This window comes from Bacillus rossius, chromosome 10, assembly GCF_032445375.1.
Source record: "Bacillus rossius redtenbacheri isolate Brsri chromosome 10, Brsri_v3, whole genome shotgun sequence".
Taxonomy (NCBI): domain Eukaryota; kingdom Metazoa; phylum Arthropoda; class Insecta; order Phasmatodea; family Bacillidae; genus Bacillus; species Bacillus rossius.
The window spans coordinates 38,561,133-38,849,490 of record NC_086337.1 but is presented as its reverse complement, the minus strand read 5'-3'; the positions used below and the strand labels follow the sequence as shown (position 1 = coordinate 38,849,490).

Here is a 288,358-nt window from a genome sequence, read left to right as displayed (position 1 = left end):
AGGCACATTAAACTTGAAACACTCCCATTCGTTTCCTACTTTTCCTATCATCGTCCTATCCTTAACAGAATAACACAGATTGGAAGAAGTTAAATAGCAAACATGTATAAAAATTATAGTTCAAATAATCTCTTCGTTAAAGAAATAAACATATTTGAATTAATGAGTGCAAATAAAAGTAAATTTATCAATTAAATTGTAGATTTCATTTCACTCCTTCTTTGTATCCATACAAAATAGTGATAATTCAATCAAAATTATTCAATTTTATTCATAAAAGTATGAAATCATTTCATCAATGTTTTGTTATGACGTTGTCACGTTAAACTATCGTCCGTAAACCGACTTTACAGACAACCTTTTTTTTTTTAAATTTATGTTATTACGTTTAAAGAAATTCATGTTTTCTTCACATTTAAAGCATGTCCGGCCGTATTCCGCCTGCACAGTTGCGCCCCCCTCCAGGAACTGATGCAGCTGCGCGCGCCCGCTCGGACCTCGGCACAGCACAGCCCCGCGACCGGCCGCGACTCCCGGTTGCCATGGCGACGGCCGATCGATGGCACCGCGCGCCGGACGCCCGTCTGCCCGTGCACGTGGCTTCCACGGGCGCAGATCCCGGAAAGGGTTCTTGTCTGCGCCTGCGCCTGCGCTTGCAGGAATCGTGACTGCGAAATTGGGGAATTATTCAAACGTTATCCCGCGCGGGCCTCGCTGGGAACTCTATATAAAATAATTTTTTGCCGTGCGTGCGGAAGATCGCAAGTTTTTCCCGCTCGACGCGTGCGAAGTGCTTCTTTGTGGAGCACGTGACCACACCATCTATAAAAAAAAAATTGGTTGTCTGTAAGGTCGGTTTACGGACGATAGTTTAACGTGACAACGTCATAACAAAACATTGATGAAATAATTGCATTACTTTATGAATAAAATTGAATCATTTTTTTAATTTTAATAATAAAAAAATAAATACTTGAAATTATACTAGTAATCAGATTTATAAAATGCGAGAATAATTAACCTTTTTTGCCGAAATTGTTGTTGTAATAAGCAATGAAAACCACATTAACTTTTCACTTCACTTTATAAACAGTCGAGTGGAAGAGAGATAGATGCGGCGCAAGCGTACAATGAGCGTAACGGGACACATCGTAACGGAACAATGTGCGTAACGGGACACTTTTTCGTGCGTGCAGCCGGCGTTCATCGATTTATTAGACATTGTCACGTCAAAAAATATATATATAATTTTTGATTCAATATATTTCAATGATTTCCTTTTACAATTGCTGAATTGAATGGGTTTCAATAAGTTAAAATCAGCTTAATATTGTGATATATTTTCCGATCTCTGATTTGGTTATTATATAAATTTCTTTGATGTGATTGTAATAACTTTACACCCCAACAATTTTCATTTTTTTTGTTGCAAGCTCTTATTTTATGAAAAAAAGTTTGTATTTATTTTTTTAACTCTACGCTGTATTTACTATTTGTGAACATTCAGATCTACGTGATGAAAGCTGCATAGAATTCTGTCAAGTCGTTCAGATTCTATTATTGTTTTTATATTCTCATCATTCATGCACGATGCGACCTTGCCTATCATCTTAATATTAAAAAAATACCTCAAATTCAATTTATTATTTAGCTATGAATAAACAAATTATTCTTAAGAACTGCACCCTTGTTAAATCGAAAAATTGTTTCCTCTACGAATTTAAGATTGGTGGGCATTACTATTACCTTAAAATATGCTTGTTCTTTTATCTCAGTTGGTAAGATAATTTTTTTTACAAATTCTCAAACTAGTTTAATAATTAAATAATCAATAAACATACAAAAATAAATTCGGTAGCGTTTTGAAATCATAAAGTTAAATGAGCACTATTATTGCTGTGAAATATCTAGATGAAGTGACTAATTGCATGAAATGTTATAGTTATATCATAATAAAACCTACATTAAATCAGACCCATTTACATTATACTATTTTTGAATATATACTTATATTGGCGCGTTATTAAATAGTGATGAGATGTAATTTTTACGATGCGCGCGCACTAAGCAATGACATTTTTACAGAATGAAATAAAAGCTACATACAAATAAACTTTACATATGAGCTTTTAAATCTTATATTTTAGTAAATTATATTGAATACTGGTCCATATGATTAAAAATATTAATTTGTAATATTATTGATATAAATTGTGTTTATAAACTTTTATAAGTGATTTATATTAGTGAGGTTATGTTCCCGTTTGAATAATTTGTTTGCATTATTAATTATTACTTTATTATTTTATAATTAATTAAATTTAATAAATTTTAATAAACATTTAGCATATTTATTGATTTTGAACTAATTACAATCATTCTCGCTTATTGTTCTAAATCAAATAATTAATTTAATACACGTGTTTATATTGATATTGCCTACCTACCGAATTAGAATATAATTTAAGTCCTTTTATTTTATTTTTGTTGAGTATTTACATAAAAAATAGTTATTTTTTAAATACGCCAAGTAAGTATAACTTATAACGCACGTATATTAATTCGTACACGTATTCTTTTTTTTTTTTTGTAGTTGGAATAGGAAAAAAAATAGTTTTTGCTTACTAGACTGCAATAGGGCATTTATGCGTCATTAATTTCTGCTTTGTTATTGGTGGCCGTTGGCAAGAGAAGCCATTGCCTTTTTTGTATTTTGCCAGGCCGTTTGGAGCGCATTTGCCTCCGCACAGAATTGCGATGATTCGAGTGCCGACAGTGGGCATCACCTGAAAGAAACTCAACCAATCACGAAACACAGGCGAACATACAGTGTTCGACACACAGCTCGTCTCGAAATCTTTTCGCGAAAAAAAAATCACTGACCCTACATATTTCTTTGCTGTACGTCTGGCTGTAAATTGAGCCGAATTACAGCGATCACCGTGTCCATAAAACATACCTACACAAAAACACACACACAAAATTTGAGTTGAATAGTTTTGGGCTGCACGAGACGACACTTAAGGTGGATTAGACCCCGCCATCTTGGATTTTCCCATCTTATCAAAATGTTGAACTATTTATCCTAATTCATGGCATGCCAAGACATAATTCATAATGTGCCCCAGAACTTCTATACCTTGTTGCAACCTCTAGTCTGTAAGCGCCCCGAGGAAATAACGTAAATTTTTTTCGCTCGGGAGACAACAAATGCCATGGTAATCACACCAGTTCACAAGTGTTACGTGTCACATGCCATGGAAAAAAAAAAAAAAAATTAGAATGGAAGATTTAACTACTGCAATCGTTATCGAAATATTTAAAATTGCAAGATGTCGAGGCCTGATCTCTCTTAACACTAAGGTGTGTGTGTGTGAATTTTTCCCGAAGTCCGACTGCAACATGTATACATACCCTTCCCGTCCTCTCTCGTCGTGCGACCGTCGCCAGTGCTATTTTAAATCGGAAGGCGATAGGGCGAGAATCGCCTACTGCGCGTCTACCGTCCGGAGGCCCGAGAATATCCGCCCTGTGACGCTTGTGTTTTCTTCCCCGCGCGTTTCCCGTTTTATTCTCGGCCATTTCTGCTGTCGGTGCCAACTGGTCCAGGCTATTTCCGTCCTGTTGATTCCAGGGTTCACAGCGAAGGAACGGACCGGTGGGGGGGGGGGGGGGGACTGACAGACTGCTTGGAACAGTAGAGGTGATTAGTCTATGGAGTGGATGTCCGTTCTGAACGTGAGGTCAACAGCGGTTAGCAATTGGATAGCACAACAAACTCATTTGCTGGAAGTGTGTGTAACAGCTTAAAAGTATAACTCGGTATGAAGAGTCGTAAAAAAAATGCCACCATGAAGTATTTTTTTTAAAACAAACATAATAAAAACACATCTGCAAATCCAACAAAAAAAAACTATGGTTATTTTTGCAAATATAAAATACGTTTTTCGAGAAATGACTGAGGGTTTCTTACGAAAATTGGCTCATAATTTTATATTCTAATTGAGGTTTCATTCAAGTGTATTTATTTTTTCAAACCAGGGGGAAGACAGTCGTATTACTACAAACACTATTTTGTAGTTATACAATTATTTTCATGTAAATATACAGATTAACAAATATCTACCTGTAATTTTACATTAATATTTGTGTACGGATGCTCACTAACACGAGTGCTATTAGGTGCTAAGGCGTCAGGCCGATTAGTTAAGGCGGTCACATCGGTGATGATTCGCGCTCTGTTTCCCGCGCATGATCTTGCGACGTAACAAGTCTTAGGGCCGAATTCAGAGAGCTCTTTCGACGGTCATCCACACACCAAAAGGCTTTTCCATTGAAGCTGCTCTGCAGAGACGTTTTTCAGTGGTTGGTTGACTGCTGGATAAGGAGAGCCAACCACTTGAAAGTGGTCTGAAGCTCATTCGAATGCCTGTTCAGTTGAAAATCGGCGGAGCAGTTGATGGTTTTAATATATAATTCCCACATAAAAACGTGTTAATGTATGTTTGTAATTGTTTAAAACATTTTTTTCATATGGCAGATATGTAAAATATGTTTTGGAATTAAATATGCGTTTTTAAAGAAATCTTTCCCCCGCAAAGTGTGCATCAGACACGTGTTTTGTAGCGATGGCAAAAGATATGGATGAATTTCCAAATCACATTGACGAGGTTTTTGAATTTTTTGATGATCTTAAAAATGAAAATCCAGTTCCGCGAAGGTATATAAGAAATTTAGCAGATCCGTTTGATTTTTGTCGGGATCAAGAGTTCGAAACAATTTTTTTTCTCTGTAAGAAACTGCATCTGTTTTTTTATTATTTTTTTTATTACGGTTTTGTGCTTTCTCACGAGATCAAAAATAATCTCTTTTTCATCTGGAGAAAACACTATAATTTTAGGCAACGTATCCATCTTAAGAAAATTTCTCAACCTCGTGTAGGGTTACCAGACGTCCGGCAAAAGGAGGACATGCCCTCCTTTTTATGTGTTTTTTTGCGTCCGGCCGGATTTTCCTTAATGCTCCAAAATGTCCGGTTTTTTTATAAAGTGAGATAATTCCTGCAGTTACACTCTGGGCAAAGCGCGCGCTGTCCGCAGAGTCATCCCACTAGTAAGTAGTACTATGACAGCTTGACAGGTAGCAGCACATGCAGAAGTACTATGACAGCTTGACAGGTAGCAGCACATGCAGAAGCACGTGTTTTTAATATGCTGTATATGCTTAGTTTGTTTGATTCTTTATACTGAAACTGTATTAAAAGCCAAAACATTGTAAAATATCGTACTCCATTGTAATTAATTCATGGCTTTTTTAAAAAATATATATATTGTCCTCCTTTTTAGTGAAATGTCCTCCTTTTGCGAGATGAATGTCGTCCTTTTTTATTATCAGTGTCTGGTAACCCTAACCTCGTGTCCAATCCAAACAAAATATTATTTTCAGCGGGAGAGCAAACAAAAGACAATCAAAATGAAATAGGGCGCTTTTCCACACACACTCCAAGTACTTGATCTAAGAAAATTTTTGTGCCATGTTGCCAGATCTTCACTGAAAGTGGATGGGAACAAGCTTTCAGCTGGCAGTCATTCGAAAGGCGTTTTTGAAGTATGAGAGGTGGAGAGTCTGCCAGATGAATGAGAGTTGGATGCGCTTTCGAAGGTCAACTCTGAATTCGGGCCTTAGTCCGGGTTTATGAACTACGCAAGGAACGCTTCTACGCAACTGCGCAACACTCAACTAACGCAAGAAAATCACAGTCGTTTATAAAGAACGCAAGTCGCAAAACGTCACCAATCCTATCACTTAAAATTGTAAAATAATAGAAAAAATATTAAACCGGGGACTTCTTTTTGATGATTCATATTTATCATGAAAACCAGAGAAAATTTCAATGTGTTGGTTTAAAAGTGTTTTTTTTTTATTTCACTGTGTTTCACTGTGTGAGGGTTTAACGTAAAAATGATGCACACGGTAAAAAGAAAATCGTAGGCTTCTGTGCACATAATTTCCTTTGAAGGTTGAACGTTGGACTAGGACGCATCGTTTCGGTGGCTGTGGGCGTTAAGGCGACCGGAGCGCTTGGAGCGCGTGTTGAAGTCGCTCTTAGCCTCTTCCTTGCGATACCGTCAGTGTAACGGTGGCGATAGATCCACGTGTGGGCGTCGCCTCTCTCCGCGCGAAGAACCGAAGGGTCAAACACACGCTCAGTTCATCTGTCAGTTCACCCGGGTCCTGATCGGAGGATTCAGCTGTACGATTAACTGAACCAAACTTTTGTAGCCGCAGCTCTAGTTTTCGTACATTTTCTCCTCTTTTCTGTGGTAAAAGTTCACCTTAAAGATAAAAGAAGGTGGTTGTTTTTTTTTTTTTTTTTTACGATTTTTTACGATTATCACGAGGTTGAAATCGATTTTAACTTTCCCACGAGAAAATCGCACGCGGCATCATTTTTTTTTGTTGAACTTATTACTTTAGTCAGTAATCTCCAAATCCTACAACTCGTGAAAGGGATTTGTACGTTTAAATAAATGGTTGGAGGGCACTCTCCCTTTCCGACGCGCCCATCGGCGAAATGTTTCACGCAACGGACGGGACTGTGGACATACTGTCAGCTGACCAGGAAGGAAGTTAGGGCCTAAAATCGAAGGTATTTCAGAACAGGAACTGCGCAGTCACGACAGTCATTCATTCAGACATTAACGTCACTCTTGGAATAACTTAGCACGGTTTGTCACGCCATATTGATCTTATTTTCTCGTCATTGCTGTTATTTAAGGGGCCTCCCTAGTAAAAATGTTTAGCGCGTGGGGCCACTGGCCACGTGCTACTGCCAGTGGTTGGGCGTGGCGATATACCTGAGACTGTCGCCTGCGCTGCAGAGGAGGGGGGAGAGGGCGTTTCAGCGAGGGGGGCGGAATAATGGGAGGGTTGTCATTGTGTGGAGTCCATTTACTACTTATACCTGCGTTATCTGCGAACAAGATCGTGGCAAGAAAGGTGACTGTTTTTCCCTTTCGCTACATTTAACCAAAAGATAATGTTCTCATATTGCCTTGCTTGCTTCCTGACGGTGTTTATTAACTTGAAACATTAAATAAGTGGTGCGATCCAGTCCATATCCATGAAATGCGAACAATCGTCAATTATGTTTAAAACAATTTTTTTTAAATTGTGTTCTACATAATTAAGAGATTTACATACATTACAAAAAATTGTCACCAAAAATTGATGCGTTAGCTTGTGTTTTCAGAAATAAAAATTGTAAAAATTATTATAATTAAAAAAATTTCCAACATTATACTTTAGAACTGACATTTGTGTGATGAATGGTTTTGCACGAACATTATGCTTTCATTCATAAAAGTCTTCCGCATCGCGACGAGAAATCACGTCCTACTAATAGATTGAGTAATAAAACTGGGAATAAAATGATGAAAATAATATTAAATATTTTTACTCTTAGACACAAATCAACTTTTGAAATAGCAATAACGACAAACAAATTTTTAACTTACTTCCTGAAGAAAAAGTGCATGTCAAACTCACTTTAAAATTCTGTAGAGAAACAAATGTCAGGAACAAACAAGTGTTCCCACCAACGTCACATCGTCAACTTTGTATTCTAGGGTTCGTGTGGTATTTAGTTACACTAAATATTACAGCATATTATTTTTTTTTCTGGCACTTATTACATGTTTAGCATTTTATTTTTTTAAATATTTTTTAATGACTTTAACGTTGCATAATATGATGAATAAATATACACGAATGAACTGGAATCCCGTTCCGAGACTGTTTACGAGCAGTGTAAATTTCTTAGCTGTTGCAACAGCGGCCTACAGGTGGATTCAGACTGCAGGCTTAGTCAGTCGTGCTGAATCCACCTGAGTTCAGATTTTATCGAAGACAAGTGCGGGTGGTATGGAAGAACTCAGTGTGCACTGACTGTTGTGCTCAAGGTGTCAGTGAAATGTATAGCTGGAATCACGGGCGAAAATTTGTAGGATTCCCATGAGGCCCGCGCGATAACGTGAAGATTTTGCAAATGCAAGCGGGCCCCCTCCGATGGGCTTTTTTATTTCAGGGAGGTTCGGGCCACCCTGAGATTCTCCCCTCCTCCCGGAATGTACATATGCAGCTGGAATTAATTTTTAGCCAAGTACGTCATTTGGTGCTGTATTTAGGCTGTCAAAGAAGATACGAAATATGGCTGTTTTGATAATTGACGATAACTCCTTTTTATTGTGAAATAGTACCCATCTACAACGAAATCCCTAAATATATCACCACTACTGTTGGGGATTTTCTATACAAACTATCAAAATAATTTTGGTTTCGTCACTGTCACTAGCTGTTATTGTATCATACGAAAACATGTATGTTTAGTGTACTAATTTACGGTATTCATCTCTGTCAAAAAAAAATCTTTTTCGATAATAAAGTGTAAGCAAGGTAGAATATAAGGCTAATTTTAAAATAAAAATTGAATAAAGTATTTTTTGCTTGCAGTAGTTCAAATTTTTGAATTCATTTAGTTGTTTGTTAAAAAAAAACCTTCTAAAATCAAAGAAACTACCTACTTCCTAAATAGATAAATAGCGCTTTAAGAGTTCACACGCTTTTATTAATATTTAAACGCCAACATTTCAAATGTAGGTTTCACATAATGATTAAATCTTATCTATTTTCATGGTTACGCCTAATGGGAATAATACACAACAATTCGTCATATATGTTTTTTATGCTTTTAATAACTACTCTACACATGAGCAAATTTCAATATACATAAAACTAAGGAACTCTGCATTACATTTTAAATCTGTGTACGACACTAACAGAAATTGAAGCCTAAAATAACATTTTTATTTTTTAATTAATAAGTATTTCATCAACGTGAGCTATGCTTTCATCTCAATGAAGCCACGCTACATAGAGAAAGTGCACATGTATTCAGTCATAACAACAGACCCTCCGGATCACAGAGTAACAGAATGAATGGAATTCATAGGATTACCAGGGTTTTAAGACATATTTTCGCTTCTACTCAATCGCAACATCTCACTTAGCATGTATAATGATATGGTTTCAGTAAACATAACATAAAACATATTCGCCCCATGTACAGTAGAGGAAACTAAAATGTTTGGAACACTGTAAACTAATTGTATTGTCATTTCTGTAGTCGCTCGAAGCGGCAAACTATGTATTATTGTTCAATAAAACGAAATATTAAAACAAACAAACAAGAACATTACGTTCAGACAATTCGTTACGTGAAGTGAATGTAATAAAATACACAAGACAGTTTCTTAAAAATACACACACCATTACCAAAACAATCCCATAAAAATCATATAATATTCCATGTCGACTTAGAATTATTATCTATTATTCACCATGATAATTTCTTCCGGGTAGCCAGCAGCAAAGGGACACAATTTTTATTCATTTAATTAACTTTGACCAAACTTGTAAAACCTGGCATGAGCAAAGTAAGCTAATTCACAATTTTATTTTGCGTCACAATATTAAACATCAACTAGTAATGAATTAAGAGTTTGCTTCGCTTGGTAGAACATCGAATATAGTCATCTCCAGGTATTAAACTGAATTTTGAAAGAGGGACTCAAGTTTCTGAACAAGTTGTTGACTTTCCAGATTATCCATCGACAGTTCGTAAACGGTCTCATCGTCGGGATGTCGAGCTTGGGACCTTTTTCCTCACCATAGACCCGTGGTCTGTTCTACCATTCGCACAGCTATCCCAACCTATACAAATAGCCGAGTGCTACTACTCCCGTTGCTTCTATCATGGAGCTCGCCCGCAGTCGTACTTCCCTATCCAGCCTGCGTAATACACGCGTCCTACCTGCTAGCCGCCAAGAACGCGTCCATTTGTGAAAAAGCCTCACCCGCTAACAAATACTAACTCATTAATTACGGTATAATATGCAAAACATAAAAAACATTACATATGCGATAAAACAAAATTTGCTGCTGTCATAAGCCGAAGAAAAAGAAACAAGTTGAAATACCTATAACATAGACAGATAAATCTAAAATAGAGTTATCGATAGTAATGTTTTAATAAACAGAATAATGTATGTCATATTACAATAAATACGCGTTCTTTCTAACAACAGAATTTAAAAATAATATAAATTACTTTTTTTTCTTTTTCAACCATAACCGCATAGACGAAACAATACTTTTGATAAAAAAAATTTGTATAACTATACGACAGGACTAAAAGTACATTGTACGTAATAAGTATTTTCTTATAGGAATTAATGCTGCAGAATATACGAATAGATTCAAATGCATAGAATTTCATATATTGTCGAATTTATTTGGCAATATGCATGTACAAAAGATTGAATTTGAAATGAATTATCTGTTTTTAACTACAAATATAATTTTATCATATCTCACTTTCATTCAAACTTCAGAGTGTCATTTTCAACAACAAAATAGCCACAACTTCACTTAAAAATATTTAAACTTGATACTTATATTGTATAACTTTTGATGAAATTAAATGTTAAGAGTTTCATTTAAGTTCGAAAGGAAACATAAATATAACGTTCAAAATAAATAACAAACGTTTTGTCTAGTTAGGAGTTCCGCGTCATGCAAATAAAGGAAAGTTAAACTTTTCAGTATACGGCTGCAATAATTATAGAGGAAAATGCTATTTATTCATTACTTTTAATTCCCGTTTGAAGAAGAATAAATCGAAAAGTGCTATACCGAAAGTATAAAGTTGAAGTTCAATATTTCTTGTCAAGTAAGTTCAAGATCAAAATAAAAAAGAAGAAAATTTGTTTTCTTGAATCTACTTTTTTCAGAAAAGTATACATACATACAATATTTTTTAAAACTAAAATAAAATTTTTTAGTCCTTAAGTATAAATTACTGAAATATTTTTTAGTTAATTAATTTTTTCATAGAAGAAATATTTAATTGTTAAAATCACGAGAACATAATTTATTATATTTATGTAGTTCAAAAGCTTATGTTAAAGATCGACTATATGCTATTCAATTTGCCCAAAAATTTTACTGAAATAGGAGAGCATTACAAAAACACAATTTAACTAATGTAGGTATTAGGTATAACAATAAGTTATGTTCATAAACTATATTAATGGGAAACAAATATTTATCATTTAATGATATGCAACTATTTTCCTTTGAGGTAAAAATTGAGATATATTTAATGTAATAAGTAAATCCTCTCATAAAATTTACTGAAACTAATATTCTTCATTGTCCGTCATATTATGATTCCAAACAGTTTAAATCAACTGAAACATGAAATAAAATAGTAAGGTTAACCATGAGGTGTGGAATAAATTAGAGATTACTTTGTAAAATGTTTTAAAAATTTCTCATGAAATATTGTGATTATTATGTTCGTACATAATGTAAAAAAAAATTCAATACATGAAATTCAACACATACTTTGTATTGCAAGTTATTAAACATATATTTTAAAAACACATGTGCGTATCTAAGTCGAATTGTTATGTAATACATGATGAACATTACCGATACAACTTCCCTTACAAATAACTTTCACCCAAAGATAAGGCCGCGGACAAATTAGGTATACACACTGGTCGCACGAGGAGCTGAAATAAGTAATATAAGAAAGCCGGCCGGAGTAATTCTTTTCAAGCCAAAGCTAAAAGTAATGGATGTTGTTTGTCTAAAGCAGGCAGTGAAATGACATACAAGTTTACAGAATAGCCATATAAGATCTTTGACGCTTCTTATCCCGTCAGTGGACTGTACGCGAAGAACCAACTGCATCATGGCCCGCCGCCAGTTTTATACTTACGTATGAATACACTTTTAAACGTTGGTTTGTATACTTATGTATGTTGCCGACATCGATAGGTATTCTTTGGCAGCTCGATGTGGATTCATTCGAACACGTTTGCGCTAAACACGACATATTTTTACATGAGAGTGACATCGCGCACTGAAAAAAGTTGCAGGTCTGTAACGCAACAGTGATACAAATATTACATAGTTCGAACATTTTCTGGAGCACGACATTCACTTTGGGTAATGCTAAGCTACTTGATAGGTACCCTTTACCCGCTTTAAAAGTGATAACTTAAAAATAAGTGTACATGAAAGCAGACTCAGCCATATGTTTATTGCTGTTGTATTTGTCATAAACCTACCCTACGTTAAATACGGCCTGTAAGTAGAACCATGTTTTTTTTACTTGTGTACAAGCTGTGGTTGTAAAGCGAATTTATATTCTTAGTTAACTAACGTCTATCATAACATATTTGGAATAAGGCTACCTTAATTTTTTTTCTAGATTGCTATATTGTTATACATATAAGTATTACTTAAACGGAAATATCTGGTAATAAAAATAAATGAAAAAAAGCATGAAAGGTTAAGGATTATTTTTTTTCAACAACAAATAATTTATGATTTAACTGCTTTGTGTACTATATAAAAACAGAACAAACTTTCAAAATTTCAAAATTTCTTTGATTATCCGTTATAGTTATGTTTGGTTTTAACTCATAAATATTTAAGTTGATTGCAAACGTCACAAATGTACAATAATTTATTTCACACCGCTCCGAGTTGCAGGTAAAGTAACAGGCGTGCAATTTGATCAGAAACGCGTTCTACTTATTCAGGCCCTTTAATTGGGCGTGACGGACCATGTGCCAAATATGTAACAATTATAAGTAGGTGAAGTATAAAAAAATAAAGAACTTGAATGCAAAATAATGCATCTAACAAAAATAATTTGCAAGGTTCTTTCGTGGATGTTGTAATGTGTGGGCAATAGTTACTTAATTTTGGTTTTTGGATAAATTAATTGTGGTTTAAAATTTTTTAATAATTTTGTATAATTACTGTAAAAAATTTATTTCCTGCCCTTATTAATTAATTGAGCTGTAGAAATAAGTTTATCTGAAAATTTACGTCATATTTATTAAACATTGCCACTAATTATACTTTTAAACTTCAAAATGGTTTTTGAATTTTGTAATTAATAACGTACCATCCATAACTACATATGTGAGCGATCGGTCACTGACCTCATCTTCAATCCTCCTCGTGATTCCTGCGCCAGGAGGAACATTTACATAATTCTCACTAGCTTATTTAATATAGAACTTCCCTAGTTTTTATTTTTTATTTATCATTCCATGAACATTTTTAAAACAGTGCAGACAATCAGATATCTATCTAACCAAAAAGCATAGCAAAATGACATTTAGTTTTCAAAATACGATTTTTCTTTTAATTTAAGATACATTTTATATAAAACCTACATTTTTAAGTATAAAAACTTTTGTAAATAGTTAACCATTTGGTTAATACCAGTATAAAATTTTTCCCCGGCGTTGTAAGATGTGTAAAATCATTTTGGAAAACTAAAATAATTTTAAAAAATATTGGGTAGTATAATAATTGTTTCTTGAATTTTTATTAAAAATAAAAGGAAAAACAATGAAGTGTATTTTCATGTTAAAAATTAAATATAAATTTTGTCGAATTAGCTAGCGAGACTGTAAAGCCACCAATAAATAGTTTGTAGGACAACTTTCAATGTGTTGATTGATTAGTTTCAATACTTTATTTCGTAATACATGATCTAGTATGGTAAGCTTTAGGATATTTGTAGTTTAAACAAAAGCAATGTTTTAGAGATACACGAATATAGTCACAGAGTAAGTCGAGCACATGGTACTGTGGCGAGGCACACTAAAAGCAATTCTGAGAATTTCTTTCGGTCACGGGATTATCTTTTACCGGTGCCGGTTGTGGGTTTTCTCCCTCTCACGCACGCACGCACACACAGGTAGCCTGCCTCCCCTCCGGCCACGTGTTCCTCCACCCGGCTACCTGAGCTGTGTGGCCTGCGAGCTGGCTTCGCCGAGCGGCAGCACGAGACGGTGGAAAACTTTCAGGATTTGCGGAAATTGTGGAAAAGATATCTCGGAATTCAAAGCGATGACTATATGTTTTAAATACATGAATTTCTTCAGAAAAAAATTATCTTTTTTTCTAGACTTGTACTTTTTTTCTGTCATTCTCCTAAGCAGTATAAAATGGCCCCAAAGTTGGACAAGTTGGTGATTTTTTATTTCATATTTTGATAGAAAAAAACAAAAATGTAAAAGTATACAGACAATTCGTGTATTATCTTCTCGTGGGTGAACAATTTTCAGATTCGTAGTGTCGATTAATAAAGTCCCATCATTATTTTAAAAACATAGTGTTCCGCTAACTTCTGATGCTACTAGGGAGGCCCCTTAAGGGCTGTATCTGAAATTGTAACAACATGTCTGTCTTGAAGTTTTTCTGTCTTAATTTTTTTTTACAACAGATATGTGTAGCATAATGGGCGTAAAAGGTTGAGCAAGTGATGATAATTACAAACATATGCGCGACGTTTTACAACCATTATGTATTACACTTGGTGAATTTTTGTTAAAAATATTTGTGGCAAATAAATAAAAGGTACGCACCGTGTTAAAAAATTTCAGAAATAGCCCACAACGCTCTGTCGCAGACGCAATGTTGGTTTTCTTTTTCATTTTTTTCTTCAATACTTCGATTCAAGGGCTAATTAAATAAAAAGAAGATTTTATTCGATAACTCCTTTGCATTGGTTTTTTTTCCCTTCTGCAAAATATTTCCGTCGGGTATTCACTTATATACAGCCGGATTTACGAAGGCGCGCAAGCGATGATGATGATTACGAACTCGTGCGAGACGTTTTACACTAACTCACTGAATGTCCTGTTGAGAATATTTGCTGCAGAAACACAGGTGCAAGGTAGGTATCGAGTTAAAACAGCCAGAATTATCTCTTAAAATCAAAGTAATGGCTAGGGACCGGAAAAATTCGCGGATTCAATTACCTCTAGGATAGCCTCCATTATCTTCTCCATTTCTCAAGTAAACGCGCGTGTTCATTGGGTAGTACTAAATTGTGAAGGCGTCTCCACCGGGTAGCTTGTGATTCGACTCTTCTTTGGTCGATAGTCTCTCATTGGCCCAGAGAGTTGCTCCAGTTAAACTGCGAGCCAATAGCAGAACCAGCAGAAATGTACACAAGTTTGAATTTCAGCCTATCACGAAATGAATCCGCGAATTTTTCCTGTCTCTAGCTGCGTGCGAGTCCGAGTCTGGAACTATCGCGCAGCGGCGAAATAGCGTCGAGCCCGGACAGTGCATCTCTCTCTCTTTCTCTCTCTCTCTCTCTCTCTCTCTCTCTCTCTCTCTATCTATCTATCTATCTATCTATCTATATATATATATATATATGCAAATGGCCAGTGGGTCCGCAGGTTTTAACCCAATTACCCGTGGGCTGTGGTGGGTGGGGGTAAACGTGATTTGGAGGGGGGGGGGGTGAGGCCTGGGAGCCGTGGGCCCAACGACTCGCGCCGCTTGAATAAATATGAGGCCGGTTCTTACCCCACGCGCTTCCCCCCGCGTGAAAAACGCGCGCCCAGGAACAACAGCAGAGGGACGAAACGGGAACCTTGGTCTCAACGCTTTTTGACGTGACAACGTCTAATAAATCGATGAACGCCGGATGCACGCACGGAAAAAGTGTCTCATTACGCGCTGTGTCCCGTTATGCTCATTGTACGCTTGCGCCGCATATATCTCTCTTCCACTCGATTGGAACAACCATCGATTTGACTTTTTCGAGGCACATTAAACTTGAAACACTCCCATTCGTTTCCTACTTTTCCTATCATCGTCCTATCCTTAACAGAATAACACAGATTGGAAGAAGTTACATAGCAAACATGTATAAAAGTTGTAGTTAAAATAATCTCTTCGTTAAAGTAATAAACATATTTGAAGTAATGAGTGCAAATAAAAGTAAATTTATCAATTAAATTGTAGATTTCATTTCACTCCTTCTTTGTATCCATACAAAATAGTGATGATTCAATAAAAAAGATTCAATTTTATTCATAAAAGTATGAAATCATTTCATCAATGTTTTGTTATGACGTCACGTTAAACTATCGTCCGTAATCCGACTTTACAGACAACCAATTTTTTTTCCAGCCGTAACTATTTCCCGCCGTTTAATTTTTTTCGAAACTTGGGGCTCGTCAAAGCATAGTACATGCTTTAGTGAAATGCCTGAAGCATGAAAGTGACTGGGTTGATACAAATAGTTTAGAAGTAGCTGGCTTCTGGGTTGTAGCCGCGTCTTTGGCGAATAATTCACCCAACAATTCGGTCGACATTGCAGTCGCCATCATCAGGAAGCAGTTAACCTACTACTGAGTAGGTAACTGCTCCCTGATGATGGCGACTGCAATGTCGACCGAAACGTCGGTGAATTATTAGTCAGAAGCCAAGCTACTTCAGAAATGGCCGTAGAGGATAATTAATAAACATCGTTTTTATGTATCAAAATTTTTTAAACCTAGTATTGTAAATGACACAGGGAATTGCATGAATCCTTTAACTTTGATATTCCATAGTAAAATTACAGTGTCACCGCTAAAAATCCCACAGATACGTTACCGACTGTAAGACTGCTAGCCAGTTCGTGCCTGGCGCGTAGCGGCGAAGAAGCGTGTTAAGTGCGAACCAGCGTCGCCCTTAACGCCCCCAGTGCTTTTAAGAGCTCGTGCGCCTACACTGTAAATTTGGTTTTTTCAAGTGGAACTTACAAAACATGTGTACATTCGCACGAAAACAACTGTATCACGACAAAAAAAAAAATAGTGTCCGCGGTTATACTGGGTTCGTATTCTTTGCCCGGACATTTCAATGCTTTGTATTGTCCCAGTACCTCAAATAGTTAAAAGTTATTTGTAATCCGTTCCCTGAACAGTTTTACAGTATTTGTACGGTAAAAAAAAGTTCAAATTTATTAATATTCGATTATCGTTTTCATGGTGTAAAAAATTATGCTTGAGTTAAACATAGATAAAAATATAAAATTTTGCGTCAATTTTCATTAGAAATACTAATGTGTAGTGACCTGAACAATTCGCGGGTTCATTTCGTGTTATGCTAAAATTCAAATAATTATACCTGAGTGCTGCTTGGTCCACTGTTAATCTGGAGGATTGAGGGCCATTTAGAGACCCTCACTCATTGAAGTGTCGAATCACAGGCTACCCAGTCGAGACGACTTACAAGTCAGCAGCCAATGAACTGTTGGCATTTGCCCGAGTGTGTAGAGGTTATTGGAGTCTATCCTGGAGGTCATTGAACCCGCGAATTTTTCCGGTCTCTACTAATGTATTATCTTGAGAGAGAGAAAAAAAAAGTATTTATTTTACAATGGATCTCTTGTGGTATTGGGAACTATTTCTTGGCAACTGGTTTTCGGAGGAATATTTTGTAAAAAAAAAGGAACGGATTTTTTTTTTTTTTTTTTTTTTTGCTGTGCAGCCAGGGGTTGCGAGGAATGGCGACGTGCTCTGCTGCACAGAGGTCGCGAGGAGTTGTTAGCTCCGACGTCGCACGCCGTGAATGTCGGCAGTTGGGCCCGCCCGCTCCTCTGCAACGCGAACACGTCCGCTCGCAGAACTATGGTACAACAATAATTATAATATACTTCTCCGTTTTTTTTTTACACTTTGTAAACAATATTCACTTAAAGTAGCTTGGCTTCTGGGTTGTAGCCGTGTCCTTGGCGAATAATTCACCGACGTTTCGGTCGACATTGCAGTCGACATCAACAGGGAGCAGTAGGTAACTTCTACAGTGTAAACTCTATGTAACGGCACTTAACGGACTGAGCATTTTTCGGCGTTATAGAGTGTGGTCGTTAAATAGAGAGAAATAAAAGATATAATTTTACTATTCTATAATAATATTATATTAACTAATATAGTACACATTTTACTCACGAACATTAATATTCATACAAATAACAACACTTATTGCGTATAGTCTGTTATTTTTTCTTTGTTTTTCCATATTGTAGACACGGTAGAGCGGCTAAATCCAAAGCGTCTTCCAACATCACTGATCTTTTCTCCCGCCTCTATTGAGCGTATTAATAAAAGTGTTTCGTCAATACACAAAGATTTTCGTTTACTCGCCATATTTACAGTTCGAAAGTCTGTAAGCAACTGCGATAATGATAACGTGTAAAAACTTGACAAAAGTCTAGTGACCGAGGTTAACATGTGCAAGTTCATCATACAAAACATAAAAGACAAAATTTCTTAGAATCACCGGTACGTCAGTCGAAGTAAACACGTGCTAGATAATACAACAACAAAACAGCAAACAAAAGATCGTACACAGCTGCAGTTCCTATCAACTTCGGCCACTTAGAAAGTACTGCTTAATGATTTATAGGTAATTCCGTATTGTTGTCGTTAAATAGAGTTATAGAGCTATATATTAATAGAGCTATATAGAGTGTATTATCGTAAAGAAAACAAAGTAAACCAACCAAAGTCAAGCAATTTCGACGTTTCAATGAGTTTGTCGTTAAATCAAGTGACGTTATAAATAGTTTACACTGTATTTGATAGGATACGTCGGTTTCATCTTGCTTCTCTGGTCAGAATTTTTTTTTTCTTCTGTGCGTTAACAGAAAATTCCTTTGGAAACCAGTTGCCAAGAAATAGTTTGTAATATTCAAGAAAGATATTGCAACTTTGTACAACGCTTGGCTATGGTTACTTTTTCATACATGAAATACATTTATCGATATAATACTGACTGTTTCTTACGAAACAAGGCGTATAGTTTTATATTTTAATAGATGTTTCACTCAAGCATATATATTTTTTTTCAAATCACGGAAAACATAATAGAATATTCAACAATTTGAATTTTTTTGTTTTGTTTTAGTGGGCTTATTATTGGCGAAGTTAATACTGGAAAGCTATTCAGGGAACGGTTTACAAATAACTTTTAACTATTGAAGGTACTGGGACATTACGAAGCATAAATGTCAGGGCAAGAATCCGAAACAAGTGTTACTGTGAGAACTATATATATACATATATATATATATATATATATATATATATATATATTTATATATTTATATATGTGTGTGTATGTGTGTGTGTGTGTGTGTGTTTTGTAGTGATACAGTTGTTTTCATGTAAATGAACAAATTCACTAATATCTGTAATTTAACATAAATATTTATGTTCTATTTATAAAAACAAAATCAACGTGTACAATCCTTTCTTTGAGGTTTAAGATGCTTCGCTTCTGAATTAATTGCTTATTCAGATACTACTAAAGGGTGTGCCGGAAACTGTATTAGCGTCACGCAGTTAAATGGCCTTTTTGATCCAGAGTTCAACCACTGGCCCGTGTAGAGCCCCAGGTGACGGAATGCCGTCTATTAAGGTCCGTGTTACGTAACACGTATCACGTTTGAAAGTTGTCTAAAGTATAACCAGTGGTACCCATTTCTCAACTGTTACTTTTTTTTTACGAACACATGAAAGAACTGCCGTGGCCATATGCGTAGACCATTGGTACTACTTCTGAGAGCAGTCAAGTTTGAGACCAATTTACATGACAAAGACCTCTTCTGATAACATACATAGAATTAAGGTTATCATTACGGTGAAAAAAAAACAATGCGTTTTATTTTGTAGGGTATCCGTCGAGGATAGAATCCACTGTCAGAATATTTATTAATTTTATAATAGTATATAATTATAATATATTACATAATATGTATATAAGTGAAATATCACTCACCACGAATTATCTAGAACTTATCGACCTACAGACTTGAAATTTAGAACATATGTATTGCTTTGTTCAATAGGCATTACCTAAGAACGGATTTTACGGAATTCAACACTTGGGGGGGGGGGGGGAGCGTTAAAGATTAAAAATCCCGGTTTTCAAGTACCCATACGTCCTATTGACTTGAAACTCTGCAATGATGTTCCTCATATTACGATGTGTTTAGACCGGGAAGCGCGTGGTACTTCAGCTAGTATTATTATATAAATGTGCTGATCATTATAATTACAATATGTAATTTGTGGCGTAAGGGGTAAAATTAAAAAATTAATGAGATTATTAGAGGATATGGTTTGAGTCCACGTGGACATCAGTTTCTTAAATACTATTTGGTGTAGAGTAACAAAAAAAAATCAAAATGGTTTTGGTTATTTCTACGCGAAGTATCGTCCTGCAAAAAAGGCATTTTATTTTTAAACCCGAAAAGCAATTAAATATTTTTAGCTGAGTCACTAAATAGCCCGTGAATTCACATGGAATTTTGTGATGGTATCATCGGAAGCTTTGTTATTTAAATAAAAGGGGGCCTTTGTTTTGCGAGGTTTTAGGAGGTTATTATTCGTACAAACACTTGCTTGTAAATGAGGACTCTCGATGGTCGTGGGAGGTCGTCTGGTTCGATCCAACCCCCTCTTCACCCCCTATTTACCCACCCCTTCCTCCCACACGTATTCACACACTAGCACGACTCAATTATTAGTACCGATCTGGGACCGAAACAGTTTTGAATTCACCACAACCTTTCTGTGAAACCGTGTGATGTTAAAATCGTACCTTTACGTATCCATGCGTAATTTAACAAGGATTATTATTATTATTTAGCTGTTACCGGCATACAAAGGGAACCGAGACCGTGTTTGAACCTGATAGTTCGTAGTTTTGTGATTTGTGATTTTTTTTTAGAATCTAATTCGAATGCGTTCGTTATTAATTTGTTTATTTTTTTCACTGGCATTAAAAGACAGTACTATTAATACTTCACGGACGATGTAAAGAGATTTTTAAAGTTCATACCATTTGTTATTCTCATAAAACACATGTATAACATACTCTGGGCTTAGCGATGCTAAAAAGTATTTTTATTTTATTTACTAAGTAGTGTTAAGTTACAAACATTAATTGCAGTTAACAATCGCCACACTTAAATTTCAAGTTCAAAACAAGTGGGTAGCAGCCATGGTTTTTATTGTAAAGGTTGAAACAAACATGGAGAGTATGTAATTTATAATTTTTGTAACTTTGTGAGTTTCGTTCGATAAATAAAATAAAAAAAGAAGCGAAAGAAAACAATTGAACGCTTTGCGTCGTCGTTTTCGTATACGCAATCATGTACAAAACCTGCCGATCGAAACCACGCAGTACACGAGCAGATTTCGTGCCTTATCTAAAATTATTAATTCCCCCCCCCCATAATTTCGTATTTCTGTTAATTATTCAGAATACATTACATAACATAAATATCGTTAAATGTTTAAATCGTTTTCAGAAACTTAAAGGACAAATTTTATGTCAGACTTATGAACTAAGAGCATGCAATCGACATTTATTACTTGAGTTTTTTTATATAATTAATAAATCTGTTTTCCCAAAAACCTACAAAACTTTTTTTTTCAGTATTTTGAGAAATTCACATTTTTATTGATTTTTTAGTGAAATACATAAAAATAAGTAATATATGTCAAAGGCTACACACAAATGATTACTTGATCTTCGTTCATTCTAAGGTTGTCATAAAAATTGTGTTTTGCGTTTCTAAAAACTATTAAATTAAATAAGTAATAAATTTATAAATAGCTTTATAAATAATTAACGATAGTCATATTTTTAAGCACAAAATTATGGAAGAAAAATAACTAAGGATACTTCCCCTTTCAAGGTGTCCGCTTGGCTAGGCCACACGCCATTTACAAACCGTTAAAGATTCATTAAAGTGTTCTGATTACGAATAGAATTTAAGAGCCATCCAACTTGTCTACACCAGTTTCGTTCCATTTCTTATTCTTTAACACGCTGAAAACGGGTGTTTTCACTTAACGTTTTGAGGTAGGAAAACCAAAATTATAAACCCCCTCGGACCCACGTCGTATTTTCCCCATCAAGTGAGGGGGAGAGTCTGCTGACTTATAGACTCATATGCAAACATTATACCATCGACTTGGTTAGAAGCTACAAACGTGAAGTCTGGTGAGCTTAGATGTATACATTTTACCAGATTACGCAATGGTTTTTCCTATCATAGACGTTTCTCATTTAGCTGTAATAATTTTTTTTCTTATCGAAAGTCTTAAAAGTTTTAATTTGTTCTGGAATTTTTCTCATTAACTCTGTTGAGTATATAATCTCCTTAGAAATACAATACAAAATCCAGATTTAAAAAAAAAAAGTCTAACTTCACTGCTTGCCCTGGAACCGTGCACTCGGATGTAACCAGCTATTCTACTCACTAGTCTATATGTACGTGATGTATAATGTTTCTAGCCAGGCACTTATTTATAACAATTGGTTTTTTTTTTCGTAGGGAGGTGCAAGGTTTCTTTATCTTTAATATTCCCGCTTTGAATTTTAGGGTCACCGCTGAAATTCCCGCAGAGGTGTTTTACCGACGAGAATGCTGCACGCCTGTTCGGTGCCCGGCGCGTAGGGGCGAAGGGGCATGTGATGCGCGAGCCACTGTCGGCCTTCGAGCGCGGAGTTCATCGACTCGCTCGTCCCGCGGCGTTTACCTTCAATGGCCTCTCGTTAGCAATGCAAACGACGGCCGCGCGCCGGACATTGTACCGGCACTTGTTCAGCATTTGTCGGCTTCCTGGAGATGGGAGAACGAGAGAGAGAGAGAGAGAAAAGAAAATGGCGGGGGTTTATTTTCATTTATTTTTTTTTTCGCGGCGGGGAACGTAATTGGAAGAGGCTTTTAGAATTCAAACGGAGACCCTCGCGCGCAAACATTTCCTCCCCCTCCCCTTCTCTTGCGGGCTCTTCCGGGAGATGATCGCAAAATGGTTCGTAAAAGCATGAGAGGGATAAAGAGAGAGAGAGAGACGGATAAAGAGCGAGAGAAAAAAATAACTTGCGCGACCGTTTAACAATGCAGAGCGTATGGAAGCAAAGCTGGAGGAAGTTTTTCTTCGTCCGACAGGAAAGGGATTTCTGCGAAAAGGGAGGGGGGGGGGGAGGGGAGGTGGAAGAGGAGGACAGCCTCGCGACTTCGCGATCTCTCCTCTCTGAAGGCCGAACGTGTTTCACATCAAAAGCCCCGCCTACCTGGGAGCACATAAGGCATGCAGAACTTCAGAAGAACCCACGTGATTTGAAAATTGCTCTATCTCTCTGAGTGGTTTCTTATGTGTTCAAGGGGAAAAAAAAGAACATTTAAGATTATGTTGAGGTTGGAATGGTAGTTCTGTTTTCATATTTAGTTTTTTGATACTGAAAATGGCCTTAAAGAAAACTGGTGTCTTCAGGATAATGGTTGGATATTTAATTTCTCAGAACAGAGTCTTGAAATCACCAGAGACGTTTATGCATTTACACATTCATCTTCCATTTCCTAGCCATTTATGTCATGTTTATCGCTCAACCCCCGCCTTTTTTTTCTCACCTTTGCATTTTTGACCATCCTCAAAAAAAAAAAGGGGGGGGGGGTGAAGATTTACTATGCGAAGGCGTGCAGGTCGAAAATTGTAGTCATTCCCGCACATACATTCTAAAATAACGCTTGACTCCCAATAACAGCTTTAAAATCCCTGCTTTGCTCTGGAAGGCATTGACAACGACCCGGTTGTATATCGGATTTGTTTCGCTGGATTGCCTTGGCGATATCTCCCCATCTCCTCCCCCCCACTAGCTCCTCAGGGGGGAGAGTGAGTGTGAGAGAGAGAGAGAGAGAGAGAGAGAGAGAGAGAGAGGGCGGACGTGCGATGACGTCAAGGGGCAGCTGACCCCCTGGGTGGGTTGGGCCGTGTTTGCGTGCGTGTGCGTATATATACGGTCCGCCGTAGGTCCACTTGGCCACGCCTGTTCAGCAGTCCCCCCCCCCCCCCCCTCTACCTTCATAAACCCGGATGCGACGTGCGTACACTCGGTCCGCCGGCTGCTTCCTGTTGGCGTGGACGACCTAAGGCTGGGCGCACTCAGAATGCGACGTGACACGACACGCCTTGACAGCTTAAGGGGGGGGGGGGCGCCTAGTAAGGGGCGTGTTTGTGTTGGTGAGGCGGTATGATAAGTACGACACTCGCTCGTACTTCTAGCGTGGTATCGCCTCTAAGCGCAGTTTTCTGGTAGTGCATGGGGGGCAACCATGATATTCAAGCGGCAACTGTAATATTGTACGACGGAGAAATGAAGCTCAAGGTCACTCAAGGCCCTTGAGTTTTTTTCTTTCTTTCTAGAATCTGTACCGGGCGTTTAGTGTCTAAAAGTAACTTTGAAAACACGCGTTTTAGCCATTTTCAACTCTTCTTAAAATACAGTTTAAAAAACGAAATGTGGAAACAGAACTACCCATCGCCCTCAGCGTATTCTTAAATGCTTTTTTTTTGTAAACAGACACCACTCGGATATGTTGAGAAGTTTTAAAATCGCGTGTTTTCTCCAGAAGGCCCCCCCCCCCCCTCCCGGATGAGTGTCCGGGTTGGCAGGGGCCTTAATACCGTCATCCCGCGATAGTTTTAAGGGGATTCATAACGGCTGCTGAACCTGTGTATATTGCAGTCTCTAAAAGTTTCTCAATCATTTGCATAACTATCTATATTAGAAAAAAAAATCGATAAACCACTTCATAGAAAATTAAATACCCATTGACTCTTGTGGACAAAATGTTGTGACATGTACGATTAATTCACTTTTACTCTTTACTGAAAGTATTTTTATAAGCTGTATTCAGCCCAGTTTTCATTAAGTCCTAATTAAATATTTCTCATTAAAGCATAGTAGGTCCTTTATGAAACCATTATTCAACGTTTCCCTATCCGAAAAAAAATAGTATTAAGGTGCCTAAATACATATTACCTTTAAATATAAATAAAATACTTAGAAACCAGTGCACTATAAATAACCTACATTATTACATAGATATAATTTCCTATATTTTACGCATTCTTGCATGGATTTTCTCGCGAAGTCAATAAAAATACTAATATTTAAGAGTAACTTTGGCTTTTGACGATTTTTTAAAAAAACTCTTTTTTTCCGTACGGTCTACAAGGACTATTTAAATTCTAAACATGTATTACACAGCTATCAGTGTTTTAGGTAGACCAGACACTATGTATTTCAAAACTTGCCTCTTATGTCTGACTGTGCCTTTTACGGGACTTCGCCTTAAACATATATTTTACTTTCGCTTCAATTACATTGCCCATTGCTTCGATAGTTTGCTAATAAAGTGGAGAACAATTTCAAAATATTTACCGTGTATTTGCTCTATAAAACATATTATTCAAATACCCATACATTCATTTCTAATGATTACACAAAATCTAATTTTCAATAAGTAGCAGCTAGTTTAAGCTATATTTTTGACGGCTTGCATTTCAGTAAATTGTATTATTCAATATATTGTCCCCTGCGCGATAAATTTCCTTTTTGACGTGACAACGTCTAATAAATCGATGAACGCCGGCTGCACGCACGAAAAAGTGTCCCGTAACGCACTTTGTCCCGTTACGCGGTGTCCCGCGCTCATTGTACGCTTGCGCCGCATCTATCCCTCTTCCACTCGATTGGAACAACCATCGATTAGACTTTTTCGAGGCACATTAAACTTGAAACACTCCCATTCGTTTCCTACTTTTCCTCTCATCGTCCTATCCTTAACAAAATATCACAGATTGGAAGAAGTTAAATAGCAAACATGTATAAAAGTTGTAGTTAAAATAATCTGTTCGTTAAAGTAATAAACACATTTGAATTCATGAGTGCAAGTAAAAGTAAATTTATGAATTAAATTGTAGATTTAATTTCACTCCTTTGTATTCATACAAATTGTGATAAAACAATAATAATGATTCAATTTTATTCATAAAAGTATGCAATCATTTTATCAATGTTTTGTTATGACGTCACGTTAAACTATCGTCCGTAAACCGACTTTACAGACAACCAATTTTTTAAATTATTTTAAAACCATATTCTACTTATTTTTACCCTTTAGTAATGGTCAACAAATCTGAATTCATATCGCTTCACGGAAAACAAGCCAAAATGTCAAAATGTTAAATGTCCAGACACCACAGAGAATCCCTTGAAAGGAATTTTGTAATAATAAACAGATAAATTACAGCACGGACGAACATAGTGGGTTGACAGCGATGACACAGTTGCAAAAAAGAGAAACATCGAACAACATCTTTCTTGCTATCTTATTTAATCAATTGTCGTTCATTCGACACAAGTCCCGATACAACTACCATTAAGGAGGGTGTTGTCAGCAAAGAATGGGCGTCCTCTCTACGAACGGAGCCTCATGTGAACCCTGCTCTGTCAGCGCTCAGTGCAGCCGGAGTTGCTTTTTATTATTACAATTCCACAACCACAGCCGCTCATGTGTATTTAAAATGTTTGAAACCACATATCTGTTGTATTCCTGTTTAAAACATCTTTTAAATTTTAATGTTGCGAACTATATTTGTTGATGTTCTTCAGTAGAGCAAAATGTCTGGATTGGTTTAGTATTATAAGTTTATGAAGCATGATGGTCGTGTAGTTTTGTAGTACTGTGGTTGAGGAGGCTAAAAGTCTTTAACTTCTCCACTAAGTCAATAAATAATAATACGGTCGATCTTATTATTAACGACACCGACAAGTGAGTCATTTTGACAGAGCACTATGAATCCACTGTAATTCGTTAATCTGTTATTGTATCTCCTTTTATTTAGATAGCATTGGTCATTTTTTTTTTTTTTAAATCGATGTTCGTACCGTGACCGTGGCTGTCTGGATACCCGCGTCAGCCCTTAACTTTTTTTTTGCAAAAAAAAAATTTAATTGTACAAACTTGCACGTATTTTGACTGAAGTCTGTTGGTCGGAACTAAATAAAAATATATGTATGATTTTATACTCCTTCACCCCCCTCCTCCACGCTTCACTTTTTAAGATCCTTTTTTCACCGGTCGTCGTATTCACCAAAAAATACGCTTCAGAAGCGACGAGCGCTTGTGACCCTTCGCTTTCTTCCCCTTTCGGTTCGGAGATCACGAATACCCAAAGTCCGCCGTCGGAGACGTGCGGATGTGCCGTCGTCGGGGGCTGTAACTTTCCCACCGGGGGAGGGTGGGAGCGGGGGTGTGGAGGGGGCTTCCTTGGAGACCGGCGCCCTCAAGGGGCTACAGTGGACCCAGAGGCGCCGGCGCCGGCGTTGCGTCAACGCCTGATTCACGCCGTCGCTACGGTCGAGGACGGAAGCGCGTATAGTACGGCAGGCGGAAAGGTGATAATGCCACGCGGTAAGGGGTGGGGAGGGGAGAGAGACAGACAGAGAGAGAGAGAGAGAGTTGGGAAAAACTCTCACTACTCTTCTCCCGCTCACCTCTTTTTCATGTTTGCGATCTTTCTCTCCCCCCCCCCCCCCTTCTCTCTCTCTCCCGAGCAGTTTCAATCAATACTCCCGGCGCCACACATTTCGTTACGGTGCCACGCTCCCCCCCCCTCCTCCTCCTCTTCCTCCTCCTCTGTACTCTTGCAAACTCCACCCCGCTTCCATCTTCACGCCGTGACCTACATCGGGAAGCGCAAAGGCCTCGTAAGTCCTCCTCTCGGAAGAGCGGAAGAAAAACAACTCCCCCCCCCCTTTTTTTTCTCCCTTTACTTTACCACTTCGTGTACCTGGTGCACATCCGACGTGTCACAGCGGTCCTGTGTTTTAGTTCTCGCCGGCGCGGCGGCAGGCTGTTCCAAGCGCGTGTGTGGTACGTGTCACGCATCTTGCCTCGAATTTTTTAAACTCTCAAAAAAGTTGAAACAGTGTTGATGCCCATTTCCCCAACTGTCAACTCGCAAAGCAGTCGCACGATGTTGGTCGACGGACGCTGACGAAAACAGTGTCGGAAGAAGAAAACGTAGCTACCAGTTTTGAGAACTGTCATATTTCAGACAAGTTACATGACATATTTAGGTATATTTTTTTATTACTGGATTTTTATAGGTGCTGCAGCGAACACTTAAGCTGATTTGCACAGTCAGGTAAAGACACCTTAAGCAAAAACTGTTTAGGTTAATCAAACGGATAATACCTACCTTTGCCTTAAGTCACGAATGTGATAATTGCAAAAAGATAGAGGTTGTGTCCTATACCGTAGCACTTTCAGTATTAAAAAATCGGGTGCTTTGTCGCCATGCACGTTAGAAGTAAAACTTTACTCTTAAATAAATCACTTGGACAATAAAATAAAATGTTCAGCAATTCACTCGGACGATAAGACTAAACAGTAAGGCAGGCAATACGATTCTGAACACCATCATTGGCATCTGGGAGGGGCCTGCGTGTTTCTGGCGGCTGTGTCTAAGTGGAGCGGCGGTCAGTAGGACGACTGAGTGGCAGAGCGCATCTTCTTCCAGGTTTGGCATGTGCTTACGAACCTGCCGCAGCAGGAAACTGTTTTTTTTTTTTAAACAATTTTTGCACCTTAATTTGATGAAGCGACTTTGTTTTCAGCAAAACAAATTCACAATGGGTTAAACAGAAGGAAAAAAAATTCTATACATTTACAAGTAAAAGATTCCTTTGGAAACCAGGTGCCAAAAAAAATAGTTTGTAATACTACAATAAAGATATTGCAACTTTGTGCAACCAATGGCTATGGTTATTTTTGCATACGTGAAATAACGGTTTTCGAGATGGTATTTCCTACTAAAATTGGTGCATGATTTTATAATTTAATTATTGTTTCATTCAACCTTTTTTAAAGATAATCGCATATTTATAAATTTTATTTTATTTTGCGAGCTGGAACAGCACAAAGCATAGATACCCGGGTAAGAATCCGAACTTAGTAGTACTGCGAATTATATTTTGTAATGATAAGTTGCTTTCATGTAAATGTACAAATTAAAAATATATATGTAATTTTACACGAATATATATGTTCCATTTTCAAAAATATTACAGTGTACTAAAAAAAACACACTACTGTACTGGAAATGTCTTTGCGAATATCCACAATTCTAATTCAATTTTTATAAATAAATCTTTGTTGTTTTCAACGTAGTGAAATATAAAGTGCTGTAGTATCGCTGTACTAATTCTTGCCCGATAGTGATGAGTGGGGCGCTCGATATTCCCCTCCCGCTCTCCGCCATAAGGCGACCAACCCCTGAGCGTTGCTTATTTCGTTACGTTCTGATGAGTCATTGCCTCGACGTACATTTACCGACTGTAAGAAGTTTCACTTCAAAACGAATGACGTAGATGGACAACTGTTAGGACTCTACATTACTTTAATTGCCATGGTTGCGAAAATTATGAACATACAGTTCAGAACATACCTCCAGTGTTTACTTTTGTTTCTTTATATTCTAGACATAAAATAACTTGAAGAAACCACAGATGGCAGCACTCGATGAAATATTTTGCATTATTGCATACTTGCGCACTCGCGTAACTATTCAATCGCCTGTACTCTTGAATACTTGCCCACTCAGACAAGTGTTGAACATATTTCCTTTCACTCTTTCTGTGAAGTTTCACTTTCAACGCGCGTGGTAAATTATTTTTTTATTCACTTGAAACTTAAACGAAGAGGTTGCCAACTAGAAAAAGGCATTTTTTTAATGCTTATATAGGTTACCTCCTTTCATTTTTAATCTGTTTTTCCTAATAGTGAAAATCGCCGAAACGGGTTGTATTGCAGCCTTTATAGTTTGGTCCAATGTGGCGTAAAGCCTTCCAAAGTGGCGCAAAAACGTGCTGTGCGCGTTTTCATCGTTATTGCGCCGTAAAGTTATACGGTTATTACAGCTTCGAGTCCCACAGAGCGTGTTACGTATGAGAAAACTGCGCGCCAGTGGAGTAGGCCTAACTCGCATGTAGGTAATTTCATTTTACTGTCATTAATTTTTTGAAGGTTATTCCTGTAAATTTAAAACGGTAGAATATAAAGTCTCGAAATATTACTTTGCGGTTAATTATTATTATAAATGTATGTACATTCTGCCCGTGCTATGATCTCGAAGCATAGTTTTATTTTAAACTAGCTGCCCGACCCGGCTTCGCACGGCTATACTAATTGTAAAAAAAAATTAAGCCACATCTCCCATTTACAGTAATGGTAAATAAAACAAAAATTCAGTGAAAATTTATTACAATGCTGTATAATGTACCGTAGAGAAAATGAATAGCACCGATGGTTTCCCGACTCGTGCACGCAACGTACAACTGATGTACCCGTACTTCGCTATGGCAGTCTACAGGCAGATCACTCTTGCGCCGCTCATTATACATGCCCTTCCTTGTGGGTACGCCACTGCCGCGCGATGCCCGTTGACATGGAGACGCAGAAGGCATGAACAATGCAAAATCCTGTTCTCATGCAGACAAAGTACCCACTGTTTCCTGGTTTTAACCACCCATGGGATCTAATTTTCGGAAAATGTCATCCTGCGTAACATAAGGAACATTACTGTGAAGTTTCAAGTCTGTAAAATATATATAATTGAAAAAAAAGGGCAATAAAAACAAATTAAACACAGAGAGAGGAAAAAAAAAACAGTAGTTTAGGTTTGCGATTTAAAGTGATAATAAGTATTTAAATACTAATTGAACTCTTATGAGGGTACTGATTGCTTCGTTGTTAATATCACACGGGTGTTTTTTACTTGTATGGGAAAATTAAGAATGATAAGGCATCTAGTGCGTGGCAACAATGTTAATAGGCAATAGGAAATAAACTTCTTGCGCCTGCGGAATTGTCAACACACTCTTCGTACGTGTACTGCATGTTGTATCTAACCCCCTCCAACGCATTTGATTCTAAATTGGACTTTTAGTAAGGATCCCTGATGTTATTGATAATATAATATTGCCTGTAGCCTTTCTCGATAAATGTACTATCCAACACTGAAAGAATTTTTCAAATCGGACCAGTGGTTCCTGAGATTAGCGCGTTCAAACAAACAAACAAACAAACTCTTCAGCTTTATAATATTAGTATAGATTAATGTTTCGTAACCTTGACATGCAATCTCTTTGGTGCCCCCCCCCCCCCCCGTTTTTTTTTTTTTTGTTACGTTTCCGTGCATTGTGAAAGCAGCAGACGCGGTAGTGATATGTCGCGGGAGGTCTGTCTCCGTGTACGTGCGATCGTCGAACGGGCCTCTTAGCGGGACTCCACGTCCTGCGGTCATCAGCGAAGCCGTTGAACGTCGCTCTCCTTCCACCGTCCGTTTGTCCCTCCGCAGCTATATCTTTCGTCCCCCATTACCCGCGCGTCTTCGTAGGGACGCGAGGTCTAATTGGTTTTGTGGTTGGTGGCGGTGGGGGGAAAGGGGATCATGTCTCCGCCGTGATGTATCGAAGGTCCTTATCTTCCTCGTCTGGCCTGAGCAGCCTCTCCGTCTGTCGCCGGCCGCGGGCAGGAATGTGGGCCCCTGGCCCCGCATTCCGTTACTGCCTCAATGCGCACCACGTTGACGCGGCGCGGGGAAATGCTGTTCCGTTTCCCTCTGGGAGTCGTGCGTCGGTCGACGAGACGGGCCAACAACCTTGAGTTATCTAGGTCAATAATAGTAATATTTTATATATTTGTGTGTGTGTTTGTTTAATTAATCCGAGGGCCGCAGCACACAAATTGATTTTAAATAAATGCGTTTGTATTTCTTACGACAAGCTTGTACGAATCACCAGATCCACAAAGATTTACACTTTTGACAATATGGCTACTAAAGGAGAATTTGGATCCTGATCAACAGTCTCTCGATGTTTCATTAGACTTCCATCCATGTTAAACTTCCATGGTGCGTGCGCACTTTTTTTTTACATTTTCGGTGCTTGCTAAAATTTTCACCCTCAATGCGCCCAATGAAGTATAGTTTAATAAATGTATGGACACACGTCATTGCAGGGCAATGGTGGGTTTTCGTAGAGAGCTAATTCACAGACGCTGCCAAGATGTTAACACAATGAAAATTCACAAAATGTTTTTCTTAAAATGTTGGTTCTGAAATGGTGTGTGTAGTTTTAAATACAGTGTAGACCAGCAACGGCTTATATCTATGAAATAATTTTAAATAAACGTAACTATAGTTGCCACTGTATATTGTTTTTCCCCCTTCTATCTATATTTGAACGTTTTAAAAACAGCAACCTTCACGCGGTAGGGTCGAACCCGAATTGATTCCCACGTCGCGTCGTGGCTGTACGAGACGAAGGTTACCGCTGGTTAATTCCCCCTCCCCCCCTCCTTTTTCAGCGTACTCCCTCTGCCTTATCTTTGAATATATATACTGTATAGAAGTCGCCAGCCCAGGTTAAAATTTCTAATACGGTTTTGAGGTAGTTGGTTAATTCACCGCCGCAATCGTCACCATCTCTAGGGCATCGACTTGTGGTGGTCCCTAGCGGACAAGTGTCGAACTCTTCAAACACCCCTTCTCCCTCCAGTTGAACGACCTTGAGCTGCAGTGAATGATTGATGGGGGGGGTGCGGGGAATGACAGCGGGTGACAGTTCTGCGCTCTAACGTGTAAATAACAACTAAGACGATACAGGGCGTTACGGCAGCGCACTGCAGCGGTGAAGTTCCCAAGCTGCTCATCATACGCTCCTGAAAAACGTAGAGTAAATCCTATCCACTCGCGACTTCTATACAGTATATATATTCAAAGGCCTTATGCAGCTCCAAGGCCTGGTAAACCCCTCCCCTCCCCATAGGCCCCGCGCCGATGATTTTTCATTTTTATTTTACTTGTTTATCTTGTGTTCTTTTCAAATTATGGACATAATGGAGAAAAGGAAAATTATAATTGTATTAGCTTGTAAATAAAAGTGCTGGTCAATAGAAATTTAAATTCGCCATTTCGTATTAGAAAAACTTTCAAATATTTTATGGCCACGTATAATTACGCGATCCTGCGGGAATTTTATGGTAAACGTTTATAAAATTGACCCGAAGGTCAGGAAAGAATGTCAACACTTCTTAAGATAAATTAGCTAAACAACCGTCGAAATTTAAGTTCCGGATTGGCTTGAATATTGTTTGGTAGGGGTAATTTTTCGAATTTTCCCCGGGGGAAGGCCTCCGTGAAAGTGAAGTCTAGGGCCGCGTCTGTTCGCCAGTTCCTTTGCCCACTGCAGGTCGTCGACACGTGTCGACCAGCAGGTGTGAGCAATGTGCAGGCCCGTAGCTCTGAAGTCTGCCACTGAGTGGCCATTCTCCTACCCTCGTTTCCTCATGGAATTATTATGAAATCATGTCCTAAGACAATACAAGGCGTAGGTATTTTTTTAACTTTTGAAGTTCTCGAATATTTGTTTGAATTCATTGGGAAATTAAATGAAGGGGAAAAAATTACAGGTTCTTGCCCACCACAAATTATTATTATTTTTTTTTTCAAAATACGTCCCAAAAAATATTTTGCTTTGATAATAATATAATTTTGTTTTGTCATCGAAGCAGCGTATTAGTGGATCAGCGAAGAATGGTTTTGTAGAGACTACGCGATTGTTTTGTTGTCATTTCAAAAATATGGTAAGGCGTATATTGACGTGAATTCACATTGGTAGCCACAAAACCTTTGTTTTTTCTCCCCCATAGTGTATCAGTCCAGAAGGTACATTCTAGCTGTTCCGTTTCCCTGTGCGATCATTGGCGAGATGTTAGAATGAAAGTGGCGCGACGCGACAGACGCGACGCAAATAAAAATAACGTTCGAAACTTTCGCGACGTCGTTAGCGCGACAAAATTCGCTGGTTATGAATTAATATATTTCAATCGTGTCGCGGGCACGAATTTACTGAAATGAGCGTTACAATTTTTGTTCGAACCATGCTTAAACTGGTGCGTTTGTAATACGATCATTATCCGTATATTTTAAAGTTTTTTTTTTTTTACTCAATTATTTTGTGAAATCTTTTCACACGTTGAAGCACAGTGATTTATCTGAATAAACAAAAGTTTCTCATACAGGCTCGTGAAAATGACCTTGTAAACATTGGTGGCTGTCTTACATGAAGTGCGGATGCAATGGCATCTTGTGGTTAGTTTTTCAGTTTGTCGGGAGGTTATAAACCGCATGTTTACAATAACACGATATTTCACTATCAAATCGCGTCCTTCCATAGAGAGCAAAGTTTCCTTGGTTTACAAAGAATGTAGCGTTCTTGGGCGCACGGAAGTAGGGGGAAAAAAAAGGGGGAGGGGATCCCAGCTGCGTTTCGTCGTCGTAGGAAACTGGCTTTCCCGCTTCCTCTATCTCCCTCCGTCATTCCCCCCATCCTCAAAGAGCAACCGGCGTCTATTTTTAAATCTCTCTTATGAGTTTATCCGCGGCTCGTCCCTATGTGCTCTCCTGCTCTCGGCGGCTTGTTTGGTTTACAGTTCCGGAGTGGGCGCTGATCTCTATCGTGCGGCAGAATTTTTATTTTTATTTTTTAAGATCATACCATTTCCATTTCTCCTTTGAACTTCCCCGTCCTTCTTTCAGGGCCAGAAGCTGGCGCCGCTTCTTGACGTAAGACTCCCGCCGGCCTGGAGTTGGAATCAAGATGTTGGCCAACTCTCAGCACGGGTTTGTGAACTGCGTGAGAAACGCTAGGCGCAAAATGTTGAATGACAAGAAGAGTTTTTCAAATAGGTATGCCTACGCAAGACGCAAAAATTTCAACTCAAGCATCGGTTTTAATTTTCAACTTCTTGCCTTTCGGCTTGCGTTTTTTCGCCATCCGTATTTGAATTCAAGTGTTTCTAAACTTTTTTTTTTAACACGCATGAGTTTTCACTCATTAAATTTTCGTATGGTTATAGAAAATGACGATTTTATACAAATATATTGAGAATTTCACACTTTCTCGAGAAAAAAAATTCATGTAAAAAAGGACTGATTAATTTAAATTTTTTTTATGCTGTTTTAAAGTTTTGAGTTGTATGTTGGGTGGGTGATATGTCTTTAGACTTGTGTTTAACAAAGTACCGTTGATTCCATGAGTTTTTTTAGTTTCAGTTCTTTGCGCTCTTGCGTTTATTGCAAAGTTTATAAACCCATAATTATTGCTTGACGTAATAAATAACAAAATAATACATTATTAGTTTTTAATTGGCCGTGTTTCGAAAGTGTTTCACGCTACTTGTCAAGACCCACAATTTAGGTACTCTTCATCTTTGAGGTAGCTATTTTTACAACGAATAATTATCTGTTTTCCGTAAATCATTTAGATTCAAATATTGAAATCACGTTCTTTTGCATTGCACTCAATGGACTTGCATTACATCTTTAATTATGGTCTCCGCTCAAATATCATAGTTGCTCTGTGCACGACGAGAATACAGCGCGCCAGTTCAGAGGCGACACCGCGCTAGAAGCACCAGCGAGCGTCGCGTTTATCATCCCTCCTCACTAACCCAAATACACCCCTTAAAAGCGAAGTCTCTCCATTGCTATCCGGGTTCATTTCCCGGCGGTGCTTTAACCTAGGTATATGACCGCGGTTAGGTTGGGGGCGTCCATTAATTACGTGAGGCGATTTTTCGACCCCCCCCCCCAATCAAACGTGAGATTTTTCAAAATGCTAATTTTTAGTGTAAACAAGTTAATCTGTACTTGATTGAGTTGGATTTATTAAAAAAAACGTAAATTTGCTTTATTATTTTTATTTAAGACAGAACTTAGTCTAGAATCACGGTGGTAAAATCTAACAATGAAATACTTAAATGGGAACTACTAAAATTCGTAAAAGAATATATAATTGTAAGGTTTTAAAAAGTGTACATTAGGTAATGGGGAGGGGTCCCGACAAAATGATTCGGTTCCTCGTTTTCTCTAGACGGCCCTGATTTTGCAGATCTCAGATGGGTTAATAACGTCCATTTTAGTTTTAGAAACTTTATACAATATAATTTTTACAGTGTATGAATCGTTGCCGTCACATACTGTTTGCGCGGGCAGGAAGCTGTTTCAAATATTAAAAAAAAAAAAAATAATACTACCAGGCGGCAACGAGGAAGATTCACTTTGAGCTGTCTTCTCCCCCCGTGTAGGTACCTCGTTTATCACCCTCGAACCTAATAGCGATCAACTCGTGGTAAAGCGGCGAATCGCTGTATCAGATTACGCTGGCTCAAAGCTGACGCGTTATTTGTCGGGCCAACGTACAGCCGAAAATTAATTGTTTTTCGCGCTTGAAATACGCACACCTGCATTTAATTTCGTGTGTAAGGTGTTGCTTTTTTTTTTCTCGGCTTTTAATTTTTTTTTACATTATTCCGTTGACACTGCAATGAAAAAAAAATAATGAAAGGATTATTTGCCTTATTTTAAACTAGGGTTGACATTAAACCCTTAAATTTTAGACTACATAATTACCTTCCTCAATTCTCGAATGTACCCGTATGACCGCTGAAACCCAGGACAGAAACATATTTGGCATTTGGCTGTTAATTGTTATATTGATGATGATGATGGGTTTGAGAGGCCGTAACGGTAGTCTGGTTCCCCAGCCGTCATCTCGAGGAGATAGCCAGTAAGTAACTGAGACGAACTGGATGATTCTGCGTTTGTCAATTGTCAAAAAAATCAGCCCTACAACGAAATAAATCTTTGAATAAACTTAATACTACTAGGGATGGACCGATCGGGTTCTCGAACCTTCTAAACAGCCGATTATCTGCTGTTTGAAATATCCGAGACTCGAGGAAAAAGAATTGAAGAAAAATATTCAAGTAAAAATGTGGTAAGTTAAAAAATATATAAATTGACAACTCTTTGCTCGGTTTAGTTGTGTTTTTCTTCGTACGTATCATATTAATTTCCCCCAAAATATTGTAATTCAAATTTGGTTATATTTCAATTAAATCACGATACGGGAAATTTAGTTTATGAAACGAATTAAAAGTTTTTTTTATATCTTGTGCGTTATTTTATTTTTTTCCCGTGAAACGTGGGTTTGTGGTGTCGGTGAAAAGATTCGAGGTGTTATTTATGATTAGAAAGGGAGAAAATTGGCATATGACCCGTCGCTACTTTATATGCATATTCGTTTTGCCATATGTACAAATTCAGAAATGTACGCCGGAGATATAGGACATCATGTCACATATTTATAATTTTTTAGCCGGGGGAGTTTTAGATATATTTCAACTTTATTTATTTTCTTTGCTAGCAACAGAAATCGCTTGAGCATACTTCAACCCATTATTCTGGGACATCTTTTTTTAGACAAACGTAATTTTTTTAATTTAAAATAATTGGGTCTTTGTGTGTAAAAATAACATAATGGTGAGTGCTCTGTACCAACTTGTACCGATGAGTAGAAATGTACACCACGGACATTGTGCCAACTATATTTCATAAAAAAAGGGGGGGGGGGGTTGTCTGTAAAGTCGGTTTACGGACGATAATTTTACGTGATAACGTCATAAGAAACCATTGATGAAAAATTGCATACTTTTTAATTTTCAAATTATTTACCTACTGTTTTTGAAAATTTAATTTAAATAATTTGTTTAAATATAATCACGAACAATTAGGTAGATGTATAAATAAACTGAAATCAAAGCAATGTCAAATTGTTAATTTGAAATGACGAAATTGGACAAATAAATCAAAATTTTTAAATTGCTGCTTTTAAAAACCTCGCCTTAACCTATTTGATATTATAGAAGATTTTCTCGCACGGTGGTTGGCCGGTTCTTGCACGCTCGGCTCAGGTGGAACGTGACAATTAATCATGCTTTTTTTCGTGCGTGCAGCCGGCGTTCATCGATTTATAAGACGATATCACGTCAAAAAAATGGACACGGTGTCCTATACGTCTTGGGTACAGGTACTGAGTTGGCGAGGCCTTGTCACGGTGTATTTAGTGCATCTTTATTTCGCCGGCATTCACCTCAACCCCCGCGTGCACCTTACAAACACCACTTAATCGCCCGCTGATAGCGGCCAGTCTCTGCAAGGCCCGTCCACAAACGTTAGACGGATCTCCCGGTACATTCCACTATCGCACCTGCTGCTTCTGCAGTTCACGGAAACGTGACAAATGGCAACCAACCAATGAGATTGCATTTCAAAGTTACGAAATAGCATGGGCAGAATTTACTTATAAAAAAAATTGGTTGTCTGTAAAGTCGGTTTACGGACGATAGTTTAACGTGACAACGTCGTAACAAAACATTGATGAAATGATTGCATACTTTTATGTATAAAATTGAATAATATTTATTTTAATAATAAAAGAATAAATACTTGAAATTATACTAGTAATGAGATTTTTAAAATGCAAGAATAATTAACCTTTATTGCCGAAAATGTTGTTGTAATAAGCAATGAAAACCACATTAACTTTTCACTTCACTTTATAAACAGTTGACGAAACAGTTCACGTGTAGATGACTTGTAATTAATTTTAAAAACTGGCGTTTAGCTAGAAAGTTTAAATATAATTATGAACAAGTTTTCATATAAATAAACTGTAATCAAATATCTATCATCAATTATATGAATCACCATAATATTTTAGTCAATTGTAACATAACCTATTATTACTGCACTCGCCGACAGATGCTACTTTTTTTTAATAATAAAAGAATAAATACTTGAAATTATACTAGTAATCAGATTAATTTTCTTACGTACAATTTGAAGTAGAAATTATTTCATATTACACATTTATAAACAAAGTTTTAAGTTTTCACTTCTGTCGGTGCGGCGCAAGCGTACAATGAGCGCAACGGGACACATCGTAACGGTACAATGAGCGTAACGGGACACAGCGTAACGAAACAATGTGCGTAACGGGACACAATTTTTCGTGCGTGCAGCCGGCTTTCATCGATTTATTAGATGTTGTCACGTCAAAAATAAACAACAAAGTAATAACGGAACACTGGAATTTCTTGTACTATAGGAACTATTTTTTAACGTATTTAGAATTTGAATAAACATGGCTACCACCGCAGCTAAAAGTACTTTGCTTCTGTTGGTCGCACGGAGCGACCTAAACGGAAGAGCTCAGCAGCCCGAGCTAATCCGTGCGGGTCCGTCCTCGTAGAAACGGGCCTAACAGCCTCGAACCGTTCCGGCAAAGCACTTCCAAGAGTCGCTGGCACCGTTCGCTTGGCCTGCCATCCTCGGAGCCATATTCTGTGGCTCCCTCCCCCCCCCCCCCACTCAACCCCCCCGGAATACTTCCTCTTCAGACCCTCGTCCTGGTAATTGCGTTCATTACCCTGTCTTTACAAGAGGGGATTTCATTCCACCTGTCCCGTTGTTCTCTCCGGCTGCGATAACAGTCGCTCCGTGAGTCGGAGAGGTGGGTGTCCGTTACGACAAAGGGGGCGTCCATTAATTAAATGAAGCGGTTTTTCGACCCCCCCCCCATTTTCCCCCTTGGTGAGGTGTCGGGAGTTTGGCTTGACCCTATCCCCCCCCCCCCCACCAATCACACGTGATATTTTTCAAAATGCGTATTTTTATTGTAAATCTGTGCTTGATTGCGTTGTATTTATTTAAAAAGATAATAATTTTCTTAGTTATTTATATTGAAGACTAGTTAAGACGGAACGTAGTCTAGAATCACAGCGAGAAAATCGAACAATACAATACAATACTTAAATGGGAACTACAAAAATTCGTAAAAGAATATCCATTCTAATCCAGTTCACGGGGACTCATGTGTGGTCTCAACAGTAACTTTGTGGCGTTCGTATTTGGTGTAGGATTTAGTCATATTTTAATGGAGAAACATGTTTTACTTAATTTAACTCAGTTTTCTCGCAAATTTTACACTGTTTCTTGCGGGGGAAAATATTACGTAATAATTGAGATTTGCATTAGGGGACGTAACAAACGTAATGGGATGCCAAACAAAACATAATGATAGTGAAAATACCCTGGAATATAACTCTTTGTCTCCACCTCAAAACATGAAAGAGTCGGTAGCGTAGTGTTATAGCGCGCGGTTGTAATTTTTTAATAACAGATTACTGATTTATACATACTGTGCTCTAAGAAAATATGTATTGATACATTTAGTTTATCTTATTGTTATAATATCATTAAATACATAGTTCAGAACCTTGGTTATTTTTCTATACCTATACTATGAAGATTTATTTTTACTTAAAATAAAATAATATTTTAACAAGTAATTTAAACAAAAAAATTAATTCTCTAATCAAAAATCCAACGTCTATTAGGAAATGACTGTCCATAAATTACTAATGAATAAACCAACACTTCATAGACACCCACACTTGTTAGCTTAAATGAAAATGTGAGAAGGTTTTCCTTCACTTTAGATTTAAGTTTTTTATGCTAACTATGTGGGTTTCTTTGTCTTACTGAGTTAAAAAAAATGTTAGTTACAATTTCTCTAAGTAAGTAGAAAATAAGTTTCTAATCAAGTAACGTATATAAAATATGTGAATTGTTAGCATTTATTACTATTGCAATGAAATTAGCACAATTAATACTATGAATTAGCTAGACGAACTGTTTGAGTAATGTAATATTTTAAGTATATCTATCATAAATGAACCACATTAAAGCAGCACGAATTTCACTTGCATCCTTAAAATTTTATATATACTAGATTTTGAAACCAACCTACTAATAAAACATACGATTTCGTTAATTTCAAAATTGCTCTTATATGTTTTAAAATACACCAACTTTTTAAAAATATTTTTAGAAATAAAATATAAAAATAATACCATTAGCGTTCACCAGACAACGAAATTTTTACAGGATGGAAAAAAGGATGCATACAAATAAAAATTATACATGTGCTTTTAATTTAAAACTTATACTTTTGTATACGTAGTTAACCCCCCGTCGACTATCAAGCTAGTCCACAATCCTAATTATGTAATGAAGCGAAAAAGGCCTTCAATATACACTAAACCCCGGCTTGGTACCTGAGTTTCGACAAGGAATAAAGTTTTCCTTTGACTTTGAGAACTTGGTTCGCGCCACCCGCCACAGATGGCAGCACCGTGGTTCCATGCGACTTCCGTTCACAAAATTACTCCTACCAATGGTCTACAGACTCCACAGTCAACGGGAAGCCTTCATTTCACTGACGAGAAAGCCACACCCGAAGTTCGTGCTCGATTTTTTTTTTCCGTTCTATCTCATTGTATAAACCGGCGTGACATTAAATTTTGCGGTCGATTATGATAGGTTAGCTACATTATAAATACTTTAAAACATTGTGGATGGTTGGGTTATATTAGGTAAGTATAGCGTCATTAAAAATACTGTAAAATCATTTTATGGTTGCTTAGCAAATAACTTTTTAATATGTAGCTATCCAGGGCTAGGAAACCGTTTACATGATTTCACAGTATATTTAATGTAGCTATCCTAACCACATCAACCGTCCACAATGTTTTAAAGTATTTATAATGTAGCTAACCTAACCTTTTACAATGAACCAAAAAAAAACGAAGATGCACGATAGGGCGTTTGGCTCTCTCGCCTGTGAAAAGAAGGCTTCCCACAGTCAAGCGTGTTTGTAAACAACTTAGTATGTTGTTTTGCTGTGCAGGTCACCTTTCCACCAAAACAGGTGAGCCATGTCGCCGACGCCCTCTCAGAAAGTTTTACTAAAAATGGCAAATACCAAAAAAGGCATTAAAGTATCATTATTTACGTAGTTTTCCCACTCAAGAGGCTTCGAGCAAAAGAAGATAAAATGTCAAAATGCAGAGTGCAAAAATTAAGGCTTCGCTTTGGCAGGTCGGCGAAAAAAGACAGTAAAACGCGTAAGGTTTAACATATGCATTTTGATGTATGCACAACAACTATAATAGAAACTTTACCATTTACTACTAAAAACGTGTACATAGATATGACAGTTACTTAAATTTCGTTTGCGAAAATGCCACATAGTAAAAAGTATGAAAAATATAAATATAATTAAAAAAAATAACTTGGAGGGTTTGATATGTCTAAAGTTCCTCTTTAGCAGCACCGAAAGGGCAGTTATTTCACTGAGCACCAATAACTCTCAGCATACTACCATATACCAGGAAAGTATTAAAAATAATTTACTCTGAATATAATTATATCTAACATATTACCGTGTGAAAATACGTACGTAAGTAAGAAGTTTCTTACAATTTTGTAAACTAATGTTTCTTAGATACCTGCGCAGGTGTAAACACAATTATGTTTTATTTGTTTATTGGGTGTCTTGTCGGTCGTCACGGCTTCTGCCCTGGCAGCTTGGTACGGTTGTCAGTGTTCGTGAAACAGACTGCGTGTGACGGTTGGTTAACCGGGTAACCGCCGCGAGACTCCTGACCGCCGCTCTGCCTCGTAGCTCCGGGGCAGAGTGTCCGACTCGCGGCTGGCAGGTCCGGGATTTTTTCACACGAACTTCGCGGGTTCGTTTGCTGGGAAAATCCGCAGGTCGCTTGAGTTGGACCGGGAGGAGCGGTAATGGGTGGAATCAAAAAATCCCCTGAAGACGGCTTCCGCAAGGGAGCGCGTTATCTGCGCTACCTTGCGGAAGCCGTTGGCAAGGGGGTTTCTCCCCGGGGCGGACGGAGTTTTGCAAAAAAATTTGAAATAAATTTACATATTATGCATTACTTATATTATATCTATATTTATCGAAACCAATGTTGAATAAATTATTTTACTAGTACCAAAGATATTTTAAAGATTGTAAATGTATCTTAAAGGATTCTTTTTTCCACAATTAAGCCTAGTTCTGTTGATACGATAGTGGATACTGTTACACTAGAATGTAAGTGGCATCCACGTGTTTTGTCAATGATAAAATAAGAGGGCTTATTAACAAGGTTTGAGTCTGAGGCTCTCTTGTGCAAATAGTATAAGGAAAATCTTTTATGCATACAGTATTTTAATTGCGCTCAGTTTTATCTCATAAGAAGCAATAATTTAGTACTGTATTTTCAGTCCAAACAAATTCATTTTGGAATTAAATCATTTCAGGGTTATTAAATTTAAAAAAAATCTGTGTGATAATAGTTCTACTGATGTCACTACATAATGCTCTTTAATACAGAAAGCCCAAATGATACCATTTTAGTACAAAAGTGTAAAAATCATTTAATTTGTAAAGGTGAAAAAACTTCAAATAGCATTAAACTTTTCATAAGTAGAGCATCCTATTTTGAATTTTTACATTTCACCTGAAGTGCCTTAACTCATTGTACAAATAGTCAGGGTTCTTGCATCATATTGCATTTCGAGATTTATAAAATGTGCTTTGTTGTGAAGAGCATTTGAGAGACAGGCGTTGCAACGTGAAAAACTAAAACCAAAGTGTGGGCAGAATTGGACTTTAGTTGGGATATGTGCACATATTGAACATTTATAGGAAAAAACTAAGGTGTTTTCTTAACAAAACGGTATAAAAAATCTTCTTAGGACTGAAGCGTTTGTCTGATTATGCGTAAGTATGAAAAAGTAGCCGGAATTGACAAAAGCGTGGAACGGTGTGCAAAATTATGACTACGTATTGAAAAATTTTGAAGTGAAAACTTCTATGGGAAGGTTTGGATAAGTAGTAAATTCATGTTGTTAACGATAATGCTATATGTTTCACTATTAGTATAACTTATTACGCTTTTAAATCTTAAGTATACGATTACTGTGCAGTAAAAAGTGAGTATAAAATATATTAATATTCTCATATAGATATATAGTTGAATAACGGAGTCTTTGTAGCAATAAAACCTAAAAATTAAGAATATCAATATTAATTTTTTTAATACCTACAATTACTATGCAATGTGTATTTTTTTTATATTAATTTAGGAGTTATTTTACTAAGTTAGTCTCTGATTTTTATGAAAAAATATTTTCTTATGTTACACAATTATATTTTACAAAGTTAGTATTTATTATTTCAATTATTTTTTTCTTAATTATATTATTGATATTAATAACAGTTACTTCTATTATTATTATTAATTCTATCATTTGAATATCTAGGAAAAAATGAAATGTTGTGAACGTTTTATTGTTATTCTCTCTAAATATCTATTTTTAATATTATTATAACATCATTATTAATTATTACTATACAATGCGTATTTTATAGTAATTTAGGAGTTATTTTACTAACGTGATAAAACAAATTTGTTGTGTGATATAATTTTTTTGGCAGTCCTCATGACTGCTTAGAAATGTTTTTGATAATGAATGAAAAATTAGGGAAACTTATGAAAAAGTATAGAAAGTTTTTAATAATTTAAATGTTTAAAACGTCTCAAAAGTATAAGGTTATCCGAAAGTGTGAAAAAGCTAGTTCGCTGTAGAACTAACGTGCTGCAATGCCATGGTAGCGCTGGAGTGCTAATGTGCTGTTTTAATTAATTTTTAAAAACAAAAAAGGAAACAAAGTACAAAAAATGGACGAAAAAAAGACCAAGAGCGTTCATGACTTCGCAGACATAGAAAAATAACACACTCTCACTGTGTTTTTTTTCTGTATGACATAACTCCTGTGATATCGATCATAAAACCCCTTTTACACTCCCTTAGGTTTGGAATGTCGTAATTATATGTAGCCTATTTGTCAATCCATTAATGAGCTAACTGTGTTAAAATTTCAACCTAGATCCGTTCAGTATTAAGGGCCCCGCCTACCTGGGCACACATACGGTGTGCAGAGCTTCAGGAAAAACAACGCGATTTCAAAACTACTCAAGATATCCGATTGGGGCCTATTTACGAATAGCATTTAAGAGTTCGCTGAGGACCGAAAAGTACTTTTAATTTCGGATTAAGTTTTTAAACTGTATTTTTAGAAGCGTTAAAATGCCTAAAACGCGTGTTTTCAGAGTAATTTTTAGGCATAAAACAATCAGTACAGATTCTTGAAAGCACTTAAGGGGCTTGCATAACACCTTTATCTTCATTTCTCCGCCATATAATGTTAAGGTCACCGCTCAAATTTCACAGTTATCCTGTGACGACGAGAAGACTGCGCGCCAGTTCAGAGACTTGCGCTTAGAGGCTATACCGCGCTGGAAGCACCAGCGAGCGTCGCGCTTATCATCCCGCCTCACTAACACACATACACCCCTGACGAGGCGGGCCCCTTAATGGCGTGATTGAGCAACAAATAGACTATCATATATAACTAGGGTAATAAAAGTTTCAGTTTCAGGTACACTTAAGTAAAATACTGTGGAGGGGAGGGTCAATATTAATAAAATTAATTTTTGGACTTATATTTTTTCAGTTCAAATAAGAAAAAAAATTCTACATTGACATCTCTGTGGTTTGAACTGTGAGCTGTGACGTCTTTTCGTATGTGGGCCACGCGTTTACTCATTGCTCCACCGAAGCGCAGTGTCTGTACGAAAATAATGTTGGTACATTAATAGTTAATGCCGCTTTGGTTTTTTTAAAACTAAATGTGTTTATGCATTCCTTAGAAAAACTGTGAGACAGTGTTGCGCCTTTTTCAGGACCTTTGAGGCGGATTATTAACGAATCGTTAGACAATGATGTAAACATTACTTCGAATTTTTTTTCTGTCTTATTCCAAGATGTATAAATTTATTTTTGTGTTGTGCATGTATGTGACCGTGTTCAAAGATTGTTTTCTTTTGCTTGTATTAACTAGTTTACCATTTTGTTTTCTCATCTTCCATCTGTCCTACGGATTAGCTCGGGCCCTCCGTTTACGTTACTCCGTGCGATCAATAGAAGCCGAGTATTTAGCTGCTGTGGCAGCCATGTTTGCTTGCGTTTAAAATGGTTTCAAGTTACAAGAATACATGGTGGTCAATTTTTATTAATGGTGTAAATCTTGACCGTGTTTTAATTAACTTTTCGTAACTATTGCGGTCCATTGGTTGCCGTTTGTTGCGGATAGTGAAACGTAAATATCTTGCGGGTGGTGATCCGTTTTCCGCTTCATTGTGAAACGGGTCTGCTCAGTTGTCTTTATGGGCGTCTTCATGTCCTCATTGTGCGTTGTTTATCTATGTTAAAATTGAATATACATATATAAAACTCAAGTGTGTGTTCGTAAACATTCACTTTTCTTCACAACTATTCTCTGCCCCCCGTTCGCGGTTATGGTGGTAGATATCCCTTTGTCTGCCATTGATAATAAGAGAGTTTGGTAGCAGAATGTGAGAGGTGGTGGTGAAAATCTTTTCTTAACAAAATGCTTTCTCATGAGAAGTAGAAAATGTTTTGAAATATAATCACTGAGTAGCGAAGTGTGCAGGTGGAATACAAAGAATTACGAACATAGAAAGTTTTCGAACTTTCGAGAAACTTTCCAGAATATTATAAACTGTATATGTATTAAATGTAAGCGTGGTTTGACCGTGCTGCCTCTATAACTCGTAGCCCTTCATCCCCCGTTTGGAACTGCAGGGGTTGGGTCTACATACGAGATCATAACCTACTTATATAAATACACTTTAAAAAGTTTCAGAACATAATTTCTATCACTAATAAGTAAATTGTTTTTAGTTATATGGACCAATATTCATTACCAATCAGTAATGTATAAGATATGAAAGCACATATATATTATTTTTATTTGAATGTAGCGTTTATTTCATCATGTGAAAATTTCGTTGTATGGTGCGCACGCGTCGTAAAAATTCACTCTCATATTTTGTTTTCATAACGCGCCTAAAAAAATACAACGGAAAACAAAAACGCCATAACACATACAAAAGTTGCTCAATTTCCCAAATGTCTTTTTCAGAGGTTCAAATCAAGTTTTCTCTTGAGAACACTAACAATACCATAAAGTTGTTTACAGAACAACAGTTGCAGAAGGATGAGTATACCATTAGGTGACTATCATATTTCAGACAAGTTACATGACACAGACAGTAGTAAAAAAAAACTGCTAACACTGTTGAAATATACCAGAAAATAAGGCAAATGTCCAGTTCAAAATTCAACTTTTGACCTTGCCAGTTGTAAAAAAAAAATTGGAGCGCTTACTAAAACATCGGTTATGTGAAATAAACTATAGTTGACAGTTGATAAAACACGTTGTGTTCAGCTATTCGTGTACTGCTGGCCTCTGTTGTGACAAGCATGTTGTGGGAGGTGACTTGAACATCATTCAACTTGGCAACTTGCCTTCCGTAGTTTTTTTTTAATGTTCTAGGAACACATTTGGCCAGTTTCCCGACTCGTGTGTGAATGCATTCCATTCATTTGTTTATATTCGATGTTTGGGCCAGGGCCCCACCCTCATGTGTTGAGTACACGAAATCGTCAGTGCTTCGAACTGATTAAATAACTAGTGATCATAAAAAAGAATCAACTGCTCAGAAAAGCTGTATAACGGTATCTTCACTAGCTTTCAACAGCTGTTTTCGTCTATAGTTTGATGTTTCGATAAAAAATAAAGCGTGACATTAATAAAAAAAACCTCTACGATATTGCCATGGTTTCCTTTAATTCGAAATAAAATGATAAAAACACGATTCATATTTAAAACAAAAACAAAATTGGTTGTCTGTAAAGTCGGATTACGGACGATAGTTTAACGTGACAACGTCATAACAAAACATTGATGGAATGACTGCATACTTTTATGAATAAAATTGAATCATTTTTATTGAATTAATCACTATTTTCTATGGATACAAAGAAGGAGTAAAATTAAATCTACAATTTAATTGATAAATTTACTTTAATTTGCACTCATTAATTCAAATATGTTTATTACTTTAACGAAGAGATTATTTTAACTATAACTTATATACGTGTTTGCTATTTAACTTCTTCCAATCTGTGTTATTCTGTTAAGGATAGGACGATGATAGGAAAAGTAGGAAACAAATGGGAGTGTTTCAAGTTTAATGTGCCTCGAAAAAGTCAAATCGATGGTTGTTCCAATCGAGTGGAAGAGAGATAGATGCGGCGCAAGCGCACAATGAGCGTAACGGGACAATGAGTCATACTTTTTCGTGCGTGCAGCCGGCGTTCATCGATTTATTAGACGTTGTCACGTCAAAAACTTGTAAGCTTCTGCAGATACCTGTTGTGAGAGAGTGAGCGAGTTTTTACTCGTCGTGTGTTATCGACACGGGTTCACTGCATCCACGCCGAATAAACTCGCTCGTTTGTAATCGAGGCTGTGCATACAGTAGACCACCTCAATTCACGAGAAACTCACACCAAACCCAAACCCTTCCCTTTCGCGCGTTAAGCGTGTTCCTTAAACGGTTTTTGTCGGGGGGGATGGCGCCCGTGTCTCCTGCGTTGCAGCAGTTGGTCGCCTAAGCCGCGGCGGCCATTAAGCGAACACAGGTATTACATTTATCATGATTGCAAGGGGGGGGGGCTAGGTTTGCGGGGTCGAACGCGGTAATCACTAGGCGGAGTTCTAGGGCGGGGGGGCGGAGGGAGAAACAGAACCGAACGTTTTAGAACGAGTTTCCGTTGGGGGGGGGGGGGGAAGGTTATATATAACCTAATACTGTGTGGGCGGCTCCCTCTACAGCCCTGGCTTGGATAGGGCGATCCTGCAGAGGTGGCGGTCGCCAGCATCTGTGGGTTTTACAGTTGCTCCAACGCTAAATCTGAGCTTAAAATACAAATAAATGTTTGCATGCTCGCTGCATTCTACTAATATTTTGAAATCGATTATTTTATTTTACTTTTACTTTTGTGAAACTCCCAAACCGACATGATTTTATAACATAAGATAGAAATTAATTATTGATTATACATCGTTCTCAATCTTGTCAGAACGAATAAAACAAGGCTTGGTCGCATAGTGACTGGCTTGATTACTGCAAAGAAGCTCTTTTAGTTGTCGGAAGCAAAACATCAAAAACATCATTGATATGCTTTCCTTTAATCTTTCTTCGTGATATTTGCCAAATAAAACTTTACGAAGCCAAACTGAAAAAAAAAATCATTACTTTTTCTATAAATAATTGATACTCCAACTGAACATCTGTGCATTACGATGCTTTCATCGTAATTTAAAAGCATGGCGAAACCACTTAGTGATTGCCACGCTTGAGATATTCTAAAATTATTGCTTTATTTTCACCACGCTTTTATTAGCTTGACCTATATGGACAATGTAATGAAATCTTTCCATTCAATTTTTAACCACTTTTCGATGTCAGAATGTGGTGAAAGTTGGCATGCATATAAAGAACCTCTGACAATACAATATTTTGATAACTTAAGACAGTGTAAAGGAGGAGTCAGAGGGTAAAAAAAAATATTTTTCAAATCCAAAAGGTTTGGTTATGGTGGAAAATGACCTGGTGCAAAAAAAAAGGGGAGGGGGGTAGGCCCTTAAAATTTAAAATATATATTCTTTAAAATTTAGTGTTTCCGAGATCGGGTTATGGAGGAAAATGTGCCCGAGGTTCGACTTTATCCTCCTAGGAGGGGAGATGAGTTAATGACCAAAATTTCGACAGTTTTAAAAAATGTATTAATTTTTTATTTGGAGTGTTTCCGATCAAGTAGGTTGGGTTATGGTGGAAAATGAGCCGGGGGAGGGGTTAAATCCCCAGAATCTTTAACGCTCCCGTAACCCTCCTTGGAGGCTGATTTTAGGGAAACTCCGTTCTCCGTTAATGTGTATGTAATATAAAGAACATCCCTGACGATGACGAGTTTCAAGTCTGTAGACATATACTTGCAAAACAGCCAAGAGCTTTCATTTTAACATAGAACTCACAAATTCTACAATTTACAAGTTTCGCGAAAACTTAACGAAATCATTCGTAAGGCAACTAACAATATCGCAAATGAAGCACACGAGGTAAAATCAGAAGAATTTGCTTGGTATTTTTTTGTTTCCATACGTTAATTTTATGTGATGTAATGTTGACGCATTAGCTGAAATTACTAGATAACGTGAACATTAATAACTAATTTTAAGTTTATTGAACAGATAAGGACTTTAATCACTCATATTTAGTATTTACAATTTGTTTATATTACTCATTCAATATTTTATTTTGAGACTTAAAAGCATAAAATAAAAGTATTTTTTAAAAAAAACTAAGAAAAAACGTTTTTATCGTTGAATGACCTAATTTTAAAAAAATTAATTTAAGCATTTTGTCCAACAGCAAAATAATTCTCCACAACTTTGTATAACTAAAACCGTAAGGTCCTTGATATCATTTGTCTTAACATTTCTATTAGTAAAAACAATATGATTTGTAATATATTTTAGGATACAGTCATTACTGTTTTAGTTACACAGATTTGTGGAGCATTATTTGGCTGTTGGAAAAAAATCTTAAATTTAAATTTTTAGTTTATTTAACTATATAAGTTGTTTTTAGTTTTTTTTTTTACTATAAATTTCCGGTCGACATCCTAAAATTCAGCCGACGTTGACGCCTGAATAGGTAGAAACGCAATGCGCACTACACTAATGATATGCGGGTTGCGTGCTGCTCGTGCATCCAGCAGGGGAAAATAAAAACAGACGGCAGCAACAAAGCAATGTTACCAAGCCATGTTAACAAACGTTGAATATTTTCTTTTATATTACACCACGGAGGGAATGTTTCGTGACTAGCAGGTTTTGATGTCCCGTTATAGTGGGATCAATAGAGTTCGGTGTGCTTGGAGAAATCCTCTTCCTGGTGTCCTGCATTGGCTGCAAATGGGTCGTTACCACAACGCCGAAATACCATAACGCCGAATGCCAAATTGACCACAACGCGGACAGCTAGAAAACTGCTGTGTACCAAAACGCCGAAATACCACAATCAAACCTAACCTTACCTAACCTAACTTAACCTAGTCTATCCTTACCTAAACTTTGTGGCAGTCCTGCAATGACATTTTTCGGCGTTAGTGTATATCGGCGTTGTGGTACAAAGCAGTTTTCTAGCTGTCGGCGTTGTGGTCAATTTGGCATTTCGGCGTTGTGGTGCGTCCCCGCTGCAAATTATACTTTTATCATAAAACAAGACACCACTTACATGCACTCATCATACATCCGCTATTTGAACGTGGAAGAAGTCGAGATGTTAAAAATGTTAGTAATTGGGGAAGCAAATATTCGAACACAATTGATACCGCGAAAAAAATTAATTTCACCTAAAATATTCGCTAACGATATTTAATTTCAGAGGTTAACAGATTGTTTCGGTGAATAACAATTAGTGTTGGTGTTTTCTTCACCTTCATTTAATTTACTGTGTAGGTATATACCGTAAATTTGACAAAAAATGTTAATGTATTCTCTGATAATTGCTTCATCTTGTAATATTTTCTCGGAATTATGGAAATATATATTTTTCCAAATAGTACTGTAAAAATAACGTAAAAAAAATGTAGGAAAAATTTATGTTTTAAAAATTAGTTCGAGATGCATGTAAGGTTAAATTTCGAACTTCGAATTTTTGTAAGTGGGAAACATGGCGGGTTGTTTTCGTAAGCTAGCTCGTAACTAGCATATTAGTGGATTCTTAGTTATGCTATGTAACATGTTCAAATTTTCCTTATACGTGCCTCATCGTATAGCATTTCAACAAATTTGCAATGTATCATTGTAGCATGTTCGAAATGTTTCCTTATACGTGCCTCATCATATAGCATTTCAACATGTTTGCAATGTATCATTGTAGCATGTTCGAAATGTTTCCTTATACGTGCCTCATCATATAGCATTTCAACAATTTTGCAAGTGTATCATTGTAGCATGTTTGAAATGTTTCCTTATACGTGCCTCATCATACAGCATTTCAACATGTTCGCAATGTATCATTGTAGCATGTTCGATATGTTTCCTTATACGTGCCTCATCATATAGCATTTCAACAATTTCGCAATGTATCATTGTAGCATGTTCGAAATGTTTCCTTATACGTGCCTCATCATATAGCATTTCAACATGTTCGCAATGTATCATTGTAGCATTTTCGAAATGTTTCCTTATGCCTGCCTCATCATATAGCATTTCAACATGTTCGCAATGTATCATTGTAGCATGTTCGAAATGTTTCCTTATACTTGCCTCATCATCAGGGCCGGCGCGTCCATATAGGCGAACTAGGCAACCGCCCTAGGGCGCCAAGTAGCTAGGAGGCGGCGCAGCACGACACACAACAGCTCATATAACATGTTTAACGATTATTGAAACTATATGAAAATGGAATTTTTGTAAACAGTTTGGAATGTTTATATTGATATAAGTAATTATTTAAAGGCCACGGTGACCTGTTTATGATTTGTAATAAGTAAAAAAAGTAAAAAAAAACACAAGCCTGCTTACATTTGATTGTTGACAAAATATTAGTCTTACGTGATGTATTGAGACAAGGAAAATTTTTTTTTGGGGGGGGGGGGGGCGGCATTAAAGTTTTTCGCCTAGGGCGCCAATTTACCTTGCACCGGCCCTGCTCATCATGTATCACCGCAGCATGTTCGCAGTGTATGATTGTGACGGGTCGGTCTCTGACGGGGGGGCGGGTGCGCGCTGTTCGCAGGACCGGGCGCCATGGGGCTGGCCGCGTCCTACGCGGGTCGCGTCGGCCTGACGGCGTGGCGCCGCAAGTCGACGCTGCTGGGCGTGGCGGCGGGCCTGGCGCTGCTCGTGCTCTGCCTGCAGTACAACGCCGCCTCGCGGCCCGACGACGCCGCCCCCGCCGCCCCCGCCGCCGCCGCCCCGCAGGCCCGCACGCTGCGCCACCACGACGGCGAGGACGGAGCCGCCGGGGGCAGCGTGCAGTTCGTGCGGGCGCCGGCGCCGACCGGCGTCGTCGTCGCGGCGGAGGCGGCGGTGGCGGCGTCGGTGGTGCCGTCGCGTGGCGCCGCCGCCGCGCAGTACCAGCCCCCGGGGCAAGTGCTCCCGCAGCAGGACAACTCGTACGACCAGCAGGGACTGTACCAGATGGGCATCCCCTACGCCAACATCGACCCCAGGAAGCCTTACGTGCCCGGGTACAGGTACGTGTCGTGTGTCGTCCGCTCACCGACGACAATGCTGATATCCCCGCTTGGGTTCACCCTGATGGGACGAAAATAATATTGCTAGTCCATCTATACGAATGAAAATGTAAATATTCGTTCGAAAGCTTAAATCTCCGACAGTTCTTCACCAATTGCTTCGAAATTTCTGCCACGATGTTGCATTCGAATACGCGTGTTTTCATATAACCACGTCACACCTGTGACGGGTAAAAAAGATTTATAGTTACAAACATAGAGTTTTAATATTTTCATTGCATAAATAGACTTGTGTCCAAACAGTATGTGTCATTAGTTTCGTCGGTAGCAGGCCGTCATGGAAGGAAACACACACAACCGATTTTGTTCAATGATCTGGGACATGAATCTGACCCTGGAATACCATAAGGAATCGTTCCAGCATTTTGCCCCGGAGTGATTTCTGGAAACTAGATTGGAAATCCGAATTTTTTGTAATGGCCGCGAGCCCACCCATTGCAAGCGAAATGTTCTAATTTTGGAACTTCGCTGCGACGGGAGTACGTAATCCGGCGATAAAACTAAGGATAAGCCTCGATGGAGAGAAGTTTACGTCTACCATAAAGACGGGCTAGCACTAAGGGCAAGTGAACTATCTTGACTATCTCTACTATCCTATACACTGTACGCTATCTATACAGAATTACAAAATGGGATAGTTCATTACAGAAAAAGCTTCCAGCATACAATACTCAATCGTGTTCATCGTTTTGTTCTAAGAAAATGTTTTTACAAATTGTGCAAAAGCATTTTTTTGCAAGAAGTACGGAATATTTAGAAGATCCATGAAGGGAGATAACAATATCCTCCTATTCTGCCTGTTACTGTGTTTTTAAATGTACACATAATGTTCCACGCATATTCATTCAGGACACCTCATCTTCTTGAGTAAAGTGGGCACCTCGTGTTCATGACCTAGCTCGTCAGGTTTCCTCTACTAGACTGCACAGGTGAAGCACCCGGGGAGTGGGCGAGCTACTTGCCACTTGTGCTGTCCCACTCGACCGCTCTACTGCGCCAACTGTCCATACGAGGACAGCGGCGTGACTTTTCTTACTTGCCCTTGTCTGCTAGTCGCGATCATGCTCTTGAAGGAGTAGGTCGCTCTTGGGGGAGCTCCTGAAAATGCGCGGTTTTGCGCGGGAAAAAACATTCGGAACAATAAAACAAGCATAACACATCGACGAAGAAAGCGGCAACCTTTAATTCAGTGAAAAAGTTTTTAGCAAAATTTTGCAATAGCTTTAAAGTTATTAAAGAAAAAGTGAAATAGTGCAGTGCCATCAAGAAACTGTGAAAATTACATTAAGAATGTAGGAATTGGGATGCGGTGTCTGGTTCACTGTGGGACTTTTATTCAACAGTAAAATTTAATATCTAAGTAAACTAAAACCCCGGAGGGCCACTGGCTAAGATGGGTACAAGGTCTTTTCTTTCTTTCTTTGCCCTAGCTGCTATCCCGTTTACTTTACCCGCATAATCAATTCTTTACGATTTAAAGTTTTCACTGAATTAAAACGTGATGAAATAACAATTCAACTATGTTTCACTCGGCCTGCCGCTCATTGGATAGAGCGTCAGGCTGGTGAACCACAAGGCCCGGGTCGAGGATGCCTCACTGGGTGCGGAGTTGTCCCTCCGCCTGCACGCATGCCGCGGAAGGCAGTGGCGAGCCACCGCAGTTTCTTCTTGGTCTTTCAACCTACCATCCGTCATTTCATCCACCCACGAAGACTCAGTTTCAACCATCCAACCAATGATATCTAAGTTGTTACGTCATGTGTCTTGTGTCACGGATTCGATTGTTTGACCGGGTTCAGGCCAGTTTGTGATGTGGATCCACACACAGTGGCGTAGCCAGGATTTGTGTATGGGGGGGGGGGGTGTGTGTTAAGAAGCATGCCGCCCCCTCCCCCCCCCCCGTATTAAAGCCAGGGGGTCCGGTAGAATAGTGCTATTTTAGCAGTTTTCGGTTCTTAAATTTAAATATTGTAATGGTAAAAAATTTATTAATTTTAATATGAAATTTGTTTGAGTGATGAATAAGAAATTAATTAAAGATTTTGTGCTAAAGGGGGGGGGGGGGGGTGGTGGTGGTTTGAACCCCTAAAAAAAAAAACCTGGCTACGCCCCTGTCCACACATAACGTAGAAACACACAACTTGTAACAGTCATAGCTTACTTGGAGAATGGTGTGTTTGGTGCTTGCAAGCAGCGGGCAGTGGTCAGTGGTGCAGTGACGTGTCGGCAGGCTGGTGCACCTGGACCTGAAGGGCGCGCCGCCCAAGGTGGGCTTCCTGAAGAGGCTGTTCCCGCTGCTGCGCCAGCTGGGGGCCACGGGCCTGCTGCTCGAGTGGGAGGACATGTTCCCGTTCAAGGGCTCGCTCGCTCCGCTGTCCGCCACCAACCGCTACTCGCCGCGCGAGGTGCGCGACATCCTGCAGGCGGCCAAGGGCAGCGAGCTGGAGGTGATGCCCTTGGTGCAGACCTTCGGCCACGTGGAGTTCGCGCTGAAGCACGCGCAGTTCGCCGGGCTGCGCGAGGTGCCCGAGTCGCCGCAGGCGCTGTGCCCTTCGCTCAACGCCTCCGCCGAGTTCGTCGAGAAGCTGGTGGAGCAGGTGCGTCCCCCCCTCCCCCACTGGCCACAGGTCACCACGAGTTACAACACGCTGCCTCAGGGCCGCAACTAGGGGCGGGCAAGCGGGGCATACGCCCCGGGCGCAAAGCTGTGCTGGGGGGCCGCCGAAATCGTTTGCATTGTAATTCCCATGGGCGTCGCAACCGGAGGGGGGGGGGACACGTCCCCCCCCCCAATAATACAATAATAAAAGTATTCAATTTCGTCCCCACCAATAATATTTTTAGTTTCGTAATTTCGCAGTTTCTCCTGTTGTTTAAATTAATGATTTTGTGTGAATATAGCACCAGCAGATATGTTAACTGTGTTTTTACAAATTTGTTCTCTGAAAATATTTTTTATAAAAAATAAATTATATATTGCAACCTACTATAATTAGAATATTTACGAGAGAAAAATGCCTAAAAACCACCTTTTTGCACCTTCAAACCCCAAATTTTCCCGGGGGAGGACCCCCGGATCCCCCGTTTTTTTCCCAAGGGGATGGATATTCCTCAAACAACTAAATCGATTGAAGTCCCCCCCCCCCCCCAAAACAAATACCCTTGCGACGCCCATGGTAATTCCTACTACAACTGGTAACTGGTAAAAGTTTTTTTTTTAACTTGCATGCCAGGAATTTCTAATCTGATTTACAATATAACGTCTCAACATATTTAGTGAACAAGTCTAGTGATTATACGGACTACTTTATGGACATAGTGGGTTCATGGCATGGAAATTAACAGTAGCACAGAATCTTTTACATGTATAGGTATGTAAAATGCGTAAATAGCACCATTTTTCCGTGGGAGGGCCCCCTGGGGGGGGGGGGGGGGGCACGAATCTATTCATGCCCCGAGTGCCAGAGACTCTAGTTGCGGCCCTGCGCTGCCTTCACAGATATTTTGCAAATCTGTTTTTCCCCAAAAAAAAAACTCAAGTGGCCTCGTCATGTCGAGCCACAACCTTTCCTAAAAACCTGAATTTTTTTTTATTTCAAGCGTAATGAAAAATGCAACGCGAATTTACGAATCGTTAATCTCATCTATTGTATTTCTTGCTTACTGAACGACGGTAGCAGCAGCATCGCTCCATTGCATGTTTGCCTTATAATTTTGCGCTTGCGTACTTTCCTACTTGTATGTCTCCATCTGTGATGTTTCACTTATAAAGCGTCGCGGATACGTACCCATTTTTATCCTGCTATCTACTAGTATGTAATTTAGATCTATTGAGAAACAGTACAAATTTAAGAATGCTATAATGTGCGCTTGAATAATAAATATCAATATCAGTAAATTTCATACATGAGTACATGGGCTTCTGGTCATTATGTTTAGTTAGTTAATGGGGGGGGGGGGGGAAAGAGGGAAGAAGGGACCTGAAAGAGATTCGTGCCTTCCCTACAGACACTCGACGAGTGTAAAACAGTGACTGGGTCATCATCTGTTTCGGTATCAGAGCACAAGACTCGTTAATTCTTCGGGTATTACTGTTTTCTCTTACTGGGTTACACCCTTAGAGTATATATTCTTGCCGACAGACGTTAAAGTGACAAGTAGCACTAGAAAATGTTTACCTGTCATAAAAAAAAACACTTTCTGTTACGCACGGATCAATTCTACGCGCTTGCAATATTCCAAGAACCAGGGCCCGGCGCGTCCATATAGGCGAACTAGGCAACCGCCTAGGGCGCCTAGTAGCTGGGGGCGGCGCAGCACGACACACAACAGCTGATATAATATGTTTTAACGATTACTGAAACAAGATGAAAATGGATTTTTGTAACAGTTTGGAATGTTTATATTGATTTAAGTAATTATTTAAAGTCCACGGTGACCTGTTTATGATTTGTAATAAGTAAAAAAGTAAAAAAAAAACACAAGCCTGCTTACATTTGATTGTTGAAAAAATCTTAGGCTTACGTGATGTATTGAGGCAAGGAAAAAAAAAATTTGGGGTGTCTGGTGGGTGTTTTTCGCCTAGGGCGCCAATCTACCTTGCACCGGCCCTGCCAAGAACGTACGAAGTGTGTACGTGTTCACTGACTGTCCAACATGAATGTGAATGTGAATGTGAGGAGGTCCCGGGGTTTTGTGTGCGGCAGGTGATGGAGGCGCACGGCAGCCCCAGGTTCCTGCACATCGGCTGCGACGAGGTGTTCCAGCTGGGCGAGTGCCCGCGCTGCCGCAGCCAGGCGCGCGAGGCGCTGTTCCTGTCGCACGTGGCGCGCGTGGCTGGGTTCGTGCGGCGCCGCTACCCGGGCACCACGCCCGTCGTCTGGGACGACATGCTGCGCCACATCAGCCCGCAGAGCCTGGACGAGTTCCGCATGGGCGAGCTGGTCGAGCCCATGGTGAGCGCCGAGTCCACGAGCAGCACCGGCCTTCTTCTTGCTGACGAGACAGCCAAACGCCCGATCTTGGGGAAGCCTACAACTCACGTAGTTTCGGTTCCCTACCACGTTCGTGCAACTTCGGATTTCTCTCAAAAATTGAAATTAAAAAAATCGAAGGGTTAGGTTAGGTCAGGTCAGTCACAACATGCTTGTTTTCATTGGAAACTTCTGATTTAGCGGCTGAAGTGACGTTAATACCAAAACGCAAAACTTCGGAAATCTTCGGAAATTCTTGCAGGGAACCGAAACTACGTGAGTTGTAGGCTACCGCCCTTTCGTGCATCTTCGGTTTTTTTTTTTAATCATTGTAAATAAGTATGGCGGTGTTGATAAAAGGAAAGACCATAAACAAGGCAACAGTATTTATTTGATATTGTTTTTAGAGGAAAATACCTAATTGAAGAAACGTACTTAGTGGATTTGTACATTTTTCATACCGTATAAAAATGTAGGAAGTCTTTGTCTTCCACAAATATTCTCGGGACGCCCCATATTCCGTGAATGTTTATTTTGTACAACTCATGATAACTAATGGTCAATTAGGTTAGGTTAGCTACATTATAAATACTTTAAAACATTGTGGACGGTTGATTTGGTTAGGATAGCTACATTAAAGATACTGTGAAATCATGTAAACGGTTTCCTAGCCCTGGATAGCTACATATTAAAAAAATGTTATTTGCTAAGCATCCATAAAATGATTTTACAGTATTTTTAATGTAGCTATACTTACCTAATATAACCAACCATTCACAATGTTTAAAAGTATTTATAATGTAGCTAACCTATCCCAATCGACCGCAAAATTTAATACCACACCGGTTTTTACAATGAGATGGAATGGAAAAAAAAAAGCGAGCATGAACTTCGGGTGTGGCTCTCTCGTCTGTGAAATTAAGGCTTCCCAGTGAAACCTCCTGCTTGTTGTATTATTCTCTCTGGCTGAGGTCGCAGATCTATATACATACATACATATACACATGCGAGCGCTAAATTATGCACGTGTGAAAGTATGATGTGTCTCGAAAATTGTAGTCTCTTCAGCAAGCTAATTTCACTTCAATAAATTTTTATTTCCTCTCTGATTACGATTCATTAAATTAAACAGGAAAAATTAGCACTCACAAAAGCAAGCTTGTGCTTGATTTTTACTGATGTAAACTTTCTTAAAAATTGTAAAAAATTGACAAATAAATAAAAATAACTTTAGAAATCTTACATAACTTTTCATTAAGTTAAAAAGTGTAGCATTGATTGAGAAAAAAATCTAGGCATAAAAAAAGACAAAAATTAATATTTATAGAAAAAATTAAAGTACATAAATTACTATGGTATATAAAACCTTACTTAAATCTCTTCATAAGTTAATTTATTCAGCCAAATTTTTTTTTTATTAGTTAGTTCTCAAATTTTCAGGAAGAATAACCCCAATTTTTGGGAGCAAAAAATGTTTAAGATCTCTGCAAGTTTACGAAGAATCGCTTCTCCAGGATAGTATACTTTGAAAATTGAACTTCAATTTAAAGCTGATCAACTGCTTTGTTGCTATTAATAGGGAAAGTGTTTCATATGAAACTGTCAGCACGTGGATAGTGGTTTACTGCAGTGACAGTAACTAGCGGCAGGGACACACAACGAGGGCAGTCTGGTGGCTTGCACGGCCGCACGGGCCCGTGTTGCAGGTGTGGGTGTACGCAGAGGACGTGTACCGCTTCGTGCCCAGCATGGTGTGGGACAAGTTCGCGGCCGTGTTCCCTCGCGTGTGGGCCGCCAGCGCCTTCAAGGGGGCCTTCGGCGAGACGCTGTACGTGCCCAACGTGAAGCGACACCTGGAGAACAACCTGCGGTGGCTGGAGGTGATGGCCGCCGAGGGCCCCAAGTTCAAGGGCGGCTTCCGCGGCATCGCCATCACCGGCTGGCAGAGGTAGGAAGGAACGAATTGGCATAGGCGTGCCCAGACATTTCCATTAGGGGGGGACCCTTCTAAATTTTTAAATCAGAAGCTGAATTTAGAATGTTAAATAGCCTAAATACATTCACTCATTGCCGTGTTTATATTTTTGTGCAGTATCAACGAGATATGTTTACTAGTTAATATTTATATCCGTAATATTTTAAAAATCTTGGGTAAATATGTATTGTACGGATTAGCGCCAAAAAAAATTGTACAAATATGAAATAACTTTCATTATATGCTCTTTTACGTCCTCTTTTCAAAACTGCCTGCGGAGATTAAAAATTCCAATTACTTTTGGAGATATAGCCGTTCTTATTTTGCAATACAAGCCCTATGTAATCATTCAACAGACGCCATTTTATATTTTGCCGTGTGTGCGTGAATGCCTAAATAACAGAAATTTTCCATTATGTAAGGTTAGTTACATGATAAATACTTCAAAATAAACGGAAATTAAAAATATCAATTAATTTTACTTGTATAGTTTTAAGTATTTATAATGTAACTGACCTGACCTAACAAAACGGGACAAAGGTAGATTAGGTCAGGTCGGCTACAGTATAAATACTTTGAAACTGAACGGACATTAAAAATAATAAAAATTAATTTTAATGGTTGTTTAGTTTTAAAGTATTTATAATGTAGCTGACCTGACCTAACAAACCGGGAAAAAGGATGAACAGTAGGAACTCACGTAATTTTCTTTATAGGTGATGTAGTCGTTCAACTACGTCGCGGAAAAAAAAAATCATACTTGTAAACAAGCAACAATGGTGAAAACGCGGGAAGCCTACGATTCACTCATCCTTCTGGACATACCCGAATACTCACGTTGGCAAGCCTTCTTTCAACAGACGAGAGGCAAACGCCCGATCGTGCATCTTCGGTTTTTTTTTGTTTATTGTAAATAAATATGCAACTCATGAAAACTAATGGTCAATTAGGTTATGTTAGCTACATTATAAATACTTCAAAACATTGTGGATGGTTGATTTGGTTAGGATAGCTACATTAAAAATACTGTGAAATCATGTAAACGGTTTCCTAGCGCTGGATAGCTACATATTGAAAAGTTATTTGCTAAGCAACCATAAAATGATTTTACAGTTTTTTTAATGTAGCTATACTTACCTAATATAACCAACCATCCACAGTGTTTTAAAGTATTTTTAATTACTTCTTGCTAATTTTAAGAAAAGAAGGCTTGCCAACGTGAGTATTCGGGTATGTCCAGAAGGATGTGTGAATCGTAGGCTTCCCGCTCAACGCCGCATCAGTGCACATCATGAAAATTAAAAAATTCCATATCTCCTAAAGTATTTGGAATTTCTGATCTCCGCCGGGTTTAATGAAAAGAGTAAGTTAAAGAGCACAGAATAAAGGTATTTTCGGATTTTTAAAATTTTTTTTTAAAAAAATCGCCAAAAAATGAATATTAAAAAATTCGATATCTCCAAAAGTAATTGGAATTTTTTATCTCCGCAGGCGGTTCTGAAAAGAGGACGTAAGATAGCATATAATGAAAGTTATTTCATATTTGTACAATTTTTTTTGGCGCTAATCCGTACATTACATATTTACCAAATCTTGAAAATATGTTTTTTTTTCATAGACAATGTTTAAAGGGTACTTACACATTTTCCCCCCTCGAATTTTCCAATAGCATGGTCCAGATATACCTTGAAATGAACTTCTTTTTAGTGAATGCAAACACAGCAATTCAGACAACAGAACTTTAACAAACCTCTTAAAAAATTTTTTGTGCTTGGCCATTTTAAGGGACCTCGTGTTTTAAATAAACTAAGGCGGCTGTATTTCCAGAACGATAAAATGTTTAAAAATATTGTTAATTAGCACGCTGCAACACTGAAAAACAGTTTGAGTGTCACAGTGCCAGGAATATACGAATATTAACGAACGCATTAGAGAAAATGCCGATCTGAGTGATAACATTAGGGGGGGGGCCGTGGCCCACCTGGCCCCCCCTGTAGGCACGCCTATGCGAATTGGGGCTTAACGTCGGGGTTGTTAGAGGTTACGAGGGAATGCATGGGTCGGTCGGGAGAAGGCCCACGATGTCTGCAACGTGTTCGACCCCTGCGTCCGCCACCAGAGGAGAGTCTGAAAGTGGCCATTTTTCTTCTCTCATTCCGTTTGATACCAAGTGGTTCGAACCAGTAGCGGATCCAGAGAGGGGGGGGGGGGGGGGGGCTCAAGCCCCCTCCAAAAGCATCTGGGTCCACTATTGTTTTAGTATTTGCCTTGATAAAGCCTAGCCTCAGCTGGGTCAAGCCCCTCCCAAACCAAAATCCTGGATCCGCCCCTGGTTTGAACGTTGCCCTGCGATTTTAATCGAGCGCAGTTTCCCATCTGAATTGGATTCGCAATATCAACTAGGCACAGGGGCAGTCCAGTCACTTAGCGTGGTAGGTGTTAACTCGGGAAACGCCGTGTATTGATTCTGCGTGTCGTATAGTTGGTTTCCTTACACTCCGGATGGACATCAGAAAAATCATTGACGACATTCATCCGCCGTGCTCGCTGGGGTCGCTATTGCACATCGCTGCCCGTGTGCGCTGGGAGCGAGTGAGTGGCAGTGCAGCCAATGCACCCGAGGGCCTGCGGTGGTGGCGACCGGAGTTGCATCCAGTGTATCCTTCTGCCACGGCGGGCATTATTTGTATATATTTGTGTTTGCGTAAGCATCTTCTCGTGTGACGACCCGAGGCGCTCAATGCCGCTCGCTTACCGCGTGCGCGCGAAAGAGGGCCGGGCAGGGATGCCAACTTAGGTATATTTTTTTGGGGTACGTTATTTAAGAAATTTTTTTGAGGGCGTGAATTTAAAGTGTATACCATGGAAAATAAAAAGGGATAAAAGAACAGTAACACAAGTGGCGCTGGTGGCTGAATTCCGCACTACGACCAACAACTTGCTGATCAAGAGAATTCCGTTTTTTTTACTTTTACCGTTCAACGTTTTCACGTTGTCAGTTGTCACTCCACGTTGAGGTTGTGCCCGTTCGTTTGTTTGTGTACTCGAGAGTTTTATTGTAATGCAAAATAAGTAGTTTATGTTTTCCTGTGGTACCAAGGAATAATAGTGCTCAAATCTTTTCCAGAATGCCAAAATAAAATAAAAAATAATGAAATTTTGTGAGACCGATCCGGAAATTCAAGGTTAGTAAACATGTATTCTTTAAACCGAAATTAAATCGGTACATTTATAAAATTGTAGATACGGAATGTTATTTTTCAAAATTATTATGCTCTGCTTGGGCAGAAAAAAATAAGGGGTAAATATGTAGAGTAGCGGTATATGCGGAAAAAAAATGCTAAAAATCCGAAAATACTTTTATTCTATGCTCTTTCACTTCCTCTTTTCAAATCAACTGGCGGAGGTAAGAAATTCCAAATACTTTAGGAGATATCGAATTTTTTAATTTTGCTATACACCTGTACAACCATTCGACCGTTGCACTTTTTGTTATTTTGCCGTGTGTTCGTGAATGCGTAATAAATAAAATGGTCAATTAGGTCAGGTCAGTTACATTATTAATACTTTCAAACTAAGCGGACATAAAAAATAATGTGAATTAATTTTAATGGCTGTTTAGTTTTAAAATATTTATAATGTAACTGACCTTACCAAACAAACCGGGACAAAGGATGAACAGTAGGAACTAAAATGGTCGATTAGGTCAGGTCAGTTACATTATGAATGTTTTCAAACTAAGCGTACATTAAAAATAATATGATTTAATTTCAATAGTTCATTAGTTTTAAAGTATTTATAATGTAACTGACCTGACCTAACAAACCCGGACAAATGATGAACATTAACAACTCACGTGAAATTTTTTTGTTACGTATTACTTGCGCAACAATATCCAAATAAAAAATAAGACTTTAAAATTAGAAACGTTAAAAACTCACCTAACTTGGAGGCGGGTACATTTCCTTTGCCATTAGAAGGAAATGATGTAGTCGTTCACCTACGTCGCGATACCTCCGACGGAACATGAATAAATAAATAAATAATCACGTATTGGTTCATTTGAATACTGGCCAATCACGGAACTGTCACGTGACAAAATTGTCCAATAAGAAACATAATAGATACTCGTAAACAAGAAACAATGGTGATCGCCGCATGAATACACAGGTATTGTGATGAAAATTTAAAAATTCAATATCTCCTAAAGTATTTGGAATTTCTTATCTCCGCCGGTTGATTTGAAAAGAGAAAGTGAAAGAGCATAGAATAAAAGCATTTTCGGATTTTTAGCATTTTTTTTTCGCATATACCGCGACTCTACATATTTACCAAATAAAGGAAATGTAAACACGCATAACCTATATTGAAAGTGAAAAAACGGGGTTCAAGCGAAAATAATTTATCAAACAGAGTGTACAATGAAAACATTAGGGTTTTGTAATAAGACATCTAGGGGGGGAAACTGTAAGAGTTGGCATCACTGGGGCCGGGCAGTGTACGAGTAGTGAACCAGCGATTTGTGAGTAATGTTTACCGCCCGTATGCGGCTAGCATGTAGTCGGTGCACGGATACCACCGTCGGCGTAACTGCTATGAACTCGTGCCTAGCCCACAGAACTGTCACGTACCTACTTCGCCTAGCTGTTAGTCACACGACTGGATATAAACGTGTACCCAGTGCTTTGCAAACTGTACTCTCCATCTGCGAACTGTACTTTACCGTCGTAACGCCGGTCATTGTCCTTGTAGGTATAGTAGCCGTGGTTGTGTACAACCACCCGTATGGTCTGTACTCCGTGTGAACTACTGTGTTTCTTTTTTGTAACGTAAACGCCAGGGTCGTGTCTCTATATGGAATTGTGCCAACGGGCATTGCGGGGCTGCGGAATAGCCACTCAATGAGTCGTCAGGCCGATTAACTTCCCTCGCAGTGTGGCACTGGCACACATGAACCAGGAGGGGACTGAGCTCCGGGACGACACCTTGTAACACCGCGAAGTGCCGTGGCAATAAACCAGAGCGGCGCTTACCTGGCCTTTCATTCCATGGGACGAAAGAGCCAAACGTCCGATCATGCATCTTCGGTTTTATTTTTGTTCATTGTAAATAAAAATGGCGGTGTTGATAAAAGGATACTAATGGTCAATTAGGTTAGGTTAGCTACATTATAAATACTTTAAAACATTGTGGACGGTTTATTTGGTTAGGATAGCTACAATAAAGATACGGAAAAAACAATACATGAACTTCAGGTTTTGGCTCTCTCGTTTGTGAAAAGAAGGCTTCCCTTCATTCCATAGCTGAGCCCCAATCAACGTCGAAGACCACCGGGGGACGGGTGGAACAGGCATAAACATTAAAAAAAAAATTGTTAGGTCTTTTTTTTCTATTTAAATATTATCTACTGTGTACCTACATGAGATTTCCATAAAAAAAATTATCTTCATCGCACTGAAAGAACCCTCTTCAAGATGTGTAAAGTCGGGGCAATACCAGCGTTTAGCTTGGTGCACAATTTTCTCAGTCATGTGCATGCTGTTCAGTTGTGCAGGTTCCATGAAGTATAAAGGATTTGTTTTAATTTTTAGCAAATTTTCCTTTTAAAAAATATAAATGTTTCATTACAATGTAAATGGCTTTATTCATAAACAACATCATAAACAGAATTTTTATTTCCAGCTAAGTAATTTATTGTAAAAATAATTTTCTCTTGTTTGTGTAACTATGAATAAAACCCTCCATTGTGCATTCACATCATAAAACATATTTATCTGGTAAATACAAATCAACGATATTAGGTATAAAAAAAATAACCACCTTATGAAACAGCAACATTCAATACAATACCTAAAAACTGTAAATTCAATGCAACACCTCAAACTGTTAATCTTGCACTATATAAATTGAACAATTATTTTTAATGCATTTATAAAAGAGAGAGCCAAACCTAACAGGTTTTTTTCTAAATGTTCACTTGTATATGGTTAATAGCTATTTCACTATTTATCAAGTGGCAATTTTGTTGTATCTGGTTCACATTAATGAAACACTTTTAAAAACCCTGGTAAGAATACATTGTGTACATCAGCTGGCCTTGAAAACAATGTTGTGGGCTTGGTGACATGTTTTCAAGTGTCAATCACAAATTGTTAAAAAAATTTACTTGTAATTGCCATTTTAGATAGGTTACTCTTCTTAAAACTTATTCTGTAAGATAAAAGAGCCCAAAAAATTTAAGAAAACTATATGTGAGCAATTTAAATATTACTGATAGGTTATTGTTAAATCAAGGGATTTTTTTGTTTTTTTTGTTTTCTACTTAACATGCTGCCAACATGACAGAAAGTAAATTTAGATATGTGGTCAGACTCATACACAGAATTTCATCAGGGGGGAGGGGAGAGTACATTCTCTCTTCCCCACCTCTGCGTACACCTCTGCTCATATTGTCTTTTAAAGGTGGTTCACACTCTGGTATACATAATTTAAGGGTGGCATGATGGTAAGAAAAGTAGTACCTTGAATGAATATCTAGCAAAATGTTTTGTGCTTCTAAAACTAGTTTATTTATTTTTATTTGTGTACATTATAATAAGAATAAGCTTAGTATCAATTTGTTCTGTTTTTTCAACAATGTAGAAGTGTCTCCTTGCCAAAGAGTATATAAAGGATAAGAGTTGTAACTCAATGTTATTACGAGCGAACCTTATCTAGCTCATTTGTTTGCCGAACATACCCGAAGTACGGACCCCAATTGTGCCAACTGCTAAACACACTAAATAAATAAAATTTGATTTGTCATAGCTGCCACCATCATGATAAAATTATTTATTAAATTATATTAAAATACAATAATTAAACAAGTTGTACACGTTTTAATTAATATTACACCATTTGCTTACTTTCTGTAGTACATTTTTATTAAAATAATGGTCATTTTTTTATATTACAACGTTTGCAGCATGTTAGACCGAATCCTCGGAATTATTCGGTAAGGAATTCGTTGCCCTATTCGAGTTGGAGGGGCCTGCTCCTTGCTCAACCATGTCTACTGGCCACTGAGCTCGCTACAATGGCATTTGGGCGTGTGGTGGGAGGATGCCTTTTATCTTCTATGTAGAGCCAGGTTCACTATCACTAATCTCCTGTTCCAATCCTTGGTCGAGTCTGGCTCTCTACTCTCTTTTATCAACTTGCATAGAACTGTGTCACATGATTCAATGGAATGGAGAGCTAACAAGACTCAACAATAAATTGGAGCAGGAATTTTTAAAGATGGATCAGAATAGTACAAAGGGTTTAAAACAGGGCTACTAAAAACTTTCATTTAAGCTTTGTAGTTCCTCTGAAGGGACTCCCAGTGGCTTAAATAGCTGATTTAAGCCCCAAGTTTATACGCATGTCGTTCAATACTTTCTATAATAATAGAGGTCCAGTCACTTTTAGAACTAAATATGCACCATGATTTTGTTTAATTGTTAATAAAGTATGATTCAACCATTTCCCACAACATCGTTTTCAAATCAAAACTGTTCTGTAGATTGCAAAGTAGTATATTGCTATAAACAAAAAAATACGAAGAAAAATTGTAAAATTGTATTTCTATGTTTTAAACATTTCAACAATGTGGAAACTTTCAGAAACACATCCTGCCTACAGTAATGTTTTTGTAACTGAGCCAAGTTCTTCTCTGTCTGCAAAGCACGAAGCAGTTTTTGTTTGAAAATGATATTGTAAAAAATGGCTGAATTACAACAGAATGTATATAACATGTAAAACTCTGTCCTGGTGTATCGCTGGGTTTCCCTGTAAGCAGTACTGTTATTTATCTGTGCATCACTAGGGCCGTAGCCAGTATTTTTATAATTGAATTTTAACAGAAAGAATATTTACTATCACATTAAAATCTCAGGGAATAGTAGATACTTATACAAAGAAGTCCAACCTATACTCACAGAAATTTCAGTAATAATTTTTCTTTTGAAAGGATATCTGAACATTTTTATATTTTATTTAATACTTTGTGTTAAGTCAATTGTTTATCATTTTGTTAAAACAAGTTTACACACACACACACACACATATATATATATATATATATATATTATTAGTGTTATACATAGGTATTGATGTTATTAATTACATGTTTAAAGTAACAGGTGTGCAAAACATCATTAAATATACAAACATACTTCCTGCCACTTCTGTGCATGAGGTTAATTCGACCTATAATGGGGAGGAAATACGTAATTATAGCCCAGGAGGGCCAGCACTACCCACCCCCATCCCAATCAAAAAGCCCCTTCTCTGAGGGGGATATGATAAATGTTATCGTCTTTCCCTCCCAGGAATCCTAGAGAATTTCATCCGTGATTGTAGCCCACTGATTACAATATTCCATTCAATATAATCTCTCTGCAACCTTACTCAGCTTAGTATTTTTTTTAATTTTAAATCCTGTGAGGGAGGGTTCGCCACCCCCCCCCCCCCCACACTCCCTTTCCCACCCACACCTTCCCCTTATTTTAAGTACTTACTTTGCCACGTGTTGTCTGTTTATACGTATATTTTGTACCAGTTATCGATGATAATACACTCCCACCTAGTATATAAATAATGTAGAGTAGGTATTTTATTATCGGAATAATGTAAGTCAAACATTATTATTTTTCAAAAATAATTTATAATTAAAAAAAAATGTCAATTTTTTCTACCTGTGGAATAGTCAAATGTTCAGTTAAGAAAACTACTTAAATAGCACCCTTTTGTACCTTGAAATCCATATTTTCCCGGGGGAGGGCTCCTGGATCACCCCCCCCCCCCCCCCTGTGTGACCGCACACCACAAAACAATTCCTTCCTCGGCTGCGCAGGTACGACCACTTCGCCGTGCTGTGCGAGCTGCTGCCTGCCGCCGTGCCGTCGCTGGCGGTGAACCTCCTGGCGACGGCGCACGGCTACTTCAACCAGTCGCTGCGCGCGGAGCTGGCCTCCAGCCTGGGCTGCTCGCGCCCGCTGCCCCCCACCAGCGCCCGGCAGACCAGTTCCGCCGAGGCCGTGGTCAACCTCAACTCCGACCCCTACCTGTGGGACAAGATGGGGCGCTGCTTCTTCCCCGGGTCGCCCTTCTTCAGGCTCACGTACCGCCTGCACGCCGCCGAGCTCGAGGCAAGCCCGGTGGCTAATACTAGTACCTTGGGGGTCTTTCGAGAATCTGTACCGGATGTTTCATGCCTGAATTAGTCTGGAAACATGTGTTTTCACTCTTCCAAAAATACAGTTTAAAAACTAAAAGGGGAAACATAGCTACTCATCCACCCTCAGCGTATTCTTATGCTCTTCGTAAACAGACACCACTCGGATATGTTGAGCAGTTTTCAATTCGCGTAGGTAGGGAGGGCCCAAGATAGTATTTCTTTTTATGGTCAACCTTCGGATGATGGGGGGGTCCAAAACATACATTTAAAAATCTAGAGCAGTGGTATTTTCATTATCAACATCAAGCATCATTTTCCACCACTTTAGGATTTTAAGATAGTATAAGCACTATTATAGAAAATAAATTTTAATAAATTTTAATAAAAAATAGTGTAAAATAAAAACAAATGTATTTTATTTAAAAAAAGCATGTTGTCAATAGTTATAATTATTTTATTGACAGATATGAGTAGGTAGAAGGATTATAATTTTGATAATATCTTAAAAAGCACCCCACGCTTTTTTTTAAATAAAATACTTTTTTTTTTATTTTTACACTATTTTTAATTCAAATTTATTAAAATTTATTTTCTATTTTTTTGTTCAATTTTCTATAAAAGCGTGTTATTTAGTTTTTTTAAGTTATTATTTATTTTCAATTTAAAGTGATACTTCTTTATCGACGTATGAAAGAAATTTTATAACAATGTAAAAAAACTTGATAGTTATTACATCAATTACTATTAAAGTAGTTTTTGAATAGATATTGGCTGCAGTTAAAATAAAACAATATTTATCGATTTTATCTCAGAAGTGTCTCTAGATGTGGCTCAATTTTTTATTTATTACATGACTTTACTATTAAAGTGATAGTAGATATTGGCTGCTTCTAAAATATTTTTCCAATATAGCGTGTTGAAGAACTACAGTACTCAATAATTTCAATATCCTGCTATAAAAATCAATATATTCGGGAAGTCATTGATGTTTATTCTAAGTCAGCATATCTGATGGGTGACCATCCTTTGTTTGCAAATGTCTCACAAAACATTTTCTCCCATTTGTTCCAGTCCGATTCCACTGTAAGTTTCATTTGCATGCAGTTGCACCAAACTACACTGGAGTATTCTAAGAAATGTTTTAAAATTTATATTTTCTTTTTGTCTTCTTTGATTAGGAAATGTTCACATTCTTTGTTGAAATCTTTAATCCACTGGTAAGCATTTGAGTTTCTGCCCGTGAATTTCTCAATCATGAAATCTTATGCAAATTTTCCCTAAATTTTGAGTTTCAGATAGTGTTCTTTTTCTTCAAGAAATTTTTCTAACAGTTTTTCCAATTTTTTATTTGATCCACTAGGTATAGATTCAGCACTTTTTGTTTTTTCCTCAATTTCGTCCAGGTAAAAAAACCTTAAACTGTAAGTTTTGCTCTCTATCCAAATATGTTTTTGATATATCATCTGTCAAACTTATCCATATTTTCCGTGTTTGATGTCTTTTATTTAATGATTTACTGACCTTGGCATAGTTTGGAATATTTGTAACTGCTTGGTGTAGATTTGCAGTTTGGTGTTTGAGTGGAATTTCAAAAATCTTCCCATCAGGTGTAGCTATTGAGGTTATGCATATGGTGTTTGATTTCCCATCTGCTGTTGGTTTCACAGCAAAATCAAACCTAAATTTTTCCATGTTTCGTGAAATATTTGCAGAAAATGTTGTTTTATAATAATATTTCACTCTTGGTTAATTGGTAAAATGAAACAAAGACGTAATTGTGTTTCTCTATTTAACGAAAGAAACAACATTTAAAGCCCTTATTTCAGGTTTTTTTAAATATTTTTACAAATATAGATAATATTCTCTTCAAGAAAGTATATTGTTCACAATAATTATAACCCACTCTCACTTTTCATTTAATTAAATGTCACAATATTTAGTATTTCGCTCATGTGCGAACTCTTTTCTTTCAGTATGTCTTTGGCGCGATATAAACAAAGCCTACTAAATATTGTGAAATTATATAAATTGACAAAAATCTTATTTTGCAAATTGAATAATGGAATAATCTTATCAAATTAGTGTATTGTCATCGGTCCTCGATAAATCTACAAATTTTGAATGAAATCTGGCCGTTTAAAGTGGGTCAAAATTGCACCCAAAGGAGAGTCGGTTACAAAAATACAGGTGAAGCTAATATAAAGCTAGTAAAAATGAATGAAGCTTAGCAGTCAAGTATTTGGTGGCCCAAAATCAGGAGTACTTTATGCCATCTGAAAACAAAGTGATAGCTTGTCATGAGGTATTGTTGCTAATCTGCAATTGTAATCTTCTGAAAGAAAAAAAAAATAATAGTACATAATTTACAGATGTACTTCATATTAATAATTATCTATTTTAATCTTTGTATTTCGGAAAGCAATACTTGCTCTCTTGCTTGTCTGTGTGAAGTTTGTAGTGCACTGGGAAATCACACTTTGTGGCAATTGCTAAAATGCTAATGCTATTTTCCAGAGCACTGAGACCAGTGCAACTATGTATGTGAATTAAGGAATGCACTTTTTGGGCCATGTGAATTTACCATTAGTTATGTGCTGACCTTGTAATGAGAAAGGACCAATATGTGCCATTAATAGGCTGCTCTATAGCAGGCTTAAGGCTCTCTAACACTGTCAAATTTGCACCTCCAACACCTTCCGATAAAGTTAATAATTTTGGAGAGTTGTGACGGCACAGAAAAAGTCCATTTTTGTTTGAAAAGTTGTATGACTTGAGTTTCAACAAAATAGTTTATATACACGACTGGTACTAAAATATGTCGATGAAATCAGCCAATCTTAACTGTGCCCAGCTAAAGTATGTTTGCATTTCCATCTCAACAAATCTTTAAAATGGTAATGAACACATGGGAGCGTAAAGGTAAAATAACAAAAATAATGTTAGCATGAATATTGTATGTAAAGTAATTTATCTTAAAAAACAAATGATGAATGTAATCTTTAAAGTTAGTAGAACTTTTTTTCTCTATGAATGAGTATTATTGTTACATTTATATTCACAGATGTTTTCAAAGTTAAGAATTTCACAAAATCATAACAAGTTCGAAATTTACACCCAGCACTTAAGTATTTTTAAATTTTAAAAATTATATTAACATTGAAAAGTATAAGCTAGCTTAGGCCAATAATTAACAATGATATCAAACTTAATTTGATGAGAAATTGAAAGCCATATTACATCTCAAACTATGTGGTCAAATTTAGCTGGAGATGAAAATTTAACAGTGTGACTTGGCCATAAGTCTAGATTCTGCTGTTGGGTCACTGTGAACACTGCGGAAAGGGTAAAACGTTTCCAAGCTTCATCGTCAAACTTCTCTTTCTGATGCCATATCCATGTCCAATGTGGCAGATACAAGAATTTTATGGGCCTCACAGAATTGAAATTGCAGGTGTTGTCATAGCTCACCTTGTATCATCCAAAATAACATTACATCTATCCCTCACTTAGCACAACTAATGCGTTCCTATAAATGCTCATGTTATTCGAAATCACGTATTCTGAAGCATTAGTTTCCATAAATAGCAAGGCTAATTAATAAATGTGTTCTAATTTATTTAATGTGTTCCAAAATTGTGTAGGAAAATATACTTTACGTAATATAAATGCGTTGAATAACACTGTCATCACTGATGTTTTTTAAATTTTTCCTCAACTCGGGGTTTGGATATATCCTTCCAATCCTCCCCTTCTGGCCATGTCATAAATCACTGACTGTCATGCACATAGCAGTTCTGATGCTTACAACATGCCAGAAACGTACACAGGGTTTTCTTATTCAAACAGTGACCCATAATTTTCCGCAGTGATGATTGAGGGAGTGGTCAAAGTAAAATAATTATTAATAACACTATTTTTATATTGATATTAATGTAAGTTTATTTTATAGAGAGATTTTACAACAAAATTTTTTTGCATTTTTTTTCTCCCATAATTTACGTGAAAATAATATTTATTTACTCTACATCTCTTTCACCATCAAATAAAAAAATATATACAGCACACAGATGACCATTGATTGGCATTGCACGGTCTCTTAAGGCTCATTTACACCCTCCATGTTGGATTTTCTGTGATTAATAAACTATTATGGCCCAGGGCCGGCAATGAATCCTTCCATACAATATTATAATTATTAGGCTAAATTTCAGACCCACGTTATTGTGTTTAATGTATTGGAATTAGAATTTACTGTTTTCCACTCTACATTGATGGGTCATCTGTAATTAAATTTATTAATTTTTTTGGTGATGTTAATGAATGGGTGGTATCTAGTATCAGGTCAACGTGAAGGAATATCATACGGGATTATAAATTTACCACATTTAAATTCATCATAGTTTATTAAGTAGTATTATAGGAAATAAGACAAAAAAATGATAACTTTGATAACTCAAAATTTTATACAAATTTTCCTAGCACGCGACGACCCATTGATACCGATATCTAATTCCAGTAATGTTCAGGGTTAAATTGAATTGCATGAGCCTTTAGCTAATAAATAAGGTATTAGTAAGGACATAATCTGGCTTAGTTCAGGGGAGGGCAGTTGAAACTCTGTTCTTCTTGGACCACTGATCTCGTCCTCAGCTTTCCAGGATATACGAGCAGTCTTGCTGTGAAAGAAAGTCTAAACTACGATCCAGTAGCAATACTGATGACGGCAGCTACTGTTAACGCCATTCCAGGGATGCTGAAAAATCTTTAGATTGGGCAGGTCTCACCAGCGCAGACAGGAACTGCAGCATGAAGATGATCGGAAGTCTTGCAACACACACAACAGCAGATATTCGCCCGACGCTGTAGTAAAAGTAATTGCGAAATGCGACTCCCTATAGTCTGTATGACGAATAATCAGACTTCCTTCACTTAAGACTGCAAAAATAACTAATTAAGCGTTAGCCACGTATCTTTTTGTCCTCTGCGCGCAATTCCTGAACCCAGGAACTGTCACACGCAAAGAGAACGTCCATTCGCTCCTCAGTCCAAAACTTAAGTCCCTCGTTCCTCCCGAAATGGCCGACCAGCGAGCATCTAAGCTAGAAAGAATAATTAAACAACCTCTTTTCTTACCTGGCGAGAATTCAATACTCGAAGACCATAGCTAACAGTACCTACATGATGCGAAGTCAGTAATAAACGGAACAATACATCTCAAATAAATGTTCAATAAAGAAGAATAATATCCCAAATATCAATGTCAACTGATGAACTACGGAATATCTTTGGGTCGTCGCACCATGTACAACTTAGCATTTACATACATTACATAAAAAATGTATAGTTACTCTTGCTAAGATAACGAAATACACATAAAGTTAAGATACAACAATAATTATAAACATGTAAACATGTCCAAATGTTTACAATATGTATTAATTGGTCAGTTAAATGTGAACGTTACATGAACTGTGGTCCTAAGAAACTGCATCATCTGCTTTGTTTTCCCTCATATGGCTGTCAAAACAGTTACTTTAGTTGTACAGTCTATTCTGAAATGTAGTGTTAGCTGTGTGATTTGAATTGTTACAATTTTATGTTTGCAACCATTTTTTTTGTTGATGCGCATTTACTTTTTGTTTGCTGCCTGCCAAAGAAGACCGTAGCCAGAATTCTTGAAGTAGGGGGGACCACTATAATTATTATAATCATCATAAATACATATATATTTAATACATGAAGTACACATGGGAAAACCACCGTCAATTATAGACTACATACTTGGAAGTATAATTATTCCTGCTGCTTCTGTGGATGAGGCATGTTGGGCTATAATGGAAAGGAAATACACACATTATTGTTGCTGTACTTTTTTTTTACTCAATTCTGGAAGGGAGGGGTCTTTACTTACTTCTCCCCCCTCCCCCCCCCCCGCCGGTCTCGTCTTGGCCAGGGGCAGGCACAGTTTTTTTTTTAATTGGGTAATTATTTAAGCCATAATTAATTAATTCTATTTTTTTACATGTAAACTGGTAAAATGGAGATTGTGGATGCGTTGCAGGTGAAGGAGTACCTGGAATCCGTGACCCTGTCGAAGGGGTGGATGACGGACTACAACATACGTCGCAACTTCTCCAGCCCGCTGCGGGTCGACGAGCTGATGGCGGACCACCCGCGCGTGTACCACACGCTGACGACGCTGGCGCGCTCGGCCCGCGAGGCCATGGAGGACGCGTTCGACCCGTACACCATCGCGGAGTGGGTGGAGCAGCGGATATACCCGAGCGTCGCGCGGCTCGAGCAGCTTCGCCGGGACGCGGACGCGCTGAAGGCCGTGCGAACGTGGCCGCGCCGGCCGTTCCCGCCGCTGCGGGACCTGCGCAGGCTGGGCGTCCCCATGCCGGGCGACGGGGGGGACGACGGCTCCAGCCCGCGGCCGCCCGGCGAGTAGCCCGCCCACCTGCCGTGCCTGGGGGCTTTGAATACATATACTGTATAGAAGTCACGAGCGGATAGGATTTACTCTACGTTTTTTCAGGAGCGTGTGATGAGCAGATTGGGAACTTCACCGCTGCAGGGCACTGCCGTGACGCCCTGTATCGTCCTAGGTTGTTATTTACACGTTAGAGCGCAGCACTGTCATTCCCCCGCACCCCCCAACCCGTCGTTCAACGGGAGGGGGGGGGGGGGGGTAAGGGGTGTTTGAAGAGTTCGGACACTTTGTCCCGCTAGGGACCCACCACAAGTCGATGCCCCGGAGATGGTGGCGATTGCGGCGGTGAATTAACCAACCGCCTCGAAACCGTGTTAGAAATTTTAACCTGGGCTGGCGACTTCTATGCAGTGTGTATGTATTCAAAGCTGAGAGCGTGCCTGGGCCCTGGCGCGCTCCCACGGGCAGTGGTAGCCCCCGTGCTAGCTGCGCGACTTGTGCCGGAAACTCCACGCGCCGCGCCCGCGTGGCAGCAGACTGCGATACCGTGCAGTGAGAGCGGTGTGTTGTCGGCGGGTCCTTGCAAGGTTGTCACTTTTATTCATAACTTCTCGCACTTTGATAAACACGATGACAAGACATTTCACAATTGCCCATAACTGCGATGGAACGTGTAGATTCGAGACTGTCGATTTAGTTGTTTTTTTTATATAAAGTGGTAGACTTTATAATGTTATCCAATATTTTTTTTTAATTCAGCCAGTGTGCTATAAAGCATGCTTAGCTTATTAAACTGATGGAAGTGTTTTCTAGCTAATGTATTATTAGCGAGTGTTGTGAACATGGGGCTAGCATAGCATGTCTTTTTGTACATGAACAGTATTTTTAGTTCCTTCTGATGGTATCAAAATGTTAGTGCATTGTCGTCGCCCTCTCAGCTGAATGTCGTGTATAACTGACTGAAACTTTGTGTTGACGAGTGGGTGAATCTCAACTCTTGACAGCTTTATGTGTTAAGGTGTGTCAGCAAAGGGAGCAGCGTATAGGTATGTTAACATAACGTATAAGAATTTTAAATGTCACTGTACCCCTGGTAACTTATGACAAAATTGACTCTGTCAAAGAGGTTACAGAATCCAAAAAACTAAAAACTGTTGTTTTTTACCCTCTCAGAATTGGACACTAATTTGTTGAATTCAACTAATCAGACTAGTATGTGTAATGTTCATCCTTTATCGAAGTATTTGTCAGTTGTGAGATGATAAAAATTTATGCTCAACATGTCAAAATGTTACTTTAGCCGGTGTAAAAAAAAATCTGGCGCTTAGGACAAAACAAATAAACATTTTAAAAATTTTATGTAAACATATTCCTGTACTTAATATAAACATTTACCACCACTTCATACCAATGAATGTTTAATGTTGTTGATGCTGTGTACATGAAATGTGAAATCTAATGATATTTTTATAAATGTTTGTTTAGTAAGTGTGCAAAGCAGCAGCATCGAAAGAAGGAATTAGATTTTTTTCTGGGTATGTCGTGGGAATTTTTTCTTTTAAAATGTGTATGTTTATATGTTTATATAGTCTGTCTTATGCTTAAATTGCAGTACACAGTGATGGTTGTTACTGTTGCCAGATTGATACTACCCTGAATTTTTTTATGTAAACAATATTATTTTGTGTACCATCGTTAATAACTAAGTTTTAATTTTCTTTATGTGGTTTTTTCTAAGATCATATATAAGTGTATAGTGACTGTATTACTACAGCTTTAGTAATCTTGACAAAAAATAATTCAATGCTAAACACCAATATGTTTTGTAGCATTCTATTAAAATATGTGCTGTGTTTGAAAGAGCTAATAATTTAAAATAATATACAATGTTGTTGACTAAAACAGTTGTAAATTAAATGTCTTCTTAGAAATGAAACCTTAAAAATAAACAAGAACATTTTTCCCCAAAATACAATGATTAGATAAATAATATTTTATAGTTGTCTATGACGTATTATATCTGGCAACAGAACAGGGCTATTACCCGCGGCCCCGCGCTGGACCTTTTAATATTTAAAATATTGACATAAATGGGGAAGTGAAAATTAAATTTTTTATGTCTTGTGACTTAATGTGGTGGTCCATTTTAATTAATGATTTTGTATTAGATTAAAAGATTTTATTGCCATGTATAATGATGTAGGTAATTATACAGGACATATGAATTTGGTTTACAAAACTGACCCGAGCATAATTTATCAAGAAAGACTATTAAAATAACTTAAGGTATTGGGTGAAACATGTTTGAGTGTAATATCGGCTGGGAGGTCATATTTCAATGCGTTTCAGTAATGTAGTTTCATCCCTTATGTTGGGCAGGCATTTTCTTCTGTTAAAAGAGAACTTTTAACATTGAAAAATATATTAGTTATACAAAGTTAATTTTTCTCCCTTAAGCAAACGTTGGCCATAACTTTTCATATAAAAGATGTAAGTAAAAATGAATACACTCTTTATCCATAGGTACTGTACCACATTGGTCATAACCTGTCCCAAGTATCAGGTAATCTGAGTATTTTTCACGCCAGAGTCAAAATGTAAGCTGGGCATCAAAAAAACAATATTTAAACATTGTAAAAACTTTTAGAAATACATTTATAATGAACTTTTGGTATGGAAGTGATATTGTGAATAATGGCTAAAACCACCTAACATTGTTCAACATGTGAAATGATCTTCAAGTAGGTAAATTCACTTTGGTCATCATGGATACACATGTAGTAAAAGCTCAATGGTGATAAGAATGAATCATAATTTTGCTGAGTTCTTACTTCAGTTTTACTAATCACAGGCCCTTATTTACCACACTAGCTTATTTGCATTAGTCATGAAATGCAAGGGAAGTTACACAGTTTTCAATAATTTTTTTTTTCTTTTCACCATTATGGTGTCATGTTCTGTTCGTAGTTGCTACTTTGCAAATTTACTAATTGCTGCTTCATCACAGCAACTTTTCTGAAGAGAAACATTATTGGTTTGTTTTAACGTTACTCTTTACCCTAGATGTGATTAGACTTGGTCACAGCTGTTGGCATTGTACAGGGAAACCTATGTGAATCGTGTAGCTTCAAAAGCAATGGGCACGGACTGTTGTAAATATACAGGAATTTCAGAGGCTATTGTACTTGTCGCATGCAACTGCCAAACTTCAGTGAGATTCGTATTTTAAGTGGACCAAAACAAGACTACAATTTTGGGCATTACTCGTCTCCCATTCAGCTTGCTCGTTTTCTGTTGGACTTCGCAACTCGGTAGTCTTAGACAGCTGTAATGTTCCCTTTAAAAACCTAATCATGTTTATTAAGTTACCCCCAAAGCTTATTCCCAGCACTTATTATCCTTGTTTAGAGTGTCTTTCTTATGAAATTGACCCCTTCTGAAGAGTTGCAACAGGGTTCTACTTAACTAATTTCCAACAGCTCTTGTTGGTGAAGATCGAGAGACATGTACAAAAATGTTTCTAAGCGATGTGAATTGCTGCTGAAGTAATGAAATCATAATTTTTTTTGTGAAGTGGGACATTATTATTCTGTTTTTCTTTGGATATTTTGTTGTAGTTGTAACAGTTGATTTTTAGCTAAATATATTAGTATCCGCTTTGTCACTTGAACAAAATACATAACTACTTAATGTGTGTTTTCACAAGATGAAGAAACTGTTAACTTACTGCAGTGCAGTAGAAGGTGTTTTATTTTTCCTGTACATTACTATAAAAAGTTAAAATCCTCATATTTTAATGTTTTCCAAGCATTTGTTATTGTTGCAGAGATTTTTTTTAATGATTACAGTTTATTACATAATCAGTATTATATAATAGTATCTATGTAATTTTTTATTCTTAATATTTTGCATGTTCTTATGTTATACACTACCTGTAAAATACTGCATTAAATTAATTATGTACTGATTTGCAATACTGTTACAATAAAGTTTGTGGTAGTATGTACTAGCATAAAATGCTGTGAGATTATTTTAGGTTAGGTTGCTACCACCAGTCTTTACTTTGAAAACATTAATCTTTCTCACTTAATTATCTGTTGCGTAATAATAACTCAACTTTTTTCCATAAATCTTGTACCTAACTTAGTATCAGTGCAGTGCTTTGTTTAAATTGTTACTTCTACTTTATCAACTTTAAGGATAGGTTTATAAACTACTGCCAATGCATGAAAGTCACCGTAGTTTATAAACCATGCAAGCACAATAAATAGGGACTGGAAATATTTGTGGTTTCGATGGCCTTCAGTATGTACTACACAGTCCCCTGTCTGGGGCAAATAACTTCAGTTCATTAGCTCCTGACTTTTGAGATGTCTCGACTGGTTTGCCTGTGATTTGATTCTTCTTTGGTTGACGGTTTCTCATTGACCGAGGGTAGTCCAGATGAACAGTTTAGCCGATAGCAAAAGCAGCTTTAGAGGTATATGCATTTTAATTGTAGTCCATCGCAAAATGAATCCTCCAATTTTTCCGGTCTTTACCTGTAACTTAAAAATGTTAAACAGTAGAAAACATACTTTTACCATGGGCTTCTTTTGATTTATCATAAAAACAAAGAAGTTAATAATTTGATTTTAAAAAGTTATTTTATCACTGGCTGCCATGCACAAAGTCTGCGTCTGTATAAGTTTTTGGAATCGTTCTCTTAATATATGGTTGGTGAAAATGGAAGACAGAACACTATTGCCTTGCGTAATTAATAAACCGGTACCATAAAAGTGATTTCTGAACATCTTGCATAGTTTATAAAGACAACCTAAGATGTCAGCTTTGAGCAAACTACCCTTTCAAAAACCTGTCATGCATAATCAGAAATACATGGAAGAAAAAAAAATAGTGACGTATTTTAGTTATGCAAAATATGTCATGCTACTTTAGGTTTGAAAAAAAGAGAAACTATTTGGATACAGTCAAAATGCTTTTTTTTTTCTTTAATTCCTACATAACTCCAATAAGCCTGAAGTTTTTTCTGTATGTATTGGTTGGTAGGAAATTCTTTATGCTTGATAACAAAAAATATAACCACAACTCTTTTCTGGCCACCTTGTAAAGACATCACTGTTTAGCTAGACATGATGACCACCCTTCATTTAATTTCGTTTCGTCTCAAGGTATCCTCCATATTCTGCAACTGCGGTTTTGTTCTAAAACCAAAACAGCAAAAAAAAATTTCAAACTGCATGCACATATACTTCACCATGAGCACAGCATCGAAATTATAAGTATGCATTTTCAACCATACACATTACTAAGTACAATCACACTATTTTCTACTGTAGTAATTGCGCCAAACTACTTCTCTAACTCTGGCTTTGTTTTGTAATTACATTTGCTGCCACATAAGTAAAAAAAATTAAAGCTTTTCTTTGTAATAAAGAGTATTTCATGGGCATAAATTAGGGAACCATTAAAATGGAAAAGGTACTAACTGTTGCATGACCAGGCTTTCTGTCACAAAACTGTACCATTTAGCCTTATATAACAGCTGAACATAAATGTGTACATTACATATTATACATCCAGAACAGAAGGCCAAAGTAATAGGGGGTGTGTAAATGTTAATTGTACAAAACAAATATTCTGTTAGTATATTCGCATGTTCCTTCCCAACCTTCAAAGGCCACCAGTGTCATTTCCTTTGCTGGGCAAACTGCAACTGCTTACGAGAACAAAGATGATGGTCCAGGAGAAGAGTTGAGTTGGACAGAAAAGTTTCTACCATGCATCATTTTAATGCTTGAACATGAGGTCCGCATTAGATTTTTATCCACATCTGGATTTTGTATAACCGGTGGGTTTGAACTTGCATCGTACACCCAGCTCCTCTGTTACTTACAAATAAACAAGGGAATTATTGGGTTATAAATTTAAACTACCTTAGTTTTAAATTCTATAGCTAGCGTTTTTTTTTTAATTGGTAGGAGTAATTTTGTGGGGAAAAAATGAAGGGAATTTGGGTAAAGATGGCGGACTCATGTGTGGCAACATAAACCTGTACATACCAAACAAAACTGTATTTCGTACATCCGCTACAATGGCATTTGATTTAATGTCTTGGTAAGTCTGAGGAATACCATCACATAAAGGAGAGTATACAAAATGTCAAGTAACTCCTTAAGACCAATGGCAGATCCAGGGGAGAGGGGGGGTTAGGGGCTAATGCTTCCTCCCCCCTTACAAATCTCAAATGAATCTGGATCTTAAATTATCCTACTTTCTTAGTATTAGTACTACACTAACCTACAGAACAAACTTTTATTTCCAGATTCTTCTTCTCTGTGATCACCACTTGTTGACATCATGCAGGCAGCAATACCCGACTCATATCTTAGTTACATTTGGAAAAGCTATGGCAGAAAGTTACTACCTGCAAGTGTCTGTTAAAAAATAGTCATTTGGAACAATGTGGCTTAACTATAGGCAGTTACTTAATATTAAATTAGATAATCCTTGTTTTGACTCACATATTGGTATACAAGTGACCTTGAGTATATAACCATGGCCTAGAACACGGATGGCGTATCAGTGGTGGCACACAACAAAATAATTCGGGCACGCCAATAATTTAAGAATCTATGTTAATTGGAAAAAAAATTGTATATATTTGACGTGTGACTGTATTGGTGTCAGAACGGTAACAGTGAGCAATCATTTCATTTTTAAATTGTATCCTTTGGTATGGCCAGTTTTCCAACAATAGAAAAGCAATAAGTGCAATCTAAGTGTCAATAAAAACACTTTCAATGTTGGTGGACTGAGGAATATGGCATGATTAATCAAGGTGATAAAGCGCAAATGTGTGTTTGTTTTAGGAACAGTGGTATGTAGAACATTGGCTGTAAATTGGCATTATGAAACCAATGACAAATATCTTTGTTAAAAAGTATCAGAGCAAAAGGAATAGACAGTCGAAGTCTATGATTAAATATGTCAGTAAGGATTGTTGTACAAATATCGCAAGTTTCAATGCACAGCATGGTAAACCTTTCAATGAGGATGAATTTTTAAGATAAAGATATTCCTTTATCTAGAAACACAATAAAAGACAGAATCCTGAAAATGTAAATGAACAACAAAAAATGATATCACGTCTTCTTTTATTTCACTATGTCTCAACAAAATATGCTCATTTAGTGATTTTGGTTCAATATTGCGTTGCTAACAATGTCAAAGAAGAATTGTGTTAACATCGTTGCAGACAACTACCAAGGGTACAGATATTTGTACAGCTGTTAAAAAATCACTCGCTGAGAAATAAATTGATTTATTTTAAAAAATTTCCATAATTTTATAGTGGGCAAAAAAAAATGGTTTCATCAATACATTTCAAACACATAGGACATGCAATTCTTGAATTCCACTGCATCATTCATCAACAAGCCTTGTGTGCTAAGGGTGGTTTTTTCTCCCTTGAAAATATAATGGCAGTAGTCACAAAAATAGTGAATGTCATATCGTTTCAGGTTTTAAATAAAAGAAAATTAGATGCTTTGTTGAAGTCCACTTGGTGTATATGTAATGGATTACTCACGTATAATAATGAATGTTCCCTGGTTGAGTTGTGGTAACGTACTTTAATGATTTTTTGGAAGAAATCGGGCTGTTTTTACAAATTGAGGGGAAGATTTAACAATTCCCTCAATTAATGGATATTATGTGGCTTTCAGAATTAATGTTTTTAAAGACTTGTACCAGCATTTCAGTTAATTGAACACAAAAGCTTCCACATCCAAATAAAACGATTATCATCATGATAGATCTCATTCGTACTGTTGAGGCTAAATTGCAGGTTTACAGTAATGATAATGCTACCAAAAACTACAAGTATTTCCCAAACTAGAAAAAAAATTACCAAAGATGTACACGAACAAATAGTCACTAAAGCATTTAAATCAGTAATTCATTCATAAATTAATGAATTTTCAGCCAGATTTTGTCAGTTGAAAGCATTATCGGAAACAGTCAAATTTATTGTGTAAACTGATGTGACTTCACTGGATAAATTAAACTTGTCTGAGATTGAAGAAATTGAAAATCAACTGGTTGACTTTCAGTCTGGCTCAGTATGGATTGAAAAATTTATCAAATTTGATAGAACGACTATGGCCAATACCAAATTATGGAATAGTGGAATTCAATTCCAGACATATTTAGCTCTCTGAACAATATTTCCATCCATGTATCCTTGTGAATCATTATTTTCAGAAATGAATAATATTAAAAACTTGCATCGAAACCGTTTGCCACATGACTCCAGTTCAGCTTGCAGTCTGCTAAAAGTAACAAACTATGAGCCTAATATAAGATATTCGTTTACTTTTTTTTAGTAGTGAGGTTTCAAAATTTGCACATTAAATGACAGGGACAAACTTATTTTCCTTCCATAAGGGTGTTTGCTGGAAGAGAGAGGTGAACAAGGGGAGAAAATATATATATATATATATATACACACACACACACACATATCCCTCCCCCCCCCTCCCAAAATTCCTAAAAAAGTCTCACTCCCACCAACAAATGGAAATAATTTCAAAGGAACCCCCCACCCTAGGAAATTAAATTCTGCGTACGCTCCTGGTCCTGTATTCCAGACACAGCGTTAAATTGGCGGCTCACCATCGCTGGAGTTGGTGGAGGCGACAAAGTGCTCTGAGCGGAGAGCCTTGCGCGACTTGCAGGGCCGGCGGCGCGTCCATATAGGTGAACTAGGCAACCGCCCAGGGCGCCAAGTAGCTGGGGGCGGCGCAGCACGACACATAACAGCTGATGCAACATGTTTAACGATTATTGAAACTAGATGAAATTGGATGTTTGGAATGTTTATATTTATATAAGTAATTATTTTAAGTTCACGGTGACCTGTTTATGATTTGTAATAAGTAAAAAAAAAAACACAAGCCTACTTACATTTGATTGTTGACAAAATCGTAGGCTTACGTGATGTATTTTGAGGAAGGGAAATTTTTTTGGTGGTGTCCGGGGAGGGGGGGGGGGCATTAAGGTATTTCGCCTAGGGCGTCAATTTACCTTGCACCGACCCTGGCGACTTGAACTCCTGGGGCAGCGTGTAGGACCGCGAGTCCATGTCTGACTTGTACATGGCCGGACCCTGCGGGTGCCTCCCCGAGCCAGAGTAGTTGGAGCCCCGGTCGCCGCTGCCGTCCCTGCACGCAACAGCAAAAATCACACTAACATTTTCTTTTATTTAAATAAACATAAAATAGTTAACATTTTGAGTTGCAAATAAAAAGTTTTTAAGTTAATAACATCTAGCTTTACTTTTACCCATTACTATCAATAGTCAAGATTTTTCAATGGCACGGAATGGCCATATTATTTTATTTTTCAAAAGAAATGGCACGTTCGCCGTTCATGGTCCACTGGCTGTGGCAGTAAGGATCCATCATCTTGACACTTTAATGTGTGTAGTGTCTACAGCAGCAGTGAAATCAATATTCAAGAAGCAACAACTTCTGGCACTGTCCTTTTAACGAAACTGAGAACTGTGTGCTATATTTGGTGATCGACTGTCATTTGGAGCTGCCGTGAAAATACAGGCATGTAAAGGACTCGCTTCACACTCAAGGAAGACTGTAGAAATCGAGAAACGCTTGTTTGTATTTGTAGCAGTGTAGAATTTTAAGTAATAATATTTTATTTGTTAAAAATGAACACATTTAATTTTTTGGACCTGTCACTTTTTTGAGAAATTGAGGTGACATTAAATTAAATTTTTGCATTGACAAGGAAGGAGTGAAATCAATCAGTAAATTAATGTGATATTTTTCTTAATTTCTAGGTCAATATTAAAAATTTTCCAAATCTGGCCAAGACCGAAATGTCCATATGCCATGGTAATAAATACTACTGCACTCTAACAGGTACAAATATTATTGCTAATATTGCGATGTGTGCACTATGTGACACACACTAGCGCTCCTTGTAACGATTACTGAAAACAAGATCGCTCTCTAGCAGTGTTTTAACTATCGCTCCTGTTTACTAGTATTGAAAATAACAGTTGGCGGCAGCACCCTCTAGCAGGTGATGCTATTATTCCTTAAAATTAAAAAAAAAATACACGTTCGAATGTGAGTTATTTTTATATACCTTATTTAATTCTGAGTCTTTTTAAATGTTTCGATTGCCATGTGTATGTTTTCCAACCCAGAGGTAGTCATGGTTCGATTCACCTCGCTTCCAATGTATTTTGTATAAAAAATTCAATTTAATATGTCGATGGGGGCTATAACAACATTGGTAGGTAATAGAACATCGACCGTACATTGTGTGATGCAGATTCTAGGAACCAATAGCAGAAACAAAGATGGTGGACATTATGGCGGCCTCCAGTGGACGAAAACTAAATGGCCGCTGTAACATCCAAGATGGCGGCTGTGATGTCAGAATCCAAAATGGTGAAAGTTTCTACGTGACAAAAGAGCAACATTATGTGAGTGGGGGAACCGATTTCAAAATGGCGGACAAGGGCAAAGGTCATACATAGATCTTCTAAGATGGCGGACATCGGCTCCCGAACCGTGAACCGGGACATACATTTTATACTACGAGGCTGGCCGGGGAGGCGCGATGCATGTGGCGCCCGCCCGTCTCTCGCCAGCGCGGTAATCGCGACCCGAGGGTTCTCCCGTTTCCAGAGCCACGTAATTAGGACGCCATTATTCTTGGTGCTTCGGGTGTCGAGTCGAAATTGTTGACGCGACAATTCAAACAGCTGCAAAACCTTTCCAAAGCAGGAGCTGAGAGGTGTATAAACCTGCCTGGACAGTGAAAAGAAGAGGGCGAGTGAGTGTGGATAACGAGCGACGGGCTTCGTGTTTGAAGAGTGGTGCATCGAGGACCGAAACAATCGGGACTACGTTGTGTGCGCGGCGGACGAGTGAGGCAGTGTGTTGTTATGACTGAGGTGGCGGTAAGAGACGAACGCAGTAGAAAGATTGATAAATTTGTGGACAGACAGTTTAAGCATTGTAATTAATAATAGTATAATGTAACACTGGTGTGCGGCATTTGGTAGCAATGTCATGAATGGAACAGAAGTCGCATATTGCGGAAATGTGTAACCACGGTGCTGTTCGGGTGTTTTTTTTTTTAATTTTCAAGTATTTTTTCTTTGCTTTTATCGGCGCCGTTTCATCGTTCAGTTTAAAATTTCTGACTGCTAATCAAATGATTCAATAGCCGACGTAGCTGCTCCGGCAGCGAATCTAGCGGCGGGTGTGGAAACTACGTATGATTCGCGTTCATAAATGTTGTTGAAAACATATTTTGCATTTATTTATTTCAACTCTGCATTATTTTAAATACTTCTATGTTAAATGACCCGACCTCATAAAACGGCCAAATAAAAAACTTTTTTTTCTTCTGAGTTTTATGTAGTTTTGAATTAAAATAAATTGCAGTGTTACAATGCTACCCAATGCCCAATTCTATTAAAGAAAACTAAGTTGAGTTGTACTGCACTGCAATTCGACTTTGTTTACTACAAGGACATGACTTAATTAAGTTTTGGAAAATTTGACGAATTGTTGGTTGATAGTTAAGTACATATTTCAATATGGCGGATGCTATGACAGCTGACGGTCAAGTGACTGATACTACTGCACTCCAGCTGGTAAAAAATAACCAATATGGTGGTAGCACACGATACGAGGGCCTAAGATGTCTGCCGTGACATCCTGGTTGGAGTAATATTATATCATCCTTGGTAGTAGCAGTGGGAGCAGTCTGCTTGTGGACACCATTATTAAAAATGTCCCTCCCCAGGTTCGAACCGAGGACTCAAAACTAGATAACTTAAGATTTTATAAAAATTGTATTAAATAATTTGTTCAAGTCGATCTGAATTATAGGTATTCAAGATGATAAACTCGAAGATAGAAAGGTCAAAATTCCACACCAGCAGCTCACTGGTGGTATTTAAGCCGCTTTGCGGACAGTGAATAATTTTAAAACACCTCTGAAGTAATTGTAATATATATATGTGTGTAATTGTAACTTTTTTGTTGAATTTGGTCCTCCTCAAGAGGGAAATTTTTGGAGATTTTCTTGTCAAGTTCATGTCATCATCCAAGACACCACTCAGCCCCATTTATATACTAATAATTTTGAAATAGACAAACACCAAACAAAGAGCTACAAAATACGTAAAAGAGACCGATACAAATTGAAGGCTGTATTCGGATTTACTCAGCAATTATAAAATCCAACCTTCAGTCCGTCCGTCATGATATTTCTGCACAGATATTAACGGGAGGGACATTTTTACGTGTGCTATGAGCAGTAAACTACAATTTTGAGAAAAAAATTGCATGTTTAAAAACATAAATTAGACCCTGTAAAACAACAACATTTTTTCCTTCGTAAATTATTTTGCAGGTTTTCATTAGCATGTGTGATTTGGTTTTAAAAATGTTTAGCTTTAATATAATAATTTTTATACATTGAGTATGTTAATAATTAGTTCATGGTACTAAGATTAGGAATAACGTTTCCGTTTTAAATTTAATTTCACTTCAATGGGAAAAAAAATTTCAATTCAAACTTGAGTTTTTAACAACAAAATTGTTGTAGCAAAAAATGAAGAAATAGTGTAAAAAATTACAGTATTGATGATCAAACAGTTAAAAATGACAGTGTGTAAGGCATAACTACAAGTATTGTGCACTCCTCTACTACTGTGTGTTTGTAGCGTAATGACAAAGTACGTGGTATTCAATAAGTACGATGAGGTTCAACTCCCAACTATGTCAATACTTTTTTGAATTTACAACAAAAACTATTAAGTCCGAAATACTTTTTCTTTGATTGCATTACCTCGTTTATACATACATATATATATATATATATATATATATATATATATATATATATATATATTTATATATATATATATTTATATATATATATATTTATATATATATATATAAATATCTTATTTGTAGAATTTGAAAATGCAAACGAGTCATACTATCTAATTTAATGTCAGTTTATCACTGTTGTATAACTTATTCGGCTGTTTTTAGACCGTAATAATCAATTTTATATATAAACTGACATTAAATTAGATAGTATGACTCGTTTGCATTTTTAAATTCTACAAATAAGATTTATTGCTGTGTCCTATCGCGAAATAAGTTCATGTACCCGAATTTATATTTATTTATATATATTTATTTATATATATATTTATTTATATATAATTATATCAGAAGTACACAACGCCTAATAAAACTTTAAAAATTTTGTATCCTTTTCACAATAATATTATATGACATTTCCAAACTAGCCCACGAGGGAAAACTCAATCACGTTTAGTCAAACATTGTTTTTTTTAGGCTACGATAGTTAGGTTGTTTTTTTTTTAGTGAAGTAGGTATACAATAAAAAATATTATGAATCCATCCCGCAACTATATCCCTTCATAATCAATAGCTGATATTTTTGAACTTCAAAAGTCAAGATATATGCAACTGCGCAGGTTGTTTTATTTTTCTGATCTCAATTAACGTATCGTCTGTATGAAGTAAATACATCTGAAGGCAGCAGTAATGATACTGAAAGGCATGTAAACATAAACAGAAAACAGTTTGTTTTGAACTATCTTCCCAGTGTTTGAGGAAAAAATGTTTTTTTTCGGATATAGTACTCATATTTTAGAAACCACAACATACTTGCACAAATTTACACGTACATGCAAAATAATTACATCGTTTAAATTGGTTCATTTCGTGCAATGCAAAGGCGTGAACCTTTTCGTGGAAAACGTGTTTATAAATATAATCAAACGAAGTAGTAAAAATAATATGATTATATTTACTGGTAACCATAATCCTAAGCAAGACACGTTACAAAGTATGGGTGTAAAACTTTCAAAATTACACCACAAATATGTAAAAATACTATCACTGAATGTGTAAAATACACAAATATTTTATGGTAAAAGTATGTATAAACTTCGTGTAATAAATTGATACAATTTTCATAAATTTGTTACCAAATTCAATTACAAACTGACTTCAGATATGCCGATATTAAGACCAAATTCAAGTCATTATTTAGTGTAATAACGTACGTAATGATGGCATTTTTTTAATGTTCATTAGACTGTGTTTACGTTTAAATCAGCCTTCCACCTGCATATTTTTATATGCTAAGTCTACTACGTGAACACACATACATGCCGATAAAAAAAAACATTAAAATTACATTTCCTATGGATTTCGGTCTACTTGGGGCACATGATAAGCACCTTTGTTTTTTATGTGAACTCCAGAAGCGAGAGTTTTGTTAATAATGTTAAATTTAAACTTTCGTATGATGTGAAAAAAAAATTGCTGAAGACCAGACAAACTTATTTCACAGTAAATTTGTACGTTTAAATAAAATATAAATTGGTTTTGCTATATGGGGAAAAAACTATAAATATGCTCACTATAAGCCAATCAATATCCCAATAGTCTTAGTTCTCGAATATTAGATAATGTGACTACAAATTTTCTGATTATATAATTATTATTTTTATGCGCAATCCTAAATAATCATTTTATTAATAACAATTCAAGTTAAAAAAAGGCCTTGTTTCTGTAGTAATTGTATGTCCGATATAATAGCCCGAATTAATAAATGAACATTTATAATTTCACTAATATTTACACAATTTCCAAAATTACATCAATCTGAATGAATTTCCACATATAAATCACACATTAATAATTCCGGCTCACTGGCAACGAGTATGTAAATCAGGCAGGGTCTCCCATTTCTGCTTGTAACGTCACAGCCGCAAAATTTACAAAAAAAAAAAAAAAAAAAAAAAAAAAAAAATCCTGAAATTGACTAAAAAAAATTTCCTATTTCAAAATAAATATTCCACATTTTCATCAGAAAAAATCCAGAGGGGCAATGCCTCCAAAGAAGCGCACACAGCATGTCTTTGTATACTGCATACACTTGTATCCAGAGTAGACGCAGCCTTAACCAAAGTATAGGCCTACTCTGATTTCTAGAATGATTGACGTTAAAATTTGAATAATTTCGACGCTAAAACGACGTGGCGTATCAACAAAGAAATACTTACTCGGTACTCGACAGGCAATTGTTTGCGTCACAGTTTATTTTCAGGCAATTTTAATTATAGTCTTTTCTCAAAAAAAGAATCCTTGCATCTGTTCAAAAGATCAACAAAAAATTTTCCAAGCAATCTTCAGGCTAAAGTGTCCTTCCTTCAAGAAAGTATATTCCAGGTTGAAAATCTTCACACAGCACGTGCTTGCAAGAACCTCAGTCGAGTGTATATTTCTTGGACATCACAATGTTATTTATGTGCGCGAATCAAAGAATTCACTTGTGGAGTACCAGAGCAGTTCGGCAATAAATGGAGTTTTTATTGAATATTCTTAATTTGCTACATTAACCAATTTTAATATATTCAAAAATTTGTCTTAAACCCCGCGTGACAGGAAAATCCTCCCAGGATGACTTCTGTATGCGAAGCACTTAATAAATTGAGTTATTCGTGTAAATTGATTTTCTTGATTTGTTACACTAACGAATTTAAAAAAGGTTTATATTGATAATTTTTTTTTTTTTTTTTTTTGCAAAACTCCCGCCCCGGGAGAAACCTCCCAGGATGGCTCCCGTATGGGGAACACTAACAACGTGCTCCCCATACGGAAGCCGTTTTAGAAGATTTTTTGATTTCCACCCAACCTCTCTTCGGTAGCCTGACTTGTTACAAGGGATTTAATTCCTATCAGACAAATGCCGCCATCTGTCTGAGAAAATCCGCCTTGGAGGAGCCGGGGCGCGAACCCGGGTCCTACAAGTCACAAGGCAGGCGCTCTACCCCAGAGCCAGAAGGTAGAGCGGCGATGTGAAGTCTTCTTAACACTGACAAGATGGTATTAGCACGCATTTACTGTAGGCTGTTTGTAGTTTACTTTTGGTAGTTAATTTGGGAAGCATTCATGGTTGCATTTGGATATTTGTAATCCAACACTGACAAATAAAGTATTTAAATAAGTACACAAAAGGAAAGTTAACGTGTTAAAATAAATCCTTTCGTTCGAACTACCTATTTTTTCTCGACACTACTAGAATGTTTTAATGTACATAAATATACCAAAATGATCGATAAAGTATTATTTTTTTCATATACCTACCATGCAGCGAAAATGATTTTAAATCTTTACATTCGGCTTTGAAAAGCTTAGAACGAACTACATACTATCCCTACTAAATTATTTATGAATGCATCCCTTGCTCTAATTCGTGGTAGTACAAATACTTGCTTTCGATTTCGACCAAGACCTAAGACAATATTAAGATGGTAAAATCTTTTCCTACAAATTTTATGGTAAGGAAGTATTAATTTTTTTTTTTCAAATATAGTTATTTCCATCCTTTACAGTAAGGGTTGGTTACATAAAAATGTACTTAAGACAAACGTTTTACACATTATTTAGAAACATTAAAATAAAGAAGAAAAAAATTGTTTACATGGTACGGAAGGTTTTATTTTTTTTATTCCAATCTCTGTTTCCCCCCTATCTTTTTCAGAAATAGTTCGTCTTGTCTAAAATTGTTTCAAAAACGTTTTAGATAGTTTATAGTTCATTGTTATATATTTTGTAGTTTTTCAATTAGGTAGTTTTGGGTTTTTGACTCCATGTTCCAAACTTAGTAGCAATGGTTGGAAGTATGAATAATTGTTCAAGACAAAATGTTTTGATGAAATTATAAGATTTACTTATAGAGATTTATTTTTTCATTAAAACCTTCCCCTGTCCACCTTTGGTGGGACTTTGCCACTCCTTTTGCCATTAATTTTCCACTACTTTATTTTCTGATCAGTTTGGAAGTGATTTGTGACAATTTACGGCAGTTATCGCTTCCATAAGAACCTGATAAAGCTATATGTAAGTTCTAATAAATAATTTCTAGCAAATAAAAATAAAGTTTCATATTAAATAAATAAAACAACGTGAGCGAGACAGTCTTTCAGTAGCCTGCTCGCCAGTGATTGAACATCTAACCTCGGTAAAGAGCAAACCCACGTGTTCGCATGTTGTAAATGTTGCAAAGAAACTTATAATACGAAACTTGGATACGAATTTTAAAGCAGTATTCTTTAAAATACAGACGAGCGTTTTATATATACTGATCAATAAAATATTCGCTCTTCAAGTAGGTACATACCAAAATTTATAGACGTTAATCTCACACACGTAATTGCTTTCTACGGCGGCCGCTAGAATTCGCTGCCTGGATCTTAAACGTTGCTTGCTGCCATCATGCACGGATAGCAACTCGACTCCTGTAAAAGAATTGCAACAATACAAAACCTCGGCTTTGAACCTGATATTCAACCAAACATTTTATTTGAAAAAAAAAATCCTATCTTGTTAACCTGAAAACTTTTAAAACACATTTATAACACTAGGTATATGATTGTGTGTATGTATATATATATATTTTAGCTTTACAATTGAAATCAGTCTGTAAATATTTCCTAAAACAACTCTTTTCATTATTGACCTATTTTAACATTATTATATAATATGATATTAAAATAGTAAACATTTTCTAGTGGCGAGATTTGATCCTTATATCTTGAGGCTATCGTGTGCGTCCTCTTCAACTGTACTACCCACACTGTTGGAATATTTCTAAAGAATATATGTATTATAATCATTGTAATGCAAGTTTTTTTTAGCTGTTATAAAACTTGAGATTACTTTTTACTATGACTATTTTAGTTTACCAAATATATTACAGTGTAGTTTCTCTATCATAAAGTCTCATTTGGCACACCAATACATTTTGTATTTACGCTAAAGTTTACGAAAGTGACTATATACGTGTGTATGATGCTAAACGTGGGTCCGCCATCTTTTTTGTCACTTATCCGTTCATAGACTTCCGCTATCATTTGCACGAAATTACCCCTCTGTAATGCCGTTTACCGAGAGCTTAGATTTTTACTGAGGCCACTTGCGCGGCCTCAGTCTCCCTGGATTTAATTATTTTTATATTGTATAAAGTTTATTCTAAGTTTTTTTTTATTACGCTGTTTCAGTATTGTATGTATATTAATTTTTAAATACGCTTTTATAAGCGCTTCTAGCTTTTCTTTAATAAACGTGGCCGCCATCATATAGAGTGCGGTAGTGTGCAAACTCTAAACTTAAAAATATTTTTTATTGGTTTTTTAACTCATCATTGTGCCTATCACTGTAGAGTTTCCGGGATTGTCATTAAGTTTAGTTGAGTATGCTAGTACAGCTTTTTGCGCACTTGCCATTAGTTAAGTCAGTCTATGCGCGTCTTTTAAGCTTAAATCCATTAGAAACTCAGGATGTTATTAGTGACGCGTACACGGGACTGGCGTGATGGGTGCGGACGTGTACAACTACCCCGGCATAAGGGGAGTTGGCCACATTACACATCAAAAATTATTATTTTGCCATAAATTAAATGAAATTTTTTTTTTTTACCAATTCCACGAACAAATCTTACCTATATATATATATATATATATACACACACACACACTTTGTATTGACAATGGTTTTGGGGTATGAACCAAGAAACGAAACTATAAAAAAAATTCCTGAATTTGCACTATGGTAACAGCTATAATAGGAAGTCTTTCTTAGAAATCTACATAGTAGTATGCAATTCAGAATAATAAATTAGGTAATTAGTTGTATATATTGGGGGCTCCTGCTACAGGATTGAGTGTGGAGCCAGAACCGGTGTCCGCCATCTTGGATGACCTTGACCTTTACCCGGCCGCCAATTTGATTCTGCCATTTTGAATTCCGACAGTTTGTTTTCGAGAACATTCTATCATTTTGGTTTTTGAGGTCACCTCCACAATTTTTAAAATCCGAGATTATTATCCTGCAACCATATGTGTATGACCAATAAATACGTGGGCATCAAAGTACAGCTATGAGATAGCATTATGCTAAAACACATATTAAAGAATTTGTTTAAAATGATTTTAGGAGGACACACAATGTTTTCACCCCATTCAAGTTCTAGGCAAACTATGGGATTGAAGGACTGAAGATAATGAAAAATTACAATTTGTTTATCTTATTTTTGTTATGTGGATCCCACATGTACCTACGTTTTTCTTAGCGCAAAGCCAGAAAAATTTCGTTGATAGAGCATATTAGACATCTATTTCTAGTAGATGCACACTGAAGGAAACATCAAGTCAGCTACGACTGTACCCGTGTTCAACGTACTCTGGATTTGATGGCGACCATGGCCGAAAATCTATAGGATTATGGCCGAGAAGGGGGGGGGGAAGTAACGCTTATCATTCCACTTTTACAGTAACGATTTGCAAGGGAAAAAAGTTGCCCCCCCCCCCCCTTCTCAGAGAGGGGCTCTTTGAATCCAGGGTCCGGATCCCCCGGGCTTCTACGCACATGATGGCGACTTCTCAAGTTGGGGCTGAATCCACCAACACGATCTCCCTAGAGCCACGGGGAAGTGGATACGCCTACGCCATCTCATCGCAACTAGGGGATGTTTGGAGGAGCTAAAGCGACCCTCGCTGAAGGAAACAACCGTAACAAGTCGGAGAAACAATGATTATTTTAGGTACTTCCTACCAAGAGAAAAAGAAAATCATTGGCGCAACTGCCGGCGAGTTTTTTCTCTCATCCTCTGCAAACCGATGACATTTTTTCCTTGGCCACCAAATTTGCTGTTAAGAAAAAAAACAGCCATTACGTAAAGTCGAATTATAAATTCGACTCGTTAAACAATTCACCCGACGTGTTGAGCACCAGACAGATGTTGGTCAAGTGTACCATCTCCCATCAGGCGGGTTACGCCCTGCTGCGGCCTGACGTCAGCCATGCTTGTCGAGTTACAGGGCCGCGGGGGATCCAGCCTCGTCCCCCGCGACGCTCAATTGTTGGTTATTGGTAAATTGGCAGAGGGTGGATTGTTTATTTTCTGTCCCCCACCCCCTCGCTTCCTGCTTCCACCGCCGCGCCCAGCACGCAGATGAGTGAAGAACGGTCTTTAAAAAAAATGCTTGAGATAGTTTTAAAACATTTTATAAGTCTTTCATTTGCGCAAATTAACACATTTACCTTAAGTCTTTTTTTTTATTAAATTGAACGGTAAATACAATTTTTCCCTTTCTTCTGAGTCCCAGCTTCTGGATTTCCGCCGCGTAAGGAAACCCGGGGCAGGGTTTACAGAGAAGTTCTTGAAATAAGTGGACCATTTTTTTTTTTTTCAGGCAAAAAGACAGGCATAAATTAAAAGTAAAACTGTATTTCAATTTTGTTCCGATTGTAAAGTATTTTGTAGAAAATATTATAATTTAGAGGTAAAATCCCTTTTTAACTTTCTACGTATTGTATCCTAAGTAAAACTTAGGTGCCCAAGATTTTACTCATTTATATTCAACAGATTTCTCCCTGCAGCAAACTTACAGATATTACTTCTAAATATGTTTAAAACATAAATTTCTAATACACTTTTTTTTTGAATGAGAAGTGCATATAGGACTCACGCACGAAGAGTTCTAAACCATGTATGTACAGGTGTTTGCTCTTAATAACTCGCTAACAATTTCATATGGGAGTGTTCTTGGTAATTGCTTTAATATACATAGTATGCTTCAACAAAACAAAATGGTCTAGAACGTCTTAGACCTCTAACGTCAATTAACTTCATCTTTTAAAAAAAATAATATTAAGACGGTTCTCAATTTGACCAGCTCTTTGCAATGCCACTCAACACGCCTATGCATACAACAAGAACCTTTTCGACCTCCCTTAAGGCATATGGTGTACACCACCTAAAAATTCTACAAAATTGTAAACACTATTTTCGATGTCAGGTTGAAACAGTACTACGTGATCAGTGGAAGGTACATTTTAATTTTTCATGTTCAACTTGCTAGAAGACTATGATGGGCAGAGCTGTGGTAGTGTGTTTCCGTATTGTTGGGCACGGAATCCTCAAAAGATGAAGCTTTAGTGCAACGTAAACTTATATGTGCCCGCAATGTATTACTTTGAAAAACAGTGTTAGTTCATTGCGACGTAAAATACGCGCTCAATTACAGCTGGGTCTCATGTTGATTTCTTCTTTCATTCGTCTTTTCTTTTATTTGAGGACTATTTCCGAAATTTCAACTCGATACCTCCCTTTCGTCATAACAGATATTCTTTTAGTGTAATGTCATGGATGTAAAAAAAAAAGCGCAAGACTTCGTAATTATCATCACTTGCTCGATTTTTTACACCCACGGTGAACATCTGTTGAAAAAAAAAATTGTGTTGTTAGAAAAACAAATGCAAGAGAGGCATCGAGTTAAAATGTTATCAATAGCCCTAAAAACAACATGGCGTGTGCGATTGAACCTCGAAGTTCCGGCTTGCGCGTGGTTCTGTCGGCGCGCGTCATCGCGGTGTGACAAAGCGATCGTTCCTGATCGCACCGACGTGTCAGTCAGCGCGCCTGCCGGCTTGGAAGAAGAGCGCGCGCTCCACGGGGCGATTACCGCCGATAAAGTGGCGTTATCCGGCGAGACGCCAGAGCGAGGGTATAGCTCTCGGAGCCAGACCCACTGTCGAGCCGGCCGCCATGGCAGTCGTACATAACCTCGACATCACCGTCAAGTTCCTGCAGGAGCTGCTGGCCGAGTCCGACCCGGGACTGGTCGTCACGTCTTTCCAGGTCAGCCAACAATACCGAGGGGGAAAAAAAATATTCTACGAGCGGCATTGCATTGTTTCAATATTCAGAATGGTTTTGGACTTATACTAAAATAGTAAAAGTAGTTTTACTATGGATTTGAGAAAGTATTATAAGTATTATGTCCGCTTGAAGCTAAATTTGAGAGCAGGCCTTTTCTTTGTATTCGATGACTTAAAATGTGCTTGTCTTTTCAACTGTTGTTATTTATTAGGGTACAGGAGCGCATGGTTTCTGATCACGTCGTAGTTTTAAAATATAGCACAAGAATCTTCTTGAATGAAGCAACTCATGAAAAAAGGAACAATATTGTTATCGTCTAGTTCTGACAGAGCTCGCAGAAAGAGCTATTATGAATTGGTCTCACGCGCCATGTTGATTTTTTTTCCCCCGTTTTTTACTTATTTTTTTTTAAAAAATAACTATTCCTAAAATTTTAACTCGATGCCTCTTTTGCATTTGATGTTCTGTCACAAATATTTTCAACAGATTTTCACTAGTGTAATATTATGAATGTAAAAAGGCGCCCGAGTATTCGCAATTATCATCACTTTCGCGCCTTTAGAAACCCATGACTTTAAACTAAGTGAATAACTGTAAAAAATATTTGTGGCAGAAATACAAAATCAAGGAAATAATCGAGATAAAATTTTATAAATAGTTTTTAAATAAAATAAAGACGATAAAAAATAAATATCAATCTGGCATGTGAGTCCAAGCCTTTCTATAGTAGTAAAGGCTGTTTCTCGAGGTGTTTGTCTGAATATACTAGCAGGTTTTAGATGATACGAAATAATATAATACACGTACGTTTCGGTATATAAATATACTTACTGGCTCAGTTTGTTTTTAGAGCTAAGATTTTATTTTGCATTTGAAATCACTGGGGACGTTTGAAAAGTTTCTTACGATTTTGATTATAATAAAAGACAATAACAATTTCAAATAATTGATCTAACACTGTATCATTTACTACCTGTCAAATTCCCGTGTTTGGAAATTTTTTTAATAAAAGAAGGTTTGAGTAAGAGAATATATATATTATCTTCAAAAAATTGCAAAAAAAAAAAAAAAGGTTGGCCTAATTATAATATCTCCTAACCCCACGAAATTTTTATATCACAATTAGCCACTGGATGTTGCAACATACCAATGTTATTACATGTGTATGTGTTTTCTTGGGAAACCATTTGTGAAATAACTCAACAATGGTGAATACCGCAAAATTAACTAATTAAACAAAGGTGACGTAATTTATGAAGGCACTCCAAACGAGCACTTTTCCAACAAAGTTTTGAGGGAGGTAGAGGTATTCTGGGCCCTTTTCCCTGACAAAGTTGGTTTTCACGGGCGCAGTTGTCTCTCGCATTCTGTTGGCATTTTAGGCACATGCTTCCCAACACAAAGGTTGCAAATAACTTATTGTTGATTCTCACGCCAGAAACATTCAACCCGTTATCTGCTACTTGTAAGCAGTCAGCCATAGATGCATTAGGTAATAATATTTTAGGCATATTAAAACTTTCCGGCCCTCAGCGAACTCTTAAATGCTTTTCGTAAGTAGACCCCTTTCTGATATCTTGAGTAGTTTTGAAATCGCGTTGTTTTTCCTGAAGCTCTGCGCACCGGGTAGGCGGAACCCTTAACACTCACGATCCATTAAAAGTGTATGTCTAGGAATAGCATTTAAAAGCCATTGCATGTTCCCGTACAAGTTTTTGTTATCACGGACGTTTTTAAGGCATGAAAATTTTTACGAACTGTATTGTGAGTTGTATATCACGGCACCAAAAAATATAGGGTTTCCACTTGAAGTCCCATAGAGGCCAGACCGGTGCCTGGCGCGTAGGGGCGAAGTGGCGTGTGATGCGTCAGCCAGTGTCGCCCTTAGCGCTTTCCCCCCCCCCCCCTAAAGCACGTAGTTATGTCGACGAGGCGCGATGATAAGAATCGACGCTCGCCGGTGCGGCTAGCACATCAGCCTCCGACCTGGCGCGCGCAGGGATATAACATTACAAGGCGGAGAATTGAAGGATAAAGTTACAATGCACGTCCCTTGATGAGTATTTCAAGAATTGTGCCTCTTTGAATAACATTTTTTTAAAAACAAAACACGGTGTTTGTACTAACGCGCGAGGTTTGTCCGGAAAGTTCATATAAAAGTGGGGGAAAAAAATTGGTTGTCTGTAAAGTCGGTTTACGGACGATAGTTTAACGTGACGTGACAACGTCAAAACAAAACAATGATGAAATGATTGCATACTTTCATGAAGAAAATCGAATCAATTTTTATTGAATTATCACTATTTTGTAGTGATACAAAGAGGAGTGAAATGAAATCTACAATTTAATTGATAAATTTACTTTTATTTGCACTCATTAATTCAAACATGTTCATTACTTTAACGAAGAGATTATTTTAACTATAACTTTTATACGTGCTTGCTATTTAACTTCTTCCAATCTGTGTTATTCTGTTAAGGATATAGGACGATGATTAGGAAAAGTAGGAAACGAATGGGAGTGTTTCAAGGTATAATGTGCCTCGAAAAAAAAAAAGTCAAATCGACGGTTGTTCCAACAATCGAGTGGAAGAGAGACGGATGCGGCGCAAACGTACGATGAGCGTAACGGGACAGACACTTTTTTCGTGCGTGCAGCAGGCGTTCATCGATTTATTAGACGTTGTCACGTCAAAAACACTCCCCCCTGAGACACGACACGCTCGCGCCGGTGGAAGGTTGCTTGGAAGTCCTCAGGCCGCCAGAAGGGCAGACGGACGTGTGTGCCAGGTGGCGGCGGGAGCAATTGTAAGTGCTCAGGTTCTTCGTGCCGCCAGAAGGGCAGATGGACGTGTGCGCCAGGTGGCGGCGGGCGCCAGCCGCGGGGACAACTACACGGCCACGCTGTACCGCCTGCGCGTGCTGGGGGAGTTGCCCGGCCGCCGGCAGCCCTGGCGCAGGTCGCTCATCTACAAGTGCCTGCCCGCCGACCCGGCGCGCCGCGAGGCCTTCAAGTCCGACGCGCTCTTCCGCAACGAGGTGGTGTTCTACACGCGCGCGCTGCCCGCCCTGCTCGCCTTCCAGGTCGGTCCGCGCGTCTGGTTGTCGGGCGCAAGGCCGGGTTCGTAGAAAACCCAAGAACGCAGGACGCGACAATCGCAAGAAATTCACAGTCGTTTATAAAAAAAAATTAAAAAAAAACGCAAGGACGCCGGCCATCGCCAACGTCAAAAAATTAAAATTTCAGGAATAAGTCATGATTTTTTTTTTTTTTAAATCATTGTTGTACTTATCGTACAGGCTGGGAAATATTTTTTTTTTGATAAGCTGAACAAGAAATTCATCAGCTTCCTCCGTTGCGCTGTATTCACTAGAATAATGCCAGCCCAAAACAAAAAATAAAGAAACACAAGCGTAACGATTAATTGCAATCGCAGAGCCTTCTATATGCATTACGTGACAGTTTCAGTTTCCAACATACTAAAGCAACCAGTATAGAAGGCCGAAACGCAAGGAGAAAACGCAAGAAGCAGAAAGTTGAACAACTTGTGCGTTGCGTTCTTGCGTTATTGCGTGTCTTGCGTTTTCTATAAACCCGGCCTAAAGTTGCAGTCCAGTCGGTAAATACGGGAAGCCTTCTTTTCACAGACGAGAGAGACACACCCGAAGTTCATGCTCGCTATTTTTCCCCCGTTCCATCTCATTGTATAAACCGGTGTGGCATTAATTTTTGCGGTCGATTAGGATAGGTTAGATGCATTATAAATACTTTAAAAACATTGTGGATGGTTGGTTATATTAGGTAAGTATAGCTACATTAATAATACTGTAAAATCATTTTATGGTTGCTTATAGCAAATAATTTTTAATATGTAGCTATCCAGGGCTAGGAAACCGTTTACATGATTTCACAGTATCTTTAATGTAGCTATCATAACCAAATCAACCGTCCACAATGTTTTAAAGTATTTATGATGTAGCTAACCTAACCTAATTGACCATTAGTTATCATGAGTTACAAAAAAAACAGAAGATGCACGATCGGTCGTTTGGCTCTCTTGTCTGTGAAAAGAAGGCTTCACCGGTAGATACAGCGTACCTTACAATAGGTAGGGTACAAGATATTCAATTTTTCATTTTTTTACATTGGTGCCAACATTAAGAAATCAAATTTATCAAATTGGCCGATCACAGGAAAACTTTTGGCGGCTGAAGAAAAAAAACTGGTATTTCCCCAAGTCTTTTTCGCTTTTATCGGAACCGTTTTATTTTATAGTTTAAAATTTCGGTCTGTTAATTAAAAGTATTAAGATTCAACGTAGCGGCGGGTGTGGATTCGCGTTCAGAAATGTAGTTGAGAAAGAAAATTGCGTATATGTTTATCACGCTCGGCATTATTTAAAAGAAATCTACGTTAAATTTCGTGTCCGAGTTTCATATTATAAGTGTGTTTGCAACGTGAGAACACGCAAATTTGCTGGTTTCCGATGCTGTATGTTGCACATGTCTGGCGAGTGCTGAAAGGCTCGCTCACATTTTTTTTTCCATAACTCGGGGCGACGAGCATGGTTTAGTAGCGAAGCGCGGCCTATGCAATACAACGTCGCGTTTAGATGATTCCGTGACTTACCTTACGATGCGGCGCACAGCTCGTAGCCATTGGAAATCTCCTCGGTACATAATAAGTGCACAACGCACTCCTCGCGTCGCCGCCATCTTGTTCCAGTCCGGTCGACCTCCCAAATGCCGTGCCCCATTGCATCTGTCGTTTTCTCGCCACGAGCGATCACACCAGGTGGTTCGCGGACTCGGCAAGCTTGCGTTAGGTACACTCGCTTCCGGTCAATTCGAGACGAGACACTGTAGGCCTACACTAGGTTCCACAAATCTAGAGCTTCTCTCCCACCCTCTGTCTGCACTCGCGCGAACAGGGCCTTTAGGAAACCCTCTGTCTGCACTCGCGCGAACAGGGTCTTGAGGAAACCCCCTGTCTCCACTCGCGCGAACAGGGCCTTGAGGAAACCCCCTGTCTCCACTCGCGCGAACAGGGCCTTGAGGAAACCCCCTGTCTCCACTCGCGCGAACAGGGCCTTGAGGAAACCCCCTGTCTTCACTCGCGCGAACAGGGCCTTGAGGAAACCCCCTGTCTCCACTCGCGCGAACAGGGCCTTGAGGAAACCCCCTGTCTGCACTCGCGCGAACAGGGCCTTGAGGAAACCCCCTGTCTCCACTCGCGCGAACAGGGCATTGAGGAAACCCTTTGTCACCACTCGCGCGAACAGGGCCTTGAGGAAACCCTTTGTCACCACTCGCGCGAACAGGGCCTCGAGGAAACCCTTTGTCACCACTCGCGCGAACAGGGCCTTGAGGAAACCCTTTGTCACCACTCGCGCGAACAGGGCCTCGAGGAAACCCTTTGTCACCACTCGCGCGAACAGGGCCTCGAGGAAACCCTTTGTCTGCACTCGCGCGAACAGGGCCTTGAGGAAACCCTTTGTCACCACTCGCGCGAACAGGGCCTCGAGGAAACCCTTTGTCACCACTCGCGCGAACAGGGCCTCGAGGAAACCCTTTGTCTTCACTCGCGCGAACAGGGCCTCGAGAAAACCCTTTGTCACCACTCGCGCGAACAGGGCCTTGAGGAAACCCTTTGTCTTCACTCGCGCGAACAGGGCCTTGAGGAAACCCTTTGTCACCACTCGCGCGAACAGGGCCTCGAGGAAACCCTTTGTCACCACTCGCGCCAACAGGGCCTCGAGGAAACCCTTTGTCACCACTCGCGCGAACAGGGCCTCGAGGAAACCCTTTGTCTTCACTCGCGCGAACAGGGCCTTGAGGAAACCCTTTGTCACCACTCGCGCGAACAGGGCCTCGAGGAAACCCTTTGTCACCACTCGCGCCAGCAGGGCCTCGAGGAAACCCTTTGTCACCACTCGCGCGAACAGGGCCTCGAGGAAACCCTTTGTCACCACTCGCGCGAACAGGGCCTTGAGGAAACCCTTTGTCACCACTCGCGCGAACAGGGCCTCGAGGAAACCCTTTGTCACCACTCGCGCGAACAGGGCCTCGAGGAAACCCTTTGTCTTCACTCGCGCGAACAGGGCCTCGAGAAAACCCTTTGTCACCACTCGCGCGAACAGGGCCTTGAGGAAACCCTTTGTCTTCACTCGCGCGAACAGGGCCTTGAGGAAACCCTTTGTCACCACTCGCGCGAACAGGGCCTCGAGGAAACCCTTTGTCACCACTCGCGCGAACAGGGCCTCGAGGAAACCCTTTGTCTGCACTCGCGCGAACAGGGCCTTGAGGAAACCCTTTGTCACCACTCGCGCGAACAGGGCCTCGAGGAAACCCTTTGTCACCACTCGCGCGAACAGGGCCTCGAGGAAACCCTTTGTCACCACTCGCGCGAACAGGGCCTCGAGGAAACCCTTTGTCACCACTCGCGCGAACAGGGCCTTGAGGAAACCCTTTGTCACCACTCGCGCGAACAGGGCCTCGAGGAAACCCTTTGTCACCACTCGCGCGAACAGGGCCTCGAGGAAACCCTTTGTCACCACTCGCGCCAACAGGGCCTCGAGGAAACCCTTTGTCACCACTCGCGCGAACAGGGCCTCGAGGAAACCCTTTGTCTTCACTCGCGCGAACAGGGCCTTGAGGAAACCCTTTGTCACCACTCGCGCGAACAGGGCCTCGAGGAAACCCTTTGTCACCACTCGCGCCAACAGGGCCTCGAGGAAACCCTTTGTCACCACTCGCGCGAACAGGGCCTCGAGGAAACCCTTTGTCACCACTCGCGCGAACAGGGCCTTGAGGAAACCCTTTGTCACCACTCGCGCGAACAGGGCCTTGAGGAAACCCTTTGTCACCACTCGCGCGAACAGGGCCTCGAGGAAACCCTTTGTCTTCACTCGCGCGAACAGGGCCTCGAGGAAACCCTTTGTCACCACTCGCGCGAACAGGGCCTTGAGGAAACCCTTTGTCTTCACTCGCGCGAACAGGGCCTTGAGGAAACCCTTTGTCACCACTCGCGCGAACAGGGCCTCGAGGAAACCCTTTGTCACCACTCGCGCCAACAGGGCCTCGAGGAAACCCTTTGTCACCACTCGCGCGAACAGGGCCTCGAGGAAACCCTTTGTCACCACTCGCGCCAACAGGGCCTCGAGGAAACCCTTTGTCACCACTCGCGCGAACAGGGCCTCGAGGAAACCCTTTGTCACCACTCGCGCCAACAGGGCCTCGAGGAAACCCTTTGTCACCACTCGCGCCAACAGGGCCTCGAGGAAACCCTTTGTCACTACTCGCGCGAACAGGGCCTCGAGGAAACCCTTTGTCACCACTCGCGCGAACAGGGCCTTGAGGAAACCCTTTGTCACCACTCGCGCGAACAGGGCCTCGAGGAAACCCTCTGTCACCACTCGCGCGAACAGGGCCTCGAGGAAACCCTTTGTCACCACTCGCGCGAACAGGGCCTCGAGGAAACCCTTTGTCTTCACTCGCGCGAACAGGGCCTTGAGGAAACCCTTTGTCACCACTCGCGCGAACAGGGCCTCGAGGAAACCCTTTGTCACCACTCGCGCCAACAGGGCCTCGAGGAAACCCTTTGTCACCACTCGCGCCAACAGGGCCTCGAGGAAACCCTTTGTCACCACTCGCGCGAACAGGGCCTCGAGGAAACCCTTTGTCACCACTCGCGCGAACAGGGCCTCGAGGAAACCCTTTGTCTTCACTCGCGCGAACAGGTCCTTGAGGAAACCCTTTGTCTTCACTCGCGCGAACAGGGCGTTGAGGAAACCCTTTGTCACCACTCGCGCGAACAGGGCCTCGAGGAAACCCTTTGTCACCACTCGCGCCAACAGGGCCTCGAGGAAACCCTTTGTCTTCACTCGCGCGAACAGGGCCTTGAGGAAACCCTTTGTCACCACTCGCGCGAACAGGGCCTCGAGGAAACCCTCTGTCACCACTCGCGCGAACAGGGCCTCGAGGAAACCCTTTGTCTCCACTCGCGCGAACAGGGCCTCGAGGAAACCCTCTGTCACCACTCGCGCGAACAGGGCCTCGAGGAAACCCTTTGTCTCCACTCGCGCGAACAGGGCCTCGAGGAAACCCTCTGTCACCACTCGCGCGAACAGGGCCTTGAGGAAACCCTCTGTCTCCACTCGCGCGAACAGGGCCTCGAGGAAACCCTCTGTCTCCACTCGCGCGAACAGGGCCTCGAGGAAACCCTTTGTCTCCACTCGCGCGAACAGGGCCTTGAGGAAACCCTCTGTCACCACTCGCGCGAACAGGGCCTCGAGGAAACCCTCTGTCTCCACTCGCGCGAACAGGGCCTCGAGGAAACCCTTTGTCTCCACTCGCGCGAACAGGGCCTCGAGGAAACCCTCTGTCACCACTCGCGCGAACAGGGCCTTGAGGAAACCCTCTGTCTCCACTCGCGCGAACAGGGCCTCGAGGAAACCCTCTGTCTCCACTCGCGCGAACAGGGCCTCGAGGAAACCCTTTGTCTCCACTCGCGCGAACAGGGCCTTGAGGAAACCCTCTGTCACCACTCGCGCGAACAGGGCCTCGAGGAAACCCTCTGTCTCCACTCGCGCGAACAGGGCCTCGAGGAAACCCTCTGTCTCCACTCGCGCGAACAGGGCCTCGAGGAAACCCTTTGTCTCCACTCGCGCGAACAGGGCCTCGAGGAAACCCTCTGTCACCACTCGCGCGAACAGGGCCTCGAGGAAACCCTCTGTCACCACTCGCGCGAACAGGGCCTTGAGGAAACCCTCTGTCACCACTCGCGCGAACAGGGCCTCGAGGAAACCCTCTGTCTCCACTCGCGCGAACAGGGCCTCGAGGAAACCCTCTGTCACCACTCGCGCGAACAGGGCCTCGAGGAAACCCTCTGTCACCACTCGCGCGAACAGGGCCTCGAGGAAACCCTTTGTCTCCACTCGCGCGAACAGGGCCTCGAGGAAACCCTCTGTCACCACTCGCGCGAACAGGGCCTCGAGGAAACCCTTTGTCTCCACTCGCGCGAACAGGGCCTCGAGGAAACCCTCTGTCTCCACTCGCGCGAACAGGGCCTCGAGGAAACCCTTTGTCTCCACTCGCGCGAACAGGGCCTCGAGGAAACCCTCTGTCACCACTCGCGCGAACAGGGCCTCGAGGAAACCCTCAGTCACCACTCGCGCGAACAGGGCCTCGAGGAAACCCTCTGTCTCCACTCGCGCGAACAGGGCCTTGAGGAAACCCTCTGTCTCCACTCGCGCGAACAGGGCCTCGAGGAAACCCTCTGTCTCCACTCGCGCGAACAGGGCCTCGAGGAAACCCTCTGTCACCACTCGCGCGAACAGGGCCTCGAGGAAACCCTGTGCAACAGGGCCAGCGGGACGTGTTCCGCGCGGTGCCGCGCTGCTACCTCGCCCAGTCCGACGTCATCGTGCTGGAGGACCTGGTGGCGCGGGGGTTCACGATGGCCGACCGCAAGGCCGGACTCGACCACGTCCACTGCAAGGTGAGCGCAGCCCGTCCACAGCATCACGACCTTCATAATATTCCTCATTCAAACTTAGATGGTTCTTAAAAATGTTTAACTGTTGGTGCTGCACTCAAAATGACCTGGGGAAAAAAAAAGCAAGGCTCCAAGCACTTCATCACAGTTCAGTTAGTATTATTATTGTGATAGAAAATAAGTACTAAGGTTTACTGTGTTATTTAAGACCAAATTGGCATAACATGATATTAAAAAAGGGGGTTGTCTGTAAAGTCGGTTTACGGACGATAATTTTACGTGATAACGTCATAAGAAAACATTGATGAAAGATTGTATACTTTTTTAATTTTCAAATATTATTTACAGTTTTTGCAAATTTAATTTAAATAATTTGTTTGAATATTATCACGAACAATTAGTTAAAAAGCCCGCCTTAATCTGTTTTATATTATAGAAGATTTTCTCGCACGGTGGTTGGCCGGTGGTTCTTGCACGCTCGGCTCTGGCGGAACGTGACAATTTTTCGGGCGTGCAGGCGGCGTTCATCGATTTATAAGACGTTTATCACGTCAAAAATGTTGAAATAACCTAAGATAACGGAGAAGTAAATATAGATTGAAAGAGAGAGCGAAAGACATCCATGTAGCCTACCGGTCACCGTCTGAAATTATCGGTTTTGGTATCCCGGCGGCATCTGGCGGCGAGGAGTGGACACGTGGCGACGCGGTGACCGCAGGCGGTGCTGACGGAGCTGGCCAGGTTCCACGCCCTGTCGCTGGCCATGAAGGGCCGCGAGCCGGAGCTGTTCCACGGCAGCGTGTCGGGCGCCGTCACCGAGGTGCTGTTCGTGCCGGAGAACGAGCAGTGGTACAGCGAGTATTACAGGACCGCCGCCGAGAACGCCATCAGCATGGTCGAGTATACCTGGCTCCTTCCTCTCTTCCGTCGTGTGCTGACGTCTCAGCCTCTCGGGAAGCCTTCTTTTCACAGACGAGAGAGCCAAACGCCCGATCTTGCATCTTCGTGTTTTTTTTTTTTTTTTGTTCATTGTAAATATGGCGGTGTTGATAAAAAGGATACTAATGGTCAATTATGTTACGTTGGCTACATTATAAATACTTTAAACCATTGTGGACGGTTGATTTGGTTAGGATAGCTACATTAAAGATACGGGGAAAAACATGAACTTCGGGTTTTGGCTCTCTCGTCTGTGAAAAAAAGGCTTCCCTCAGGCCCTCGGTGTACGGCAACGGTGATGCCATCTGTGGCTGATGGCGCGAACCAAAGCTCGCAAATACAAAGGAAAACTTTGAAGTATTAACTGTGTACCTAATTATTTTTAACAAAATGGGCAGCCTTTTAATAAAATTACTTGACGAAAATCAGGTTCAAAGCCTGAGTATTTTTCTCCAAGACTTTTCCACTTTTATCAGAGCCGTTTCATTACACAGTTTTAAATTTCGCACGTAAGAAATGGAATGATTCGATAGTCTACGTAGCTGCTTCTGCAGCGAATTTTAGCAGAACTACGTGTGACAAATTTGCGTTTAAATGTATCACTGGGGACGCACCACAACGCCGAAATGCCAAATTGACCACAACGCCGACAGCTAGAAAACTGCTGTGTACCACAACGCCAAATTACCACAACGCCGAATTACCACAACGCCGAATTACCACAACGCCGAAATACACTAACGCCGAAAAATGTCATTGCAGGACTGCCACAAAGGTCAGGTTAGACTAGGTTAGGTTAGACTAGGTTAGACTAGGTTAGGTCAGACTAGGTTAGGCTAGGATAGGCTAGGTTAAGTTAGGTTATGTTATATTACGCTAGGTTAGGTTAGGTTAGGTTAGGTTTGGTTTGATTGTGATATTTCGGCGTTAAGGTACATTTAAGAAACACACACAAATTCATTCAGTTGTTATTTCGGCGTTGTGGTACAAAACAGTTTTATAGCTGTCGGCGTTGTGGTCAATTTTGAAATTCGGCGTTATGGTATTTCTGCGTTGTGGTAACGACCCTGTATCACTCTCAGCATATTTTTAAATAATTCTACACTAGATTTCCTGTCAGAGTTTCTTATCATAAGTGTATTTGCGGCATGAGAACACACGAATTTGCTGGGTCGTTACCACAACGCCGAATGTCAAAATTGACCACAACGCCGACAGCTAGAAAACTGCTGTGTACCACAACGCCGAAATAACCACTGAATGAATTTTTGTGTGTTTCTTAAATGTACCTTAACGCCGAAATACCACAATCAAACCTAACCTAGCGTAATATAACCTAACTTAACCTAGCCTAACCTAACCTAGTCTAACCTAACCTTTGTGGCAGTCCTGCAATGACATTTTTCGGCGTTAGTGTATTTCGGCGTTGTGGTACACATAAGTTTTCTAGCTGTCGGCGTTGTGGTCAATTTGGCATTTCGGCGTTGTGGTGCGTCCCCGAATTTGCTCGTTACCGAGGTGCAGATGTTACGCATCACTGACGAGTGCTTTCTCTCTCGCCCGCCAGGTGGAGCAGACCCTGCCGCCCGGCGGGACGAGGAGCGAGTGCCTGTCCAGGCTGAGGCGGCTGGTGTCTGACGGCCAGTTCTTCAGCCGCATGGTCGCCATGGTGCAGCCGCGTGAGCCCTACGCCGTCCTCAGCCACGGCGACTGCTGGACCAACAACATCCTCTTCAAGTACTCCGACGCCGGGGACATACTGGAGGTGCGACGCCCCCCGGGACCGACTGTCAGAACCTTTTACAAAAAAAAATAAATTCGTTGTCTGTAAAGTCGGTTTACGGACGATAGTTTAACGCGACAACGTCATAACAAAACATTGATGAAATGATTGCATACTTTTATGAATAAAATTGAATCATTTTTATTGAATTATCAATATTTCGTATGGATACAAAGAAGGAGTGAAATGAAATATACAATTTAATTGATAATTTTACTTTTATTTGCACTCGTTAATTCAAATATGTTCAATACTTTAACGAACAGATTATTTATTTTAACTATAACTTTTAAACATGTTTGTTATTTAACTTCTTCCAATCTGTGTTATTCTGTTAAGGATAGGACGATGATAGGAAAAGTAGGAAACGAATGGGAGTGTTTCAAGTTTAATGTGCCTCGAAAAAGTCAAATCGATGGTTGTTCCAATCGAGTGGAAGAGAGAGAGATGCGGCGCAAGCGTACAATGAGCGTAGCGGGACACAGCGTAACGGAACAATGTGCGTAACGGGACACTTTTTCGTGCGTGCAGCCGACGTTCATCGATTTATTAGACGTTGTCACGTCAAAAAAAAAATATTTTTTCCTGGCCGAAATAGGAAACACTTCTGACTCCAAGCATAACCCATTGAAGCCAGCTATATGGCCTAACAAAGGATTAAGGGGGTGCCTCCCATTTCCGGTCATGATTTTATATTTATATTAATCACTGATCAACTTCTAGACTTTTTCAATTATTTAACTTTCCCGAAATGAAAAATATATACAGCGCATACTTTATGCATAATTAGCTGTCAAAGTTACATTTTTAACGTTTCTTGGTTGTACAAATAAGGAGAATTTAATTTATTGCAAAGCTGAAACTTTTTGGGTTAAACTGCAATGCCTTTGGCTACTTCAGGAAATGGTTTGAATTTCTTTCAGAAAATATTAATTCGTTTTACCTGGCATTTCAAAATCCTCAAATTTGTAATGATTTTGACAGCCAAGATACACGAAATATGTTTTTGTGATAGAAATGCAAACCATATCATGAAGTAGCCAGTGACATTGCAGTTAAACCAATAAAGTTTCAGTTCTGCAATAAATTAAATTCTCCTTATTTGTACAACCCAAAAACGTTAGAAATGTAACTTTGGCAGCTATTTATGCAAAACGTATGCGTTGTATATATTTTTCATTTGTGGAAAGTTAAACTATTGAAAAAGTCTAAAAGTTGATCCGTGATTAATATAAATATAAAATCATGATCTGAAGTGGGAGGCACCCCCTTAACCTGAAGTGGTTTGGCAACTGCAAATTGTTTTTGGTTAAGGACGTAACATATTTATTGTAAATATAAAATTAATTTCAATTACAAGTGGAATAGCTACCCCTCCCCCGCCCCACAAACAAAAAAATAACAATATAGGCTATCAGGACACTGATTTCCTGAATAAAACTGTACTGTTTCTCGTTGGAAAAAATTTCAAGAATTAAAAATAACAGATAGAAATGAAAAATAAAACTCACAGAGAACAAGCCTAATCCATCAATCCATGTGATGTCGAACAGATGGATCCAACGATGAAACTAAACAGTTTGAGTATGTTCGTCTGTGCTGTCATTGTTGTGTTGTTTGTAACACCTGTATAGTTTAATCGTTGGATCGGGGCCGCGGCAGTAGGCCGAAAATCACTAGGCCGACGGCACTAGGCCGAAAGGCACTAGGCCGACAGGCACTAGGCCGAAAGGCAATAGTCCGACAGGCACTAGGCCGAAAGGCACTAGGCCGACAGGCACTAGGCCGAAAGGCAGTAGGCCGAAAGGCACTAGGCCGAAATGCACTAGGCCGAAAGTACAGGCAGTCGACTGAAAAATCGTTAATTTTATTTGTTACTTTAATTTACCTACAGATGGCAGTCGTGTTTCCTCGAGCTACTCTAACCATATCAATATCATCGTCCAGTTTTTTTTCTCGATCTAAGCCAATGCATGATTTTGTATTCTGCAATTAACACAGCATTCATGATAGGCTACCTCTTTTTGACAATCTCAGCTTGTCATTGTACCTCTTCAGAAAGAATACATGCACTTCCTAATAATTAATGGTGACTTCGCTTTGTATCAGTTTTCCTTGTGTTATTATAAACTTTAAGAAAATATTTAATTTATATTAAAGGGACAAAATTCAACAAATAAATTGTAAAATATGATATTTAAAGGATAATTTTTTTAAGTATGCACTTGTGAAGCTCAGAAAAAATAAAATTAGGCAAGTTATGGTGAGATGCTGTACGATGAACAAGAAATCTTTGATGAACGACTATATTCTGAATTGTGTGAATTATAATCTTTTACGTAACTTTTCTATGAATTTCAAATGAAAGACTAATATTTTTACTGACTGCTGTGACCTGAACTTTACTAGATAAGTAAAAATGTAAATACCTTGGGTCAATTGCATTTTACGATACCGGGCTTCCTATTGGCTGAAAAATACGGAGGGGAAAACGATGACGTCATAATTTGGCCAAAGAGGTTGGAACAAGTGAAGGTAAGTGTTAATGTGTGTTGTATATTTTGTGATTTGAGTGATAGTACACAAAAATGTGGCGGGAGTGGTAGGGTTTGTTAGGTTAGTATAGCTACATTAAATAACTTAAAAATCATTATGAACAGTTTGTGAGGTTAGTATAGCCTCATTAAAATACTTAAAGAATAAGGAGAAAGTAGAATCTCAACTGAAATAAAAACAAGAACGGTAAGTGTATTTGAATGGCGAAATAAAAGCATTTTTATGTTGTAGTTTTTGGATGTGAATTTAGTTACAGTTTTTGGGTGAGAGTGGCGTTTATTGTTTAGAATATCACAAAAAAGAACAATCCCCAGCCGGTATAATGTAATTTTCAAAATCTGTAATTTAATCTTGGAAAGCGAGAGAAAGGAAATTGGTTAAACTGTTTCTTGAAGTACCTTAACTGAAGTCTGCGCAGGCGAGTGTGAAATGTGAAACCGGTATTGCAATAGGTGAAATTAAAATAAATATAAATAATAGTTTAGAGGTATCGTCAAGTACACTAGAGTCCAAATCGGTGTAGTATAGTTTGATATACTTAGCGGGAAATTTTTTAATGAAAATGAGATGAAGTAACAAAATAATTAAGCGGTATTGTGAAGTACAATACTGTCCCACCCGGTCTATTGTATTTTGCGACACCAAAAAATAATTTCAATGAATATAAGACGATTCATAAAAAAAACATGCGGTATCGTGTAGTACAATACAGTCCCATCCGGTCTGCTGTCTTTGGCGATACTGAAATTTTTTTTAATGAAAATGAGACGAACAAAAAAAATATTTATGCGGTATCGTGAAGTACAATCTTTATTTTCACATTTTATTGTTATTGGGGCCAAATCTACCCATGTCTGGAATCGTTTGAAATGCATTTCAAAATAGTTCAGTTTTCTTACAAATAAATTTGCATATACACCTACCACGAATAAATGCGCATAGGCCTACATACACTTAACACAAATTCAAATGCCAAGTTAATTTACAAACTCTCACAAACACTCAAATTTTTAGGTTGGAATTATTCTCGTTTTTCTAATTTTAAATGCAGTTTTCTCACGTTCTTAAGATATTATATTAAAGTTTGTATTTAAATAAAGACTAATATAATATACGATCAGCGATAGGCCTACCTGTATTTACTATATATATATATATATATATATATATATATATATATATATATATATATATAAACACACATATATAGGCCTAATAATACAACCCAGCGATAGGCCTAACTTTAATAAAATACAAACCATATATGTACGACACAGCGATAGGTCTACATGTATTTAATTAAAGAAAAATATAATATTCGACTCTGCGAAAAACCTGCCTAAATTATCACATTACATAATTTGTAATAAAATGTCGCGGCAAAGAAGCATTTTGTGTGCAACATTAAATCAGTTAATCGAATTTTGCATTAAATTCTACTGGAATTTTGGAAAATAGTCATCCTCATTATCACTGTCAACAATAACCCCGCCTGATATCTCGCCATTTTCTTTCCTGGTACTTGCTTGCTCTCAGGTTAACTAGCTAGCCATCGGTTCATCCACGGGATATGTTAGCCGAAGGGTTATCTCGGAGTTAGGCGCTAACTGGAGGTCGTAAAACGAAATAAGAGGTATCCTCCAGTTAAATTGTAGCCATAGGCTTAGCCAAGGGTCATAAAACTGGCCCTTAAACTCGTTATGTTTTACAAACACTATATTTTTAGCCATAGGAAAGTTGAACTGGACTTTAAATTACAGACCTGCCCTTTTATACTAACACACCAAACCTAATTCATAAAACCTACAATCTTTGAGCCTAAATCAATTTAGTCGGAAATTAACTCAGCTAAACCTTTAGACTTAAAATAACTCAGTATGAAAAATTTGGCCTAATACCGTTCGGTCTTAAAGCACTCAAAGTAAAATCGTTTAGTGCGTAATCGTTCATACTGTCATTTTCCTGACAAGCAGTGAGGGGAGTTTTTATGTGTTTAATAGTCTATATGTTATTTGAAGAAAATTCTAAAATAATTTTTTTAAATGCCTTCAAATTATTTCAAGATTTCAATGACATTTTACTCTGCTCAACACATTATCAAGGAATTTCCTTTTTTCTACTAAGAAAATCGGACATAAAATCTACACGGTCCACAATCGTAAATTGAAACTCACTTGACTGAAATAAACCAGGAAGGGGAGGAAATTGAACACATTTTTCTGTAATCCTCGAAGTCTGAAGCATACACAACGCACGGAAAGCTCTAGCTGAACCGCACTCTGCTTTGACTCAGACCATAACATTTCTCCACCGTAGCCATAGCTTAGACCTCACCTTACCACATCTAACACTCAATCTTAATATAATCATATCAGTAAAGGAATCTATATTTATCACAAAAATAACACTAAAATACATTTTTGACATCTCTCAACAACCACAAAAAAGTTGTATTAAAAAAGAAATAAAATTATTTATAGAAATAGTTATCTTTGTATTTTTACTTGCTCCTTTTCTAACTAAACATCTTGCTCAAATAATGCAAATGTCTTATATATATGAATATAACACACATTATTGATTTTCTTTCAAACAACAAGTTAAACTGTAATTTTCTACTGAAAACTACTTAAGTAAAAAAAGTTAAATAAATTAACCTTACCATAGTAGGATAAAAAATTGCCTAATAGTTTGAAGGCCTTAATTTGAATTATCCTCCAGAGACAATGTTATCGAAACAAGTTGTACCCCACCTAGAAGCTGCACTAGCTCAATCTGTGTTACCAAACGAAGAAGAAAAACAAAATAAATTACTTTTGTTTCACTTCAAAATACGCAACAGGCACTAGGCCGACAGGCACTAGACCGAAATGCATTAGGCCGACAGGTACTTGGCCGAAAGGCAGTAGGCCGACAGGTACTTGGCCGAAACGCAGTAGGCCGACAGGCACTAGGCCAAAAGGCACTAGGCCGAAAGGCATTAGGCCGACAGGTACTTGGCCGAAAGGCATTAGGCCGACAGGTACTTGGCCGAAAGGCAGTAGGCCGACAGGTACTTGGCCCAAAGGCAGTAGGCCGACAGGTACTTGGCCGAAAGGCAGTAGGCCGACAGGCACTAGGCCAAAAGGCACTAGGCCGAAAGGCATTAGGCCGACAGGTACTTGGCCGAAAGGCAGTAGGCCGACAGGTACTTGGCCGAAAGGCAGTAGGCCGACAGGTACTTGGCCGAAAGGCAGTAGGCCGACAGGCACTAGGCCGAAAGGCATTAGGCCGACAGGTACTTGGCCGAAAGGCATTAGGCCGACAGGTACTTGGCCGAAAGGCATTAGGCCGACAGGTACTTGGCCGAAAGGCATTAGGCCGACAGGTACTTGGCCGAAAGGCATTAGGCCGAAAGGCATTAGGCCGACAGGTACTTGGCCCAAAGGCAGTAGGCCGACAGGTACTTGGCCGAAAGGCAGTAGGCCGACAGGTACTTGGCCGAAAGGCATTAGGCCGACAGGTACTTGGCCGAAAGGCAGTAGGCCGACAGGTACTTGGCCGAAAGGCAGTAGGCCGACAGGCACTAGGCCGAAAGGCATTAGGCCGACAGGTACTTGGCCGAAAGGCATTAGGCCGACAGGTACTTGGCCCAAAGGCAGTAGGCCGACAGGTACTTGGCCGAAAGGCATTAGGCCGACAGGTACTTGGCCGAAAGGCATTAGGCCGACAGGTACTTGGCCGAAAGGCATTAGGCCGACAGGTACTTGGCCGAAAGGCATTAGGCCGACAGGTACTTGGCCGAAAGGCATTAGGCCGACAGGTACTTGGCCGAAAGGCATTAGGCCGACAGGTACTTGGCCGAAAGGCATTAGGCCGACAGGTACTTGGCCCAAAGGCAGTAGGCCGACAGGTACTTGGCCGAAAGGCATTAGGCCGACAGGTACTTGGCCGAAAGGCAGTAGGCCGACAGGCACTAGGCCAAAAGGCACTAGGCCGAAAGGCATTAGGCCGAAAGGCATTAGGCCGACAGGTACTTGGCCGACAGGTACTTGGCCGAAAGGCATTAGGCCGACAGGTACTTGGCCGAAAGGCAGTAGGCCGACAGGTACTTGGCCGAAAGGCAGTAGGCCGACAGGCACTAGGCCAAAAGGCACTAGGCCGAAATTTCGGCCAAATGACTTTCGGCCTAGTGACTGATACCCGTTGGATCCATCTGTTTGACATCAGCTGAATTATGCTTGTTCTCTGTGGGTTTATGTTTTCATTTTTATTTCCTACTAGCTGCCCGACCCAGCTTCGTACGGCTATACTAATTGTAAAAAAAATTAAGCCACATCTCCCATTTACAGTAATGGTAAATAAAAAAAATTTCAGTGAAAATTTATTACAATGCTGTATAATGTACCGGAGAGAAAATGAATAGCACCGATGGTTTCCCGACTCGTGCACGCAACGTACAACTGATGTACTCGTACTTCGCTACGGCAGTCTACAGGCAGATCACTCTTGCGCCGCTCATTATACATGCCCCTCCTTGTGGGTACGCCACTGCCGCGCGATGCCCGTTGCCATGGAGACGCAGAAGGCATGAACAATGCGAAATCCTGTTCTCATGCAGACAAAGTACCCACTGTTGCCTGGTTTTAACCACCCATGGGTCTAATTTTTGGAAAATGTCATCCTGCGTAACATAAGGAACATTACTATGAAGTTTCAAGTCTGTAAAATATATATACTTGAAAAAAAGGGAAATAAAAAAACAAATTAAACACAGAGAGAGGAAAAAAAATAGTTTAGGTTTGCGATTTAATGTGATAAAAAGTATTTAAATACTAATTGAACTCTTATGAGGGTACTGATTGCTTCGTTGTTAATATCACACGGGTGTTTTTTACTTGTACGGGAAAATTAAGAATGATAAGGCATCTAGTGCGTGGCACCAATGTTAATAGGCAATAGGAAATAAACTTCTAGGGCCTGCGGCATTGTCAACACACACTTCGTACGTGTTGTATCTAACCCCCTCCAACGCATTTGATACTAAATTGGACTTTTAGTAAGGATCCCTAATTTATTGATAATATAATATAGCCTATAGCCTTCCTCGATAAATGTACTATCCAACACTGAAAGAATTTTTCAAATCGGACCAGTGGTTCCTGAGATTAGCGCGTTCAAACAAACAAACAAACAAACAAACTAACTCTTCAGCTTTATAATATTAGTATAGATTTTGCATTCTTGAATTTTTTTCCGTGACAACTAGAGGTGAATGTCCAAAAAATTGTATTAAATAATTCCCCCATTGCATGAATCATTTAAATAACTGTATTTTAATATATATACACACACATATAAATTTATGTGTGTATGTATGCTTCCTATGGGCTCCAAAACGGCTCGACCGATTTTGATGACATTTTCAGGCAATCTTCAGATTAGCTCAGCGCGTCAACCTGTTAAGTTTGGTAGCGATTGGATCAACAGAATTTAATTTTTGGAATTTTGTGTCATATTTTCAATACCAATTAATACAAAATTAGATTTTTTTCAATTTTGTTTAGATTTTTGAACATTCACAATTAAAAGCGATATTAGGGTCGCTAGTTATGAATGAATTTCCTGACTTTTATTAGCTGCAACATTCCTGCTGTGATAAACAATTCACAGACATATTACGTGTGAGTGAGTGTGTGTGTGCGTGCATGTGTGTGGCTACGTGCTTGAGAGCCATAGTGGTGAATGTACTTCTCAACTCACTCGTCTTTCACAAAGGCGATCCGGTTGCATTCCCGGCGGGATAAACTCCGAATCGGTTGCAAGTGAATAATGTGATGGATGTTGCGGTTTGTCAAGAGTCATCCCATTTCACACTACAACGCTTTGCGTTGCTGCCACATCACGACGTCTTGTCTCCCCCATTCGTCAGAGACCTAGTTGACGCGATACTAAACCCACATACCATTCATCTGTCCAACCTAATAATGTCACGCACAGCACAATCGTACAGGCACACATACCATTACATATTCAACTGATTCAGTTTATTCTGTGGCCATTCGAAACAAAACACCCTGACGTGACTCAATTCGATTGGAACTGAGTTCGGTACCAAAGTAACGGTCCCATCGCGTCAAACCTCTGTGCATAATCGTGCAACAAATGAAATTACAAACAGGGCCGGTGCAAGGTAAATTGGCGCCCTAGGCAAAAAACCTTAAAGCCCCCCCCCCCCCCCAACGGCCGGACACCCCCAAAAAAATTTTCCTTTCCTCAAAATACATCACGTAAGCCTAAGATTTTGTCAACAATCAAATGTAAGCAGGCTTGTGTGTGTTTTTTTTTTTTTACTTATTACAAATCATAAACAGGTCACCGTGGACTTTAAATAATTACTTATATCAATATAAACATTCCAAAGTATAACAAAAAATCCATTTTCATCTAGTTTCAATAATCGTAAAACATATTATATCAGCTGTTATGTGTCGCGCTGCGCCGCCCCCAGCTACTTGGCGCCCTAGGTGGTTGCCTAGTTCGCCTATATGGACGCGCCGGCCCTGATTACAAAACAAACATATTGCCATACACAGGGATGTACGCGGGAGGGAGGCGTTAGATGGGGGAGGATATATACAATGCCCCCGAAATTTTATTTATATATATATATATATCGGTATTATTCTCACCAACAATAAGAAATAATTTGAACGTAGCCTTCAAATCGAATTCTACGTACGTTCCCGCAGCCACAGTCTGAACACACGTGCTAAGGGTTGATGAGATGAGGACGGATGAACAGGACGGGGGGGTCGCGCTGCCCGCAGGTGTGCCTGGTGGACTTCCAGATCTCGCGCTACGCCTCGCCGGCGCTGGACCTCGCCTACCTGCTGTACTGCTGCACGTCGCTGGCGACGAGGCGCGCGCACATGCCGGCCCTGCTGGCGCACTACCACGGCACCGTGGTGCAGGCGCTAAGCGACCTGGGAGCCACGCCCGACCGCGGCGACGGCCAACACCACCTCCGCCCCGACGCGCTGTGGCAGCTGTGAGTCCCCCGCATCCTCCTCTTCCATCCTCCTCCTCCTCCGCCTCCTCCGCCTCCTCTGCCTCCTCCTCCGCCTCCTCCACCTCCTCCGCCTCCGCCTCCTCCACCTCCTCCGCCTCCTCCTCTGCCTCCTCCACCTCCTCCGCCTCCTCCTCATCCTCCTCCGCCTCCTCCTCTGCCTCCTCCTCCGCCTCCGCCTCCTCCGCCTCCTCATCCTCCTCCGCCTCCTCCTCATCCTCCTCCACCTCCTCCGCCGCCTCCTCCATCTCCTCATCCTCCGCCTCCTCCGCCTCCACCTCCTCCTCCGCCTCCTCTGCCTCCTCCTCTGCCTCCTCCTCTGCCTCCTCCACCTCCTCCGCCTCCTCCTCATCCTCCTCCGCCTCCTCTGCCTCCTCCTCTGCCTCCTCCACCTCCTCCTCATCCTCCGCCTCCTCCGCCTCCACCTCCTCCTCCGCCTCCTCCTCCTCCTCATCCTCTGCCTCCTCCTCTGCCTCCTCCACCTCCTCCGCCTCCTCCTCATCCTCCTCCGCCTCCTCCTCTGCCTCCTCCACCTCCTCCTCTGCCTCCTCCGCCTCCTCCTCATCCTCCTCCGCCTCCGCCTCCTCATCCTCCTCCGCCTCCTCCTCATCCTCCTCCGCCTCCTCCTCATCCTCCTCCGCCTCCTCCACCTCCTCCTCCGCCTCCTCCGCCTCCACCTCCTCCTCATCCTCCTCCACCTCCTCATCCTCCTCCGCCTCCCCACAGTCCGGAACCCTCGAGCATGGGGGAGAAACTCTAATTACCGAGACTGAGACCTAGTTTTTTTGAAGTAGTTATGGGCCCGTCCGCTAGATAGTAGTTTTCATAATATATTGCTGACATAACTACGTTAATTTATTAGGAAGTAATGTATAAGCTGTAATCACGCAAACAAAACCAGTGAATATTCGCTCTATTTAGGTAGCCACTAATTTTGTGGCGTGTAATACGATGAGTTTTTCCACCTCCTACTCCTTTATTACATGACGGTTCATTAAAACACAGCATTAAGTATTTTCGCATCGATTAAATTAGTTTTGCGCCGCCAACGAGATAACTTAATACAACCAAAAAAACGTATTAACTAAAATAAATTTGTATGAGAACCTCTATTCCGATTTTTTTTATTTGCTGGTAGTTATGGGCCCGCCCAACAGATAGCGACACATGTCGCGTGAAACATGGTTTCAGTTTCCACTGTAAGAGTCGCACTTCTATATCTCCCTCCTTGTTCTGTGCCCTCGAGAGACCTCGGCGTCAACTGCCGGGAGTCGAGCCCGGGCCGTCCTTGGCTGGAGGCGGACGGTCCGACCACTCAAACTGTTTTACGCGACATCAAACCCAAGTTCGTCCAATCTAATGTCACACACAGCACATAAACTAATTCAGTTTATTCTGTGGCCATTCGAAACCAACACCCTGAACATGACTCGAACCAATTGTAACCGAGTCAGTTCGGTGGGGAGTATTTCCCGAAGCCCTGATGCTATAGCGGCAACATCAGCAGTATTCATCCATATGCAAACAGGGCCGTAAAAAGAGTTTTAGAAAAGGGGGGGGGGGAGGTGCCCGAGCTCCAGGGGGAAATGATTCAGATGGAGTTTCAAAGTTGTTAATGAAATTCACACAAAACCTTACTAGTAATGCGAATTAGTTATTGAAACAGAAACGTTTACGTGTTTTCAAATTTTTATTTTGTGTGTTACCTCGTAGCTCCCGGTATACCGCATTTTGTAGGAGTAAATTTGCGAATGGAAAAGAAGTCGCATGGAATGAAAACGTGTGGCGAATGGCGCGAACAAAAGTTCACAAAGCCAAAGGAAAACTTTAAAGTATTAACTGTTTAATGAATTTTTCAAAATCTATTGGAAGTATTATAATAAAATTCTTGTCAATATTCTGGGGTTTAGTTTTTTTTTTTCAAGACTTTTTTTCTGAGCCGTTTCATTATATAGTTAAAAATTTCGCTCTGCAACTGGAATGATTCTATAATCGACGTAGCTGCTCCCGCAACGAATTCTAGTGGCGGATGCGGAATCTACGCGTTATTCGCGTCAAGAAATGTAGTTGAAAAACACAATTTGCTCATATGTTTATCACGCTCGGCAATATTTTCCAAGGATTTCACGTCCGAGTCTAGTGTTACGAGAACACATGGCTCGCTACGCATGTTCGGTGGACAGTGGCGGATCCAGGGGGGGGGGGCACCAGGGGCAAGTGCCCCCCCACACCCTCAAAAAAAAAAAACAGTTGTCTGCTACATTAATATTTCCGACAAAAATGATTGTTTCTGAAACCAATAAAATATTGTCATATAATTAATGAATTTCTTGTAGAATCATAAAATCTGGTGGTTGGGATGTTATGTGTAGTGTGAGTAGATTAAATACAAATTTAGTAATTTTAAGACATTTTTTTCTCTGGCTACTCTGAAATCCTAGAGTGCCCCCCCTCCGTGGTGCGAACCTCTGGATCCGCCACTGCCGGCGGAGGTGGCGAGTGGAGCAGCGCGATGATGCCCTATTGTCCCGCAGCCTGCTGGCGGACATGCGGCGCTACGGGCGCTACGCCATGGGCGCGGCGCTCGAGATGATCCCCATCTCGACGTGCGACTCGGACCAGGCGCCCGACCTGTACGTCGCGTCGCGCGACGACGCCGGTCCGCCGGGCCAAGGCTGCGCCCCCGTGTGGGCGTCCAACGAGGCGTGCCGCCGCAAGATGGCCGACCTGGTGCTGGAGCTGGTCGAGAAGGGAGACCTGTGACCCCGCCGCCGCCGGTCTACTTCGCCGCCGTGCAGTTCCCAAAAGATTACAATTGTATCTGTACCTCGGCGGCCACGTTCCGCATGCTCGCACGGTGACCGTATGAAGCCGCTACCCTCTCCCTTTCAACCAATTGTTGCGCCATATCGGTTAGACGCCCGAAACATTGGCTGAAGCATTCTGGAAACAAGTTTTAAATGACTAGAGATTCTAATCCGCATTCAATCAATAACCGTCGTCTGACGTTATCAAGCACCATTCCCGCAATTTTTTTTTTGGCGGAAAAAATATATATGGCCTTGGCGAGGTTATTAAAAAGTGACTTCAACTATACGTCACAACACGCCGTCTCCTTGACCACCGCTTGACGTTCTTTCGAGTGGCAGACAACAATATCATCTACGATATGTCAAAAATTCACGTATTTTGGATAGAAAATAGCTGAGTAAATAAAACTGCTCTCATGAAAAAGTATGGTTTTCGTGACATAGTGTCATGTCACTGGGGTACAGATATATAAATATAAAAAAAAAGATCCATACCAACCCAAATATTGTACATTTTAGCTGAATGCTTTGAAAACATAGTTATGCTTACCAAATGCATTAAATAAGGATCTCATATTAAACACCTGTACACTTAACTGAGTATCATAAAGTTTTTTAAAAGAGGTTTCGCTGTGAGTGCCTTGTTATAAGAAATGTTTGTTAAAAGTGCCCAGAATAATTTTGAAGCAATATTATGATTTTACTACTTAATTTTAGTTCGCTCTGTTCCTTTAATTGTCAACAGGAGTAATACTTGTTTGGAAAATTATTAAGCTTAGAACAGAAGCATCCTTTCAAAACACTCTTTTAAGTTTATCGCAAACAGTATATTAAGCCCAAAAATTGACTTAAAATATTTAATCAACTGCACACTATAAAACCTATTAGGTAATAAAAGTATCTAATCTTGACACTGGCACAAACTTGCCTTTTAAGGAAAGGGGAGAGGGGAGGAAATTATCACGTTCTGTACATAAAAAAATATACTATGTTTTAAATACTTACGAGATGATAAAACATGTTTTCTAAGTCATTGTTACATTTTTAGAAGAAGTGTTTCATCAAATTTAACATGACTTTGACTGTGGAAAATGTTGCCATTAAATAAATAAAATCTGAAAAACATGTTGTTGGGTCATTCTCTGAAAAAGGTAGAAAAACAAGAATAAAATTTTTTTTCTAGAAAATTATAAACTGAAGCAAATAAATTCTCTTATATTTTTTATTGAAGTAACTAAACTCTGCTTAGCAACTGGTCAAGTTTTTCAACAGTTATTTACTACAATATTAAATGTTATTCTTTATGCTATGTCCACAGAGTGGACATGTATGTCCACGGAGGGGAGATAATACTTCCAAGTCGCAGATTAAAGTATGTAATTATGTATTAGGGATACATGATTAAAGTATGTAATTATGTATTAGGGATACAAATGCCACATTACCTAATGTTTAGAATGTGAATTTGTATTTTTAAAGTCAGGAAAGTACATAATGTTAGTTAAGTAAAAAATAATTTTGGCAAATTGGTGTAATGAGATCATAGATTTACTCTCATTTTTAACACAAAAAAAAATACTTATTATAACAAAAACGGAAGTTGGCTCCCTGTTGCTATTGCATAATTAATTATCAGTCCCATTCCATAATAATGACATGGGCCAGCTTCACAGCTACTGCATGATAGTCGTCTAACATGCAGACTTTGAGATCCCTTTTTGAATACAACTTCATGTATCTTCATTGTGCCTTTGAACACTTGAATATTATTTGGTATGTGCTTGTCAATACTGGTTATGACTGATTCCTGAATTTGTTTCACTAATATACCCTTGCAATGGTCTTGTAGATAAGGAACTAACGTGTCACAGTCTGGAATATCAATTTGATGTGCTACCAAGCCATCAGCTGTTCTTTTTAGAGCTGCCCCAACTCCATCTGGAGCACCCTTTCCATGAGCACTTTCGCTGAAATGCCAGTGAATTTCTTCCACATTCAATTCTCTTGATAAAAAGCCACCCATTAGCTGAAACATTTTCCGGTTTTTGTACTGGGTACAGGGTCCATCCCTAAGGAAGTGAGCCTTTTCCAACTGAGGTATACGTGACTTTATATCCTGAATAATAGGCAGTAAATGGGCAAATATTGCTGCAGGATCATGTCTGTTGCACGAGCTGACTGTTCCATAACAGAGAGGTGATGGTGCAACATCCGTATGACAGTACAGAACACATGTATGGATAGTCACTTGGGGTTTTGATCCCCCAAAATGTGCTGCTTGGATTTCTTTTGAATATTTGCAGGTATAGTTTTCAGAAAAGTCAACATGTACCAACACTTCATTCTGTAAAATATTTTTCTTGAGTTTTGAAATTTCCTCATATTGGTGGCTTATGTTTGACACATGTGCCATGAAAGGTACAATTTCTCTTGAGAAAATGCATATGAGCTGAGTTTTTGAACATTCTTCTAAAACTTTCACAGTTTTAGAACACAATTTAATTTTATCTTTAAACTTTTATCTTTCCACTTCTGGAAAAACACGGGACTTTCGTCAGAATCTTCTTTAGTCTATATACATTTTGATTTACAATCATTGCACTGTCGTTCTAGGCATGCTTAATTTCTTGGGTCACAGCACAGTGTTCTAAGAACTTCAAATGGTATTTATTCATCAACAAGGTTCAAAGAATTCAGCTTTCTTACTAAAAGAACCATATTTTCGTGTGTTTTGCATAAACATGTTTCTCTTTCAGATACCTTTGGAAACACAACCCAAATGGTCTAAGTCTGCAAAACGTCTGATAGCTCAAATTCTGATACTTGGGACTTTCTTCTTTGAAGATCTTGTGCAGGTTCTGAAGTGTGTCATTTAAGAAACGCTTTTGCTTCTTCATGTTGTTTCTGGTTATAGTTTCCTTCTTTCCTGAGCACAAGCGACTCGCTTTATCTGTCTCTAAAAATGTAGTTACGTCAGATCTTACCTTCTCCAAGATAAATCTTCCTTTCAAAACTTTCTTATGGGCTTGACCACTCTGAAACTTTTTTTTGAAGTAAGTGTACTCAAATAGTTCAAGTACCTATATTTTCGAACTATTTTTCTACTTAAAACTTTTACCATGACTCTTTTAACTTTGGATGACTTAAGTTTCTGAAAGTTGTGCTGTATTTGTTTGCTAATAACTTCTCCAAACAGCAGTTTTTTGTATGCTACATTTTCATTGTTTTTGTCTAGACTTTTTAGGAGTTTTCGAGACCTCTTTCTTGGGCTATCGTCTTCTATTTGCTGCTTTTTTTTTTAACCTACTTAGTCTTTTTTTGTACTTTTCTAACCTTGTCTTGGTTTTTTTGTTTTCATTTTCCAGTACCTTGATCTTTTGTTGTAGCTTGTATCTATTTCTTCTAATCATTTTCCTTCCTCTTTCAGTTCCACACTTAAGTTTTTCCCTTTTATCACAATTGCTATTAATCTGTGTGGTAGGATTATTTGTGGATGTGCATTCTTCTGTTTTTTGTTCCATATTTTGCTGCTGTTTTTTTTTTGTTTTCGATAAATTTTTTTATCTTTATCCTTCCAAATTTTTCTTGCTGCTCTTTTTTCACGGTCACTCATTGTTTTAATAGTCTTTATTTTTCCAGATGCTTTTCTCTGGTGATAACGTTCTCTTTCTTTTCTCTTAGACTCTTCATACAAAACAGACTTTTCAAGTAACTTCTGTCTCGATCGTCTCATGCTAAGTTTTTTCTGCTCTCTTCTTTTCTGAATCTGCGCATCTGACTGGTTCTTTTTCTTCTTTTTTGTGGGTGCCATCTTAAAAACAAGAAAATATCTCAGCAGTTAGGTTGACTGCACATCAAGCTAATATTTTTATATATGTATTCTTTGCAGAACATAAATTCTCCTCCGTGGACAATAAGTATCCCCTCCGTGGACCAACATAGTCCACGGAGGGGATGTCCACGGAGGGGATAAAAGTAAGGTTTTTTATTTTTTATAATTTTAATTTTGAGGTTAGGAAATTCTACAACGCAGTTGCTTAACCTACACCAATATACATTTATACACTGAGTTTAACACAAATACACAAGAGTTTTCTACCTTGTTTATGATGACCACGGAGGATACGAATAGAACTTTGCGAAGCACAAATTTATATCTCAGTTATAAATATCAGAGCACCACATATAAATAAGAACATCAACACAAACAGCTCAATAAAAATGGCTTCCTTTCCCTCCAATTCAATGGAGAAATAACAGTTGCTGTACTTTTTAAATAATTTTTAGTGCATTATTATTTGGCCATAGAGGTAGATTCTTAAGATTATGGACAATGTTTAAAATATTGTTATTCAATTACATTTGCCCATTGACAGTTAAATCGCATAGCCATGAGTTTGTGATGCTTCTAACAATTACTTTTTGTAACAAGAGTAAAAATTAAAAAAGAGTTTAAAGAGTAACAATGGCCAGTGTCTTATAAAATGTGATTGGGGACGTCCACAGAGGAGACTGTATAGCTATTGCAGGCTAAATATTTAAGTAGTATTATAAAAATGTAACCAAAAATTTTACATCAATATGTTTATCTAAAAACTTAATCATACTTACAATTAAAAAAAATATTGTTTTATGCAAATTGTTTGGTATTCCAGAGAGTGACACCAAATTGAACCTTTTCCAGAGAATAACCCTGTTATACTTATTTTAAAATTTATATTGATATTTCCTATGAAAAAGTCTTTGTAAATAATATATCCTATTTGAAAATGAGTTACCAAAGATTCTTTTTATTTTTTTAATTTGGTATTTTGGTTACAGCATCATTAAAAAAACTATCTAACGAATTTTAATAAAATTTATCACGATGATGATTAGATGTGTCATGATGTAACATTTATAGCACTATTCATGTTAACAAGTCACATCCGCTCCATGGAACGCAAACTTTTGTTTTACCCGCATCACTCGGAAAACAAACTATTCAACGAGATTTATAAATTCCACACAGATTTGCAGGCAAAGCTGGTGCAATAATATATGTGCTTTCAGCATTGACCAGTCAGCACTTGATTAAACTGCACTGTACTGACTGTACATATTAAAACTAAATGTCTCTTTCACAAAATCCCATTGTTTAGAGCCTGAATTTAACAAAATGGTAACTGCGATCATACTTTGTTATTTCTTCTCTGAAAAACAATAAACACTGCATTAACCTACATGACCTTGACCAACAGGCCAGATTTGAACATCGAAGGCACATCAGGGGGCTCTTGATGCCATTGTTGTCATTTTGGCATTGGCCATTTTTTTTTTTGGCACAGTGAAGTTTGTTAGCATCTTGAGAAATTCTAATTCTGATGATAAAGTAGCAAACGTGAATAACGTTATTCATTTTATTACATACAGTGGTGTTTACAGTTAGGAAAAAAAAAATGCGTGACACGAGGTGAACTACGAACCACATAGGAAGTGGTGCATTTTGAGAATGTTAATGTTAACTTTCCTAACCCCTTCTTGTTGATGTTTTTTTTTTTTTCCAAATCCTCTCCCGAATTTTTTTTATCAAGCGCGTGACGCTCTGTGAAGCAGCGCTGCAGTAACTTTATACTATTGTTACGATTTACCTACAGCGGGTTCGGAAAGGATAGCCCAATTAAAGATTTTATTACACTACACAGTTTTATTTATTGCCACTACTTATGTCACTAACAAAAATATTCTAAAATGGCAAATAATGAATTACACTTAAAGAAAGGTCTATTCCCTAGTCACTTGTTCCACACACCTCGCTGGGCCGCACCTCTGGCGCAACTCTCGCCGCAGCACCCCTCGTGGGTCTCCGCCGCGGGACTCCAGTCGCCACACTCCGCCGCCACCGACGCACTTCCCCTTCGCCGAGGATCTGCTCGACTCCTCGCTCGCAACTTCGCTCGGGACTCCACCGCGCCCGCGACTATCGCCCGGAAACTCCGCCGCGGGAAAACTCCCGACGCCACTGAACTCACTCACTCCCTGCCCTGGAACCTTCGTCCAAGGACTTCGCCACTCTGCCGCACCCGCGGAACTATCGCCCGGAAACTCCGCCGCGGGAGAACTCCCGACTGAACACTCCGAACTCACTCACTGCCCTGACGTCTTCGGGCATATATATAGGCCCGGCGCAATTCCAGAACTCACAAGAGCGGCCGAGGCCAGTCGCGTCAATCTGCGCCGACACGACGGTAGAAATCTCTCGAAACATGTGTTGGCGGCTCGCGTAACTCCCAGCTGTCCGGTGTCAGTTACGTGTCAAAGGCAGGGCGCCACGCAGGGAGTGGTGGGAAGGAGGGGGGAAAGTGACAATCCTTGTTCTCTTCCAGGCGCGCGCGGTGCATATCATGTTGCAGCAGTCGCCAGCCAGCTCTGCACCTGCACGTGTCCCGGCCTTGCTCTAGTTCGTAACACTATGTTTTACGAATAGCTTCTTAATCAATCTGTCTCACAAAAACAGGCAGCACACATCATGCAGCAGCAATTTGTCAATAATTATAGTTTAGTTAGGTGAAGAGATTTAACAGCTGGACGAACAATGCAACGTAATTTGTCGAAAAGCAAATCATCGACACACATCCTATTTTCTTGCCTGGATCAGATTCAGTTCCATACCATAAGAGCTGATATATATTTTTAATATTTCTGAAACCAAACCTTTTCAAAAGTTAAAAAAATGCTTGGCGTTTTAAGATAAGAAATTGAAAAATATATAGTAACTTTTATAACCATATAGCCAAGCTCATGCTTAGTTCCTTACCTACTTCTCTGGTAGATTTGTATGTGATTTGTCACTTCATTAAACTAAAATTACCCCGCTCACACCCTCCAACTTGCCAGACGTGGTCTAATTCACTAAAGCTCAAAAGTCGCGAGGAAAAATTTACATACTTTAACAATGAAGGATCGGTGCCTTGGCAAGACAATGTGATAGGTAATTTAATGTTATTTGCTTTCTTTTTTTCATTTCAGCTTTGGTACTGTTGACCAGACCATAAAGATACTTATACAATTTTGTTTAACTGTGCGTTTGGGAACAAATAATGGCTTTTAACCTACAAAACAAATTACCTCCTTTTCAGAACCTTTTATGTTTGACAGAGATTTTCTTGGCTGCTGGTCTTTGTCGTTCAAGAAGGAACTAGGTAAGTCGAAGTACCACAGGGAAGGTTTATAAATTTCTTCTGTTCCGGCTCCAAAACGCATTGACGCTTTTGTACGCTGTTTTCTATAGGTACACAGTTCTAATAGAATTTATCTTTTTTGTGACCATCTCTCTCATTGTTCGTGGGTCAACTTTGCATTTGTTAATCAAAGCGGCATATGCAGCGTTTTTTTGTCCCTATTGCTGTATTCTTTTAATTTCACTTGCCAGTGGCACGGAAAACTTTGGTAAAGTTCAATAAATCCCGTGAAAAATTCATGGGACCAGTAGCGCAGATCTGATATTTTTTTTTGGTAACTGAACGCAAAAAAAAAAGTATAACAAAAATATAGGTAAGTATCGCGTAGACTGAGGAGGGAGAGAAGTTTGACGGATTAGACTGTCGCCCCGTCTACACGCACCGACTTCTCTGCAGTTTTGCTTGTACACAAAGCTTAGGCCCATCAGTCTAATGCGGCCATGTCAAACCTCATTCAGTTCATGCAAGACGTCAAACGCCGTCCACACGCGTTTTGTTTGACAGATGTGGCATGATCACGCAAGACTGACGACAAAACGTTATGTTTAGACTGGGCTTTAGTCTCAGCAATCTGGGCATAAATATTCAGCTTGAGTTCAAAATATACATACATTAGGTAGCAACACTTATTGCAGTATAGATTGATGTATTTCACATATGTATAGAAAACTAGTCGGAAAGCAGTCAAACGTATTTTTTCGTTTATGACTTATTAAAAGTTTTTATAATATATTAACCTATTCAGAAAGAATTTGATGGTTCGAAATTAGCACGAGAGATTTTGCGCAGCCATAGTCGTCAGGTCTTAGGTTTTTTGAAAAACCAACTGCTACCTGAACTCAAATCCCATTATCATAATATCCGTTACGTCCTGTAATCAACCAGCGATATTATATGTTAACTTGCTATTTAATACGATATATATACAAAACTGACATCTTTCGAGCTACCTTCAGAAAAAAATAAACTTTGCGCGCGTATGGCACGAGCTTTACCTGCAAGGAATGCTAGATCCACTATTTTACTTTTACAGGGCCAAAATATATTGGGCAGATTTATTGGGGGGGCACGTACCTCCACAGCCTCTCCACCCCCCCCCCCCCCCCCCCTTTCCAGGAGGGTAAAATACGCACTGGATAATACGACTAGTAAAGTAATAAACAGGTATTATACTCAGTAGTGTAGCCAGGATTTGTGTATGGGGGGGTTAAGAAGCATGGTCCCCTCCTATTAAAGTTTTAAGGTGTAAAATAGTGCTATTTGAGCAGTTTTCGGTACTTAACTTTAAATATTGTAATGGTAAAAATATTAATTTTTTAATAAAAAAAATTATTTGAGTGATGAAGTAAGAAATTAATTAAAGAATTTTTAATCAATCCAAGTGCCTTGTCCACGTCCACTCAATATCATAAATCATGCTCGAAGCTTGACATTACAAAAAAAAAAAAGGAATAAAAATGGTTGGTTTTCGGCAGAACTGGCCTATTCCTGGAAACAATTTGCTTTAGCTTGAAGAGTTACCCAGTCACCACCTGCTTATAATTACCGCGCTGGTTAAATACAATAGGTGTAAGATATTTGAAGGCTTGGGACCTTATAGCTTCTGCTCGTGACAGGGGTAGGGGAAGGGAAGGAGAATCGGCAGGGCTCGCTTACTCTTCCCCTCCAGTGCAGTGGCCGGTGATAGTAGTAAGACACCCAGGCTTTTAGCTAACCTGCTTTCAGATAAGAAAAATAATGAGGGCTAAGGGGGGGGGGGGGGGTTAGAACCCCTAAACCCCCCTCCCCTGGCTACGCCCCTGATTATACTAGATCCAGACTACCGGTGCCCCATCCAGAAGTCAATCCTGGACCTGCCCCTGTGAATGACTGTAATAGGAGATGGGGTGGTGGTTATGGAATATAACCCAAAAAAGGGAGATTGATAAATAACCTTTATAGAACAACTTGTAAAGCCATCCTGGTACATTAATTTCGACTAAGATTTGCTGATTAATTTTAGAAATGTTATTCGTATAAAATTTGATGAAATTAAATTCACGTTACATAGCACATTAGCATCTTAAATGACAAACGTATGACACTGCAAGAGCTTCGGGAATAGGTAAAAGGGCTGGCGTGGGGTCCTGAGGTGTTACACGGTCTTGGAGCCGCTCCTGACTGTTTAGGTACATCATTGAAATTAAAGTGTATTGGAGTTTCATTCACCCTTTTCTCACCCCTCGAGCATGTCATCACAGCGAACATGCTACTGAGAACAAATTCTGTACGTACAGTAATGCAGTGTTTAATGTCTAAGGAAGAGCCTTAAGCTACGGCCACACAGGGCACTATGCTCACTGACTGGCCACCTGGCGCAGTGAACATAGCGAACATGGCGTAGCTTACTGTGTGGCCTTTGGCTTAATGCGTGGAACATCTCACTAAAGCCTGTATCACATGATAGAAGCTTCCAGCAAAACTGCATGCTAAGCCTCCATGGCATCTTTCTATGGAACAAGCTATCACACATAGAATTGTGACTGCTGGTGTATGCTTAGCTTGTGCAAATGTTTTTGTTATAATACTAGTTAGAAAAATTTTATAGTATAAACATGGATGTTTTACATAAATGTATAATGTAACTGCTTTAACAGACCACATGTTCAACGCATTTCAAATCAACAATCAAGAAAAGTCAATCCCTCTAAAATAATTTACAGTTTGTAACACTATGGGCACCCTACCACTTCAATGATTGGAAAAAATTTATACTTTCTAAGAAATAATTCACAGAAATTTGAACACGACCCATTAGAAAATCTTATGAAAATTGCCAGCGCTCTGCTAATTCTTCCACAGAACCATCCATACCGGTTACCATGGAAGACCTTGCAAAGAAACTTCCACTGTGGGATAGGGGCTTAACATAGCAAGTTGTAGGGGAGTGCTAAACCGCACTGTTGTGCTAAACCCCATAGTTGTTCTACAGACACAGTGTTTGTACTACGTGATTTCCAAGGAAGCCGGTCAAGATCATCAGGAATTGTAAAAATTGAATTGATTATTAATTAACAGAAACTGTACCTGTGCAAAGAAAGTATCAGACTTATTACACTTTGACTAACAATAACGCAGACCAAGGACATTAAGAAGAATTAGCATCCGCCATCTTACATTTTTTAATATTTTTGCTATAATTATAATTTTTAACTATTCATCCAAATTTTTGGCAAGTCAAGGTATAAATCATATCTCCCAGACCTTCTACAGTTCTACACCATGTCGCAACCACACATTTACTGACAGGCTCCAGTCTGTAAGCACCGCGAGTTCGACTCGGGCAACTACAACTATCATACTATTCACACCAATTAACAAGTTTTGACTTCAACAAGTATATGCCATGTGAAACCAAAAAATTTAGCACGGAAGCTTTATTGCAAGTGGTATCAAAACATTTGGAAATGCACGGTGGCAAGTCCTAATCCCCCTTAAGAAAGCAACCAGGAACCATCCTAGAAACTGCCTACGGGAAGTGCCTGATTTAAAAAAGCCACGGGAAAACCAAAACCACGATAAATGGAATATAATTAAAACCAGGATCTCTAGGATGAGAGTCTGGTGACTTACCACTGCGCACTCAGCTGTTAGGTCAGGCATCAATACGACTTAAACTTCGACTGCTGTCTGATCTTGACTGCAAGTTGTCTGGTAGTAAGTCACAACTTGCCATTTTCTTAATGTCTTGGACCATAATGATTTCTGGTACAAGAGAAGAAGAATTTTGTACAAGATGAAAAAAGAACATCAATTAAAACTAACAAAAATAATTTTTTTTATTCCTTAAAATTGAAAGAACCTGTTTGAATTTTATGTTAAGTGTAACAAGAACAAACAAATAAAAATTATACATTATATAAAAAATTGGTTGTCTGTAAAGTCGGTTTACGGACGATAGTTTAATGTGACAACGTAATAACAAAACATTGATGAAATGATTGCATACTTTTATGAATAAAATTGAATCATTTTTATTGAATTATCTCTATTTTGTATGGATACAAAGAAGGAGTGAATAAGAAAGTTCAATACATGAAAACATATATCACACATGTTTTTGGGATGATTTTAAGATATAAGATATGAATAGAGTTTCATGTCAAGAGCAGTGTCAATCTATCAAATTTACAATGCAAAAACTGTAAACAAAATTATCATACCCTAGTGCATGAGTGGTCTAAGGCTGCTGGTATTCCAAGATACAAATGAAAAGGGTTTAGGTGTTGAATGTGTTACACCTGTACCCTAACCGTATTCCTAGCGCACAGTATTTCTCCCAAACCCTTAGGCAGGTCACAGCCAGTCCCTTATTTTTATGGAAAAGATTTAGGTGTCCTAGCCATGATATATACTTTGCCAAACTTCTGCCCATGTGCAGAGATCACTTTTTTGGTGATTCTGTCCAGATGGCAAACCCACGTCTGGTGCCATTAACTTGTATGTATATATTCACTTTCGTGAACATCGGGGGACGTACCAAGAGTATTGGTGTGCAAAATTAATCTTTATGATAGCAAAACTATCCTGGAATAAATACATTTTATAGACTTTAATGGTCATAACAAGAATTACTAACAACTTAAAAAGTACTTGATGAAATTAGAATAACAGCCTTGTATACCCAAGGTTGCTCGTTTTAGTCACTAACAGAGTGGTAAAGTGCAAAGTACACAGAAGTAAGAGTATGTATGGTTAGCAATAAGTTCAAAACCTGACAGCAGGAAACTTTTAAACTTTTTATATTTACTATGCCGTGAAACATTTTTCAGTTACAAAACTGTTACCAAATTTTCATAAGAATTAAAAAAGACTATTCCTCAGATATAAACCAGATACAATACTTTTTGTTATTCATTAATTTCATGAAAACGTAAGCAAAAAAATGTTGTGTAGACACACTCAAGTAGCATACTCGTTTTGTGATATGCAAATTTTCTAGCCTCATGCAGGACACTGTTTATTAAAAAAACTGCCTAAATATTTCCTTACTGGAATTCGGTTTGGACAACTTCTGGAATACTGCCCACAAGTTAGGTTATGGTTATGTCCCAGCATGGCAATACTTATTCGTTACCTTACCAAACGTCATTGAATACCACCCTAAATGCTGTTTGATCCTTTCAGTTGAAGAGAGTTGTATCACTGTGACACGAAGCTGATATGGCTTGAAAAATTTGCTAACAGGCTGCAAGCCAGATTTTTGTGTAGTCTCTAGCCCTGACACAATACTACAAACAAAGCTACCCAAACAACTTATTTTTTTAAACATAGTTGATAAAGACAATTTACTGCCTGTAAATAAACGAAAGTAGCTGTAACAAGCTACCAAAAAAATCCTTCCATAGCTACTATCTTCCCAACTTTTTTTCGAAGCTATACACTGATTCTCTTAATGAAAGCCTGAATGGGTTGGTTTAAGTATGACAAGGCCCGGGAATCACGTTATAGTACAAATAAATAACAAAATAATCATAAACACACTTAGCATGCATAAAACAGCATCAAATTCACTATTAAGACAGTTTATTGGGTATTTACTTATATTAGGCTACAGAATATACAGGAACTTTAAATATTATTGAAATACTGTTAAGGAAAAAAAGCAACGCTTTTTTAATTTTATTCTCTAAAAATATCTATATGGATACACTTGTGTGGTGACGTTAAGGAACACTTGCGGTTCAGTCAACTTATTAAGTTACATTTCTGTTCTCCGCATGCAATGCTTACTATATATGCTATACTGTATATGATGTATGTTGTTAGTTACACTTTCTAACTAATTTATCAAACTATAAGTTTAATTAATTTTTTTTACACAATCAAAACAGTTTGATGTTCTTCAAGTTATGTTGGTCAAACTTGTTTGTTTCAAGTTCACTTCTGCAGCCCCACAAAACCAGTTTGGACAGTAAGGTTTATGCCTAACTCCTTTTATGAAAAAAAAAAAAAAAAACCGCTTCCCAAACACACTGTGAACGACAGCGACACACATCCAAATCAAATTTCTATCCATCACAGCTAGCAGTCTGGCTAATAAAATATTTATTGATATTTTCACATGTAGACAATATTTACACACTGCAGTTCTTCCAGGCGGCAACAAGTCATTACTAAACATTTACAACGTACTTTAAATAATTTCAATAAAATGAACCATCTTTATGACAGACAATTGAAACTTAACATTTCAAATGGCACTGTAACATTGAAAAAACACAACAAATTTATAACCTACTTATATAAATATATACTTTACTGCTTTGTGATGTTCTTGTGTTATTTATTACTCTTCACACAATTTTCATCCCAAGCAATACATAAATGCAATGCGCTATGCATCATTTCGCGCTACAAAATATACAATATTTTTCACACAGAGATAAACAAAAAATTCAATACTGCCAGAGCCAAATAATTTCAGAATGTAGTCAAAGCTGATAATAAAAAAAAGGGTAAAAATTACACAAAATGTCATTGCTGTAATTGCATAATTTTTTTTTAAAATTAAAATACCTTTAATTTTGTGCTCTGTTTAGACAATGCTAAAATAAATACAGCAAGTTACAGTACAAGATAAACAGCAAATACGCTAATAGTTTAAACAATACTAATTTTTATGTAGGACGTACACACACAGCTGACATTTAAAAAGCAAAAATTGATAGTTGCTATACAACATAAATGTAGTACATTGAAACCATAGTAAAATACTGGCCACATAGGTTACAAATTAATTCCCAAATGTGATTTTCTCAGTGCCACAAAAAAAGGATGAGAAAATTTTGTGCAAATTTGTTGAGTGTAATATAAAGTTTACACACAAGCTCAAAATGATAATTTGCATGAACTTTCTAAGAAATGATTGTACACTCACATTTAATATTTACTTCTTGTAGTTACATTATGAATTCATGGTTTTAATGGATAATTTTGGAATGATTTCTCCCCAACAAGATACTGGCTTAGATACCAGATTGGCTGACCATTTACATACAGAATACTTAACAAAAACCCTTGCCTGAAATACATACAAAGGTTATTAAAAAAGTAATTGAATAGTGAATTAAATATTTTAATTTTATTTTAAAAGCTGATCATTAAGAATGGATTGTCTTTTACTTGATTTGGCAAGAGGTGAAATTTACAATTTCAATTCTAAATGCACAAAATACAAAACTTTTTCCCACAAGTTAAATATAAAAATTATTCCCCCACCCACAATTTTCTAGAGAATGATAATTTAAAGTAAAAATAACTTACTTAAGGTGTATACTCCAAGAGTCTTGCATGTGTAAAAATACAAAAATAAAATTTGTCTCATTTTAAAACCAAAATTTAAAGAAAAGGATCTAGAAAAAAATTTGAAAACTGCAGCTGCAATGGGAAATAACATTCATTGATCATCTAATAGTTACTTATTGGATAATAAAAAATATGAATGTCAAAGAGAGATTAAATGAGTAGCTATAATTCTGGTGACATATAAGAAGCATTAATGAGGGCAGAAACAAAGCAAGATATAAGTAGGAAGAATATATGAACTACAAAGAGAAGAAAACTTCCTGTATGAAAATGAAAACCATGAATCTGTTACCAAAGTATGTGCTTTTAAATCAGGCATACTTCAGTTTGGTACATTATGTTATCTGGCACCAATCAAGCTGCTCACATTCTGACTAAGGCGTTTGTTAACTAATATCTACTTGGTATAACAAGAGGTACATGTTAATTACAGGATACACAAAAACAAGGAATATGGAGTACAATAATTGTAGAAGCAAAGAATAAAGCATTTGGAAATATATCACTCAAAGAATTTAAGAGCAAAAACGATGACGGGTTGAAAATACCGTAGTTAGTATCTAGTATCATAAGGAAGTTGGAAGATGTATGAACTTATGAACTTAAAAACAAATAAAAGATGGACTCATGTAAAGTTGATGAGAACAGTAAAGATGGTAAAAGCAGAGGGGTAGGTAGGTACACAATGGTTATTCAGGATGGCAAGCATACAGATAGAAAATCAGTTTCCAGAAAAACTGGAAGAAATGAAGATTGTGTCCAAATTGTGATAAACATGACAAATACCCAGGTATAAAGCTAACGTGCCAGGGTGTGTATATTTACAAGAAGAGCAAGAATAGATCATCGATAAACGGATGAACAGCATGGCTTTTGATAGGGATGACTATCGAAAATCCCCATACAACAGCAGTTTTGGAAGTTCTTAATTAATGCTGCATTTAAAAATCACATTTCTTGACACACATGCTCAAGGAAATCCTCTCCTGATTTGCACCCACTCAAATTCTAAACAAATATGCTGCATATCCTAGGCAAAAATTTATTTATAAATTAAAAAAATGAACTTGATGTAAGCTTTTGGACATATGCCATTGCTAAGCACATGTATGTCTGTAGAAGAAAAATAAATAAAAAAAGAAGACAAAAAACACAAATTAAGCAAAATATTTGCTGTTGTCAACAGGATATATGTAAATACCATATAATATTCCAAAACAGGAATATGATCAACAAACAAAGAAAAACAAAGAAAAATGGACTAACAGAACGAAAAAAACCCACACATGATGACAGCACAAAAATATTGAACCCAAAAAAATTCAGCACAACAATTGAAACTATACAAAAACACGTCAAAACGAAAAGACGAAACAAACAATAGTTTTCTAAAACAGAAACAAGCGACGTTTCGGGAACTGCTATCTGCTCCCGTCCTCAGGCAGAGACGCGGCCGAAACGTCGCTTGTTTCTGTTTTAGAAAACTATTGTGTTTGTTTCGTCTTTTCATTTTGTCATGTTTTTGTCTCGTTTCAACTGTTGTGCTGAATTATTTTGGGTTCAATATTTTTGTGCTGTCATCATTTGTGGGTTTTTTTTTCGTTCTCTTCTGTTTTTTGGAAAACTATTGTGTTTGTTTCGTCAATTCGTTTTGCTGTGTTTTTGTCTCGTTTCAAGCGTTGTGCTGAATTTTTTTGGGTTCAATATTTTTGTGCTGTCATCATTTGTGGGTTTTTTTTTCGTTCTGTTATTCAATTTTTTTTTGTTTTTCTTTGTTTGTCGACCATATTCCTATTATGGAATATTATGTGGTGTTTATATCCTGTTGACAACAGCAAATATTTTGCTTAATTTGTGTTTTTTGTCTTTTGTGTTTTTTTTTTGTAGTGTTCTTCTACAGACATACATGTGCTTAGCAATGGCATATGTCCAAAAGCTTACATCAAGTCATGCACTCCCATTGCACAAATCTTTCAAAGATAATTAAAAAATGAAACCCACTGGGTTTAAAATTCAGAACATGATACTAATTGCATTCATATTTACAGCAAAGGCAAAAAAAATTCAGTTATTATCTATTTTAAATTTATTGAAATAACGGATTGATCTATCAACCACATTAATGTCAAACTAGGGGTTTCCAGGTCAATGTTTTTACATAGATCTACTATATAAAATTGTCTGCTAGGGACTGTCTCAGAAAATTAATTTAAAAAATATATTTATACATACAAATACTGTATGTATATATTCAATTTCTGCCAACTGTAACACATGATAGGTGAACTTATGAAAGCCACATTAGAAATTTCCTATTTTAAGAGAGATTTCTAACTGAACTTGAATCCATTTGAAAAACAAAGAAGCACATGACAATAAAATTATCAGCCTACGAGTATAAAATAAAACACAAAAATTAAAATCATTAACAAAAACTTCTAAAATATGTACAGCTTAGAACATGTAACACAAATTATTACGTACACAAATATTGATAAAATAATTGCTTAGAAAGATAATTTACTGGGCACTGAATAAAATAACTTAAATAAAAACATTTATAAAACAAACAGGATGATGTAAACAATTCAAACAAATTTTATCATACTTTGATATGCTATAAAGATTTGATCTTTTTGTATAAAAATGATAAAGCATCTTTAAAATGTTTATATTATTATTATTATTACATTTACTGCAATTCATAAGACCAAGTTTAATGCCCAAACTGTTTCGCAAGTTTAATCTCTTCATGGCTGACTAAAACACATTCATATCAAAAAGAAAATAAGATAAAAGAATATAAAATATTAGTGTGTGTAGAACTAATTAAGAACATTATGTGACAAAAAGACACACTATTAGACAGACTGATTGATATGTCTGTGTCAAAAATTTTTAACTGATGATAAAAAAGACAGAGAAAACGGGAAAGAGATGAAGTGAAAGAAATTAAGAATGGAGACGTTGCTGGTTTTGGTCCAAATACAGAACATGAGTGGAAAATATTGTGGATAGTTTCATGTAAGTTGAACTTAGTAATACTAATATCTTTTAAGGTCCATTCAATGATATTCTTAATGACAGTAGTTAACACACTGAAAAAGATTTACATAAGTAGTAATAAACATACTTAAAACTGTGCATTTGTGTGTATCACTGGTGTATATTAATAAGACTTGAGACAATTCAGTCAATGGTGTAAATTGCACAAAAATACTTTGTCGTTCTAATGCACAATGAGATTCAAAGAATGAAGTGCAAAGCCCACCTATTTTTAGGGAGTACAGTAACAATTTTACTGTTTTTGAAGACAGTATATCTGCAAAATATACAATTTACTTATCACATTAACGCTATATTACAGGTATTAAATACAGTACGTAATTACAGTTGTCAAAACCAAGTGTGAAAATATAACAATTATGAAATTGTGACCCAATTGTTTTTTAAAAATTATCAATCAAACAAATTACAATATTTTCAATAGTCAATAAAATACAAATAAATATTCAAATAAATACTTCAAAGACATAATTTTCGTGGCAATGTACGTGTTCCAGCAACTTCATTGTTAGTTTTAACTGCTAAATATTCAGTCTACAGTAACTCTAATATGGCATTTTGTAATAAAATAACAAACATGCATACAATTAAATACAAAAAAAAACCTAATTCATGCAATGAGATTTAATCTCGTAATAAAATATAGACAAATAATACAGTTCATAAAGACTAAAAATACTGGCATCAATTTCAACACACCTTTTTGTTGCAATATACCTGCAAGCTAAAAGTAACTATATACTACTATACAAAATAATTTTTGGTGCATTATGTGAAACAATATTTATTAGGCTCAGTGATGTATTAGTACAATAAAAAAATCTATTGTAACTTTTGAAACTGTGCACTATAAAACGAGTAACAGCACTGTTTTTTGAGAGATTCAAAATCCACAAGTCTTGTACGTACTCCTGGATTGCATTGTTCCAGCTATTCCCACACTGCTTGTTCAATAGAAACCCACGTTCCAGATGCTGTTATAACGTGTAAACCAATTTCTTACAACACGAAGCAACATGAAGGTGCAAAATGACTGCATAGTGACTATATCTGACAAGTATTTTTTCTTGCCTTATATGCAGAATTCCATTACCAAACCTATACAAGGAGCATTGATCCGCAGTTAATACAGAGGATATCTAAATGAAGTGCCTAAATTTTGTGAGGAAATTAAAAGCCAAAAAGTTGACACTTTTTATTTCAATATTTTGGTTTTGAGAATTTTTTAAAAGAACTATAATTTTGCAACAATATTTAAATAATAATGACTTTTGTATTGTTTATTTACGAGAATAATCCAAAATATACTTTTGATTTACTCTCTCTTAAAAACTCCTGCCGGACCCAAGGTGCTGTAAATGTGCAGTGCATAAGGAATTTTCAGACAGACTGGGCGAAACAGACGCCAGAAACTTCTGTTGTGAAACCTTTTAAGAAATACTAAAGTGGGGTGTTTTGGAACCACTTAATCGTTCAAGAGGAATGGTTACTAGAAGAACGCACAAACTACAACAGGGAGTCTACAAATACTTTGTAACCCAATTTCAGGACTTTTTTCAAGATCATTCAATAAGATTTTCTAACTTGTTTTAATCATAGGTTAATTTTTTATACACAATAAGCAAAATTAAAGCATTTTTAGAGAATTTCCACATGATTTACGTGAACAATCTCCAACTATTTATACCTACATAATGTGTCCATTTAATATTTTTAGAGGATATTTGCTCCCCACACCACTCAATTCCACAGGATTCAAAGAGGAACAGCTTAACAAATAATCTGAGTACACTCATTTCCAGAGACGAGATTAATACCCACAGCCTACGGGAGGCTACCTGCAGCTAAAAACCTAAGGCCAGCCAACAAACATCAAATAAAAAATATTAGTGACATCTCGGTGAATATTTACGCCAACAGCAAAATTTTGTCACAAAGAACACAGAAAAATTCCAACACAAAGTGGAAACACCTGAACTCAAATACAAAAGTCTGAGTTTCCATGCCTACTTCTTGTTCCTGAATGACCAACCCACATTTAAAAGGCCCTCCCAAAAACTCAGTACCTCTATCGCCACTACTTTGACTGTGGGTTCGTGTAAGCTCAAAAGAAAGATGATTACAAATGTATAAAAACTGAGACATGTTGGATTTTGGAATGCCAATATTTGTCGAGTTTAAGGAACACAGCATTTTTAGTGATCGTGAAATGGATGGTCGCAACTTCAGGATTACCTCCAATATACCGCCCCAACATACCTTTATTTCATCTTTACATATCTATTTCATTCAAGGGGAATGAAGGCAGTTAGGCCTCGTTGGATGCCAAAATTTGTGAATAATGAAATTACTTTTTTCGTTTATAACAGCACCTGGAATACTACTACTTCCATGCCCCTCTGATGTTGTGAAGATAATGGACCACGGAAACTTTCTTAATTTTAGTACAAAAAAAAAGGCCTACAATGTCACATGCAGTCGATGCAGGGTTTCTATAAATGGTGTGAAAATAATACATACATGGAAAAATACTACAAAGAAATGTATAATTTGGGGGGGGGGGGGGGGGAACCTATCTATCACCATAGGAAAATATATAAAGCTACAACAAAGCTAAAAAAATAGATAAACATGGACAAAACAATTATAAGTCCAGCTTGATTAAACATTACAATAAACAAGCTAAATGCAGCTGGGCAATTGATCATGATTTTTTTTTTTAATGTAAAAAACTTGTTTTGCACTCGAATGGAGAGAGTACTAACTCAGCAGTGTCTGCTCACAACAGCATTAATGGATGTACAAACTGTACAAAATTACATGTGCAGACATCAAGATCCCATTAGAATCCTGCTGTGTAAGCTATGCAGCCCCATTGTACACACACATTTAAATGTGTGTTACCTTCCAACAGGTACATTAGATTCAAAGAATAATACAATTTGTGGAAACGAGATATCAAACTAAGAACTAGTTAGGTAAATCATTCCAACAATTTACAAACAATTTTATGGTCACAGGAAAAAATTATTTTGCATTTTCAATGCTGGTGTTTAAAAGACACTCAAAATTAGTTTGCATAGATCTGGCTGTTAAGTCTTAAGTAAAATGTTACAAGATATTGTTTTTTTTTTTAACCCAGGGCTCTGACACTTTACATGAGTTGCTTCACAATAAACAGACTTCAGAGTCTATAAACACTAGAAGATGGTATAAGTATGCCAATGAAAATACAGCTGGAATATATACATAACAATTAAATAATTCAGTTTATGAACGAATAAATAACCCATTAGGACACTTTCTGATTTTAAAAAAAAAACTGAATTTAAATTATGTATATTAATGAAGTAAATGTAAACATAATAACAAAGTAGGTATGCATATCCACTATTTTACATCAGATCATTTACAGAAAAAATTTGAAAAGTGTACAATGAGGCTGCTCTTAAAAACTCAATTACCATTTATTTTAAAGACAATTATAAAATTTTTCACTTAAATCAACATATTAAATAAATGTTGTTTACCCAAACATTTAGTATGAGTGCTTCAGTTTATAATACATTGGAATTTCAAAACAAAACAGAATGGTACATGATAAATCAGTGTTATAATTACACAGGTTTTATTCTGTCAAATTTCATGACTGCATTAAATCAATATATTTTTGAATTTTTTTTTAAACCACAACACAACAAGACTAGACCTAAGAATTATCTTCACTTCTAATACAAGTTGAGTTAGCAACATTTGCTATCAACAATAAACAACCTATTGCTGTTTACAACTTTGCAGAGTACTCTCGCTATCTTACACATGCATAGCATTAGCATGACAGTGACATATTTACACCCCAAAGGTCCGTAACTACCATTTCAAGAGATTAATGATATGTTGCAAACAGTTTTATTGTTGAAATTGTAACTACTATGTCTCCCAATCCATATCAACTTTTCAACACACATGAAAATTTTAAGGAAATAATTCTAAAATATGAGCCTAAACAGATTTTTATTTGGGAGGGGGAGCACTGTTTGGATAAAATTGTGGTAAATGTGGAAACTGACTCTTCCAATTTTTGGAGAATTTTTTAAGGATCCCACTTTCATGAATAACAATTAAAAGCTTTGTAAATTTTTCAATATTTTACAAACATAGATTGAACTGCATGAAACCTATTTTTTTTCCCCCTAAAATAAAATGACATATAGAAAAAATTGCTTTTTAAATTTCATGGCAACAAATCATTGTTTCTGCTAAATATAATTTGACTACAACTTTCCTGTTCTCTGAACATTAGTAACATAACGTTGCAAAATCCGTTACGTCTAGGTGCTATGGGATAAGGTTGATAAAAATCTTTCAGACATTCACAATCGTTATTGCAGAAGTTGCAATAAAGGAGAAAATACTGCTTCCTACAATTTTGGCATTGTACACAACATTAAAAAAAACTTGCAAGCAAATTAATAAATCCATTCTATAACCAAGTGCATTTTTTATATGCTCTATTACTCACATAATTCTGTGTATCTGCTTTTCACTGACATAAACAAAACTTTACACAGCAGGTAAAATACAGACATGTAATGGCATTATTTTAATTCTATAATGAATTGGGAATTTTCTGTACTAATTACGTAAAATGCACAGTAATTATATATAGGCCTACTAGAATTTAAGTCATTGGCTTCAACAAAATAAATGTATAAGGGAAAACGGAAGACCCCCGGAAAATCCACGGCAACATCTGCCATCTTCCATTTGTAAAGAATCCAGGCATGATCCCACCAGGAACAAAAAAAAAAAAAAAGCAAGATAACCTTAATGGGAGACTAGTGAGCAGGAATGCAACCACATATTTTTCCAGAATTTTTTTTTTTTACTACCCGGATAAATTTACATACCCACTTTAAGATTGGTGGACATACATTATACACTAATTTCTGTTCTGCTGATTGGTAGGTAATGTTTCAACAACATTTTTTGGTTCCTATCAGCTGGAAGAGGGTAACATTGGCCCTACCCTACTCTCAAATGTTAAGTGATTAGGTGGGAAAAAAAGACAAAATGTATATTTTATTTGGTTCTGTTTGTATAAAAGTGTTGATAAAATTTATGTGTGCTTTTCTGTGAAAGTGTAACTTGGGAAAATTGTTCCACTAAACTATTCTAGTATTAAGTTAAATAACTAAAATAACTATTGCATATTAGACAGACCTATGCAACTCATTGTTGTTAAGGCCAAAAACATTAATAAACCGCAAAAAAAAAAAAAAAAAAAAAAAAAAAAAAAAATCTTGCATGAACTAGATTACCCTTCCACAGGAGACATCTGCCTATAACATTACAAAATACTGAGTCAGCAAATGAACATATCTGTTTTCATAATTTCGGTTCGGTATGAACACATAATTAAAAAGAACTGTGGATTAAAATTTGAATCTACAATCTAAGTTTTAAGGCAAGACAGTCAAAGAACACAACCAACAAAATAAACTGATCATGTTATAGTCACTAGGCTTAATATTAAAATACTGTCCAAATGGTACTTAAAGAATATGGTATCGAATATTGCAAATGCAAATGGCTTCTATTTTAATGAGTGAACCAAAGTGAATAAACAATTAAAAGAATAAAATTATAGGCCGTCTATATTTAATAATGACAATATCACTTTCACATACATACAATTGTCATATGGAATAAATTTTAAATAATAAAAAATACAAAGAACAATCTGGCCTACGTTCCATAAAAAAAATTAAAGACCTTCTGCTTAAAGGACAATGATGGTTTAACCCGCAATTTACTGTGGACCATGTAGCTGATGAATTCCTACGCAGTGCGCTCGGGTGATATAAAGCATCCCATTTTTAGCCAGTAGGTATTCAAGCACCAACTATAATTATTACTTTTCGCTGTGGTTACCACAGCTTTGCTTGGTAAAAATGTGTCCCATCCACTCAAATTTCGGGCATTGTCTGCTAAAGATTTATAGTTGCCCTTAATGTTGATTAAAACCAATCGTCATCTAATCTGACAGACCTGCAAAAGCACACATACCTCTTTTGCAGAATTTCAGGGAGGAATGTATCAAGATAAACTCCCCCTTGACTACACCCCAAGTCTCAACTAGCAAAAGGTATCATCACCCTGCTCATAAAATACAGGCTCTATCTTGTCCAAGATAAACATAATCTTACAATGTCAGACATCTACCACCACTGATGCTACTTCCTTTCTAATTATACCAGATCATTCACAGGAATTAATTTTTTTAATGGTTCATGCAATCATTTTCCAAACTATGTACTGCTGTGGTGTATTGGTCAGACAAATCACCATTAAACAAGAGGATCTGGGTTAAATCCCGAGTAGGTCCCGCCGCCCCGAGTTTTACTACCGCTGTGCGACCACCTCATCTCATTCAAAACATCTGGCCAGCCAGACATGTCAGAACCCTCCATCGAGAATGAGACAGCTACATAACCCATACACATTGACAAGTGTAGCTGTGTTTGGTGCATCAAGCAGAGTAGAAAGCAAAACATTCTTCTTGGTTTCACATGCACACAGAAGAATATGAACTCATGAACACTGTAGTGCAGAGGTTCCCAAAGTGTGTGCCGTGCCGTGCCGTGCCGTGCAGAGCAGAGCAAACAGGGGCACCGCGAGGCGCTCCTCCCCTCTGTTCTCCGGAAACTTAACTTACTTATATTCACAATTAACAATTAAAATTGAGTGCGCTGTACTCACGCTCACGATGTACTTGGAAATGAGATCACCAAGCTCACACGTCACATTGATTAACTTGAAACTGAATTGTTTAGTATAATAATATATTCTTGTGTGTCAATTATAATATATATATATATATATATATATATATATATATATATATATATATATATATATATATATATATATATATATATATATATACATACACACACACCTATGTGAGCCTCGGATTGTGGCCGTTTTCATTTCTGTGACTACTGTCATAAAAAAAACTTTTATTATCTTTCTGGTCATTGTACACATATTTCGACAAGATAGGGCGCCGCGACAAAATACTAAAACCTGTATATTTGCAGCGAACTGACGAAATTTGGGAACTCCTGCTCTATAAACATAAAGTTCTATTGACCCAAAAGTAAACAAACTCCTATGACAAAACCGCTCACAGCACTTAACTGCAGGAGTGTGCTGAATACAGTGTCTCGAAATGCTCCTTTGAAGATTCTACCTTCAATTTGGGACTGATTTGCCCCAGGCAACACTACTAATCCTGCATGAATAATAGTGGCCAAGTTTATTATTTTCCAAATTCTGTAAATAATATTTATTTAAAATATTTAAATAACTATACTTTAAAAATAGTAAGACTACAAAAACTTCCAAGCCTTGTCATATGTTAAAAAAAATACCTCATTAAAGGTAAGTAGCTATAATTTTAGTTAAGGTGTTAAAAATCAGGTAACATATTACATTCCGAGCAGATGGAATGTTTAAGAGAATTTTGTGATGATACAGACGGTTTTTGAGTCTAAATTCTTATTTCACCTTATCCCTTAGTCAGAAACAATCAATCTTAATCATGTTTTAATTTGTTGTATCATTATTTCATTATTTAGAGGTTTTGTATGTCTGAAAAAAAAAATAAAATGACATACACAATGACTCACCATAACCCCATCAAAGCTAGTTGTGTGAATTTATCTGTAGTCTACTTATTAGCAGAAAAAATGAGTTGATTTACTGTAGGCCTACTTTACACTGACATAAATGAGCCTGATAAGTTGACTTGGATTTCACATACTTTATACAATTTCCATTCACAATGCTAAGCAGTTGTACTCATTAAAAAAAAAACTTGTATGTGCACATGTGTACAATACCTACTTCAGTGCTCATGTAGAACAAGCAAGACTAGCAGATTGGTTCTCCTGCATACAAGGGACTTTCTGGTGCTTCTTGAAATCCGTAAGGATCATGAAACTCTTGCTACATTTTTCACATACAAATGGAGCGCCCGTGTGAAGTTTCATATGACGCTTCAAGTTGAACCGATAAGTGAAATATTTGCTGCACAATGGACAGTGAGAACCTAACTTGTTCTCCCCGCCATTTTCCTTTGGCTTCTTCTTCGAACGCTTGGCACGGTGAGACTGCTTACAATGTTCTTTCAAGCTAATCTCATCCGAATACAAAATGTTGCATATCTCGCACTTGAAATAGTTTCTCTGCACTGCTTCAATTTCGTGGCCAGCAACACTCATATCGACCACGTTGCTCGGGTGGCACCCGTTGGGATCTGGCGAGACAAACGTAGGCTCTCCGTTCTCTGCACCGACCATGTTTTGTAAAACTTGTAATGTTGCACTGTCTTCATGCTGATGGTGATTCAAGTTGAAATACTCATAGTGGTTTGCTTCACGCATAGGGAAAACCGGCTCTTTCTCGAACAGTTCGTGATGCATTGGGGAAGCACCTTCACTTTCCTCCGATAACTGAGAAAAGTAATATGAAAAAGCAGATGTCATCGGAAATGCTAATTTCACACATCCATCAGCGTTAAAATTTTCGTTTGAATTACACTGTGTGTCTGTTAAGTTTGATTCGTCGTTACCTTCAGGCACCATATTTTGAAGAACTTGGAAAGTAACGCTATCTTTATCATGGTTGTGGTTATTAAGGGGAAAATAATTTTCAAAACGATTAACTTCATTCAATGGCAAACTTGCCTCCTTTTCGATTGGTCCATGGTGTACATCAATATGGTGTGATGGAAAAGAAGCATTGGTTTCAAATGCCTATAAAAATAATAACATAAAATTACACATATAACACTCATAATGCGTACAATTAAAAAAATCAGCTAGACTTCAAAATATAATCAAAATTAGACTCCCACCTTGTTTTCCATGATGTTCGGTACACATCTAAAGCTGTCAATACCATTGACAGATATTGCCATTTCAAGAACGACACACCTTCGTACCTTGCAACACCATTATATTAACATTATCTAATCTTTGAGAGTTTAATTCAAAAAAATTTTAAAAATGAGTAGTCTACATAAAACATAATCTTCTATTTATCGTTTATGTTCATATCCACCCATTTGTTTAACTAATTTAACGGCAAATCTAAATTTGCTGAAGTTTTAAAATACATTTTCGACTACACAATAAATTTGCGTGTAAATAACATAAAAGCATAATTTAAACATCGTGACAGCACACAACAAAGACGACGTTCCGGTCATATAAAGTGATAATTACAAAATATAAAACACAACAAACGTTCCACCGCCATTTTGAAAAATTACATTTGCTCAAGTTAACCAATACAAAATTTATAAAAATAAATTTCTTTACAAACTTTGTATTAAATTGACTTCCGTTTACAATTACAAAGAGTGGATTTATTTCGAATAGTATTAGGTCATGCTTATTACATTGATGATTGAGCATAAAATATCACCAAATCTAGGAAATCACATTTTAAAGTTAAAAAAAAAAATTACAAGTAAGTCAAAACTTACCAATTAGTAAGACAAATGGATACAGAGCCACCATGGAACACATACCCAGTACCCACCTAGCTCAAACCGGCGAGGACAACAATCATAAAGGCATGGGTGGAAAACATTATAACTATTATGGAATGCTAGGCCCTATTAACCAAACTGCAGAACATATGGTGTAAGTTTATGAATTGGTACTTGACTTCGGATATACAGGCTAGTGGAAGAAGAAAGAGTCTACTGGGGTTTGGTTGTACATGTTACTCTAGTCCTCGTAAACACATGAGACCCCAGGGGACACACTTTGGTGTTAAATGAAAAAATAAGCATTACTGACTTGCCGTCGTCCGGGGTCTCGGACTCGAGTCCCGGTGTGGCTCCTAGTGGGAAAAGGCGGTTCTTGATCTGTGTTGTCCGGGTGGGCGCCAGACTAGCTCGTTTCTAGTCGTGAATTTGGGGTCGTGGATGTATGTGCCCCTGCGTGGCCCACTAGGGCCGGCGGCGGTGTTGCGTGAGATGATTTTAAATAAGAGACGTGGAGTTGAGGTGGCGGTGTCGTACCTTTTATTCAGAGGAGCGAGTCGTACACAATACAACACTCTACAGAGGTCCCCGGGGGGTTTTACTTGTTATTCCGTGGCGCCGTATTGTTTGTGTTCCGCGTTACGTGGCCTCGGATGCTGTTATGTCTCAGACGTCTCACTGGGTACGCAGGTAACGTAATTTCGTAACACAAAGGCGGGACACAAAATACACTGAATTAAGGGGGCGCGTACAGGTTACGTGGCACTCGTTACTCGGGTAACGTAAGTTAGCAATACCAAATACGGGATACAAAAATACACTGAATTAAGGGGGTGCGCACAAGTTACGTGGCACTCGTTACTCGGGTAACGTAAGTTAGCAGTACAAAATACGGGATACAAAAATACACTGAATTAAGGGGGCGGGCGATTGGAGACGGCCAATCCCGTATGCAAATGTCTCGGCGCGGGTGTTGTGCCCACTGTGGTGAAACACGCACCGCAATTAAGTTTGTCCAAGTTCCCTTGCGGGTTTGTGGTCAGCGCCGTGCGCGTGACCTTAAATAAAGTTCTGTACGTTGTGGGAGACGGCCCGTGCCGTATGCTGAAGAGCAGCCCCATTGACCAAGTGTGGTGCGGGGTGTCTTTAAATTGATGCGGCCGGATTAGGTCCTGGACCGAAAAAAGGGACCGGGTACTCACGGAGAGGTTAAGTAATAAAAGGGGTTTGGTTAATTAGTGACTATATTTACCGGACGTTACTTTCAATGTAGACAAAGGATGTTGCCTCTCCGTGGGACGTAGGTCCGCCCCGGTCCATGAGCTGCGCTGAACTGCCGAACTGGCATGGCGTCCGAGGGAGGCTCGGCCTCTCTCGCGCCAGGCGTGACCTCATTACGCTAGACTCCAAACGGGTGTCTCTGGAAGAGATTTTATTGTCGCTAAAATCCTAATTTAATGTTTCAGGAGGAATGGGTACGGTTCTTCTCTTGTCTACTCAGGTTTCCGCGGTTTTGCCTTTAATTGCTGTTCGGCTCGCCTGACTCGGGTGGGCCATGGCCAGGGGTGTGTTCCGTTAGCGGGAGCGTATACTGGCGGGTGCAGGTCGGGCTCTGGGGTGGTCGTCGGCCAGACGACGTAAGACTTTACAACTTGACAACACCCATCGGTGCTTGCACAGGCCGTTATGCCTCATCGTCGCCTCACCAGGGTGTGTGCAAGTCGTGCCTATGAGCGAAACGCACTTAGTGCGACACAGTGCAGCACGACCACAATTCAGTACAACGAACGAAAATTACCACTTGCTGAACACCTGTAGCTCGCGCGACAAATTGATTAAGGTTTTATATATATATTTTTTCATTGACGTCGTCCAGCCGAAGGCCACCCCAAAGCCCGACCTGCAACCGCCAGTATCCGACCCCGCTAACGGAACGTACCCCTAGCCATGGCCCACCCGAGTCAAACGAGCCCCTGAGGATCAGATACGTCCTTGATCAGGTAGAACCAAGGGCCATGCATAATTAATCAAACATCTAGACCCCAATTCATTAAAATTCAGACCTAATTTAATAGTAACGCCACTTTTTATTAAAACCCCCGCCCAAGGAAAGTGCGACGCAGGAGTGCCCGAGTCACTTACGTGTGAAATTACGTTAATACGTTTGTGAGTGTCTCCCTAGCGGCCTTCAGCCTGAATTATTATAGTGTTGTGTAACGTAAATATTACCTCCCTGTTTTTTTAAGTGTAACTAACCACTGGAGCAGTCAACAAGTGACGAACAGTCTCTGGTGTGACTCATTATTTAAACTTAACTTACGTAAATTTGCTAACCATAATTCTTAAAGAGTATCTGCCAATTAGATTAATCATTAATAATTAATGTGTAAATTTAGAGCTGCTCTCAGCTTCTTGTTAGTAAAATAATTTCCGAATAACGGAACTTTGGCAACTTTGGCGCGCGAGAACGCTGAGACCTTCCCTCGCGCCAAGGCCAGACGCCAGTACCGAGCCATAGAAAAGAGTGTACCGAGCGACTCGCAGACCGGGGCGGATGTGCGTTCCACGGGGAGCCATCATCCTTTGTCAACACCGAACAGTACTTCTGGTAAATATAGTCATTCAAACCAAATCACTTTGCTTCGTTACGTTAACTCACCGTGCGTCCCCGGTCCTTTTACGGTGTAGGGCCTAACCCAGCCGCTTAAATTTAAACCCCCGCAGGAGACATTACGCGGGGCAGTCCACTTTACGGCACGGGCCGAATCCCGATAACAGCGAACTTTTGCTAAGGTCGAGTGCACAGACACCGACGACAACTACGAGTAAACTTTGTATCTAGTTTAACTGCGGGCCGCGATTCCCACGAGTGAATCCGGACGCCGCCCAGTTAACCATTTTCGGGATTGGCCGCCTCCAATCAACCTCCCCCTCAACCTCGACTGGCGTGAGGGCGTAACATAGTGACAGTGCGTTAGAGCACTCATATTAGACTAACTGTAACTTTGTAAAGTAATTCTTTGTGCGACGTGCAAGTGTAATTTGTGACTGTAATAATTCACCTAATTAAACGGCCGCTCCGCACCCCCCATGCGCGACGTGCCAACGGTCATCTAAATCTCGAGTTTGTGTCTGTTAATGAACTGAGCACCCCTACACCAGCTAAGGGCCCCTCCATCCAAGAACTCGGCCGATGGTCCTAGCGGGCCACGCAGGGGCCACGCACCCACAAGACCCACCATTGGTTAGCCGATGAGCTAGCCTGGCGCTCTCCCGGAACGTAATTTCAATAAGAGCCAATTTCCCGCCAGGACACACGCCCGGTCTCGAACACGAGAACCCGGTCAACGGCATCATTAATTACAATATTTTGATAAAAATTATCAATGCGGATATTATTTCATGTAACAAATTAATGTTTTGACTTGGTCACTTGTGCATTTTTTAAAGGCCTACAGTGTACAAATAGTCATTTCACGTTTTCACGCGAAGATGACCCCTATTCTTGACACTGTCTGAATAATTCCTCTAGCGCAATTACTGAAATCCAATAGATATTTGCTAATACCCTATTATTCTGACAGCGTCAAGAATGGGGCTCAATCACAATGAATCTTTCTCATTAGTGTGTGTTAATTTTTGTAATAATTCTATTTATCTCTTTTATGCAGTATTTCTCGGTTCAGTAAATAATTTATGAATTTATACATTAACCTGTTTATAATCACTGCACTGTTTATAATCATTACAAAATTATAACTTTTATGGACAATTTCTTGACAATTATTTTGGGGACAGTTATTGCTTGGAAAAAAATATGTATTTATCGCAAAATATTTCAGCAACTATCTATTCTGCCATATTTATTTGATACTACTTATGCTAGTTTTTATTGGTGTATGCTGTTTTCAACATTTTCTACATGGTAAAAATGTTGGCTAGGTTTTTGCAAGATAGGGAGGGGTAAAAAGGATAATCTTTATTTTAATTGTATCTGAGCGAAATTTATATATAAATGGACTCATTGCAAGTGCATTTCAATTTTGGAATAGATCTATGTTTTACGAATAAATGTGCATAGCCTATATGACTGCCACTCTTGTTCTGATCCAGTCAAAACATGACACATTTTTGTAATATTTAATGGGCATGCTATATTAAGATAGTCAACTGAGTAGGCTTTTGGAGGTGGCCCACACACTCAGTCTTCACAATGTCTATCCTCGTGTTTGTCCGTATAAAAGAAACAGTTACTAGCAATCATTGCTCTTATTCACGTTACACACACTTAAAATCCTCCACATTACTTAGAAATTTTATAAAAGCCGCTGGCACAAATTGATCAAATATGGGGTCCGGGGCATCAAGTGTGCTGGACTAAAGTTACAGTTTGTATGACAAAATATTCGGCGATTGAATTAAATAACGATTAGTCTGAACGGTCTTCTGCCAAGGTATAAGCCTTGACGTTAAAGAAAACAATTTATATGAATTAAAGTAACGGACGTCGATCAGGGAAATGCAAAAGTTGAAGATGACAGGGTGCGCTACCTTTGGCAGCGGTGGCAGACTCAAGTTAGTTACAGTACATAAGGCAAGCCATTCCCGCTCACTGCGCATTAGTTGGCTGCATGCGTCTGACGTAAAGAGGTCGGTGAGCGAGCTGGAACGTTGCCCACCCAGCACCGCAGTATGCAGTGATAAACTCATCATTGTGAACAAAATAAACAACCAATCTACATTAAATTTGTACGTTCTATTTTAAGGTACATAGTCTCTGATGGTTTAAATTTTTAAAACATCATTCACTATAATATGGCAGGAAAAAAAAAGCCAAACAGTGATTTCAAGGTTTGGGAGGTAACTTGGTACAATGTTCATTATCAAAGGAAATTTCTTTACTGGTGACCCTAAGTAGGTAATGTAAGCACATGAAATTTGCATTAAGGATTAAAAAAAGTTTTCTATTCGGTGGTGTATGTAGCAGTTTGCTCAAAATTGTCTTTTATGTGTTCGGGTTCTGCACCACTCGCACTTGTTCAGTGGTAATTGCTTCAGAAATACTGTCTAAAAAAAAGGCTCTTTGTTTTAAACATATTTTGCTAAGGAATAAATACTTAGGAAATCATCTACACTTGTTTGTATGTAGGTCTGTGTAATATGTATGTGTATTGTACATGTCCATGTGACGTCGACCCGACCATGGCCTCTAAGCCCGTGCTCCGCACCGCTAGTACCAGATCCCGTTTTCGTAGCGCAACCCCAGCCCAGCGGGAATGAGTCAGGCGAGCGCCTCAGCCGTGACCCCACTAGACTCAAATAAACTTCAGGGCACGAAATCCCGGGGGCTCGACCCCATAAAACAATTAAGGAACAAGACATTAGGACACAATTATTAATTCACAGGCATTAAACAAGTGCGTCGTAGCTACTCCGTGCGAGTACCGCACGCATGGAGTAGACAACGAACCTCATTACTAGTCACCGCGGCCACTGGCCTTAATTAAAGTGCCCGTGACAATGATCGAGTCAGATTATGAGAAATCCAACTAGAACAGTTCACAGTGAGACAATATGTTAATAAATTTACAGTCGCCAACTTGATGCCACAATTCAAATAATTAAATACTATAAAACAGTTGTTAAGCCTTAAGCACCCAATTGCCAGGTGCTACCCTTTAATTGAGCACCTGGAACGTGTTTTTAGCTTATAATAGAGCAAATTAAATTGATATAAGTTTTTGGCGCCGACTCACAAAGGAGGTGAAAGTTTCCCTCCCTTGTGAGGCGGCCATGTTCGGCAGTCTCCAACCACTCCGCGCCGGGTCAAGACGTGTGTCCGTGAGCAGCCTTCAATTTTGTTCCACCGATCGTTCACTCTGCACTTGATTTAATAACCAAACCTATTCATTGCTGCTCACGTAGACTCTGTGTGTATTTCGCAGACTCCGGCTTATCTCGACCATTTCCTCGGTGAGTCCGCACCGCGTCGCGCACCACGCAATTTACGGCACTGGCCGAATCCAGCCAACTAATTTTCGTTAGGATCGCAGCACATAGGCCTGCCGGCTACAACCTCACGTAAGTGTAGAATAGAATTTAAATCACGCTCATTGAGCCCTCCTAAGACAATTAACTTTCGGCGCTGGCCGTCTCTGGCAAACTAGTAATCACGTCCCCGCGAGACTGCCGCGGAAAATTTACAGTGTTATGTTAAGAGTCGTGTTTTGTTTTGTAATCAGCGTGTTAGTGTAATTGTACAACGGCTCAGACGCCGCATAGCACATTATCATAGCTTTTGTAGCGGTTCTGCCACAGCATAGTGTATGTGTAGGCAGTACAGCGTACCCATGCGTACCACCGGAGAAGTCCGTGGATTAAAGCCAATTTAATATAAACTGTGTCGTCTAAGATTATTCCGCACCATTCCGTCCTCCACACGGCCGAGCGGCCTCACAGCCAAGTCGGGAGTTTCAGGGTAGATTTCCAGCCACGTACTTGGTGGGGCACGTGGGGGCAGAGTACCCATGACCCATCACCAACGGCCCAGTGTCCCACTAGCCTGCCCCCCCCCCCCCCCCGGACAAAAGCAGTACCACGACGCCCGTAGCGCCCGTCCGGTACTTCCCGGGCCTTCTACAGAGGCCAGGTGATGGCACATGTATGTATGTATGTATTTAAATACACTTGTCAATAAATGCATTCAAATAAGTAAATGTGTATCACTCAATAAACTTTTCTCCAACCTTACCATTTTTATTAAATTTGATTTTGAGGAGCATTGATTTTTATATATTTGGTCAAAACTACGTTAACAAACACATCGCTTTCACTAAGCCCAAAATCACAAATTACACAACAAATTGCCAAAATATTTTATGCTTCAAAAAAATTAAGTGATAAAAACATTGATTTCGATTTTTCTTCAAATTAACACATGATAACCTTGCAATACAGTTACTGGTCCTTACTAAGAATGAAACTTGAGAATCAAGTCAAAAAAGTACTGAAAAAAAAAAAAAAAATCCCATCTATTTTCCATCAAATGGCTTTATTAAACCATAGTTTTACATTAAATGATAATATTGGGAAAAAAATGTAATTTTAAAAACTAATTTACATGACTGAGCTTAATATTCATAAGTTTTAAAACATAAAGATTTAAAAAATTTAGACATCAGAATGTACTTCTGTCACAAAAAATAAAGTACTTATCTGTTACCTTCCAACCACCGACCAAATCGATTTTCACACCTAACAAATTTATTATGATACAGTGATATTGAATCAATTATTTTATAATTATTATGAATCTATAATATACAGGTTAATTTTACAAATCCAAAAATGATAATCTTTTGTTACTGACTTGTAAACTGCTTTAATTTCATTTAAAACTGTAACAAATGGGCCTTTTCCTCGTAGCTGAATTTGGCTATGTACCTAAGATATCAGGAATTCTCTTTTTGTTTCTCTTCTCTTTTTGTTGCCCCACAATCTTTCTTTCAATTGTTTGAGTTGTTGTAGCGTCTGCGGATCCAAGAAGTGGATTTCTATGATTCATAGTATCACGTATATAACCCTCACACCAACTCCAAAAATCACTTACAATTATAGACATAGAGTCAAGTCTAATTTTCTTTTACAAATTAGTGGCAAAAGAGTGTTTTGAGATCTGTTTGGAACAGGTGTTAAAAACATTCATTAGTCTCTCAGCAATGTCCATCAAAGACCCACTGTTCATATAACACACAGGGGTTATTTTTTATTTTGGAATACAAGGTTTCATCAATTTTGACGTAGAGGCCATTTCCTCCAATTTGAGTTTCTTCCTGTTGCATTCACCACAAGGAAACCTCACGCATGTAATTGCTGTAGTCAACGAAAGCCTCAATGGTCAACTCATTATTACGAAATGATGCATTCGTCAGTTCTTTGAACAACTGTATAAACACAACACAATCGTCTCCAATGATAATTTAGATTTCTCCAGCCAGTTTCCTTTCTGAACACCACGTTCACAACATTTCATTGTGCATCTCCATTTCATGACATTTCCAAACGACAAGTACATTTTGTGGTTATTAATGCAGAAATTTTCGGAAGGAATTATACCATAGCATTGAAATAAATCACTTCTTGTTTTTCATCTGTAATAAGTCTACACAATTTTATAAAATTGAAAAGTTCACTCACTGTCACTGAAATAAAGAAGCAAACACCACCTCAATATTCAGAACTATGGATTGTAATGCTATAAATAAAAATTGTGATAATCATATCAGAGGGAAAATCAATATGCCAAAGTATCTATATATTTTTCAGGTGGGAATATAACAGGTAAGTACAGAAAGGTTTTCCCCTCAGTGTTTTCATTACTTTCTTTGTTGCTTATTTATTAATTTCCTTTATTTCAGAAAAAATAATAAAACATGTGTTTTTTATTAAATTTTCATGGATCTGCACAAAACTAATTACATATTTTTTCTGAGATAATAAACACTAGGATAAAAAAAATTGATATTAATAAATCACCAGACACAACAGCTTAACAGCATGCAGCAAAAATTTGGCCCAACAAATTGTCACTTGTTATAAAATGTTATGACTAGCATGACAAATATTCCAAATATCATTTAAAATAACATACTAATTAAGAAAAACATAATTTTATCATTGGGGTGAAACTTCACCTTACCAGAAAATATAATTGAATTTTGTGAATTTCAAAACTTTCAACTACAGGAATTGCAAACACAAGCAAAAAAAAAAAAATGCACACACCTGTGTGTGCATGCATCCACACACGCATAAACACACGGGCAGGCACGCACACACACACACACACACACATTACATGATTTTCTTCCACCAAACCCTATGAAAAACTACATAACATCGCATACTCTTTAAACAGAAGGCAATCGTGCATGACAAACTTTATGAACAGGAATATAAAATATCATAATTATAGCGAGGAAGTAGTTACTAAAATTTAAATCACATACATACACACATGCCTACATAGATGCATACTTTGCAAAGAAAATAAAACATTAAACAGTACATCAGCTCAGTAAAATTGTTTAGCTTTTTCTCACCAACTTCAGTTTAGACTAGAAATACTTTATAAAGTTCCAAATTTAACTGAAAACATATAGTACAGAGTTCAAAGAAGCAGCAACCAGTAAGAAAAAAATATATAGTTTTGCACTCGATATTACATATTAACCCTTTAGCTGCTACGTCCGTTTATTTACGTTTTTTACCCTTATTACTCTATGTGCTACGACCGTATATTTACGTTTTCGTTAACAATTGATGTGTGCTACGTCAGTACATTTACGTTAGCTGTTTTTTCCCCGGAAAGTGCTGCTCTCTCTTGGGGCGTGTTCAAGTTGTTGAATGCAGCGCTGTTTAGTTGAACTAATTACTACAGTTCACCAGTGAATCAGTAGATGGCGTGCGCTGTCAATTCTTTGTGAATATCGTGGGCACAGATTTTTATGCTGCTATCTATTTTCAAGGTATCGATCGGAGCGCTATTTAGTGTATCTAAATACGCAGTTAGTTTTTCAATAATAGATAGCGTGATTTTCAAAGAAAATGTGCCTAATGAAAGCACGTTTTTACCAATGAATAGCATTCTTTTGTAATATGAGTTCGATAAATATATGGCATATTTTTGAAACATGTGTATATGAATTTATTATTTCATATTATATTACGTACGTGTTTTTTGTTTGCCATGGCAAGTGCAAAGGTGCATTATGTAAATGAAAGGAATCCATTAGTGCGGATTTTCCATGAATACATTTTCTCATTGTGAGTTTTCTTTTAGATTGCAAAGTGAAATAAATATAATTTTGTAATTTTTTTACGCAATGGCTAATTACAGCGGATATGTTGGACTCACAGAAACTGAGGCGCAACAAATGTGTGAACTGATAAGCACAGTCGAGTCGGAATATTCAGAAAGTGATTTTGAAAACAGTGATAGCAGTGACAGTGACAGTCTTGAACCACCACCGAGAAAACGAAGTTCACAAAATCGCGCCGCGGAGAAAAAATTCGCTTGGGTAAGTGGTCACTTTGTACCAAAGTTGCATTCATTTGACAATGAACTATCTGGTTTTCATGCTGAGAAACTAGATATGAATAGTGAATCTTCAATACTGGAATACTTTGAATGTTTTGTTACCCATGATCTTGCAGGAAAAATAGCTGCAGAAACGAACAGATATTTTTCTTATGTTACTCAAAATATAAATCATAGTAAATTTTCACGACTAAACAAATGGGTTGAAACTGATTGGCAAGAAATTTATTTGTTTTTGGCAGTAACAATGCTTATCTCTAGAAACAGAAAACTAAAATTGAACGATTGCTGGTCAACAGACCCACTTTTGCAGACTCCTATTTTTGGCAAAGTGATGTCCAGAGATAGATATCTATTGCTCCTGCGTTTGTTGCATTTTTGCAACAATGAGGAGCAGGAACAAAACAACCGGCTTCAAAAGCTAGAAATGATCATTTCAGAGTTGAAACAGTGCTTCAAGAGTAATTTCACCCCGTTTGAAAATCTATGCATTGATGAGTCGTTGGTTTTATTCAAAGGACGACTTTCATTCAAGCAATATATAAAGACAAAACGGCATAGGTTTGGTGTGAAATTGTTTCTTTTGGCAGATTGTGAGACTGATTATATTTTAGATTTCATAATTTACACCGGTGCCACAACATATCTTGTAGCTTCAGACCCTGACTTAGGTATATCAGGTGCAGTTGTTTTGACTCTAATGCAGCCGTTCTTGAACTTGGGTCACAAACTGTACACAGACAACTGGTATACCAGCCCTCTGCTTGCCGACTATCTACACAAAAAGGGAACAAACTTATGCGGAACTGTGCGCAGTAACAGACGAGGAATGCCTAAGTTTGAAGGGAAGTTGAAAAAGGGGGAATCATCAAGCCAACACACAGACACTGTAATGGTTACAAAGTGGGCGGACAGACGAGATGTGTTGATGTTGACTACTTTGCATGTTGATACTCGTGTTCCCACTGGCAAAGTAGACAGAAGCACTGGTGTAGATGTCCTAAAGCCCTTGTGTGTGAAAGAGTATAATGCACACATGGGCTCTATTGACAAAGTTGATATGCTATTGAGTTCAGTAGAGTGTCTGAGAAAAACCATAAAATGGTATAAGAAAATTTTCTTCCATTTAGTTGACTTAGCTGTTTTGAATTCTCATGTGGTGTACAAAGTAAACACAGGGAGAAACATAACCACTGCAGACTTCCAGCTTCAGCTTACAAGGGAACTCATCGCAAAATATGGTCAAGTACGTGCAACATCTAAAGGTGGGCGTCCATCTTCCGGAGATCTGCCAGCTCGACTGACAGCTCGCCATTTCCCAGAAATTGTGCCAACAAATGATGGCGGGAAAAAAAATCCACAGCGAGTGTGCCATGTCTGCAAGCACACACTCTTGGGTCCAAAGAAACGAAAGGACTCTAGATATTACTGTAAGGAATGTGATGTAGGTCTGTGTATTGTTCCTTGTTTCGAAACATTTCACACCCTCAAAAAATATTGAAAATCTTTCTGAAATAATTGATGGATTGAGGGTTTGTTTGTGTCTTGAAGGGGAATGGTTCATTTCAGTGTTTATGTCATATTTGATAGGCTACTTTTCCTCACCATGCTAGGCACAAGTTTATTTGTATTATTTGCAACTGATACAAATGAAATGAGAATACTAAAAGTAGGCCTTCGTATTGCTTCAAAGTATATATTTTTTTATTTCACATGTTTGTATGAATTTGTTTTCACAGTTGTGATGTATTTCATTTATATTTCATACTTGCTTGCACATATACACTTGGCAAAAGTTACAAACAAATGCATGAACATGTATACTCACATTTTTTTATTCATAAGGATAATTTCATTTTTATTTTAATTGTCCACTATACATGACAGAAAGTTTGAATAATATTTGATCATGAAAAAATTATAGTTGTGTGAGTTCATTCCAGAAATTCTAAAACAAAAATAATGCTATAAATAATAAAAAATTAAATATTTAATATTTTATAGAAAACTCTTCAAATAGTTAAGTAAAAAGTTTTTATCATAAAAATTTTTCTAATAGTTTATTACATTTACAAATTGTTTGCCATGTTTGAATAAATAAAAATAAAAAACATTGCTAGTGATTCCTAACTCAGCACAGGCTTTTCATTGAAATTAAATTTAAATCAGCAGCTAAAGGGTTAAAAAAATCTAATATATTTTGTGACAAAATATGTGTTTCGGCCTAACAGTCATTGCATTTTTACAACATATTTTATGATGAAGCAGGCAGCTACAGTTTGTCCTGTTTATTCCATTATTCTTAATCTATCCAGAAGCAAAAAAACATGGTTTACTCACAAAAAAAGTATTGGATTGGTTTAATGTATGCACTTGGCCTGCAAAACTGTCTGCATTTTAGAATGACTCTATGCCAAGTAAAAAAAGGTCTAATATATGTACATTAATTATCTCCTATTAGAACAAAACAATTTCCCCCAAAATCACATGGAAACTTTCTTTTCCTCATCAGTGCTATCACTGAAACATTTAGCCTGTCGTTATTGTAACTGCTTTGAATTTTATCAAAATTCTACACCAACTAAACACATCCATATGTAATAACAATAATAAATCATTTGAAATTTACACACAGGTAAAATTGTAAATATGAAAAGTCCATAAGGATATACAAAGCACAAAAAAAGGAAGTAAATATTCACCAACATACAAATCAGTATCAATGAAATGATCACCTATAATAACTGCTAATAAGATAATCAAGTTTCTACTTAGTCTTATTACAAATATCACTAAGTAGGAACTTGTTGCACATACATAACACTGGCTCATCTCTCATAAATATATCAGTTAACACTAATTCTACATAAAAATTTAGTCTGTAATTTTTTTTTCAAGTCTCTTTACCCGCAGTGATCTTAAAATGTTTCTCTTCACGGTACACTACTTGCATGGTAAAACAACTCCCCCGCAAAGTAGTAATTATTAATATGATAGTTTAAACAATTATCATCACTGCAAAATGAAACCAAAAACAGGTGAACGTTCATCAACAAAACCACACAACAAACTAGAATGCAACAAATATCTTAGCAGTCATATAGACATTGAGAAAACATAATCAGGCTGAATGAAAACAAAAGGTTATGGGACAGATGCCTTGATTGGGCAACAAAGACATTAAGACGGCTTAGGATGTTTGATGGTGATTCAGGCTAAATTAAAAATTAAATTAAATGAGGTTTGTTCAGCATTCTTGGATTTTTAGCTTTAGTTCTGCAAGTTACCCAATGTCTATGTGACTGCTAAGATCATTAACTTTCAGTTTTCAAATATTTTTTTCTTCCGTGGTTTAAAATTGTCAATTTTCCCCTGTCTATTGGTTTTATCCAGACACCCTTCGATATAGAAAACATCAATTTTAACACTTACAGTAGTAGTAACAAAAATAATTTACGGAATATATCATTACACAAAATTTTTCTTTAATTAATATTTTAAGTAATTATACAATCATTTAATAATGCATATGTAAAGTCTGGCAACAAATTATAGAATAACCTCACCAAAACATTTGGTTATTATGTATTAATAGGAATATAAAATAAAACAAAACAATTTTGTAAGATGCACCCCTATTTTAGCTTCAAACTGTCTTAAAAATATTTGTTTATAAATCTGAAACAACCTTTCAGTATAAGTAAAAGAGTTCTCCATAAAAGATAAACATTAATATATTTCCATTTATTCTCTAAAGATTTAACCTTTCAATTGTTTCTGCACTCACAATTATTTAGGTAGAATTAAAAATTTTTATTTGTAAGAATTAAAAACGTGTGTACATGTCTATTATGAAATAGTCGCACTACTACCGTATATTGTACACTGCAAGACCATCAGTAATTAATTGCAAAGAATGAGTTCTTTATTGGAAATACAAACAACTGCCTCATTCCACAGATTACACAATGGAGCACATAGTTTCAGCAATTAAAACTTGATGTGAAAGGTGACACACAGCTTCAGTTTTTTATGTTGCTGTCTTGAATATCAATCACTGAAAAACTGTGATATATTTATACATTTATAGGATTGTAACAAGTTTTCTTGCAAATGTGTAAAACCCTTGGCTGCAAGATGCACAAAGTTTCAGAGCTCAAATAATCAAAAAAATGTAAAAACTAAACACAGGATTCATAGCACAATTTGAAGCTAACAACATTTTGAAAAAGAAAACTTCTTTAAAAACTTCTCGCACGCACACCACGCACACCATTAACTGCGTAGAAGCTTGCTTACCCATCGCCTGGCACACACGTTTACTTAAGTTGGTTACAGAGCTTGTCACCCTAACATTCACCTCAAAGTTATTTGTTTGAATCAAACGTAAATTTAAATTTGAGTTACCAACAAGAACTGGTACACTTGCAACAATTCCACACTTAACGCATAACCAAACACCATTAGGCAATGAAATGTATAGATTCTTAAGTCTGAAAATTTAAAAAAAAAAAAAAAGTGTTCTCTTCAATTCGAATCAACAGCATATGCACAAGCAATCCTAGTACCAAATTTGTCGCAAATATGGTACAAATTTGGTACTAGGATTGCTTGTGCATATGCTGTTGATTCGGATTGAATATATATATATATATATGTATTTTTTTTTTTTTTTAACCACAAGCTCACGTAGCCAGCTACACAAGCAAATCCACTTCATCACTGATGAGTGATGATGCTTACCTCCCTTCACCGCCACCTAATTGTTGTGAAACGATAAGTCATTCAAATTACCAGAGCTGGCAAACACAAAGCACATGGTGGCATGGTCTTCAAGTGATTAGCGGCAGAGGAACTGAAAGAGAGGATGGGACCATTAACAGGAGTCAATTTAAGGGGCTAGAATCCTAAATTATTTTGCTTCAAATTTTTGTGTTTCTGCAAACGATTTGAAATAAAATCATAATACAACCACATTTAAATGTTTATAAAAGGTTTCTTCTACTAAACTGATCCTTAATTTATGTTGATGCTGACATGTACTGAAAGCAAAAAAATTGTGTTGTATACAGTTTTGGATTAACTGTCCAGTTGCCTTAAACTCTTTATTTTTAGTACATCGTTCATTAAACCAATCAAAATTAGCTTTTTCCAACACCACAGAAAACAGAGTTTAATTAGGGTTTCAGTAATATATAGTTTAACTATTGACATGGCAAGACAATAGTATCTTTAAAATTTAATGCTGTTATAACTCTGTTGTTGATTATTGGCTTACCTAATCAAAGATGGCCGAGAATGTTTCTCCATTCTCCTTTAAGTACACCGACATCTGCAATGTTGTTGTGAAGGTAGCTGTCCTATCTCTTTTGTGTTTCTCCATCACTTACCAACTAGAGTTACTTTTTTTTTAAATTCAGTTTCGGCATATTACAGAACGAAGTGAAAGTAGCAGTGCTAATTTCTGAACATTTGTTAAAATGAAAACTGCTCTTGTCGGGTAAAAGAAGATATTCTCTACTGCTGCAGTGCCACACTTTCAAGAACACATTGGAAAAAATGCACTGATAATAAGAATTAAAATAAGAAAATTATTAATCATGAAAAATGGCTTTTAATGTACCTTTTTAATTTACATTGGGATTTTGAGTAAGATGAAATTAATTAACACCTTAATGTTAACAGCCATTCATAATATATAGTAGTGGGTAATTATATGCAATAAAAAAAAATTCAATGTTTATGTTTTCTGGTATTATACATAAAATAAGTAATTCATTTGCCTACATATGCTGGGAATGTATTCATGTATCATAGCTCTGTTACAACCAATATTAATATAACAATTTTATGAAACACTCTAAATAGGTTTCCTACTTAACAAGATTAAATTATTTTGATCTGTACTCGTGGTCTATAAACATATGGTTAATATCATGCTTATTAAATGATTTAACAGCTTGGTAAGCACGGAGATATCAATTAGATTGAATATTGGTTAAAAAAAAATTTCTCGCAGCTAAAAAGTTCATATTTTGAAGGGGAAAAAAAAGCACCAAAAACAATTAACAAAAAATATTAAAATACATCATGTGCAGTTATTTCAAAATCAAAGTACAATGAAAACTGTTGTTTTCTTGAAAATTAATTTCAAACACTTGGCAAAGCACTGTAAACATATTTCCTTTACTACTCTAAATCCAATAGGAATAAGAAAATACTAGCCGTTAGTTAACTGTCACATAAGAAGTTGACACAGAAGACCCAACTTCCATTGTTTCATGTACGATTCTCCAGAGCTGGGCGAACCTTGGTTTTTTTTTAGCTTCAAAACAAACTGAACCAAGGACAAATTTTTTTGGTTTGTACTCTGAACAAACCTTGCTAAAATATTCCTCAATTTTTGCAAACAGTAAGTATTCGGTTCAGTTTTTTTTTTATCAAAAACCTCTGTTTTGGTTATTATATAAAAAAATTCCTAATTGATAAACTAAAATAAAAATATGGATGGAGTTTTGTCATTTCTCCTGAGTCAACAAATGGCAATTGGAAATTGTAATTCAACAACAAAAAAAAGAAGAAAACACTTTTTCACTAGCCTAAAACTTTGGGCTAAATTCAAACCATGAACTATATGGCTTCCAGATCTTGATGGCGAAGATACATTCATATTTTCCAGTTCAGCCTATCGGCACTCATTTATATATTTTTGCTTACAATTCAAGAAACCAAGAGATAGAGGAACTGAACAAGCCTACTAATTAGAGTTCAAGGCAAAAAAAATTTGCCAACTAACATTCAATTTTTCAAACTTATTGACATGACACTTTGAACCAAACCAACTCACATGTTCAGTTAGTTCATTTCTGAAATTTCAAGCTTCACCTAGCACTATGATTTTCAGCATGAGAATACTCTTGTTAAAGCAAGTGAAGGTACAAAAATATATTACTTTATTACCTACTTCATAAACATAATACCATCACAATTTTTTTTTATGGTAACAAAAAAAATACATAAAGAAGCTGACAGGAGCTAAACAGATTCGGCATCTGGTTCCAAAATGTAAGTTGTCTAATGTGTGTTCCCAAAACAATGAAATATAAACCTGTACACAATGCAGAAAAAACAAAAAATCTAGACCACAATTACAGATTTCACAAAGAAAAGTAATACAAGACACAAATACATATGGAATTACTTTCCTTTTAACTTATAAGCAATATCATGACTATATATTATATCTTTAATATTAACTATGAAAATCACAATGATAAATATGCTTCTCTGGGTCATTCATCAAAACACATTTACATACATAGTAATATTATGAAATATTTTTTAATAAAAAAATTAATAATTTTAATAATAATGCCTTTAGCTATACAATTTTCAGTTTCAATCCATTGATCCCAACAGATTCCAAACTAAATAGAAATATTTTATTACAATTATTCTTAATAACAAATAAAAACAAAACAATAAAAAACTTTCTGAACATAATTTTATCAAGAACATGCCTTACTTAAGACATTGAAATAATTTTAGCCTGGGTGCTTTACCTACTATTCAACTATTTATTACTTGTAACTAAGATAACACACTACCTGAGAACGTAAGTTGAAAACACTTTGACAAAATGTGTATAAACAATTATTTTTTCCAATACCAAGAGCTATAAAAGACATTGCACTTAAATCTTTAAATTATGTAGTGTATAAAGCATCCTAGGACCAACCAGCTGAACTTCTCCCCCTTACCCAATCATGTAAGCACATGCCACGATTACCAGCAATGGAGACGGAACCTCTCATGCAACAGTACCAAACTTTACTCGCGACAGCAGACGACACAGCTTTGACTTGCACTTGCACGCAAGCCAACGAAGAACGGGAAAGTCACGGTGGCAAGGTGTGCCACGAACGTTCATTGACACGGACCACAGCAAGAGCCATCAACACCACGAGAAGAACGGGCTCTTGTTCTGGAAACGTTGGGTGAAAGTGTCGCTGAAAGAGCGGAATCGTGACGTGGTACCAACGTGTCCCTTGGATCTGTGCACATAAAAGTTACACATTAAAGTACATAAGCTTTCGCTGCCATTCCTTTCCTGTCTTGACTTAAGGGTTTAAGCCAAGTCAGGTTTTGAGCGTTTATATTTTTTCAATGACCGAACGGTACTTACTTTCCAGACACACCTCATACACCACAAAGAAAAAATTCTTAGCATAAAACTTGTTGCAATTTAAAAATAAACAAAAAAAAAAGGACTTTTCTTTAACTAATTTTTTTGTATTTCCATTTTAATTTTACGGGTTAAATCTCCAGAAGCCCTGATGTGCTGCAGTTTTGTACCGTAATTCTTCTGCTGCAACTCCAAACCCTGACACTTCACCCAAGCTAAAGGAAGAGCTTCGTTGAAAAACTACATGCTCAGCCTCTAAAATGTGTTACTTATGCCAATTTTGACAGCCTTCTGAACAACTGGTGTGATATATGAGACAGGGTAACAGAAAGAGAAAGAAAGATAAAAAGAGAGAGAGAGAGAGAGAATAAGAGAGAGAGAGAGAGAATAAGAGAGAGAGAGAGAGAATAAGAGAGCTCTTCCCTATGGCTGTCAGTGAAGGCTACACAACTCCCCCCTATTCCTCTTTATTCTCACACCAGACAACCACATCTGCTACCATGGCGAGGGAGTAATAAAAAAATTGCTGTCACAGCACTTTTAACAGTCTTGACCTCTCTGGCATGGTATACATAGTTATGGCTGTCTAACAAATTAACATTTTAATGAAAATTCATTTTGTTTATGAAATCGGTGTAGTTACTTAGAGCTTGTTAAGAGATACACATGGGTCACACATTTTGCAGTCTTTATGCTATTTTTGGTGACAGTAGATGGTCGAATATAATTTTGAATTTTCTTTCCTTTTCAGAAGATATATGGTACTAAAATTAATATATAATTTTGAAAATTGTCAAGAGAATTGCCAGAAACGACTGAACATGGAAAAGGTGTAAAAATTGGCATATTTTGTCGAATACCTGGGTCAGAGGTGGGTCACTCTGTCCAAAAATGTTTATTACAACCCTATTCTTGAGAACCGTAAAAGGGTATTAACAATGGGATTATAATGTAATCTTCTTGTAGAAACTATATTGATAAGCTGCAGCACAGCTGGTCTGATCAGCATACTGTAACGTACAACTTGAGTTTGTAATTACGTACAATACTAAGAGTTTATTTCCGGTTTTGGAACCTGACGTGCAAGATGTGCCACATTTATAGACACAGTCACCCATAACAGATAGGTAATTGTAATTGTAATTGTAAATGTTTGAAAAGCTCATGAAGGGAGTTGGAAGCAATGACACAAACTATAATTTACCATGATCTTTTCTATGTACATATATTCATAATCCTGCACCCAAATACAGCATTCGATTTTCACTTGTTTTTCTTGTATGATGATGGTAAATATATTCACATAGCAAAATAATTTTGCTGCAATATATTAAATAAAGGTAACTCAACACATGGTAAATGAACACAAAAATTTAAATTTACGCTGTATTGCAGTCTACTTGGCTTTTACCTGCTACGCGATCCCAGGCCGACCTTTGTTTTGGAATGATTTTCAAGAATAAAGACCTCTGCCTCCATATAAAGTTTAACATGGTCAATGTTTTAAGTGTCCAAAATACCCGCCCAACTACAGCTGACCTTACCTCTCTACAATAACGGCAGGCATCTGCACCAGCTGGACGGGGCTCTTCCCATCCTTCAAGGCCTGCGTGAGGTTCAAGATTTGACCTCGCATCACACTCATCTGTTTCTCGAACAGGTGTCGGTCGAAACCCTTGTCTTGCTGCCAAAACAAGTGGAGCACTGAGTTAGGGCTGGGCGGGCTCATCACTATTTTGGGGCTTATCGTAACAATTTTACGGACTGATTAATGTTTCATTTTTCAGGAAGCAAATTATTTTTTTATAAACGTGAAAAAAATTAACTGAACAAAGCATCTTTTTAATTAGCCTGAGTTGCTATAGAAAATAATGTATGGTCAATAAAGGTTATAATTACTTACAAGTGGAATTCCTAACATCTAAAAATTTTCTCAAAACGTTTTTACCATTCTTATTATGACAAACTGCATTAACATTTTGTACCATATTTAGGAAAATATATAAAGAAATATATGTATATAGTGGAAAAAAAAATTCATAACTTTAACACAAAATGATACATTATAATTATATCACTATTAAGAAAATAAAACTTAAGAAAACCCTGCTGAATAAGTTAAAAAATTTTAGCTCTTAACCTATAAGTACATTTCCAAGTACTTTCAGAAACTAATTAAAGGATTTTAACGTCGTAATTTCAGGGGCAAAAGTCATGGTCAAGTCTGTCATCACCCACACTGTAAACATAATTTTTTAGATCTGTTTTAGTGTATAGTCAAAAATACTATAAAATGATGTTGAATATAAAAAGAGGAAAAAAAAAAAATAAAGTGAAGAGAGAATTATGTCAGGTGTGAATGGTTCTAAAATTACAATATAGGTAAATTTAAAAAAAAAAAAGTTGCAAAATTTGAAATACAAGTAAAAGAAAACCAGGAAATTCTATTACAGATTTTTGTAGACACCCTATTGGACAGTCTTCGGTGTAGTTATAAACTAGTGATGGGTCAATTCCTGTTTTTTCCCGGTTCTTAAAAAGTGGTTTTCGGTTCTTGGTCCTCGGTTTTGACTAAAAACATAAAATAAACATTATTCACACATTATTTATGAGGTGTTTCAAGTAATAAACTATTTATTGTTTTGGCTACAAAAAAAAAAACCACTAAAAAGCCTCTATCCAGAATAAAAAACCTTTAACATTTTACTGTTTATAACACTGAAAATAATAATTTGTTTGTATTGTTCTGTCCTCAATGTTTTTATTGTATGCTTACAAAGAAATGCATTGGCATAATGTTTCAGTCTTTAAAGAGGCTGTCAAAGCAAATTAAAAGGTTTAGTATGGTTTTCAAGCTACAACAAACACACCAACCTATTACAAAAGTAATATGTATTAGTGAAAAATAATTCTAAATAATATAGAGAACTATTAACAAAACTTAAATTTACTATATTAATCTAGCAATTACCTCAAGAAATCTACATACACCCTCCTTTAAAACATATGAAAAAAAGAAAATAGGGATTACAATAATGGAAATAAATTAAATGATGGTGAACGTTCAAAGAATTAAAATAATAAATTGTCCACCAAACTTATTGTTATGTACATTGAATTCAGTTTGTTTGCACAGTCAACAGTTAATTACTGCCACACTTCTGATGCCATTTCTTACACAATTTAATTTGCACTATTTGGCAAAATAATTATACTTTACAAGTGTCAACAAGCATTTTGTTTGACCAGTCAGTAGTAACATAAATCTACACATCCATACACCACTTTTTTAATTGTTTTTTATACACCAGTCACCCATACTTACATGTCAACGACTCAATTAGCTGCCCATTTTAAAAACCATTGAAAGAAAAATGGCGTCTTTCTGTTCTCATCTCTCTGCTCAGGCACGTTATACAGTTGCACACATCAATGAACTACATCTATGACACCTTCAACTGTTACATTTTGTTTGATAAACGTACTTTGTTTACAGATGTGACGATAATATTAAATATGTTCACGTGTAATTTATTTTATAGTAAGAGATGAATATTATTGCACAGAAGTCCAAAAAAATAATTCATATGTGAATTGGACGTGAGTTGAGCCATTTCATGCTGCAGTTAAGTTGCTGTGAAGGACTGTTTTCGTAAAGGGTTTTGCCATACTACCGGTACCGGTACCGGCGCTGACATTTTAGCTGCGGTTCTCGGTGCCGGTTAAAATGCTGAGAACCGTAGGAACCGAAAACCAAGAACCGGTACCGACCCATCACTATTATAAACTAAAATAAACTCCAAGTTAGCAAACAGATGCTATAAAAATTTTAATTTCTGTGACTTTCAGCTTCATTACTGTATATTTTGGGACTTTTCCATGACTTTCATGACCAGTACTCAGATCCCTTATTTTTCTTTCCTGACTTTCGTAACCTATATAAACCATGATCAAACTCCTGCTTTTCTTGATGATTCGGTACTGTATATAAAAAAAAGTTCAACGAATAACTGAATTAGGGCTTAACATCTCGTTAACATCACTGTGAAACGGAAGTACCTCAAAAAATTCACATCTATGTCCGCTACCTCTCCCACTTGTGAAAAGTCCATTTTTCGACCTTGTCGTGAATCAAACTCGTATCACCTTGGCGAAGAGCGACACCAACACTCATCACATAAGGCCTCTAAAAGCGGAGTATTTACCAGTCCAAGGTGTGAACATTAAATGAGGACCTGACAGTGACCAACCTTGAACAGGAGGTAGAGATCGTCGCACAGGTCCTGCACGAAGTTCATGTCCGACAGCTGCGGGAGCACGAGCTCCCGTATCTCCGGGCTGAAGGGCACCTTCGCCTGCGACAGCCATGCCCAGTGGTAGGGGTAGGCTCGCCAGCTGTCCGGGTGCTTGAAGGGGAACGCCAGGCCGTTGTCGATTGCCGCTATATCAATCTGCGGCATCTGCACCATGTTCCACTCCTTTGGAGGGAGAAAAAAAAGAAAAACCGTATAAATACACAAAGCAAAACTAAACGTCAAGCACATGACCACAAGTTGAGAATGAATGGAGAGGGCAGGAGGAAGGAAGGAAGAAAGAAAGAGAAAAGAAAAACTGAATAAAATAACCAACCCAGCACACACACTGCACTTTATATTGTTACGAACGTGAGCAAGGCCGCGACACATGCAGGTGCACAGCTGGCTGACATCATGTGGCCACGCAACATGAGACGTTCTGCGTGCACCTGGGTCGCAGCTTCCCCTCCCTCCAGCCCTCAGCTCCCCGCGCGGCGCTGTTAGTTTGACATCTGAAACCTGACAGCTCCGGAGTTACGCGAGACGCTGACACGTGTTTCGAGAGATTTCTGCCGTTGGGTCGGCGTGGGATGACGCGACTGGCCCCAGCCGCGATCGTGAATTCGAGAAGGCGCCTGCGCTGATATATAAGACGAGGACACCGGCCTGGGGATGAGTCAAGAGTTCTGGCGGGAGCTTTCCCGCGGCGGAGTTTCCGGGGCGATAGTGCCGCGGGTGCGGCAGAGTGGCGAAGTCCTTGGACGAAGGTTCCAGGGCAGGGAGTGAGTCAGTTCAGTGGAGTCGGGAGTTTTCCCGCGGCGGAGTTTCCAGGCGATAATGCGGCAAAGTCCCTGGATGAAGGTTCCAGGGCGAAGAGTTCAGTTCTGAGCGATAGTGTCGCGGGCGCGGCGGAGTTCCGAGCAAAGTTCCGAGTGAGGTGACAAGTGGGATCTAGGCGAAGGGAAATGCGACGGCGGCGGTGGATTGCGGCGACGGAGGTCCACGAGGGGTGCTGCGGCGAGAGTTGCGCCAGAGGTGCGGCCCAACGAGATGCGCGGTGTGTAAAAACGAGTGACTGGGGAAGCAACATTTTTAAGTACAATTGATTAACTGGAATTTTTAGATTATCTGCTATAATGTAAATAGTGGCAATAAATAAAACTGTGTGTGTAATAAAATCTATAATTGGGCTATCCTTTTACGTACCCGGTAAATCGTAACAATATATATAAATAAAAATAATAGGATGTTGGTATGTATGACGTCGATAAACTCGAACACTGTTTGACCAATCGCCATGAAAGTTGGCACAGAAAAGTGTTTTTTCATGGAGAAGTTTTTATGCTATCCATTTTTTTTGTAAATTGTCGCTAGATGGCGCCGTAGCGCATTATCTTCTATACCATTCAACCGATTGGTATACATAGATAATACTTTCACGATATCCATTTTGCTATAACTCGTCACTAGATAGTGCTGCATTGCATCAACATCTACACCGTTCAACCGATTACCACGGGTAAACAGAATAACATAGTCATAGGTCATAGACATACAAACAGCAATGGTGTATAATTTCTCCATGTCCACCACACTGTCACATAGGACTATCCATTTTGCTTTAACTCATGGACAATATATAACCCTGTGTTCAATCCAGGCAACGCCGGGTACTGCAGCTAGTAGTATGTATGAAATTAGGGAGTAAATAAACCCACCCACACCTTGGCTAAGAAGTCTTTAATGTTAATTTAACGAGGTTTACAGCATCTTCAACCATTATAGATGCTGGTTCAGAATGTGTAATTTATAATTAAGGTTGCGAGATAGAGGAAGCATTGTCAGCTCCAAGAACTGCATGTTGGGATTGGGACCTTTAACCATTTTTTCCCTGTCTCTTGTCTCTTTGAAAATGTTTGGTTTGGTAACACAACTCACAATCCATTCCTCAACATATTAAACTAATTATGAGTTTCTTACAGCTATTAATTTATACATATTTTTTTATGTTGCAATATAAAATGAAATTCCCTGACTTTTCCAGGTTTTTCTTCTCTGTGACCAGCCTGCAATACAGGACAGATTACAAGTCGTACTAACTATCAATGCTAGTGCGCTGTGGAAGCAAAACGACAGTACGTTAATGGTTTGCACTAGTGTCTCCACGACTACCGGAACTTACCGTCGCGTCTTCCAGCTCCCCGTTCACCGAGCTGCCTATCACATCGACGTTGGGCTGCTCGTACTTGATGAGCCAGTTGTCGTTGCCGCGGTCGGTGTTGCGGATGATGTAGTCCAGCACCACCAAGCGCTCGAACTTCAACTGGAAGTCGTGCTGGACCTTGGGGGAAAGCGGGTCCACCTCGAACCTCCGCAGCCAATAGTCCGCGTCCTTGTAGCCGTCCACAAACATCTGGAACGATCCCTCCTGCCAAGGTTGAAATCACAGTTAAGCATGTATCAGTCTCAACCTTTAGAGCACTCCTACACATGTTAAAAAAAAAACAAAGGGGAAAGAAGGCAAAGAAATGAATGAATGATGTAGTGTCTATTTAACATCAAAGAGACGAGGAGAGGAAATACATAATGTGTGAATGCAGTTCTGATACCCAATGAATGGACGAGAAAAAAAAAAAAAAAAGAGTACCCTGAGAAAAACCCACTGGCCCACAGCAACGTCCGTCACGTTTCTCATTTGTTTAACATACTAGGGCATATAATATTACACATTAATGTTTGCAACAATACAACCTCTAAATTCTATTGTTTGTTGGCAAAAATTATATTGCTTGCCATTACTTCCAATTTATGCAGAGAATTTTTTTTTAGAGAATATAATCCTAAAGTAGGGTAGGTGCTGAGGAAAATCGAGAGCTGACTGTACTATCCTAAATTGGAAAATCAGATTTGAAGAAAAAAATTAAAGGCAATGGTTAAGTTGGTTTAGAATGACTAGCAATACTACATGCTGAATTGAGGCAGACTTACATATGATATCAAAACACAATGAAACTTAAATCATTATCTATTCACTCCACTATTCGCATCTAGTTACAACAAAGCCGAGTCCCAAGGCCACCCAACTGAAATCCCGCCACCCAATAACGCAAGCCACAGAGTATACAACAGAATGACCATATAACTCTGTAGTGAACTGTACCTGACATTCTATGACCAAACTTTCATATTTTCCTGACAGTTTTTTTAAAAATATTTTCAGTTATTTTTCAATTTTCTGAAAGAAATAAAGAAAACTCAGCCGCAACCATCTCCATAGCTGGCACAGTTATTATTCTCCACTTGCTCTCACAGTCTGGGCGATTGTAAACTGGATCCTGACATTTTCCCCTCAAAATACTACATATCTGGAGAATTTCCATGACTTTTCTAGGATCCAAATTTCAACTTCCCTGACTTTATCCCTGATTTTTCCTGACTTCCCAAACTGTGGACATACTGTACATTATTTAATTAAAACTAAAAACCACTGCCTTCTCACAGGAGTACGAAGAGTATGTTGTAATTGTCAGTACAAATTTTTATAGCCTATTTTAAAGTAAAAATTATGCACAGTAAATAATATTACCTTAATTTTATCCACTTTTGTTACCGAGAAATTGTTAGAAAGTTATTTGTGTGTGACCAAACCAGTGAACACGTAAAAAGGAACTGCACTAAGGTGCTTCTGTTTCCTCTCACATGAACAATCTTGTACGAGACTTCCAATGAAGTAACCGAAAACCCCACAGCTGGAATCACTGTGGCTGATGACCAATGGTGGTAGCAACTTTGTGTGAACTTAAGTCTTCACGGTAACGTTATTGCTAGACCCCTTCGAACAGCGGACAAGCAATGCCAGAGGATAAAAACATTAAATGATATAATGTACTTGCTTTTTGTGTTCACTACAACAATTTGCAAATACAGTTCTCAAATACTGTATATGGTTAAAAGTGTTAACCACCACAAACAAGGTCCTTCAAAGCAATCGCTCTCTTCGGAAGAGAAACTCAATTTCTCGCCACCGTGGTTCATGTGTCTCACCTTGGGTGGCAAGCTGATCCTGTTGAAGTGGCGCCCTACGTTGGGGAAGTGTTCTGTGATGACTCGCTTCACACGCGACTTCTGCCGGTCGATGCGTGGGTAGTTGAATGTCTCGCTCACCAGTTTCACCACCTGCACACATATCACAATAGTGCACATTTTAATGTGATCATTTCATTTAAAAAATACAGATTACAGAATACACTTGAGCAAATGGTTCAAGCAATTAAAGAATTGATAAAGTTGCCAAGTGTTCATACTGATTAATTTCTAAAATGACATGCATATATGACCCACAATTTCCTTAAAACTTAAAATGAGTCATATCAGTCTCCATAATGGATGGATAAAATATTATGCAATTGTAATAAAAAATCAATTATGAAGAGCAGTCACATCTAATTAAAAATATTTTGAACCATAAAAGTACACAAGTAATTTGTAATACTCATTAAGTACCCACTAAATAGTTACACCAACACTTCAGAAAAAATATAATCTATTGCAAGGTCTTTAATTTGACACATTAACTAATCTAACTATTCAAAATGCTTGGTGTCAAATTTTTCAGGTGGATTTCAGCTTTTGAACTAGGAAGCCGGGTCACATTACTGAGCTTCCGGCTTATGTTGTTCGCTCAGCGTTCATCTTTACTGTTGGTTTTCATTTCAGTACGTACAGTGTTTCTTGTTTTACAGTGGGTTTCATTTCCCATTTGGCGTTCTCGTTAAAACTTTAGTTAAGTTCAATAATCTGGAAAAGTTGTTAAAACCAGGTTGGTCATAGTCCTGGACATGTCAGATTAAAAACCTTTCACTTCTCTATAAACTAATACTTGATCCACAAACACCTGCCTGTAAATCTTAAGAGTAATTTTAAATATCAAAGAGTACTTTATATACTATAACATACCTACATCATTATCAATAGTGTACTCACCCTCACATCTGTCCTATTAAATTGCTTAAGTAACAGATCTGAAATGAATGAAGAAGCATTGCTTTTTTTTAGAAAAAAAAAACTGGAAGTTTAAATTTTGAAGCAGCAACTATTTGGCTTCCTTGTGATTTAATTCTGATATTTATTCAGAACCAAACTATAATAGTTGAAGGTAAACACTTGCTAAATACACTTTTCAAGAAACAAGTTTTAATGGTGATTTGGGATAGAAACAAAACAACAGATAACTGCATATCAATACATCATACAGAAATTAAAAAAAGAATTAAATTTTTTTTTCCAATCGCTAAACTTGAATTCTTTAACATTAAAAAAAAAATAATTAACATTAATACATGTTTCAGTATTTATTGTTAAGTGGATAGTCAAATTTATTATGTTTATCAATGAGTACCTCAGTTTTATGGAACACATTCTTGTGTTTCTCAAAATATGCTAATTTTTTTTGCACATTTATTGATTTTGTATAATTTAAATATTTTGAAAAAAAAATTAAAATAATACACTTTTTACCTCATTTGCAATGACATCATTTTAATGGAACTAGTATTACAAAGCATTTAAATGTAAGCATTTATAAAAAATTGGTTGTATGTAAAGTCGATTTACGGACGATAGTTTAACGTGACAACGCCATAGCAAAACATTGATGAAATGATTGCATACTTTATGAATAAAATTGTATCATTTTTATTGAACTATCACTATTTTGTATGGATACCAAGAAGGAGTGAAATGAAATCTACAATTTAATTGATAAATTTATTTTTATTTGCACTCATTAATTCAAATATGTTTATTACTTTAACAAAGAGATTATCTTAACTATAACTACTATACATTTTTGCTATTTAACTTCTTCCAAACTGTGTTATTCTGTTAAGGGATAGGACGATGATAGGAAAAGTAGGAAACGAATGGGAGTGTTTCAAGTTTAATGTTCCTCGAAAAAAGTCAAATCGACGGTTGTCCCAATCGAGTGGAAGAGAGATAGATGCGGCGCAAGCGTACAATGAATGTAATGGGACAATGTGCGTAACGGGACACTTCTTCGTGCGTGCAGCCGGCGTTCATCGATTTATTAGACGTTGTCACGTCAAAAAAAAAAAAAAAGTAAAACTGAAATGTTTAATTACGAAATAAAACTTTGTGAAAACTAAAAGTGTAGAAAGTAGCTCGGCGCGCCCACCTTGGTCTTGGGCACGACCTTGAGCTGCAGCTTCTGGTCCACGACGCTGGCCCCCGACTCGGACAGGTAGCCCTGGTTCGGGATGAGGCACGACCGGCCGAAGCAGCAGGGGCAGCACAGCTTGTGCATCCACTTGGTCCACTTGGGGTTCAGCCGGCCGTACGGCTCCTCGTCCCGCGGCTTGAACACCGCGATCACCTTCTGCACAGAGACGGGCAAGCGACGTGTGACCCACGCGCAGGAGTGCTCCGGAGGGCAGCTAGGTGGGTGGGAGTAGAATCGACAGAGACGATAAGGGCAGGGACTGGAAGTAATGCGCTACTAGTAACAACGTTATTTGTAACAGTTAGTTTTTATGGTAACGATCGTGGTAACGCAATATATTAAGTTTTCAGTAACTGTAACTGAATTATATTTTTATGCCTTAAAGTAACAATAATTGTCGTTACTTCTTGCGTTACATTTCTTAAATGTATTTCTTATTGAACGAACAATCCCAGAACGAAAATCCCGACAAGAATATTATTTGCGATGGTATTGCTTGTACTTGTGAAACTGCTGTTGGCTAGCCTGCGCTCGTATTTTGATTGTCATTTATTTAATATTTGCGACACGCTGGTTTACTGCTGTGCTGTTTGATTAATTGACCTACCTGTGCACATGCGCGAAAGCAATGACAGAATCTAATGAAGCGAGAAGCCGAGAAAGCAGTCCAGAATTTTCGTTGCCGTGGCCTTCATATTCTAATTTTTTCGAAGTTCGGTCGAGTGATAACCTTATTGTGAAGTGCTTGCTGTGTGGTGCTGCGAACAATTTTGTAGTGTGAACTAATTACTCAATGTAATTTAAGACCTATTTAAAAATTTTCAGTTTAAATAAACATAAATCTTTACTAAACACAATATATTTTATTAGCTTTTAATTGTAACAATATTACGTATCACATTTTTAGTTTTTAACAAAGTAACTGTTAAAGTAACTTACAGTTACTTTTCTCAGAACTGTAACTGTAACTGGTTTATTTTCAGTAGTGTAACTTGTAGTTGTAACAGGGTTACATTTCCAATGGAGTATTTGTAACTGTAACTGAGTTATGTTTTAAAAGTAACTTTCCTGTCCCTGGATAAGGGCGAGTATATTTTAATTCCCCCTACAGAGCTGATGAAGGAGAGCCTAAAGTCACAGAAGGCGATGAAGAGGCTAGTTACGGTGTATCAAGTATTAAGCAGGGTGGGAGGCCGGGGCAATGTGTCGCGAGGGAAACGCCTAAAAGTAGGAGGGAGAACTCTAGGCAAAGTTTTTAAAGAGAGGAGAATGGAAAGGGGGTAAAACTCGACAGTAGTGAGAATGATATGGGAATGGAAGAGAGGAGTGTGACTCAATCCAGGAGATTAGTGAAAGGAAAGCAGGGTGAATGCTTGCCACTGGATTTGTGCCCAATTTCAGTAGTCTTCAAAATAGTAAATTAATAAAAGTAAGAAGAAGATTCTGGGTTAATAAGGCTGACAATCTAAGTGCAAGGTTGGTTACATATATAATATATATATGCTAGAGAAGTGAATTTTTTGTATTTAAGAGTTAACATCTACTTGTGAGAGTAGTAATGGGTAAGCCTAATGTAGAAAAATTTATTTGAAAAATAACAAGTGATCAAAATAATTATGCTTGGATATTGGTGTCTCAAGTTCACAAAATACAGTGAATGCAGAGTCCTTATCTATGCTACTAGTCATCATGTACATGCAATATATTTATATAAGGAAATGCACAAAAAAAAAATTATAAAACTATGTGTGTGTATATACGTGTGTGTATATACATGTATGTATGTATGTGTATGTGTGTGTGTGTGTGTATATATATATATACAGGGTGTATCAAAATTCATGTTACAATGCTTGAGGGTAGAAAGCTCTTATTATTTGCAACCATTTTTGCCAATAAACATGTTGCCGGAAACGCGTAGTTAAGCCCCTGTAGCCCCAGAAAGAGTCAGCATAGGCAACACGTTGTAGAGTGTTATGTTGTGGATGTGCGGGCGTTCGTGTAGAGAAATAACCTTTTTAATTGTGGCACAGATTTTAATTTCACTCTGAAATCAATCACAACTTCGGCTTTGTTTCACAACATTGAAATTGTTGCATACGTTTTAACAAGGTGACAGCCTAAAGCAACGGCTCAAAAACATGCCCACCTTGAGCGACAGAGGTGGCAACGGCGAATCATGTTTTCACGGATACGCTGGAGCATGTGTGGAGTCGACCTTATGAATTCGAACGCTTCAATGATTCGCTGTGTAAGCTCTTCTACCGTTTCTACTGGCGTAGCGTAGATAAGCCCTTTTACGTAACCCCACAGAAAGAAATCTAACGGGGTTAGGTCCGGTGACCTTGGCGGCCATGCGACAAGGCCCGATCGTCCAATCCATCGGTTTGGAAATGTGTTGTTTAAATACTCTCGCACTTGCAGGGAAAAATTAGGTGGTGCCCCGTCATGTTGGTACCACATCACACGTCGGACATGCAATGGAACCTCTTCAAGAAGACCTGGTAGTTCGTTCTGAAGGAAGTGGAGGTATCCGGCGCCGGTAAGTCGTGGCGGAAGAAAAAAAGGCCATATGAGTCAACAATACCGGCCCACACATTAACTGAAAAACGTTCCTGGCGAGCTGTAACACACGTTGCATGCGGATTGACTTCATTCCAAACATGACTGTTGTGCGAATTAAGAATAGCGTCTTGAGTGAACTTGGCTTCATCGCTGAATAAAACAGCTAAATCGGGGTTCCTCAATACTCTTCGAATGTACCAACGAGAAAAGGTCATGCGAAGAGGACAGTCCGCCGGACCCATGTGTTGCACTTTTTGAAGGTGGTACGGGTACACGAGTTGCTCATGAAGAACTCGCCAAACAGCCATTTTGTCAGCGTCCATATCGAAACCTTCTGCCCTTGTGCTTGTATCCGGACTCTCTTCAAATCTCTGCAGTACATCTTCTTAAAAACTGGGAGTACGAACCCTGTGTGGAGCACCAGCATTTGGTCTTGTGACGGCACATGTACCAGTATCACGCATTCACTGAGTAAGTCTTGCAAACATGGTGTGAGCTGGAATCCTACGATCCGGATATCGTTCTTCGTACAGACGACGGGTGGCTTGTCCATTTTGTCTACCTTCCCTGTAAACAAGCAGCATGTCCGTGTACTCACTAAATGTGTACTCCATTGAGCTCCACTAAAACGTCACCCTTTTCAGAACCACAGCGAAAGAAATGTCACCACGAGTTTGCTTGTACGACAGAACAGTCAACGACAGACCACCAGTGATATCAAAACACACTGCGACACTGCAATGTCACGCTGCGCAGTGCTATGGCACGGCACGAACGGAAGAAAAGAGGTGAGGGCGCCACCAACGGAAGTAAAAAGGGGTGGGGGTCAGCATTAGACATTGTACAGTCCTCTTGAGCGCTGCCCGGCGTCGTAAACACATAATTCACCACAGCATCGTCTGTCTTGCACAAAGCCCAACAGGTTGCCTATGCTGACTCTTTCTGGGGCTACAGAGGCTTAACTATGAGTTTCCGGCAACATGTTTATTGGCAAAAATGGTTGCAAATAATAAGAGCTTTCTACCCTCAAACGTTGTAACATGAATTTTGATACACCCTACACACACACATATGTGTATTTATGTATGTGTGTGTGTATGTGTGTATAAATTGAAAATTCTTTTAATAATAATGGTATATTATATTCTAAATAATTTATTGTAATCATGTTAATATTCACTCTGTACAAGTAACCCAATTGGTACAAACTACAATGAAGTGTGTCATAGTCTGCAATATCCCCAGGATGATCCTCGGGTGAAAATTTAAGATCATCCCAACATTCAGAACGTTGATTACAATGTAATAATTGAAAAGGATTACATAAGCAGACAGAACACATGGGGTCATGGGTTCTTATTCTCTCAGCTGGACAAAGGTCCAGTTGCTCAAGGTATGAGTCATATGTACAGGATGGTACAAACACATTACAAAACTACTGAAAGACAATGTTTATTGTGCAATGGCACAAACTTGCTTGAAAACCACTTTGCAAAAGTGGGTCACTAGTATCACTATCTCATTTTCCACAAGTAATCCAGCAGGTTTTGAAACATTATACAAACAAAATAATGGCAGTAAAATCATTTGTGTGATGAAAATTAACTGGCCATTAAAAACAAAACTAAGAAAAACTTTCTTGGACACAGATTAAGAATAAACTATACAGTAGTTAAGCTAATCTGATAAACGAGCCGGCAGAACACAGGATACGCAAAAATGTCGAATAATAGAGAGATGTTATGAAAATGCCTATTAAACATCAAACTATGTTATAATTTTATATATTATGAACCTATTAATAATGTTTTATAACAAAACATCATAAAATTAACTGAATAAAAAAAAATTAACTTTTAGATAGAGAATTGTCAGTAGTTAAATATTGTACAGTATGTCTACTTTAAAAATTAAGTCCTGTGATGATTTAAAGAAATTTTTGATCTCAGTCTGCTTTCCTGATGAGTGCTGTTTCATATCTGCCACGTCCCACCATATTTTCAGCATCATTATGTGGATTCATGTAGCTTTTATTTGTTGTTAAATGTCTTAAATGGCAGTGGGACTTTGGATAGTACGGAATGACAGATAAGCGACGGTCGGATAAACAAGACTACTGGTTGGTGTAGGGGTGTGTGAGGGGGTGGGGGTGTGTGAGGGGTGGAGGGTGTGGGGGTGTGTGGGGGTGTGTGGGGGTGGGGGTGGGGGTGGGGGTGGGGGTGGGGGTGGGGGTGGGGGGGTTATGTGTGGGTGGGTGGGGGGGGGGTTATGTGTGGGTGGGGGGGGGGTTATGTGTGGGTGGGGGTGTGGAGGGGAGGGGGGGAGTTGCACGTGTGTTTGCGTTCCAGCCACCAAAGACACTCACCATGCGATACTATCTATGAACTCGAGAGGGTTCAAACTACGCCGATAGATCACACTAATGGTTAAGTGCGATCATGACATTGAAAGGATAATGTATTGTGACTGTCGCTTGCATAATTGAGTGTGTACATGCAATCTTGTAACGTGTGTAAATATCAAAGGTGTTAAGACTATGCCTTGTTTTTGTATGTAATATTCCCCTGTTATCTATGCATGCATGGATGTTGTATCAGACACTATATGCAATATATACAGTGTATTTTTAGAGAAAGCTCCCCAAGTGATCTGGGAGCCTAGAAGACAGAAGTATAAAAGTTGTCTTTTATTAAAGTTCCTTCTCTCGATAGTGACCTTCGGGACTCATTCCTCTCTCCTCCCCTATCCCAGACTCCTGATGCACATATTGGGACACATCACACTTAAAACTAATGTTTGTAGACATTTGCCTTTAATACTGAAACAAAATGAATTGTTTTTTGTCTCTCATTGCCAGTAAACACACTGAATTGTTATTTAAAAAAAAAAAAAATGCAGAAGCCACCTAGTGAATTTCCTGGAGTAAAAATATTTTGTAAAAAAAAAAACTAGAAAAGATAATTTAAAAAAAAATACTAACATTCCTTTATCATCCAGCAAAACATGTGGCTTCAATTCCTTCAAAATTCTAAAATACCGAAATATCAATGTCACTGACCTAACCAACATTTTCCAAGATTTTACAGTGTTTTAAATGATGCTAACCTAACATAACATACCTTTCACTCTTGAAACATTCACGTTTATGTGCAGAATAAAACCTTTTAAAAATGTCACAATATTAGGGACATCAAAACCCTGTATCACGCCATGAAAAAATTCTCTCTCAGGTAGGCTAATGAAATACTTCCAATAACGCATGCCATGTTTACAGAACACTGAAATTAATTAGATCATTATTATTAAAAATACAATTTCCAGAATTTTTTTACTGCACGGGTTGAGACACTATAAAATTGCCACCACTCTTCACAGTGAATTCCAAAACACAGCGACAATGTGTCGCCATTAAGAAAAACCTTATAAACACAAAGATATTATGACTAGACTACAGCTTAAATAAAAGAGCATAAATTTATAAAAAAAATGAGAATAATACTGGTTACTAACACGTTGGGTAACATTACACTAATAAAGACTAACCCCACTTGGATTCTTGACAAAATAGCTGCCACTGGAACCCTGGTAAATTCTTTCTGGTAGAATCCCATTGTCGATAGCAATTTCTGCCTGCCTAACAAGCTCCGAGAATTGGGGGTCATCTGTGAACAGGCAGGCATAATGTGAGAATTCATTACAATACACCTGAAAAAAACTCACAGTAATGGTACTTAGTAATGAAAGCAACGAATGCAGAACTGAATCTAAATGTAAAACATCTTGTATTGATCGGTAAATATATACCAACTTTATGTTAGAACTCCTTTAAAGTGAATTATTTCGTAATCACGCTTTACTGTAATTGGGCCAGTAAGAAAAGCACTGAATTAAGTTGATTTCACCAACTAGGCTATCACCATAAATATTTCAGGGATTCCTCAATGATTCCAAGTGCAAGCTAAATTGGTTTTGCACTATTTCTGTGTGTGTTACAGAGAATTAATGGTAGTATATATATTTTATGTACTTATGTCGAAAGCGAGCTGACAGAAGAGCTCTGGGTTTAAATGCCTTGATACAAGTGAAAAGTTAGAAATGGTCACTTAACACATATATTTTTTAGCTTTAAATAATCATAAAAATTTGCTAAGGTAATATGAGTTAAGTCTACATGCCTTCATTTATTGACAATATTATATTAAAATCAGCCTATCATATATTTAATTACATTCCTAGCATACAAGCTAAATAATTTTTAAGTAAGGAGCTACAGATGTTTAAAAAAAAAAGCAAATGGTGTCAAATTTGTAGGTAAAATGGTACATGTGTATCAGAAAAAGTATGTAAATAGAGCAAAACATTGTTGGCAACAACTGTATGTAGCTAACCTAACCTAACCTAACCATTTGTTCCAATTATTTCAAATCATTTTAATTTAGTTAACCTAACCTAATCAACTATCCACACCATTTTACACTATATATATTGTAATAATGTTCACAGGCTTTCACGGCCATTGACTGAAGTAGCTTGGCTTCTGGGTTGTAGTAGGTAACTACTCCCTGATGATGGTGACTGCAATTTCGACCGAAACATTGGTGAATTATTTGCCAAGGACACGACTACAACCCAGAAGCCAAGCAGCTTCTTATATATATTGTACTTTACATAACCTAACCTAACAAACCATTAAAACTGTTTAAGTACTGCATGCTGCCTTAAGAGAATGATTGAAAAATATTGCAGGAAGTAAGTAAGTGCATGTACAGTTTTTTTAATGGGAAAATTATTAAGCTATATAATTATTGTTCTAACAAGTTGCAGAGTATTTTCTTTGTGAATCATTACATGCATACATTACAACTGCTGTTCCAAATGCATTACAATTTTAAAAACAAATGGTATCAATAAGTACAGATTTCACATTATTATTTTTATATGGTTCCAAATTAAATTTAAAGATTATACAATTCACAAATGTGGCGTCAGAAAATGATAGCAATATATTTTGTTAATTTCTTATTTTGTTCTACATATTACACACATTTTTCACTATTACAGTGAAAACTTATTTAATACCTAAATAAACTGAACTTGAAGTAAGACATTTGAAAAATAATGTGAGCTAACTACGTACCTGGAAAGCAATTAAATGTCACATCAGATTCCATCCGCCCCAAAAGCGGTTGGTTCTCTCTGTTTACCCTTGGGGAATCTATGGTGCCTCCGTTATTGGAACCCGGAGCAAAGCAAACCTCGGGCAAAACAGTTACTTCGTCGGATGAAAGAGATGCAACCGAACTAGCTCGTGACTTATCTTCTGTTATCAGTTGTCCTTTCAGATGAGTGAACTCCCCAGACATTGAGGTTAGTTTAGTCTCGTGATCTACAGACCTTTCATTACACATGCACTCTAAATGAAGTCTAGAATAAAGTGACACACAGCTGTCAAACTCTTATCCTACCGCCTAAAACAGCTGTACACAGTGACGGCCATTACTGTAGCTAATCACATGGGTTGGTAAAATGCGTAATTTTCATTCGCGAAGATATGCCAGTCGGCATTCAGCCATAGCAAGTAGGCGCTGTTTACAACTAATAATGAAATGACTCACGCAACATAACCACGTTACGTAAACTATTTTGTAGAAAATTTGATCGTATTTTCAGCAACGAATAAAAATACAGTCCTTGAAATTTGGCAACTAGTTACCTGGGAAATCGTTGAAAAAAGTGTCTGGCATGTAGCTTATATCCATCATTTGACAAATACGTGGCGTGTATGTTGTGTCAAATGGTACGCTGAGAGTCACTAGAAAGACTTCCGTTGTTTACTAATTTAAAAACAAAAAATACTTCTAAAATATTCTACACAACTCATCAAAAACGATTGCGCTGGCTTTAGAACGTGTACACTACTTGTCACATTGTAAGAAGTACTGTTCTTTGTTTGCATTAGAATTTATCATAAAGGGAAAGTTTACGTGTTTATCGAGAGAAGACCTACTTTCTCTCAACTGTAAAAAGTACTTGTCAGAAGTGGGATTCGAACCCACGCCCTCAGATGAGGACCAGAAAGCCCGGCTCCCGCATAGCGGGTAAGGTTGTCCCTTGAGTCTGGCGCCTTAGACCGCTCGGCCATCCTGACAACTTGAAGAATTATTTGACTTCACATGTATATCTACAGTATTTTAAATGTTGAGTCTAATAAAAGATATTATATCTTCTGGTGATATTAAACTCTGTGAAACATTTTTAGTAGGGACTTTCTCATTTTATGAATCAGCTCTTAAATTATTTTTTCTCATTTGCTTTAACCTAATTTGCTATATATAAATTTACTTTAGCCAAATATTCACTTTAGCTCTGATTTTACTCTTTTTTTTTTTTTTTAATTGTTTGAATGGTTAACGGCTTTCGTCCACAACCAGAACTTAATCATTCCAATCTTTTATCATTTCGTAGCAATCAAATCTCTTACTGTAAATTTAACACCCATGCCTTACCCGGGACTCGAACCCAAAACCCCTGATTTTACTCACAAAGCTTATAATATACTTTCGTGGTTCGTGATTATTCAACGCCTGTAAGCATCACAAAAATGATATCGATACTGCTTCAAAAAGGGTAGTTCTTTATTCCGCCGCGAGAAGCGGGTGTTTACACTGTTAAATAATATAATATCTTCCTGGAGTAAAAGTTTTTTTATTTGTCGATTTTATAAATTTTTTTGATAGTTTCCCCCATTAAGTTGGCAGACATATTTATGGCATCTTCCATGAGTACCTAGATGTAATAATAAAAGTGTATAAATAAAATATTTATGGAATATTAAAATGAATTATTTCTCTTGACTATTGAAATGCTTTTTAATTTGTTACAAAACAGTGTTATATATATATATTTTTAACCATTGAACTCTTCTTTATACTTATATATTATGAATATATGTTATAAGATTACTATTTGTGCATATTAATTAATTTAAGTAAAACACTATTACAGCCGTTAGCAAGGAGGTGTTAGGAAAAGTCAAATGATGACTCTTCATAGCATAACAAATAAAATAGAAAATCAAACAAGAGTTAAAATAATTGCAGGTTTTCGTCGTTATGTTTGTTACAATTGCGACTCCTCAGTGTGAACAGGGCATGGTCACATCTACATCATTACTTAGTAACTGAGTAAATCATTTTTTCCTTCTTATAATTGTTGCGCCATTTTGGTTAGATGCCCGAAATATTGGCTGAATGGTAGTGTTTGCATTATGAAAACTTAATGACACTTATTTTATGAGTGGCTGTTTTTAACGATAGAGACTCTAATTCATACTTAATAGACATAATATGAGAAATTATCAAGCACCATTTCCATAATGTTTTTGGAAAAACAATATGGCGATGGCGATGTTAAAAAGTTACTTCAACTATGGCATAACATGTGTATCCTAATTCCATGGGTGTTCAGTAGATCATATGCACAAGAATTGGCCGCCATGTTTACGAATGTAGGACAGTCGTGTGAATGGTGGAGAAGTCGTGAGCATAGGAGGGAAATGAATATACTTTATGTTCCCATCATCAGTCTGTTTCTGTCTAATGGTGGGAATGTATGCCAGTAAGTTTTAATGAGATCGGGTCACATTGCAATCCCCGATGAAAACATACTGAAGTATGTAATCGATTTGAATGTGAAATGTGTGTATGTTCAGGAATACATAAGTCTTGGTTGATTATTTTCTCATAGAAATGTCTACGGCTTAATTCACCAGACTTAATTTCTTCAGAAATGCGACCAATAGTGCATACACTGCAGTAAATGAAATCACAAATCGCTTTAGCTATGACCAGGGCTGTATTTACGGGGTAAAGCAAACCGGGCAACTGCCCAGAGTGGCAAATTTTAGGTGCGGCAAAATGTCTGAAAATCTGTAGAAAAAAGCAAGTACGTACCTAACATTTAAATTTTTTGCTCGCAGGAAAATATCATTTGACGACATTGGCAATGCTGATTAGTTTCCATGGAACATGTTCATACTAGTGAATGGTGGTGACTAAGAGAAACACTCTGCAATAGTGGGAATCGGTTAGCACATGAGCATAAAAAAAAGTTCAAGAAGTGTGCTTTGTTAGTCTTTAATGTTAATATTATAAATGTTATTAGCTGAGGTAATAAATAACTTGATACAGTGATTATACTTAGTTTTTTTATACTTGATAAGATGGCATTCTGGCATTGTTTTGAAGTAGGTTATGTTTGAATAGTTTAAAGTTTTTCACATGTTTATAATATTTCCCTTCGATTTCTCAGTTTAAGTATTGATAGTCATTGAAAAAAAATTACTGAAATAAATAGACTTAGTGGGGCTCCGTGCCGATTATTGGCCAAAGGAAAAAACAAAGAGAAGAAGAAACAATGAAAAAAGTTCTATGCCTTGACGTGTTTATGAAATCTACCTCAAAGAGTGCATGTCAAGAAGAGTCCTCCCCAAGCGAAGCTGTCGAAGTCCAGGGAAAAACAATTCCACCAAATAAATCTAAACTAAAGTGAAGATGGAACATCCATAATTTTTGACCAACTCTTCACAATCAGTGCTAATCTATTTCTTTGGGGAAAAAAAACAATAAAACATGGGACTATATTGCAATGAATGGGATAAAACTAAAATTAAGAAAGTGACTTTTCTAAATCAAACATCTATTTAAAGAAGGTACAACAAGACGCTGTACTAGTACATTTGCCATCACCTGCAGTCTCGAGCACGAGACCTGGTGGATCCTAGTGGGGACTGGTGGCTTGAGTGTTCCCGGAGGGCACCAGGCTAGCTCGTTGTTGTGGGTCGTGGGTGTTTCGCCCCTGCGTGTCCCACTAGGGTCGTCGGTGGTGGTGCACGTGTACAGACCACAACTAGCAGTGAATTGGTGGTCCTGCTTATGTCGGCAAGAAAACAATACTCACTAAGCACTGGTTCACTGGAGTCACTGTTTACTACTTGCACATTCACTCCGTCCCATCTGTGGCTGCGTGTACGGCTCACGACGGCGTGGCCGGAGCTCTCGTGAAGCGCGGATTTACGCAGCGAAGGGCGGAGGAGAACCGCCTTCCGGCCATCTCCACATCTCCGTGCTTGGGGGTGGGCTAGGGGTGCGTTCCATTAGCGGGTTTCAGTACTGGCGGGTGGAGGCCGGGCTTTACGGCCTTCGGCATATTTTTTTAGAGAAAGCTGATGAACAATGAAATTATTGATAAAGATTACTAGTATATTCTGAAAGTCAAGGAACATTATTTTGTGCACCATGGATACCTAACATACCAAGCAAGCCCACTGGCCTAAGGTAACATACACAACCTTTTTCAATATTGCAAAAAAAAAATTTTTAAATGACACCGAGAGTGTCATAATTGGGTCGGACCCAGCGGAACTCAAACTCAAAATGCTTAAGCATCCAGAAGCGAAACCATCCTGTTTATCACGAATTCCAGTCACCCACACCGAGACAGTCGTGCAGGTCAGCAATGCAGTGGATAGCAATTGACCAATCTTACCAAAAATGATACTGCAATGAACGATCGGCCATGCCTTCATCAAAAGATAGTACACGCCACACTGTTATATTTTAACCACTGTTTGCTCTAATGCAGCTCCAGAATAATCACATTTATAATTTCTTATTAAATTCTTAATATCTTATTACATTCTTAATGAATCAGCAATTATTTTCTCAAATGCATATAGATTATATTGTATTACATTCGTCAGTTAACACGACAAAGGTCTAATGTATGAAACTTCATTATACTACCCAAATTTGGGAAAAGAGGAAAAAACTTGTTATACTGAGAGATACCAAGTCACTTTAAATTCTTTAGTTGCTTCATTTCTAAATAAAAGAAAAAAATGTAATTCATTTAACATAACATTCCTGTAAAATACGAAACCATCAGATATTGAAAAATAAACCAATATTCAGATTTTCTTTTTGTCACAGGACTTCAAAACATTGTTGAATTGGACTTGAATCAACGTTAAATCTAGATCTTGATATGATACGTTGTGTGTGCTCAAAAACTCTTCGGTGCCGACTCAGTACTCATAGGCTTGAGACCGGCCGAGGTGTTGGGATCGAGCCTACGGCCCTGCCAAACGAGCAAGACGTGTTAGCAATCACTGCCACTGAGGACATTAACATGATGTAAATATATGTTTTATAAACTTAATATATTCATGTTTACCTACTGCATTATGATGCATTATTACAAATGAAAAAAAATATATAAATCTAACAATTGTACCAACTAAATTCAAAAATATTGTTTCGTGTATAGTGTGAGGGAAAACTGGGTTCGTAAGGGATAGCTCAATTAAGTTTTATTACAGTTTTATTAATTAAGTACTAATATTTAAATTACTAATAAGTAATTTTACTTATAAATTTCTAATCACCAATCACTTGCACTTAAAAATGTTTATTCGCAAGTCACTCAATGTCTATCAAGTTCCACAGTTCGCACTCCTCACTGGAGCTGGGCTCGACAGTGATTCGCCCCTATACCTCACACACACAGCCTCGCGCCACTCTTTCACACTCTCTTGGTCCCGTCGCGCCGATGTCGCACTTCCCTTCTATCGTGGAACTCTCCGAACCCTATCGGAACTGCCGCGTAAGCCAGCGTCGCTGCTTAAATACCCTGACGTCCTTCTCGAACAGACGGGAGCAGCAACGACAAGTCGCGTCATCCCGACGCCCGAAAAGGGGGGCGCGGAAGACTACCATAATTAAAGTATGCCTGGCCTCTTCGAAAAAGGCGGAAAAGTACCATAATGGAAATCTGCCATAAGTTCAAAGGACGGGGCGGAATTCAACCATATTTCCTTATACACTCCATGGAATGAGTACAGCTGCTTTGCTCTCGAAGTAGTGTATAGAATATGTCGCTAGGTAGCACTGTTAACCCTCTAGCTGTTTTTCAGGTTTACTTTAAAGATTACAGATAGTGCTTCTGGCGGTGATAGTTGCAATAATAAATCACGAGAAGAAAGAAATGTTTCCAAAAATGTATTTTAGGTAGCACTCTATTATTATTTGGACGATTTTTTTAAAAAATGAGGAAAACGGCCTTACTCGTAAAATTGTATTGTAACTAGCTTCAAAGAATTTACAATTTTGCACATTAGAATAACTTAAGTAATTGGTAAATCATTATTTAATGAGTGCAAATCCAACGGTTTTCTTATGTAATGTTTTCATTATTAGGGTGACTGAACACAAATAACTCAAGTATTAATGTTTTTAATATCTATAATCAATTATTTAAAGTCTACAAAATGTGTTTTTAAGATGCTGAAATTCGAGTGAAATATTTTTGTGTAGTGGCACAGGGCAAGCAGCACAGGCACTCTAGGGGAGACATAGGCTCGTACATCGAATGTTGGTGGGCTTTGCACAGGCTTGCAGTCTTTCAAAAATAAACTCTGCTGAAATTTAAGTATTTTTTATATTAGAAAATAAAAATATTCTATTACTATGCGTAGCATATTATCCTGCTTCATTAAAACTGTCAGATCAAATTGAAATTAAGTTTTTTGTGCCTTACAGAACCTATAAACGAATTATGACATACACAAGACATACATTAATACACATCAATGCGACAAAACATGAAACAACACAACACACAGATAGATAAAGTTCATGTTAACCAATTGGTTACTTTGGTTTTCACAAAAATCTTAAACCGAAACTAAAATGGTTTATACAAAATAAATATGTAGATTACAAAAGATTTACCAATAAATATTTGTAGATTACTCAAAATGAGTTATAACTTTTTACTCATGTTATAGTTACTAGTTCTGTAATTGCAAGTTGGAATTCTTAATCCAAACCGAGTCATTATGTCTGAACCAACAAAAATGGTAATAAAATGTATATAATAAAAAGTGCATCACTGATCGAACGTCTAATAAATAGAAAATGCAAATAGGAATGTAGCTTATAAAATAATTTAAATGCTTGAAATTTTTAAATATAAATTTAAGAATTTTTTCTGCATACTTTCAATTCTTTTCTAATTAAAATCATTTGATGCAGAGAAAGTTTAAAATTTAATAAGACCTAAAAATCTTCATGTGTTGCTTATAGTACCTATTATCTACATGTTGGTGGAAAATAAAAGAAGCTTGGCATCAATATAACTCGAAGGTCTTAAAAGAGGACACCGCGTTTAATGTCATTACTTACTATGTGATAATTCTGATTAATTAAATTAGTTTTTTGACTAAAGTTATACAGTAAATGCTATCGTAATTCAGAAACGTTTGATAACTTGAAAATCAGATCCGGACAGCTGAAATATCTCGTTGAATAGTTTCACAAACATATTTCCCACTTTTTTTTTTAATCAGCATCTTCTGATTACAGTTGCATTTGTAAATGTGACTGAAAAGCGTCTATTTGTAAGATAATTAAAACACATATACCACGCATTGATTGGCGAGGCCTAAAATTGATAGGTATAATCATAAGATTATGTTGGAAAGTATCAAATGCTTTGCTCATGTTGAAATAAATAGAATATTTTATTGACATCTGTATTTATAATGGTACACACACATATAAAAATAAAGACGATCTTTCTGATTGAAAACTATGTGGTTTTACAGAAATAATATTTTTGGGAATAAAACTATTGTACCTACTTATAAATATTAAAAACTTCTAAAATACTACATAACAAAGGTTTTTGACTAAAATTTAACCGTCAATAATACTTCAAGAAAATATACTTATACCGATAAATGGTTGAACACACAACATCGGTATACAACCACTCACTGACTGATACACACTTCATTCAAATATTTTATGTTCAAAAGCAAAATTTTTTAAAATGTTTTAAATGTTTGAGCTTTATTTATAACATGTTGGAATGATAATGCTACAGTTACTAAAAACTAAAACGCTACAAAACTAAAAAAAAAATATAAATATATTTTTGCAAAACTCCGTTCCCCGGAGAAACCCCCGGAATGGCCACCGCATGGGGAGCCCAAGAAAAGAAACGGGCTCCCCATTTGGAAGCCACCTGGAAGGTTTTTTTCTGTTCCACCCACCGTTTCTTTGGTGGCCTGACTTGTTACAAGGCATTTTATTCCTACCAGAGAAAATGCTACCATTTTGTCTGAGCAATCCGCCTTGGGGAGCCAGGGCGCGAACCCGGGTCCTACAAGTCACAAGGCAGGCGCTCTACCCCAGAACCAGAGTGGTAGAACGGATACTTGCAGTCTTCTTAACACTGACATGATGTTATTTCACGATTTTACTGTAGTTTCGTGTGTCATTAACACGTGCAGTACGTGTAGTAGGTAATATCTAACCTCAGTAACGAACAAATTTATGTGTTCTTATGTTGTTCGTTCAGCATGAATTATGTAATTTCATATCAGTGAAATATAATTTGTAGTTCTAGTATGGCAATTTTTTAGTTGATTTCCTGCAAACAAACTTGCAGTCAAGCTGTAAAATAATTATATAGAAATATAGGCTAGTAAAAAAATATGTAAGAGCTTGCACTGTCGATAGTAACATTATTTTGAAATAAATGTTAGATATTAAAAGAGTGTGTTTATTTAAAAATATGTGTGTGCTTACAAGCATGAAGTTATTGTATAACATTAAATTTATTTGTTTTTAAAACCACAGAAAAGTTAACTTTTTTTATTACTTTTGGTTTTCTTTTGTTTTACCGTGCTTAACTTGCGCAGCTAATACTGGAAGCTATTCAAACAACTGTTTGCAAATAATTCCTGGGGCAACACGAAGCATAAATGGTATTTTGTTGCGATATAGTTATTTTCATGTAAATGTACAAATTAACAAATATGTAAGTTTACATGAATATTTCTGTTCCGTTTACAAAGAAAATTTACGGTGCACAACGGCAAACGGAATAACTCAACGATGAAACTTAACAGATAAAAATTGGAAAAAACACTAGCTGTACAGAGACTCACAGGTTAACCCAGAAATGTGAATAAACAGTGATGACAGCACAGACGAACACCGTAAGCAACAGTTGAGCGAGAAAAAAAAAAGAACAGTTATTTTGAAAACCACAACGATGATAGCGCAGACTAACACAGTATATGATTCCTAAGAGAACAGTTGCGGCGTTTCGGGAAAGAGATCTATTCCCTTCTTAAGGCACAAACAGGCTGAGGTTTGTCATGACATACAGTTTAATGAGTAATGGCATATGTCCGAAACTACATCTTGAATTAATTTACCTATTATTTAAAATGTTGTTTGTCAGTGGAAATTTTAGTTAATGAACTACACTGAATTTGTCGATATTCATTATATATATATATATATATATATATATATATATATATACATACACCTACTGACTTTCTTTAAACATATTTGTGTTTTGTTTGTTTTATGTGTATATTTGTTTACACTTATGTTAACAAGGCACAGGTATTAGTGCAGAGAAGCTTATTCAAAAGAGGAACCTGTTTCTGTAACAATAAATGTCAAGAGCGTAGTAAACAAATTGGGGGGGGGGGGGGGGGATAGGGTTGCTAGATTTATTTAGACAAAGAATTTTATTTTACAAAAATTACAATGTCAGAAATTTCAAAAAGTACTTAAGGGATCGTCAACTAACCTAAAAATGTATTTTCAAGCATTATCTTTGTAAAAGAGTTCCCGGAGGAGGGACTGGCTTCTGCCCTCCTCTTACACCAATACTGTCTACACCCATGGTGAATGTGTAAACAAAATCACATGTAGTACACGCACTAGTACACGATATACTCAAAAGACGTGAATTAAGGCCGGGCTTCAACCAAATTCACTCCGGCCACGGGATAGGCATTTACATGCAAAACAAATTCCCGCGCGATTTCCACAATTTTTGTGATAACGGCGTCAAACAAAAACCATGTTGTAGATTTTGAAGACCTTAACAGCGCTATATCTTTAAAAGTTTTAATTTTTTATTTCAAGATGGTGATATCATGTGATATAATATTCAAAGTATCATAGTTTTCAGGCTATTCATTTAATCGCTTAAACGGCTGTACTGGAACCTTGACTGAGTTGAATTCTTTAAAAAAGTCAGCGGGGCTGATACTCTATCTCTAAAAACAAAGTCACAGGATGGTTATTTGTAATGGAAACATTGAGGCCGCGAGGCTCTAGCACGTGGTTGTGGACGAGGGGTGACAGGGGGAAGAGGATGACGCGCGGGTGGCGGAGACACGCTGCCATGTTGCCAGCTCCTTCCTGGAAGGTCACCCACCCCTCGCGACTGTGAGCCAGGGAGACGGACACGGACTAGTCATCTGTAACACATTGCGCGTGAGGTAGTGACATTTCTGCATTTACAACTTCAGTGGTTAATGTTTAACTCTTTACAGGACAGCAAATAAAACAAAAACTGATAGCACGATGGCATGTATTAAAAACAGTATAAATTGTGCTCGCGCAGTTCGTCTTCACAAATTAAATTTGTTCATTATTTTAAATAGCTTTTTCTGTGGTCGTTTTTTCGTATATAATTTAGGAGGATTTTATGTCACACTTTTATGCACACCGACGCTTCATCGAAACAATCCTGTCTAAACCAAATGTTTATTAAAAATTTTAACTTCACATTTATTGTGACACAGATCTCAAATTCCTATCTGAATATCTACACATACTTGATAAAATTTTATTTTAATAACGAGTTTAAAAAATAACATAGAATAGCTTTTGCTATCTTTAGGTTTAGGCTTCTCCTGAAAATGCAAATGTTTCTGAAGACGCACAAACTATTACATTATGGAGGTTTGCTTCAAACTTTGATATTATTGGTAGACCTGAGTAGATAAAAAAATATAGCGACACTCACATTCTGTCAATTAGAACTTTTTGTAATAAATTTTTTTTATGGCGTTGAGGCCCGTGGTTAGTTGCGCCCTCGGCTACCTTGCATGAGGGGAAGGGATGGGGAAAGGTGTTTGGCGCCAGCGTCTCACCGAGGTCACTCATTCTCTCTTGTTTATTATTAGTGTGACGCTCGACTACGTGTGACTTATTCAACGAAATTTATCAAGTCTTGGTACGCATTGTGCGATTATCGGCAGCACAAAATGTCTCAAGAAACGGCCACAATTATCAAAGCGAAAGAAATCCGCAAAAAAAGAAAATGCTTCTGGCACGTAGGTACTGCTAAAAATAAAAAGGATGTACATGTGTTATATATATTATTATACATACACGGATATGAGACATTTATATGTGACCTACTGTAAAACTTTTAAAATAATATTGAAAACTGAATCCTGGAAATTAATTTTTAACATTTGTAAGAGTTGATAAATATATTTGCTCTAAAAACATTTTAAACGAATTTAACGTTTCCTTTTATGCGTAAAAATAAGCCTATAGTTTGAAAATGTATTAATGATACATTACACATTTGTTCTAGTGACAATGTTAGCCGTAAAATTGCGGATGCATGCGGGGCAATTTTGATTTTTATATGCAGCTATAAATACCATTTTTATTAGGATGCAATTTTGTCTATAATTTTTTGTAATCTTTGCTGTCAATTTTACGTGCTGGCACTTATTGTCGGCGACAATAGATTATAAAACAGAAACTAAGAAAACAATCCCGAAATATTTCTGTAAAATATGCTTTATGTTATTCAATTTTTAAATTTTACCATGTATAAATTATTTATACGTCTATGTAAAACAAACATTTTATTAAAAATTTTAATTTAATGTAAAAATCAATTTACTTTAAAAGTAGTAATAAATTATAATTTCTGAGTTTCGGTGACGCCTTTGCCCACTCACCGATGGACTGCCATTGTGATTATACACACGTCTTATATTTACTATAATGTGACTGAAAAACACTATATTAATAACGTTTATTTTTATTTATTAGTAATGAATAGTATTAAAAATGTATATTATTGGCATGTTATAATTGCATGTCTGACATCTAACAGGTGCACAAGTTAGTATATTTAGGAGTATTATTTCTGTGACAAAACTACTTATGTAATTATTGTTGATTACATCGAATCACTGCAAGTCACTTTTGGAGAAAGAACTAATATCGTGAAACGAACAAAAATGCTAGCTGATTGTGAGCTATGGCACAAAATGAGACGTGTGCGGTTAAAAGTCAGTAATTTCGGCGTTGTTTGTCGCCGGAAAGAATCTATGTCCTGTTCAAATCATGTTAAACACTTACCTACTTTACACGCCCCCGTTTTCGACACTGGCAATGGAGTACAGTGGTCGCAATGAGCATATTGCCATTCAGAGGTTTCAAGCACAAACCGGATTAGTTGTACAGAAGTGTGGTTTATTTTTGGATCTCTAATACGGATATTTCAGTGCTAGCCCTGACGGACTTGTGGTCGAAGAAAATGTGATTGTTGAAATCAAGTGTGTGCCTTCTGCAGTTGACCAAGGGCTCCAAGAAACTGCAATAAGAAAAAGAAAGTTTTTTCCACGTGTGAATGAAACGGAAGTTTAATTCTTAAACGTTCACACCTTTATTTTTATGAGCTGCAAGGGACTTTAAACATACATAGCGCGAATACTGTTACTTCATGGTAATGTCTGTTGTTCGTCAGAATGTACAAATAGAAAGAGTAGAAAGAGATGAGCTCATGCGGGAAACAGAAATGTTGCCGAAACTGACTAGATTTTATCGTAGGTGTTTTCTGCCTGAGATAGTGGTGCCAAATCAAAGCATAGACAGAGCCATTAGAGAACCAGACTACATTTTGGAAGCTGAAAGAAGCTTGGCAGAGAAACAGCAATCAAGACGTCAAAAACTGACCCGGAAAAAGCAAGGGATAAATGAATGTAAATATAATTGAAGTAAGATATTTTTGTTCTTTGAAACTCTAGACGATTGCCATAAAATGTTCTGTTGTGTTCAAATTTGTTCTAACATCGAAAACATTAAGTTAAACGAAAGCAAAAAAAATTTTTTTGGAAGTAACTGTACATGAGTTTTATATAAGGTTATAATTTTATCTGAAGTTTATATTTTAATTCTGTTGAGACATACCTTTTAAAATATTATTTACACTGAATTCCGAAGAACTGATTATAGTTGTTTATTTTCATTATGGTTATTTATTTGTTTTGTATGTTGTAGTAATATACGTGTCTTTTGGTCTCTATGCTGATATAAACTGTGTTTCTACTATCAGTTAAAGCCTATCGTTTTTCTTCTCATTTTTCTATTTTGTATGATATATTATACTGAATGAGTTAATGTCACTATTATTTTGAATTCTTTGTAAAATATTAAATATAAAACATGATTTTCAAACCTAATGTATTTTCTTTAACTGTGGTTCACATTTCGCAACAACTTAAGAAGTGATCATTCTACGTAATAACTATTTGTAGTACCGGTAAATGTAATAATTAATACACGGTTACCAATAGTTGTACAATCATTAGCATTAAACATTATGGCAGAGGGTACATAAATTTTTTTAAGAAAAGTTAATCTAATATTGTGTTAATTCTGATTTAGACACATTTTTCACAATACCAATTTTTTGAGCATTGTCATAGCCACATCCTCTGATAAGATCCTTCATAAATATAAACTCATATCGCTGCATTTACTGATAAATAAAGAAAAATATTTGTAAAATTTACAGCTTTGAAACGTATGGAACCGTATTTATGTTTCAAAAATACATAAAACATTTCTTGTAATTATTTTGACTCACTCTCAGCTGATATTAATTGCCTGAAAATAATTTTTAAAAATCAAAGCAAACAACTTTAATTATTATGTAATACTTTAGCTGTGAAGTTATATGTGGATGAAAATTATTCAAATTCTGGCAGGTTTCATTAATGTTTTATTATTATGAGGTTTTTTTTTCTTGCAGCAATTGAATATTAGAAATGTAAATCGGTTTCAGCTAAGAATGTCTTACACTTAACTGAAATTAATGATAAAAACATATAAATACGTTAATGTGTAGTTCTTACTAACTTATAACAAACTTCTTTATCTTGGAGAGATCTCAGTTTCGCAAAAAAACTTCGTTTTCAAAGTAAAGTTATATTTCTATGACACACACAAACACACACACACACATATATATGTGTGTATGTGTATATATATATATATAATTATTTTTCATGCATTAAGAACAATTTTACTCTACTGAAAATCTCTGTGTGTGTTAATAAATGCTGATTTATCATTATTTGCTTGGTAATGGGAAACTAAAAGGAAATATATATTTTTTAATGAGGTTTGGATGGCCACTTCTAGAAAATTGAGAAAATGACTAAGTGAATACGAAACTTCGTACACACGTACTGATTTCACGTTACTTCCATGTAGGGACACGGAAATTTCGTGAATTAATCTGGAATCAGGATAGAATGAAATGTCTTACATGTGCTCAACCCATGTTTGCTTTTCCTTTGGCTGATTTCTTATCCTAGTTGATCAGCACTACCTGATTTACTTTTTTTTTTCTCCTAGTTGGGCATCGCAGAGGGGTAGCCAAATAACTATCGCCCAAAAATGAACTCAGTGGAACAGTATAAATGTTTTCATACTAACTTGCGACGAAATTAATGCGCGAAATTTACCTATCTCTATTTATAGGCCTATCCAGACTGATAATACTGGCTGTGATTCGATTCGCCAGTAGTATAGGAATGTATGTCCGGGCACAGGCGCCGGCGCTGGTGCCGGTGCCGGGTCAATGACCGACCGACCTCTGACGTCACGGCGGCCATCTTGGACTCAAAAATTCCTTAAAATTTCTCAAAAATGACTCAAAATTTCCTGTTTTCCAGGGAAAAATTCCCGTCTCGAGGGAAAACTTACCTTTTTAGATCTTAAAAATACCAGCGACTAGAAATATCCATATTTATAAAAAAGTTATATTTATAAAAAAATTTAATTTTTTTCATTAAAATCGGATAATAAATAATGATTTTCAAGATGGCTGCCGTAACGGAAATTGCAACGGTGACGTCATATTACATGATGACATATTCAATGATGACGTCAGAGGCTTATCGGAAGCTGTAGACATGGATGCTTAAGCCTCAATATGGATATTTCTAGCCGCTGGTATTTTTAAGGTCTAAAAACGGTAAATTTTCCCTCAAGACGGGAATTTTTCCCTGAAAAACGGGAAATGTTTTAGAAATTTTGAGTCATTTTTGAGGAATGTTGAGTCATTTTGAGGAACTTTTGAGTCCAAGATGGCCGCCGTGACGTCAGAGGTCAGTCGGTCATTGACCCGGCACCGGCACCAGCGCCGGCGCCTGTGCCCGGACATACATTCCTATACTTATTTCGCCTCTTTTTACTTTTCCGTCCCTGTTTCAGGTAAAAGGTCTAACAGATTTGGTAACCAACCTTGTTTTGTCTAATATGGTCATTTGTCAGTCCGCATTTGCTTGTAGGTCTTGTCCGCACTGGCTTGTAGATCATAAAAGACAAACTATAAAAATTTCCATGTTCACATATTATATACTTCGTTAGGAACGCTGCATCTGCAAAGTTGACAGCTCGTCAATCATATTAACTTTACCGTGGTTACAGCCAATATATGACTGAAACACTGTTGATTCTTATACAGGAAAGCTTAGACAGTACTCTGTAATTTTTTTCAATCAAACTGAAATATTCATGCAAACAAAATTACAGATATTTGTAAATCTGTACATTTGCATGAAAGCAAATCGCTGCAAATGTGGGATTGTATTATTGCCCGGGCATTTATGCTTTGGGTTGTCCCAGTACCTGAATTAGTTAAAGTTATTTGTAAACTTTTCCCTGTATAGCTTTCCACGACTAAATACGCACATACAAAAGCACAATAAACAATTATGAAGTCCAATTGCTAAATATTATTATATTTTCCAAGGGTTAAAAAATGAACTCTTGTACAAAAAAGTCGAAATATAATATAATATTGCAATATTCGTAAGCGCGAAAGTAAATATTCAGCTTTGTTTCGAAAAACGCAAATCATAAATTCAAAAATAACCATATCAATGTTTTGTAGAAATTTACTATATTTTCTCTTGTAATATTACGAAATATTTCTTGGCAACCGATTTCTAAAGGAATTTTGTGTAAATGTCCAAAAACATTTTTTTCTGTGTAAGGAATACGATATTTAATTATATTAAATTATTTTTATACTACTAATTTACAGATTACTTCAGTTTACAAGTTTGCAAGCTAAGAACACATATCCATGAACGATACGGAGTACTTGATTTACCTATTGTACTTGCACTTGGCAATTCTTTTATAAACTTAAGTTTTAATACATACTTGTATTAGGTCCTAATTTTTTACATTTTGTTACATTGCCAATGTGTAACAAGTATATGCATGTATGTACATCGTATTTTATTTCTTACGAAATATTTGTGTCTTGAAATAAATAACTATATTTCAAGAAACGCATCTCGACTACTGTTAATTTTTTTAATAAATGACAAATTGTTTAATATTATGAAAATAGTCCTGCCCTATAACTCGAGTATATATATATATATATATATATATATATATATATATATATATATATATATTTATGTTTATATCTATAAACATAATTCAAACATTTGGTCACAAGTGTAATATTCGCATACATTATGTGGATAAGTTAAAATATTTTAAATTAAAAAAAAAATAGGTTTGTTCATAAAATGAAATGCGTGTGTAGGAAAAACCCGCCAGAGTGACGGGGCTTATGTTATGGGACGTGTAAGTGCACGTCATCCTTGAACGTGACATGCAATAGATTTCAGTTTAACTGACCATTGGTTGTAGGATTATAATTAAAAAAAAACGTTATCGATGTCGTATTATCTGAATTCATCTCCAAAAACATCCTGCTCTATACGATGCCCAATGAAGATTCCGGCTGTCCCGGGCTTCTAGTGCTGAAACTCTGCTGAGTGAGTGTCTCTCGCCTAACGGTCCGCCCCTAGCTAGGCACGCGGCTGTTCCCCTCAGTGGGACACACAGTTGGCAACACCGGATGGACACGTGATCCCGCCGGCGCCCCCCTCCCACCCTTCGGCCCACTCGCTGCCACGGTCTTATCTCTGTCTGCGATCTGTCGCTCTCAGCTCCACCCCAACACTATCTGGTGACCGTGATTCACAACCGCGACCTTGAAGCTTGCCCTTAAAATGATCTTGACCGTAATTTTTGATAGTTGTACTTATAATATTAAATGTCAATAATTTTCAAGACATGTGATTATAGCCTACATGGAGTACTATAGTCTGAAACTATGTATTTGTACTGTTATGCAGACCGAGCATTCTAAACACTACTTCGAGGGCAATGCTGCAGTACTCATTTCATGGAGGGTGTAAGAAAATATGGCAGAATTCCGTTTCGTCTTTTGGACGTATGGCACTTTTCCGATATGGTACTTTCCCACCTTTTTCGAAGAGGCCAGGCGGAATACCAACATTATGGTAGTCTTCCGATATGGCAGTCTAGCGTCGCCCCACGAAAAGTCCAGAAAAGCGGTGTTTGGTCGCGCCACTCCACGCTCCGGCCTCGGGAAACCCGCAGAATTTCCAAGCTGCCACAAAGATCATTGACAATGGCCTGAGACGGGATGGTGTGAGGGAAGTGGAAGGGGGAAAGGGTAAGCGACGACCCTTGTAATCCGGCCAGGCACGTGGCATACCTTACGTCAGTGGACGGCGCGTGACGTCAGTGGCCGTGCGGGATGCCAGCCCGCTGCGAACTTGGCGCACGTCGCTCGTAACACTAATTTGGTACGTTTTCAAACATTTCCGATGTTAACATGCCAAAAGTTATTCAAAGGAAAAATTTTGAAACCCAAATGTCGTAAAACGAATTTTACAAGCTGTACTAGTTTAAAACAGAATTTAATCTGTGTGGTATAATCTCAAGACAAGAGTTATATATATATATATATATATATATATTGTTGGACACATAGGACACTTCCTTAGCCCTTGTTCTGCAGTAAGCAGCGAAATTACAACACTAACTTATAATCCGCGGCTTCGTTCGTAGCAACTTCAGAATATTTCAGACATTGCACCACTCTCAGACATGTTTGTGGATAACTCCAATACATTTAACTAAAACAAAAATCACATTTAATATAAGATATATTTTAGATTTAATTGATAAGAAACTATATAATGCTTAAATTTGAATTGTGATATAAAAAGTACCACCAGAATCGACACATACAGTAGTGTCCCGTCTGAGGCAAGTGTCTACATGAATGGAATTGGGCTGACACTCATAGGAGCCGGCTGCCATATCCGAGGGAGAATGTACGAGGGGAGATGAGATGTATGAATTGCTGCAGGAAACGGGATAACCCCGAGAAAACCCACAGAGCATGGCATCGTCCACCACATTTCCCACTTGCAAAAATCCGGGTTCGACTCCATCGGAAATCGAACTCCAATCGCTTTTGACTTGACCACCGCGCCTCTTACTGTTGTAAAATGAAACATTGGAAAAATTTTTAATATAGTTTAAGTACGCTGATTTTATAACTTCCATGTAATTTGATTATATTCAGAGAATATTAAAATTAAATTTCCCCCTTATACCCTTCATTATAGAATTCCACATTGTTTGAAGATTTTTAACTCATTCGTATCTTATTTGAAATTTCCTTATCGTGCGGGTGAGTAGATTAATAGCTATGCTTAGTAATATTATAGCAAATTAAAAAAAATTCATGGACCATATCTGCCTATATCATTTTTTTTTACAAATATTTTGAAAAAATTTCACGGTTTTCTGTTCTAGGTGATTTTGCCCTTAAAACAACTGCTATTATTATAATTTAGCGAAAAACTAAACAGCTATTTATTTAAGTGAGACTTCTACTTTGAAAAATTATAATATAATTATATTTTAAAACTTAAAAACCACGCTTATATTGTTTTAAAACTGATAAATAATAATAAAAACTTTAAATTTGAGTGTTTTGTTCAAAGTGACAGGATGAACTATGAATCTGTATAATGTAATTTTTAAAATAAGTTTAAAATAAGAATCAAGAAAAATTAACAAAACAATTAATTTAAATGAACATAGCGTGAGGTGCTTGATATACGTTGTCCTCAATTTTATTTCACTAATGTCTATTGTTTTGTTTAAATTTTCTACCACTAATGGCTATTCTTTAAAAGAGAGTTATTATGAAAATGAAAGAAATGAGCACCCCACGCTTTTATTTCGTTATGATTAATTGTTTTGTTTGTTACTTCTTATTTTAAGCTTATTGAAAAATTAATTTATACTGAAAAGTAGGTAGTTCATTCTATCGCTGTTGAACAAATTACTTAATATTAAATATATATTTTTTAATTTTAGTTCATTGAACAATTCTAGAGTGTTTTTTTTTAGTTTTTACAATATAATTTTATTTTTAAGTTCATTTTGAATTAAAGTTTTTATAAATTCCTGGAAATGCGCCACAAAATCAATTATAAAAATTATTGAAATTTTTTTACTGTATACAGAGTCGTAGTTCATTTTATCGCTGTTAAACAAATTACTCAAAATACATATTTTTCTTTTCAGTTTACGAATCAAAAGAACCTCTTGGCCCGTGGGGGGATCGAACCCACGACCTTCGCGTTATTAGCACGACGCTCTAACCAACTTTTTTTTTTTTTTTTTTTAAAAAAAGATTGATGGCACACTGGCAAGTTTGGACAGTCACCAGTGTGCAACAATCTCCCCCCCTTAATGTTGTAGTTGGAAGTCACCCCGAGTCATGGAGGAATGGTAGAGTTCGTTGAAGGTTGTTATTAAGACAATACAAATTACAGCCATGTCTTACCCGGGATTCGAACCCGGAGCCCCCGCACCGTAGACCGGTGTGCCGTCGACTGCGCTACGGAGGCCGACCTTCCAACTGAGCTAACGGGCCAGTTGATGTACCGGGAAGATATATGTCTACATAAACAAATGTATAAGATTACTTTTCTTTAAATTTCTGTCGTGAATGGATGGAAATGCGTCATGCATACTCGCATCCTTTCATGGGTTTGTGGTGCTATCTCTTCGTAAAATGTAACCACAGACAGTTGCTTTGTCATCCCAACTGCAAATATTTTTTTTTTTATCTACTATTGTTAAATGATGACCAATAATGTGTAACAATTAAATATGATGGGAAAAAAAAAGGGGGGGGGGATGGGTGTCTGTAAAGGCCCTGCTACAATTGACTTGTCCCATGCAAATGTCCGTTGGACACTACTCGCCGATTGGTCCACGTGACCCTGTGATGTCATGTCTCTTGTCCCTTCGTCCCTATCCCACCGTATCCCATGCAGATGGCGAACTTTTATAATTTTGTCCCTTATTGATGTGTCCCATGCTGGAAGAACTTTAAAAACATGCGAACAAGAAGAAAACAAATATCGATGAAATGAAAAAAAATGTAAATACATAAGCGTGCAGGAAAATAGTAGTAGTGTAGTATACAAAAATAAACAAAGTAATTTTTGTGAATTGTTTGGGAATTGACTACTGTGAAGCTAAAATGGAAGTAACTACGGACGAGGTGGACGAGATAACGTTAAAATGTCTCCCAAAACTACTGCACTCTAGTGGTGGTATTTCAAATGTTTACATTTGGACAACTTGGGACATAACTGTTGTGGCAGCACATTTTCATGAGAGCATGGGCCAAACTGCCATGATGGACCAAGGGACCAAGGGACATGGCAATTGTAGCAGGGCCTTAATTTATCTATGCACGTTTGAAGTAATACTTACTTGTAAAAGAACTAACTTTAATTTTGTATGCGAATAATTAATAGGAATAAAATCGAGTGATATTATAAATACAGTTAGTAAAGTACCACATTCAATCAAATTGAATTAAAAAAAAAAAAAAAAAATCAAAAAATTCATCATATTTCAATATTAGTCTAAACATGGGCAAAAAATTAGTAATTTAATTTAATAAAATAATCAACATGAAATGTAACTAATAATGAAAAAAAACATGCTGAATGTTTATTCCAATTAATTAATTTTAATTATTTATTAAATAATTATGAAATAATTTATCATTTATAATGAAAAAAAAAATCATACATATGGGAACATAACCTAACTTATTTAAAAACACTTGAGAAAGTTTATAAACACAAATTCCATTACTAATATTCACAATAAATACACGTTTTTAACTATATGAATATGTATTCAATATTAATCACTAAAGTATATGATTTAAAAGCACACTATAATTATTATTTGTATTTTCAGCACCTTGGCTGCCTCTGCTGGGGTTAGCGTGAAGCTGGGTGCTCGGAGCGCCAATTAGAGATTACAAGCATGCGTTAGTGCACGAGAAGTCTCAGGGAAGGTCCGTGGCCATGTGGCCAGAGGCAGTGGGTGAATGGCTAGACAAGGATTCCCCGGGGTGTCGGCCCTTCAGGATGCCGTTAACTTATTAATAAAAGAATGTCGATGGTTCACTAAATTTAATTTAAATATGTCCCTTCACAAGGTACTGTCACCTGATGTAGCTCACAGCATGCGAGAGCTAGAAGCTCGTCTTTATGCACAGCATGTCGCCTGCTGGCATACACAGATGACTGGATGATAACGTAACCGAAGTCGTAAACATAATGTGGCTCGCTATGAGCCATTGATGACGTGTGTCACCTGTTGGCATACACAGATGATTAAACGCTAACATAATGATAGTCGTAAACGTAAGGATGGTAGGGCATATGGTGGCTCGCTATGACCCAAATATGATGCTGCTAGGAGCGTAGAATCTGAATTATCAGTTGCCGTCACCCGACCTCTGTGAAAGGCCCGGGGGTACCTGACGATGCTCTTGTTGTCCGGAGGGGCGCCAGGCTAGCGGGCTGCTAGGCCGTTGGTGTGGGGTCGTGGGTACTCTGCCCCCGCGTGCCCCGCCAGGTACACGGCTTGAATGTAACCTGAATGGTTCTACGCTTGACTGCGAAGGCCGCTCGGCCGTGTGGAGGACGGGGAATTACGGAAAATGATATGCGAGTTGGCGAGAATACATTTAATTTGTGAGTTTCACCGGGGGTCCATGTGGGTACACAGTACACTCTACAAGTCCGCTCCGCGGTTCAGTCCCTTTACAAAAATTCTCACCAACACTAAACACAACACTACGTGACAATGGTTATTGCGGCAGTCTCGTGGGACATGGGTCGATGCTCGCTGGAGACGGCCAGCGCCGAAAGTTAACGGGTGCAGAAGGGGCTCTATGAGCGGGCTCCTAAATTCGGCGAAACACTTACGTGTGTGCAGCCGGCAGGCATGTGCACGGCGTCCTTAAGTATAAACACTTTCGCTGGAGTCGGCCAGTACCGTACGTTCTGTGATACGATACGTCGTGCGGTATCACACTGAAGGCGGTCGGGATAGGCCCGGCTCCGCAAAATACGTGCCGAGTCGACGTGGGCAGCGGTGAATTAATAAAAGGTTTTAAATTTAAGGATTCAGTACAGAATAAAATAATCAAAGAAAGAAAACTTGGATGCTGCCCACGGACACACGTCTGTTCCCGGCGCGGAGTGGTTCGAGACTGCCAAACATGGCCGCCTCGCAAGGAAGAGAAACTTTCTCTTATTTGTGAGTCGGCGTCAAAAAACTTATATTAATTGAATTTACTCTATGACCAGTTAAAACATGTTCCAGGTGCCCAATTAAAATGTAGCACCTGGTAATTGGGTGCTTAAGGCTTAACAATGGTTTTAATGTATTTAATTATTTAAATTGTGACATCAAGTTGGCGACTGTAAATTTACTAACATATTGTCCCACTGTGAATTGTTTTAGAGGGATTTCTCCTATTCTGACTTGATCATAGTCACGGGCATTTTAATTAAGGCCAGTGGCCGCGGTGACTGTTAATGAGGTTTGTTGTCTATTGGGGTCACGCCCGAGGCGCTCGCCTGACTCAATCCGGCTGGGCAAGGGGCGCGCTCCGAAAACGGGATACGGTACTGGCGGTGCGGAGCACGGGCTTAAAGGCCATGGTCGGTACGATGTCACAGTCTTGCCTCGATCGTGCGTGTATGTGTTGACGTCGGCCCAAAGGCCTCCTTAACTCTTACAGGCCTATATGTCACGCCAATGCCTTCTCCTGCCGAGTGTTGCTTCGTGGAAGTGTTTCTACTCGCCGAGGGTGCAGTGTAGACTTGTGTTTCCTTTTGTATGTACTTATTTTGTATTGTATTTAATTTCAGATTAATTTGTTTTTATAGTTCATATTTCATTTATTTTATTCGTATTATTCACCGGGCGCCTAGGCCGTGGTTCTCCGCCTGTGGCCAATCCGCGCGTTCCGCGGGCTCGCGGAGGGGGGGAGTCAAGGTCGCGGCACGTGGGAGGGGAGTCGCTTGCGCGGCACGTGGGAGAGCAGTCGCGCTCGAGAGACGCAGGGAGGTGGACGCAGGGAGACGTCGCTCCACAGCTAGGCCTTTTTAGTCGCGATTACAGTACAGGTTGGACGCCCCTTGCAGTGTGCGGGAAAATTAAAGTGCGCGGAACCGGGAATCGCCCTTATTGAGATTGCCACAGGCGGGACCGCGGCAGCCCCTTGTAAAGGGTATGTTTTATCGTGCATAAAACCATAAAAACTTCATTCGGACTTTATTTCCTGAAGTCATCCTGGGCAGGCTAGATCCCTTAGGCCACGAGGCATGAACCCTAATCTACCGCCCCTGAGTAGCCGGAGACGCGCCACTAATAACAGGGACTAGCCGCGGCCTTGTCAATTGGCGCCCTTCTCGTGTGGCCACGACTTACAAACTTTCAAATTTTCTCAAATTAGAAACTCAAAATTTTTCAAGTCGGTAAAACCCAGTGACGCGACAGTACGAACGGGAAAACAGGAAGACGGCGCGGCGAGTTACAGATAAGGGATGACCTGAGAAGCTTCTTAGTTACGCGTCTCACGCTCGCATCTCCGCGCCTTATCGCAACTCGACTCCGCTCCGCGCCTTATCGCAACTCCGCTCTGCGTGTAACCCAACCCAAGTCGGCCCGTCAGCCGCGCGCGATAATGTCGAGATAACTACCGAACATTGTGAGAACATTATTGTGACATTGTTAAGACTGTGTGAGTCGGGTGACGTCATGCAAGACATACGGGAAGTTGCTGTGGACATGGAGGGCAGGTGCGGATGGTGTTCATTGCCGCGGACTACGAATGATATCGCGGGAGGTCACGCGGGAGAAATATGTTCATGTTCACTGAACATTAAAATGGAGTCAGATCAGCAGAGAGAGAGGCGCGGGCGACAGGAAACTTGCAGTGCGGCCGGCTGTCGCGGGCAGCCTGGTGAAACAGCTAAGTGCCATGGATGCGGGATAGTGAAGCATCGCGCGTGCACCGATCGGGGTGAATTTCTCCAGTTCCGAGACGGACTTTTTATGTGTCACAGGTGCGAGTACGAGGTGGTGCAACAAGGACACGTACAGGCACAACCGATAGTCCGATCAGTAGGGGTACCGGCGGCACTACCGGAGTTTGCGGGACAAGCCCACGAAAATCCGCGAGTCTTCATTCAGGCATGTCGCGAACGTCTCTTGAACGTGCCAGTGGAGTGTTGGGTGGAGCGGGTCAGTGGTCAGCTCCGGGGCAGAGCCCAGGCCTGGTGGGCCGAAACGGGGGACATTTACGCAGGCTGGGAGGAGTTTGCCGCCACAGTGGAGCGACGATTTGACGGACCGAGGGCACGTGCGGAGGCGCAACGTCAGCTCTTCTGCCGCCCACAGGCGGAAGGAGAAGAGGTCGAAGCCTTTATCTACAACAAGGCTCGCCTACATCGGCGCTTAGGGGGAACCGAGCTCATGAGCGGAGTCACGTCAATCGTGTGCGAGCTGGTCGTGCCGGAGTTGCGACCGTTCCTGCGAAGCGCCACAGGGCTACCACTAGCAGACTTTGTTGATCTGGCCAGGGAAATCGAGGAGGATCTACGCTCGGCCGGGGCCGTGCGCAGGGCACCACCAGTGCCGAGGTCAGCAACACCCCGGGAGGCAGTGGCACCGGCAGACGCCCGAGCATTAGTCCCTTATGGGGGCCTGCCGCCTCTGCGGAACCTGCAGCCCCCCATCGGGCCGCGACAGGAGCGAGCGAATCGTCGTGAAGAGCGGCGCCCAGACCAGGAGGAGGGAGGGGCCGGTCAGCCACCGCGGTGCAGGTACTGCAGGACAGAAGAATACCATTGGCACAATGCGTGCCCTATCAGGTCCGAGGTATGGATGAAGAAGGAAGGCAGGGAACACCAGACGGGAAACCGCCAGTAGGGAGCAGTAGATCAGCTGGCCATTGCTCCCTTACTACACGCCCAGCACGCACGCTTGCACCGCCGCTGACTGCCACGCCTGACAGCCACGGCGCGCATCACCTGTCAGCATCCCGCACCAGGTCGTCGGCGAGCACCACCCATCAACAGGCATCACCGATGGCCTCGGTCGCACCTGCGGTGCCTGACTACGGACCGTCCAGGCTGGGACGACTTGGGGACAACACCGGCATGCTGCTCCGGGTGCCCGTCCTACTGAACGGACATCCAGTTCAGGCCTTGGTGGACACCGCGGCCAGCCACACATACGTCGCGACCCACCTGGTGCCAGATGGGGACCTGGAGCCCGGCGAGGAGGACGTCCAGCTGGCCACAGAGGGGACTTGCGCGCTCACATCTGGGCGCGCCGAGGTAACTGTCACCGTGCGAGATCAGTCGAGTCGAACAACTGCCCTGGTGGTACGAGGCCTGAGGGACGACCTCATCCTGGGCCTACCATGGTTGGTCCAGGAGGATGCCACGATCGATGTTAGAGAGGGTAAGGTGCACGTGGGCCGGCAGGGCCGGAGGACCATGTATTGCCTAGGACAGCCAACCCCCCCACAACCCACACACCCTGTCTCATTGGCCGATCTACGCAACGAGGTCCCACGTGAGTTTGTACCAATGTTTGAGGACGTCTTGGCCCAGCAGCCCCAGGTATTTGCAGCCACCGACATGTTACGGCGCACCAATGTCACCGAGCATACCATCCCCACCCGCCCTCACGAGCCGCGGTTCGTGAAACCACTTGGTTTTGGGCCCAGAGAAAAGGAGGTGATTCAGGCTCAAATTGACGAGATGCTGAGAGATGGGGTCGTGGAACCAAGTGAGTCGCCATATAATTGCTTAGTGGTAATGGCAAAGAAAAAAGATGGCTCACTTAGGTTCTGCGTTAATTTCAAACCGATAAACTCAATCACTGTACCTGCACCCCCTCCTTTAATTAACATCACAGATGCACTGGCCGGGTTGGGGGATGCCCGTATCTTCTCGTCACTGGACCTGAAGTCCGGATATTGGCAGGTGCCCGTACGTCCAGAAGACCGCCCCAAGACCGCCTTCACTGGCCCCGATGGTCGCAGATTCCAGTTCTGTGCCATGCCGTTTGGGCTGATGGACGCCCCCGCAACCTTCCAGACCATGATGGTCCGCATCCTGGATGGGTTTGTTGGCAAGTTTGTCACGGCCTACCTGGACGATGTGATCATCTGGTCACGGACATGGGAGGAGCATGCGCAGCATCTTGCCATGGTCCTCGAGCGGCTGGCCAGACATGGCCTGACATGTGCGCCACACAAATGCCACATCGGGGCAGCAGAGCTGGAATTTCTGGGTCATGTGGTCAATGCAGAGGGGTGCCGGCCAATTCCGGAACAACTGGAGGTGATTGAGTCCAAGACTGCGCCCCACACACGGAAGCAACTACAGCGCCTCATAGGATTACTTAACTGGCTTCGGTCCTTCATCCCCAATTTTGCCACTGTCACCGCCCCCATGACAGATCTCCTTTCCCCCAAGCACAAGTTCCGGTGGACGCCAGAAGCTGACCGCGCCCTTGCCAAAGTCAAGCAATTGTTCCGGGAATGCCACACCCTAGCTCGGCTGAGGCCAGAATCTCATATTTACCTCCAAACAGATGCTAGTCAGGTAGGCATGGGGGCGGTACTCTACCAGCTGGGTGAGGATGGGGAACGGCACGTGGTGGAGTACACTAGTGCAAAGTTCGGGCCAGCCGAACGCCGCTACCACGCGAACGAACAAGAGTGCCTTGCAGTCGTGTGGGCAGTGCGGAAGTACCGGCACCACTTGGAGGGGAAGAGGTTCACGTTACGCACAGACAGTAAGTGTTTGAAGTGGTTAGATTCTATGCAAGGCAGTAAATCTAAGTTCACAAGGTGGGCAATGACACTACAGAATTATGATTTTTGTGTGGAGCATGTGCCGGGACGGGAAAACCAGCTAGCAGATGAGCTTTCCCGTCACCCAGACCCAGACACCACGTACCAGGACGACAACAGTTGGGAGGACCTGTTGCCTCCTCAGGGTAGTGCACCGACACCACCGGAAAACCCGCCATGCGCAGCTTTGTATGTCACCACCCAGGCAAACCCCGAGCCAGACAATAGGCCCCCAAACACTTTGTCAGACTTACTGCAGGCCGTGCGACTTACTCAGCAGGGCGACACGGCAACGCAGGAGGCTGTGGAGGTCTGTGGCCGGCAGGTGCTTCCTTATCAGCGGTGTGTAGATGGCGTATTACAGACACGCACGCCAGGGGATATGGAGGCCTGGCGCACCCACGTACCCATGGGAGCACGAAAAGCTACCATAAAGTTTTTTCACAATCATGACTTAGCAGGCCACCCAGGCGCGGAAAAAACTCTGGACGAATTGCGTAAAACATTCCACTGGCCGGGGGTTACCCGGGATGTCAGGGATCATGTACGTGAGTGTCAAGCCTGTCAGCAGCGTAAGGCACGCCGTGCTGACGGAGAGGAGCAGCAGCGCCCTCACAGACCCCAGAAACCTTTTCACACAGTAGCGTTGGACATTATGGGCCCCTACCCCCGTACGACACGGGGAAAGCGTTTTCTTGTAGTGATAACGGACATGTTCACGCGCTGGGTTGAAGCTTTCCCCGTCACTAACGTCCGAGTGGGAACAATAGCGGCCCTGTTGGAGGGGGAAGTCTTTCCCCACTACGGCTATCCCGCAATCCTTCTGACAGATAACGGCTGTCAATTTGCGGGCAGAAGATGGCGAGAGAATTGCCGTAGGTGGGACGTCATTCACCACACCACCCCCACCTATCACCCCCGTGCCAACCCCACCGAACGGAGGAATCAGGACATAAAGGTCCAACTCCGTCTCAGGTTGGGGAAGGATCATTCTAAATGGGATATCCACATTCCTCAGCTCTTGTACTGTCTCAGGAGACGTACAAACAATGTCACAGGTTATTCACCGGCAGAGTTGTTACAAGGGCAGACTCTAGCTCTTCCAGGCGAATGCCGGGTAGCGGCAGCAGCCACTGTGGGCCCCCTGGGAAACGATCTCAGGGCAGAAATAGAGCAGCAAAGGGAACAAGCACGACACAACCAGCAACAGTACCTAATAAGTCACACGCCACAGACCGAACGCCCACCCCCTCCTCTGGAACCCGGGGACTGGGTATACGTCAGGCAACATCACCTGTCGTCGAAAAGACGTAATTTCTGTGCCGGGCTGGCACCAAAGTGGTCAGAGCCACGGTTGGTGTTGAAGCAAATAGGACCAACTTCATACACAGTGCGCACACCGAGTGGTAGGCCGGCCAAAATTCATAGGGACGACCTTCGCCTAATAACATGCAACCCACCATTCACGAACAGCAATGCAGTGGGAAAAACCCCACCAGGTTCCGAACCTGGGAAACAAACAACTGACCAGGAGAGAATCGAAGCACGAGAGTATAACGGTCCCGGGTCCCCGAGGGAAGAACAGCTGTTATTGACAGGTGCCGTGCCAGCAGGTACGAGTTGTCAGGAGGAGGGGAACTCACCCGCGCCATGGGACGAAACTCCATCAACCGAAGTAGAAAACCAGGGACAGGACACAGAACACGAAACCTTAGGTAGCCATCTACCGAGCCACACATCCGAAACAGTGGCGTGGCCGGATTTCACTGATGAGGAGTCAGACTCTCAGGAGCCATTTAAGGGGTGGCCGCCAGATTTTAGTTTGTCAGATGCCATTTTTAAGGTCACGGTCACGGAGCCAGATTCGGAGGGAGAGGAGACTGAGATGGAGGGGGGGCATCCTCACCGCGAGGGGCGGGCGCAAGCCAAGTGGTGCTGCCGAAGCATCTGCGAATCCGTGGTCCGGACAGTGGCGGGAATGTCAGGGCAGGACACTCTTAAGGGGATAGAGGTAACATCGCAGGAGCCAAGCAATGGCAATGATGTGTTTCTCAGGTCGCCACCCAACGACCAATCTGGAGGGACAGCTTCCATTCCCAACCCCGTCACCCTTCGCCCATTGCGAACACGTAGGCCCCCCAAGTACCTTGAGGACTATCAGTGGCATACAGTGCCGAAGACAACACAACCCCCCAACAACGGACCCCGCTGTAGTGTCATGCAATTACTCCCGTACTTCAAGTGGAACAAACACACTATTCCAGCCCCTACCCATCAGGTCACCCACATCACCCTGCTGCCCCAGTGCTTCGACATGGAAGACCAAAGTGAAACATGTAAATGAGAGGCATTGGTGTGCATATTGGCCTCGTCGGAGGGGGGGGCATTTGACGTCGGCCCAAAGGCCTCCTTAACTCTTACAGGCCTATATGTCCCGCCAATGCCTTCTCCTGCCGAGTGTTGCTTCGTGGAAGTGTTTCTACTCGCCGAGGGTGCAGTGTAGACTTGTGTTTCCTTTTGTATGTACTTATTTTGTATTGTATTTAATTTCAGATTAATTTGTTTTTATAGTTCATATTTCATTTATTTTATTCGTATTATTCACCGGGCGCCTAGGCCGTGGTTCTCCGCCTGTGGCCAATCCGCGCGTTCCGCGGGCTCGCGGAGGGGGGGAGTCAAGGTCGCGGCACGTGGGAGGGGAGTCGCTTGCGCGGCACGTGGGAGAGCAGTCGCGCTCGAGAGACGCAGGGAGGTGGACGCAGGGAGACGTCGCTCCACAGCTAGGCCTTTTTAGTCGCGATTACAGTACAGGTTGGACGCCCCTTGCAGTGTGCGGGAAAATTAAAGTGCGCGGAACCGGGAATCGCCCTTATTGAGATTGCCACAGGCGGGACCGCGGCAGCCCCTTGTAAAGGGTATGTTTTATCGTGCATAAAACCATAAAAACTTCATTCGGACTTTATTTCCTGAAGTCATCCTGGGCAGGCTAGATCCCTTAGGCCACGAGGCATGAACCCTAATCTACCGCCCCTGAGTAGCCGGAGACGCGCCACTAATAACAGGGACTAGCCGCGGCCTTGTCAGTGTGTCACGTACGTAACAATGTTAGGCATTCTTTCGACTAAGGCACACTCCTGTGGTCTGATATGAAACATGATTAAACACTAGTTCACTATTATTATGCCTTTGTAACTGTAAATTTTATGTAACTTTAGTGTAAAATTGTGACATCAACCGTCGGTGCTCCTCTGTCGCACAGGCCGTTATGTCACATCGATACCTGCCCTGTAGTGTGTGAGTGCCACAAAGTGCCCCGGGGCAGTCTGGTGCAATGTAGTGCAGCAAGGAGAACGAACCCAAGTTCGATTTGGTGACAGCCACCTACGCGGATATGTGTTCCTCCACCATACCAGGTGGATATCAATCTGCTAAATGTAGTTCCCAAATTTTGTTATGTTTTCTTTAATTGTTAATTATTGATTAAAATCTCATCAACCCTTTTTTCTTAATTAATTTAAATTTATTCACTGTGCGATCAGGCCACAAAACCCAGTCATAATTGTTTCAATGCTCTGCATACTTCGCACGGGAAACGTGGCCTCCTGGGGCGGCAGCTGCAGGATGCATGCCAGTCGTCACTTGCCAATCTCAGAGGCCGTTGGGTCCGCACGCACACCATGGGGTCTTCACTGCTTTGTTCGTCTGATTTAGTTGCAATAGTATAAGAACATCCAAATCCTCTTTTATCGGCTCAGTGGCTGGCCTCGCCTCGGTGCAGCTTTAAAGAGCTCACCGCTTAACATATACTTTATCTTTCGCATCCGCGCGTTCACAAATTTTAGCTTCACTACTCTTGTAGTCGACGGGCTATCATTAGGCAGGAAACTGCATTTTTGAACTGTTTACTTTCGCCCGCACTGGACGAAACATGTAGGAACTTTCCTAAAATAATGTAATTAGTATTAATTTTTTCGTGGTACTTGTGCTGTAGGTCGTGTCACTACGTGAGAAACGTGAACATGGGAGCCTTAGCCCATGCTTAATCATCGATACACTTAGTATCCTATGCAATGTCAACGCTATGTTTGTTCATATGTAAACAAACTGAACTCTATTCTCCTCAAGATGTAGCAGATGTCCCTTTTCTGCGCACCTTCTTTGGGACTCGGTCCATATGCTCTTCTAGCATTTTTTAAATGTTAAATAGTGTGTGTTTTGTCATCCTAAAGTGCTCTGCCATGTAAAAGTGTTCAGCATGTACTATGTCACAACCTTCCCATGTTAATTAATCAATTTATTAATTTCGCGTACTGATTCACAACCATAATACTTGTGTTCTTTAAGTACGCAGGGTCATGCTTCAGTAACAAAACACAACGGGACGAGTGCTGCAGTAGCACAATGTATAGTGTCTTTTCTGCATTAAAGCAACATCATTATGTATATTTTGTTCTTAATTTCGTAATTGCCATGTGGCCAGGAACCCTCCTTGAGAACTCACCAGGCATAAACTTTCCTAACGTCATCCACGGAACAGCCCAGAATATGAAAAATATAAGTACCTATGTGACAAACTTCCGAAGGACTTAGCTGAGGCACCATTCCAGGCATTTCACATAATCACCTCTTCACATGATTCCACGATTATAAGTTTGCTGACCCTTGCGCTCAGTACCCAATCCCCGAGTCCACACACCCACTACCAGTGAGACCATCTAAAAGACATGGACTGTGTGTCACAGTGCATCGGTACGGACCCAGCTCCGACTAGGTTCAGAATCGGAACAGCACCATATACAGGTCAGTGTCAGTGTTAATGAACATGTTTTCGAAAAATATTTTCTTTTATTTGTAATTAAGTGGCATCCCATGAGGCCTTTTTCTTGGGGGACCCATGCTGAGACCCACCACCGGCTGTCTCCAGCCACGTGGGCAGTTACCCTGAAATCATGTTTACTAACACACATTAATTCGTTACTTTGCACTCCGGGCATAACACACTTAACGAAATTCCAAGGAGCCAGGCTAGATTATGCCAATTATATTACTGGAGAAACTATTTGTAGCAGTCAGTCATGATTGATAACAAGGGTTTTCATGCAATTATGTGCTATGCTTAAAAGAGAGAGAAAAAAAAACATTAAAGGTCCTACCACACTGTCAAATATTGTCTCCAACTATATTTGACAATAGAGTTGGAGGGGTAGTATTGGACAGAAAATGGCTTCCAATTTTCTCCATTAAATAAATTCGGACAGATAACCTCAAATATGATTTAAATCATGTCACACTGCCAAAGTTTATTTTTGGTTTGAGTTTTCTCAAACTTATCCATTTTAATCTCATTTTGAAATATTTAAATATTTTAAAAACATATATTTAAATCACAATAATATTCGTGATATAAAAAAAATGCTCAGCGATTTGTTAAAGTTATAGAAACATATTTTCACTTTTATAACCTCTTTTACCACCCCTGTGCTCTTCAACATTTTAAATATTCGTTGTGATGGAAACAGATGTTGTATCCGTTTTTTATAGGCCGTGACCGTATCCAACATCCAACGTATATTAGTACCTGTCCTACATGCAAAATATTTTATGTAAACTCATGTCATCGAACCTGTCTTTGCTATTTACATTTTGGCGAGTTTATAACCCTCCAACTTTATTTGACAATTTATATTGGAAGTTATTGGAAGCGAAAATTGGATAGTGTTAAAGGACCTTAAAAGATATCAAATAAAATTGTTTACAAAAACTTTTAAAATAATATATTACCAAATAAAAATTAAATATTATCATATGGTGCTTTTAATGAAATATAACAGGAAAATAAATTTCAAAAATCTCGTTCCAAATTTTACTTTACAAAGAAAAAAAAAAAGATTCAGTTACAGTTTATAATTCATTTATAACTTGACAAAATTGTGTCTATCATTTTTGTGCATACCTACCGACAAATTGTGGTTTGGAAAGATAGAGTAAATGTCAATTCAAATCACACTGCAAACTAGTGATGAGATGTCTTATTGGACTCGGAATTTACCACCACTAGTATAAAAATATTGTTTTGTCTATATAGTGAAATATATCTTTACCCTGAGTATCCGAAGGGGTAGAGTCACAAAGTCTGATTATAACAAGGAGTGGGGATTATAGACTAAATATTGTGACGTTAAGTGAGAACTAGGCTATGGTAGTTGCGCCATATTGATAACGCATTTTATTGGTCTTTTAAAAATTTTGCGTGTATTTTATCACAGCCATTTTGGAAATACGATTTGTTCGGTCATTGCTTGGCAATGATCTGGTTTGTTTGGTTTCCCTTTATTTGGAACATGCTTCATTTGCGACTATTAAGTACAATTGATCTTGACTAGGTCTGCTTTAAGTTTATAATGTATATATTTTAATGCAATTATTGATTACCCATTCTCCACAATTGTATTTATCAAAACTTCCTTTATGCTGATTGGTTGAAAAAATGTGTCACTTGTAGTCACTCTAAATTATTAAAAAAAAAAAAAAAAAAAAAAAAAAAATCGATACTGTGTAACATTGGTTCGCTCTCTACATCCAAGCTATCGACTCCACGATAGTTCGCATTGTCGCCAACAGATAGCAGGCCCGTCGGATACAGCGCAGTCGCACGCGGGCGGGAAGACCAAACCGACGCGCGCGTAGTTCAGTGCTGGACAACTGCTTTAGTGTTGGGTCGGCCGGTAAAGTGACGCGATCAAAGGCCGCCGAGGTCTTTGACAGGCCCCAGTTGAGAGGTTTCAAGGACTCAATTTTCGGCGCTGAAGCTAAGGGGGCACCAAAATTGGCACTGAAGTAAGTCACCAGTATCAAAAAACTACATTAGAAAAAATATGTCTTACTCTTGGAAACAAATGTTAGAGTATTCTTACGTAACCAAATAAATCAAAGTATCTCACCTGTACAAAAAATAAAAGTAACCTTCGATATACCGACTGAATTATATATTATAATTAGCTTAACGCTTACTAGCGAAACCCTGTAGGAATTCGAAAGATCGCTTTTCTTTTCAAAACGTGAGTTAACAAAATGAACCAAAGACCAGACGACACAAGAAATAACTAACCACATCTCCGAACAACATAGAGTTAGTAACAATGGTGATTATAGAGGTTGAATAGACATCGTGAAAAATATCAGAACTGATTTTAAAAGCAAATGGTACATCCGTAAAGAACACAAATTAGGAAGAATATCGTGTTTTGTGTTGTCCTGTTGTTTTGTTAGTTTTGTTCGACTCATTTTTGACCACGGAGGTCTTTTTATATTTCTGTAGTGACTCGAAATTTCAACGTGACTGAAATGATAGAGAAGTTTTCTCAGACAGAGTATTACTTTTCTATTACATCTCATTTTACCGTTTCGAAGTTGGGTTCTACTAACCCTGTGCGTTTCTTAACACTAAACATTGGCACTGCCAATGCATAATGTCTGGCATAATTTACGCGATTTTGGTTGTTGAAATCAAGTGTTTGCAATTGTAACTAATGGAAACATTGAAAATAGGGAAACAACGTATTAATTTAACATTAAAAAATAGATTAAAAACTACAATACTTGTAATGTTTGTTAAAATATGTCCACAGGCTTGCTAAATCAATTGTATCGTGTTGAATTTTTGATCCAGAACACTTTTGATTTGCAAGTACTGCAGCTTATTTGGTACCAGACAGTAAAGCATTATAAAAATGTAAAATAAATTTTAAAATAAGAATTAATAATATAAAAAACTATACAAATGCATCCATTGAAACAGAATTCCGTAGTTTTAATTTTAAAAACCCACATATTTATCCTTTTAATAATACGCTGTAAAAAGCACACACACACACACACACACACACACACACATATATATATATATATACATACATACATACATACCAATTTTATCTCTCTGAACAAAATAACTTATTATATATTTGGCTGCTTAAGCTATAATTTAAAAGATTAAATGTTTCAAATTATTGAGATAATTTAAATACTAGTTTTTAAAATATGCATAATATACATTTTATCTAAAAAGAAAGAATAAAGAACCGCTTGAAAGTTAAAATGAAAATTTACGCACAACTGTTCATGTTCCCAACAAACATTGGCATACGCAAAAATGAGGGAGGAGGGGGGATTTAGGTATATATCCCATTCTCCAGAAATCCTAACAAATCTATAATTCCCACCAACAAAAGGAAAGAATTTGAAAGCAAACAGCTGGCAAAGTGGTTCTATCCCCCCCCCCCCCCCCTTCTTTGAACAACAAAGCATTTATAAGAATAATAAAGTCAAAAGCATTGTTATTTTTGGCGGTTTTAAGCTCAATAAGAATCTCATTAAAAATATTATTCCCTTGAAGAACATATTCAAAGTGTGGTAGTATGATATCTATAATATCAGTCACATGGAATGAGTATATATCAGACTAAAGGCAATGTCACTCTGTTAAATTTTCTCTTCCAACACCTTCCAATATGCTGTGTCAAATAAAGTTGGAGGGTTATGACGTCACCGAAAACGTCACCAGGGCAGCCATGTTTGTTTGACAAATTGGATGGCTTGACTTTCCGTCAAAGATTTTTCATGTAGGACGGGTTCTAAAATAATTTGAATGTTGGATGCGATCGGCCAATCAAAATCGTGCCTTCCGAAAATTGAAATGACATCCGTTTCCGCCTCAACGATTCTTTAAAATGGCGAAGAGCACATGGCCGATTAAAAGGTTAAAAAAAAAAAAAAAGATAAATAACTAAAATAATGCTAACACGATTGTCGAATGCGAAAATATTTTATGCGTAAGAATGAAATTATGTATTTAAAACTTTAACAATCTCAGAAAATTTATTTCATTATGTAACGAATAGGCTATTACTGTGATTTAAATTTATTCGTGTTCAAAATTTTTTAAATGCTCAAACGTAATAACAAGTTCAACATTTCTATCCAGCAAAGTGATGCATTCTGTAATTTCAAAATTTAGAAAATAAAAATATTTAAAAGTTTGAGATAGCTCAGACCAAAAATAAATTTTGATAGTGTGACATGAATTGAAACATATTTGAGGTTATCTGTCCAAATATATTTGACAGAGAAAATTGGAAGCTATTTTCCGTCCAATACTTTCCCTCCAACTCTATTGTCAAATATATTGGTGACAAATATTTGACAGTGTAGCAGGGCCTTAAAGAGTAAAACACGAAAAAAAAGTTAGTTATTTATATTATTTCCTTTCATGGGTTGATAATCAATTTTTGTACACTTAAATGAACGTTTGATTAGAATATACAGTAAACAAAATTACCCTTTACTTACTTTTCTTACCTACAAATTTCAAACAGAAGCTTACGAATGAGATATAGTCCAGTAAGTACAGAAAAACAGACCTTATACACATATTAAAGCTTTGTCTGACATCCCATTTTCCCCATTTCCTTGTCATTAATATTAATGAAGGGATTTACCAGAAACATTTATTGAAAAACCTCTCTTGCCCTTGTTGGTGTCACAAGTTTTCTCACCAGATATTTAATGAACGTCATTTTCGAGCTGTAAAAGTTGATCACAGTTACAGAGAAATAATTTTTCTGTACTTTGCAAAATATTCTTTTGGAAACCAGTTGCCAAGAAATAGTTTGTACTACTACAAGCAATATATTGTAACTTTGTCATCACATGGCTATGGTTATTTTTTGTATATATCAAACACATTTTTCGAAATAATACTAGATATTTCTTACGATTTAATCGATGTGTCATTCATGCATATATTTTTTAACTATTGTAAAAATAATCTAATATACAATAATTGTACCTTATTAATGGGTGCAGTTAATATTGGAAAGCCATTCAGGGAACGTTTTAAAAAATAACTTTAAACATAAGAGGTACTGGGACAACAAAAAGTATAAATGCCCTGGTAAGAAAAAAAATCGAACCCAGCATTAATGCGAAAACTATTTTCTAGTGACATAGTTGTTTTCATGTAATTATGCATATTTACAAATATATGTAAATTAACGTGAAATAGTTGGAAATTAATACGTACTGATTATTTTATTCTGCGTATCATTAAACCGGTAATCTCGTTCATCACTTTTTTTATGTTCATAGAAGCAGGCGAGTAATAAAATAATTGTTTGAATTATATATATATATATATATAAGTTTTTAATATTTGGAGATTTATAACCCACCATTAAATAAATAAGGTGTTTGAAGCACCCAGAAAAGATTTCATACCCGAGGGAGGAAAAAAAAATGTTATATATATATATATATATATATATATATATATTTGGAACATTTAAACAGCAGAAAGATAAAAAATTTAAAAAAAAGTTTTATTCGAACGCATAAAAAATTGGTTTGTGTTTTGTTTTACGGAAACACCGTGTGTTCCCGTCTCTTATGTCAACGAGACGTTAAGGTGCCCGCCTAGTCAGGGGTGTATGTGGGATGATAAGCGCGACGCTCGATGGTGTTATCTGAACGGGCGCAGTCTTCTCGTCGTGCACAGGACAACTTTGAGAGATGTGAGCGGTAAACGAAACATTTAATAACGGAGAAGCAGGGAAGATAAAAGGTGTTTCGCAGATGTCCCTCGAATGCTTTCAAGAATCTGTTACAGGATAATACATGCCTAAAAAAAAACTGATCTGAAAAGAAAAAAAAACACGCGTTCTAGCCATTTTCACTATTACAAAAATTACAGGTTTGAAATTAAATACGGAATCTCAGTCCATCCTCAAAATCTTTTCGTAGACAGACCTTCATTAGTTTTCAAATCACGTGGCTTCCCCCCCCCCCCCCCCCTGAAGCTATTCCCACGCGGGGCCCTTACACCAAACTGATTTCCGACGGTTGCGTCGACAAATAATGTCGTTATTCGACGTTGGGCTTTTTGCGTTCAGAGACGAGGACGCGTCTTTGCGGCGTGATTGCTGCGTGGACTGGCTAGGGGTGAGAGGACGGGAGAGGGGAGAGGGGAGGGGTCCGGTCAGCGAGCAGAGGGACCGCGGCCATGTCTGGGCGGAGCGGTGTCTCCGCATGTTCCACGGTGGCGCTGTGTGCCGCGAGCTCTGGTTAGTGGGCTGCCGACATCTGTTAGCACTCGGCGGACGGCGCGAAGACCACGGGATCACGTGGAGGTGCTGCTCTCCCTGCCCCTCTCCCCTCCTTCACCCTCCTCCCGCCACAAAACGTCTCAATCAACCTTCTCCGGGTGCCGCGTAGCAACCGAGCCCGTGTACCCGCAGCGACCTTCCAGGGCTGGCCAAAATTCGATCTTCCCGCTCGATTCGCACGAACCGATTCGGATCCGGACCATCCGATTATTTGAGAAACCCCGCCGGAAATCTGAACGTTCGACTGAACTCCATTCCATCGATTCAAAGCATCGGTTAAAATAACGTTTCGCAAATATTACGGAATTAAATTTTTTTTAAAATTAACATTTTTTTTTTAAATTTTATTGTCACACACGCAGCCATTTTCAATATTTTCACCTCTCCTTTTCGCGTCGATGATCGCGCACAAGAATCGACAAATAATTGAATCGAAACCAGAAGCGATTAATTTACCTACTTTAAACTCATCGGAACTACTATGAATCGATTCGTTAACCAGTTACATCGGAATCGAACATCCCAAGAGTCCTCGGGTCGTTTTACCAACTTGTTCCTTCCTTCGCGTCCGACTTGTTGGCTTAGTTGTTGTTGAGCTTCCTGCTGCCAAGGGTCTCGGGTTGAATTCCCGACACAAGTAAAGGATTTCCCTCTTATATCCAGGACCAGGTGCTGTGTTGTCCTTCCACCTCCATATTGTAGAAGGCAATGGTAAGCCATTGCCGATTCTTTCTCGCCATCTTTTTATGCTTACGGCTGGGGATTCGAACAGCCTCCGGAATGACCAACCCATCATCATATTTTCTTAACAAAAATTTAAATAAAGTCATTTGTACAGTGTCCCGACCACACCTATCTGGCGAGTTGTCTGGCCTTGCGTTAAGAAAAGGACATTTCTAGGTGTGTACGAAAACATATTTTGGAAGTGGAAGTGTGGAAGTACAATTCTAAGTGTCCCGCCTACCAGGGAACACGTACGCGCGTTTTCAGAATAATTTGTTGGGATAAAAGACCCAGTACAGATTTTCGAAAGCACTGGAGGGATTTATATTACACCTATATTTTAATCTCTCCGAAATATCAGAGCCTCGTGCGTAGAGGCGAAACCCAGCTAAAAGTACCAGCGGGCGTCGCACTTTCCATCCCGCCTCATTAACACAAATACACCACTGACTACGCGGGGCTCTTAAACATTACCCATTTGACCATGACCAATAGGCAATTATTTTAGCTACGAATATTTGCCTGAAAGTTTACTAATAGCGATAACTTGTAGAACAAGCACATATTTGGCAGGGGTGAACAAAACACCATTCTTGGGAGGGGAAAAATGACTATAGGATTTTGGGTGGAATAGAATAGCTACCTGCCAGGTAACCAGGAAGTCCGAAATTTTGAAAAAAAGTAATAACACGTTAAAAGGCTAGTTTAACGCATTTATGCCATCTTTAAAACTCATTATCAATGTTATGAATAAGATTTAGATTATTTGTGGTTATTTATACCAGTTTATGATGTGCAACGATCTTATCTCTCGGTAAAAAGCATTTAGTAGACGTAATTTCGTGAATGGAACGGAAATCGCATGGAACGGCAATTTGTAAACACGGTGCTGCCATCTGTGGCAGATGGCGCGAACCCAAGTTCACAAAGCCAAAGGGAAACTTAATAGTATTAACTGTTTAATGAATTTGAACAATATGGGCAGTATTTTAATAAAACCCCTTGTCGATAATCAGGCCCAAAGCAAGGGTTTCGTATTTTTTTCTAGACTTTAACGCTTTTTATCAGAGCCGTTTCATTATATAGCTTAAAATTTCGGTCTGCAAATCGCGTGATTGCTTCTCCGACAACGAATTCTAACGTAATTCGCGTCCAGAAATGTAGCTGAAAACACAATTTGCGCGTATATTTATTACGACGGAAAATTATTATTTTAAATAACTCTACGTTATTTTTTTCGTGTCCCGAGTTTAGTGTCATAAAAGTGTGTTTGCAACATCACGAGAACACGCGAATGTGCTCGCTACCGAGGTTAGATGTTACGCATTGCTGGCGAGTGTTGAAAGACTAGCTCACTTTCTTTTAAATGATCGACGCTCTTCCTTTTGTTAAAAGCACCGTGGATCCTCCTCCCGAATGAATAAGTCGAATTCCCCAAAAAAAATTCTGTCCGTACCGTGTTGCGCTGGATGACCCCATCTCTCCCGGTCCCACTGCCAGATGGTGAACGTGGCGAGACATGCCCCAACCACATAGTGAATATGAAGGCATCCTACTGTCTGGGAGTGATTGGCGAGGCATCCCACTGCCAGCTAGAAAAAACAAGGAGAAGCTGCGAAGTGCCAGCTAGTAAATATGACAAAGCATCCTACAACCAGTTAGAGCATTGGGGGGGCATTCTTACTGCCAGCTAGTGACAAGTGGAGGCATACCAATGCCAGGTAGTGTAAAGTGGAGGCATCCCACTGCCAGCTAGTGACAAGTGGAGGCATACCACTGCCAGGTAGTGTAAAGTGGAGGCATACCACTGCCAGGTAGTGTAAAGTGGAGGCATACCACTGCCAGCTAGTGACAAATGGAGACATTCCACTGCCAGGTAGTGACAAGTGGAGGCATCCCACTGCCAGCTAGTGACAAGTGGAGGCATACCACTGCCAGGTAGTGTAAAGTGGAGGCATACCACTGCCAGCTAGTGACAAATGGAGACATTCCACTGCCAGGTAGTGACAAGTGGAGGCATCCCACTGCCAGCTAGTGACAAGTGGAGGCATACCACTGCCAGGTAGTGTAAAGTGGAGGCATACCACTGCCAGCTAGTGACAAATGGAGACATTCCACTGCCAGGTAGTGACAAGTGGAGGCATCCCACTGCCAGCTAGTGACAAGTGGAGGCATACCACTGCCAGGTAGTGTAAAGTGGAGGCATACCACTGCCAGCTAGTGACAAGTGGAGGCATACCACTGCCAGGTAGTGTAAAGTGGAGGCATACCACTGCCAGCTAGTGACAAATGGAGACATTCCACTGCCAGGTAGTGACAAGTGGAGGAATCCCACTGCCAGTTAGTGTGAAGGTTAGACGTACCGCAGTTAAATAGTGAAGGGGGGAGGTGTTTCAGCCCCGCGACAGGGCCGGGCCGGCACGTTGCCGCGAGGGGGGAAGGACCTGTGGAGGGGTGGGAACCAGAGATCAAGCCTCCTCCGGGGACGGGCCTCGTCGGCAAACACCCGGGCCAGTCGTGCCCGGCTGCCCATGGGTCCCCGACGAGGCTCCTAATCCGCGCCCGTGACTGCGCATGTTTTAACGGTCTCCGGGGCCAGGCAGTGTGCGTATTTTGGCAACGCATCTCGGCCACGGGTCAACTCAACGAGGTTTCTATCCATGGACTGGGTGCATGGGCATAGGTCCATGGGGGAAGTGGGAGTTAGGCAGTGGGGGGCGGCGTCTCTGGAAACCCCCCCCCCCCGTCCTATGGAGGCAATCATAACTGTGAAACAGGGATGATAAACGTAATAATAACGATAAAACTATGGCCTAGGCGGCCAAGTTCATGAGATGACTTGTTTCGATTGCTCCCGTAGATTACGCGATTCCCCGCACCAAATTTGCGAATCCTACAGATTTGCGCCTTTGAGTGTGCGATATAATTGAACAAGTCACTTTTTTTTATAGCAAAATGAGCCGTAGCTACATAAGGGCCATCACTGGGAGTTTGTCTGATGATTTCTGAAAGTATGCTTTTTCGTTAGGAAGAATGGGGCACCTATACGGTGTGCCTAGCTTCAGAAGAAACCACGAGATTTTTAAAAAAATAGCTCAATATATCAGAGTGATATTTGTCAAGGAAAAGCATTTTAATAAAACGCTGAGTGCGGACGACAATTTCTCTTTCCGTATGTCTTACTTCAACTGTTTTCTTTTTCTGGGAAGAATGAGAATGACTTAAACGTGTTAATTCAGAGTAATTCTTAGACATGAAACGCCCGGTACAGTTTCTTGAAAACTTTCAAGGGCTATGTCATTATGTTATGGTTGTCGCTGAAATCTCACAGTTGTCCTACGCACGACGAGAAGACTGCGTGCTAATTCAGAGTCTTGCGCTTAGAGGCGATACCGCGCTAGAGGCACCAGCACGAAATGTATTGTTTCTGGAAAACTAGCGAAACAAACATTTAAAGTGTTTTCTGTTCAACATCATAGTTAATATGTTTAATTTATCGTACATGATATAATTTTTTGACCCTTGCACCTAGATTCGGATTGAAGGGATATATTTGAATTTCTCTTTGGAATTAGTATTCGATATTCGGATTAGAGAAAATCGGGTTTCGACCCATTTACCTATTACTTTTATGCTTATAATGAAGCTCCATATTAGTTTACTGCTGGATTTACTAAAATAAGAATAAGCTATTTGAAATATATGAGAATGCAACATTTAAAATTATTACTACGATTGATGAACAACGTAAATCAATAGTGCTTTTCACATTTCAAATTTATTAATGTCTGCGCATATATTAATTAGCAACAATTTCAAGATGAAATACCAAGCTATTCTTATGCCACGCATTGTGGCAGTAAATTTATGTTTAACACTTTGAATGGATAATATTTATATAACTTAACTATATCTATTTGTCAGAAACCTCTGCACACCGTTTTTTACAGGTTGAATTTAGTTTTAGTTACAAGAAATATATATATATATATATAATATTGTATCATGTTTGTGTCATGAGATAAGTCAGTAGGCTGTGCGTTAATCTGTGAAGTGATTCCTTGCAAACAAATTGTGTCAAAAAGTATTTATGATTTTTTGTCTCAAAAGTATATGCTAATATGATTATTGTAACTTGAAAATATACTTTATAGTCGCCTTAAAAATCTTGAAATATAGCATAAAGTTTGAATAATGATTAGTAAAATTAAAGATCACAGTAATATAAATTCCCTTCACTCCGCAAGAATAAAGTTGGATTTCCTCCGGACTGTAATTAAAAAAAATAATAATTACTACGATTTAATCCAGTTTACAAAATAAAATTTTAATTTGCTGGTGGAAATCAACAAAAAAAAAATTTTTCTCCTCGGGATTCGCTCAGTTGAATCATCGGCGAGGTGTAGTAAAATTTCACGTTTTAAAACTTATGCTCTAACGCCTGGCATGTATGCAATGAGATTGACCGCATTGTTTGACGGTGTAGCCGAATGTGGGTTATGCTTGGAACGTTGTTTGTTCCATAGGGTTTTTCGTCGTAGGGTCGTACGGTTATACAGAAACTCATGGCGACGGGACCTCCAAGGTAACAGAGAACTATGAACCACTTGGATACCAACTTGTTGCTCATAAATCTAGTTTTTTTTTTTAAATTTGGTGTAGATTGTTAATAAATTACTCTAATTTAAAAAGAAAATGTATTTTTGTACCCGATTTTCAAGTGTGCATAGTTTCTCCAATATAAAATTAAGAAATAGTTCACTGATACATATTTGAACTATTTCTTTGAAGGGAATCGCTTCACAAAACATACGCAAAGTGTTCTAAACTCGTGATTCCAGACGATTTATCAGGCGCGATTTCTTCTGCATATGGTTACTACCTCTGGCATCTGGCTCTGCACATGTGGATAAAGGATTTTTTAAAAGAGCCAACTATTGTACTCGTCATTGACTATTTATATTTCTATTTCATCGCAAAACATTCTCATGCAATTAGCTCGGTATTTCTATGGAAACTTATAATTATTGTTGAATGTGTATCTGGAAGTGAGTCAATAAGGCCAATTTGGTCGTTTTTCTACGTTTTTTAGTTACAACAGTTGTTGCGTCCCACGGAATCATATTAAACATATCCTATGTCCATTTTGAATATAAAAGCGAGTTTGCCGTTGCAAAGAAAAAAACCTCTCACATTCTCTCTTTATATTAGTTATAGAAGTACTAATTATTGTTAAAATATATATACCCAAAAAATATTCTGTTATCTTAGGTTAATATTTTTAGTTGCCTCTTGATATGAAATACAAGGATAAATGAAAACAAAGATGGAACATAATTCATACAGCTTTTTAAAATAATTTAAAAATTAACTTTTGTAGAAAAATCAGCCTTGAACCGGCTCTCTTGAGCCGGAAAGAAACTAGAGAACGCTGAAACCCAATATTTCTGGCTTAGTTTGTATGGAAAGTACATATTTTGTATTTCATAAAATTTAAGGCTAAACGTTTGTTTCAAAATTATTTTAAAGAAATTGTATGGATTTTGCCGTAAAGTATATATAAATAGGTAATTTAAAAATATAATATATTTGACACCTACATACTTCAAATTTATTATCTCTAAATATATTTTCTACATGATAAAATGCATCAAAATTATAATTTCTAAAAATTTCAAAATTTCATAACTTGTAAACCAATAAACCGATTGAAACAAAAAAATAATTAATTAATGAAAACAAGTTTTCATGAAAACAACGGATGAAAATATATTGTCGAAGATTGCACCAAATGTTTAAGGAGGGGAACATTTTGTGCGAAATTCGTAATTTTCCTAAAACTGTTGACACGCTCTGTATATACCATTTCGAACCATGTATGTACCAAATGACAGCTTGAATTCGCGGGAAACACGATATCACAGTGAATGACACAGAAAGGGTCAAGGTTTACCGAAGGGATTTTGGAAGTTCCGTTAAAAATTTTGAAAAAAATCTCAGTCCACTGACTGAAGGAGAGATATTTGTGTTTTTTGGGGGATGGGGGAGAGGAGGAGGTGAAAGCATTTTGCTGTCTGCGGACGAAGACTGCTTCCCGAGTTCACGAAGACGCGCTGGGAGCCCCAGAGACTCAGAGTCACGACCTCCCCAGAGACGAGCCAGCGCTTCGTCTCCATCACACCTGCTTGTAAAGCCCTTGTGCCGCGATGGAAGGCTTCTCACCGGAAAAAAAAGCTTTCAAGAGATGAGCTACCTGAGCCGGTTCACAAGCAACTATGGACTGGTTCCACGGACTGAACCTACCACGCGATACTTCACTCACAGCTTCCGCAACATATCCCCCCCCCCCTCCTCGTGCAACTTGACAACTTGTCGAGTATGAGGGAATTCACACTTCCATTTACCAAAATTCATTTATATTTACAACAGGTTTAGCTTCCGGATGTTACATTTCAAACAGATCGTTTTTTTTTTAGTTCGGTATCTCTAACATTTTTTACCGTAGCAGTTGTACCGAAACGTCCGCTAGAACGCGCTGCTAGAATGCCGATATGTTTACCTTACTAAGACTAAGTTTGGACACGTTCTGGAATACGGCCCGCAGAACTTAGGTCACGGTTGAGAACCCAAAAAAAAATGCAGTGCTCGTTCGTTACCTTCTCCTGAAAGGCTTTTGAATACCACCCTTAGCACACCCGTGAATTTACTAAGAAGATCCCCTGGAATGATTTGTTACTAGCGTTCTCGGTAAATTTAAGGGTGAAATTATTTAACGGAGAAGTCTACGTTGGTTATCGATGATCCGTGGAATTAAAAAAAAATATATTTCGTTCTATGGCTAAACGTGCCTCACTCCCGTTCATTCTTCTTTTGCTGTACCGACGCCAAATAACCAGACCCTGCACTTTTCCCTCCCCGGGAAGGGGAGAGTCGAACAGTTTCTCCTGCCTCTTGAGCAAATTACCTTCCAATTACCCTTCGAGATGTCCTCCGGGTCGTGAAGTGGACGCGACGGCGATGTCGAGATGCCCCTGGCCTCGGCGAATAAACGACCAGGGATCGCGCAAGTGAGACAGACATTTCGGGCGAACGTCACCTAGAGGATTTTTTTTTTTTTTTTTTTACCTCTGTAGGGTTCAAGGTCAAGTCGGTTTCGGCGTGAGACGTACACGGTAATGATGTAAAATAACTCCATATCGACGTTAGCCGTTAGCTAGTTCACACTACTTCGAGAATGGCCCATGAAGAATATGTACTGAACATTCGGAGAACGAAGCCGATGTCAGCTGACGTCAAAACGTTTCACGCTTATTCAGCACATAAATGAATTTAGTCAGAAAAAACCCCCAGAAATGGCGTATGTCAATGAAATTATTTTTAGTAAGTCTTCACCTTGTGAGGATAATTAAAAAAAAAACGCACAAATTAATGCCCCGGCTGGTGCAAAACTCTACAAACTTTTTTTTTTGTAAACTGAACTAAATTCATTGGTTTTATATTCAAGTAGTTATTTTCCAGTCAACTGAAAATCACGCATAAACTAGGTGTTCTTGTCATTATAAAAATACTTATCATTGCTTTTATGAAACAATTAAACGATACTTCAAATAATAATAGTTTCTACTTTACTACATTTCTTTAACATTTCTACAACCGCATTCAAGGGATTACGAAACACAGAAAAAAAAAAGTGTTTTTGTTACACAATATGTAGAGACCGGACAAAATTCAGTCAAGTGGTTTCGTATTCCAACATCTTACTGAATAAAAGACTTGGCAAGAATGTAAAACAAAAGTGTTTGTATGCACTGGAATACTGAGCATGATATTCCAGGGTGAGGTGGTGGAGTGGTCAGACACTGGACTCATATTCCAGGCGAGCCAGCTTCAGAATCTGATACTGGTTTCACGTCGTTTCTTACATATTATGGGATGGTTACTGCTTGCAGGAACTAGGTTATTTTAACTTCAATTTGATTTATGATTTGTTGTAAATAGTCTAAATTAAACTGTTAAAATATACCACTGAAATTGGGAATTTATTTTATGGACATCCTATTTATTCTGAAAACACGCGTTTGAGATATTTCACACTTTTGAAAATACAATTCAACAACTATTCATCTGCCCTCAGCGTACATTTTAAAAAATGTTTTACGTAAACAGACACCACTCTAATACCTTAAGCTCTTTTAAAGTCACGTGTTTTATAATGAAGCCCTGTGAGTCTGGCTCAAAAGGATGGACATCAAAGAGGGATACCATATGAATGAAACCCCCCGAAATCCTAAAAATCTATCATTCCCACCAACAAATGGAAATAATTTGAAAGCAAACAGCAAGCAAAGTAGTTCTATAGTCTCACCCTTCCCCCTTTTTACGAACCGAAAGAAATTCTGCGTGTGCTTCCGATCACACGAAAAAATACGCTCTCATAATCATTCTGTGAGCGTATTGAGCCATTTTGTTACAAATAACCCATGCTCATTTTAAGTATTATACAGTTGAAGCTATAGCCTCAGAAAATTACCTATAGAGAATACAATGACCAGTTTTACAGATTAACCCAAACACAGTGTTAACTGTTAGAATTGGTCACTGCAAAGAACAAGTTCCTCTCCACCCTTTATTTTTCTCTGTAAACAGCCATTCAAAAGCTTAGTCCCTGGCGAAATCCTGTTCACTTGTGCTCCAAGGCAATAAAACCGTGAAAAAAACCCAGCTTATCTTATTTACTTAATCACTGATAAGAAGCCTCATTACCTGCAAGGTTATAACACATCGTCATTGCCGATGGTTTCTACAAATATTTTAACTTTACTAGCATTCGTATCGATTTCCTGGATTTGAACTTATTACGGAACAAACTAGGCTCTTAAGAATAGAAATGTAACATTATGCATTTATCCATTATCAGGTTTTTAATATTTGCTGTATAATAATTTACTTAAGTGCCTTGCATTTGAATGTTATCTTAACAACGGAAGTGAATTTTGCTATATTATTTACAAAAATGTGTCGCCTTTAACGACTTATTCAATTTAACTATCGTCAATTTAATTTATTTTAACTTAAGAATTTTAAGAAACTATTAATATCTGTTTACTAAGGAAATTTTTTTGGTTCTAGGCATGAGGTGAGGGGGCCCAGTTATATATATATATATATATATATATATATATATATATATATATATATATATATAAAATTCTTGTGTTTACTCTGAGAGTAAGACAAAAATTACCAGTCGATTTATAATAAAATCCATTAAAAAATATTACGCGATACGCTCAGATCAGGTTTATCATTAGGGACACGGTAAATTTTAGACTTTAGATTTTTTTCAAACTTGAGGGGTTTGAAAAATTGTATAGTAAAGTAATGGGGAGGGGAGGGGGGGGGGTGCCCGGCAAAACTATTTGCACCCAAACCCCCTCAGTTTCCCTTGACGGGGCGGTGTTGGTGACTTACTGATGTTCTTACTGGAAAGTGGCGATATCCGGGACTTGTATACTAAGTACATATTCTGTATTCAAACAGAAAATTTATGATAATACTGCTATCTAAAATCTTGGGAAAGTTTAAATTAAAGTTTCACGTGTGTTACGGAACTCTTGGTGCGCGAGTGTAACTTTCGTGTAATAACTGGCATAATATTATCATAGTTGTGTTTCTAAAAATTTCACAACTCCACGCGATCAGCGTACTGATGATGCAAATGTCAATTAAAATTTTTTAATGTTGCAGAAAGACAAACATATGGTAGAACTGTAAGGGGAATTCTATATGTTTCTCAATTAATGACCATAAAACTACTTTCTATATTTAGAGGAAGCAGGAATGTCAATGAACATGGGTCGCTACCGGGAACTGGATCCCTGTTATGTGGAACGCCACATCGGCAAGTTACACAACTAGCCACGAGTTTTGTTATGATGTGCACCGTGCACATGATCTCCGATGTGACATTCCACATAACAGGAATCCAGTGTTTTCAGTGTACATGGTAAAGCGTTGCTGGCCATTAACAGAAGAAGTATTACCGGACCTACGTTAACAGACATTTATGCCTCTGCATGTCATGCACATGTACCGCTGTTTTGACGTGTACTTTAGATACAGCCTGAATTGTATGCCGCAGTTAACTTGAGGAATGACGACGGCTAACATACGATGGCTAATGCTAGTGTACATCTGCAGCAGTTTCGTGGAGCGGCCAGGACTTTAGCTTTGAACCTCGGGATAATCTGCCTGGGGGAGTCATGATGTAATTTTGAGATGTGAATCTTTGAATCTGTACTGCTATACCGGCACCCGTTAAGTCAGATGCATATTTAGTTTTCTTTAAAAAAATGATACACGCCCTGCACCAACCACTAACACTGTCAAGTTTTCACTAGCACACCTAAGCTGTCTTCGTGACGTAAAGAAACGCTACTCCCCACGAGGAATGGATAAATGTCGATGCAGCGTAATGATCAAATTCAATTCACAGTACTAATATTAAAGTGTGTTTTTGTTTGTTTACAAGAAAAAATCTCAAAATTACTCCACAGATTTCTAAACTTTGTGTACTGTTATAAAACTACCATTATTCCAGATGGACATAGGCTATGTTTCATATTTAAAAATTATGTCCCTATAAGCTATAACGATATTTGTAACCAATACCAGAGGAAAACGACTAATTTGACTGCTTTATTGGCTTACGCTGATTAAATCGTTAACATATATAACAAACAACCACGGCAGCGTAAGGGACAGCGTGTTTACATGAGGCGTGTATTCACAGACGCGCTACAGAAGGAAAACAAAAAAGAAAAAAAAGGGGGGACAAATCATTGTGCTTGAAATATTTCTAAAACAATAAATAATGTCTTTTTTTTTAAATTTTTCTACTCATTGTTGTGAATAAAGAATAGTGACATAAAAATTATTTTTATTTTGGATAAAAGTTTCTGAAAAGTTTATTTTAATCTTAAAGATGCTTTGAAATAATAATTTGTTTGGAATTTCATAAGTTATTGGCAGCACTGTAATGTTCTGTAACTACGTAAATATTCCGGTTCGAACATTTCTTATTACTAGAGACAGGAAAAATTCGCGGATTCGTTTCGCTATACGATAAAATGCAAATAATTGTACCTTTACGCAACATCTGCTATTGGTTCACTGTTAACCTGGAGGACTGTGGGCCAGTCATAGACCCTCAGTCAAAGCAGTATCGAATCACGAGTCTCCCAATTGAGACGCCTGACAAGTCAGCAGCCAATGAACAGGCGACGGTTGCCCGAGTGTGCAGAGGATCGTGGAGTCTATCCTGGAGGTCATTGAACCCGCGAATTCTTCCAGTCCCTACTTATTACCTATTAAACGACCATCAATTTAATGCGTGGTGATACGTGCTCAAATGTTAAAAAAAAAAAAACACTTTTTTTATAGCGTGAACGATATAAAAATTTTCTGTTTGCGAATAAAACACTAGGTGTTTTGAAATTGACGAATATTTGAACACAAAAATCTAGACAAGGACAAGAAAAAAAAATAAGTAAAATAATACACAATAATTTTGGCTCTATTATCAGTCGCGCTTGAAAGAAGCAATTTTAATGTAAAAGGAGAAACGTTTAACATTGATGAATAAACATATCATTATTAATTAATCACGGCATAACATTGGTATCCAACCCTTTAAAAATAATAGACGATACACAAGTGCCAATAAGTTTAAAATTCACGTAATCCTACGTGATTGTATATATATATATATTTTTATCGAAACGCGAATCAATGGTTTTATTTTTTCATCATATATTCGTCTACGTTTCTTCTAGCCGAGACTGTAGATCACGCTGACCGGCGAAATGTCGCTGAACTACGGGGCAGGATATTTATTTCATGCCATCTGGAAACCCTCGAACCTTTTTATGAAGTTTCCATGGGATTGCGAAGAAGAGGAAAAGGGGGGGGGGGGGGGGGCGGATTGGCATGTCGCAGTTGAAACGTGGACCCATAACGACATTGTCACGCTACTGAAGATCCTCTAACTGAATTCAAGGTTGTGCGCCGAGTTCCAATTAATAACCGGTAGCGAATTGGTTTTCTCACTGCGCGGGAGACAACTGGAGAAGGAGGGGGGGGGGGGGGGTAAGTGAGGGGGGACACGCCCGCTGGAAGGTTAAAGTATAAATATTTATTATATATACACACACATTCTTTCGTTCGAAGTGGCACCGCAGAAAAGCCAGGTTTATAAACTACACAAGAAACGCAAAGAGCGCAATAAATGTCAAGGCGCAAAATGTTCAGACATCACATTTTAGGGCACCGGTTTATAAACTACGCAAAGCGCTAAAGTGCCACGCAAAGTATTGTTCAACTCCAAAATTTTCTTGCGTTTTTTGGCTTGCGTTTTCGACGGCCGTATCCGAAGATACGTATTCCGAAAACTTAATTGAAGACGAAGACGTTATGTGCATAGAAGCACACGGCGTTATTTTTATTATGTACATCATGTTTTACACTTGTTAAACTTTCGCACATTGATAGAAACCTGAAAATCAATTTTCAATCGAATAAAATAAAAACTTTTGGTTTCGTGATAAACATTATTAATAAGCTCGGGTAAAAATATGATTTTTGCTCTTTTACAATTTTAAGTTATGGTGTTGGTGATGTCTTGCGACTTGTGTGCTTTATAAACGACTGTGATCTTCTCGCGTTGGTTACGTGTTGCGCCTATGCGCCGTTGCGTTCCGTGCGTAGTTTGCAAACCCAGCCTGAAAAACTAGTGAAAGTAATTCAGAATTTAAAAAAAAAAAAAAACATATCACACTGCACAATAAAACCTTTGTGGCTTCAAAATCTAACGGATTGTTTGGAGGAACAGGTATCTAACGCGAAAAAATAAAATCATAACGCTCATTGGACTGCAACAAGGTATACGGCACTGACAGGTGTGGTGGTATAGTCCAATCGAGAGAGATAGAAACTAGGTCCCAGGTTTCTCTTCTTCAGTTTCAGGTGAGTAGTGTGTAAACGGAAAATTTAGGCCGATGGAGTAGAAAAAATTACAATTTATATTTTAAAGGGGAGTGGGCCACAAACCCAGAGTCTTTTCATATGTGCCCCAGTAGGCGGGGTCCTTAATGGTTCGTTCACCCGAACGAAGCGAGGTGGCGCAGTGTTGCCAGCTACCAGACTTGCTTATCGGATGACGCAGGGTTAGGATCCCTGTCTGGCCATCCCTATTCTGTTTTTTTTCTCTCCAGTGGTCTATCCGCTATCACTCTTGGCTAGGGACCGGAAAAATTCGCGGGTTCGATGACCTGTAGGATGAACTCCATAGTTCTACGTACACTCGGTCAAATGTCACCCACTCATTGGTTGCTGTCTTGTGAGACGTCCCAACGTAGCAGCCTGTGATTCGATACAGCTTTGGTTGGGTTGTTTCTCATTGGCTCAGAGTCATCCAGGTGAGTTGTGAGCCAATAGCAGAGGCAGCACTGAGGTATAACTATTTGTATTTTAGCCTACCGCGAAATGATTTCGCGAATTTTTCCGGTCTCTACTTTCGGCACATTCCAGAGATGGGACTTTACCGCAAGGCATCGTTGACTCCTTCCCCGATATATAACTGATCCGCGTAAGGCGTCATCGTCGCTAATGACCTCGCTGTCGACGGACTTGGAACCAGAGTCCATCTGGAATGCGAAGACAAGAGTCGCCCCTGTCTTTGTACCAGGGTATTAGGGGGTCATGCCCTTCTCCCCAACTTTCCCGCTTATATGGAATTTGATTGGAATCAGTTTTGTTAACGAGTCATTTTGAATTTTTTTTTTAGAAAGATCAAAAATATATATATATTTTTTAAATTTCCCCGTTGATTACCGGCTAAAGGCTAATATTTCCCCATATTTAAAGTTTTTATTTAATCTGGAAGAAGTTTGGAATTTGTATGGATCAGTACGTGGAAGAAATGGTAGGTTTCCCCCTCCCCCCTTTTCCCCTGAACTACTACAAGTTTGTCGCACAAAAGCCGTATAGAGCTGTCACGTGTACTTGGGTGGGACCTATGATGACGCTGAGGGTTTCGGTATCTTCTTGGGATGGGAAGGGTTGGGGGTGGGGTGTCGAGGAAAAGGAGGTGGGTGGGGTGACCCCTCGACTCCCGGGGGTCGTCTGGCGAGTCGGCGACGATGCGGCGGTACGTGTCAGATGTCAGTGGGCCGCGGCGCAGTAAACACCCGCGCCGCTGCGCCCAACCAGCTATAGCCGGTCGGCGGGCTCGGAGCCACACGTCCCGACTTACACGATGCGTCGTCGACCTTCATCGGTATTCGCCTTCCCTAAAAGAGGATAGGTCCCGTTCCAGGTCATTATCTCATATTTACGTTCCATGACGCCTTTTCAGTGACTGAACTTCCTCAAAACGAACATATATATATATATATAACTATTTTTGTATCCTCAAAACGTACATATATCACAATTTTGGCATAATTAGCTGGCAAAGTTGCATATTTAACATTATTGTTCAGTGTGGATAAGGAGAATGAATTTGAATATAATACTGGAACTTTTTTTTAGGTTTAAAGTTAATTATTACTACTTGCTATGTGATACGGTTCAATTTATTTCATAGAGAAATTACCTAATTTTACCTGCCTTTTTAAAAATCATTAGTATCGTATGATTTTAAAATGTTGAATAAAATAAAATAAATTTTTTTAGATCATACCACGGAGTAGCCACCAGCATTGCCTTTAAACAAAAAAAAGTTTTTTTTTTATTCCATTTGGTTTTCCTTATCCATACTGCACAAACATGTTTTAAATTCGGCTGTGCCAGCTAACTGTGCAGAAAGATATGCACAACATATTGTTGTGCCCTGAACGCATACTCCCTACATTTGACGTGTTATTGTGTGACGTGTACATGTTCGAACGAGCGCGTTCTCTCCCGTGCGCAACACTCGGTACGCCTGCAAGTTCGGCTACCGGGAAGACTCCAACAAGAAAAAAAAAAGGAAGCATCTCGGTGTAGAAAAAAGCTTCCAATAGGAAAAAAACGGTGTCTATGTGGCCGGAAGGCGAATAAAAAAACTGCATGGTCCGTGGATGTGTGTCGTCGTCGTCGTTCCTTGGGGATCATTATCCTAAGTTGTGCACAGATCAAGAGACACTCATCCTTATGCATACGCATGAGCGGGTTGAATTTGTCCGAGTATGCGTAGAAGCTTGGAGTCCATCCTGAAGGTCATCCCGTCTCTAACCATAATTGGTAGAGACCGGAAAAAATCGCTATTTCAAATCCCTAAAGGATTGACTCCATGATCCTCTATGCACTTGTGCAAATTACATCTGCTGATTGGTTACCAACTCGTAACACCTGTTGACTGGAATGATCGTAATTCGCTAATTCTTCTGTTAAAGATTTTTCATTGGCACAGAGTCCTTCAGATAAACTGTGGCCCAATTCTTGAAGCAAAAAAATGTAAAAAGTATTTGGACTTTATCCTATCGCGAAATTAATCCGCGAATTTTGCAGGTCTCTAATAATTGGAGATAGTGAAATTTCGCGCATTCATTAAATCGCAAGTTAGAATCCACACTTTCACACACTCGCACTGTGTTCACGATTGGACCGCAGTTATTTGGACACGCCCCTCTACGACCGCGAGCCAACGATACCCAGCTAGGAGAGAAGTAAGCGAATAAGGTAGTGCCGATTGACAAGGATAGAAATTTTTTCTCTACGAAATCAAACAATAGGAAAAAAAACATGGGTTGAGCACATCTATGACTTTGAATTCTACCCTGAGGCCAGACGAATTCGTGAAATTGCTGGGTCTCTAACCATGATGATTTGAGCTGTCCGTAAATTTCATTCTGTTTTCAATCCAGCACAGAAATCTAATTTCAAGGACGTTGAGATTTGTGAATGGCTGGCATTACGACCACTGACCCAATACCAGAGTAAAATGACCGAAATGAGACAGGAAGCTATATTCTCTGAGAATCTCCAGATGTACAAGAAGCACACGCCAAACAATAATTGTGTAGTGCGAATATCAAATAAAATAATACGTTTTATGCCCACAATCGTTAGGAAGTAACAACAACATTGCACATTTTGAAATATCACCATCAGCGTTACCTGAAACGTCTAAAATGAATGCCAACACCTGCATTTAGCGACTATCATTCTCACGTCACTAAGGCTGAGGTTATAAACTGTGCAAGAAACGCAGGACGCAAAAAAAAGTTCATTATAGACGTTTTCAAATACCCGTTTATAAACTACGCAAGACACAAAAACGTAACTCAAACATCGGTCAACTTTTAACTTCTTGCGTTTCGGATTGCGTTTTCCACACAATTGTTTTTACCTGTCCGTCTGTTCTATGGAAAATATTCTGTGATAAAAAAATTATCCTGCACTGCAGTTCACAACAGCTTTTAAACTTTTCTACGGAGTTCACGTTATCAGTTTGTCTAAAAATAAATTCCTGCGTAAATCATCAACTGACGCAAAGAAACACTGTGACGTCGGCAACCGCCGTGATTGCGAAGGAAATGTCAACAGCGCTCTCGCGGCACCGTTTGTTTACTTGCGAGCCCGTAGACGTTAGAATGGACGGCGGGACTTTGAGCAAGGTTGTTAGATGCACCATTATTAAGGTACATGTGCATGTTTTAAGCAATCTGTGCCACGTTGAAACTATAATGGTACGTAAATGTACCATTAACGTAACGAAATTGAACGGTGATGATTAAAGTACTTATTTTTTAAGTGTAGCATGAATTATTTGGATCTCGCTTAAACAAGGAAATAAAACGGAGCGAGCTTGTTTGTCTGATAATCGGGGTTGATAATTTTAGGAATATAATATTATTACCATGGGCACTTTAAGCTTCTGAGACGTACCTTAGTGTTTCAAGAAATTTGAAAGAAAAACATATATAAATAAAAGTAAAATAGTGGTTTTTGAAAATTTACTATACATTTTAATGATAGTGTCAATATTTTGATTCAAAGGCACCATTATTTTGACTCAAATCATTATTTTTTACTCTTATTACCATATCTCTAATCACAGTATTCCATTATCTCGACTCAGTTTTCCATTATCTCGACTCGGAGTAGCCTACTTATCTTGACACACAGTACCATTATCTCGACACATAGAGTACCATATATTAACCCAGAGAACCAGTATTGGACTAAAGAGTACCAAGAAATTAAATCGGGTCAGTAGTTCTATATCGTTGACACATTCAGCATTTGTCCAAAGCCATTTCGTAACGAAACCAACAGCAACCATTTGGAAACAATGTTTCAAAACAACCAGGTTATAGAAAAAAAGGTGTTTCGAGCTTGGTACCTGGAGTCCAGGGCACAAACGAACCTGCCTGCTCGTTTCTCCGTACAGTTTAACACGTGACCGGCGCTAACGCCGTGGAGTATCCATCCAACCAACCCTCTCAGTACCGACTCGGAATATGGAGAGATGAGTAGAGACTGGAAAAATTTCGCTGGATCAATGACCTCCAGGATGGACTTCATAGTTCTATGTACGTATACTCGGACACATATCACCCCCTCATTGGCTGCTATCTTGTAAGACGTCCCAACGATTCTATTCAGCTTTTGTTGAGTGGTTCTCTTTGACTTACCCAGAGTCCTCCAGTTTAGTTGCGAACCAAGAGCGCAAGCAGCACTGAGGTACAGCTGTTTGAATTCCAGTCTATCGCGAAATGAACCAGCAATTTTATTCTAGTTTATAGTTGATGAGGTTGCAGTGCTAATAGACCGCACTCCCACCCCAAAGGCACCCGGTTTAGAATTTCGGATCAGTCCATCCTGATTTTCGGTCTGCCATTGTTTACCTGACGTCACTCGCAGGCAAATGCTGGAATGTTTCCTTTGCCATAGGCCATGTCCGATAACTAGACGGACAGGAATTTCGGTATTTCACTTGGCGTCACGCTGAAATTCAAAATCTTCAAGTTTGTCCTACCAACGTTTGCTTTTCCATTGGCTATTTCTAAGTGTGAACATTTTTGTTATTAATAGGCACTACCTCATTCGCTTATTTCTCTCCTAGCTGGGCATCGTTTATTCTGGGTTGCAGAACACAGTGCGAGAGTATGAAGGTTTGCATTTTAGCTTGCGACCAAATGAAACCGCGAAATTTCCGTACCTTCCCCCGATTCCCAGAGACCAGCAAAATTTCGAGCAATTATTTGTAGATAGGCTAGACTGCATACCATTGTAAATTTTAAGGACAGTCTCATAGAATCATAAGTAGGTACATGAATATTTCGCAAAAAGGATTTCAAGACTAGCTGAAAGTTAAAACACTTTATCATCATTTGTGTTTCGTTACTGGGTGAGTTTCTTTCAGGTACATGTTGAGTGTTAGACATCACCAGTCACACAATAATCCAATGCGGAAGCAAACGCATCCTGTGTGGCTCGGTCAGATAAGGCAACGCCTTCTCTCGCAGACGGCCTCCAATCACAAGGAAGAAACCGCTGTTGCGGATATACCTTGTTGCAGTCAAATAGGCGCTCAGATTTGTTTCGCGAATAATGCATGCCCCTAACTATAAGTACTTCTGACTCCCCCGAAGGACAAGAAACTTACAATATTACTAGAGACAGAAAGAATTCGATGAATTATTGCGCGATTAGCCTAAAATTCAAGTAGTTATATCTTAGTGCTACTACTGCAATTGGCTCAGAACTAATCTGGAGGACTCTGGCCCAACGAGAAACACTCAACCAAAGCTGTGTAGAATCAAAGGCCAATACTTTTGGGACGTTTCACAAGACAGCAATTAATGAGTGGTTGATAAATGTGTCAGAGTATGCGCAGGGTTGTAGAGTCCATCCTGAAGGTCATTGAACCCTCGAATTTTTCCAGACTCTAGACATGTTTCAGCGGTCAATGTACACCAGACAGCGACTTTGACGGAGTTCCAACCATGGTACAGGAGCGTAACGAGAATTTCGGACGTCTCTTCCGATATCGTTTCCAATATTTCGATTATTTAGTTGAATGTCATCGTCTCTGTCGACCTGGGCTGTCGACTGGAAATTCGCCGCGTGTTGACTGCGAGTCCATCTCAGTCGGCGGACTCTCGCCCGGCGAGCAGGCGGGTTGACGCGAGTAATCAGCCTGAAAGCGTGGTGCTGGGTGTCGTCGCACCTTCAAAGAACCCAGGGGAGGGGAAAGACCCCCCCCCCGGGGGCATTGATCCACGTTGGCAGACGACGGGCCGGCACGCATGCTCTCTCTTTCTCTCTCTCTCTCTCTCGGGTATTTTTTCGGGTGACCGCACGGCAAAGAGTCCTGCCATAACCCGCTCTCATTCCGGACCATCCTTCTTGTGTCGTATTGAACCTGCGTGCCTAATGCTTGCAACAATATTTAACCCCCGCACGAACGTGCCCAGGGGTTTTCCCCCGTGTCTACGCAGGTTTCATCTGGGCCCAACTTAACTAATTGTATTCTAGAACTAAGATACGGGTGCTAGTCATGGCATCAATGCTGTCGTGGCTGGTCAAAACCCCAAAACAAAGCACATGATGTATGCTACCCTTTCTGTATGGCGTGATTAGGCGTGTAGATAGGCGCAGGCCATTTTTTTTTACGAAAAATTTTTTTTTTTCCATGCGATTGGCGGCCGTCTGCGAGGGAAGTCGTTGCCTTATTTGGCCGGACCATTCAGGACGCGTCATCTTCCGCGCTGAATTACTGTAACTGGTGTTGTAACGCTCGACATGCACATGAGAGGAACTCACCCAATCACGAAACACAGACAATGCCAGAGTGTGTTTCAACTTTCTGCTGGACTCGGAATATTTTCCGCGAAATATGCACGCCCCTCCGTTTAGGCTTCGGCCTGAGACCGCAATTGGAGTCTCAACTAACCCAGATCCCTCACAAACAAACACAACTTAGTTTTAGTTAGGTTAGGAAAATGAAACTGCAAATAAGTCGTGACTCTGCCGTCACCGATCGTCGTGGTTGGCCTCGTGGTGGGGGCAGCTGTAGTATCTGGAGATCCTCAGACCAGCGAAAGGGTCGTGGTGCGGCCGACAGGAACACTACTTTATTCTAACCGCAGCTCTATCCTTTTCTCGAGTGTGACCCGATTCACCAACTCACGATTATTTAACGTGATTTTACAACCAATCATACTCCGCCTAATATATATATATATATATTTTTCAATTTTTTTTATTCCGTTATCTGTCGTAAAATTAGTACGACAGGACATGAATTAGCCTAGGATATGTTACCAAGATGTCTCAGATTTTAATAGTATTATGTTAATGAAAAGATTAGAGCATGTCACGTGACTGGCGCCAGTCTGACGTAATGGTGACACTAGTTCGGCATGGACACAATTCTGTAAGATCCGTTGGTTTATGGTGAAGGGGGTGCGGAATCTGTGGGCCAAGGGTTTGGCACGTGTGTTTGACCGATACAATATAATATGTGCCCGAACATATATTTTTTCCTCCATGGATTTAAGTTACGTGCTGACTGGAAACCCACTGGGTGACGACTGTAGTTGCCCGCCGCCAGGGACTCCACTGGTACCAATCCAGACGCGCTCCGAATTCCCGACCCCATCATGGTTGCAAACTTTCTTCCCCGACCAACTCTTTTACCGCACCATCTGAACCTGCCTGCTTGATGCTTGCAAAAATGATTTAACCCCGCATGAACGTGCCCACGGGGTTTCCCCCGCGTGTCTTCGCAGGTTTTACCTGGGACCAACTTAACTAGTTACAGTCCAAGAGTTTAAGATAGGGGAGTCAGTAAAAGCATCAATTTGCTTCTATGGTTGGTCAATTCCCACTAAGCTCGCGATGAATGCCACCCTTCCTGCATGGCTTGGTTTAAAGCATAAATTCCCGGGTAAGAATACGAACACAGTTATTACTGCGAACACTGTTTTGTAGTGATACAGTTGTTTTCATGCAAATGTGTACACATTTTGTAACAAAAAAAAATATATATATTACAGCGTAGTGTACCTTCGATCCAGTCGCCTGGGAGGAACGTAGAGCGGTGCTAATACGGTTTCTCGCAGCCAGACACTCCTCCATTCTTTACCTCTGCCCCCCACCCCCTTTACCCTCACACCTTCCTAGGGTCGTGTTTTAACAAGATTAACCAATTAAAGGGGAGGATGGCAGAGGAAAGTGCACGGAGATCCTTTCCCCTCCCCCCCCCCCAGGTCCCGCCGCTCCCCTGGGCTCAACGACTCTCGCGTCGGCAGGGCCCTGGCCTCATCAGTCACGTGCGGCCATGACGTCACCGGCCGGGCATGTCGAGTAGCAGCGTGGTACGAGAGGGCTGTCAGAGGGGGAACGGAAATTCGTCGTGGAGAGACATTTGTCGAACAGTATTGCCAAGACTAGAATACAGAGCGCGTCAATAGTTTTAGGGACCATTACGTGAGCGCGTACGCCTTTTTGTCTCTCTACGATGACGTGGATCCCCTCACCAACCCCTCCCCGGTCACGCGCGTGCGCGTCCGAGAGTTCGGAACGCACAAAGCGACGTGACGTCGTCGCTAGAAGGGGGAGTCCTCCGTCGGCAGACGCAGGGAAGGTTCGACGCGCGAGGACGTCAATCGCGAAGAGAAAAAGAAAGCCGCACCTTCGACGTGCAGACGCAAACTACATACTTGGCGGACGCGACAAGGCGAGATCTTGCAGGCCAGGGTCTTCCACTGCTAGTGCATTCGTAAATGTTTCGGTACTTTCGGACAAGTTGACGTCAGCTCTCGGTGTACGACATTCGGCGGGAGTAATTTCGCGAGTGGGACGGTAGTCAAAGGAACGGAAATGTGTAACAACCGCGGTGCTGGTATCTGTAGCGGATGGCGCCACCGAGGCGAAGGATAAACTTTAATGTATAAACTGCTTAGCTAATTTTTAACATGACTGGCAGAATTTTTGATAAAATTTCTTGTTTAGTATTTTTTTTCCAAGTCTTTTTTCACTTTTACCGTAGCCGTTTCATTATGTGGTTTAAAATTCCGGCCTGTGAGTGGAATGGTTCGATAGACGGCAGCGAATTCTAGCGGCGGGTAAAGGAAATTAAATGTGATTCGCCGTCGAGTAATGGGAGCTGAAAACACAATTTGCGTGTATGTTTATCACGCTCGGGTATTGTTTTAAAGAACTCGTGGCCGAGTTTTCGTGTTAATAGGCGTATTTTGCGACGTGAGAACACGTCAATTTGCTCGTTACCGAGGTTAGACTTTAAACATCACTTTTTTTTTTTTTTTTAAATTTTGTGCCATGTTACTGCGATCGGAAGCCGAGTGAAATCTTTAACCGGTGCCGTAATCCGAAGCTCCTGATTATCACCGCGCGACGCGCTAAAAGCGACCGTTCTCGCGAGTAGCCCCGGGTGTTTGCGGCAGGCAATCACTCGTAAATCTGTGAACGTCGGGCGGCGTTCGCCTGCGAACGAGAAAGCAGCAACCGTTTTCACAGACAGGCCCCGATTCCAGGCAGATAATCTTCAGCCATCCGCCTTCCTCTACTAGTCCTCCCCCCCCCCCCCCCTTTTCCCAACCAAAAAAAAAAACATAGAATTCTACATATTCAAGCTTAATTATTATCAGTTTTCAAAACAGAAAATTATTCAACTAAATACTACGTTTTTGTAAGACACAGACTGTTCGTCTATTTTTTTTCTTATTTAAATTTAATAAATGGTTGTTGCAGTTTAATACGGCTGTTATAAACTACAGTTATTTGACATGAATTTTTGAAAATCAAATCATTACCGTAAGTTTAAAAAAAAACTTATTTTTTCCCGTCGTACAAGTATTTTTGTCATTCTATCTTTTTTTACACACTTCGAATTCTCCCGCCTCTCAAAAAATGGCACTCTGGGCAAATTCCCGGTTGGCCAGTTTGTGATTCGGGGCCAGCTCACAGGTAACAAATTTTTTTTTTTTTGGCCATAGTCATTGCTAGTTACACCGTATGTCATAAGAAACCTCAACAACGGACAATAATGATGAATTTGCAAACACGCAGAGAATAAACCAAAATTCGGCCGCTGTCACCAGTTGATTACATGGACGGCACAGATAATTCTGTGTAAGGGATTGGTCAGAAAAAAACATCCCAGCACAGACGAACACGGTGTGCTGATAATGATGAGACAGTGGCAACAAGAACAGCAAGTAAAGACGAAAATAAAAGACCCTGGATAACACAGCGACAAACAGACGAAACCAACGATGATGCTGAACATTACCTGTTTACTATCATTGTTGATTTCGTTGTTTCGTCGTTGTCAACCCACGGTGATCGGCTAGAGACCCGGAAATTTCGCGGATTCGTTTAGTCGCAAGCTAGAATGCAAACCTTCACACTCTCGCACTGTGTTCATGATTGGCACGCAGTTGTTTGGACACGCCCGTCTACGACCGTGAGCCAATGATGACCTGCTAGGAGAGAAGTAAGCGAATCAGGTAGTGCCAAATAACAAGGATAAAAATGTTCTCGCTAAGAAATCAACCAATGGGAAAGTAAACATGGGTCGAGCACACCTATAACTTTGAATTCTATCCTGAGGCCAGAGGAATCCGCGAAATTTCCGGGTCTCTAGTGATCGCTCCCACCATATGCCGTGTACCAAGAGCTAAGATGTCACACTTAAACTAAAAATATTAACTTAAAACTTATAACATCCAACCAATAAAAAACCGATATTATTTTCTCGTGGGAATAGCTGCCTCTAATCAAATTACTTGGGTTTATTCTCACAATAAAATTAATTTCAAATATAGCCTCTAGTTAATTTAAACCGCGTAACTTCCACGATTCTATAAGTTTGATAAACTTCAATCCAGAGATAATGATGAAGTTATTAAAACAAAAATGTTAATAATAATTACAAGCCCGACTATTTTAAAATAGCAGGTAACGTGTAGCTTAAATGTAGCCTATATCCGAAGAATTTTCCAAAGACAAAAATTATTACTACATGATAGTTTTTCAACCAATTACAATTGAAATTTAAATGAAATATCAAATATCATATACGGAAATAATTTTAAGATTTAATTTAATTTTAAATTACTATGGAAATAAGACATTTGTATCACCCTATAATAATGGAAAAACTATACTATATTAATAATTTATTCCATGAAGGCTATAACAAAAATTAACGTATCTCGTATTTTGAAATACCGTGCGTATAAAATAAGAAAATGATTAGCCAAAAAAATGTTTGAATAAATATTTAATATACATGTACTTTACTTTATTAATATCTCCCTTTCTTGAAAAAAAAAAATCCTTTTTTTGTAGTATTCATTCAAAAATGCACTCAGTTCTAGGGAAGTTTAACTTTGCACGAAGATAGTTATTTGATCCGTGTAGATTTTAAATCTACCAGCGAAAAAAAAAAAAAAAAAAAAAGAAATTGAATTGAAGACACGATCTACATTGACTAACGGAATGTTCACAGAGCTGTGTAACTTGATCTGCCAAATCCATATTTAAAGAGTAGGTTCGACGAAATTACGAGGCCGAGATACCTCATTAATAAAGATAAAAACTTTATACGTCCTTTGTCCACAGTCTCCCAGACCACCGCCTTAATTGTGTTCGATCCAAGAGATTTAAAAGTTCGCAATCTGTAATGAAAGACCGTACTTTTACCGCGTGAGCACAAAAGCTTTCTTTCTTGTTTGGACAATAATTAAGAAACAATTAAGCTAAAAATAAAATTGAAAAAAAATAATCGTAGCTTTATATGGCAGCAATTTTTTGTGATTGTGGTATCTTCTAATCACTACTACTCAAATACCAACGTTATTTAAAATAGGTCTATGTATAGTTTAGTGCACTAAGAATAAATTTTAATATAATATTTACTAATTGAAATAACAGTTTTAATACAAACTAATTAAATTGAACTAAATATATCGAAACGTGAAATATTTTTGCATCGTCATAAAATTGCTATTTGTAAGGATGGTGTTATAAACTTCGCAAGAAACGCAAACGTGCAATCTCGAAGGATGCAATGTCAGAGTTTGTAAATTGCATACATCTATAATTCAACTCGGAAGTTTATAATTGGAGAGGCTCATCGTTTCGATGACAGTGATTTCATTGGAGACAGAAAAAAATCTTTGGGGAAGGAATCGTCCTAAAATTTTTCTGCAGTAATTTCGGGGAAAACTTGGAACCAAGATTATAATAGCCAGAGCGGAATTTGAACTTGGAATACGAGCGCAGTGTCCTAGTTATGCGCGATCTCACTTCATAAGCCTAGAAGTTTGCAATCCGCTTGGAAAAATTTAAATTTTCCATAAACTATTTATATTTTTTAAATTTACTTGGTGTACGCATACAGCAGTTATGATTTTTTTTTTTGCAAAATAGAAAAAAAACTGTCATTTGTGAGTAAATTTTAAAAGTTACAACCGGAACCTGCACGAAGTAAAAGTGGTCCAACATGATTATGTTAATTGTGCTAACCGACCGTATTGGGACTGAAAGCCTGGTTAGCACTCTACTCCACTCTCTCCAGAAGAAGTGGAATGCGACCACTTTTGACTTCAGAAAAAAATGCTTACACACATAAGAAACCAACTGCCCATTTAGATAAAAAAAAAAAACACGAAACAGGAATCCGATACAGTTTTAATTAACCTACTGATGATAAATATCGGATGTTTCAAAACGGTTCATCAGTTTTCACAAGTCTATATATAGCAATGACAAGAATAAATACATGATATTCGGTTAGATTTTAAAATATATGTAACAATTCTAAATTATTTTTTATTTACTATCCACAAAACTTGTTTCTGCAAAATACTTTGTGCCACTGTCGAAACCACGTTGAACAGTTGTAACGGACTCACACTAATGAAGCGGGGAACACAATGTTTCTTTGTCGCTGTGTAGTCCACATCACACAGCACACTGAACATGCTCGCCAGCAGTTCCAATTGTCGCGGTACCCATACTGTCAATTATTTTTGTAAGCGGATCAGAAATAACCGTTTAAAATTGCAAGTATTAATACAACAAAAACATTTAAATAAAATAACTGTATCAAAAAAATATTGTTCGCAGTAATACTGAGTTCGGATCCTTACTCAGCCATTTATGCCTTTTATTGTCTCAGTACCTCCAATAGTTAAAGTTATTTGTAAACCGTTCCCTGAATAAATTTACAGCGTTAACTGCATACATAATAAGCTTGATACAAGAAAATAAAGTAAAATTTTAGAATATCCGATTATATTTTCCATTGTGTAAAATAATTATGCTTGAATGAAACATCAATTTAAATATAAAACTATGCGCCAATTTTCGTAAGAAATACTCAGTATTATCTCGATAAAGGTATTTCAAATATGCAAATATAACCCTAGCCATGTGTAGTAGAAAGTTACCTTGTCTTTCTTGTAGTATTAAAAAATATTTCTTGGCACCTGGTTTCCAAAGGAATCTTTGTAAACGCACAGAAAATTACTTTCTGTGCAGGATGATACTTGTCGGCAACCACAATCAACGATAAGTAAGCACATTTGGGGGAAAAAAAATGGAATCCCTCCTCATTGGAATCTCTTTGTACGAGAAGTGGTTGAACTACTCGAATTCCCTGACCGTTGGATTGGTCGTAATCGTCGAGACGACAGAGCTCGTTTTTCGCTGGCTTTCACGTTCACCTGACATAACGCCATGCGATTGTATTATTTTCTCTTCCTTCGGGGGGCTTTATAAAAAAATATCGCGTCTACGTTCCGCCGCTAACCAAATGATTGACCAGGGTTGAGACACAGAACTGAATTTTACCCCGGACGTGTCACCCAAAATGTGGAAAGAATGAATTGGATTTTACGTTTGGATGTTTGCCGCGTGTAAGTCAAGGAGCACATATTGAACATTTGTAATATTTAAAAAAAAATATTAGTTTACTTTCAATTCGCTGTATGATTTGTTGTGAAGAGTCTAAATTAAAGTGTTATACAGTATGAGTAGGTGTATTTGGTTCATCCTGGGACAGGGGTGTGGGGTGGGGGATCCGGGGATCCGCGGCGGTCATCTTGGATTACGTCAGTTCCGGCGGCCATCTTGGATTACGCCACTTCCGGCGGCCATCTTGTATTTGACCTTGACCTTTGACCCCGACGACCATTTTGTTTTTCTAGAACATTCCGCCCTTTTGTTTTCTAGATCATTCCGCCATTTTGAGTTTCGTCCACCATCTTGAAAATCTTTATGTATTATCCGATTTTAATGGGAAAAAAATTAAAATTTATAAAAAATTAAATAATCAAAATTTTAAAATAAAATTTAAAAATATATTATTTAATACAATTTTAATTAAATACCTGCGCATCGAACACCCAATTCCTCTATATTACGTATACACCATCTAGCACCCCACTCCTATGTTACAATGATATCGTTATCGAACACCCCACTCACCCCTGTTACAATTTTTCGTTACACCGCATTCTTTAAAATAAATTTACTATCAAAATAAAAAATATATACCATCGTTGTCTGCCGGAGGCAGCCATCTTATTTATTGGAGACCGCCATCTTGATTTCATCTGATGGATGTTATCATCGGGTGTAGGTTTCTAAAGTACGTTAGTGTATGTAAGGTCGATTTCCTATCCCGTACCAGCATTATTATGACCCTTATAGACGAAAACCACAAAATCCACAGTCATTTTGCTGTTGTAACCACCATTTTTTCTTAAAGTCTTATCATTTATAGGTTTTAACTAAAATATATGTTATCGATACTATCTTTGTGGATGCGATAGTTAAAGTAATGATAATTTAAAAAAAAAAAAACATTTATTAACCCATCATAGCGGACCAGAAATTTTTCAAAGTTCTAACTCACAAGTAATATTCTCTTCTCTTGTTTGCGTACTCGTATTTAAAAAGCTGCATGGTAGCAGATATTTTTAATGTCTGTGTATAATTACATTCCTAAACAAGTCCGTATTTGCGTACTCGTGTTTAAAAGCTGCATGGAAGCAGATATTTTAATGTTTGTGTATAATTACATTTCACCATTCTGTAAGATATTTATAAGTATCAGTACCTCGTGGGATATAGGTTCTATATTAAAAATAATAAACAATATGTAGGTAAAATTGTATTTATTAAATTAAGAACATATTTTACACAACAAAAATGGAGCAAAACAGAAACTATACATTAAAAAACTTAAACTTTACAACAAAAATGGAAACTATTCAGCAAAAACACAAACTGTACAACAAAATGAAAACTATAAAACAAAAAACAGAAAAAAACTATACAACAAATGGAAACAACTACCAAACTGCCAAACTATTTAAATCAAAAACTATTTACAGGAAAAAAAAATTATTCGTCGCCTCATACATATCCGTGGGGGACTGTGTGGATACCATCTTCGCAGATCAGCCGTTTGTCGTCCTCCCACGTTATGGCCAGCTTATTGCTGTACTCAGTATAGAGTATGTGCTGACGGGAGCGAATTGCTCTAACGCCTGCCCTCATTGTGCGGTGGTCTTGCAGGGCATCCAGGTAGTCGTCGAATGTTATGTGTTTTTTGACCACACATCGCTGGATGCCCTTGGCCTTTTTCTCGCTCTTACCACCACACCTGTAGGCGTAGAGTTTGGCCTGTAGGCTTACAAACTCCTCCATCACTTCTCCCCCACATTCATCTTTGAATTTACCGACAACTTTCTTGTTGATGGGGGAGAAGCATGGGTGGTCGGAAGGGTAGCAGCTGGTGTCGAATTTGGCCATCAGTGTAGGGTCGGCTTTGAGGTCTGAGTAAAAGTCTGTTGTCTGGATCTCATACACAAAACTGTCTGTATCCATATACATCAGGTGAATATTGTCATGGTAACGGGGTTTCATGGTATTGTAGTGGAAGTCGTACATGAGAGTCTTTGAAAGATCTAGTACGGCCAGTCCGGCATAGATCGGCTTGTCGAAAATGATGGTCTCGTGATTAAGGTGGACTAGAGACAAATTCGGTTCGTACATTGTACGGTCCTTGAAGGACGGACGACACACCAACTTCTTGAACCTCTTCTCGGAGCACACCAACGCCATTTTGAGCCTCCGCCTTTTATTTTCCATCAGTTTACCAAATGTCGAGTTCACAGCGAGCTTAAAGAACTCCTTCTCGAACTCGTTGGCTGCTGCTTTCCGCTTGTTGGTATTCAGCCGAATATAGGGCTCCAACCATGCCGACTGCTCAAACTGTAGGACTCGGTGTATCTTAGTCACTCTCAGCCCATGAGATACTGCTTGCTGTAGATTTTTGTAGTGGACAATGTAGTGCTCTTTATTTTCAAGAGTTGTCATCAGCTTTGATTGCTTTGAGCCGGGCGGGCACTGATTTACAGAGAGAAATGGCAGGTCTTTATGACTTTCGTGGAGCTCGGGAGGGTACTCCACATCACACTCAATAATGTAGCCTGTAGGAGAATCATCTGGGACAGACACGACATCAATTGATGTGTCTGCCCATTGGAAATGCCGAATTGGAAGCGGCAGAGACATCGCCCACCCGTACAAATTATTTGCATCAATGTACTCCAGGAATGTGGATGGCTTGGATGCATCATATGTCTCAGGTATGTAGGAGTTATTGGCTACGCAATGACGTTTAATGCTTTGCGCTACTCCTCCCCTAATACCAGCCTCCACAAACATATACATGTCGTAATCTGTGAGAAGCTCTAGCTGTACACCTGTGGTTCGAAGCATCGCATCGAAAGCGAATCCAGGACAAGAAATATAGTGAGATGGATCTAAACTATATGTCTCCAAACATATGGAACGGAAATTCTCGAATACGTCCGCCAAAATCAGAACATCCGTCTTTAGGTACAAGTCAGCGTACTCCCCCAAAGTAGCACACTGAAACTTATCCCAGACTTTCACTGCATGAGCGTACCCCATCTCTGAAATCATGGAATCAGTCAGACTATTGTAGAAATCGCCGATAGGTGGAAGACTAGTATCATCTAGTCGAGCAAAAGAATCGACAAAATCATACGGGAAGACACCCTTGCGGGTAACCAACTCCAACTCATCAGGCGCGAAAAACTCAGCAGTACTGACAAACTTGTCTGCCGGCAAGAACTCAGCGAGCGAAGCAAGACCCCGACTCATGAAACGGAACGTATCGACAAACTGAATGCTGAACTTATCATGCAACTTCTTGGAAAAAGTTATCAGCTTCTCCTCTGAATTCGGGATTATGAAGATGTCTTTACTGTCGTACCCCAACTTCCTGATAATGAAGTTCTGGTCGTACGCCAGGTTGTGGAAGAACACAATTAACTTCTTTGGTCTGCGCCTGAGAAGGTTGCAGTCATTACATGCAGGTCCCAGATATTCACCGGTAAAGTGATTGTGATCACGAACTTTCATTGCAGTTCTTCCGAACTTTCCTCCACAGTAGCAACACACACCTGCTTGCAGAAAAGCAGTGTTCTGTGCATGTGTGAGCAGAGTCATAGGAACAGATGTAAAAAATATTTTTTGTACATCATGACCAATCTCCACAATGCGAGAAATGAATTTATCTTCTGCGTCACAACCGCGATACAATTCAGGCTCTGATGGAAGTGCTGAAGTGAGGTGTGCTGGAATGACTGTATTATCTGCTTTCACATAAATGCAGTAGCTGTATGCTTTATGCTTTTGGTACTGCAGCGTGTATGCTTTATCAGGATTCGGGTGACACATATGGATTTTCTCCAGAATTGCTTCAAAGTCGCAATAAACCACGATGGGCATCTTATCAGCATGGTGGAAGTTTTTGAACTGCAGAACAGGAGGCTGGCCATTTTCATCAAGCTGAGGCATCTCCATCCGAACAGAAGCATGCTGTTTGCAGAGCTCACGGTGTTTTTCCAAACACTGAAGACCAGTGAGCCCGCTAACCCTATCCCGATCATCATAATGCTTGAAGCATCTTTTGCAAACATGAATAGCATCATGATGTGTAGTTATTTGGGACCGAACAAGGGCAGAAAAATTTTTAATGTAGGTGAAATGGGAGGAATTGTCATTGACCAAGAGCAGAAGGTCGAAATGATGTTCTTTTTCTTCAGGAGCGACTCGTGCAGGTACAACATTCAGATTCTCGTCGATGCTGTAGATGTTGATGGAGACTCCAGGGTTCTGTTTTTCGAACAGCGGTATTTGTCTGATTGGAGTAGGAAACTCGATGTTCGTGAAGTTGAATTTCTCTTCCAAGTCATGGTATCGCTTGTTGACACGCTCTGGATGCTCTCCTTCCACGTACTTCACAAGAATAGACCACTTAAAACACATGTGGTCTTCGAGGTTTTGTGGATTTATCACCGCATGTCTTGACTCGATGGTGGTAGGCAGTTCGATGTAGGAGCTGGCACGGAGTGGATCGAGCTTGTTTATGCGAAGTTGAAGTCGCTTAACGGCCGACAAAGTCCATCCGGACCCTTTTCCCATGTAGTCTTCCTCCTCCTTGCAGATCTTAGAGATGGATTCAGTTACTGCTTCCTCCACCTCATGAACTGCGTAGAGGGGCACATTAATGGTTTTGAATGCTCTCTTGTCTTCGCTGACATCCACAGGTTTTTCGTAATCACACTCAAGCACGATGTTGAATTTGAGTGGACCGTTCTCCTCTATCTCCTCTACCAGTTGGCTCATTATTTTTGACTTGATGGAGTTCAGATACGAGCAGATATCCTTGGCAGTACTTGACGTGTTTTCTGCCACATACGTCTTCAAGTTGCCCTTGAATCCTACTTCAGCGATGATGAAGCCATGGAAATTGGCCAAACCAGTCCCAGTAACCACCTTTGTTCGGCTGGTCGAAGGCTTGGGCGTAACTGCAGGCTTAACTGCTACCATCCTCTGCTTCTTTGTCGGAGGTGGAGCAGGCCCCTTGCATATCTTGATGTGGGCTTTTAACTTATCAGCCCTGGCGAACTCCTTAGCGCAGTTTAAGCAGGAATTCACTATGCGGTTTGGGTTAAGACCGCAAGCCGACTTCTCATGTAGTCTGGCGACATCAGCATGGGCGAAGGCCTTGTAGCAGAAGCTACACCGGGTGCCTGATGTCGTGGCGACAGCTCCAGTACATGATGCAAGGTGCTGCTGCATCTTATCGCTGCGTGCGACCATCTTTCCACATAGGTGGCACTGCTGGTGGTTACGATGCTGGTTCTCAGCACACTGACGCTCGTGCCGGTAGCGGTTGTTGCCTGCCGTGAATGTAGCAGAGCAGAAACGGCATTTCTGGACGGTAGACGCCATCACGACAATCGGTAGACTGGTCTCAACGTATGGAACACGCGAAGGAAGCTCGACGTACGGAGAACTATAAAAGAAGAATTAAGAATACAATGTAGCTAGATGTTACATGAAAACAAACATAACCTCAAAACTCTAGCCCTCAAGCTACTAACCTAAAGTGTTAGCAATGTTACTAAATAAAAAAGTTACAAACATAATCTCAAAGCTGCTCCTTCATGTACAATCCTAAAAATGGTAGAATTTTTAAAGTACTGATAAAAGTTAAAGCTGAAAAAGTATTCAATGTTAACTAAAAATGATTGATTACATAACCTCAAAACTACTCTAATGCACAACCCAAAAATGCTACAATATTTAAAGTAAAGTTAAAAGTTTAAGCTAAACAATTCCTGGCTACCCACACATAAGTGTACAGAGAAAAAACTAGCTAGCTGATAACCTACGAAAAAGCTGAGAAACATTCAATGTTAACGAAACATGTAGCATACCTCAGAAAATAATGAAGTGGAGTTGTAGAACACGAAGTAGCGTTGGTGGTAGAAATCGTGGTAGCAGCGAAACACACACGAACTAGCTCTCTCAAACTCCAAGAACACAATGAAGCTCCGACAGCTAATCCCGGCCTTTTATAGCCGCGGACCTGCTTGTTCTTGGAAAAAAAACAATTAGGAACATAGTATTTTTACCGAACCTACCAATAGGAATGTAGTATGTGGAGGGGAAGTACCATTGTCTTCGGAAAAACCCAGCATGACTCATGCGCAGGTCGTAGCAGGTCTGTGAGGGGTTGGAGGTAGAAATGTAGGTAATAACTTAACATAGGAAACCACTCTCGGGTAAAACCACTAATAGCCTAGGTGATTAGAGATTAGGTCGCGAGGCACTGCATGCATCGTGACTCATCACTCAGGAATGTCGTCTCGCAGTGCCGAGGGGACCCGAACAATAGACTTGACCGTGCATGTCACAACAGATCCATTAGTCGCCCGACTTTGTGGCGCCATGAGGCGCTCAGGTAGCAGTCATGGTCTACGGCAACAGACTCGTTAAAGTGTCATTACGAAGCACTCAAGCTGCGTTCGAGGAACATACAGCTAAATATTCATTATAGATATGTAAGGAAAGAAATAAAAATTAATAGGGTAAGTTTAATACATTTATTAAAAGTAAGAACACATCACAAAGCTATAACATTAAAAATTTATTCTACATTAGTTATGACCAACATTCGTTTAAAAATTTTTAGCATTTCATTGCGAACAATCAGTTGAACATCCATAGTATGACACATTTTGCTGATGTTCCAGGAACCAACCCGTTTCACAACCATTTAAGGAGACTTTCCTTAAGCTCTCTTTTCATTGGTCAAATAAAACATCTCCCTCTCTTCCCCTCATACAATGATGCTGCTTCACCATCATGCTAAAATTCTGCAAGACCAAAAAAATTTGCTTCCCTTAAACCTTACGGTAGAAATTTCATCCTAGGATGCTGTTACTGCATCTAGAAATTAAAAATTATATTATCTCATACAGGTTTTATTTACATGTTAGACTTAACCATCCTACCACACACATGCACACACATGCACACACTTACACACACATGCATACGCATGCATGCACTGAGATGAAATACATACTCGCCCACATAATGTACTTATTTTTACAAAGGCAACATATTAAAACACATAATATTTAAATTTTGTGTAGATTGTATGGTACCAGAAACCATACTGCAAAACGAGCGGACAACACTAGAGGCTTTACTATGATTGGGCTGATGGATTACCTCTGGAACGCCCTTGTTGCCTTCAACGACTCAGAATTAATACTTTTATCCATCAAAAAACAACAACAGTTTAACTAAGCAAACATACACCCCACACCCCTCAAAAAATTGTTATTACACAAGGCATTATTTACATGCCAGGAGACCGCACATACGAAGTGCGCAGCTTCAGGTTAGAAATATTTATTAAAATAACCGCTAAAGATGCTAATTTGTTTATGAAAAAATTGCACATGACATACAGACACTTGGTTATTTACACACACACACATACATACATATATACACCCTGCACGGCTTCAGAAGGAAACAATATTTTGAAAACCACTCAAGACTTACATCTGTTTATGAAAAGGAGCTAAAAATTAATATTTTTTCAAAGTTAATTTTAGAGATGAAACCTCATGTGCAAGTCCTTGCATGCGAGAACATTTTATTACACAATTATCTTCATTTTTTCCAAACCATAGGTCTGATGTCTGGATACCACACAAATCTCATACTTAACATATGAACTACGAGATGACTGCATGCCAGTCCAAGCCCCCTACGCTTAGAGACGAAACTGCACTAGAAGCGTTAGCAAGCATTGCAATTATCTCTTTTCACTAATGCAGTTTCACCTCTGACTAGGTGGACCTCCTGAAACAGCAAACATAGGACAGTGAAACACATTAAAATAATGCATTTCAAAATAATTGAATCATATAAAACACTGCATATTTCTCGAAAAATCACCACGCAACTGACAGCCCTTTCAATCACAATTCTGCGAATGCTATCACAGAATGTTAGATTTAGAAAGAAAGGATCATTCATTCCTTAATTATGGAACACAGTAATACATCACATGAAGAGAAACAAAAAAGGCACACACTTCGTTCTTAGACTCGTGCCGCCTCCTTGACAGAGAGAAAAGATTTTACACATAAAATAGTATATATTTCTTTTCCAGCGATGAAGCTGTACTAATATAACCTTGTCAAGCTTAGATGATCTAGGGAGAGACAAAGTAAATAAATATATTAACAAAAAAAGTCGGCTAAAAATCATTTACAAACAAAATACTTAATGTTCCTTCGATTACATATTTTTCTCAATTTAATAAATGAGAGAACACAAACATTTGCTTAAATCACTATTTATCAATTTTAAACTCTCGTGTACATTAGGAAAAAATTTATATTATCATTCATTATTAGCTGTAATGTAAAAAATTCAAAACAGTTTCTTTGTGGGATGTAGAATGCTCACTCACGATCGAAAAAAGGAGGGGTCTTCGCTGTAACTCAAGGGGAGGGGGAAACCATCTTGAAAGTTGACGTTTCTCATATATTTGGATATATTAGAAATCAAGCAAGTAATAACATTTGGTGGTATAATCTCCGTCTGATTAAAGTTTATTTGCTAACATGAATTCACAAATTAAACGAATCTGTGAGTACATTTGCATATATTTTATAGAAAAAAATGCACAGATTGTTTTATCATGAATAACCAGGAGCACACTAAAAAAAACCAACGAAATTCTCGCCAATAATAACCAACAGCACACGAAAAACAGAAAAAAAAACGATTTGTCAGTAATAACATGCAGCATGCGGAGAAAATCACCAAAATATTGTCAAGAATAAACATCAGTACATGTAGAATACCAATAAATTCTTGACATGAAAAAGGCTGAAGTGCACGGAGAAAATCATCAAATTGTTGTCAGGTAAAAAAAAGCAGAAGCACATAAAAAAACCAACAAAATTCTAACACAGTAAAGTTGAAGCACATGTAGAAATCTATCGAAATTTCACGTGAAAAAATAGGAGCACTTAGAAAAAACCACCAGGGAGAAGACGTCGTTTAAAAACATCATAAATTATCAACTTTTTAAAAAAAGTTCAAATTATTTCATGCTAGAACTCTCATGTTAAGCAAAAACAGAGTTCTAGCACAAGTTAGCTTGTGAACTCTTTGCTTAAGCAAAAACAGAGTTCTAGCACAAGTCAGCTTGTGAACTCTTTGCTTAAGCAACATGAGAGTTCTAGCACAAGTCAGCTTGTGAACTGTTTGCTTAAGCAACATGAGAGTTCTGGCACAAGCCAGTTTGTGAACTCTTTGCTTAAGCGACATGAGAGTTCTAGCATGAAATAATTTGAACTTTTTTTAAAAAGTTGATAATTTATGATGTTTTTAAACGACGTCTTCTCTCTGGTGGTTTTTTCTAAGTGCTCCTATTTTTTCACGTGAAATTTCGATAGATTTCTACATGTGCTTCAACTTTACTGTGTTAGAATTTTGTTGGTTTTTTTATGTGCTTCTGCTTTTTTTTACCTGACAACAATTTGATGATTTTCTCCGTGCACTTCAGCCTTTTTCATGTCAAGAATTTATTGGTATTCTACATGTACTGATGTTTATTCTTGACAATATTTTGGTGATTTTCTCCGCATGCTGCATGTTATTACTGACAAATCGTTTTTTTTTCTGTTTTTCGTGTGCTGTTGGTTATTATTGGCGAGAATTTCGTTGGTTTTTTTTAGTGTGCTCCTGGTTATTCATGATAAAACAATCTGTGCATTTTTTTCTATAAAATATATGCAAATGTACTCACAGATTCGTTTAATTTGTGAATTCATGTTAGCAAATAAACTTTAATCAGACGGAGATTATACCACCAAATGTTATTACTTGCTTGATTTCTAATATATCCAAATATATGAGAAACGTCAACTTTCAAGATGGTTTCCCCCTCCCCTTGAGTTACAGCGAAGACCCCTCCTTTTTTCGATCGTGAGTGAGCATTCTACATCCCACAAAGAAACTGTTTTGAATTTTTTACATTACAGCTAATAATGAATGATAATATAAATTTTTTCCTAATGTACACGAGAGTTTAAAATTGATAAATAGTGATTTAAGCAAATGTTTGTGTTCTCTCATTTATTAAATTGAGAAAAATATGTAATCGAAGGAACATTAAGTATTTTGTTTGTAAATGATTTTTAGCCGACTTTTTTTGTTAATATATTTATTTACTTTGTCTCTCCCTAGATCATCTAAGCTTGACAAGGTTATATTAGTACAGCTTCATCGCTGGAAAAGAAATATATACTATTTTATGTGTAAAATCTTTTCTCTCTGTCAAGGAGGCGGCACGAGTCTAAGAACGAAGTGTGTGCCTTTTTTGTTTCTCTTCATGTGATGTATTACTGTGTTCCATAATTAAGGAATGAATGATCCTTTCTTTCTAAATCTAACATTCTGTGATAGCATTCGCAGAATTGTGATTGAAAGGGCTGTCAGTTGCGTGGTGATTTTTCGAGAAATATGCAGTGTTTTATATGATTCAATTATTTTGAAATGCATTATTTTAATGTGTTTCACTGTCCTATGTTTGCTGTTTCAGGAGGTCCACCTAGTCAGAGGTGAAACTGCATTAGTGAAAAGAGATAATTGCAATGCTTGCTAACGCTTCTAGTGCAGTTTCGTCTCTAAGCGTAGGGGGCTTGGACTGGCATGCAGTCATCTCGTAGTTCATATGTTAAGTATGAGATTTGTGTGGTATCCAGACATCAGACCTATGGTTTGGAAAAAATGAAGATAATTGTGTAATAAAATGTTCTCGCATGCAAGGACTTGCACATGAGGTTTCATCTCTAAAATTAACTTTGAAAAAATATTAATTTTTAGCTCCTTTTCATAAACAGATGTAAGTCTTGAGTGGTTTTCAAAATATTGTTTCCTTCTGAAGCCGTGCAGGGTGTATGTATGTATGTATGTGTGTGTGTGTGTAAATAACCAAGTGTCTGTATGTCATGTGCAATTTTTTCATAAACAAATTAGCATCTTTAGCGGTTATTTTAATAAATATTTCTAACCTGAAGCTGCGCACTTCGTATGTGCGGTCTCCTGGCATGTAAATAATGCCTTGTGTAATAACAATTTTTTGAGGGGTGTGGGGTGTATGTTTGCTTAGTTAAACTGTTGTTGTTTTTTGATGGATAAAAGTATTAATTCTGAGTCGTTGAAGGCAACAAGGGCGTTCCAGAGGTAATCCATCAGCCCAATCATAGTAAAGCCTCTAGTGTTGTCCGCTCGTTTTGCAGTATGGTTTCTGGTACCATACAATCTACACAAAATTTAAATATTATGTGTTTTAATATGTTGCCTTTGTAAAAATAAGTACATTATGTGGGCGAGTATGTATTTCATCTCAGTGCATGCATGCGTATGCATGTGTGTGTAAGTGTGTGCATGTGTGTGCATGTGTGTGGTAGGATGGTTAAGTCTAACATGTAAATAAAACCTGTATGAGATAATATAATTTTTAATTTCTAGATGCAGTAACAGCATCCTAGGATGAAATTTCTACCGTAAGGTTTAAGGGAAGCAAATTTTTTTGGTCTTGCAGAATTTTAGCATGATGGTGAAGCAGCATCATTGTATGAGGGGAAGAGAGGGAGATGTTTTATTTGACCAATGAAAAGAGAGCTTAAGGAAAGTCTCCTTAAATGGTTGTGAAACGGGTTGGTTCCTGGAACATCAGCAAAATGTGTCATACTATGGATGTTCAACTGATTGTTCGCAATGAAATGCTAAAAATTTTTAAACGAATGTTGGTCATAACTAATGTAGAATAAATTTTTAATGTTATAGCTTTGTGATGTGTTCTTACTTTTAATAAATGTATTAAACTTACCCTATTAATTTTTATTTCTTTCCTTACATATCTATAATGAATATTTAGCTGTATGTTCCTCGAACGCAGCTTGAGTGCTTCGTAATGACACTTTAACGAGTCTGTTGCCGTAGACCATGACTGCTACCTGAGCGCCTCATGGCGCCACAAAGTCGGGCGACTAATGGATCTGTTGTGACATGCACGGTCAAGTCTATTGTTCGGGTCCCCTCGGCACTGCGAGACGACATTCCTGAGTGATGAGTCACGATGCATGCAGTGCCTCGCGACCTAATCTCTAATCACCTAGGCTATTAGTGGTTTTACCCGAGAGTGGTTTCCTATGTTAAGTTATTACCTACATTTCTACCTCCAACCCCTCACAGACCTGCTACGACCTGCGCATGAGTCATGCTGGGTTTTTCCGAAGACAATGGTACTTCCCCTCCACATACTACATTCCTATTGGTAGGTTCGGTAAAAATACTATGTTCCTAATTGTTTTTTTTCCAAGAACAAGCAGGTCCGCGGCTATAAAAGGCCGGGATTAGCTGTCGGAGCTTCATTGTGTTCTTGGAGTTTGAGAGAGCTAGTTCGTGTGTGTTTCGCTGCTACCACGATTTCTACCACCAACGCTACTTCGTGTTCTACAACTCCACTTCATTATTTTCTGAGGTATGCTACATGTTTCGTTAACATTGAATGTTTCTCAGCTTTTTCGTAGGTTATCAGCTAGCTAGTTTTTTCTCTGTACACTTATGTGTGGGTAGCCAGGAATTGTTTAGCTTAAACTTTTAACTTTACTTTAAATATTGTAGCATTTTTGGGTTGTGCATTAGAGTAGTTTTGAGGTTATGTAATCAATCATTTTTAGTTAACATTGAATACTTTTTCAGCTTTAACTTTTATCAGTACTTTAAATATTCTACCATTTTTAGGATTGTACATGAAGGAGCAGCTTTGAGATTATGTTTGTAACTTTTTTATTTAGTAACATTGCTAACACTTTAGGTTAGTAGCTTGAGGGCTAGAGTTTTGAGGTTATGTTTGTTTTCATGTAACATCTAGCTACATTGTATTCTTAATTCTTCTTTTATAGTTCTCCGTACGTCGAGCTTCCTTCGCGTGTTCCATACGTTGAGACCAGTCTACCGATTGTCGTGATGGCATCTACCGTCCAGAAATGCCGTTTCTGCTCTGCTACATTCACGGCAGGCAACAACCGCTACCGGCACGAGCGTCAGTGTGCTGAGAACCAGCATCGTAACCACCAGCAGTGCCACCTATGTGGAAAGATGGTCGCACGCAGCGATAAGATGCAGCAGCACCTTGCATCATGTACTGGAGCTGTCGCCACGACATCAGGCACCCGGTGTAGCTTCTGCTACAAGGCCTTCGCCCATGCTGATGTCGCCAGACTACATGAGAAGTCGGCTTGCGGTCTTAACCCAAACCGCATAGTGAATTCCTGCTTAAACTGCGCTAAGGAGTTCGCCAGGGCTGATAAGTTAAAAGCCCACATCAAGATATGCAAGGGGCCTGCTCCACCTCCGACAAAGAAGCAGAGGATGGTAGCAGTTAAGCCTGCAGTTACGCCCAAGCCTTCGACCAGCCGAACAAAGGTGGTGACTGGGACTGGTTTGGCCAATTTCCATGGCTTCATCATCGCTGAAGTAGGATTCAAGGGCAACTTGAAGACGTATGTGGCAGAAAACACGTCAAGTACTGCCAAGGATATCTGCTCGTATCTGAACTCCATCAAGTCAAAAATAATGAGCCAACTGGTAGAGGAGATAGAGGAGAACGGTCCACTCAAATTCAACATCGTGCTTGAGTGTGATTACGAAAAACCTGTGGATGTCAGCGAAGACAAGAGAGCATTCAAAACCATTAATGTGCCCCTCTACGCAGTTCATGAGGTGGAGGAAGCAGTAACTGAATCCATCTCTAAGATCTGCAAGGAGGAGGAAGACTACATGGGAAAAGGGTCCGGATGGACTTTGTCGGCCGTTAAGCGACTTCAACTTCGCATAAACAAGCTCGATCCACTCCGTGCCAGCTCCTACATCGAACTGCCTACCACCATCGAGTCAAGACATGCGGTGATAAATCCACAAAACCTCGAAGACCACATGTGTTTTAAGTGGTCTATTCTTGTGAAGTACGTGGAAGGAGAGCATCCAGAGCGTGTCAACAAGCGATACCATGACTTGGAAGAGAAATTCAACTTCACGAACATCGAGTTTCCTACTCCAATCAGACAAATACCGCTGTTCGAAAAACAGAACCCTGGAGTCTCCATCAACATCTACAGCATCGACGAGAATCTGAATGTTGTACCTGCACGAGTCGCTCCTGAAGAAAAAGAACATCATTTCGACCTTCTGCTCTTGGTCAATGACAATTCCTCCCATTTCACCTACATTAAAAATTTTTCTGCCCTTGTTCGGTCCCAAATAACTACACATCATGATGCTATTCATGTTTGCAAAAGATGCTTCAAGCATTATGATGATCGGGATAGGGTTAGCGGGCTCACTGGTCTTCAGTGTTTGGAAAAACACCTTGAGCTCTGCAAACAGCATGCTTCTGTTCGGATGGAGATGCCTCAGCTTGATGAAAATGGCCAGCCTCCTGTTCTGCAGTTCAAAAACTTCCACCATGCTGATAAGATGCCCATCGTGGTTTATTGCGACTTTGAAGCAATTCTGGAGAAAATCCATATGTGTCACCCGAATCCTGATAAAGCATACACGCTGCAGTACCAAAAGCATAAAGCATACAGCTACTGCATTTATGTGAAAGCAGATAATACAGTCATTCCAGCACACCTCACTTCAGCACTTCCATCAGAGCCTGAATTGTATCGCGGTTGTGACGCAGAAGATAAATTCATTTCTCGCATTGTGGAGATTGGTCATGATGTACAAAAAATATTTTTTACATCTGTTCCTATGACTCTGCTCACACATGCACAGAACACTGCTTTTCTGCAAGCAGGTGTGTGTTGCTACTGTGGAGGAAAGTTCGGAAGAACTGCAATGAAAGTTCGTGATCACAATCACTTTACCGGTGAATATCTGGGACCTGCATGTAATGACTGCAACCTTCTCAGGCGCAGACCAAAGAAGTTAATTGTGTTCTTCCACAACCTGGCGTACGACCAGAACTTCATTATCAGGAAGTTGGGGTACGACAGTAAAGACATCTTCATAATCCCGAATTCAGAGGAGAAGCTGATAACTTTTTCCAAGAAGTTGCATGATAAGTTCAGCATTCAGTTTGTCGATACGTTCCGTTTCATGAGTCGGGGTCTTGCTTCGCTCGCTGAGTTCTTGCCGGCAGACAAGTTTGTCAGTACTGCTGAGTTTTTCGCGCCTGATGAGTTGGAGTTGGTTACCCGCAAGGGTGTCTTCCCGTATGATTTTGTCGATTCTTTTGCTCGACTAGATGATACTAGTCTTCCACCTATCGGCGATTTCTACAATAGTCTGACTGATTCCATGATTTCAGAGATGGGGTACGCTCATGCAGTGAAAGTCTGGGATAAGTTTCAGTGTGCTACTTTGGGGGAGTACGCTGACTTGTACCTAAAGACGGATGTTCTGATTTTGGCGGACGTATTCGAGAATTTCCGTTCCATATGTTTGGAGACATATAGTTTAGATCCATCTCACTATATTTCTTGTCCTGGATTCGCTTTCGATGCGATGCTTCGAACCACAGGTGTACAGCTAGAGCTTCTCACAGATTACGACATGTATATGTTTGTGGAGGCTGGTATTAGGGGAGGAGTAGCGCAAAGCATTAAACGTCATTGCGTAGCCAATAACTCCTACATACCTGAGACATATGATGCATCCAAGCCATCCACATTCCTGGAGTACATTGATGCAAATAATTTGTACGGGTGGGCGATGTCTCTGCCGCTTCCAATTCGGCATTTCCAATGGGCAGACACATCAATTGATGTCGTGTCTGTCCCAGATGATTCTCCTACAGGCTACATTATTGAGTGTGATGTGGAGTACCCTCCCGAGCTCCACGAAAGTCATAAAGACCTGCCATTTCTCTCTGTAAATCAGTGCCCGCCCGGCTCAAAGCAATCAAAGCTGATGACAACTCTTGAAAATAAAGAGCACTACATTGTCCACTACAAAAATCTACAGCAAGCAGTATCTCATGGGCTGAGAGTGACTAAGATACACCGAGTCCTACAGTTTGAGCAGTCGGCATGGTTGGAGCCCTATATTCGGCTGAATACCAACAAGCGGAAAGCAGCAGCCAACGAGTTCGAGAAGGAGTTCTTTAAGCTCGCTGTGAACTCGACATTTGGTAAACTGATGGAAAATAAAAGGCGGAGGCTCAAAATGGCGTTGGTGTGCTCCGAGAAGAGGTTCAAGAAGTTGGTGTGTCGTCCGTCCTTCAAGGACCGTACAATGTACGAACCGAATTTGTCTCTAGTCCACCTTAATCACGAGACCATCATTTTCGACAAGCCGATCTATGCCGGACTGGCCGTACTAGATCTTTCAAAGACTCTCATGTACGACTTCCACTACAATACCATGAAACCCCGTTACCATGACAATATTCACCTGATGTATATGGATACAGACAGTTTTGTGTATGAGATCCAGACAACAGACTTTTACTCAGACCTCAAAGCCGACCCTACACTGATGGCCAAATTCGACACCAGCTGCTACCCTTCCGACCACCCATGCTTCTCCCCCATCAACAAGAAAGTTGTCGGTAAATTCAAAGATGAATGTGGGGGAGAAGTGATGGAGGAGTTTGTAAGCCTACAGGCCAAACTCTACGCCTACAGGTGTGGTGGTAAGAGCGAGAAAAAGGCCAAGGGCATCCAGCGATGTGTGGTCAAAAAACACATAACATTCGACGACTACCTGGATGCCCTGCAAGACCACCGCACAATGAGGGCAGGCGTTAGAGCAATTCGCTCCCGTCAGCACATACTCTATACTGAGTACAGCAATAAGCTGGCCATAACGTGGGAGGACGACAAACGGCTGATCTGCGAAGATGGTATCCACACAGTCCCCCACGGATATGTATGAGGCGACGAATAATTTTTTTTTCCTGTAAATAGTTTTTGATTTAAATAGTTTGGCAGTTTGGTAGTTGTTTCCATTTGTTGTATAGTTTTTTTCTGTTTTTTGTTTTATAGTTTTCATTTTGTTGTACAGTTTGTGTTTTTGCTGAATAGTTTCCATTTTTGTTGTAAAGTTTAAGTTTTTTAATGTATAGTTTCTGTTTTGCTCCATTTTTGTTGTGTAAAATATGTTCTTAATTTAATAAATACAATTTTACCTACATATTGTTTATTATTTTTAATATAGAACCTATATCCCACGAGGTACTGATACTTATAAATATCTTACAGAATGGTGAAATGTAATTATACACAAACATTAAAATATCTGCTTCCATGCAGCTTTTAAACACGAGTACGCAAATACGGACTTGTTTAGGAATGTAATTATACACAGACATTAAAAATATCTGCTACCATGCAGCTTTTTAAATACGAGTACGCAAACAAGAGAAGAGAATATTACTTGTGAGTTAGAACTTTGAAAAATTTCTGGTCCGCTATGATGGGTTAATAAATGTTTTTTTTTTTTAAATTATCATTACTTTAACTATCGCATCCACAAAGATAGTATCGATAACATATATTTTAGTTAAAACCTATAAATGATAAGACTTTAAGAAAAAATGGTGGTTACAACAGCAAAATGACTGTGGATTTTGTGGTTTTCGTCTATAAGGGTCATAATAATGCTGGTACGGGATAGGAAATCGACCTTACATACACTAACGTACTTTAGAAACCTACACCCGATGATAACATCCATCAGATGAAATCAAGATGGCGGTCTCCAATAAATAAGATGGCTGCCTCCGGCAGACAACGATGGTATATATTTTTTATTTTGATAGTAAATTTATTTTAAAGAATGCGGTGTAACGAAAAATTGTAACAGGGGTGAGTGGGGTGTTCGATAACGATATCATTGTAACATAGGAGTGGGGTGCTAGATGGTGTATACGTAATATAGAGGAATTGGGTGTTCGATGCGCAGGTATTTAATTAAAATTGTATTAAATAATATATTTTTAAATTTTATTTTAAAATTTTGATTATTTAATTTTTTATAAATTTTAATTTTTTTCCCATTAAAATCGGATAATACATAAAGATTTTCAAGATGGTGGACGAAACTCAAAATGGCGGAATGATCTAGAAAACAAAAGGGCGGAATGTTCTAGAAAAACAAAATGGTCGTCGGGGTCAAAGGTCAAGGTCAAATACAAGATGGCCGCCGGAAGTGGCGTAATCCAAGATGGCCGCCGGAACTGACGTAATCCAAGATGACCGCCGCGGATCCCCGGATCCCCCACCCCACACCCCTGTCCCAGGATGAACCAAATACACCTACTAGTATGTATTTGAAACTAGGACGTCCTTTCACGGACAGCCTCTGTTTGAAATTGTTAAGATGGCGAGGCCTGACTCCACTTAAGCAGCCGAGCAGCCGCTGAGGAGCCCGTGTGCAACAACACGGGCGTGTCTTGCAGCGGTCGCGCGCTGCGAGAATAAAAACCAGCTCACGGGGGGGAGGGTGAGGGAGGTAGAGGGGGGGAAAGGTGGGGGATCGGACGGTAAAACACTCGCTCGCGCCTGGCCTCCGTCAACTCGCGCGACGCGGGTGATGGACGAGGCGGTAAACTCCCGAGCCGCGCCCCGAGACGCGACGAGGGTAACTGCTGCTCTGCGGGCAGCATGAGCAGCAGCATGAGCTATACGACGCACAACCAGAAACAACAAATGAAACCAACCAACGCTTCATCTGAAAAGTCGGACCGCGCCCGAACCGCACACACTGGGTGTGCTGTCTCTTTCTCTCGCGTAAACGCTGCGTCTTTGAGTCACGCGTGGATTCGCGCCAGCCTATAGCAGCTTTGCCAAAAAAAACAAAAAAAAAAAAAAAACTCAAGTCACCGTACAAGAACCTGTGTACGACGGAGCCTGTTTGAAAATTCGTGGTGCAAGCATTAGGAAATGGCAGAACACAAACTAGGCAATCGGATTTCGCCACACAGGTATACATGAAATACAATTTTTTCCCTCCAGATTATACAGAATATTTCTTACCAAAAATGACACACTATTGTATATTTTAATCAATGTTTTATTCAAAGAATAATTTTTTGAACCATGCAGAAGCGAATCGAATATTCTATACTTTGACTTTATTTTGTTTATTTTGCTTGTTAATGTGCGCAGTTAATAATGGAAAGCTACTCAGGGAACGGTTTACCAATAACTTTTAACTATTAGAGGGTGTTTGGTGGAGGGGGCAGGGTGAAGGCGGTGGCTAAGCTGGGATGGGTAGCCCTAGCCCCTGATCATAGCTGGATCTCTAACACCTCTCCTGTTTCGCGTATACGGCGTATTCCGTCTCCACGCCTGTGGGGGCCTCGGGACGGAAAGGGTTTATGCCTAAGAGAGTCGGGTTAACAAAGAAAAACCAGGGGTCAAACCCTGTGGAACGTGTACTGTCATTTCGTCTATTGCTGACTTGTTTCTCATCAGCACGTACCGCCCTCTAGCTCTTCACAGCTTGAGTTCCGAGCATGCACAGACATAGTACGGGTACTTGTGCTTGTCTAGTCTCGTTCTGTCACTTCCTAACGTATGTACCACGCATTTTGAAACATTCCTGTTAAATACTGCAAAAATATTGTATTATAGGTAAAACTGGAACGAGAAACAAAGAAACACAAGAAAAAAAATTGTATCAAAACAAAATATTTTGCTAATTAAATTAATGGCGACATCACCCCTACCGTTTATTGTTCATAAAGCTATTTAGTATTGTCAAAATTTGTCACTACAAAATATTTGGTGTTATGGTGATCTCTGTTGACAAAATATTTTGTAATGACATCATAACTTTTTTTCTACTGTAGCACGGAAAGAATGAAACCTATCTTAATTCAACGTTAAATTACTTGACCCTGGAGGATTTTGAGTGATTTTCAAACTAATCTACCACCGAGAGCAAGAACATGGCATTCAAAATTATTGCTTAATGAAGGAATAACATGCAGGCATTGCAGAACCGAAAATGGTACATTATGTTCGCCATAGCGGACCCAAAGGCGAACCCTAGGGCCCGCAGGAAGTACCAGTACAATTCATGAGTTCATGCTTTCAGTATATGTTAGTTGATGGAAATTAAAGATGACTGATTTTTGACGTGAGAACGTCTAATAAATCGATGAACACCGGCTGCACGCACGAAAAAGGGTCCCGTTACGCACATTGTCCCAATACGCTGTGTCCCGTTACGCTCATTGTACGCTTGCGCCGCTCGATTGGAACAACCATCGATTTGACTTTTTCGAGGCACATTAAACTTGAAACACTCCCATTCGTTTCCTACTTTTCCTATCATCGTCCTATCCTTAACAGAATATCACAGATTGGAAGAAGTTAAATAGCAAACATGTATAAAAGTTATAGTTAAAATAATATGTTCGTTAAAGTAATAAACATATTTGAATTAATGAGTGCAAATAAAAGTAAATTTATCAATTAAATTGTAGATTTCATTTCACTCCTTCTTTGTATCCATACAAAATAGTAATAATTCAATAAAAATGATTCAATTTTGTTCATAAAAGTATGCAATCATTTCATCAATGTTTTGTTATGACGTTGTCACGTTAAACTATCGTCCGTAAACCGACTTTACAGACAACCAATTTTTTGTGACAGAGGTTTCACTTCAAATGCTTATGCACGCAAGCTTAAGGTCGGGTTTTGTAAACTACACAAGAAACGTAATAACGACGTTTTAAAATACTTGTTTACAAAACGACGCAACACACACAAAAAAAGCATCGCAAGCGTCGTCTAACTTGCAACTTCTTGCGTTTCGGCTTGCATTTGCTGCCCACGACCTCCAGTTCTACCATGGCACGGAAACGGTGGTGGATCACGTAACCAGAGACGGATCTTCCGGTACATTTCACTATTGCGTCTGCTGCTTCCGCAGTGCACTGTCATGTAACAAATGGCAATCAATGGGATTGCATTTCAAGGTTAAGAAATATTAATTTAATTTTTTTTAATATGTTTCGAAATCATAGCACGGGAAGAATTTACACAAATAATAAAAATGAACGACAACGTAATAATAGAAGACTAGAATATTATTTTTCTGGAAACAATTTTTTAGCGTAGTTAGAACATAAACAAACACGGCTTCTAATGGTAACGCGGAACAACGTAAACGGAAGAGCTCAGCGCAGCCGAGCTAACCTGTGCGGGTCCGTATGCGTGCTGTTGTAGAAATTGTGTTCCGTGGGATCCGTCTCCGTTTCCGTGTCGTTGTAGAACGGGCCTTAAAGCTGTACAATTAGTTTCCGATGGTTTTACATTTTCAAAGGGCACTGGAAGCATTAATGCTTTGGTACCAGAGGTTTTTCTTAAGGTGACCAATCACGAGAGACATCTTCCCATTGGCTCTGGTGCCCAGCCAACCAGGTGAGGGTTCCCCTGCAGGAAATTCTGCTGAAATGCAGAACGGAACGTCTGCGCAGTCTACAACTTCGACACAGGCCGACCAAGATAGTAAATTTAGACAGTGGTCGCGAAAGGAACCGCAGTCTACTTTGCTCGGTCTCCTTCCCTGCGACGTCATCACCTGCCTTTGAAGCAGCTGCTTGGAAGTACGTTCCGGTGTCGGACCGGGACCGAAATTTGCCCGCTTGTCAAGGACAATGAGGCTAGCCGCGGTGAAACCTCTCTCTCACTCTCTCTCTTTCTCTTTCTCTCTCTCTCACTCTCTCTCTCTCTCACTCACTCTCTCTCTCTCTCTCTCTCTCTCTCTCTCCAGGACCAGGTGTTTGTTCGGTCGTCTGTGTCGTTGCGTAACAGGACATCCTCGCCCGTGTCACGTCGTCTTCCCTTTCACGGCAGAGGTTCAGTTGGCGGCCGGCAGGGCGCACGGCAGAGCGCGGAATAACCTCCTAACACCGTTTCTTGAACTTCCGACGTCTAGAAGTCTAGAGGTCAGTTCTCAACCGTTGTTTCTTTTACTCGCTCTCATCGTAGAGTTAGTTATTTGTCTGGCCTGAAGGGAGTAGTAGTATTCTCAATTATTTTGCTGCCGTAATTTCGTACTTTTCTTCGTTACGGCACTTGGCGCGTAGAGGCGAAGAGGCGTGTGATGCGCGAGCCAGTCTCGCCCTTAACGACCACCCACGTTTCTAGAGCTCGCGCACATGGCGAGGCAGTTTGGTCGACAGCGAAGTCACAGGAGACGGCAAAGCGCCCCATATACTAGCGGATATGCTCGCCGGCTTGGCTCGGTGAGCATGTCCGCCAGTGTGTGGGCTTGTCCGGCCTCTGTCCGACCTAGCATGCTCGCAATTCCCTCCGTGCCGGGCCCCTAACAGAGCATATCGGCCCATGTGTGGACTTATCCGGCCTCTGTCCGATCGAGCATTCTCACAATTCCCTCCTAGCCGGGCCCCTGACCGAGCATATACGCCAGTGTGTGGGCTTGTCCGGCCTCTGTCCGACCGAGCATGCTCGCAATTCCCTCCGAGCCGGGCCCTTGACCGAGCATATCCGCCAGTATGTGGGCTTGTTCGGCCTCTGTCCGACCGAGCATGCTCGCAATTCCCTCCGAGCCAGGCCCCTAACAGAGCATATCGGCACATGTATGGGCTTGTCCGACCTCTGTCCGACCGAGCATTCTCACAATTCCCTCCGAGCCGGGCCCTTGACCGAGCATATCCGCCAGTGTGAGGGCTTGTCCGGCTTCTGTCCGACCGAGCATGCTCGCAATTCCCTCCGAGCCAGGCCCCTAACAGAGCATATCGGCACATGTGTGGGCTTGTCCGGCCTCTGTCCGACTGAGCATTCTCACAATTCCCTCCTAGCCGGGCCCCTGACCGAGCATAACCGCCAGTGTGTGGGCTTGTCCGGCCTCTGTCCGACCGAGCATGCTCGCAATTCCCTCCGAGCCAGGCCCCTAACTGAGCATATCCGCCAGTGTGTGGGCTTGTCCGGCCTCTGTGCGACCGAGCATGCTCGCAATTCCCTCCGAGCCAGGCCCCTAACTGAGCATATCCGCCAGTGTGTGGGCTTGTCCGGCCTCTGTGCGACCGAGCATGCTCGCAATTCCCTCCGAGCCGGGCCCTTGACCGAGCATATCCGCCAGTGTGTGGGCTTGTCCGGCCTCTGTCCGACCGAGCATGCTCGCAATTCCCTCCGAGCCGGGCCCCTGACCGAGCATATCCGCCAGTGTGTGGGCTTGTCCGGCCTCTGTGCGACCGAGCATGCTCGCAATTCCCTCCGAGCCAGGCCCCTAACTGAGCATATCCGCCAGTGTGTGGGCTTGTCCGGCCTCTGTGCGACCGAGCATGCTCGCAATTCCCTCCGAGCCGGGCCCCTGACCGAGCATATCGGCACATGTGTGGGCTTGTCCGGCCTCTGTGCGACCGAGCATGCTCGCAATTCCCTCCGTGCCGGGCCCCTACCCGAGCATATCCGCCAATGTGTGGGCTTGTCCGGCCTCTGTGCGACCGAGCATTCTCACAATTCCCTCCGAGCCGGGCCCTTGACCGAGCATATCCGCCAGTGTGTGGGCTTGTCCGGCCTCTGTGCGACCGAGCATGCTCGCAATTCCCTCCGAGCCGGGCCCCTGACCGAGCATATCCGCCAGTGTGTGGGCTTGTCCGGCCTCTGTGCGACCGAGCATGCTCGCAATTCCCTCCGAGCCGGGCCCCTGACCGAGCATATCGGCACATGTGTGGGCTTGTCCGGCCTCTGTGCGACCGAGCATGCTCGCAATTCCCTCCGAGCCAGGCCCCTAACTGAGCATATCCGCCAGTGTGTGGGCTTGTCCGGCCTCTGTGCGACCGAGCATGCTCGCAATTCCCTCCGAGCCGGGCCCCTGACCGAGCATATCCGCTTGTGTGTGGGCTTGTCCGGCCTCTGTGCGACCGAGCATGCTCGCAATTCCCTCCGAGCCGGGCCCCTGACCGAGCATATCCGCCAGTGTGTGGGCTTGTCCGGCCTCTGTGCGACCGAGCATGCTCGCAATTCCCTCCGAGCCGGGCCCCTGACCGAGCATATCCGCCAATGTGTGGGCTTGTCCGGCCTCTGTGCGACCGAGCATGCTCGCAATTCCCTCCGAGCCGGGCCCCTGACCGAGCATATCGGCACATGTGTGGGCTTGTCCGGCCTCTGTGCGACCGAGCATGCTCGCAATTCCCTCCGAGCCGGGCCCCTGACCGAGCATATCCGCCAGTGTGTGGGCTTGTCCGGCCTCTGTCCGACCGAGCATGCTCGCAATTCCCTCCGAGCCGGGCCCTTGACCGAGCATAACCGCCAGTGTGTGGGCTTGTCCGGCCTCTGTCCGACCTAGCATGCTCGCAATTCCCTCCGAGCCGGGCCCCTGACCGAGCATAACCGCCAGTGTGTGGGCTTTTCCGGCCTCTGTCCGACCTAGCATGCTCGCAATTCCCTCCGTGCCGGGCCCCTGACCGAGCATAACCGCCAGTGTGTGGGCTTGTCCGGCCTCTGTCCGACCGAGCATGCTCGCAATTCCCTCCGTGCCGGGCCCCTGACCGAGCATAACCGCCAGTGTGTGGGCTTGTCCGGCCTCTGTCCGACCTAGCATGCTCGCAATTCCCTCCGAGCCGGGCCCCTGACCGAGCATAACCGCCAGTGTGTGGGCTTGTCCGGCCTCTGTCCGACCTAGCATGCTCGCATTCCCTCCGAGCCGGGCCCCTGACCGAGCATAACCGCCAGTGTGTGGGCTTGTCCGGCCTCTGTCCGACCGAGCATGCTCGCAATTCCCTCCGTGCCGGGCCCCTGACCGAGCATAACCGCCAGTGTGTGGGCTTGTCCGGCCTCTGTCCGACCGAGCATGCTCGCAATTCCCTCCGAGCCGGGCCCCTGACCGAGCATATCCGCCAGTGTGTGGGCTTGTCCGGCCTCTGTCCGACCGAGCATGCTCGCAATTCCCTCCGTGCCGGGCCCCTGACCGAGCATATCCGCCAGTGTGTGGGCTTGTCCGGCCTCTGTCCGACCGAGCATGCTCGCAATTCCCTCCGAGCCGGGCCCCTGACCGAGCATATCCGCCAGTGTGTGGGCTTGTCCGGCCTCTGTCCGACCTAGCATGCTCGCAATTCCCTCCGAGCCGGGCCCCTGACCGAGCATAACCGCCAGTGTGTGGGCTTGTCCGGCCTCTGTCCGACCGAGCATGCTCGCAATTCCCTCCGAGCCGGGCCCCTGACCGAGCATATCCGCCAGTGTGTGGGCTTGTCCGGCCTCTGTCCGACCGAGCATGCTCGCAATTCCCTCCGAGCCGGGCCCCTGACCGAGCATAACCGCCAGTGTGTGGGCTTGTCCGGCCTCTGTGCGACCGAGCATGCTCGCAATTCCCTCCGAGCCGGGCCCCTGACCGAGCATAACCGCCAGTGTGTAGGCTTGTCCGGCCTCTGTCCGACCGAGCATGCTCGCAATTCCCTCCGAGCCGGGCCCCTGACCGACTTATAGGTACATACTGTTTTCTATTGTAAACAAAGAAAACTAAGCATGCAGAAGAAAGACGTGCGTTTTTTTTCTGTGGACATGACATGTTTTTTCAAAAGTTTAATTCATAATCCAAAATTAATATTGTTAGTTTGCTCGGCACTCGTGAATTCACGAACACTTCCGTACATTTACGAAGATCCCTAAACGATATGTAATCAGGCTTTTTTTTTTTTTTTTTTTTTTTTTCGGATATTCAAGGTGGAAAATATTTAACAGTGTACGTAGTGTAACTACTAGCCAGGCTGTGAACTGTTGAATACAGATATAGGTCGAGAGATGGAGAGAGAGAGAGAGAGAGAGAGAGAGCGAGAGAGAGAGAGACGAAGCAAATTAGGGGTGGACTGTGGATACAGAATAATTAGTTTGCCACGGCATCTGATTACAGTTCCACAAAACATCACCGTCCCTTTATTCTGTGACCCACGTCACAAAGCGAGGCTGGGGTTGGTTAAACCCCTTTCTCCGGTAACATTTGCAACAGGAAAGAGACAGAGAGTGGCTTTTCTTTCTGCGTCAGTTTTGTATCGCATTGTTTAACGCCCTTTAAATAAATTTGATGTCACCACACAAAAGGACATGTACACATATTCAAAACCTATACAGATGAAAATAATATACATTGCTGTGTTTTACAAACGTGCTTTGTTGGCATTTTCGCAGTGAAAATGTAACCATAACGATTTTCTTCTCTTATGAGTAAAGAAAAAAGGTCAAGGTTTAGTGTAGCATGTTGTGTAGAATAATGATGGCCAACTCAACTATTTTCAAGGCCCATATGTAATTCTTTAATCTTATCTGAGAGCTAGACATACATAAACAAATATTACATTCCTAACAACGATTTTATTTTGTGTAGAGTAACCAATGAATACAATACGTGGCATGTCATGAAGAAATGAAACATTATTATTTTAAGCATAATATTCATCCAAAAATAATAAAGAAACATATTTTCATTTAAGTACCTATAATTACCACGAAATTATGCATAGATTACAAAATTATATATGTATACTATTTCCCCCCATATTTCATTGAGAACACCATGACTTCATTTGACGCATAACTGAATACAATGGTACCTTCACAATTAGGCCCGTTGCACGCAGACGGAAGCGGACCCGCACGGGTTAGCTCGGCAACGATGAGCTCTTCCGTTTCGTTTACGTTGCTCCGTGCGACAAATAGACGCTTAATACTTAGCTGTGGTGGTAGCCATGTTTGTTTATGTTTTAAATACGTTAAAAATGTTTTATATCTAGTTTTTTTTATAATTAGTCATTAATTTTTTTATTGTATACGTAAGTCCTGACCGTGCTATGATCTTGAAGCAAAAATATATATTTGTTTTCAATTGTATTAATTTTTGTAAGCTTGAAATGCAATTTCTGTGCATTGTGGAAGCAACGGACACTTACGTGATTCGTCTCCGTGCCATTGTAGACCGGGCCTTATAGTGGGTTCGGAACCACTCGGCTTGACGAGTATGAGGTGTAGTGGGGACGGGGATCTGAAAAGTGACATTCGGCTCGCTTTATGATCGCGGTGGCTTACGGGAAAAAACCATCACACCTAAAACTTTACGTAATGGTAACGCACTTTCGACATGAGCTGATTACTACGACGCCTGTGACGGGAAACACTCTTGCACATACACTATTAACATGTCTTAAAGTTAAATTTACAAAGTTCACTAGTCACAAATTATACAGGGACGTTCGGAAATTTTTCGTGAGTCTTACCAAACTCCGCGGGAACTGTATTACATTACTTTGAGTATAAACTCACAAGTATGCTAAACGACTATTAAAAAAAAACTTGAAATTCTTTTTATTGTATACTAGCAAAATCATTATTTTTCTCACGCATGTGCATGGTTACACAATTAATAACATAAGACAAATCTCGGAAGTTTCTACGAATGTCCAATCATCTGTAAATACGGTCATATTCATTTGTTTAATCTCAATTTTTCGTTTATAGGTCCAAAATTTTTCTGTAATGTCTAACAATCGAAGTTAAAATTATTTACAAGATGTGAGCGTTTGATATCTATATGTTGAAATAATTTTAAAATCCCGTTTTGAGAAAAATTAAAAAAAAATATATTTTTTACCTACGCAGAATTTTAAAAAAATGTTTTGTTGGGTTTCAGTCTGACGCGGTTGATGCTACACTATCTATAAGATACATCAATGAACTCAAAATACCACTAGATACGTTACCTATCTCTGAGTTCCGAATTATTTAGGATCATTAAATAGCCAATTAAAATAAATTTCGGCTTGTAAAAGCAAATATAATCACATTTGGAAAAAAATTACTAAAGTTTTACTAAATAACTTCCTATAAAACATTTAAGATATTTTTTTAACACCCAGCTGACACGCCGTACATACTTTTAAAACAGGTCATTAAAAAAATAGTTATTATTTAATGATAAGCTTTTTTTCTTGTAACAGTCTTTCATGCTTCATTATTTTACGTAATCTTTTGTCACTTTCTTATTTTCCGCGTTAAGGGTAAAAATATAATTTTTTTCTGTTGATATTTTTTAAAATATTTTCTATTAATTAAATTTTTTATTTATATGCTATCTGTAATACCTGATGTTTCTATCTTTCTAATAAGGGCTTGTTTGAAGAAAAAAAAACTAGTTTCCTGCTATTTTCGTATAGTACCTAAGGACGTGTTTTACCAATGAAACCTCCTATTTCAAGCCATTATTATATATTTACGTACATCATAAATAAAAGTTGCAGATTTTTAAAAAAATTTACTTTTACAAAATGAAAAATATCGCACATTTTTTTGCATAATTAGTTGCCAAAATTAAATTTATATTTTTTGTAAACTGCAAATAATAATTAAATGGATTACAGAATTGATTTTTTTTAAGTTTTAAAAATAATAGTGCTACTGGCTAATTCATGATATGGTTTGCATTTCTACTAAAAAGACTTATTTTATTTTGCTTGGCTTTCAAAATACTTACAAATTTGAGTGTTTATAAAGGCAAAGTAATTATTAAATAAAATGTTATGGAAGGAATTCCAACCATTTCTTGAAGTAACCAGTAGCATTATCATTTAAACTAAAAAGTTTTAGTTATGTTTTTCAGTTTATCCTCATTATTTTATCTCCCCGAAAACGTAAAAAACTTAAAACTTTGGAAACTAATTATGTTATGTACTAATTATGCGATGTAAATATTTTTCATATCGTGGAAGCTAAACCATTGGAAAAATGTACATGTTTACCAGCGTTTAATGTAACATAACATAAGAACCTAAAACGGGACACACTGCCTTAACCAAAGAATACTTCCTTTTCAAGGCTGCATTAGGTAAGAAAGTAACCACGAAAGGATATCCTAATTATTTCGACGCTAGCAAAACTTGCTGTATAAACAAATAAATATTTTTATACAGTCATTATATTTCCGTTTACAAATTTTTCACATACCATTTTCAAGTGTGTTATAGTTTTTTTTCATTCAAGACAATCATTTGACAGTAATATACACTTTAAAATGTTCACCTTCAATATACGAAGAACGATGGTTACAAATTATTCAGAGATCATAAGTCCAAAAGAATATTTTTGGTTATTAGCAAAAAAATTCAAAAACTGGTTTAATTCTATAGCAAGAACAATCTTCATTGTGCGTTTACTATTTTTTTTTGTTTTTAAACGAAACAAACTCGGAAGTCGAAATACAGCGTAGTTTCTACGAAGATTTCATTAATTTGAAATTAAGTATAATTCTTCGTTTATTAGACTCAAATTCTTCGTTTTAAAGTCCGTAAATTTACTGTAATATCTAACAGTGTATCTGGCTGGATAATCAACAGTTAATTGTAACATTTTTTTAATTAAAATACAGAGCCACAAACATTTTAAAGGCAACAAAGACACGAGTGGCTAGTCCTTTCACGAAAGGCTGCATCGGCTATTCTCTAAGGACCCTCCCTGCTATTCGGAAAGACAATAAAAAAAATAGCAGACTTTTTTACGATGCACTTTTCAACTGTGGGTTTTTTTTTTTTTTTTCGCTAGAGGGTATCCGGAAACAGCCGCTTGTGTTATGAGCAGCCTCCTGTTGGTTTACTATTAAGTGTTTGCTCGTTAGTCATCATAAAAACGGGATGCCAGGTGTAATTGTTTTGTAAACATGTTATCTCCCGCGATGTTTGTCCTTTGGTTCCTGATGACCTCTGAAGTGTCGCGGCAGTGCATTTTCCCTTTCCCGTTACATTTTCCTCGCACATGCTCACTTTTCTTTCGTAAATTTCTCTCTCTCTCTCTCTCTCTCTCTCTCTCCTCTACTTCCCTCGCACGCTTTGCTGCTGTTCCTCCAGTTCCCTTAATTCTTCTGTAATTGCGTAATTTTATCCCTAATTTTAAGCTCGGCATCACACGCCAAATTTGAATTTTTTTATTTCTCAACCATTGCTATTGAGGCAGTATTGATGAATTTAATTGGGTCACATATTTTCTCACGTTATATTAATTAAACACTATTTTCACATGATTATGATTATAAACATTTACTTGAATTTTTACCTTTATTATACAATATGTAATTAATATATATTGAGGGAATTTAATTTTGCTACACAACATAAAATGAAAAGAGATATATCTGATAAATCTACACAGAAAAGCCTCAGAGAATAGTAATGACAAGAATATGGAATAACTATTATGGCGTACGAGATCGATGTATTAAACTACAGGTTTTAGGAACGTTAAAAATTTAATTTTACATTTCTATCCTAGTATGAACTAAAATCACGTTATCACGTTTCCTATATTTTTTAATTAACCGTCAGTACGTAGTCTTTGTCTAAAACAATCTTTGTTTTTAGGATATCATTAGCAAATATCTAAAATTTGGCTTTCCCAAATCTCCCAAAAAATTAATTTCCAGAATTATGGGATTCTATTTTTTTTAATTTGTGAATAATTTATTTGAGTTATAAATTTTTAATTACTAAGATTACATAAAAATGACTAATTAAAAAATGAAACAACTGGTTGACTTTTCTCAATTCATGTTATTGGTATTTAACGTTCTAAAAAATTAAATAAGCAGTTAATGAATATATAAAAACAATCATTAACAGTTAACATTGCCATACACCTAGTTATACTATGATGAAATTTAATCCCTGGACAAAAGCACAAAATTATAGAAGCAAAAAATTTAGGAAACAATCTCCTTAACGCCATGTCAACAGAACAATTTGCGTCAGCTCAGGCGAGACAACTTCATGCAAGCCGACAAAATGAGGTCAGACTGAAGTCCTCCGTCACTCAAAACAGCTGAAAGAAAAATTCATGTGACGTAACCAAGATTGCGTGGTTTTTAACCAGAGATTAAAATTCTTTCCCGTTTATGTTACTTGTTTTTTGGAATTTAGCCACGTCAGAAGTGAAGTGTTCATCAACGTTTGGGTCGATGTTACAGTCACCATCATCAGAGCAACAGTCTGCTGATGACAGTTTCGGAAGTACGCTTGCCTTTAAATACTTTATCCAAAGAAGTGGGTGTTTCTTGATTGGTTGAGCCTGTGTGCCAATCAGAGGCTTACGTATTTGCTTCGGGTAGGCAGGGTGGTAGAGAGGTCGTCTCTAACCTACCTGATAGTCTAGCCAACCAGAAGAGAAAAAGCTACTTATTGGCCAGCAGCTCCAGCCAATCCTTTGCCAAACTGGCCGCGATAAAGTGCACTCTCTAGGAACAAACAGCAGAAAAGACGATGACGGAATCCAAAATGGCGGCCTCCAGCAGAACAAAAACAAGATGGCGGTCGTATTGACATCCACGATGGTGGTCTCCAGCAGACGACAACTAGATAGCCTCTGTCAGAATGTAAAAAAAGTGGCTGAGTCATCAAATCCAAGATGGCGGTCAAGTTATTAGAATTGAAGATGCGACCGTAACGAAAATTGCAACATCAGGAATTGAGGTGCTCTATGACAATATGGCGGAATTCAAGATGGCGACTGAGGTCAAAATACAAGGGAAGTGGCGGGGTTTAAAAAATGTCTGGATTCACCCCTGCCCGAGCCAGGAATCTTGTCAATGGCACATTGTAATTAATTTTTTTTTAAAATGAAACAGAAAAGTAGAATGTAAAATTACAGATATTTGTAAATTTTTACATCTACACGGCAGAATAGTGTTCGCAGTAATACTGGGCACGGATTCATAACCGAGAATTTATGCTTTGTATCGCCCCAGTACCTCCAATTGTTAAAGTTTATTTGTAAACCATTCCCTGAGATTTCCGGTATTAACGGCGCACTTTAATAAGCCAAAATAACTAATTAAAGTCAAATTATTGAATATTCGATTATATTTTCCCATGGTTTGAAAAAATTATGCTTTAATGAAACACCAGTTTTAATATAAATTTATGCACCAATTTTTCGTAAGAAATACTTAGTTTTATTTCGGAAAAATATTTCATAAATTAAAAAGTAACCATATCCATGTGCTGTACAAAGGTAAAATATATTTCTTGTGGTATTACAAACTATTTTCTTGGCAACATGTTTCCAAATAAATTTCTGTGAAAGTACATAAAGTACTTCAGTGGAAGGAACTAGCTTACTGTCCATTGTGATCCGCTTATCTGGCTGAATGTCGATGGTCAATTGACCGGCCCGTGTATTTCCACTCGCCACACACGCTGATAAGACTTGTCAAACTTGAGGGCACCAGTTGAGTGGCACTGAGATAACCCCGCACTTATTACAACAGACCCCCGAGAGTCGCGCTTCTTGCTCTGCGTTCCATTGAGGAAAGAGAATGTAGGAAATAAACTGTCGTGTTTGTTCGGAAGCAAGTCATACCAACAATGTAAGCAAACCATCCTTGAAATTCCAGTGGTTATTGGTGTTCGTAGCTGCTGTTTTTGTGTGTAGCGGGGGTGGAATTTGTGTTATAAAATACTATCAGAATCTAATAAAATATTATTTTTATTTAATTTTATTACCCTTGTCAATAAGTTCTCCTGTGCACTCTAAATTTGAAATATCTTGTGAAAAATCTTTACATACAATGAACTTTATTTCAAAGCTTTAAAACTGCTTTACTTGAAAATGAGAATTCTTAAAGTGTTTTTTAGTGAATGATTTTCATATTTATATATAGGGACGAATAGTTAATTAACATAGTTTTCTATTGTATGATTTCGTCATTCAAATCACCGTATCAGACATACAATGTGAAGCACTAGAAACATTATTTGTTTATATTAAACAAGTTAAATAAATAATAGTCGTTAATGGTATTTTTAGCACTAGTTTATATTTTATAAACTACTAGATGTGATGTCTGTTGGTATCTGGCTTCATACGGATATATTAAGAATTGTAACACAGCTTTCTTTTATGGATCTCTATTAACTATCATAATTAATGTGAACTTCCAACTAAATTTTTGTATCTGGTATCAAAATTCAAATTTATTTAATCCATATTGGGATGATATGATGGCAAAAATAATAGCAGAAAAACTGGATTAATATTAGAAAATATTGCGAGATACATGAATGAGGTATTTAAGATAGGATATTTAGAATGGACGTGTGTACTGAGTGCCGTGGTTGTTTATGTTAACGGTTTAATCAGCGTAAGCCAATAAAGCAGTCAAATTAGTCGTTTTCCTCTGGTATTGGTTACAAATATCGTTATAGCTTATGGGAACATAATTTAAAAAAATGAAACATAGCCTATGTCCATCTGGAATAATTGTAGTTTTATAACAGTACAGAAAATTTAGAAATCTGTAGAGTAATTTTGACATTTATTCTTGCAAAAAAAAAACTTTTAAATTAGTACTGTGAATTGAATTTGGTCATTACGACGTGAGATGCAGAGCAATTTTAAAAAAGAAAGTATATCAAATTATGTTTAGTGTACCATATTTATGTTATTTTTTAAAAAATTTCTGTTATTTGTTTATTTAGTTTGTATCGTACTGTAATCTTTGTGTTATTGGTAATAGTTTTTTTTAATTAGCTTAGTTGTATGCATTTTATTAATTAATTTATAAACTTTGTAAACAATTGTGTGGTTGAGTTTGCCAAATAAAATAAGTCCATGAAATAAAAAAGAGCTCCTGGTGAACATGTGAAAAGTGTTGCCTATGTCTCCTTGCCTTCGGGCACTGGCCTAGAATAGCCGAGGCAACTGTTGTTCGGAAGTAAGTGCAGAGGTCGATGCCCGACGTGAGAAAGGCGTGGGAACGGGAAACTGGCAGATAGCGAAGCGCAGAAGGGATAAAAGACCTATGGGGAGAGCACACACTGGTTGAAGCTCAGCGAGAAAGTTAGGCGTGAGACGAAGACGTGTGAGGAGAAGAGAAGTTTTAAAAGAGAGCAAAGCGCGAGGAAAGGCGTAAAAGGAATATTGACTCGTCAAACACTCGGGGAAGAGAGTGTTTTGCTGGAGGAGTAAGGGAATAACTCAATCTTGGTACTACAAGAACGGATCCCTCTTCGTCCAACACTTCTTTCCTCGAACCTTCCCATACCCTCGGACTTCGCGCTCTGAAACACCCAGGCTCACGCACGCTAGGAAGAAGATCAAACTACGAGTTTCACGTGACTCTTCTTTTCGTTCGGGATTGTTGGCGAGCTCCGAACGAAACCCAACCCCCCGACCCTGTACTCACGAGACACGTCAAGCCGAAAGTAGTGCGGAAAACCTCTTGATATTCTGCATACGCCATAGCAATAAGCGTCTTGGCGAGGACTTCTTTCAAGATGTCACGTTACATCTTGAATATTTTTTATTACGTGTAACATCTTAGCTCTCGTTATACGGCATTTCTTGATTCCTAGGGAGTCAAGGAACGTAATTGTGATACAACAACGGTGCTGCCATCTGTGGCGGATAACGCGAACCAAAGTTCACAAAGACAGGGGAAAGAAAATCTACAGTATTAACTGCTTAATGCATTTATTTTTTTTAACAAAATGCACAGTATTTAAAATAAATCCCTTGTCGAAAATCAGGTCCAAAGCCGGGTTGTAGTATTTTTTTAAGTCTTTTTCGCTTTTATTGGAGCCGTTTCATTATATAGTTTAACCTTTCGCTCAGCAAATCAAACGATTCGATAGTCGACGTAGCTGCTCCAGTAGCGACTTCCAGCAGCGGGTGCGGAAACTACGTGTGATTCTCGTCCAGAAATTAGACTTCGTGTTCCAGTTTCGTATTATAAGTGTATTTTCAACATGATAACACGTGAATTTCCTCGTTACCGAGTTTACATGTTACACATCTTTGGCGAGTACTGAAAGACGCGCACAGGTGATGTTTTTTTCCCCCCATACCTTCATTATGTTTCTTCATTAAGCATATTTAGAGTCAACTGCTCTCGCGTGAGTGCTAAGTGCAAGAATTTTAGTCACCTTCACTCGCACACTGTTCGTGGCAAGTAGATCGCGTGTATAATCAATGCTCACGCGTTGAGGTGAATATTTAAGTCGTGTCCGGTGGCATTTTTCCTGCTCCCGTGATGAGACGCTGATTTGTTTATGACCGGTTCTGCAAAATGATTATCTGGCGAGTACCTGGAAGTCTCGTGTGTTGGACTTACTGACGAGTAACTTACACACAGCGCGCTAACTTCCCCGCAGCGGAAAGTGGTAAGCACGTGGAATATTTTCGTGTTGTGCTTTGTGTGGCGTAGCACTTGAGACTTCCAGATTGTTAACGCAAATACTTTTTTTTCCGCCTGAGGCGTGAAACTGACCCTACGGACGAGGGAGGGGAAAGGAGAAAAAACTAAGGGGAGGGGGGGATAAATAAACGTTAGCGCACTGGCAGTTATGTCGTCGAATGGCAGCGCTAAGGTACTTCGAGCCCGTGCACTAAGAAACTTCCCAAACAAAGCGCTTTGCTTGTACATACTATAGGTATTGCAGTAGAGCGTGGGAAACATACATGTGTGATACTCTTGTAAGATTTGAAATGAAGCAACTTGTTATCTTTCCTGTAGTGTTATGAAAATTAATTGATTAAGTTCATTTTGACAATTTTTAAAATGAAACTTCTTTAGTCGCAGTAGCATAAAGTTACTTGGGCGAAACTTCAAACAAAGCACATTATTTACCATCCATAGTCTATATTTTAACAAAAACTAAATTATGTGTATGTATTAACGTTTATGCTTATTTACGGATTTATAAAGCTTAGTTATGGATCTTTATACATAACTAAGTTTTATATACGTATAACATCTTAGCTCTCGGTATAAGGCATTTGGTAGGAGTAATTGCTCTATGTTTCAAGCTGCTTTAGGCTGCATCAATTAATAGATCGTGATGCATGTAAATAAATGGTTGGTTCTATATGATGGGGATATTTGAGATAAATCTGAGACTTTCCTCAGTCCCGCATGGGAAGGAAACCAGACGGATATAGCCGTTATGTCGGACGCGAGTGACAGAAATCATGCCCCGACTTTCCGGCTGGTAGCGCCCGGGGCAAGTAATCTTTAGCCGCCCCCTTCTTTCTGAGTTCCCCACAAACATTGTGACATTTTACAAATTCAAACTTATTGAAGTGAATCTTCAAATGCGACTTCCAACAAGGTTGCGTTAAACGTTTAACGCTACCATGGAGGGGGTATGAAAGCACTGTTGCGTTAAACGTTTAACGCTCCTGGGGAGGGGGAATAGAAAGAGACAGAGCGAGAGTGAATGCGTGGCACTCGAACGCATGCGCGTAGTATACCTGTTACAGGCCAGCGCGAGCGTTAGCAACGAGTAGCGTCCAATATTCCAACGCAAGAGGGAGAGAGAAAGAAAGATAGACAAAGGTAGAAAGTAGGATAGAGAAAGAGAGTGAGTCGGTAGATCCCAAGCACATGCGCGTGGTATTCTTGCTATGCAGCGAAGTAAACAGTGAAGTTTCACTTCCTCCGCGCGGAGGGACTCCACGCACTATTTTTTATCATCAATTTTAAAACAGTACGTTATGCAAATACATACTAAGGTTTTTCAAAGACATAGTCTGTTAGTATTTTTTCTTATTAGAATTTGGTAAATCCCCCCCCCCCAGTTTTATACGGCTGTTATAACTACCGTAATAAAAATTGAGTTATAGTATAGTGTACTTTGTTAAACAGGTTTCCAATCCATCTCACTGTGTTAGTAAACTTAACAACA

General features: G+C 39.0%; 4 protein-coding genes and 1 non-coding gene across 13 annotated transcripts; 2 read left to right on the top strand and 3 right to left on the bottom strand.

Moving 5' to 3' along the window:
- Window positions 1-52,641: 52,641 nt before the first annotated feature.
- On the top strand, window positions 52,642-79,609 carry LOC134536002 (hexosaminidase D). The gene is made up of 6 exons (XM_063375492.1): window positions 52,642-52,829; window positions 55,120-55,486; window positions 57,596-57,844; window positions 59,569-59,810; window positions 68,713-69,007; window positions 75,098-79,609. Exons 1-6 carry the CDS (start codon window positions 52,774-52,776, stop codon window positions 75,485-75,487), a joined length of 1,599 nt encoding a protein of 532 aa, XP_063231562.1. The 5' UTR covers window positions 52,642-52,773; the 3' UTR covers window positions 75,488-79,609.
- Window positions 79,610-80,222: 613 nt separating this feature from the next.
- LOC134536004 (zinc finger protein Xfin-like) lies at window positions 80,223-148,887 on the bottom strand. Of its 4 annotated transcripts, XR_010075742.1 has the most exons (6): window positions 148,479-148,887; window positions 147,467-148,377; window positions 132,755-132,886; window positions 92,750-92,867; window positions 84,557-84,693; window positions 80,223-80,673 (listed from the first exon to the last, which is right to left on the bottom strand). XR_010075742.1 is itself a non-coding variant. In XM_063375497.1 (3 exons), exons 1-2 carry the CDS (start codon window positions 148,539-148,541, stop codon window positions 147,475-147,477), a joined length of 966 nt encoding a protein of 321 aa, XP_063231567.1. In that variant the 5' UTR covers window positions 148,542-148,887; the 3' UTR covers window positions 130,956-132,886; window positions 147,467-147,474. The 4 variants fall into 4 exon arrangements, 2 of the variants coding, with proteins under 2 accessions (XP_063231567.1, XP_063231566.1); XR_010075743.1 differs by lacking the exons at window positions 80,223-80,673; window positions 84,557-84,693; window positions 92,750-92,867 and adding an exon at window positions 109,228-109,522; XM_063375497.1 differs by lacking the exons at window positions 80,223-80,673; window positions 84,557-84,693; window positions 92,750-92,867 and having other exon boundaries at window positions 130,956-132,886.
- Window positions 96,918-126,689, top strand: LOC134536003 (uncharacterized). 3 transcript variants are annotated; one of them, XM_063375494.1, is made up of 7 exons: window positions 96,918-97,270; window positions 100,153-100,374; window positions 106,655-106,789; window positions 107,505-107,681; window positions 109,293-109,490; window positions 118,874-119,094; window positions 121,647-126,689. In XM_063375494.1, exons 1-7 carry the CDS (start codon window positions 97,178-97,180, stop codon window positions 121,873-121,875), a joined length of 1,275 nt encoding a protein of 424 aa, XP_063231564.1. In that variant the 5' UTR covers window positions 96,918-97,177; the 3' UTR covers window positions 121,876-126,689. The 3 variants fall into 3 exon arrangements, with proteins under 3 accessions (XP_063231564.1, XP_063231563.1, XP_063231565.1); XM_063375493.1 differs by having other exon boundaries at window positions 96,923-97,270; window positions 121,554-123,014; XM_063375495.1 differs by lacking the exon at window positions 107,505-107,681 and having other exon boundaries at window positions 97,042-97,270; window positions 121,647-123,047.
- Window positions 148,888-164,810: 15,923 nt separating the features above from the next.
- On the bottom strand, window positions 164,811-186,657 carry LOC134536001 (phosphatidylinositol 4-kinase type 2-alpha). 4 transcript variants are annotated; one of them, XM_063375491.1, is made up of 8 exons: window positions 186,213-186,657; window positions 184,043-184,161; window positions 177,890-178,090; window positions 175,741-175,872; window positions 173,879-174,124; window positions 171,652-171,879; window positions 168,946-169,085; window positions 164,811-167,270 (listed from the first exon to the last, which is right to left on the bottom strand). In XM_063375491.1, exons 1-8 carry the CDS (start codon window positions 186,259-186,261, stop codon window positions 167,171-167,173), a joined length of 1,215 nt encoding a protein of 404 aa, XP_063231561.1. In that variant the 5' UTR covers window positions 186,262-186,657; the 3' UTR covers window positions 164,811-167,170. The 4 variants fall into 4 exon arrangements, with proteins under 4 accessions (XP_063231561.1, XP_063231558.1, XP_063231557.1 ...); XM_063375488.1 differs by lacking the exon at window positions 186,213-186,657 and adding an exon at window positions 185,637-186,114 and having other exon boundaries at window positions 164,811-167,225; XM_063375487.1 differs by lacking the exon at window positions 186,213-186,657 and adding an exon at window positions 185,637-186,112.
- Window positions 186,531-186,647, bottom strand: Trnal-caa (transfer RNA leucine (anticodon CAA)). Its single transcript has 2 exons — window positions 186,610-186,647; window positions 186,531-186,576 (listed from the first exon to the last, which is right to left on the bottom strand). It is a non-coding gene; the product is annotated as a tRNA-Leu (tRNA).
- Window positions 186,658-288,358: the final 101,701 nt, after the last annotated feature.

Excerpts from the sequence above, each read along its gene's own strand:
- LOC134536002 (XM_063375492.1), top strand. The coding sequence starts at position 52,774 with ATGGGCATCCCCTACGCCAACATCGACCCCAGGAAGCCTTACGTGCCC. Across the intron at positions 52,830-55,119 it reads CCTTACGTGCCCGGGTACAG|GCTGGTGCACCTGGACCTGA; the intron begins GTACGTGTCGTG and ends ACGTGTCGGCAG. Across the intron at positions 57,845-59,568 it reads GCGAGCTGGTCGAGCCCATG|GTGTGGGTGTACGCAGAGGA; the intron begins GTGAGCGCCGAG and ends CCCGTGTTGCAG.
- LOC134536003 (XM_063375493.1), top strand. The coding sequence starts at position 97,178 with ATGGCAGTCGTACATAACCTCGACATCACCGTCAAGTTCCTGCAGGAG. Across the intron at positions 100,375-106,654 it reads CCGCCCTGCTCGCCTTCCAG|GGCCAGCGGGACGTGTTCCG; the intron begins GTCGGTCCGCGC and ends CCTGTGCAACAG. Across the intron at positions 106,790-107,504 it reads TCGACCACGTCCACTGCAAG|GCGGTGCTGACGGAGCTGGC; the intron begins GTGAGCGCAGCC and ends CGGTGACCGCAG.
- LOC134536004 (XM_063375497.1), bottom strand. The coding sequence starts at position 148,541 with ATGGCAATATCTGTCAATGGTATTGACAGCTTTAGATGTGTACCGAAC. Across the intron at positions 148,378-148,478 it reads CGAACATCATGGAAAACAAG|GCATTTGAAACCAATGCTTC; the intron begins GTGGGAGTCTAA and ends TTATTTTTATAG.
- LOC134536001 (XM_063375487.1), bottom strand. The coding sequence starts at position 185,907 with ATGTGTAATGAAAGGTCTGTAGATCACGAGACTAAACTAACCTCAATG. Across the intron at positions 171,880-173,878 it reads GGGAGCTGGAAGACGCGACG|GAGTGGAACATGGTGCAGAT; the intron begins GTAAGTTCCGGT and ends CTCCCTCCAAAG. Across the intron at positions 167,271-168,945 it reads CCTGCCGTTATTGTAGAGAG|ATCCAAGGGACACGTTGGTA; the intron begins GTAAGGTCAGCT and ends TTATGTGCACAG.